Source organism: Lutra lutra, chromosome 4, assembly GCF_902655055.1.
Source record: "Lutra lutra chromosome 4, mLutLut1.2, whole genome shotgun sequence".
NCBI lineage: Eukaryota > Metazoa > Chordata > Mammalia > Carnivora > Mustelidae > Lutra > Lutra lutra.
Window position 1 is genome coordinate 169,782,500 of NC_062281.1, and position 228,851 is coordinate 170,011,350.

General features: G+C 49.2%; 8 protein-coding genes across 20 annotated transcripts; 6 read left to right on the forward strand and 2 right to left on the reverse strand.

Moving 5' to 3' along the window:
* The first annotated feature begins 11,640 nt into the window (after nt 1-11,640).
* Nucleotides 11,641-26,746, forward strand: CSF3R (colony stimulating factor 3 receptor). Of its 2 annotated transcripts, none has more exons than XM_047727509.1 (17): nt 11,641-11,824; nt 12,969-13,023; nt 14,876-14,961; nt 16,841-17,137; nt 18,694-18,817; nt 18,971-19,158; nt 19,965-20,134; nt 20,243-20,396; nt 20,487-20,566; nt 20,974-21,181; nt 22,166-22,354; nt 22,722-22,823; nt 23,450-23,596; nt 23,718-23,858; nt 24,095-24,188; nt 24,434-24,512; nt 24,934-26,746. In XM_047727509.1, the coding sequence occupies exons 3-17, from the start codon at nt 14,898-14,900 to the stop codon at nt 25,411-25,413; spliced, it is 2,517 nt and encodes an 838-aa protein (XP_047583465.1). In that variant the 5' UTR covers nt 11,641-11,824; nt 12,969-13,023; nt 14,876-14,897; the 3' UTR covers nt 25,414-26,746. The 2 variants fall into 2 exon arrangements, with proteins under 2 accessions (XP_047583465.1, XP_047583464.1); XM_047727508.1 differs by having other exon boundaries at nt 11,642-11,824; nt 24,431-24,512.
* Nucleotides 26,747-27,406: 660 nt separating this feature from the next.
* On the forward strand, nt 27,407-34,380 carry MRPS15 (mitochondrial ribosomal protein S15). The gene is made up of 8 exons (XM_047727510.1): nt 27,407-27,650; nt 27,951-27,995; nt 29,102-29,177; nt 30,176-30,224; nt 30,740-30,824; nt 31,765-31,823; nt 33,788-33,979; nt 34,228-34,380. The coding sequence occupies exons 1-8, from the start codon at nt 27,518-27,520 to the stop codon at nt 34,363-34,365; spliced, it is 777 nt and encodes a 258-aa protein (XP_047583466.1). The 5' UTR covers nt 27,407-27,517; the 3' UTR covers nt 34,366-34,380.
* A 3,743-nt stretch (nt 34,381-38,123) lies between these two features.
* Nucleotides 38,124-64,586, forward strand: OSCP1 (organic solute carrier partner 1). Its single transcript, XM_047728245.1, has 10 exons — nt 38,124-38,338; nt 47,131-47,285; nt 51,507-51,674; nt 52,208-52,288; nt 59,770-59,873; nt 60,326-60,454; nt 61,387-61,456; nt 62,859-62,998; nt 63,969-64,032; nt 64,254-64,586. The coding sequence occupies exons 1-10, from the start codon at nt 38,227-38,229 to the stop codon at nt 64,368-64,370; spliced, it is 1,140 nt and encodes a 379-aa protein (XP_047584201.1). The 5' UTR covers nt 38,124-38,226; the 3' UTR covers nt 64,371-64,586.
* A 9,582-nt stretch (nt 64,587-74,168) lies between these two features.
* On the forward strand, nt 74,169-76,885 carry LSM10 (LSM10, U7 small nuclear RNA associated). Its single transcript, XM_047728036.1, has 2 exons — nt 74,169-74,423; nt 76,130-76,885. Exon 2 carries the CDS (start codon nt 76,153-76,155, stop codon nt 76,522-76,524), a length of 372 nt encoding a protein of 123 aa, XP_047583992.1. The 5' UTR covers nt 74,169-74,423; nt 76,130-76,152; the 3' UTR covers nt 76,525-76,885.
* Nucleotides 76,886-82,869: 5,984 nt separating this feature from the next.
* Nucleotides 82,870-123,246, forward strand: STK40 (serine/threonine kinase 40). 4 transcript variants are annotated; one of them, XM_047725792.1, is made up of 12 exons: nt 83,466-83,656; nt 103,060-103,129; nt 103,884-104,003; nt 105,615-105,700; nt 106,074-106,217; nt 108,454-108,681; nt 109,603-109,655; nt 115,161-115,276; nt 118,917-119,061; nt 119,150-119,269; nt 119,656-119,740; nt 120,921-123,246. In XM_047725792.1, the coding sequence occupies exons 3-12, from the start codon at nt 103,892-103,894 to the stop codon at nt 121,137-121,139; spliced, it is 1,308 nt and encodes a 435-aa protein (XP_047581748.1). In that variant the 5' UTR covers nt 83,466-83,656; nt 103,060-103,129; nt 103,884-103,891; the 3' UTR covers nt 121,140-123,246. The 4 variants fall into 4 exon arrangements, with proteins under 4 accessions (XP_047581749.1, XP_047581748.1, XP_047581747.1 ...); XM_047725793.1 differs by lacking the exons at nt 83,466-83,656; nt 103,060-103,129 and adding an exon at nt 82,870-83,224; XM_047725791.1 differs by lacking the exon at nt 103,060-103,129.
* Nucleotides 123,247-129,772: 6,526 nt separating this feature from the next.
* EVA1B (eva-1 homolog B) lies at nt 129,773-131,453 on the forward strand. 3 transcript variants are annotated; one of them, XM_047725599.1, is made up of 3 exons: nt 129,773-129,997; nt 130,431-130,503; nt 130,752-131,453. In XM_047725599.1, the coding sequence occupies exons 2-3, from the start codon at nt 130,437-130,439 to the stop codon at nt 131,180-131,182; spliced, it is 498 nt and encodes a 165-aa protein (XP_047581555.1). In that variant the 5' UTR covers nt 129,773-129,997; nt 130,431-130,436; the 3' UTR covers nt 131,183-131,453. The 3 variants fall into 3 exon arrangements, with proteins under 3 accessions (XP_047581555.1, XP_047581553.1, XP_047581556.1); XM_047725597.1 differs by having other exon boundaries at nt 129,779-129,997; nt 130,401-130,503; XM_047725600.1 differs by lacking the exon at nt 129,773-129,997 and adding an exon at nt 130,046-130,260.
* Nucleotides 131,454-131,561: 108 nt separating this feature from the next.
* Nucleotides 131,562-146,617, reverse strand: SH3D21 (SH3 domain containing 21). 4 transcript variants are annotated; one of them, XM_047725594.1, is made up of 17 exons: nt 146,562-146,617; nt 146,131-146,281; nt 145,811-145,968; nt 145,644-145,707; nt 145,270-145,388; nt 144,942-145,032; nt 144,711-144,766; nt 144,575-144,620; nt 144,325-144,425; nt 144,121-144,207; nt 143,912-143,954; nt 134,050-134,143; nt 133,900-133,952; nt 133,676-133,770; nt 132,651-133,522; nt 132,493-132,556; nt 131,562-132,416 (listed from the first exon to the last, which is right to left on the reverse strand). In XM_047725594.1, exons 2-17 carry the CDS (start codon nt 146,132-146,134, stop codon nt 132,345-132,347), a joined length of 2,019 nt encoding a protein of 672 aa, XP_047581550.1. In that variant the 5' UTR covers nt 146,135-146,281; nt 146,562-146,617; the 3' UTR covers nt 131,562-132,344. The 4 variants fall into 4 exon arrangements, with proteins under 4 accessions (XP_047581550.1, XP_047581547.1, XP_047581548.1 ...); XM_047725591.1 differs by lacking the exon at nt 146,562-146,617 and having other exon boundaries at nt 131,562-132,410; XM_047725592.1 differs by lacking the exons at nt 144,942-145,032; nt 146,131-146,281; nt 146,562-146,617 and having other exon boundaries at nt 145,811-146,004.
* Nucleotides 146,618-147,304: 687 nt separating this feature from the next.
* Nucleotides 147,305-220,207, reverse strand: THRAP3 (thyroid hormone receptor associated protein 3). Of its 4 annotated transcripts, none has more exons than XM_047725581.1 (12): nt 220,059-220,207; nt 197,453-197,557; nt 166,954-167,121; nt 161,822-162,727; nt 159,575-160,288; nt 158,240-158,412; nt 157,377-157,488; nt 156,238-156,322; nt 154,107-154,294; nt 151,208-151,403; nt 150,620-150,760; nt 147,305-148,904 (listed from the first exon to the last, which is right to left on the reverse strand). In XM_047725581.1, the coding sequence occupies exons 3-12, from the start codon at nt 167,088-167,090 to the stop codon at nt 148,683-148,685; spliced, it is 2,874 nt and encodes a 957-aa protein (XP_047581537.1). In that variant the 5' UTR covers nt 167,091-167,121; nt 197,453-197,557; nt 220,059-220,207; the 3' UTR covers nt 147,305-148,682. The 4 variants fall into 4 exon arrangements, with proteins under 4 accessions (XP_047581537.1, XP_047581534.1, XP_047581535.1 ...); XM_047725578.1 differs by having other exon boundaries at nt 150,620-150,763; XM_047725579.1 differs by lacking the exon at nt 220,059-220,207 and adding an exon at nt 219,057-219,635 and having other exon boundaries at nt 150,620-150,763.
* Nucleotides 220,208-228,851: the final 8,644 nt, after the last annotated feature.

A 228,851-nucleotide genomic window follows, 5' to 3' on the forward strand; every position in this document is an offset into this window, starting at 1 on the left:
GTCCCACATCGGGTTCCCTGCTCAGCAGGGAGCCTGCTTCTCCCTCAGCCTACCACTCCCTTGCTTGTGCTCACTCACTCTCACTCTCTGATAAATAAATAAAATAAATAAGTAAATAAAATATTTTTTTAAAAAAATGTCCCTAGGAACAAAAAAAAGGGGGGGGTACACTACCTCCACCTCTATTAGTAAGAAATGCCTAAACTAATTTTTGATATGGCTACACAATGACCTCTCCATAGATAAAGCAAAAAAGCTCCAGTCACCCAGAGTGACATGGCAGAAATATAATGCTAAGAGAAAAAGTCAGGGAGTCGAAGACTATATACTATAGTCTCTCTCTCTCTCTATATATATATATAGTCTATATATAGCCAAAGATGCCTATTCTAGATCTGAAGTTGAGTGATTAATGGACAGATGGTCACTTTATTATGATGCTTCATAATTTTCAAGCATGCTTACATATCAAATAGTAAAGAATAATTTTTTAATAAATTTTAAAGATATATCCAGGGACAACTGGGGAAGTCTGAATAAGATTTATAGATTGGAGGGACGCCTGGGTGGCTCAGTTGGTTAGGCAGCTGCCTTCGGCTCAGGTCATGATCCCAGCGTCCTGGGATCGAGTCCCACATCGGGCTCCTTGCTCATCAGGGAGCCTGCTTCTCCCTCTGCCTCTGCCTGCCATTCTGTCTGCCTGTGCTTGCTCTCTCTCCCTCTCTCTCTGACAAATAAATAAATAAAATCTTTTAAAAAAAAAGATTTATAGATTGGATAGTAATATTACTAATTTTCTGATGTTTATCCTTATACTGTGGTCAAGTAAGAGAGTGTCCTTGGTTTTAGGAAAAGCACCATGATAGCACTTAAGGCTGTTGGAGGATCACGGTGTACAACTTACTCTCAATGGTTCAGAAATAAATGGTATTCGTATATGTACACACACACACACACACACACACACACACTGTATTAGTTTGCTAAGGTTGCCATAACAAAATATCAGAGTTCAGGTGGCCTCAATAACAGAAATGTATTTTCTCATATTCTGGAAGCTGGAAGTCTAAGATCAAGGTGTCAGCAGGGTTGGTTTCTTCTGAGGCCTCTCTCCTCACCTTGCTGCCACCTTCTCACTGTGTCCTCATGGTGAGAGGTCTTTCCAAAGTATGTGCACACCCCTAGTGTCTCTTCCTCTTCTTACAAGAACACCAGTCATATTGAACTAGGCCCTATATCAAAGGCCTCATATTAACTTAATCATCTCTTTTAAGACCTTATTTCCAAATACAGTCACTTTCTGCTAGGGGTTGAGACTTCAACATATGAATGGGGGGGCACACAACTCAGCCCATGATAGAGTGACGATAGATACATAGATACATAGATAGATAAGGAAGGCAGGAACACAGGAAGAAGGAAGGAAGGAAGGAAGGAAGGAAGGAAGGAAAGAAAGAAGGAAATTTGATAAAATGTTGAGGATCTGGGTAAAGGGTAGATAAAAGTGTTCTGCACTATTCTTGGAACTTTTCTATAAACCTGAAATGATCTCAAAATTAAAAGCTTAAAAGTACATACATGGGGCGCCTGGATGGCTCAGTGGGTTAAGCCTCTGCCTTCGGCTTGGGTCATGATCTCAGGGTCCTGGGATCAAGCCCCACATCAGGCTCTCTGCTCAGCAGAGAGCCTACTTCCCCCTCTCTTTCTTGCCTGCTGTTCTGCCTACTTGTGATCTCTCTCTCTGTCAAATAACTAAATAAAATCTTTTTCTTTAAAAGTATGTACATATGGGGTGCCTGGGTGGCTCAGTGGGTTAAGCCTCTGCCTTCGGCTCAGGTCACGATCCCAGGGTCCTGGGATCGAGCCCCGGATCAGGTTCTCTGCTCAGCGGGGAGCCTGGTTCCTCCTCTCTGCCTGCCTCTCTGCCTACTTGTGATCTCTGTCTGTCAAATCAATAAATAAATCTTCAAAAATAAAAATTTTTAAAAGGTACATACATATATGAATGCATTTATAATCAGGCCAAAAATATACTTAGAATTTTACAATGGTGCATATATGTTATTCCTCAACAAAAATCCATTAAGTCCAAAGGAACAGGAGGTTGACATTGGCAAAGCCAGCAACCCAGCTGAGTAAGAAGAGGACTGAGAAGAGTCTGATCACCAGAAGGTTGCAGGCAATCTGGAGAAAGACATTCTTCTGGACTGATGGGGTGGAAGCCAGATTAGACTGGGCAGTAAGGAAACGGAAAGAGCGCATGTTGACAAATCTTTATCATATTTTGGCTTGAATGGAAGGAGAAAGATAGAGTACCGAAAAGGAGATTATGTTGAAGGAACGGAAGACACTGGATTGTGGTGAAATTTGCGGGCAGAGCCAGAGAGCAGGAAAAGCCTAGAAGCCCATGCTGTACCCGCACTGAAGTCAAGCTGCCTGGTTCAGGAGGTGCCTAGGTGGCTCAGTCGTTAAGCATCTGCCTTCAGCTCAGGTCACAATCCTAGGGTCTTGGGATCAAGCCCCACATCAGGCTCTCCGCTCAGCGGAAAGCCTGCTTCTCCCTCTCCCACTCCCCCGGCTTGTATTCCCTCTCTCGCTGTCTCTCTCTTGCTGTGAAATAAGTAAAATCTTTAAAAAGAAAAAAAGCTTCCTCGTTCAGAACCACATCCTGACTCTGCCACCTCTCAGCTCTCTCAGCTTTCCCATCTGTGGTATGGGTTGATGTGAGAACAGATTCTACCCATAGAGTAACCATAAAGATTAAATAAATGAATAAATACAAAGCATCTAAAGGAGGTTGTGGTAGTTATTATTAGCACAAAAGCAGGGAAGACGTGATGGAAAAGAAGGCGGAGACGTGGAGAACTTGGGAGAGCAGTGGAGGGTGAAGTTGGACCATGAGAGGAACCCCTCATCCTTGGGAAATACCAGGATTCGCAGGATTGATGGCAGAAAACCAACAGCTGTCTCTCTTCCTGGCTGGTCGACAGTTGGTGGGGAAAACTCTGAAGAAGGGACCTCAAGCGTTTGAAAAGCACTGATGGGACAGTTTGAGGACAAAAGACAAGAACAGAGTTTGAGGAGCAGCTTGAAGGCCCAGGAAAAGCTGGAGCCAGGACTCAGCCCCTGTCTGATCTTCCAGGAAGGTCCTCACAGATCCAGGGCAGGCCTGGGTGGGGTGGGGAGGGGTAGAGCTGAGACAGCCAGGTCTGTGAGGCCCTTCTGGCCAGGGAGGTGGGAGCACAGGGCTGCAAAGTGCTGAGTGTACAGGTGAGAGAATCACCAGTGAGTTCAGGCTGGGCTCCTGAAGCAGGAGGAAGGAAAGAGACAAGGCCGAGATTGATCACAAGGAAACGGGGGAGCTGGGGCCTGGAGGTGTCCCAGAGCTCAGAGAGCAGGAGGTGTGGAGGTAGCCGGGGGCAGAGCTAGACAAAGGGAGGGCAATGGTCAAAGAGGGAGGTGTGGGGTGTAAGGTCTTAGAAGTTGAGCTGTTCCACGTGATGGTAAGGTCCACAGTGTGACCACTATATTCGTGGCTAAAGTGACAAAGGCCCTGGAGGTGACTGGTCAAGGAACTGAACAATGAACATGTGGGGGCACCATCCGTGTAGCTGAGAAGAGCCCCCAGCTGGTGGCAGGATGGGAGTGGAGAGGATGAGGATGAGGCAGGCTCCCAAGTCGAGAGAATGAGGCCAAGTGCCTCATTGAGAAAAGTAGAAGAATGACAGGACAGAAGAGGGTATCACAGCTTCACAGGGAAGGGCTTCAAATGATGACACAGGAGCCATGTCTAGATCCAACACTGGGATCAAGAAGAAATTCAACCAGGCTTCTGGCTCCTCTCATACCTGGAGTTTGATGGAAGGAGCCATCTCCAGCCATAAGGACCACAGGGAGATGTCCTTAGGGATGGGAGGCACATTGGTTCTGTGAAGAGCTCGAGGGGGTGGCAAGTTGGCTTATCAAAGACCGCACAACCTGGCCTTTTATTCATATGCTATCCTCAGATTCACGTGCAAGGCCAGGTTGGTAGTAAGTGCTCAAAAATATTTGCTGAATAGAAGGATGGGTGAGCGCATGGGTGGCAAATGAACAAATGAATGGGAGAGTGATGGACAGGTAGGTGGGTAGAAAACAGGACGGAAAAATGGATGGGTGGTGGATAGGTGAGTGTAAGGGATAGGTGGGTGGAGAGATAAGTGAGTAGGTGGATGGATGGATGGATGGATGGATGGGTGTATGAATGGATGGATGGGTGGATGGGTGGATGGGTGGGTGGGTGGATGGGTGGGTGGGTGGATGGGTGGGTGAGTGGATAGATGGATGGGTGGGTGGTGGATGGATGGATGGGTGTATGAATGGATGGATGGGTGGATGGGTGGGTGGGTGGATAGATGGATGGGTGGGTGGTGGATGGATGGATGGGTGTATGAATGGATGGATGGGTGGATGGGTGGATGGGTGGGTGGGTGGATAGATGGATGGGTGGGTGGTGGATGGGTGGGTGGGTGGATAGATGGATGGGTGGGTGGGTGGATGAGTGGGTGGGAGAATAGGTGGATGGGGGGATGGATGGGTGGATGGATGGATGGGTGGGTGGGAGAATGGGTAGATGGGTGGATGGGTGGATGGGTGGGTGGATAGGTGGGTAGGTGGGAGAATGGGTGGGAGAATAGGTGGATGGGTGGATGGGTGGATGGATGGATGGGTGGATGGGTGGGTGGGTGGGTGGGAGAATGGGTGGATGGGTGGATGGGTGGATGGATGGATGGGTGGGTGGGTGGGTGGGTGGGTGAATAAGAGGATGAAGAGGAAAAAAAGTATGGGCATAGGGATGAGTAAATCAACAAATGTATGAATTAAATAAACCGGGCAATCCAGGAAACATGAGAGGTCAGCCCGGGAGGTCAGAAATGTGACAGAGATGATACGTCAGGCCCCTCCCTCGCAGTCCAAACCATTCATAAGAACATTTATAAGCATAAGGAGTTTGCAAAAGCCACCATCCCTCTGCTCCCTGGTTTCCCCCAGTCCAAAGGCTTATCTGTGGCCACAAGCCCCCATCTGTGGCCCTCGCATCTAGACTGGCGGGGCAGAGGACACGATACCAGGGAGCACTGGAAACCAATGGGACCCCTCTTCCCTCTCAGGATCCAGATGGAGAACCCCAGAAAGCAGGGGAGAATGCAGACCCCAGCTCTCATCACAGAAGTTATGGACCTGCCTTCACCTCTCTCTTGCCTTAAACAGGTCATCCAGTTTCTCCTTGACACTCTTACTGGCAAGATTTTTCAGGAAAAGTGCCCCTGTCTTGTCCCTTCCATGCCACCCCAGTGTTGTGAGAAGGTGAACCAGCTGCCTGATCTAACTCCCCCAGCCAAGGAAGCCCATGACGAGGGTAGTTGCTGGCCTGGCCTGAAGAATCTCCCCTTTATCTGGCTGCCCCCCACCTCATCTGCCAGCCACAGGGTTGCAGAAGGAATAGGTTTCCTCCAAACCAAGATAAGTATCTGAGCTTTATCTCCCCTCAGCCTCTGATCTTCCAATACCCTGTCCCCCAGACCATACCCCCTCCTCAGCCACACCATGGAGAACAGAGATAAGGCCCTCCTGGCCAGCAGACCACAAGAGGGGTGTGGGGGAGGGGTCTTCCCTTTGGTCCACCCAAAGCTCGAATTCTGCTTCCTTCCCTAGAGATGGGCCCCAAGACAGCATCTGGACAGTCATCCCAGCACCTTCACAGCCTGGGCCCTGCACTCTGCTCTCTAGCACCCAGCATTGATTATGTCCTAACTGACTCATTTCTCATCTCGGGGCACCAATCAAAGGGAGAAAATCCTGCCAGTCTGAGCACCAGGGAAGCAGGACAGTGGAGCACTGGCTGCCACAGGGTGGCAGAGACTTCTCCAGATTCTTGGCAAGAAAACTGATGGCTGCTGGGGACCCCTCGGGCCTGAAAACCGGGTCCAACATCCCAACTGTTCAGCATCCTTTCACAGACATCTCCTCTAATGCCACGTCCCATGCTGGGTACTGGAGTCACAGAGCAAGTCCCCACCTTCACAGAACACCTGGGAGCCCAGGTAAGCAGCAGCTAACCCAGCCTGGGAAATCCAGGGAGGCTTCCCAGAGGAGGTGACATTTCCCCTGGGTTTTAAAGGATGAAAAGGATTTCTTCAGACACAGAAATAAGGGGAAGGCCATTCCAAGCAGAGGGAACCATGTGGAGAAGTCTTGGAGCCATGAAAAAACCACGCGTGATCGGGCAGTGATAATAACTGAAGTGGCGGGCTGTCAGGTCCATAAGAGGGAAGAGGAAGCTTAGAAAGGAGCATGAAAAGGGGCGCCTGGGTGGCTCAGTTGGTTAAGCATCCAATTCTTGGTTCTAGCTCAGCTCATGATCTCAGGGTCATGGGATCGAGCCCCACGTCAGGCTCAGTGAGTCAGTGAGGCTCCTCACGCACTCAGTGAGGAGTCTGCTTGAGAGTCTCTCGTTCCTTCTCCCACTGCACTCCCACGCACTCACACTCGCTCTCTAAAATAAATAAGTAAAATCTTTTAAAAAAAAAAAAAAAAAGGTAGCAGGAGCATGAAGAGATGAGGTCCCAGCATCAGGGAGGGTTAGGGGCTGGTTTTGAAGGGCCTCAAAGGCCAGAAGAAAGACTTGGGACTTTATCCCATGGGCAACAAGGCACCAATGGAAGGTTTTTGCTGGCACAATGGTCAGCTGGGGCTGTGTTTCGGAAGAAGCTGTCCAGCCGAGTACAGCAAGGGTGGCATCGCAGGAGTGAAGATGGGAGAGCAGGCGGAGGCTGCCGCCGTTGTCCTGGAGAATGAGGCTGGCAGCCCAGCTGGTGGCAGGGCACTGGGAGAGAAGGACCCATGCAAAAGGCTGGCGGGCTGGATGTGCAGCCAAAGGGACAGCAAGGAGTCCAGGTTGAGTGCAGGTTTCCAGCAGGTTGTAGGGAGCGGGGCAGGGGGGAGGCGGGCCATGGAGGAGTTCGGTGGGGGGCACGTTTAGTCTGGGCTATCTCTGGAGCATCCCAGGGCAGATGGGGATCTCAGAGGCAGGCCTGTGAGGTGTTACCCAGGGCCTACAGAGTCAGTGCCACCTCTGGGTCTAGAACGCAAGCCTGCCCCGCCAACTTCCCAGGGCCAGTGCTGCCTCTTCCTACTATGGTCTCTATACACCTTCTTCCTGTTCCCGGCCTCGATGCCTTTGCTCTTGCTGTTTATCTGCCCAGAGTACCCCTTCCTCCTCTGCATCATCCCACCCACCCTTCAGTTCCAGCTAGAGTCCCAGCTCTGTTCAGGGGCTGGAGCACAGAGCCACAGTCAGAGGTGAGTGGGGCTCAAAAGAGGGAATGGTGAGTATGACAGAAAGTGTGGAGACGAAACTTAGAGCCCAGCTCAGCTGCGAACTGGCCGTGTGACATGGGACAGGTCACTCTCCCTCTCTGGGCCTCAGTTTCCTAACCTGTCTGAAGTGAACAAGGAAAGGTCCTCATCCCCAGGGAGCTCAAGGTCTAGAAAGGGCCACAAGGTAAAACAGGACCATTGATTAAGAGGTGTATTGTATCCCTTGAGGAGGCAAGTTGGGAAAAAGTTTATGGAGAAAGACTTCGTGGTATTTTCTCTGAGCCATGAAGAATGGGTACAATTTCAGCAAGTGGAGAGAGGCAGAAGCGGGCCCTTGAGCAGAAAGACCAGCCCCAGCAAAGACCGGCAGACACAAAGTTCAGGGTGTGTTCAAGGAAGAATGAGTGTCCAGATTCTGATTTCTTTCTGAGTCAACAGCTCAGGCACTTTTTGTAAGCAGGCAGTCCAAGGCAGGCAGCCTCCAGTAAACACCTTTTTGCACAATCGAGGTCACACACAGGGACGTGTTTGCACAATGACCTGTTTGCACAATCTCAGCCGACTGCTATATTCCAGCTAAACCAGCCCGGGGCAGATGAGCACAGCCTCTACTTCCGGACACGTACCCTAGCTGGCCCACCCATTCCCGCCCCTTGGGGACAGGCAGCTCCTTCACCCACTCAGGAGCCCTACGCACCGCAGGCAATGACAGAAACCGAAACGATCCAACCCGCCGTAGGGCTGCCAAGAGCGGGGTTCCTCCCCTGGGCTTCCTGACTGGGCTTTCCAGACCCCGGAGGTCACTCTGTCTGATGGAGGAAGGGGCCAGGGCAAGCGAGCTGGAGGAGGAAGTATCCACAAAGCAGACACTGGGTGTGATGGAGGGGATGACCACATCTGTCTCGTGCTTTTCAGCGCACGGGAGTGAACATTTATTGAGCACTTACTGTATACCTGGCTCTGTTGCACATGTCTCACGTGCACTATTTCACCAATTTCTCTCAAAAACCCCATAAAGCAAATACTACCATCCCCATTTTAAAGATGACAAAACCGAGGCTCAGAGAGGTTAAACAACTTGCCCAGCATCACACAGCTACTAAGTGGCAAATCCAAGCAGTCCAACCCTTCAGCCCCGCTCTTCACCTCTCAACACTAATACGAAGTCTCTAATGTCTCCCCCTAAGTAAAGTTCTTCCTTAAACCTAACTTTCATTTCAGCTGCCACAGTTCTGTTTCCTGGTGCAGGCCTTCAGTGGAGAACAGAACACAGATGAGGTCAGTAAAATCTTGCTCTGAAATACTGAACTATGCAGTGGGGGGAAAGGAAAGGAATTGTACTGAACACCTACCACGCTGGGTTTTATACCTCCCATAGTTCATTTAATCGTCACAAAACCCCTGGGAGGAATTGTTTTCCCTGTGGCAGGTAAGGCAACAGACAGAGGCTTGGAGAGGGAGATTCTGCAGCCCAGGAGATCCTCTAGGCAGAGGCAGGAGGCAGAAATGAGAATATGGTTTCTGCCCTCAAGGAGTTCACAGTCTAATGGAGGAGAGAGACAGCCAAGAACCCACTGTGGTTATACAGGATCACCAAGGAAGGAGGGCACCAGCCCAGAGAGATGCTCAGCACAGACTCAAGTCTGGGCGGGGTTAGGGGCAGGACTCAGCCAGCCGGCGGTGACAGGGGGTCAGCAAGAGCAAACACGTGGAGGTGTTCAGAGCCTGAGGCAGGCAGGGAGACGTAAGCCAACGCTGCTGGACAACAACCCAAAGAAGTGTGTCTGGGGAAGCAGAGGCAGGTAAGGCAGGAGAGGGAGGTGGGGCCAGCTGGCAGGGTACCTTGATTGTCCTGTGAAGGAATTAGGATGTGCCATAGGGCCTCTGAAGAATGGGGACCAACATGGTCAGCCATCCCTGCATATAGGAAAGCTCACTCTGCCAGGAGCTGACAGAGGGCAGAGGGAGAGAACCCAGAGCAGGGAGCCCATGGGAGCCCCAGTGAGGGTTGGGGAGACCCGACAAAGGCGGGGAGAGATGAATTTCAGAATTGTGGACAAGAAAAAGAGTTCCACAAAGGCAGGAATGAAAACTGCTTTGGGTCACCATTATATCCCTGCATCTGCTCTAGGAACATGTTTTTCTGAATGATGAACCAAAGGCCCATCCTCCTTCATTAGGGACTGGCTGGAGATGGGAGTGTGGAGAAGGGGGTGTGAGGAAGGACTCCTGGGTCCCTACATTGGGTGACTTGAAGAAGTGGGGATGGTGATATACTTTACCAAGATGAGGCCCACGAGGACTGAGGACAGGTCTGGCGAGGTGCAGAGAAGATTCATCCATTCAGTCATTCATTCTCCACTTCACTCATTCATCCAGTGTGCACTGAGGACTCACTAGGTGGCAGGCAGTGTTGTAGGCAGTGGAGAGAAAGTTTTGACCAAAACAGACTAAAACCCTTGCCCTCGTGGAACTTCCATTCTAGTGGGAGGTGAGGGGTGAGGAAAGCCAATGACAGATGGTGAAAAGGGATATGGGAAAAAAGAGGGCTACAGAGTAGCGGGTGCAATTTTTTTAAAGGGTAACCAAAGAAAGACTCAATGAGAAGGTGATATTTGAGCAAAGACCTGAAGAAGGAGAGAGAATGGACCCATGTCATTATTTGGGGGAGGGGGGAAATCCAGGCAAGAGAAACAGCAAGTGCAAAGGCCCTGAGGCAGGAGGAAGCCTAGCAAATTTAAGAAACAACAAGAAAAACAGCATAGCTGGAGCAGAGCATCAAGGGAGAGAAGAATAGGAGAGTGCCCCGCCCCCCTGTTGAGTGGGACCTTGTAGATCATCAAAAGGACCTTGACCTTGACTCTGAGTGAGATGAGAACCACTGGGGGCTTGGGACAGAGGATGGGACAGAGGATGACATGAAGTGACTTGACAGGAACTGACTTTTTTTTGGTCAGTAACATACCGGCTGCTGAAGGTACAATAGACAAATTGGTGGGGGACAGGATGAATAGAAGTAGGAGACTATTGCAACAATCTAAGTAAGAGGTTAGGGTCGTTTAATCCTGACTAGTATTGGTTTAAGTGGTAGTTATATTTTCCAACTTTGTATCATGAAAATATTGAAACATAGAGGCAAGTTGAACTGTAACAGGAACACCTGTCTCCCCAAAATTCTGCTTATAATTTGAAAGAAGAGTTGACAGGATTTGCTGAGCAGGCGGGGCCCTATAGGACATCTTGGGGAGGTTGCCACAGACAGGTGGGTATTTCCTTTTGGACCCTCCCCTGCAGCCCATGTCTGCCCCCACATCAGACTCAGAAGCCCTTTTTCCAAAAAGGATCATACGTTATGGACGCTCTGCTGGTCAGTTGGTACCTAACCTTACTGGGTCATAAATCCAATGAACTATCCAATGAACAGTCTGAACCCCCTTCAGAAAAATGCACAGAAAATTATTTATAAGCAGTTCTGAAGGGCACCTGGGTGGTTCAATTGGTTAAGCACCTGCCTTCGGCTCAGGTCCTGATCCAGGAGTCCTGGGATCGAGCCCCATGTCGGGTTCCCTGCTTAGAGGGGAGGCTGCTTCTCCCTCTGCCTCTGCCACTCCCCCTGCCTGTGCTTGCTCTCGCTCTCTCTCTCTCTCTATCAAATAAATAAATTTTTCAATAAGTCTTTATAACCAGTTCCGGGGAAATCATGGATACAAACAATGGAAGACACAAAATTTAGCCTACTACACCCAATCCAAAAATATTCAGGGTAGCAGAATCATCGCGAGTAAACCAATTTTAAGGTCACATATGAAGACCCTGAGCCTTCCCAGGTCTTCCCCCCGTTTTGTTTCCAGAGTCCCCATTTCCTCATTGTCAGTCAATGGTGGAAAATATGCAGTCAAAAAGGCCACAGGGAGTCAGATCCAAAATTTCCCATAACCCAGAGGCTGCCTCTTGAGTACTGTGAGGATTAGGGCCCCAAGGCTAGAGCCAAAAAGAGGCTTAGGGCAAAGCGAGGCTTCGAGCCAAAGTCTGTCTCCCACCGATGCTCCCTCAGGGATAGGGGCGCAGGAATGGCACCCAGGCGGCTTGACGCCTGGGCCCCGGCCAGCCCCAAAGCTTTGAGGTCAGGAAATCCGGAGGCAGTGGAGAGGGACGCGGTTGCCACACTCCCCAACCTCTTTGAGACCCCCGAGGCAGGAAGGCTGCCTGGCCTCACCGGCTTCCCTCCCAGGCTCCTTCCTGGGAGGAAGGGGCTGCCCTGTGCTTCAGTGACTGTCTGACAGCACAAGGGAGGGAAGGAGGCTGGGCAGGTGTTGCAATCGGCAGCCCCTGGGCCTGTCAGAGACTGAGCCATTAACGACAGGGCTGGGGAGAGAAGCCGGACTGCGGCTGTTTTCAGGAACTTGCCCTCCAGAGGAGCGCGGAGACCAAGGAGACCAGGCGGGCTCCCGCTACAGGCTCCAACGTGAGTAGGGGAATCCGCTGGGAGGGCTGTACCTTGGGCAGGAAAGGACCCTTGAGTCCTGGGTCCACTCCCCCCAACTCGGCCAAGTGCCCATGCACAGGCCTGGGACCCGGGCTCCTGCCTTTAGCATTGGTCCTTGGGAACCAGGAGCCCCCCAACACGGAGTCTCTTTTGCCAGGGCTGCCCCCACTTTTTTGGGGGGGGGGCATTGGGGAAGTCACAAACCTCTGAATACCTGTCTGGGAACACAGAGCTGGGCTCGGGGAGGGCATGATCACCATCCTTCCCCACGTTCCTGTCTCAGACCCTATGTCTCAGCCTGTCCCTCTCTCCCCTGTTTCTGTCTTGCCTCCCCAGCCCCTACCTGGCCTATCTGGGCTCTGGGTCTCTGTCTGTGTGTCTTGAAGTCTTTCTGTGCCTTTCCCTGTCTCTCACATTTCCCTCTCTCAAATCTTAAACTCGCTCGGGGACCTCTTGTTTCTTGGCCTTGAGCACCTGGATCTCTGGGTCAGCGTCCTTGTCCTCCCGGGGCCCTGTCTCTCTGCACCTGTCCTGCCTAGGCCTCACTGCCTGCATACCTGTTTCACATTCTTAGACCTTCTGCAGCTCTGCCTCCCTCCTTCTCAGCAACCCATCAGGGAGGGCCTCTCCCTCTGTTCAGTCCCAGCCCCTTCCTCCCACTGGAAGAATCTCCCTGAAGGAGAGGAGACACAATAGGGCAGAGAGGGTGCGAGCTGGGGCAGGGGGAGAAGGCTGAGTGCAGGGGAAGGAGAGGAGGGCAGAAAGAGGTGGGTGATGGCAGTGCCTCCAGGAGGCAGCGGGTTCCGCTGGGACTGATCAGAGAGGACTGAAGTGAAAGGGAGACTGAGGGCCCAGGGAGCTGCAAGTAGGGGACCCAGAAACGGGGCTTTGAAGCCATGCTGCGTGACACGGATGAAAGCCAGGTGGCAGTCCTAGGAGGCTGTGACCACACGGCTTGCGAGGGGGAGAAGAGGCTCCATGCTGGATTCCACAACACGGTGTCCCACTTCGTGTCGCGTGAAAACAACTTATAGTTGCCGAGTGCGCTTTCTTCCCAGCCCATCTCGGTGCCTCCTCACTACAATCCTGAGAAGTGCGTGCTAATGTTCCCCCTCATTCACAGATGGGGAAACCAAGATTCAGAAAGGTGCAGTAACTTCTCCACAGTCACAAAGCCGGTAAGTCCCAGAGCTGGGGTTTAGAGCAAGTGGTCTGGCTCAGAGCTGGGCTCCCACTGTCTCCATGTACTGGCCCCCAGAGAGTGAGACCATGCTCCAATAGGTCCCCGATCACACTCAATGGGGGTGGAGGGCACCCTGGGCTGCTGCGGGGGACCAGGGACCAAAGCCAACATGCCAACACTCGGCAGCCCAGGGGGAGGAGGCCAGGGCCTCTGAGCGTGAGGTTTGGTTGCCCATTCTGGACAGAAGCCAGAGGAGAGGGATGAAGTAGTACCTTGCTGGGCACACACTAGGCATGATGCTGACCCCTGCGAGGGCAGCAGGGCTGCGACATGATCAAAAGCACATGGAAATGGAAAGCAGCATCCCAAAGACTAGGCCTACAAGGCTAAATCTTCCCCCCAACAAGTGTGCATGGGGGATAATCAAACTGCCATGCTCTGGTAAGAAAGTTGCCAACCACTGATTGGTAGACAGGGATGCTCTGAACAGTTGTGTGGGTTTCTCACTGCACAAAGCTGCCCAGCTGAGGACCAAGTAGAAGCTGAAATCCAGCCTATTCTTCAGTTGCCAGGTCTTAGTGTGAGGCTACATCTGTCCAGAGGTAGCGGCACTTTTTTTCCTGATTTGCAAAAAAAGTGACTTATGGGCTAGCAGTCCTCTGGCATCCTGATATAGAAATGTATATGAATAGCTCCGGGGTTGGGGTAAGGCCCCTGTGAGAAGGAACAGCCTTGGGTATCCCGGGCAGCTTATATTCACACCCCTGTCTGAGAGGGGCAGAAAAGGGGGAGAAGATTTCCCACCTCTGAGCACAGGGGATCTGCTGGGACACAACCTACACATATGCGTTCCTGGATATACACGCAGGCTAGTCAGTGATTTCCACTGACCTGCTGCCAAGAGTGCCACCTGGTGCTGGGGAACCAGGTCCCTGGTCCCAAAACCCCTAGAGGAGCAGGATGGAGGTCAGGCTAGAAGCCCACCCCAGTGGTAGAATACCTTTTGCATAGTTTCTGGAACACCTGGCCCCAGAAAACCTCCAGAGGTCTGTGCCTAGAACTGGGCATGTGTTGGACCCCTTGTATCGTCCATGGAGGCCAGCTTCCCACAGGTGTAAACTGACAGCCTCTTGCCTCGGCTAATCCATGCCAGGGAGCGTCTCTGACCCTTCTGGCATGGCTCCTCCAAGAGAACCTGCCTCGTACTCATGCGTGTGTAACCTGGATGGGCCAGAAAGTTAATAGCCCAAAGAACATCCTCTGACCGATGGGGGATGGAAGTCAGTAGGTAAATGTTCCCATCCTCTCTCCTGTTCAAGGGATAAATTGTCCCTTGAGCGGATGGTCCTGAGGCATAGCCTACACAGCTCCTTAGAAGGTCCCAGCAGGATGGAGCCCCCCTCATCCGTAGAGATGACCCCAATTCCATGACACAACCCTTGTGTCAGCTTTCCCCCCTTAGCTGTTTCATTCTCCCCAACCCCTCCCTCTGTTCCTAGGGTCTTTCCAAAATAAACTACCTGCAGGTAAGCCCAGCCAAGATAAAAGGGAAAGGGGAAGAATGCTGTTCCTTGATGCTCCTGTCCCTGTTTTCTCCTGGAAGGCAAATATAATAACAACAGTGGCTGTCACTTACAAAGTCATTGCCTATGTGCCTTGCATCATTCTGTGTCTTCCTCCCAAAGTCCTATGCAATATAGGCTGTTGTTAATTCCATTTTGTGGACAAAGAAACTGAGGCTCAGAGAGGTTAAATCCCCTGGCCAAAGCCACACTGTGGCAGAGCAAAGGTTAAGCTCAGCTCTGACTCCAGAGCCCATGACATTCCCCATCCCCCTCTGCCTCCAGGTGAACACCAAACTGGCACGCTATGGCAGGGCTAGGAACCTGGAGCCTGACCGTGGCTGCCCTGATTGTCCTGCTGCTCCCTAGAAGTGAGTATGGCCGGGGATCGGGTGCAATGGGGAGAGGAGAGTCACAGGGAGAGAGGTGTAGCGGGTAGAAGAGGGACTCATTGGCCTGCACCGGCCACACTGCTCCTGGGGTTCCCAGACAATCCGGGCTGGGCCAAGAATGTGGGGTAGCCAGGCCTCCACCCACAAACCTCTATAGGCAAACCACCACCCATGCGGAGTGGCAAGAGAGTCTGAGCTGGTCAGCCTGGAAAAGGCCAGGGGACCCAGGTCTTATCCGCAAATCTCTGTCAAGCTTGTCAGAAGGAAACTCTGGGTCCTCTCCAGCCTTCACGGGCAGCAAAGGAATAGGAGTGGGAGCCACAAGGAGGCTTATTCCCAGAATAAGGAAACCCAGGCAGAGCTCTCTAAACTAGGGAAACTGTCTTGAGAGGTGGAAAGCTTCCCATCTGTGGGGGTATGCAAGCTGAGGCCAGGACTGACAGGGATGCTGCATAGCAAAGGTCAGCAAACATTGTTTGATAGTCGTATTGAGGCTTTGCTGGCCACATATAGTGTCTGCTGCATGTTCTTATCTGTTTTCTGCTTTGTTTTCACCCTTTAAAATGGAAGGAAAATGGAAATTTTAAAATTTGGAAATGGAAAATGGAAAACCCATTTTTAATGGATTTAAAAATGGAAAAATGTAAAACCCATTCTTAGTTGTCAGACCGTACAAAACCAGGCCATCCTAGCCCTGCTAAAGAGGATGCAATGTTAGGTGGAGTTCTGGAGTAAACAGTTTTGCAAGATTCCTTCCAGTCTGAAATTCTGAGTTGGTGAAGCGATAGGAGCCCCACGCTGAAAGTCATGAACTTGCTCCGTGATCCTGGGCAAATTCCTAGGACCTCAGCATCCTCCTCAGCAAAACAGACCCCAGAACACATGACAGAGGAAAGAAGGCACGGTGGGCAAAGTACAGCGGATCTTTGTTTGTTTATACAATAAATATTCACCAAGGGCCTATTCTATGCTAAGCTCTGGGAATACAGTAATAGACCAACAGCCAAGGTCTCTGGCCTCACAGAACCTCTGGTCTAACTGGGGAGACAGGCAAGCAATGAATCACATGACTCCATAATTATGAAGGAGAATAAGAGCTTTGGGAAAGTTCAGGGTGCTTGACCTGGTCTGGTTGATCCGGGTCTGGTCTGGTTCCCCCAACATGCTCAATGTTAATCAGGTGAGCAACATGGGTGGAAACTATTTTTCATCCCCACTGTACAGATGAGAAAAATCAAGGCATGGAAAGCCTCAGTAACCTGCCAGGGTCATGTAATTAATAAGCAATACAGCCAGGCTCTAAACCCAGCTGTGCTCTTACCCACCACACCACTGAAGTGTTGGAGGGCTGTGGTCCAGATGGGGTAACACAATCAAGATTTGAATTCTGAGAGCTGTGGCCGTGGGGTTCTTATCATTCCCACCAGTGCTTTCACCACCTCTGGGGAGGGTGCCGCAGAGGGGCCTAGTGTCTGCTTGGCAGTGTGCTAGTGCTGGCTTATGAGACCTAAGTGTGCACATTTCCTCCCAAGTTCACGTTCAGTGATGTCACACTGGTAGCTTGAAAAGCAGTCTTGGTGGGAATATTTACACCAGAGAAAGCAGCCCAGACTACCAATCAGGATCTGGTTTTCTCAAAGAGCCAGCTGATAGACCCTGATGGACACATCCCTAGCTCTCTCTCACCCCAGAAAGCCCCTCTCCATCCCCACAGGCACTCACCCCATTCCAGCCCCTGTATCTCAGGGGGTGAGGCAAAGAGGTAAGGACCTTGAGTCTAGGAATACAAAGGTCTAGGTTTATAGCTCAGCTCCGCATGGCAGAGGAGTGACTCATGGCCCATTCTCCCCTCCCCCAGGCCTGGAGGAATGTGGGCGCATCAGCCTCCCCACCCCCACTGTCCACCTGGGGGATCCCATCACAGCCTCCTGCATCATCAGCCCGAACTGCAGCCACCTGGACCCTGAGTCACAGATTCTGTGGAAACTGGGAACAGAGCTTCAACCTGGAAAGAGGCAGCGACGTCTGGCAGATGGAAGGCAGGAATCCACCATCACCGTGCCCCGCCTCAACAGCCCCCGGGTCCTTCTCTCCTGCTGCGTGCGCTGGGGCACCAGCTTACAGATCCTGGACCAGGCTGAGGTGCAGGCAGGCTGTAAGTGCCCGCGGCCACCCACCCGCCCGGCCCCCGTGCCTTCCTGCCATGGCTCAGGAGAGCCATTATCATTCACTGAGCTCTTGTTCAATAAACACGTTATGGGCATGGCATTGGATAATCTTCCCAACCCAGCGATAGTGCTGTTTAGCCCCATTTTGTAGATGAGGAAACTGAGGCTCAGGGGGTATATGTGATTTGGTGAAGGTCACGGACTAAGGATAGAGCTGAGATTTCTATCAGGTAGTATGGCTCCAAAGTCAGAGGACACCACTACTCCGAGTAGCGGGCAAGTAAGCCCAGACACTCAGCCACCGGACAGTGTGCCCAGAGAGGACACCTGACTAGCTCAGCCTGCTCCTAGTTTCTCCCCATGGCAGTCTCAGCCTCCTACTCAAACCGAGAAGTGAGGACTTTCTGCCAAGCCAATGCATAAGAAAACCACTAAGACCAGTTTTTTTTTTCTTTTTCTTTTTTTTTTAAAGATTTTATTTATTTATTTATTTGACAGACAGCAAGAGAGGGAACACAAGCAGGGGGAATGGGAGAGGAAGGAGCAGGCTTCCCGCCGAGCAAGGAGCCCAATGCAGGGCTCAATCCCAGGACCCTGAGATCATGACCTGAGCCAAAGGCAGACGCCTAATGACTAAGCCACCCAGCCGTTCTGACCAGTTTCTTTCTTAAGAGTCACTCATAGTAGGGGCACCTGGGTGGCTCAGTCAGTTAAGCGTCTGCCTTTGGCTCAGGTCATGATCTCAGAGTCCTGGGATCAAGTCCCATGTCTGGTTCCCTGCTCAGTGGGAGTCTGCTTTTCCTCTGCCTCCTGCTCTCTCTCTGACAAATAAATACATAAAATCTTTTTTTTTTAAGATTTTATGTATTTACTTGACAGAGAGAGAGATCACAAGGAGGGAGAGAGGCAGGCAGAGAGAGAGGAGGGAGCAGCCTCCCCGCCAAACAGAGAGCCCGATGCGGGGCTCGATCCCAGGACCCTGGGACCATGACCTGAGCCGAAGGCAGAGGCTTAACCCACTGAGCCACCCAGGCGCCCCTAAATACATAAAATCTTAAAAATATATATATATACCGTCACTAATAGTAGAGCTAACACTTACATAGCACCTACCACATGCCAGGCATGGCCCTGAGCACTGTGTAAATAGTCATTCAGTCCCCGAAACCTCAGGGAGTGTGCATATTACCATCACTCCCATTTCACAGATGAAGAAACTGAGGCACGGGGCCGTTAAGTGACTTCCAGATCACAACAGCTAACAAATGGCAAAACCAGGATGAAAAGCCAGGTGTGCACCATCCCTATCCAAGGGGGCAGAGCCGAGGGGGTGGGAGGTTCTGTGGCACCTGCCCCTGTCCGGGCCTGCATTTCACTTTCCCCAGGGCTGCCCCTCCTGGGTCACTTGATAGGGAGACGAGCAACAAGACAAGGTGACTCCAGAGGGAACAACCCAGAGCAAGGAAACAAAGCTGACTGGTTCCAATCGCAGCTTTCTGAATGGTCCTACCCAAAGCCCTGACTCTCCCCGCCCTATGTGCAGACCCTCCCGCTGCTCCCCACGACCTGTCCTGTCTCATGAACCTCACAACCAACAGCCTCATCTGTCGGTGGGAACCAGGACCCAACACCCACCTGTCCACCCACTTCACACTCAAGAGCTTCAAGTAAGTAAGGGTCTCTATGCTAGCTTGGTTCTTCTGGGTTCTTCTGGGGCATGGGAGGGACTGCAGGATGGGGGAGCCAGAAGCAAACACGGGAGGGAGCAGGGAGCCTCGCTTCCTTTTTCTGCTAGACACCCAAGCCTGGCCTCTTGGCAGGAGCCGGGGAAACTGTCAGACACAAGAGGACTCTATCCTCGACTGCGTGCCTAACAATGGGCAGAACCACTGCTCCATCCCACGAAGACACCTCCTGTTGTACCAGAACATGGGCATCTGGGTGGAGGCTGAGAACGCCCTAGGGACCAACAAGTCCCCACAGCTGTGCCTCATTCCCATGGATGTCGGTGGGTGACGCATGGATGTCTGGCAGAGGGGAGAGGCCCCCACGATGGGCCAACCCAGAGAGGCACAGAGAGGAAATCACAGACCCAGACACAGACCAGGAAACACTGGGAGACCTAGAGATAGAGGCAGGCAAGAGACAGGGACAAAATGGAAGGCAGGTGGGGATGGAGCTATGGAGACGCAGAAGGACAGAGGCAAGGAGACACGTTCTTTAATTCTTTCAGCAAGTTTCTTGAGTTGCCCACAGATTACTAGGCATTGCTCTTGGTGCTGGAGATAGGGCACTGAACGAAATATCGAAACTCCTGCCCTTAGAACATGACATTCTAGGGGACAAACTAAATAAAATGGAATGTCAAGTGACAAGAAGGGTGACAGGGAAAGGGGTAGGGAAAGCTGGGGGTGGTGGACAATTGCCCTTCCAGTTAGATGGCCAGGGGCGGCCTCACTGAGAAGGTGACATCTGAGAAGATCCTTGAAGGAAATGAGAGAGCAGGCCACTGGATGTCTGGAGGGAAAGAGCTCCAGGCAGAGGGAACAAGTGCAAAGGCCCTGGGGCAAGTGGATGAAACAGAGACCTAGGGGGAGACAGACACATATACAGAGACAGACCTGCAGAAATTGTGATGGCATGGAGATGAAGAGACTCAGAGAGACAGAGAAAAGAGAGACAGACTGACAGAGACCCCAGGGATGGAGACCCAGAGCCGAAAATGGAACAACAGGCCAAGAGAAAAGCAGGAGTACAGCAGATCCCCTACAGGATGGGACAGGGAACGTTTCTGACAATCCCTTCTCCTTGCAGTGAAGTTGGAACCCCCGACACTGTGGGCCCTGGCCCCCAGCCCTGAGGTGGCCCCACCCCAGCCAGGCTGCTTGCTGTTACGCTGGGAGCCATGGAAGCCGAGCCTGTACATAGAACAGAAATGTGAGCTGCGCCACCAGCCACAGCTTGGAGAAACCAGCTGGGTCCTGGTGAGATGGAGGGCAGCCTGGAGGGCCTGGGGCTGGCTGAGGGGAGGGTGGCTGAGCTGGCCCTGAAGGGCACAGGATCCAGGCTCAGAGCCATGGCCACCCCACCAGGTGGGCCCCCTGCTCTCCCAGACCCTCCAGTATGAGCTCTGCGGGCTCCTCCCATCCACAGCCTACGCCCTGCAGATGCGCTGTACCCGCTGGCCCCTGCCTGGCCAATGGAGCGACTGGAGCCCTAGCCTGATGCTGACCACTGCGCAACAGGGTAAGCAGTGGGTGGAGAGGAGCCAGGAGCAGGTATCAGGGCCAAATCCAGCCCCCAGGACCCTCCCTGACCCTCTGGCTCCCTCCACAGCCCCCATCGTCAGACTGGACACATGGTGGCGACAGAGGCCATTGGACCCCAGGACGGTGGCCGTGCAGCTGTTCTGGAAGGTGACCCATCCTGACATCCCTCCACCCCTGAGATTCCTTCCAACCCTGACAGATCCCTGTGGGCTGGGGCCCTGAACTCCAACCTGTCCAGGAGCCTTGGATGCATTTGTATGTGACTTGTGTGTGCCTAGGAAGCTGGGTAGTGCCCTTCTGGAGAGACTAGAATGCAGGACTCACCTGTGGCAAAGGGTTGGTTCAGGGAGTAGTTCAGTGCCAATGTGCTTCTTCCTTTTCTCCCTCCAAGGACCTGGCACAGGGTGAATAGGGGAAGAAGGAAGGGAGGGAAGAAGGCTGGCTCCCGGCCTGTGGGGCTCAGTTCCTAAGACCCATCCACCCCATCTAGAAGCCTCCCCCCCACTCAAGATGAGCTGTGCAGCCCCCTTATCTTCTTCCTGTACCCACTGCAGCCAATGCCCTTGGACAAATACAGCGGGCAGATCCAAGGTTACCTGGTCAGAGCTCCGAACCAGACTGAGGCAGTCCCCCCACTCTGCAACACCACAGAGCTAAGCTGCACCTTCCACTTGCCCTCGGAAGCCCGGGCAGTGGTCCTTGTGGCCTATAACACAGCCGGGACCTCTAATCCCAGCCCAGTGGTCTTCCTGGAGAGCACAGGTAAGGGGGCTGGCAGCTGGTAGAGCGTGGTGGTTAAGCATGTCAATTCGGAAGCCAGACTGCCTGGGTTCACATCTAGTCCTGTCACTTGCTAACAGCGTGACCAGGGCAATGGACCCCAGCTCCCTGGCCTCTGTTTACTCACCTAGCAAAGGGGGACGATACGGTGTTGACCTTAAAGCGTTGTTACGAGGCTACAGGCGTTCAGACATGTGCCTGACACCAAGTTACTGCTCAGTGTGTGTTCGCCACTCTTATCATCACGAGCCAGAACCAAGCTGGGCTGCTGGTGGTTACACACACACACACACATGCACACACATTCACCCCACACTCACACATGAGGATGCTTACAGACTCACACTCCCATGTGCACACACACTGAGCCCATGCCGCCAAGGAAGATGGGAAGAAAGCCCTACACTTTTCCAGCTGGAACACGGTCCCTGAGTTAATTGCTTATTCTCGGGGGTCAGCCAACACCACCACCCCCAGGGTCCCCCACACTTGGGTCCTCACCAGGTGAGACTGGCGATAACAAGAGGGACTATTCCATCTTATTAGCTGTGTGACCTTAGACAAGTTCCTGAACCTGTCTCAGCTGTCTCCTTGATCAAATGGGCCCAGGGCGGCAGCTCCCTCACAGGACTCTCGGGGGCTCAGGAAATTAACATGCACCAAAGACCCTAGCAACATATACTGTGAACTACACAGTGTTAGCCTTGATCACAGTCAGGACCTCCTCTGCACGGGGCACTGTGCTAGGCTCATCCTATGCAGTACACGGGGCTGCTGAGTGGCGTCGAGGTCAGCGGGAAGGGATCTGCACAGAGCCCTTGCAGATGAGCTAAGTGAGGTCCTAAGCTTGAGGGACCCACGATCACCCAGTCTGTAAGTAACAAAGCCAGGACCAGAACCCAACCTCCTGGCTCTGGGACCCGCATTTTTCACGCTTTGTTCTCTCACCTCCTACTCTGTCTCCAGGCCCACCCCTGGTCAGACTCCACACCGAGGCTCGAGATCCCCACAGCCTCTGGGTGGGCTGGGAGCCGCCCAGCCCTCAGCCTCGGGGTTATGTGATTGAGTGGGGCCTGGGTCCCCCCAGCCCCAGCGGCAGCAATAAGAGCTGGAAGATGGAGCATAACGGAAGCATTTCTGGGATGCTGCTGCAGGGTGAGGTGCAGGGGGAGGCGGGGCAGGGAAGGGGGGCCTGGGAAGCAGGGAGGCAGTGCTAGTCTGACAGTTAGCAAGGGGCGGCCTGAACCACCTGAGAAGTGGACTCCCCAGTCTTTCTAGACTTTCCTGTCATCTCTTATCCCCAGAATTAGGACATTCTCCCAGTCTAACTGGACCCTCTCTTTTCACAGTCCTGACACCACCATCTTTCTAGCTTTCCCACTTTTCTGCTCTCACCCCATCAAATGATCTGAAGAAGAGGTAGAAGAGGATAGCTCTGCAGCATGAGGCCTGGGTTGTCCCCAGCTGAAGCTCTGAGGTTAGCTCCCCTCACCTGGGGGCCTGCCCCATCTTCTCTCTACAGAGAACATCAGGCCCTTTCAGCTCTACGAGATCACTGTGACCCCCCTCTACCATGACACCGTGGGACCCTCCCAGCACATCTATGCCTACTCCCAAGAGATGGGTACGTGGGCCACCTGGTCCCTCCCAGAATCCTCTCCTCTCAGTGCCTGCCTGGGCCCCAGCAATCAGGACAACAAGGGAACATTTCCTTCCTCCCCCACCTCTGGCCCCGAAGAGGCTCTTTCCAACCCCAAGATAACCCCTGTCTTACACTGGACACCTGCAACGGGAGAGAAGTCAGGTGGTGGGGCGACAGAAATTAGGGAGTGTGTTCGGCAGAATTTGGGAAGCAAGTCTGGCAAAAATCGACCCATTGCCCTGACAGAAATCAAGCATCATGTGTGGCAGAAGTTAGACAGAGGGCCTGGCATAAAGTCAGAGAGCAAGCGGTAGAAATCAGATAGGGAGCCCAACAAAATCAAGCCTGGCAGAAAGCAGTTGGCGAGGCTTTGGAGTCAAAGAGAAGCAAGTTCAAATCCGGACTCAGCCACTTACTAGCAGTCGATGGAATTCAGTCAAAGGTCCTGGCAACATGAGGCTTAAGGCACAAGTCCCTTTGGACTCTCCTTTCCTACTCCCCACCACAGTGCGTCTCAGTTCTGGGGTCTAGGGAGCCCCAAGATGTCCCGCTGGGCTCTCCACTCTGCCCTGCTCCCCATCAGCCCCTGCACCTCTCTCTTCCGGCAGCCCCCTCCCACGCCCCAGAGCTGCATCTAAAGCACATTGGCAAGACCTGGGCCCAGCTGGAGTGGGTGCCCCAGGCCCCTGAGCTGGGGAAGAGCCCCCTTACCCACTACACCATCTTCTGGACCAATGCTCAAGACCAGTCCTTCTGTGAGTGTATCCTTAGCACCCCACAGCCCCGGGAGACGTGGGGGGCAGGGAGGCACACTCAGCAGCCTTGGAGGCAGTCTCCGCATCTGGGCCCGGGCTGACCATTCTCTTCTACTCCCAGCCACTGTCCTGAATGCCTCCTCCCATGGCTTGGTCCTCCACGGCTTGGAGCCTGCCAGCTTGTACCATGTCCACCTCATGGCTACCAGCAAGGTCGGGGCCGCCAACAGTACGAGCCTTACCCTGATGACCTTGGCCCTAGGTAAGGGGAGAAAGAGGCCCACTAGACAAGGCTATTGGGAAGGTTCCTCATCCAATAGAGCTTTCATTTTGAGAACTTGCCTGGATCCACTCATCTGAGGGAAGAGACCCAGCCCTGCCCATGAAACTCAGCCTGAGGGAGGAGGCCCAATCCTGCCTTCAGAGCTCAGTCAGAGGGAAGAGGCCCAGTCTTACTCACATGCACTCTAACCACCTCTGGTTTTCCCCTCACCCCAGAGGAGTCTGAGCTGCATGTCCTCCTGGGCCTGTTTGGCTTCCTCCTCTTATTCACCTGCCTCTGTGGGGCCGCCCGGTTCTGCTGCAAACCCAGGTGAGTCCTTTCAAGAGACCTGACACCAAGCTACCCTTGCCCACAGGGAACTTCACGCGGGAGTGGGCCAGTCCAAGCCCCTCTTCGAAGGCCTTCACAGGCCTCAGGGCCCATGTCTGGATCACGCTCTGCACCAACTCTTCTCTACCCAAGGGGCCTTCAGCTACTGGGAAGGGGTTGGAAAAAGAAGGGAAAGATGGGAGGGCATGCCTGACCCAGCCTTCATCTGCCCTCTTCTGCAGCAGGAAGAATCCCCTCTGGCCAAGTGTCCCAGACCCGGCCCACAGCAGCCTGGGCTCCTGGGTGCCGACCATCATGGTGGAGGTGAGAACCCCAGAAGGAGGGAGAAATGGGGTGTAGGGGGGTGCTGGTGTTGGTCCAGGCTCAAAGTGAAAGGATACTCCTCCGAGGGTGAGGACTCAGGCCTTCCCATCCCTTCCCAGCAAGGTCCCCTCCCTCTGGAAGAAAGCAGATCTGAGTTCGAATCCCAGCTCCACCCATTTCAAAGCCTGGATCATGTCACTGTGAGATGGGATGTATGTCACCCAGAATCGCTGGGGACATTCACCAAGCTAAGTCTGAAGCACACAGCATGTGTCAGGAAAGTATGAGCAGTTCTACAAGTGTCATCCTTTGGGCTCCAGCAGAAGGAATAGTTCCACAGATGTCCCAACACAGGAAGGGGTGGCGGTTGGGATGAACATCTGAGACGACTCATGCCCTCACCCCACGTCCTTGTGTCCAGGAGACCTTCCAGCTGCCCAGCCTTCGGGACCCCGGCATGCCACCCATCACCAAGATCACGGTGCTGGAAGAAGAAGAGAAGAAGCCAGGGCCCTGGGAGTCCAATGACAGCTCAGGGACCTGTGGCCTCCCCACCCTGGTCCAGGCCTATGTGCTCCAAGGGGACCCAAGAGCACCTTCCAACCAGCCCCGGCCCCCATCTATCACCAGTGACCAGGTCCTTTACGGGAAGGTGCTGGGCAGCCCCACAGACCCAGGTCCAGGGCATTACCTCCGCTGTGACTCTACTCAGCCCCTCTTAGGGAGCCTTAGTCCCAGCCCCAAGTTTTATGAGAACCTCTGGTTCCAGACCACCCCCCTTGGAAGCCCAGAGCCCCTCGTCCCCAACCAGGAGGATGACTGTGTCTTCGGGCCACTGCTTGACTTCCCCCTCCTACAAGGGCTCCAGGTCCATGGGGTAGAGGGGCTGGGGGGCGTCTAGCGTTCCCCACCTGGGCCTGCCTCTTGAAAGGCCTGGGCCGTCCAGAGGAGAGGAGAGTGTAAGTCCATCATGAAAAAATCACGTAGCTCCAGAAGGGCAGAAAGGCTACCAGGATCTCTCTATCTCTGGTCCTCAGCACCCTTCCTCAATCTCCCCAGACCCCACTGGGCCTCTCACTTTAGTGGCCAGAGAATGTTTTGTTCAACACTGCCCACTAACCTCTTGTGCTTATTTCCTATAATTTCAGTCTCTTAAACTGGTTCATGGTTTGGTTTGGTTTGGTTTGATTCTGAGAAACTCTTGAGTGTGCCTACGCTTCTGTTCCTTGTCTTTTCAGGGCCTAGCAGTGATGGGGGTACTTATCAGAAGTATTCATTTGTGTACTCCTTCCTTCGCTCATTCATTCTATCAGCCCTTACTTAGCATGGAGGCCCTGCGCTGGAAGCAGGGACTCAAAAAATGATTTGGTTCAGTCCACCCACAAAGGGCTCCCATTCTAGTAGTAGAGACTTGAAGACATTAGGGCATAGTGGCCAGGGTTGAAGGGAGTCACAAAGGGCTGTGGGACATGGGGAATAGATCTCAGAAAAGACTAAGCCCTGTTGGAGTAGATATAATTAAAAACAAAATCTGCGGAGATGCCTGGCTGGCTCAGTGGATGGAGCGTGCTACTCTCAATCTCAGGGTTGTGAGTTCATGTCCCATGTTGGGTGTAGAGATTGCTTAAAAAATAAAATAATAAAAACCACAAAATCTCCTGCCAACCTACAAAACCACTCCATGAGGGTAGAAGAGGACAAAATCAGTTTTATTACTGAATGAACGTTAAACCAGAACGTGATCTGCATCACCAGCAGATCCTCTAAAGAGCTTGAAAAGACAGAAAGAAATCTTACCCTTGTATATAGCCAAGTGGATACAGGTGCATGGCACCATCTGTCACACAGAGTTCATCCTAAATTCACCTGGTAAATGGGGTAGCCACCCATGTTTGCTAATTGCCTTTATCCCAGAGAAAACGAAATTTCTCGTATCTTTATGAGAAGAGGCAGGTTGGCAATTTAGAGCCCGGCAGAAACCGGGAGACAGAGGCACTGTCTTCCTTAACGACTGCATTTCAAGAGATGATGCCTAGATCCCTGAGAAGAACATTTCTGTGCTGTAAAACTGGCAAGAGGCTTATTCAGTTTTTGGAAAGATGTACATAGGTCTCAAAAGGATAGAGAAAGAATTCACAATTACAACTCTTCAAAAGTCAGTGCTTACGAAAAGTGAAGGGGAGGAGAGCTTTTTCCTTTTTTGCACCAAGGGAGAATTAAAATGTTATTTTTATTTCATTAAAAATTTATTCTTCCTGCTTTTAATTTGTAGTTGTCTTTACACCCCTCATTTCACAAATATTATCACATCAAATACTTATTGAATGCCTCCTATATTGCAAGCAGATCCCTTGCACACAAATGCCTCAGTTAATATTCCAACAACCTAAAGAGTAGATACCATTCCACTTTGGTGAATGAGTACACCATGGCCCAGAAAGGTGGGGTGGTTTGCCCACAAGACCACAGTGCGTAAACAGCTGTGCTTCAATCAGCCCAGGGTTGTTCCGTTCCAAAATCAGCGACCTTCATCACGAGGCTTACAAGGCTGCCCCACAGGAGGCTGAATGAAATCCAGTACCTCTTGCGGGGCCTCATCCTGGAATGTGGTGGGAGAGGAGGCAGAAAGACTAGGTTGGGGAAGAAGACAGGCAAGCCGTAAGAAAACCTCCAAAAGGAACAGAGTGGGATTAAGGGCGGGACGCATGCCCAAGGAAAAAACGGCATCTTAGAATTTAAACATCACCGCACACCACTAACCAGGCCCGCAACCACCCAGCCTCCAGCCCTGCGGCGCTGCCAACCAGACCCCTCCCCTAGACCCAACCCCGCCGCACCCCAAGTCTTGCCTTTCTAATCCATTCTCTCGGTCCTCTTCTGCTCCGGTCTCGCAACTGCGCTCCATTGGTCGAGCCTGAGGCAGCATGGCGGCGCCCACGTAACCCCGTCCGTGCCGCGAAAGGGACAGTGGCCGTGGCGCCGGCCCCGCGGGGTCACAAGTCACGATGCTGAGGACGGCGTGGAGGGCGCTGAGGTCGCTTCGGACCCAGGCTGTGGCCCAGGCCCCAGTCCTTGGGCTGCCAGACGGAGCGTGTGCCAGGCCGCCCTCCCGCCGGTGGGCCCTTCCCTGTACTCGAGGTGAGGCGCTGAGAAGAGGGGCAATGCAATGAGGGAAGTGGGGTTAGACGGAGATAGAGGATACGGGGGACGAGGATAGGGGATAAGAGCAGCGGCAGGATGAGGGAGAAAGGCCGGTGGGCGGGGAAGAAGTGAGACGAAGTGGGAGAGGCGTGGGGCAGCGGGGTGCAGAAGAAATGGGGCGGCGGTAAGGCGCCGAGACGCAAAGACCAGGCAGGAGGGGTAATGCGAAGGGCACAGAAAGGAATGGAGACTGGACTAGTTAAGGAGCTGAGCCTTAGCCCTCTTTCTTCTGCGTAGGTGTCATCCTCCAGGCCGTTCGCGGATATGCCGCCCGGAAACCAGGTAGGAGCTCTAGGGTGGGACTTCGGGTGGGACTTCGGCAGAGAGGCACTTCCTGGAGGGGCGCCGGGTGGCCAAAGGGACGGAGGTGGCTAGTTAGAACCACTTGATGGAGTGGGCAGACGCGTTGGCCAGAGGTCCTGAGCAGAAGACCCCCACGTCTGCCTTGCCACCAGGCTGTAGCCTGAAGCCTTTCTGGTGTGGGGAGAGAGGCCGGGGGAGGGCGGGAGCTGGAGCTTGCGGACCGGCTTTGAGAATGAGCTAGCCCGAGGGAAAGCGTGCTGGCACCACCCAGGCCTACCTAGAGCATAGGTAGACGCTTTGTGTCTGCCCTTCTGAGATGGAGGCCTTGGTTTCCCATTCCAAGGCCGTCTGCACAGTGGGAAGATCTCTTTTCCTCGGTAAATGATATTGGGGAAGTTACTTCCTCTTTCTCTGAGTCTCATTCTGAAACGATTGTAAAAGTATCTATTTGAAAGAATCGTTGTTAGGATTCAGTGCTAACACGAAGAGAGTGTTCTTCACACTGGGTGCAAAACATGTATATATTAGCATTTATTGCTGTGATTTGCATAATGGCAGAGCGGGATTGGGCTGGAGAGGACCCGTTGATCTCCCTCGTGCCTCTCCCTCACCTCCCAGGGAATATGAAACACACGAAGGCTGAGGGTTTCCTATCTGTGGTCTTTGTTTGGTGCTTACTATGCCCTAAAGCTTGGGTTCCCTCCTCAATGCCCTTATTTCATTCATGCTGTCAGCCAGCAAGTGCTGGTTGAGTGTCTGTTTTCCACGAGCCCATGGACCAGACCAGGGGATTTGAAGAGAGTCAAACTCAGGCCGTCCGCAAAACGACCCATCCTAGTGGCGAATCTAAAGTGGTGTGAGAGGGAAAGACACAATATGGGACCTTAGGAAAGGTGATCCACTCCCAGTGTGCAATATCAATACAGTTGCCTGTAGGGTTTGCAAAGGAGAAGCTGAGCCCAGAGATCTCTAGTGCCTTGCTTGAGGCCCTGGGTGTCTGTGACAGAGTTGGTGAGAAAAACCAGAACAGGGAGGATGGGCAGTGAGAGTTGACTCTGGGTGTTTTCTCTCCCCACTCTTGACAGTCCAGCCCCTCCAAGAAGATGACCCACCCCCTTCCACGCTGCTCAAAGACTACCAGAACATTCCTGGAATTGAGAAGTAAGCAGAAAGAAATCTCTTTTATGAGGCAGGGGGCTGTAAGAGGATTGGGGAGGAAAGAGGGAAGACCTTGGCTTTGAGGCCTGGCCCGCTGTATCTGAAGCTTGATGGTAGAATCTGGCAGAGAACTACTGAAGTCCAGGCTTGCTGAGGGGCAGCAGGGTCAGAATGGAGTTCATGGAGCTTAACTGCTTGCCTTTTTTCCTACTGTGGTTCAGATAGAAGGAGGCAACATGCCTCATGGGTCTTTGTGAGATCTCTCATCTCTTGATCCTCACAAAAGCCCTGTGAGGAAAGAATTGTGTCCCCATCTTATGGATTAGTAATGTCTGCCCAATATCATAGAGCTCCTGGGGAGCAGGGCTGAAAGATACCAAAGCCGGGATCCTTCTGCCCAGCCCCTGCCCTATACAGCCAGAGCTGGCCAGTCCCTTCTGCTATACCATGTGACAGGAGGAAAAAAACAATGATTATAGAATCGAAATGTCTCAAGACAGACTGACCGGGGCGCCTGGGTGGCTCGGTGGGTTAAAGCTTCTGCCTTCGGCTCAGGTCATGATCCCAGGGTCCTGGGATTGAGCCCCGAATCGGGCTCTCTGCTCAGCAGGAAGCCTGCTTCCTCCTCTCTCTGTGCCTGCCTCTCTGCCTACTTGTGATCTCTGTCAAATAAATAAATAAAATCTAAGGGAAAAAAAAAAAGACAGACTGACCCATATTCTAGCTGAAATGAAAATCCTCCCTTTGCCCTCCCTGTGAGGACCTTGGAACACTCCAGCTAAGAGCCCCAATTTTGTGCAGTTATCACATCATTCCATGTTCTCAGCACAGCAGATCAGATTCCTGCTGACTTTGAATCCCTGAGAAAGGGCTCTCCACTTCCACAGAGACACTTTTGTTATAAAAGAAATTTTCAATCATTCTTGCTTTTCATACGAAAACAGATTCCCTTTTCCCCTCTCCCCCACACCTGTCTCTCATTGCTGTGCTTTTCCCCACAGGTTTGACGACGTCGTGAGAAGACTCTTGTCTTTAGAAATGGCAAACCAGGTGAGTGACATGTGCCAGACCTCAGCCTCTCCCAGTTCTCTTCTCTGGGACTTCCTCCTACAGTGGTAACACCTCCATCCTGTGCCTCTCGGCTTAAAACAGTATTTATCCCACTGTAATTCCAGGTCCACTTGTCCACCCCCCAGAACAGGCCTCTCCAGGACAGGGATGCTCTTGTTCTCTCACTGTATCCCTAGCCTCCAGCACCCAACAAACCACTTATCCCTAGCCCCCAACACCCAACTGAGTAGGTACTCAGGAATGATCTAATGCCTGAATGAATGAGCACAGTTTGAGCACTCTCCTCTAACAAGCTGTGTCACCTGCCATTTGCCTTGGGCTTATCCAGATGTCCATAGCCACGTGCTGACAAAGGCCGTGTCCTGGTGAACAGAGTGAAGCCAGCTGCTAAGCTTTATGGCCTCATTTCCATGACTGCACCCAGGGCCTTTGAGGTTTTTGGCTAGTTCTTAGGGGAGGGCAGACCTCACAGATTCTGTCTCTATCTTCAACAGAAGGAGAAGCTAAAAATCAAGCAACAGCAGCTGATGAACAAGATCGTGGCAAACCCTGAGGACACCAGTTCCCTGGAGGCTCGAAGTTGGTCAGGGGGCCCTTGGGGAGAGGGAGTGCAGGAGAGTCTGCTATCTAGCACTCGATCCAGGGCCCTTGTCTACAAGGGCACCAGGTATTAGACGTGGCCTGATGAAGCGAGAGACAAGAAGGACCTAGGGCAATGAAAACTGCCCACTGGGACGCTGGAGTCAGCTCCCAGGTCCCTCCTCACACCTCTCTTGTAAGCTCAGGCAAGTCTCGGGAACCAGAGCTTGTCTGGGTCTCTCTCTACCCTGCTGCTAAGGTGGTACGAAGGGCCAGGTGGTCAGGGCCCAGGTTCCGCCTCACCCTACAATGCTCCCAAAACTCATCGTGTTTACAGAAGGGTCTGCTGTAGTGAGAGCGTCTCCTTGGGGCCACCTTCTGCTTCTGCCTTTGCCCCCATCTTTGTAGTACAGGCAGGAATCAAACAAGAGGCTGCCCAAGGACAGCTATTGTGGGGCTTTAGGAGAGGAGTGGGAGCTGATAATTCTGAAAACTCATCAGTGAAAACAGAGCTAAGGGTGGCAGCTGGAAGAGGAGAGGCAAGGAGTGGACCCTTGTCGGTTCTGGAACCTGATCTTCCTGCATTGGCTAGGACAGCCAGCGCAGTGGTGAATCATTAAGAATAAGAGCATGTATCATAGAATAATTCCTGAATTTGACAGGAGTGCTCTGAAGTTTTACTATTAAGAATGCTATTTGCTATGGTCTGGGGAGGACACCTTTAAAAGATTAAGGAACGTTCCTTCCTTAGGCTTTGCTTTCTGAAAGGAAGATAATCCAAAGTCTTCTGAGAGCTTGACATTCAGAGTGCTTTGGGAATTGTGGAGAGCTGCACCAGAGCATTGGTGATTGTTACTCTGAGAGGTCTTAAAACATAACCCAGGCCCAGGCCCTTCCTTCCTCTGTGCCAGCTCTCAGCCTCTGTGGTTTGTGGTTTCAGTTGTTGCCCTGACTGTCAAGATCCGCAGTTATGAAGAGCACATGCAGAAACACCGAAAGGTAAGCCTTGGGCATCGCTCACGGCTAAGACCAGCAGAGTCTGAGAGGTCATGGGCTCTGGGTACGGGGAAGCAGCTGGAGAAGCTGAGTGGCTCTAGCACCAGGGTGCCCGTCCCTCAGCTACAGCGGGCCAGACATTTCCCTCCTGCCTCCAGCGGGAAATGGGAGCCTTACAGGGCTTCGGTGAGTGTCACCCATGGTCCAGAAAACCAACTTCAGGACACGGTCGCAGTGTCTGGCATATGGTGGGTGCTCAGTAAATAAAAAAATATTTTTTGAATATTCTTGGACTCGGTTCAAATTCTCAGCTTTGCTATTTCCACTGACCAGACGTGTGACTTTGGGGAAGTTACTTTATGTGCCCAAGCCTCAGTTTTCCTGTCCGTAAGTAAAGTGGGGATCATAACAGTACCTGCTGACAGGATTGCAAGAACTACATAAATAATAAAGCGCCAGCATGGTCATGTGAAGTACTAGGCCTGTGCTGAGTACTTCCCGAGCCTCAGCTCATTTAACTCTTATAACTATCCTCCTCTTCCATTTTACAGAGGAATGATGCAGGCATGAGGTGATTAACTTATCCTCAAGGCACAGCACTGGGAAATGATGTGCTAGGACTTGAAACTAGGTGGTCTCGCTCCAAGGCCCATACTTTTTTATTTTTAATTAACATATAAGGTATTATTTACTTTAGGGGTACAAGTCTGAATCATCATGCTTACACAATTCATAGCACTCACCATAGCACATACCTTCCCCAATGTCCATCATCCAGCTACCCTCTCCCTAGCCCCCACCCCCCAGCAACCCTCAGTTTGTTTCCTGAGGTTTGTCTCCCTCCCAATCCCATTTTGTTTCATTTTTTTCCTTCCCTATCCCTCCACAACCCTCTGCCTTGCCTCTCAAATTCCTCATACCAGGCAGATCATATGATAATTGTCTTTCTCTGATTGACTTATTTCGCTCAGCATAATACCCTCTAGTTCCATCCACGTCATCGCAAATGGCAAGATTTCAGGTTTTTGATGGTTTTTTATAGTTTTCCATTGTGTATAAATACTACATCTTCTTTATCTATTCATCTGTTGATGGACATCTAGGCTTTTTCCATAATTTGGCTACTGTGGACATTGCTGCTATAAACATTCGGGTGCATGTGCCCCTTCGGATCACTACATTTGCATCTTTAGGGTAAATACCCAGTAGTGCGATTGCTGGGTCATAGGGTAGCTCTATTTTCAACTCTTTGAGGAACCTCCATACTGTTTTCCAGGGTAGCTGCTCCGGCTTGCATTCCCACCAACAGTGGAGGAGGGTTCCCCTTTCTCTGCATCCTCACAGGGCCCATACTCTTAACCATGATGCCATATCCCAGCACAGCACTGGGCACGGTGCTGCTGTAATTAAGCAACTGCAGGTTTTTTTAACAAACGCACCTTTGTAAATCCAGACATCCCAGCACCGTGCAGGGGTAGCACTCGGTGGTCCTTGGAGCCACCTGAGCCTGCTCTTTGGAGATGAGATTTTTGCTCATTTGGAGTGTGGAACAGCAGCCCCACTGCAGAGGTCCCTCATCGAGAAATCCAAGAAGGCCTTCCCGTCTCTCCATTCCAGCTGACAGTTGGCCAAAGTGTGGGGAGGCTGAGCAGGGAGTGTAGGGGAAAGAGCATGAGATTTGGAGTGAAACCTGTAGATGCAGATTCAAGACCTGACCTCACACAAGGTCCCTGCCCTATACAGTTCTAGGACCTTCTATGAATCAGGTGACATCTTTGAGCCTTTCTTTTTCCCCATCTATAAAATGGGAATAACAATGACAATACCTCCCACAGAATTACACTAATATTTGCATCAGATTGTCAGGAGGATTCAGTGAGATGATAAGATGACCGTCCTTTGTTACCGTAAAGTGGCACACCACTCACTTGCAGAATACTAAAGGTAATGTGCCACCTCTCTCACAGGACAAAGCCCACAAGCGCTATCTGCTGATGAGCATCGACCAGAGGAAAAAGATGCTCAAAACCCTCCGTAAGACCAACTACAGTGTCTTCGAGAAGACGTGCAAGGAACTGGGGATAGAGTACACCCTCCCCCCTCTGTACAACCGGAAACCCCACCGACGCTTGGCAGCCAAGAAGGCCCTGTGCATTCGGGTACGAGTCAGAATTGCTGCTTTGGTTGGCCCCACTGTGGGACGGTGGTGGAGAGAGCAGCAGGGAGGGTTGTCTGTTCCTGCCTGAGTCATGGAACTGTCCCCCAGTCCCCAAGGAGGCTCACAGGCCATCACTCCCATGGAGAAAGTCTGGCATGCCCACCCAGGGAGGTCTGTGCCCATCCCACCTGCTCTATGCCTGAGGTTTTACATGGGATTACAGTTTCTTCTGCTCCCTTTCATCCCCAGGTCTTCCAAGAGGCCCAAAAGCTCAAGAAGCAGAAAAGGGCCTTAAAAGCTAAAGCAGCAGCAGCCCAGAAACAAGGCCAGAAGAACCCAGAGAGTCCTTCCAAAGCTGAACCAGAGCCAATCAAAGAAAACCAATAAACTTTATTAGAGTTATGTCTTTCTGCCTTAAAGGATAATAGGAGAGAAGGTGGTACTGCTCTGTGTAGCCTGAGGAGGAGGAGGAATTCGTTCTTTCATTCAGCTTGTTGGAGGCAGGGCATCTGCCCTCACAGACCAGAGGACACATTCTCACAACACACCTCACACACACTCACATAAACAGCTCCCTGGGGTCCAGGTGACGTTCCTAAGGAGGTGAGACTGAGCACCCAGCCACACCAAGGAAGTGTGGCCAGCTGGCTGCTGGGTGAGGCCAGCTGTAGGAGCTGCCTTCGGGACTGGGTCCCAAAGGATGAGTTCAAGTTCATCAGGTAAAAACAGGGTGGGAAAGCATCCAGGCAGAAGGCACTGCAAGTGCAAAAGCAAGGAAGTCAGCAGGTGTGTGCCGTGTTCAAGGAGCACTGGGAATGGGAAATGAAGCTTGACCAGTAAGCTGAACCTGGGCGGTGAGAGGCTTGATGTATTGGCTACCCTCTAGGGATTGGGGAGACAGTTATGGTTTAAAACTGAAGGAGTGATGTCAGCACCAAGTCTGTTTTAGATGGTTAAGCAACAGCACTGTGAAGGGCAGATGGGAGGGGGAAACACTCAGAGCAATTTATTGTTTTGGGGTCAGGGTACTGGTGCTCAAATTGAGAATCTGCTAGAAGCTACAAGTCCTATCCCTAAGAAAGTGCAAAGGCAAAACATTCTTTATAATTTCTGGGAGTTATTGATACCCTTTTTCATGCAAAACTCACTGATTCACACCAAGTGAAATGTCAAGGCCTTGATGTCTGAGTGTGCTTGGCCTGTTTGAAGAACTCAAGGAAGACAGTGCATGTAAAACTGAGTGAACAAAGAGAGGAGTAGGGAGAGAGAAAGTCAGAGGCAAGAGCAGACACCAGATAACAGAGAGTTTTCTGGGTTTATTAGTCTGCTCAAGCTGCCAATAAAAACCGTAAACTGGCTTAAACAACAGAAACTTCCTTAAAGTTCTGGAAGCTATGAAGTCCAAAACCTAGGTGCTGGTCAGTTTGGTTTCTGGCTTGCAGAATGTCGCTTTCTATGTCCTCACATGCAAGGGGAGGGGAAAAAAAAAAGATATTTTCCTCTTACAAGGGCACTAATCACATTGTGAGGACCCTACCTTCATGACCTCATCTAATTCATTACCTCCTAAACGCCCCACCACCAAATACCGTAATGTTGGGGTTTAGAGCTTTGATAATATGAATTTGGGGAGGTATACAAACATTCAGTCCACAACAGTGGGGAGAAAACTTTGGGCTTCATTCTGAGAAGGAAAGCCAAAATGGGGGAAGGTGTGTTAAAGGGACGTCCAAAGAATGCTCCAAAGCAGCTCCAGGACTGCTGCAAGGCCTGAGGTAGAGATAGGCTTAGGGGTTAGGTTTAGATGGTGATTGAAGCCATGGGTGTGAGTAAAATTGCCCAGGGAGGGAGTGTAAGCAAAGAAAGTGCCATGTCAGGATGGGAAGGATGCTCTCGGGACATAGCGGGACTCAGGAGCAGCTGAGAGCCCCGGGGGGAGTGGTGAGTGAAGTGAGGATAGAATAGAGCCTGGTTTCCTACAGAATCAGAAGTGAGATGAGAGGCTCAGAACTGTAAACTTGATGTTCAGATGTCACCTCCAGGAACAGTGGGGAAGGCCCTTTAAGGGGCAGGACTTTAAGTAGACACAGCTGCATGGAGAGCCTGGGGGTGGGGGCAGGTGCCATCATTTAGGGGGACCAGTGGAGAAGGTGAGGAAAGGGACACCCTGGAGCAGGCCCTACAGGAAAGGCATCATAAGTGCTGCCTTAGGCACAATATCTCATCTCCTCCTGAGAGCCACCTTCCTCACCCATCCACCCCATATTGGCGTGATTATCTTCATTTTACCATGTGAGCACTCAGGCTCAGAGGTTAGGTAACTTGTCCAAGTTCACACAGCTGGTTAGAGACAGGCCCAGGAATCAAGGCTGAATCTGTCTTCACTCCAAGCCTGTGTTCTGCTCATTATACCACACTAGCTAGGGGCAAAAAAATGACTTGAGTCACTATGGGAGGATTTGGTACTATAGCTACTAAAATGCCTTTAGCAATCAGGCAGGTTAATGCATGAAGGCCAGGTTTAAGATAGTGATGCTAAGTTGCTTGATACATTCCTACCCTAGTTATTGTCCCTGTTGAAACTGGTGAGACCAGGGAAAATCAAATCAAAGCCTTGGACCACCAGCTTTCAACTACTGTATAGCAGCTAATGCTGAGATGTTAGCTAAGGAGGAAAAAGTCTCCATGGTGAAGCAGTTTGAGTGGGATGGAGAGAGCTGAATCCTAGCTGTGGTGAGTTAGTGAGTGAAGATGTTAAGGAAATACAGGCTGTGACTGTAGACTACTCAAAAACTTGGCTGGGAAGGAAACGGAGCCAGAGGAGGTGTAGGAACAATGAGCTTGGCAAATGTCAAAGCAAAACTGCGGAGGTAGGTGTGGTTAGGAGGGGGTAATGTTTCATTGAGGGGACAAAGCTGATGAGGTAGATGAGTTCAGCTGGATTAGAGAGCAATGAGGGAGTGCACAAGTCTCTAGAAAGTTAGTTGGAGGAGCACCTGGTTGGCTCCGTCTGCTAAGCATTCACCTCTCGATCTCAGGAGTGTGAGTTCACATTCCACACTGAACATGGAGCCTACATTAAAAAATAATAATAAATAGATAGTTGGGAGTGAGTGGAGAGTCTTGAATGCCATGTTGAGGCATTTAAACTGTGATCTGGCAAACAGCTGGGAGCCCCTGAAGGAAAGCCTCATATTGATAATAACAACTGCTGAAATTTAGCCTAGCACCCAGTGCTGGGGGTGGAGAGAAAGGACCAGTAACATGGAGGAACATACTAACGCAGGCAGAAAAAGAAATGAAGAGATAAATGTGAGAACGATCTTGGAGGAAAATGCAGAAGTAGTGACTGATAACTAACAGTAACCAGGGAAATAAAGTTGGAAGCCAATGCCCAGATTTCACGGCTGGGGGGAAAGATGTTTCGTGGGTTTTAGAAATACTGAAATTTACAGCAATGGTTGCTCATCAAAGTAAAAATGTACAGCAGATAGTAAGAGTGATGCTGGAGCTCAAGGTGCGGGTGAAGTACAGGGTCGACGCCCTCAAACTAGAGAAGCAGGTGGGAGGCGTGCTCAACAACGTGAAAGAGCTTTGGAGAAGCCTCAGCACGCGTCCTCTGGGAGCTGGACAGACAAGACCAGGCCTGGCTTGCTTCACCCCAAGTAGCTTTTAAGAAGGAAACGCAAACTCAAGGACGTCTGGCCCTTCCCGTGTTCAAAAGAAAAGTCCGTTATCATTTCACTGAGTGCCTTCATGGCACTTTGCGTATCTCATGGGTTCCTCTCTGCACCCACGATAGGTGGCTCGCGCCTCCACGTTCCGTGCGGGGGAAGGCCGCCCTCAAACACCTGCCCAGAGTCGCAGGGCTAGGAAAGGGCTCAGCCACCATCCCACTCCAGGTCAGGCCACCCCGAGACCGCTTGGAAGTTCTGCTCCGGCCTTCCTCGTTCTCTGGCGGAGGAACGCGGGGTCGGAAGAACGAACTAAGCCACGGCCGCTACCCACCGCCCGTGCTGGAGAGAAAACCACCGGAGGAGCCGGGGACGCAACCTCCCGCGGAGGCCGCTGCCGCCGGCCCAATCAGCGTCCGCCCCCGGCGCCTTCCAACAAACGGCCCTCTGATTGGCGTCTTCCTTGCCGCCGCGTTGCCCTGGCAACCAGGCGACCGGACCCAAAGGCCGGGCATCCAGGCCGCCAGCTACCTAGCCCCGTGGCCCTTCGCCTCTTCCGCCCGCATCTGGCACCATGTCGCTGCGGACTCTACCGCTGCTCTTCTTGAACTTGGGCGGGGAGATGCTTTACATCCTGGACCAGCGGCTGCGGGCCCAGAATATCCCGGCAGACAAGGCCCGCAAAGGTGAGAGGCGCCCGGCCCGCACAGCCAGCCCCACGCCCCGCCGCCCGTTCCCCTCGCCGCCGCCGCCGCCGCCGCGCGCACAGCCGGACTTCCACAGCCAGGCCCCCCTACAGACTGACCAACACCCCTGCACGCCGCGCTCCTGTAGCCACAGAGCATCCGCTCAGGGCCCCTCAGGAGTCAAATTCCCCAAAAGATATTTTCAGAGCAGAAGGATTTAACACCCGCGCTAGAGTCTATTATTAAGGGACCTGACACCCACACACACACACCCCATTTCCTCATCCCCTCAAACTGGAGAGGTGATTTCCCTGTCTCTCTTGACAACCAGTCCCTCCCAAATATAGGAGACCAAGCGCCCATCACCTGGGAAACACCCTGCTAGTCCAAGCATCCTCTCCCCCACCACCCCGCACCCCAAAAGGTGCTGATTCTCCTTTCTTCTGTATCCTGTCCTCCTTGAGCTGAGGCCAGTCTTGCTAATTTGAGAAGCTATTTCTAGAAAGGTGGGATTCTGAAATAATGGATGTAAAAAAAACATAAGAAAGTTGCGTTATTCCCTTCACAATGATTGGAAGAGAAGGCAGTTCTGGAAATAATTATATGAGACTTTCTAAAATGCAAAATCTGTCATCCATATACACCACATCTAATCTCCAGAGAAGTGCCACCCAGAACTCTCTGCCACCATTTTCTTCTTTTCCTTCCTTCTCAACCAACAACTGCTTTCACCAAGTTTCCTGGGATTAAGTGCAGAAGAAATATATAATTCAAGGTAGAGAAAGATAAGTTGGTGTAAAGGTAACTGACATGACCCTAGATTAAAAATTTATTCTCTCCAGCAATCCGTATGCTCAACTGATGTTAAACGTACAGATTCAGATGTTAAGCATACATATTCAGACACTCACTACTGTGTCTGTGTGATTGAGTCCAAGTCCATGCACAAAGAGATAAAAAGAACTCCCTATCGCATACCCTCTCCATTCATTCTGCACACTGCTGCCCATGAGCTTTCTCAAATGCAAATCCGTCCATACGCCCTGCTACTTAAAACCCTTTGTCAGCTTTCACTGATGTTTGGATGGAGACCAAGTCTCTGGCAGGACATTTCTGGGTCCCTGCTGACCTGATCTGTCTCCACCTCTGCAGTCCCACCTTCCACCACTGCCTGCCTCCTACTTTGTATCTTAATACCAAACTGCTTGGAGGCCTACATTTAAAACATGTTCATTCACGTTTCTGTGCTAATAATCCCCATTCTACCCCAAAGATCCCATGTCTATGCTAATGGTTCCTCTTCCATACTGCATTATTCGGCTCGAGAATCAGTTCCTTCAGGAAACCTCCCCACACCAGGCAAGGGTCTGAGAATACTCCCATCGCACCCCATGCATGCCTCTCCCTATCTTATCACTCACTGGCCAAGTTATACTGAAATGGTCTGTGGGTGTCTCCCCCGCTCGTGATTATCTTCTTCATCTTTGTACTCCAGCACCTAGCATAGCTCCTAGACCAGAATAAATTGGTATTCAGTCAATGTTTGTTGAACTGATGATCTAAATTGGCTGTTTTATATGATGTTGCCATTTCTTCCTCGAGAGGGTTCTGTTTTCCTTGGCACATATGTTCTGTGATTGCATTCAGGCTAATGGCACCAGTGAGCTGACAGGTCGTCCTTGCACTGGCGGTCTACATCTTGAAAAATGGTATAAATTATCAATTAAGAGCATACTCTCTGCAGCCGTACAATTGGGTTCCAATTCCAGCTTTGCCCTTTAACTAGATGTATGACCTTGGAGAGTTACCTCTATAAGCCTGTTTCTTTTTCCATAAAACAGGCATCACACATGCTCACAGCAAAGTTGTCAGAATTGAATGAGATCATGTATTCAACATGTTTAACACAATGAGTAGCAGGTGTTGGCTTTCAAGAGGCGGTCTGGGCAAGACCGTGTGAATATGAAGGGACTGGTTTCCTTTGTCTTCAGGAGCTATAGTTCTTCTGAGTTTGCTAAATACAGCTTTAAGGAGTTTCAGCTGTTTTTAGTAATTCACATTCACACACCCCTTCCTTACTTCCACAGTTTAGGTGACTTCTCTGAAGACCTTAATCCCCACAACTGTACCATCATGTAGGTAATACTATGCCCATTTTACAGATGGGGAAAATAAAGTTAATTTGCCTGGGGTTACATAGTAAGAGGAAGAATAAAGAATTTGAACCCAGGTCATCAGGCTCCAGAACTCATACTCTTAGCCTGTATGACCTTAACTGCTACGCTATAGTTCCATACGTGGGGGGACTGTATCAGAATCCTTGGGGATGGGGGGATGGGAGATCAGGAAGAAAGGGGGAGCTCTGAAAAAATTGTCCAATGGACCCACTGATTTTATGAAAGAAAGGACAGAAAGTAACTGGCTCATGGGGACTTATAGACGACAGCCGGAAAACAAGGTGGAGGGTGCAGGATTCAGAAAGCTGAGAATCACCCCCTCTATCCCACCAGTGAGAGCTGGTGTAGCCACAGGAGCCGCCGAGACAGTTGCTGGTACACAGAGCCCCATAAAACACCAGCCACAGTCAATGAGTCCCCGCTGATGCTGTGAATGGAAATCATGTTTCTTCTAGGTGTTTTCATTCTCTTACACAACTAATTGGTCTCCTGGAGGCCCTGCGGCTCCCACAAGGCCAATGCAGATGCTACAGTTTTTCACCAAGGCGGAGCCTCTAGTTTAGCATTCAACAGAAAGGAAGTGCTCTCGCCGTGGGGCAACTTCGGAGTGTTGCATTTGAATGTTGTCCCCGTTTTAAGCAATAGCAAGAATAATAAAAGCCGCCTTGGCCTCACGCCAGTCCTCTCACAAATCCTCATCAATAAGACCCTATTACATTTTGTTTACATCCCTCATTTTACAGAGGGGTTGCTGAGACACACAGCCAGTAAATGATTTTTCCAATGTGAGCAGATCGCAGTGAAGGACTGAGCAACCAAATGGTGGCGAAGTTCTATTTTTCTTTTTCTAGCTTCAATTCAGCAAGCAGGTCTGGATAGCGTTGGGCCTTCCTCCCACTCAAAATACAACTAAAGTGAATTTGGTATAAGCAAGTCATCTGGAAAAATAACAGAAAGAGCGGGACATGCTTTATCAAATTCCCTTGGATCCTCAGGAGGACCGGGGCAGGGAGCGCGCGGCACTCCAGCGACCTCTGCTGGAGCTGAGCGTCATTGCCCGCAAGAGCGCGGGAACCCTGGGCATGCTTTCGCCAGCCGGCTCCACTTTGTCAACAACGGGGAGCCAAGTTCCCTTAGAGTTCGTGAGCCCCTTGAGGCACCACCGCCCCGGTCCTCCTGCGTCAGATGCTTCACTGACTGTGCCACCCAGGCGCCTTTGTAAAACCTTGTTTTGAATGATGTGTATTCTCATAGCATTAGAGACTTCTCGCCTTTCAAGATAAACCCCAGGGGAGCTAGTGCTGGGTTTCCTCTCCCACGGGGCCTTTTTGGAACTTGTTAACTTACCCATCAACCTTTTCAAAGTTTCAACTGGAAGGCAGAGAGTATTTACATTAGACATTAATGCAAACAGGCAAAATGAAGTTTCATTGACCAGATCATTGGAATTGGTATTTTTAAAGCCTCCTTGAAAAGAATGTTCTTGCTTCATGAACGGTGTTTTCTTTTTATATGCTTCATGTAGATGAATGGACAGAGGTGGACAGAAAACGAGGTATGCTATCTCTGGGCTGCATGCGTTCAGTCTGCATCCACAGGCTCACTGGGTCCTTCATCCCTGGGCTGACTGGGCGACCACTCTAAATATGTCTAAGGAAAAACACAGGCGTGAGTTTCTCTTTAGCCAAGAGACTGGTTGTACGTTGGAATCTCTCACTTAAATAAATACAGCATAGCATGTAGGATGAAAACCAAGCACAACTTGTCCAAAGGACCATATGGCACAGGAGGTATTTGTCTCATCGGTTCCAAGTTCTGCAGGCCATCAGCCACACTTCTGGGTCGGCTGTCCTACTTGGTAGTCCTTAAAACAATTCTGTGATAGTATCGCACAGCTAAAGAATTATGCTTCGACGCCAGTGCTCCTCCCTTAACTGTTCTCCTCCGCACACTGGTCTCTCTAGAGCGACAGAGGAAAATGGAAGCAGGCGGCTTCACGGCTGCCGGACGCGCATGCGCTCTGGCCTTGTGTCAAATCTTCAGTTTCCCCTTTGGCCACGACTAGCGGCAAACCAGAAAAACTTGCCGGTTCCTCAGAATAAAACCTCAGCCTTTCTCCGCCTTAAATGTTGCAGGGACCTTCCATCACTTGACACCTGGGTGCAGCTGATGCATGTCATCAGCCATCGTCCTATTGAGTCTCAGTGCTCTCAGCATACCAAGTATGCTGAGGAGATGGCGCATGTAGTATCTAAGAGAATGAGCATTAAAACCAAACACCCCATCCCAGTTTCACTTCCGCCACCAGCTGAGTGACCTTGGACTTTAACCTCTCGAAGACTCAATGTTCCTCCTTCATAGAGTAAGGAGAATAATTCAGAGTTGTCTTGGGGCTTAAAAGAGAGAATGCATGGAAAGTTCTAAGCCCTGTGCCTGGAACATAGTAAGGATTCAAAAATGGTAACCATCCAGAAGTAGTAGCTTCTCCCTTTTACCCTCGGTTCCAAATTGCATGTTCCTAATAAACAAATGTATAGCACAGGTGGTTGGTTAAAACTCGGTAGCTTTCATCAAGAGAATTATTTCAACAGGCCAGGGTCAAAGAAAAACCTAACTGAAGTGCTTGATATATTTTTGTCTTACCATTTCCTATGAGTAATTTTTGACCCACCTCTTGACGCAGGGTGGAATTTCAAGCAAGAGGTGTGGATTAGGAAGGCTGTTAGTGTACATGATTGAATCATTGGAATTTATTTTAACTTAGGCATTGCAAAATAATGAGCAGAAACTGACTTCCTAATCAGAACCTGGGACAAGCAACCTGATCTGTTAAGAACTCAGTTGCTAACACTTTTGATGCACCTGTGAAAAATTACTTCCTTCCCTGCCCTTAGTCTCCGCCCCCGCCCAACCTGGCTCCTAATGCATTCCTGACTCATGAAATTATGCAAAGCTCATGCAAGTGCCAAAAACTAACACCAAGACTGACTGACAGGTCTGCTTAAACCCATTTCTCGGGTTTAACTTAAATACAACGTGGGCTGCTTCTCTAGGGCAGGGGTAGTGGCCAGTTCCACTTTGGGTGCTGGTGTTTATCTCATGTCTGGTACGGATTTAGGCCCACCTCAACCAAGTGCTAGAGAAAGCAGAGTGTGAGGTATAAACTTGTCGATTTGTGCCCCCATATTCTTTCCAAAGACTTAAATTCTGGAGGTGGGAGTTCTGGGTACCAGGGCCCTATCATCAAACTGCCATGTCCTCTGCCGGGTCATTTGTATCCACTGCTCAGCCCTCAGGGACAGCGTGTGCTATACTCTGAACAACAAGAAGACTTTCTGGTTGTTAGTGTGCAAGGAGCCATAATGATGTATAGCCTATTCTCTGCCCAGGGGGAAAGACTTCCTTTTGCTTTTTACTTTGCCAGAGTGACTAACAATCCCCCTGCAATTTTCTTTCTTTTAGAACTGATATAGTTGGGTCTTAGCTATTTTCACAGATGTTGCTAGGGACTCAAAGACCCTAGAGAAATGGCTCAGCACCCAGGCAAATGGCAGTAACTGAAAGCATCGACAGAATCAGCTGATGTGATCCTGCAGCTGGAATTCTTCCTCTTGGGCACACCTGTTTGCCCTACATAAATCCATGGAAAGTTCTTCAAATTCTTTCTCTCAAGGCCTCACGTGTGGCTTTTCATTTGTACCTATTTGCTTGTAAATTCTGCTCTTGATACAGGCTATGGTAAGAGAAAGGTAGAAAACCCAGTTTCTTGCAGGTCCCTGCTTGCTTAGTTCTAAGCCAAAAGACCATTCATGAAGAAACCCAGAAAAGTTCCTAAGTCTCCAAGCTGTCCACACTGGGGAAATGTTAGTGCACATTAAGGGCAAGCTGCGACGGGTTCACATTGTCAGATGTGAGAGATACCCTGTGTTGGTAATGGATTTGGTTCTTCCTCACAAAGAGGGTAGAGCCTCAAAGTCCAAGGTCAAGTGTGAGTTCAACACATCTGAAAGGAGTCAGTCATTTAGTTCTTTTTTTCTCAAAATATGGGAGATCCCTTCCCTCCTCTCTCTCTAGCCCTTCCATGTAAGAGTTAAATGCAACCAGCCCTCAGCTCCCCCTTCCCCCAAAATTGCTCTTTGAGATCTCTTTTTTAAAGCTGGATTATTTATTTATTTGTTTGTTTATTTATTTATTTATTTTTATTTGTAAGTAGGCTCCATACCCAGCAAGGAGCCCAACATGGAAATTGAACTCACTACCCTGAGATCAAAACCTGAGCTGAGATCAAGAGTCAGATGTTTAACCAACTGAGCCACCCAGGCACCCCACGATTTTTTTAAAGTAAGCTCTACTCCCAAAATGGGGCTCAAACACAACCCCATGATCAAGAGTCGCATGCTCTATGAACTGGCCTAGCCAGGCCCCCCATGCTGGCGTGGCCCCCAGGGTACTTCTATCAATTACTTAAAGCTGGAAAGGGTGCCTGAAACCATGACCTGAATGAGCTACCTTGCCCCCTGTCTCTAAAATACATGGTCACAACCAATCACCTGGTGCAACATTTGGCAAGAGAAAGGGGCATTTGTATTCTTCAGTGATAATCAATCATGTTTAATAATTGATTTTGTAAAATTATTGTAAGTCATCGGTTTTCTTTCAAGTTTTAATTACTATGAACGTATATTCATAGTATTCAGCATCCATATACTGTCACCCTGAGGCCAGGATATATCTGGCTTAATTAAGAATAATCTGGGGCGCCTGGGTGGTTCAGTGCGTTAAAGCCTCTGCCTTGGGCTCAGGTCATGATCCCAGGTCCTGGGATCGAGCCCCACATCGGGCTCTCTGCTCTGCAGGGAGCCTACTTCCTCCTCTCTCTCTGCCTGCCTCTCTGCCTACTTGTGATCTCTGTCTGTCAAATAAATAAATTAAAAAAAAAAAAAAAAAAAGAATAATCTGTGTTCCAGGGCGCCTGGGTGGCTCAGTGGGTTAAAGCCTCTGCCTTCAGCTCAGGTCATGATCTCAGGGTCCTGGAATTGAGCCCTGCATCAGGCTCTCTGCTTAGCAGGGAACCTGATTCCCCTCCTCTCTCTGCCTGTCTCTCTGCCTACTTGTGATCTCCCTCTGTCAAATAAATAAAATCTTAAAAAAAAAAAAAAAAAGAAGAAGAAGAATCTGTGTTCAGGGGCACCTGGGTGGCTCAGTCGTTAAGCGTCTGCCTTCGGCTCAGGTCATGATCCCAGAGTCTTGGGATCCACCTCCTCATCAGGCTCCCAGCTCAGCTGGGAAGCCTGCTTCTCCCTTTCCCACTCCCTCTGCTTGCGTTCCCTCTCTTGCTGTGTCTCTCTCTGTCAAATAAATAAAATCTTTTAAAAAAAAAATGATCTGTATTCATACATACCTGTTCCTATTTCTTATACCAGAGGGTTTTCCTGGCCTTCAGCTAATATTATTTAAGTAGCACAAAATATTGAAATGAATGAGTGAATGAAAAACTAGAATTATAGACACTTTGGTTTGCACATCCCTTTGGATTTTATTCTCACCAGATGGAAATTTTCCGTTTTAACAACAATATAAGACACATCACCACAGTGTAATATCAATATTATAGACTAAAGTAGAAATTAAGGCGTTCTAAAATGGTGCTAATCTGAAGTATATGTCTTGTAGAAGCATTAAAAATGTTTTCATCTCTAACCAGTGGGTAGACTCGTCTATTTTCATAAAATGCTTGTTCTTTAAAAAAAAGTCAATTACCATTATTGGTCCCATTTTAGTGAAATTTAATTTTAAGTAAAAACGTTATAAATTAGTGGGGCTCCTGGGTGGCTCAGTCATTAGACATCTGCCTTGGGCTCAGGTCATGATCCCAGGGTCCTGGGATCAAGCCCCGAATCAGGCTTCCTGCTCAGCCGGAAGCCTGCTTCTCCTCTCCCACTCCCCCTGCTTGTGTTCCTTCTCTCACTGTCTCTGTCAAATAAATAAATAAAATCTTTTTTTAAAAAAAGTTATAGATTAGCTAAACAAACTGAAAAAAGAGCTCTGCTGTTTCTCATTTTAAGGAAGAGATCTAATCTAAAATGTTCATAGGAATCCTTTTTTTTTTTTAAGATTTTATTTATTTATTTGACAGAGAGAGAGAGAGAGAGATCACAAGTAGGCAGAGAGAGGAGGAAGCAGGTTCCCCGCCTAGCAGAGAGCCCGATGCGGGCCTCGATCCCAGGACCCTGAGATCATGACCCGAGCCAAAGGCAGAGGCTTTTAACCCACTGAGCCACCCAGGCGCCCTTTAGGAATCCTTTTTAAAGAAACATCTCCCTTATCAAGTGAGAAAACATACGTATAACAGTGGTTTGTAACCACTGAAGCACAACACATTCGTACATTGTCACATTTCTGTTTGCTCGGAGACAGTCTCATAAAGCATTCTGGACCCTGCTTTCTACTGGGACGCCTGTGTGGTTTCTCCCGAGGGAGCAGATCTCACCAGCACATCAGCATCCCCACTCTGCATAGACCCAGCTCCTGCATTCCATTCATACACAGACAGCATTTCCTGAATAAATCTGCCTCTGGTACCTTGCTCAGCTATTTCCTCTCTTGTCTCTACAGTTCTGAATGACATCATCTCAACCATGTTCAATCGAAAGTTTATGGAAGAGTTATTCAAACCCCAAGAGCTCTACTCCAAGAAGGCCCTGAGGACTGTCTACGACCGCCTGGCTCATGCCTCCATTATGAGACTGAACCAGGCCAGCATGGATAAGGTGAGCAGACCACTGCCTCTGTCCTGTTGTTGCATTTCTTGTATCTTTGGTGCATGAGCACAGATTGGGTCTAATGAGAGGAGATAAGCTATGGTGCCTTGCCAAGAAAAGATATGTGTAAATATCAGTTGTTGGTATTGAGTTCCGGAGTTAGAAAGGACCTCAAGTCATCCATCCCACCCCCTCTGATGATCGTGTCATTCTGCCCGCCCAAAGAGGGAGCTGGCATTCAGACCCATATTTAAGAACACACTCCTCAACCCAATGCAAGTGCCTATCCCTAAAAACTTTAATTCTGCTTCATTCTTAATAAATGACAGCTCTGTGATGAGGAAACAAGGCATTTGTAAAGCCAAATCAAAACTGCTTAGTCTTTACTTAGCACATGAACATATTGGGGCGCCTAGGTGGCTCATTGGATGGGTGCCCAAGCCTTTGGCTTGGGTCATGATCCTGGGGTCCTGGGATCTAGCCCCTTGTCAGGCTTCCTGCTCAGTAGGGAGTCTGCTTCTCCCTCCCACGAGGGGCTCGTGCTCTCTCGCAGTCACTCTCTCTCAAATGAATGGATAAAATCTTTAAAAAAAAAAAAAAAAGGAACATGAACATATGTTTCTTTTTTTCTTTTTTTAAGATTTCTTTCATTTATTTGACAGAGAGTGAGCACTAGCAGGGGGAGTGGCAGGCAGAGGGAGAGGGAGAAACAGGCTTCCCGCTGAGCAAGGAGCCCAATGCAGGGCTCAGTCCCAGGACCCCGGGATTATGACCCAAGCCAAAGGCAGATGCTCAACCGACTGAGCCACCCAGGCGCCCCTGAACATATTTGTTTCTTTGGGAAACAAATTATTGGGGCACTCTGATTTTTTTAAAATAATAATTCCAAATAAATAATGGCAGAGAATAGACAAATCTTCTATTCAAAAATATTCAAAAATTCGGAATATAGATACCCCCCCTCCCTGTATGGGGACTATACTCAGTGACTTCCTTCCAAAGGGGCAGTATGGAAAGGGCAGAGAATAGCTGACTTACAGTGGGAAAATGACAAACACAACAAGGTCAATGGTGATAAGTGATGTTGGTCTTGTGTACCCTGATGCAGTGTGATGAGGATAGCACTCTACCTCCGTGGTCTTCCTCCCAAAAACCTACACTCCATTCTGATTGTGAGAAAAACATCAGACAGATGGGGCGCCTAGGTGGCTCAGTCCATTAAGCAGCTGCCTTCAGCTCCGGTCATGATCCCAGGGTCCTGGGATTGAGCCCTGCACGGGGTGTCCTGCTCAGCGGCGAGCCTACTTCTCCCTCTCCCTCTGCTGCTACCCCTGCTTGTGAGCTCTCTCTCTCTCTCTCTATGTCAAATAAATAAAATCAAACAGATAACATTTGGAGGTCATGTTATAAGTACCTGGCCAATACTTAAAACTCTCAAGGCCACCAAAAACAAAAACAGAGAAATTGTCACAGCCAAGCGAGGCTTAAGGAGACCTGATGACTAAATGTAACGGGGGTCCTGGAACAGAAATAGGACATTAGGGGAAAACTAATGAAATCTGAATCAAATATGAACTTCAGTTACTTTTAATAATAGCAATAATAACAACAATTTTTTAAAAGATTTTATTTATTCATTTGACAGAGAGATCACAAGTAGGCAGAGGAGGCAGGCAGAGGAGGTGGGGAAGAAGGCTTCCCGCTGAGCAGAGAGCCCGATGACGGACTCGATCCCAGGACCCTGAGACCATGACCTGAGCCGAAGGCAGAGGCTTAACCCACTGAGCCACCCAGACGCCCAATAATAACAATTTTTAAAGAATTCATTTTTTAGCTCCTCCATTATGTGAATTTGTGTAAACCCTGAGGACTGAGTGAGTTTTAAGCTTTATACAAAACCTGTGCTTTCTTCCTGCCAGGCTAACCTCAGAGAGCCGTCTCCCTTTAACTGTGCCCTTACCTCCTCTCACTTACTTCTGGAAAGTTACTTTATTTCCTTGAGCCTCCATTTTCTCATCTATAAAATGGGGATAATAATGGCTTTTTCATCAGTTTCAGGAGGGGTAAGTGAGAAAACATAACACACGTAGGCCTGGCACATAATAGATGTTCAGTCAATGTTAATCATCCCTGCACTGCTCGCTCTTCTCCTTCTGCCTTTAAGAAGGTTTAGGTTTCCATGGAGAAAGGACACAGAATTTGGAATCAAAAACCTGGATTCAAGTCTTAGCCTTACCAGTTGCTAGCTGTAGACTCAATTTACTGAATAACTCTGAATTTTCATTTCTTTATCTTCTACCTGGTTTTATCCTTTATTCCTCTCATGGTGTCCTATCCACCACAGGGGCTTAACGTGTGATAATGACAACAGAGAGTCCCACGTCTATATCTTCAGTATTCTACATTCCCACCACACACGCCCCAGGGTATTCCCGGCTATTCGGCTTTCTAAATTAAATGTTTAGCTGCATGTTGGAGAAATGGGATCATGTAGAAAATTCTAGCAAGTGCTAGGATCTGAAAGTCCTGAGTTCAAAGCTCACCCTGCCACTTATTACCAGCTATGTGAAATTAAGCAAGTCTCTTCATTTTTAAACTGGGGCTAACATCTTCATCATAGAGTCCCATGTGAGTGAATGGGACGAAACAAGGTGATGTATGTGGGTGTGCCCAGCACTACACTCCATGGGTGTAATTAGTCTCTCTCCTGCATTGGTCATGCTCAGAGCTTCTCTCCCAGACTGGTTCCTTCCGCCCCCAACCCCCAGACTGCCCTGCCACTGTCAGCGTCAGCCTTCTCCCAGGCACCAGGTAGAAAACACTGTGATTGTTTCGGACAGCCGTCCTCTTCGGCCCCAAACCTACTTAGCCAGTTCCTTCGAAGAGTCACACCCACTTCTTTTCATGGCTTGTTCCATGCCCGCCATCTTTATTCTAGGCCTTATGTCGGGATTATTCCAGCAAAGTTTTTTTCATTCTTATAGTCCCTAGATGTTATTGCGCACCTATCAGGAGCCAGCTACTAGCTAATCTCCCCACTTCCAGTCTCCCTTCCATCCCTTCTCATCACTGCCAGACTCCCTAATCTAGCTTAATTACCACTTCCATCGTGACAGCTCGGAAAACTTCAGTAGCTCCCCTAATCCCCACCATGTCTAGTCTAAATTATTTTGCCTGTCTCTCTAGAACCTTTAGTATTCTAACCTTGCCATACTTATCCAACTGTGTTTCCTACTGACCCCAACACGAACTGCCCTCTCTAATCGGGCTGTTCTCCTCATTCTCCCAGGAAAATGGCACACTCGTTGCTGCCTCTAGACCCCCCTGCGCACTGTTCCCCTCGCCTGGAATGCCTCTCCCCTCCCTCAGTTAGTGTGAGCCTATGACTCAGCCTTCTGCTTCCACAAAACCTATCTTGACCACGTTGGTCCTCACCAGTGTCTCGCCTCTGATCATCGGTGGATGGTCAGACCACACGTGGGGCTTGTTGATATCTCATTAGGTGTTGTTCATCACTTACAGTTGTTCTTACATGGTTGTCAGAGTTCACACTTGCCACTTGCACACCTACTCTCTCCTTGACTCCTCTCGGCTATTTAACAACAACAGGAAATTAGGGAGTATTTTTTAAGATTGTATTTACTTACATATTTATTTAGTTGAGAGAGAGAAAGAGAGCGAGCTCGAAGTAGGGGAGGGAGAAGAAGAGAGAAAAGTCTCCAGCGTGGAGCCCAATGTGGGTGTCTATTCCACAACCGTGAGATCATGACCTGAAGTGAAATCTAGAGTTGGCTGCTTAACCGACTGAGACACCCAGGTGCCCGGGGGAGTATTTTTTTACAGATGAGAAAAGTCAGGCTCAGAGAGGCAAAGGGACGAGGCCAAGGCCATCCACAGCACATCAGCTGTGGCAGCAGAGGCCTGGTTTTTGAACTTGCTCTCTCTGAGGCCAGGACGCAGTCCAGGGCCCCGCGGCTGCCAGTGCTGTTCCTATCGTGTTCCATCAGTGGCACGCATAAGCTGACCAGAAATCCTGGTTTTCCTGAGAATGCCCTGGTTTATACCTGTCGTCCTGGCTTCATTATTCACCATCTCCTTTCCGCTCTCCATCTGAGTGATCACCGACATGGTCGCCTGAGCTCCAGGAGATGCCCAGAACGGATTTTCCGTAAATGCTGCCTGAAAGCATGTGTGACGGCGCTGATGTCTATTTCTGTGTATTTTGTTCAGCTCTATGACCTGATGACTATGGCTTTCAAATACCAAGTACTGCTGTGTCCCCGCCCCAAGGATGTGTTGCTGGTCACTTTCAATCATTTAGATGCCATCAAGGGTTTCATCCAAGACTCCCCAGCCATCCTGCAGCAGGTGGAGGAGACATTCCAACAGCTGACTGACGTAAGCGGGTCGCCGGTTCCTCACCGCTCAGCCCCGTTCTTGTTCTCGTTCCCTTGTTAAAAAACAGCCAGATTCTATGACAGACAGAACAGGATGAGGGGTGGCAAAGCCTGCCACTCTCCCGAAAAATTCCAAAATTCTGCACGTATCCATTTGGGTCACGTAATAGGCATTCCCATCTGAGGCCCTCTCGCTGTCTCCTTCCACGTCGGGAAAGCAACGACACAGAGCATGGCCGTGTCCTCCTGACTTTTCTAAAAGGCAGTTGACCGTGGACGTTCTGCTAAATGTTGGGGAAGGGTCCCTCCAGATCTTTGGGGAAGAGGAAAGGTGAATTGTCCCCTGCTCAGGCGGGGCCTGATGGGGTCTGGCTCTCGGGCTCTCAGGCTCTTGGGCCTCCCTGCTCACCCCAGCAGCCGAGCCCCCTGCCAGCTTCTCTTGCCCCCGCGCCCAAGTGCCCGCCTAGCACCGCGTGTCTGCACTTCTCACCTCACTTCTGGAAGTGAAGTGTCTCTCTGCTTTGCCTCTGGCAGAGATACGGAGGACTCTCAGACGGGGAGTTCCAGCTGATTCGGCAGACGCTCCTCATCTTCTTCCAGGACCTGCACATCCGGGTGAGTGACTGGGCGACCCCGGGAGCCCCCTGCCACCGCCACCCGAGGGAGACAGGGTGCCAAGTGATCAGGCGGAAGAGGGCTGAGGTTGCCCATTAGTGATTCCTCTGTGTTTGGCTCCATAGTGACAAACTTCCTGATAAGAAAGCTCAGCAGTTTTTCAGTCCACCAAGGAAGGCAATGATACTGCCCTTCCTTCCCAGTTCCTTGATGTGTTCCTTGAAAATATGATTTATTCTCTTCTCCAGAGGAAATGTGTTTTCAAGGCTACCAGTCTGATATTAATAATAAAGCCTTTTCTCAAACCACTCGCATCCTTAACCTCTCCAGTATCTGACGCTGTCAGGAGGCTGCTGTCCCACCCCATGAAACCCACCTTACCAGGACTCTCCTGACACCAGACCGTCCTGGCCTTGCCCTACCCCCCCCCCCCGGCTCTATGCCCCTCACCCCTTCTTCCCCCCTTTCCTTCACCTTCACCTAAGACTTTGGAGTGTCACCTACACCTTCCCCTTGCTCCAGCTCTGCCACCTAGACCCACGTCTCCACCTACTACAGCGTAAGGTCTGTAGCAAAACTCGTCTCCAAAATTCCAGTCCTGCCCCACTTCCAATGTCCCAGTTTCTGTTGAGGGCCCCACCACTTCTTCACTCAGTCAGCTCTAAAGCAGAGCATCACCTTCGATTCCCCTTCTCTGACCCTCATCTAAAGGCCTCCCGAGGCTGCCTTTTCAGGTTATACATCCTCCTTTCCCTTCCTGCCTGGCTCATGGCCCCTTCTGCTTGTTGGCTATTGCTCCCAACTGACGCTGCCTCCTGACCCTGTCAGGCCTACTCAGGACAGCTCTACACCTTTTAAAAACACATTGTGGAGCTTTTGAATGTGGTGCCTATCTCTCTTGGATAGGACTTTGATCCTCTCCATAACTTAACACACTGCTGAGGGAAGGATGGGTGATAAGGCAAAAGGAGCCGAGGCTCTGGAGTGAGGCATCCTTGCCTCTAAATCCCAGCTCCAACACAGCTCCGTGACCTTGGGCAGATCACCTCTCTTGAGTGTTACCTTCTTCATCTGATGATGCCTTACTGCGAGCACACAGCTGAAGCGGTGTGTGTAATACGTGTGTATTTGCTCATATGTGTACAGTACAGAGTGCTTCCTTCCAGAAACTGGTCCCAGTGGTTACCTCCTGGTTGTGGAGAACTGCATGGAGGGTGGGAATAGCACAGAGACTTATGTTCCACTGTATACCCTTTGAACCTTTGGAATCTTGTACTTGTGTAGGTGTAATGTATTCACACAATAAAATTCAAAAAAAAGAAGCAATAGGATGTCCTTAGTGCCTGATCATTATTTCCCTTCCATGGACCAGGGAAGACAAATAGATTCCAACTCGGAGGCCAATTTTATGTTTAACCCTCATGAATAATTTTATTTGCTATGGCTCGAGGAATAATAACACCAATATAAATTAAGATCTCTAATAGTCATCGATTAAAATAAAAAATATGAAAGTACAAATAACATTATGTTTTGTATTACTTTAAAATATTGAAAGCTTTGCATCAGATTCTTATCTAAACAGGGCCTATTTGGACATTGTTTTATGGATTATGGTGATGTGAGCAGCCGTATTGATTTCGCAGTTTTGACAAGAAAAAAATTTGTTATAATAAAAAGACACTCCTAATAATAAGCTTATAACGAAATCAGTAAAGTATATTAAACTACAAAATACATTAAGCTTTATTTGCTAAATAGGCAAGCAATGAAACATCAGAATGTTCATGAAAAAAAACAGGAATCACGTCTCCTGACAATATTCAGCCACTGCTCCGTGACACTCAGCTGGTCTTCCGAGTCTGGTCCTGAATGGTATTTCTGTTCAGCCACAATTTGTGATTGCCGGTGAGGATTTTCTGTTTTCAAAACAGCCTTGATAGTCTTTAGATTTGTTTGTAAAACTTACTGACTAAATCAAGAAAACACAGGTCTGATCTAATACTCCCTTGCTCACTGTTTAACCAAAGCAAATACAAAACGCCTCATCCTGATATCCAGAGCTTTCTGTGGTATGGAGAAACAACGAGAAGTAGTCTGAGTGTGCTCGAGGGCCTGACCTGCACTCAGGGCTGGCCAGTTCCACTTCCTGTGGAACCGCAGTCCACTTCCACGCGGACTCCTGAGCCGTTCTTTACAACCATCCCAATCCCCGACCCCCTTGGCCCTCCAGAGTTCTTCCAGCGTTGCCTCCAAAAGGGCAGCCTCCTCAGCTCAGCCACCCTCTCCTGTCCTCTCATTCCCACTCATGCTTCCTTCCCTCGGGTGCTCCCCGTGGTTTCAGTCATTAGAAAACAGCATTCTGTCTTCGCCTCTTTATAGAATGTTCCCTATCCCTCCCCTCCGTGATCCACTCCCCTTGGAAATAGCTCATCCCTGTAAAACTCGTCGGTCTAACGCATGTTTATGGAGCGCACTGTTTTCAGTGTTAGAGATACGAAAGTGAACAGGACCGAGGCCCTGCCTAACGGGGTTCTGTGCTAGTAGGAAGAGGCAAGGAGGATAAGGAAGTCAGGTTCTTGTTCTGATAACCTTAGGAAGATGGCAAGATAAGGGAAAGTTATAAAGGGCAACAGGGTGGGATGTCATATGAGACCAGTGCTATCCAATAGCACATCTGTCATGATGGAGGTTCTAGATCTGTGCTGTCCAGTATGATAGCCACCAGCCACATGTGGCTATCGAGCACTTGAGATATGGCTAGTGTGACTGAGAAAATGAATTTTTAATTTAGCTTAATTTTTTTTAAGATTTTATTTATTTATTTGTCAGAGACAGGGCCCACACAAGCAGAGGGAGAAGCAGACTCCCCACTGAGCAGGGAGCCCACTTCAGGACTCAATTCCAGGACCCTGGGATCATGACCTGAGCCGAAGGCAGACGCTCAACCATCTGAGCCACCCAGGCGTCCCTCATTTAGCTTAATTTTAATAGTCACACTTGACTAGTAGCTCCTGTAGGTGACCGTGCATCCTTAGATGAGAGAGTCAAAGTCAAGCCAAGGGCAGCCTTTCTGAGGACAGACATTTTAGTTGAGAATGTAACTAACAAAAATCTCAGGGAAGCACATCTAAATGGAAGGGACAGCACATTCAAAGGCCCTGAGATGGAAAAAGCACGATGTGTTCCTTAGAGAGGAAGCCAGCATGAGTGAAGCCCGTCTAGGCAAGGAGGGGTGTGCCGTCACAGGTGTAGTGTGCAGAGGGGCACTAACTAATCAGACCAAACGTCAGCCATAACCAGACTGGCTTGGCTTTATGCCCTAGGGAGGCGTCTGTTCTAAGAGTAAAGAAAACAAAAAAAAAAAAAAGAAAACATTTCAGGCACCCTAAGTCAGTGGTAACGTCTGATCTGTGTTCTGGAAGATGAACTGCACAGGACAGGGGCAGAGGTGGGACAGCAGTGAGGACACTTATAGAAATCACAAAAATGAGAATTCTTGGCGTAGGTGCTGCCAGTGGAGACAGCGAGAGGTCGTCACCTCTGGGGTATCCCTTCCAGGCAAGAGCAGTGAGACTTTATGAGAAATTGAACATGGGGAGGAAGGAAAAGAAGAATGAAGGATGACTGCCATGTTTCTGGCTTGAGCAGCTGCTGCTGCCTCATGCCACCGAGAGAGGGAAGGACTGAGGAAAGTATATTTGAGTAGACAAATTAATTAATTCTATCTAAGTTTGATTTGCCAATTAGGCATCCAAATAGCAATGTCAAGTGAGCAACTGAATATGCAGATCAAGAGCCCAGAGGAGGGATTATCAGCCTACAGCATAGAGGTGGCCTTTGAAGTCTTCTGGCCCCTTGTGGAGGCTGCTCCTTCTCCCTCATCCACGGGTAGGGTGTGAGAAGCAGGGTCGCATTCTGCCACCTCTCCCCTCCACCCCCACCCCCACTTTCCCATCATGGTTCTCCTGCCCTCAGCAGTGCGGCCCTCCTCTAGTGAGGCCAGACCAGCAACCACAACACCGTGCAAAGCCCTGCACTCTTCACGCACTGCTGAAGTTGCCAAGCTGCTCACCCGCATTCCCGGAGCATTCACATCCCTGGCTCAATGTCCTCCTGGCCACCAGAGCCCTGCTGCCACCCTGGGGAACGCGAACACTCAGGGACACGCCTCAGCCCCACTCAGGCCCCACCTGCGTTTCCTCTTTCGGTAGGAAACGTGCTTCCTACCCTCAAGAACTCATTAGAGAGGGGGAAAAGGCACAAGCACCTTACAGACATTTTATTTATTTATTTGACAGAGAGAGAGACCACAAGTAGGCAGAGCAGCAGGCATGGAGAGAGGGGAAAGCAGTCTCCCCACTGAGCAGGCAGCCCAATACAGGGCTCGATCCCAGGACCCTGGGATCATGACCTGAGCTGAAGGCCGCCGTTTAACTGACTGAGCCTCCCAGGCGCCCCCAGACGTTTGATTTTAAAACAGAAGAATATGAAGAGAGAGATCACAAAGGAGAGGGTGGTCAGTTCTACTAAAGAGAATCAAAAGTCAGGGCGCCTGGCTGGCTCAGTCAGTGGGGTGTGCAACTCTTGATCTCTGGGTTGTGAGTTCAAGCCCCATGTTCGGTACAGAGATTACTTAAATAAATTAAAAAAAAAAAAGAAAGAAAGAAAATGAAAAGTCTTCATAGAGGATCTGCTATCTTTTTTAAAAAATGGATTTTCACAGGCCCATGGGAAGTACGGGGAGGGGTTAAATGGACACCCTTGGTGGAGGACACCATCTCAATACAGGCGGGAGGCTCCGGTCTTGCGTATTTGGTGGTTCGGCGGGTGGGGGTGCGGCGGGGGAGCAGAAGGCTGCAGGCGTTTGGGTGTGGCTGGAACATAAGAGTCAAGGAAGAACGTGGCTACAGAGAAGAACAAGGGCCAACGGGGCATTATCTGGCAGGCAGTAGGAGGCCACGAAGCAGGAGAGGGACAAGGTCAGATAGAAGTTTAGAAGAGTGTCTTCAGCAGCCGATTGGAGAAGGATCCCAGCCAGGTGAGGGGGAGGCAGGAAGCCCAGCTAGGTAGGAGGCACTTGCAGCAGCCAAGCCAAAGGTGACAAAGGTCTGCCCTAGGGACAGGGTGGAGGAGAGGGACCAGATACAAGGTGTGATCACTGGGGAAGCAGGGCTTGATGACCAAATAGACATGGGAAGGCAGGGGGCAGGGGAGTGCAGATTGCTGGCGTGGTGCCCAGGCGGTATCATCCACGAGGATTGGGAACACCAGAGGAGGATCGGGTTTGGGAAAACAATTGATGACCCTGTTCTGAGCAGGGTGAGTTTGAGGTGCATCCCATGGAAGCTGTCGGTGGGCACATGTAATAGGCAATGGGATAGAGGCATCCAGTGCCCAGAGAAGAAAGCTAAGTGGCAGCTCAAGATCTGGGAGCCGTCAGCACAGAGGTGAACACTGGGAATAGATGGGATCAGCTGGGGGCAAAAGGGTAGAGTGAGAGGAGAAGGACAGGGGACAGTTACACTTACAGCTGAGGGCCAGCAGAGGGGCTGGGCAAGCGGACAGACCCAACAGTCCCATCCAGCCAAGGGCAGGTTGTTGGGTCGAACGCAGCCACACACTGGACAGAAGCGTGTTCATTTCAGACCTGCTGTGACATAGTCAACATTGCTGCAATCAGGCTCACAGAAAGTCCAGCACATACTTATACATTCCCACTCCTCCAAAATTTCTTTCTCCATGCTCGTATTCACATCCCTTGGTCACAGAATCTCAAAGTTTAAAAATTCCTTAACAGTCATCCAGCCAAACCCTCCAATCAAACCAGTTTACACATTCCCCCCCAAAAAAACATGCCCTGTGCCCTCCCATCTCTGCTTCTAAAATGTCTTCACACCCACCTTCCTCTAGGCCCACCTCCAAACCCACAGTCGACCTACCCACCCCCATGCCTGTGGTCATTCTCCTTAGTGGGGTACTTAAGTAAGCACATGCTACCCAGCATCTCCTGCTTTATACTCTCCCTTTTCCCCATTTTATGCTCGGGTCCTGTGTCCAATTAGACTGTAATACTGAGCGTATTAACTACCATGCATGGAGCACCTACTGTGCATCAGACTCTCTGATAACTGCCTTTGCATTATCTGATTTAGCTGGTAGCACTTGCCCATTGAATAGAACTGAATAATATTTGAATTATAATAATTGAATAATAGAATTATAATTATTGAAAAATAATAGAATTATTACCCCTAGTTTAGCAAAGAGAAAACCAATGCACAGAGAGGTTGTGTAACCTACCCAAAACCCAGAGCCAGCCACTTCACATTACTTGTTCGCATGCAACAGATGCTTGCTTTTGAGGATATTATGAATACAATCTTGTAGCATTTTAGAGTTTGAAGGGGTCTTCAAATTTATCTCCTTTTACAGATGAGGAAGCTAAGATCCAATGAACTGATTAACTGCTACAGCCTTTGTGGGATTTAATCTGACCCTGACGTCAACACAAAGTGTGCAAACCAGGGCGCGCCCAGCTGGCTCAGTCGGTAGAGCATGAGACTCTTGATCTCCGGGTTTTGAGCTTGAAGACCCATGTTGGGTAAAGATATAGCGATTACTTAAAAAAAAGGGGGGGGGCACACAAACCAGGAAGTAGACATTCGTATAATGTGGTGTTTTCAGTCACACAGAAAACCTTCAGGCACTAATGCCAACCAGACCCACGTGCTCCAGCCCCTTCCCACCAGTCCAGCACATGGCCAAAAGATTGGGTTCCAGAGTCAGAACACCAGGGTTGAATCCTTGGCTCTGCCCCTTATGAGCTGGGGAATCCTCGAGGAAGTGTGTCAACCTCTGTCTGAGCTGCCAATTCCACATCCATAAAATGGAGGCTCTGATGGCTCCTGCCTCGGAGCTGTATGGGAAGTTCAGGAGGGAACCGAGGAATGGGTGTGGACTTCGTTTTGAATCGTAGCCCTCTTACTGTTCTCTTTGGGCAAGTCCCCTCACTCGGGGAGCTTCAGCTTCCTCATCTCTAAAATGGGGTAATACAGGACACCTGGAAGCCTTGCTACACACTTCAAAAGATCTGTTTGTACAACACTGTAACTCTTCAGGGCTGATTATGCTGAGTCTTTCCCTCTCGTTGTTGTTGTTTGTTTTTTGTTTTTAAGATTTTATTCATTCACCTGACAGAGAGATCACAAGTAGGCAGAGAGGCAGACAGAGAGAGGGGGAAGCAGCCTCCCTGCCGAGCAGAGAGCCCTATGCAGGGCTCGATCCCAGGACCCTGAGACCATGACCTGAGCCAAAGGCAGAGGCTCAACCCACTGAGCCACCCAGGCACCCCACTTTCCCTCTCATTGTTATAAACTCCCTAGGTAACATCCCCAAGCCGTTATATACTTCCCTTCCTCAGAGTGCTTGTGTCTAGGAAAACATACCAAGAAAAATGACAAGTGTATTTGTTTCCCCAGGTATCCATATTTCTAAAGGACAAAGTGCAGAATTCTAATGGTCGCTTTGTGTTGCCGGTGTCCGGACCTGTTCCCTGGGGAACTGAAGTTCCTGGACTCATCAGGTGAATTCTCAATTGTAATTGTCAGACCAATGTTTGGGGTGCCAGGAAACCAACATGTGGGCCGCCAAGAGAGTGCCACCCTGCTCGGTCCCCCGCTTCCTTCAGTAAAGCGTGGCAGTTAGAAGGTCAGGTTCTCATGCCCCGCGGTGCCGCCCAGCGGACACTTGAGGCCAACCACCCAGTTCTTCAGGATTCACTTCCTCATCTGTTAAATGGTTGCTGTGAGTGTGGATAAGATAGTAATACTCTGAAGTGCTCACACAGCACCCAGCACATAACGTGCACTTGGTAAATATTATTTTTACTGTATTACCACTGTTATTGCTTCAGCCAACATCTTTATCTTGAAGGAGTGCATGAATTCCTTTTTGTCCCATAGTACCAAGAATAAAGAAGCCTCCAGGACTCCCCAAGCTTGGAGAACATTCCATCATGTAATATTTGTATTGTAGAATATTCACCGACAAGGGCAAAGAAGTGAAGAGGGTAGAATTCAAGCATGGTGGGCACTATGTCACCGCACCAAAAGAAGGTTCTTTTGAACTTTATGGAGACCGCGTCCTGAAACTGGGAACTAATATGTAAGCAAATTCTTCCTCCCTGAATGAGTTCAAGTCCAAGGGAGGTCACTTCACTTAAAAAAGCAACTTGACTTCCGCTATGAAAATCCCTACTGACAAGTGAAATCGTTTCCCCTCAGATACAATGCATGCAGAGCGCTGACATTTTCAAAGGGCGCCTAACATTTCCAAACATAAGGCAGCTCATGAAGCTGAAGAGATAAAAGATAATAAATGGCCATGGAAGAGAACTAGCCCAAACCCGTGTCCCAGGGGAGGTCAGAAAGGCGAGACCGTCACATAGTGTTCCCGTGCTCTGCGGTAGTATACATCCCTTTCCCAGAAGAGCCATTTCCACACAGCTTCGCGGGTACTTTTCTTTGGGAAAGCATGAAACTGAGTGGCTGACACCCACTTCATTATATTCTGTACTCCCAGCACATTTCTGGATACTTTTTTTTTTTTTAAGATTTTATCCATTCATTTGACAGAGACACACAGGGAGAGAGGGAACATAAGCAAGGGTAGTAGGAGAGGGAGAAGCAGGCTTCCTGCTGAGCAGGGAGCCCGATGCAGGGCTCAATCCCAGGACCCTGGGATCATGACCTGAGCCGAAGGCAGGCACCTAACAACCGAGACACCCAGGCGCCCCTCTGGATGCCTTTTAACGTCTCAAAATGAAAGTTACAGGGGCGCCTGGGTGGCTCAGTTGGTTAGGCAACTGCCTTCAGCTCAGGTCATGATTCTGGAATCCTGGGATCGAGTCCCACATCGGGCTCCCTGCTCAGCAGGGAGTCTGCTTCTCCCACTGACCTCTCTCCTCTCATGCTCTCTCTCTCTCAAATAATTAAAATCTTAAAAAAAAATGAAAGTTACACACTACATTTATGAGTTAGAAGGAAGTAGGTGTGAAAGGGCTGGACGATGTTTTCACAGTTTTCTGTTGATACCAGGTATAGTATGAACCGGCCCGTGGAAACCCACATGTCTGGAGCATCCAAAAACTTAGCTTCCCGGACACAGGTGAGCTGCTGCCTTCCTTCTTCAATTTCAGAGCTTATTTCTCAACATAAAAATCTGGACGGGGAGAAGAGTGGAAACGCTAGACTTCAAAGCTAGCCAGCGTTTCCCTCACTCTCATTGTTTACAATCTTCTCAGTTTGGCCTTACAAGTACAAAGGTTTTTAATTGTAGTTTCTCATGAAGACTTCCAGTGATCTGACTAATTAGGTGATTTTAGGCTCGGCTCAGCCACCATAATTAAGCAGGAAACACACACCAGGCCGGGTGAAATAGCATTTGTACCCAGGCCCCTGGGTCTGCAGATGCTAAGTCCGTGCTCCCGTGTCTCCTGATCATCGCAGCAAGCCTCCATAATGCAGGGCTACTCTATATAATGCCGTGGCAGCGAAGTTCAAGTGGGATTTTGGATTCTCTGAATTCCATCTTTATAAAATCTCGCAGAAGTAGCTACTAGCTAGCTCTAGGACAGGTCAGGAAATACCCAGCTCTTTGGCAAACATTTATTGAACAACTTCTATGGGCTGGGAACCCAGGGACGCAAAGGTGACTTCGAAGGAGAAATGGGCAGGCAGACCAAGGTGTTAGTATAAGCAAGGGCACCAAGGGACAAAAGAGCAGAGCGGTATTTGGGGGAAGCGGGGAAGCAGCATCTCTCCCGCTTGGCTAGATCATAATGCAACTGAGGGAGGTGGCCAGAGACTCGCCTAAACCAGGACCCTGGTCTAGGGCCCGATTTGAAAGAGGCTTAAGCGATTTGGACTTTGCCATTTAGGCAAGATGCAGAGGGGTTTATCCCCAGTGAGGAAGAAGGGAGAGGAGAACTCTACTTTGGATAACTGGCGGCAGAATGACCAAAAAAAAAGGACAGCGGAGGAGGCAGAGCAGGGGGCAGCTGGGTTAGAGGAGCGGGCTTGGAAGGAGGGGTGAGGGTTGAGCAAGGCCAGACAGCAGGAGGAGGGAATGGGTCTGGGGTGTGTTCACCACAGTGACCACCTGAGGGCAGTGTGGTAGCTCCTATGAAAGGAGTGCCCTTGGCCCTGGGGCATTGGCTGAGGCTCCTGGTAAATGCCCCGGGAACTAGACTGATAGAAGAGGAAGCAATGTTCTTCTCCTTCAAGGAGGAAGGTTGTCTGAGGAGAACGGGCATGCCTGGGGCCCTCCACTCATCTTGAAAGTGTGAGAATCTCTGGTTTGCTGCCTTGCTAAAAGTCCTTCTGCTTCTGATGTGGATTGTTTGTTTGGGTTAAGCCTGTTTTCTACGATTTATTTGGACACAGTTCTTCCCAGGACAATTGAAAGTTACTGTTTTGCCTGGTTCTGTAATACTGCGGTGGGTATCTGGGGTCTCAGCAGGAAATGTGATTACCTTCATGTGGCTAAAATCATGAAATTGTTTCAGCAGGAAATCATTGCTCCAAACCCTCTTGCTAAAGAAGAGCTGAATTTCTTGGCCAGGATGATGGGAGGGATGGAGATTAAGAAACCCAGTGGCCCTGAGCCAGGATTCCGGTTGAATCTCTTCACCACGGATGAAGAGGAGGAGTATGTTTTAAACCTGTTTCTTCCAAGGCATTTCTAAAAATCCTAAGTGTGATAAGAACCAAAAAAATGGCCATTATAAACCAGTATTATTTATAAACATAGATGTAAAGGTCACAGAGGAAAACCCAGCAAATTCAATCACCTAAAGAAGAACCCACCAGTATTAAATAGTCTGAACCTTCTAGATTCTTTCAAGAAATAGTTCTAAGATTTTACTTAGCAAAACATAGCTGAACAAGAAATATTGGAAGTCAAGATAATCATAGTAAGAAAAATCTGTTAAGAAACCAGAGGAGAGTCAGAGCATGATATCTTTGGGATAAGGTAGTCTCCCCCAAAACCAATAAGGATAGTAACCCACCCAGATTTACACAGAGATTTACCGTTTATAGAACACTTTTGCACCATTATCTCACGTGATCCTCCTCACAACCCAATACAGAACTGGGCGATTCTAGTTCCGTACCCATTGAACTAACTTTTGTGCACTTCTGTGTGACAGGTACTATGGTTAAGTGCCAGGGACACGAAGATGGGAGTGTAAGACCTAGAGCCTGTCCTCAGAAGCTCGCAGGGTAGGAAGAGAATGTACCAGACATGAGTTAGTTCAGTGTCGTGTCATAAATGTGCTAATGGAGGACACAGTGATTGACTTTGCATGGGCAGATAGAGGGAGCTGGCATCCGGGCTTGGTCTTGGAGTTTGCCAAGCAGAGGAAGGGGGAAAAACATTCTCAGCCCAGTTCAGTACATGCAAAGGCACAGAGACAGATAAGGACCTGACTTTCTGGAGCATAGGCTGCACTGCTTGGGAAAGGGCAGAAAGCTGAAGGGAAGCGGCAGAAGGTGAGGCAAAAAACAAACAAACAACAAAAAAAAAAAACAGGCTGCCAAAAGATCAGATGCCGGTGTGCCACGCTGGCAAAGAGAAAACTCTAACCTTTGACCCACTTCTCTACCGCCTCCTGCAGACAAGCTGCGCTCACCAGGCCAGAAGAGTTATCCTACGAGGTTATCAACATACAAGCTACTCAGGTGGGTGCCAGCGATTACAAAAGCCAGGGGTCAGTCCCATCCTCATCTCGGACTAACCTTGAATATCCCAGGCCCTCCCTCCGTCCCTCAGCAGCATGTACCCAGAGTCCCTATCCTGACACGCATCACAATGGCGGGGCAAATTTCAACACCATAAGCTCAGAGAAGCAGCCATGCTGACACACCCCCTTCTCGGCCTTGCCCTCTCACTTCTCCAATAGGACCGGCAAAGGAACGAGGAGCTGGCTCGCATCATGGGGGAGTTTGAGGTCACGGAGCAGCCGAAGCAGAGTGCCAGCAAGGGGGACGATCTGCTGGCCATGATGGATGGGTTCTAGCTGCGCTGGCCTGGCACCCCCACCCCGCCCCCTGTGGCACCCTGCGGAGGCCCCAGGGAGCAGAATGATGCTGCTCGTTTTCGACCAAGTGAGCAGTTACCTCCCATCCCTGTCTGTGTTGTAACGAACTACACAAGCCTCCCTCAAGGAGTACCGTGTCTGCAAGGCACACACATACACATGTTTTCAACAAAATAGATTCTGCCTTTTAAACTGGACGTTTTCCATTTTCTTCTGCCTTATGGCAACTGTCCAAAGCATCCTGGGCCATAGGTTCAAGCACCAGAGTCACTGAGGGGGCACGCCTATTGCTGCTTTCCATCGTAGCTTTGCAGTGGACACCCGCAGCCCACAGATGCCCATCTGCGAGCCATCACGAAACTTCAGAGCTTCCCGGGATGCACTCGGCCTTGGGAGTTGGCAATAGGTGGGAAAGGCAGTTGAGGCCCAGTTTAGCCAGTTCTCCTCTGCCCGGCACCCTGGAAATTGTAACCTCAGAGGCCCAGTAAGCCAGGCCACGACAGGGAACACGCAGCTAGGCCCCATGTGGAGCAGGTGGGTGTCTGTTGTTCTCTTGCTACCTTTGTGTGGTGTGGGCTTATCCCATGTGGCAGTGCATCCCAAGGAAACGGTTTGCTTGATGTGTACCCTTTCCCCCACAGAGTCTTACTCTGCCACTCAAGTGTTCTTGTCTTCTAAAGAACCGGCCTCCCCCCAGCATGATGCACCATGACATCCATCTCCACTTCGCCCTCAGTGGCCGGGCAGAGCCTTAAATGAATAGGATACGTGGGAGGCACGCATGCTGTGCCACTTTCCCTTCCCAAGACCAGATGATTTACTTCTCCTGGCAGGAGGCCAAGTCTAATTAAGATCCATGTAAAATCTCTCAGGCCAGGGCTGCCCTAATTGCTTCAGGAAGAAGCATTAGCCCTCCACCACATGTTCATCCTGGACTGAGTAACTGGCAGGCTCAGGGCCGGCCAACATCTAGAGGTCAAGGTCCATTGAGTCCCAGGGAGGGAATATCCAGAATGGCAGAAGGCAAGAGAGAAACGGAGCTGAGCTGGTCATTGCCTGAGATGGAGCCAACCACCAGGACCACTCAGGCTCCTGACACTGTGGCAAGAGTGGAGGCAGACATAGTTCTGGAACGTGAGGGCCAGGGAAGCTGTCCTTAGTGCGCCTAAGGCATGGCAATTGCATACAGAAAGATAAATCACCAGAGGAACTTGTGGTGCTTCCTCTGGATGACAGCTTCACTTCTTACCTGCAGAAGCCACAGGTGGTGGTCTGGGGAGGAGAAGCAGATCGCGCTGTAAGCTGCTCGTTACAGTTTACAAAGCACCCTCTGTCTTAGTCTCTTTTAAGCAATCTGGCCACTAGTTGGCCTGGCCTGAAAGGGTGACAGAGGAAGGGAAAGGGTCTATCCTGTTCTGAGCTACAAACCCAGACTTTACCGCCTGCTCTGAGCCTGTCCTGGGGCCTTGGAGGTGGGCCACCAGCTTCCGAGAAGCAGCCGCCTCCCTTTACCTCTCCCAGAGCCATGTGGATGATTTCAAACATGTCTGTTCCCTCAGTAAATAAACAAGATACAGATCTCTGGTAGGGCAGCCTTGTGATGAGGCAACCTCTGGCTTTCATGTCTCTGGACTTGCATAGATATTGAGAAAAACAAGTTTACCTGCATGGTGGTTGAGGGCAATCAAAGAAAGGAGGCAGGAGGAGGCAAAGAAAATGGAAACCGGGGATTGCTCTGGCACAAATGTGAACTGGGTACTGACTGGGTACTAACACCGCATCAGTGTTCGTTTGAAACTAGGCCCCCAGGTATGAGGGTGTCCCACCACAGCGCCCAGTGCACTTTGGGGGAAGGTGTGCCATCGTCAGAGTCAGGAAACTGGACTCTGGCCCCAGCCCTGCCCCAAATTCACCATGGCCTCTTGGGCAGTCATTCTCACTGAGCCTCGGTTCCCTTAGCTGGAAGAAAGAGAACTCGTTCGCTGGCATAAAGCCGGCTTGCCCAGATACAGTGTTGAGTGCACAGATTGCTAGGCCCTGCCCCAGGTGGGAGCTGAGAACTGGGACTTATACCCACGCCGCCCCCCAACTCCACTGGGGGCAGGTCTGCTCTCTCTCAGCTCTCCTGGGACTACCTTCTCAGCTGAGTTTCATACTCTTCCATTCCTGTACATATAGTGTTGGCATGCCCTAGATTATGGAAGGCAACGTTCTAGAAAAGTCTTCTGAATGAAAGTTCTTTGATGGTTCCCAGAAGAAAGTGTAAAAAGTGAGAGTGAAGGGGAGAAAGAAAAGGGGGAAGGATGTATTTAGCTCTCAGTTCAAAGATGAAAGCCCCCCCGCATCTAGTCCACATATGTATCTAGCAATTCCTTTTTTTTTTTTTTTTAAGATTTTATTTATTGGGGCGCCTGGGTGGCTCAGTGGGTTAAGCCGCTGCCTTCGGCTCAGGTCATGATCTCGGGGTCCTGGGATCGAGTCCCGCATCGGGCTCTCTGTTCAGCAGGGAGCCTGCTTCTCTCTCTCTCTCTCTCTCTCTGCCTGCCTCTCCATCTACTTGTGATCTCTCTCTGTCAAATAAATAAATAAAAAATCTTAAAAAAAATAAAAATAAATTTAAAAAAAGATTTTATTTATTTACAGAGAGAAAGAGCAGAAGCAGGGGAAGCGGGAGAGGGAGAAAGAGGCTCCTCGCTGAGCAGGGAGTCCAATATGGGGCTTAAACCCAGGACTCTAGGATCATGACCTGAGCAGAAGGCAGACGCCCAACTGACTGAGCCACCCAGGCACCCCATGTATCTAGCCATTCTTAAAGGTGAACTCGCGTCTTCCACCCCAGCATGGTAACCAGATCCCAGAGATCCTCAGGTGTCACAGTCCTTTGTCCACTTGCACCTGGTTTATCACAGATTTACATCCAGGACAGAAGCCAACTTAAGCTGTGGGAAACCACAGAAAGAGAAATGCAAACTTTAAAAAATATATCTATTTACCACAGTATCTAATCATAAAGACCCAAATTAAAATCTGAAAACTAATACAACCTTTACTTAACCCTCACTCCCTTTGTATTATGTCCTGGGTAACTCCTCTTCAGCTGCCAAATTCCTGGACAGCTGGCAGGAGAGGGAGTTCAGGGAAGTGTTTACCAGGGATTGGATTAAGGAAACACCATCACAGTTGGATCTTCCTTCCCCTCAGAGCTTTGTGACTTAGTGTGAAGTAAATTCTCAGCCTTTTCAACTCACCCTTTTTCAAATGAGAATGTCAAAATGCACTCCAAGAGCCAATGGAAATCCCTCCGAATTATTTAATACTCCCCCCACCCACTACACACACACACACACACACACACACACACACACACACTCTACTTGTTTTTGGCCAGTGGTGACTCTGCTGACAAAAATAACATTACCTTCTCTGTCAGTTCCCAAACTACATGAAACCCCCATTGCACTGGTCATGGTGAAGCCACTCCACTGAGCTGGGGGGCAGGCCCGGGACACCTAAACCCCAGATGCGCACATCTGCCCATCTGCTCAGATCACTCTGCCCCCCTCTGTCTTTATAAAAATCTCTCACTTCCTTTTGAAATGTTGGGGCCTTATTGGGCGTTTTCAAGGGGAAGTCATGGTGTCAGCCAAGGACCTTTGACACGGGTTTTCTGGATGTCCTAAAGACCTCTCAGCTTCAGTTACAACTTCTTCCTGTGCTTTCCTTCATCTCTCCTCCCCACTTCAGCATATCTTTTATCTGTACCCCTCCTTCCCTCAGTCACACCCAGCCTTCTTTCTGCACGTCAGACAGTATCTGAAGGGCTGCTGAGGTTGAACTCCCAGCCAAGCTGCTCCCACCCACCCTTGGGCCTCGGCTTCTCCCTGGTGGTCCTTGTTCCGCTGTTCACTCAGCAGCACTCCGGCTTCCCAGCTGCCTCCCCCGCCCCCTCCTCCAGCTCCTGTCACCACACAGATCCTTCTCCCTTCTCCTCCAGCTCTGACTTCCCCGACTCTGCCTGATGCAATGGCCTGCTCTCCTCCCCACTCCCCTGGACCTCTGGAAGTCTCTTTGTGGCCCTGCTAAACTCCATTTTCTTCCTAAAACTCTCTTCCCTTTGGCCACAGTGGCTCACATCCTACTTTCTTTTTTCTTTTCTTTTTTTTTTTAAAGATTTTATTTATTTATTTGACAGAGATCACAGGTAGGCAGAGAGGCAGGCAGAGAGAGAGAGGAGGAAGCAGGCTCCCCGCCGAGCAAAGAGCCCGATGTGGGGCTCGATCCCAGGACCCCGAGATCATGACCTGAGCTGAAGGCAGAGGCCTTAACCCACTGAGCCACCCAGGCGCCCCTCACATCCTACTTTCTGACCACACTTCCCCTTTCTCCCTCAGTGCCTTCTGATTGAGGATTGCTCTGCACGGTACAGATGTTGCTGTTTTTTAAAAGTCTGTCAAAATGGCCAGGTCAGGAGCATGTCGGTGGCTCAGTCGGTTCAGCATCTGCCTTCAGCTCCAGTCCTGATTCAGGGGTCCTGGGACTGAGCCCTGGGGTGAGCTCCGCTCTCAGCAGGGAATTGCTGTTCCCTCTCCCTCTACTCCTGCCCCGCTGGCTTTCTCTCTCTCTCTCAAATAAATAAAATCTTTAAAAAAAAAAAAAAATGGCTCTGTCAATTGCCAGATGGCCCCTATTTCACTCCCTGCTTCTCTTCCCAGTCCTCACTCTCCTCTCCTCTCCCCCCTCACCCTGCCCCCCAGACCACAGGCTCTCCCGTGCCCTGCAGCACCCGAAAGTGTTGACATCACTTTCTTTCCGAAAGGCTGTTATTTTCAACTATTAACTCAGACATCTCTGTGACCCCCTCCTCGCCTGCACTGCAGGCTCACTTTCCCTGAGACCTTCCACACCACTTCATAACACAGTGTCCAACACTGATGTCATTTTTACTTATTTGGTACATTTACCTTGCTTTCAAAAGGCTGAAGAAACTTCTAAAATTAAATATAATACAGGGGTGCCTGGGTGGCTTAGTCGGTTGAGCACCTGACTCCTGGTTTTGGCTCAGGTCAGGATCTCAGGGTCATGACACTGAGAGCCCTGAGTGGGGCTCCATGCTCAGCAGGGAGTCTGCTTCCTCTCTCCCTCTGCCCCTACCCTAGCTCCAGCGTGTGCTCTCGGTATCTCTCTAAAATAAATAAATCTATCTTTTTTTTTTAATAAATCGGGTTTTTTTTGAAGATTTTATTTATTTATTTGACAGACAGAGTTCACAAGCAGGCAGAGAGGCAGGCGGGGGGGGGGGGGGGTGGGCAGTGGAGCAGGCTCCCTGCCAAGCAGAGAGCCTATGCGGGGCTCAATCCCAGAACCCTGAGGTCATGACCTGAGCAGAAGGCAGAGGCTTTAACCCACTGAGCCACCCAGACACCCCTATAAATAAATCTTTAAATGTAATACAGAATAGGATAGTTTTCCATAGAAGTGAACTAGAAACAATGGGTAGAAGTTACCAAAAACATCCTAACACTGGACTCAGACGCCTGGGAGCAAGGGACTGTTGAGGGGTTTGGCACTGGGTGCTGACTTGGAGCAGGGGACCTGGGTATTGGTCTCTCGGGATTCTGTGTTCCTCTGACAATTAGAAACTAAACCATAGGGGCGCCTGGGTGGCTCAGTGGGTTAAGCCTCTGTCTTCGGCTCAGGTCATGATCCCAGGGTCCTGGGATCGAGCCCCACATGGGGCTCTCTGCTCAGCAGGGAGCCTGCTTCCTCCTCTGTCTCTCTGCCTGCCTGTCTGCCTACTTGTGATTTCTGTCTGTCAAATAAATAAATAAATAAATAAATAATCTTAAAAAAAAAAAAAAAAGAAAAAGAAACTAAACCATAACAGCTCATCTAAAGGGAACAGAAACATTCAAGTCTCCTGAAATGAAGGCAATTCAAGTGGACCCAGCACTAGGCTAGGTGTTTGGCTGCAAAAAACTGAAACCAATTCCGGCTACTTAACTAGACAAGGAATCTACTTAAAGGGCTTCAGGCAACTCACAGTTGTCAGGAAGACCGGAGAAGCGTGAGAGAACGGCCGGGAGCCGAGGAAGGGTAGGGGACTCCAGTGCCAGCAGCAGCTTTAGCAACAGGCCTGGGATGGTACAGACATGGACACAGAACCTGAACAGTCCCTGCTGGCTTAGGTCGCAAGCCCATGCCATAGCCGACAAGGATCAGAGACAATTTCTGGCCCTTAAATTATCTGTAGTAGGAAGCAGAACCCCACTTCCCACAGAAATGCATAGAATGTCAGATTCTTCCAAATGTGAGGAAAGGAATTTAATTGGCTGAGTAGCCAAAAAAATGAGATAGCCCCTACAGGGTCATTCCACCATCTCTCAAGATAACCAGAGTTACAATTTAAATCACTGAGGGACTCCTGGCTGGCTCAGAAGAGCATGCAACTCTTGACCTGGGGGTTGTGAGTTCAAGCCCCAAACTGGGTATAGAGATTACCAAAAAAATAAACTTAAAAAAATTTCTTTAGGGTCGCCTGGGTGGCTCAGTTGGTTAAGCATCCAACTCTTGATTTTGGCTCAGGTCATGATCTCAGGGTCCTGAGATCAAGCCCTGCCTTGGGCTCCATGTTCCAACAGGGAGTCTGCTTGAGATTCTCTCTCTCCCTCTCCCTCTGCTCCTCCCCCAGAGCACGTCCACTCTCTCTCTGTCCCTCAAATAAATAAATCTTTTATCCATTTCTTTGAGAGAAAGAGAAAGCACAAGCAGAGGGAAGAGGCAGAAGGAGAAGCAGACTCCCTGCTGAGCAGGGAGCCTGACATAGGGCTTGATCCCAGAACTCCAGAGGCCAGGACCTGAGCTGAAGGCAAGACACTTAACCGAGTGACCCAGGTGCCCCAATAAATAAATCTTTAAAAAAAAAAAAAAAAGACTCTGTTAGTCATTGGTTTCTCCTCTTCCCACCCACACTCCAGATCTAATCAGCCTTCAAAGAGTCTGATTAACTTGTTTCAGTCTTGAACATTCAGCCCTACTTTCCATTCCCACTGCCACCATCTTTATTCAGATCCCTGTCACCTCACCACATTCATAACCAGTGTTCCTCCTATAACCGGTTTGTAGGGTGAAGCATTTGGGCCTCCTAAAGCCTTCTCTGTCTCAGCACCCAGGAGACTAGTTGGGGAGGAAATAAGATTCACATAAATAAGTATGGTGAATCTGCATATGAGAAACAAACATACAGCAAGCAACATGTTACAGGGGTTAGGGGAGAGACATCGCTCCCAAAGTGGGTAATCACTATAAGGTGGTTAATCGCTTCAGAAAGGTACAGCAACTGAGCCAGGCTTCGAAGGAGAGATTGGACTTAACAACCAAGGATAAACAAGAGAGGATCCCAGGCAGAGGCAGCAGGATAACAAAGGCAGAGGCAGGAGTAGAGGGCTTGTCTGAGTTGCTGAGTGGATAGGTCTACCTAGAGAGGAGGACATCGGATCTCAAATTTTAGTGTGCATCATTGGATGTGAAGATTTAGTGTGCATTATTGGATGTGAAGATTTCCGAGCTCCGTTTCCGATTCTGTGAAACAAAGCCTTCCATGAAAGCAACTTGTTCCCATACCACACTTTAAGAAACACTGCTTGGAGGGTTTGAGTAGAGAACCTGAAAGAGATCCAGCTGGAACATGAGTTGGAATCAGATCAGTGTCAGCCCTGGAACCTTTTCTGCTTGTGAATCAAAAGTTTTCTTAGCAGATAAATTATGAGATCATAACTGTATTTTGAATCCATTCATGAGTGGACCAGTAAGATGGTTATCATGAATCAAATGAGAGAAAGGAGGCCTCAGCTGGGTTGGCAGCAGTCAAAATGAAAAGGCAAGTAAAGGGTGGGAGACCCTTCTTCCAAGAATTTGCAGGGCTCAGTGACTGATAGGTGCAGGGAATCAAGAAATGATCAAACTTATCCTGCTTATTCTAGGTGCCCAATTTGAGCAGCTGAAAAATGGTGGTAGCAACCACAGAAATAGAAAAATTCAGGGCATCAACCAATTTGGGAAGGACATAAATCCACCTTGTAGACATGCTGACTTTCAAGTACTACTAAGACATGTGGGAATAGGGGCGCCTGGGTGGCTCAGTGGGTTAAAGCCTCTGCCTTCGGCTCAGGTCATGATCCCAGGGTCCTGGGATCGAGCCCCACATGGGGCTCTCTGCTCAGCGGGGAGCCTGCTTCCTCCTCTCTCTCTGCCTGCCTCTCTGCCTACTTGTGATCTCTGTCTGTCAAATAAATAAATAAAATCTTAAAAAAAAAAAAAGACGTGGGAATAACCGTCAGACAGTTGGAAAATGGAGTTCAGCAGAGCAGTCTGCGCTGGTGTGCTAGACAAGAGAGACTCAGGACATAGTAGTAGGCAGCATGGATAGACGTGACCAATTAGAGAGGGAGGCTGGGAATACAGCCCCAGAGAAAGCACCTACATTAGGGAGCAGGAGAATGAGGTTTAAAAAATGAGAGAGATGGAGAAGAAACAATCAGAAATCTGTGAAACCAAATGATACAATGCCGGAGGGGGGGGGGCAGCGGCGGGGGCGGGGGAGGAAAAAAAACCCAAGGAGGAGAATGGTCACGAAGTTGGGAAAAGGACTACACTTGGAGAACCACAGGTATAGAGGCCTCCTCAAGAAGTTCAAGTGTGGAAGGTAGGAGAACAAGAGTAGCTTGCATGGAGGACAAAGGCAGATTCTATTTTTAAAATGAGAAGAGACCAACTGTGATCTTTGGGAAAAGGGGAAGCCTCCTGGGGGAGCTGGGAATCAAAGAGAGTGAAGGAATGAAACAAGCCTACCTCCTATGGAGCCAGGTGCTTTCACATATGAATGAAGGTCCATTCTCTGGGGTAGACACTACCTTGCTGTTTTTGTTTGTTGTTTTTTTTCTGACAGAGAAATTGAAGCTTTTACCATGGCTATAGAGGGACCTTTGAAAAATGTAAATCAGATCACGTCACCCCCTGCCCCCCCCCATAGCCTATCATTGCATTTCTAGTAATACCTGAGGAAACCTGGGCACAAAGAGGATGATTTACTTATGGAAAGTCAGTTCGCAGGGGGCAGATTTGAAGCTAGGCACTGCCTCCAGAGCCTGCACTCCTAACCAGAAATCCAAATCCCTTACCTTGGCTTACAAAGCCATAAGTGCTCTGGCTCTTGCTTCCTCTCCTACCTCTTGGCATACCACTGTCCTGCCTTACAGGCAGGCTTCGCAGTTTTCCCAAACTGGCGAGCACATTTCCACCACGTCCTTTGCACAAACAGTTCCTTCTAATCGCGGTGCTCCTCTCCTAGTTTTCACAAATTGGCTTTATGTCATTGATCAGATGTCACCGTCTCAGGACTTTCCTGATCATCCAATAAAAAGCCACCCGGTCACTATCACATCACCCTATTTTAATTCTCTGAAGAACTTTTATCATTTTCTTGTTTGCTTTCGTACGGAAGCCCGCCCCAAGCAGATTTATGGATCGCCAGATCAGGGAGCTGATCATCTCCTTGGTCACCGCTGTGTGTTCCAGAGCCTGGGAGGCGGCCTGACGCTCGGAGCAGGCTCAATGAGTATTTGTTTAAAGAATGAATGGCTCCAGTGACGAAGACACCCCAAGACGCAGCCCCAGAGTCGCCCGAGCGCGAGCGCGCCGCTCGCGAGGCATTCTGGGGGTTGTAGTTCCGGGCGCGTCCGCCGTGGCGCAAGCATACTTCGGCCGCGCTCTCTCTGCACCGGGAAGACAGAGTGGCCCGGCTGTTGCCGTGGCTTCTCGGTCCCGCCGTGGGAGGGAAGCGGCTACGCGAGGCGCCCGCTAGTTTGGGCGACGAGGCGGGCCGGGAAGCGGAAGAAGTCCGGTGCTGTGGGTCCCGGAGCCGGGGGCGGAGCTCAGGGGCGCCCGGAACCCCGGAGAGCGGCGGGGAGCCGGGGAAGCGCTTCCTTCCCGATTTGCCGAGTAGAGCCCATCTCCCACGCCCACCCCCACTGCTCCGTGAGTAAAGGGTCGTCACCATCCCCATTTTCCCGCTGGGCTGACAGGCTTGAAGAAGCTAAGCGGCTTGCCCGAGGTCGCTCACCTGGGAAGTGGCAGAGTCCGTCCTAGAGCCAGGGACTGCCCCTTTGGTGTCCCCCCAACCCCGCCGGGCAGCCCTTACTCTCGCTGGGGTGGCATTCTGGTGAAACCTGGGTGGGGTCTTTACACTCCTCCGGCTCGACGCCCCCGTCGGTGGTGTGGTCTGGCTTGCCACACTTAAGGCCACCTCTGCACAGCCCGGGGTCGGGGTTGAGTGAGGTCTCAGGGAGGAAAGTTCCACCACCTTCCACTGAGAGTCTGAAAGGAGGTACTAGATAAGACATAGTTACATTCATACAGCATCAGGACGTGATGAAAGCAAAGGACATTCCGTGTGGGGAGATTCGGTTAGCCTCGTTTAGCCTCTGGTTTAATAGATGTGGAAACAGGTTCAGAGACATTAAGTAACTAACTGTCCTAGGTTTACAGGGTTTGTGGGTGGAGTGAGGATTCCAACCTACTTTTCTCTGCTTTCAAAACCTGTGTGCTTTATATGCTGCCATGTCGGGGGTTTTTTTGTTATTTTCCAATTTACCAAAATTTCTACTTCCATGGTGGCTGCATGGTTTAGAGCAGTCATTCTGGGAGCATGGGCCCCGGCCCAGCAACATCAGTGTTAACTGAGAACATGTTAGAAATCACCATTATTCGGCACCACCTTGGACCTACTAAGTTTGAAACCTAGAGGGGAGCCCAGCATTCTGCAATTTAACGAGTCCTCAGGTGATTCGGAGACACACCAACATGTGAGAACTACAGGTGATTGATGTAGGGATCATGGTAAAGTTCAGATTCTTTCAGTCGGTCTGGGGAGAGACCAGAGATTCTGCATTCCTTTTTTTTTAAAGATTTTATTTATTTTTTATTTGAGAGAGAGAGAGCGAGAGAGCACAAGCAAGAGGAGGGGCAGAGGGGAGGAGGAAGCAGACTCTGCTCTGAGCAAGGAGCCCGATGTGGGACTTGATCCCAAGACCCTGGGTCCTGACCTGAGCCAAAGGCAGCCACTTAAGCAGCTGAGCTGCCTAGGCCCCCCAGGATTCTGCATTCGTAGCAAGCTCCTGGGTGATGCTGCTAGTGCTGGTCCACAGATCACACTTTGAGTAGCAAGGTTGTAAACTACACCTTAGAGCAGCTCTTCTCAAACTTGGACGCTCATCAGAATCACTTGTAGAACTTTTAAAAACAGGATACCCAGGCCCCACCCCTGACCGAATGAATCAGACCTTTTGGGCGGTGGCAGCCAGGAAAACCCCACCAGGTGATTGAACGTGCAGCAATGTGGGGTCAGGAGTCAGGCAGTGATAGATTTGAATCCCAGCACCTCCAGGCATCAGCTGTGTGACCTTGGGCAAGTCACGTCCCATCTCTTGCTCATATTTTCTTTATTTACAAGATGAGTGGAAGTAGTTGTTGGCTTGCCTGGTAGTGGAAGGGTTCTGTGAGACGCGTGCAAGTGCAAGACGTGTGCAATCACCTGGCCCAAAGGGTGTTCCGCAGACACAGAGATTGGGGAGCCTGGCCAGGTTGACTTGGAGAGATCTGTGCCAGAGCCTGTTGGAGGGGAGCTGGCAGTTGTAGCCCCCAAGCCTGCCACAGCTCCTGTCTGTGTGCTCCTGCTCCCACAGCCAGCAGCTCTGGGCGTGGAAGCATGGCGGTGAGCCACTCGGTGAAGGAGCGGACCATCTCCGAGAACAGCCTCATCATCCTGCTGCAGGGTCTCCAGGGCCAGGTGACCACCGTGGACCTGCGGGATGAGAGCGTGGCCCGTGGCCGCATAGACAATGTTGATGCTTTCATGAACATCCGCCTAGCTAACGTCACCTACACAGACCGCTGGGGACATCAGGTCGAGCTGGATGACCTCTTCGTGACCGGCCGCAACGTCCGCTACGTCCACATCCCCGACGAAGTGAACATCACGGCCACCATCGAGCAGCAGCTGCAGGTCATCCACCGGGTGCGCAACTTCGGCAGCAAGGGCCAAGGCCGCCGGGAGTTCCCCTCCAAAAAGTACAAATGAGCCTTCTCCTCGGCCAGCCCTGTCCCCACTCAGGTTCCTCCTGAGTTCTACTGAGCCAACCCCGCCTGCTCCCCTCCCTGCCTAGAGCCCAGAAAGAGAGCAGGGCCGGCCCAGAGACCGGGGTCTCTCGGACAGACACCCCCGTTACAGCTGCCTTTCAGACTCACGCTGGGATCCCGCTTATCTGTCTGTGGCCTCGATCATTTACATCGGGATCTGACGTACAGATTGTGGGCATCTGTCACGTCGTCGTTGGCCCTCTCCCGGTGCAGGTTTTGGAGCATACTCAGACTCCACCACCCCTGAGTGTTTGGGTTTCTCACAGTTGTGTTTGCTTTCTCATAAAACTTGGATATAAACACTTCCATGCCTCTTGCTTTCCTTGATGTGTGCTGGGCTCCATGTGGGTCCAATGTGGTAGATAGTGGGCTTAAACTTGGGAGCACACTGGAATCCCTTGACCCACATTAGCTATTCAGATTTAATTGGTGTGGGGTGTAGCCTGGACACTGGGATTCTTTTTAAGTTTCTCAGGTGAGAGGCACCTCAGTGGTTCAGTCATTAAGCCTCTGCCTTTGGCTCAGGTCATGATCCCAGGGTCCTAGGATCAAGTCCCTCATCAGGCTCCCTGTTCAGAGGGGAATCTGCTTCTCCCTCTCCGTCTGCTGCTCCCTCCTGCTCTCTCTGTCTTTCTTTCTCTCTCTGTCTCAAATAAAAATCTTTAAAAAAAAAAAAAATTCTCAGGCAATACTACTAAGCAGCAAAGTTTGAGAATTGTAGGTGAGTGCTTCAGTTTGGCCTGATGGAAAGTGGCTTTTCTGGTCAGATTCCCTGTTGAAGAAGCTGTTCGTCTCCTTGCTCTTTCCTGAGGTAGAGAGGTTGAGGTAATCCTGGGCCCTCCCCTCGAGTGTGGGAGCTTATCCAACAGGAAGAAATCAGGCTCTGATTCTGAGAAGTTTTGGGGTCCTCAGGAAGAAGGGGCTCTCGGGGGCGGAAGTCAAGTCTTTGTCATAGCTGCCATGCAGCACACCAGCCCCGCCACGGGCAAGCAGTGGTCTTAACCAAAGCAGCTGTGTCCTCATCAAACATCCAGAGAGCTGATACAAGGCAGGCCTTCTGAGCACACACTGTCGAATTAGATTTGGTCCCTTCTGGAGTGGGGCTTCCTGTCCGGTGGAGGAGGGGGTCAAGAACCAAGAACTCGGGCTGAAATCCAGCCTGAGGACCGCTGCACCCGAGTCTCGAGTAAGGCAGGGGCATTTGACCTTCAAATGCTTTCATTTCTCCAGGGGGACTTGAGAGGAATGTGTTCACTTGGGCATCCGGTCGCCTCCCCTCCCAATCTTTGTCAAAGTGTGGTCCTTGAGCAGCATCATCAGAACCAACTGGAACGTGTCTGGAAAAGCCGCTTTGCTTGCTCCCCCTTCCCCAGATGTGAACCAGAATCCAGAACCCAGGAATCTGCATCATTAACACACACACACACACACACACACACCATGACTCTTTTGAATACTATTTACTTCATCGCCTACAGGTCGAAGAAGTCCCTGAGACTTGACCTTTGCCTTCAGGAGAGAACAGAGGGTTCTAGCAGGGAGAAGACAACTCTGAGTTTCCAGGCCCCTCTGACAGCCCCAGTTAAGGGGAGCGACACCACTGCTCTGAGAAACCAGAAGGCAAGCACAGAAGGGAGGTCCTCACTGTGGAGATGTCCCTGCGCTTGAAGTAAGTGATGAGGGCCACCCCATCTGGAGTGACAAATGCGGGGGGAGTCCCACAGCAACCTTCGTTGCAGATGTTTCCAAACATGAAGAGGACTTATGCTGGGAGTTTGGCCTGGAGATGAACAAGCAGTCCAGTTCTATTAAACAGTGTGCCAGCGACTTCTGCAGCCTCCGCAGAGCAAGGGAGAGCCCCCAGGCCGGGGAGGGAAGCTAGCAGGCTCCTCAGACTGCTGAGACTGAACCACACGCCCTCCTTCCAGAAGCACATTGTGCGCCAGACCCCACAGGCCTACTGTCGTCCCCATGTGAGGCACTGGAAGGATAGAGCAGGAGGGGAGACAGACCTGCTGAGACACACTCCTGCTGAACCCTTGGGGTAGAGCAGAGCTAAGTCTTCAAACCCCAGGGATAGGGATATTTTGGCATCTGGTCCTGGATTACTGGGAAAAGCTGTCAGGGGCCTAGGAAGTATTGGGGGCCAGGAGAGCTTAGTGCCCATCAGGCCATACTGAGCCAGACTTTCCCAATGGCTACCCATCATTCATTCCACTAAGCTGTCTCTGGTTACAATGCCAGCTACTGAAGGAACGTCAGGATGGACAAGGGTCCTTCCCCCGGAAAGCTGACATTTCAGAGGGGAAGACTGACAAAAAAGTAAAAATTCTTACAGATGTCATGAAGGAAATAAACGAGGTACTTGAGAGAGAATGCAGAGGTGGTTTTATTTTGGAAAGTATAGTCTGAAGAAGTGAAATGTAAGCCAAGAAGTCTGCTGTTTAAAGACCAAGGGAAGGCAGAAAAAACTGCCAGTGCAAAGATCCTGCTGTGGGAACCCAGGAGGTGGGGGGCAGTAACAGGACCACTGTGACCATCAGAGGGGAGAGAGACAAGTGAGGCTAGAGAAGGGGACAGGACTGGGGCAAATGATACCAGGCCTTGTGCGTGAGGAGTGTAGCTGGTTCCAGTTGCCAGTGAACTTGAATTTTTCCTAACTCAGCAGAGTTCCTACTTCACCCCATTCAGCCAGAGTAGCAGAAACTCAATGCCGCTGATTTAAAGTTCTCCCTTTCCTTGGAACTGGTTGAATTCTAGCACATTTCCCTTGAAGATGGCCATCGTGGGAAAGGCGGTCTGGTCTGGTGCTCATCCCATCACACTAGCATCGCTGAGATGTCCTCATTTCCTTCTGGCCTTTTGTGATCAGCCCACTCAGGCTGCCACCCAGTCACTCCTCCGTGACACACAGACCCTTTCAGGAGTAACCCATACACCTCTCTTGGCATTCAGATTTTTATTCTACTTTTCCCAGGCCATATTAGGCCCAGGAAATTCTTAGGCACTTGGCTTATTTAGGCCCTATTTGCCCAAATGCAGCACACAGCTGTTTCTTTGGAGGGTTTTGTTACTGCCTGGCATTCACTCGCCCAGGAAAAGAGCTCAGATCTTGGTGCTCCCCAGGCCTGGACACGTGGCTGACCCTCCAGCTCCCAGGCTAAGGAGAAGCTGGTCTAGTCTCAGGGACCAACCCACTCCCCCCACCAAGTCTCAGTCTCCCAGATCCCCCTTGCTACACAGTTTTCTAAATTTGTACGTGCACAGAAATTCTTTCCATTCCTCCCCAAAGGCTAAGCTTTTGGAATTCAGAAGCTAAAAATGAGTTCTGCATTCTGTTGTACCATTTGTTTCCCAAAGTCACGAAGGCAGAGTAACCTAACTCTCTGCAGAAGGGAAGGAAGGGACACCAAGGAAAAGATAAAAAACATCTTTCCAAGTGTTATCACCCGATTGGATTTGGTGTTTTGCTGCTCACTGCCGTGGCCTTTGTTCAAGCCTGAGTATACACCAACATGGGGAGGCCCAGTTGATGACTGAGCCCCCAGAAATTCTGATTGCCCAGGTGGCCTGGTGGGTCCCCATCTTGCCTTGCCCTCCTGGAGAGAAGAGTGCAGGGGGTCTCTGTCATTCGGAGGAAGGGACTGCCAGGCTGGGCATACAGCCGGAAGTTCACATCTCCCTGGGGGCCACCCAAGTGATGGAGCTCCTTGCCCCCCCAACCCCCTGGATCTAAGCTGGATGGGATGTGAAGGAGAACATCCAGCGCCCTGAGTTCCAATCTGGCATCCCCAGCTGAAGGGCCCCCGCCCCAGGGCAAAGGGGGTCCCTTGAGCTCCTGTCAACGTTCCAGAAAGGACCCAGAGAAACAGCACATAGTATGTGAAGGGTGACCAAGCTGGTGTGCTCTGTTTCGGGCTGAAATTAAACAGATAGAGTGGCGGTCACTCTGGCTTGCTCCCCCAATCACATGCCCCAGCATCTGTAAAGTGAGGCTTATAATCAATAAAAGGGAAGATGTATTATTATACATCAAGTAAAAACCTACTTGATGTAGGTTGTATGAGAGACAAAATCTTACTGAATATGAGGCTTGTGTGGAGGGAAAATTCTAACAAGCTTTTATGGCAAGAGGATCAGGAACCACTGATCCAATCCAACTCTGTCATTTTATAGTTGAGGAAACTGAGGCCCAGTTCCTTCAGAGTGAAAGGGAAGGAGGAGGGCTCTTCCCAGGCCCCATGGTGAAGTTAATGGCTGAATGCCAAGATAGTTGTCACAAACAGCTACAATTCGCTGCCTCCAGCTGCGGGCCCGGACCTGTGCCAGGGGTGGTGGAAGGGCAGAGCCATAGTCTTTTTGGTCCCCCGTGGTCCCCAGCATCTCAGTGCTCTGTACATAGCAGGCGCACCATAAATCTTCACGGGATGGAAGAATCATCTCCTTTCATCACAACAACAATCGGGAGGTATGTCTTAATAGCCTCATGTTACCCATGCGCCACCAGGCCCAGAGAGGTTAAGTGACTTGCTCAGGATCTCACGATCAAAGAGCCAGGGAAAAACATAGTGGGGATTTGAACTCAAGTCTGTAGGACTCCAGCTCCATGATCTTAACTACTGCACCGTTCTTCCTCCCAGCACTCCTGACATCACACCGATGGCAAAAAGAAGCCGTGCGTCTGCTCACCTCCGTGGTGGTCCCCACCGGGGTGTGGGGCTGGTACTCGAAACTCTGCCATACCCAGGCCTTGGGGCTTGGCCACAAGAAGAAGCCAGAAGCCAGCAGTACGCAGGGTGTGCTGGGTCACAGAAGCCTGAGGAAGCTCCTCAGGGGTGAAGGTTTCTTCCTCTCCTTCTGTGACAGGCAGATCTGCCTATACCTCATCAAGCAAGCATCTTCGCTGTTGTGACAGGCGTCACTTTGTTATGGCAGTACCGTCTGCTGGCGTGCCCAAAGTTGGAGAGCCAGTAGGCAGCAGGAGCGTGTGTGAGTATGTGTGTGTGAGTGTGAGTGTGTGAGTGGTGCAGCCAGTCTCCTCATGTTGGTGTCCTGACGACAATTTCTCATTTCCTCTGGCTGGCACCTTTCGTTTTTATTCATTACCTCTTCTCCCTTCTTTTTTTCTTCCTCCTCCTCTTCTTTGTTAAAATGCTATACTGTGAGGCAACTGAAAGTCTCTGGGGGTTGGGGATGGTGGTGTCAGCTCCAAGTGACTCATCTAGCTGATAATTAGAGCTCTGGAAAACCCAAAACTCACTCCTGGCAGAGTCAGGGCTTCCGGAATTCCTAGGCTTTTCCCTTTGTCAGAGACAGAAGCTGGGGGCCGTGGCCTGGCTCCTTTGTGCCTAACTTTCAGTCCCCAACTTTACTGAAGTGAGGGTGAGCACTTTTACTGGCCAGGTCCTGCGAGAAGCTGTTTCCATCCTCACCCAGTCCTCTCAGTGATCCCATGAAGTGTGATCCCTACTCTAACAGAATGGTAAGGTCAGGGAACCCACACAGAGTCACTCAGCTTGTGAGAGACGCAGCAAGGACTCAAATCTAGCCTTTCTGGAATCTGCCAGACTTGGTTCAAATCACAACCCTGTCGTTATTAGCTGTATGTCTTGGGAGAGGTTACTTCCCGTCTCAGAGCTCTAGCTGCTGCTACTTCTGTAAACAGACTCCCAACTCTTGATGTCTCTAAAGTGCTTAACACAGCATGTGACACAACAGCAGGGAGCTGTTTTGATTACTGTTATCACTTAGTCCTGTCAGCCCAGTAGGCACCAGGTGTTCCGAGAGACAAAGAGATGGACACAGAGGAGACGGCCAGACTCACACCAACTCTCATGTCCTGGTACTGCTTGTGTGGAGATGACACAAATGCTCATACAGGGAAGCACCTGTCCACATGCCCCTAGAAAACCCAGCAGCACACATAGGCTTGGAGACGTATGCCCACACATAGATACAGAGTGACGCAGGAGACCGCCGGAAAGACACCCGGGAGTTAGTCACATGTGGCCAGCACACTGGCTCACACCTCTGAGACAAAGGATTGGGGCCACGGTCGTTGGTGCCACTGCTACTGAGCCCTTCTAGCTGCTTCTGGATGCCAGAGGAGGGAAGCCAGGCTCTCAGAGGGCCTCCGTGAGTCACCCGCCTGATGCAATCCCTTTAAAGGGCTCATCTGCTGGAGCAAGAAGCTGATTCATGGAGGGCGTGGTTGCTGGAGGAGGAGGAGAAAGGGACCGAAACTGCAGCAGGAGGGACTGAGAGGTTAGATGGTTGGAATTGTTAACAGGACCTCTTCACTGTAAACGTCCCTGGTCAAGGCTCCAGGGATCTTTAGGTTGGAGCGGGGTTTCTACAAAGGCGAAGGGCGCTGAGTGAAATAAATTGTGAGGGCTGAGACAGGAATTCCTGTGATTTCATTGAGTCCAACTGCAGCCGCTCCCCGCACAGAGCTACAGAAACCGAGAAATGGAGATCAAGAAAGAGCCATTTTTCTGACAAATACACTGCAACTGGCCGATCTTCCAACTGCGGGAGACTTCTCCCAACCCGGCAGGGCAAGTGTAGGGCACGCGAGGTCCTGCCGAGTCGGGACGCGGGCGGTGTGCGCGTCCCAGCCTCACCTCAGACGTAGATAAGCGGTAAGTACCGCCCCTATAGTGAGGCAGCCTCCAATCCTGTTACAGGTTTCGGCCCAGACCCCATCCTGAGCCAATCTTCAATCGGATTTCGGCCTCCCGCCTGAAGGCTTCCGCCCATCCTCAAGATGGCGCCCCAATCCCGAGGCCGCGGGGCTGCAGACTCAGGAGAGGGGCGGGGTTCGGGGAGAGGGGTGGGTCTGCGGCTCTGGCCCGAGAGGAGGGGGCGGTGCGTCACTTCCGTTGTCAGGTGGCGGCGCCGCAGCCATGGAGGGAGGCGGCGGCGGCGGTGGCGGCTCGGGTGGCTACGCTGGGAGGCGGCGGTGAGCGGCTCCCACGCTCCCGGCCCGGTCCCGGCCCCCCGGGACGGAGCGCCGAGCAGTCCCGGCTCCGGGCTACGGACTATGGGCGAGCAGCGCTGAGCACCGGGGGAAGGTGAGGGCGGGGGTCCCGGAGCGGGGAGCCAGGCGGGGGCGGTGCGGGTTGGCGGGGCGGGCCTCAGCGGCCGTGGCGGTGGGACCCGGGTGACACCCCGAGGCCGTCCGGGTGCGACAGAAATGGCAACAGCGAACGCCCCCTCCTCTGCTCGGGTCTGCCCTTCCCGAGCGGCGGGGGCGGGGGTTGCTGTGCGCGGGGTACCGGCCGGCCGCGGGGAGCCTTGGTCCGGCCGGAGCTCCGGGAGGTGGGCACTGCCAGCCTTTCTCGGAGTCATTCGGCCAGTAGTGAGGGCACCGGCGTTTGAACTCAGCTAGCCCCAAGAGACACCCTCTGCCTCTCCATGCTTTCCTCCCGATCCCGAGAGGGACTTGAAAGTTAGAAGGAGTCCCCAGGGCGGGCCAGCCAGGGCTTCCTCCAGGAGTTCTCATCCGTCTCTGTTGAGGAAATTTGGGCATCGCGGGAGGCGTTCAGGTGCGGGTCAGAGCTACCTGGTTGCCAGTGCTGCGTTTGGCCGGCCTTTTCCTGGGAGATAGCTCGCCGCTGTGGTCAGTGTCACCTGCAGTGCCAGGTCAGGCCCGCCCATTCCCACACCACTCGGCCACACCTTCCGGGCTGTGGGTAAGGGCTTTGGGATTTCCGACGCTGCGTTCTCTGCCAACCCCCACTCCCTAGGTTTGATGCCCGTTTGTTGGCGGAAGGAAGAGATGACAGCTGCCTTTGGTGGCAGGATAGACTTTGTTCTAAGTCACGGGAGAAACCGGTTGGCTTTGCTTGGTTTTGAGAGCAGTGGGGAAGAAGGTAGTCACCCTGGGCTGGGCACATTTTCCTCTTGGTTTAGCTTTGCATGAGATAAGGAAGAGCAGAATATGCAATTGTATGGCCAGAGAATCCTTGTTTGTAAACAGTGCTTGTGAGCTGCTTCTGGACTCCTTGTGGGCCTGCTGTGACAGTGGTTTGCGGAGGTAGCCCTCATTCATTCATTCCCCACATGACAACAACAGTCTTTGCCTGGAGAAGCAAGGACCCTCTGGTATCATGGTGAAGAGTGGGCTTTGGAGTCAGACTCCCTGAGTTCAGATTGTGGCTTTGCAGCTTTCTAGCTGTGTGACAGTAGGCGAGTGGTATAACCTCTCTGTGCCTCAGTGTCCTCATCTGTAAAACAGGGGTGATAACATAGAGTTGTTGTAAAGATTAAAAAAGTTAACACATGTAGGGGCACCTGGCTGGCTTAGTCAGTGGAGCTTTCAACTCTTTTTTTGTTTGTTTAAGATTGTATTTATTTATTTGAGAGAGAGAGAGAGAGAACCGATGTGCGCCCCAGTCCAGGGAGAAGGAGATGGAGAAGCAGGCTCCTGGGCCCCATTGGGGGGCTTGATCCCAGAACCCTGAGGTCATGACCTGAGCCAAAAGCAGATGCTTAGTCGACTGAGCCATCCAGGTGCCCTGAGCTTGTGACTCTTGATCTCAAGAGTTGTAAGTTCAAGCCCTGCATTGGGTGTAGAGATCACTTAAAAATAAAATCTTAAAAAAAAAAAAAAAGTTAACTCATGTAAAATACACAGAACCATGTCTGTCACATGATACTTGATAACTTATTTCAAGAAGCTGGTGGTCTGGTTAAGGGAGGCTGACCTGTAAACAAGTAGTTGAAATAAGGTGTAAAAAGGCTAGTAGCAGTAGGCAGAGAGGGTTGTGGGAGCCCAGCCTGGGTGGGGGAGCAGGTCCTGGGAAGCCTTGGCTGAAGTGATGACAGTGGGGCTGTGTCTAGAAGGATGGGAAGGCTTAGCCAGTGAGCATGAAAGGATAAAGTGTTCTCCCTAGAGATAAGTACATGCATAGTTTGTATTTTAAATTGAAAGGTGTTTTGTCTTTTTTTTTTTTTTTTAAGATTTTATTTATTTGATAGAGAGAGACACAGCAAGAGAGGGAACACAAACAGGGGGAGCGGGAGAGGGAGAAGCAGGCTTCCCGCCCAGCAGGGAGCCCAACCCTGGGACCATGACCTTAGCCGAAGGCAGACACTTAACAACTGACCCACCCAGGCACCCCTAAATTGAAAGTTTTAATTAATTTATTCATTTAAGTAATTTCTACACCCAGTATGGGACTGGAACTCAGAACCCCTAGATCAAGGGTCACACATTCCATTGACAGAGCCAGCCAGGCATCCCTGAGTATATGCATAGTTTATTCCAGAAGCCTCAGTTTGTGCCATGTGGTGGTATGAAAGTCAGCGTGGTGCAAGGTAAGGCAGTGTAGACTGACAAGGAAATGCCATGTTAACAGGTTAGGACTTTATGCCAAGGGCAGTGAAAAGGTTTTCAAGCGGAGGAGTGACATGATTGGATCTGTGTTTTAGAATGATCTGCCTGGAGTCAGTCCCAGCAGAGGAGGGGAGAGCCTAAAGGACTAGATTCCTCTCAAGAGGCCACTACAGGGAGAGTTGGTGCCAGGATGGAGGTTCTCTGCCGAGAAAGCGCTATTGGCACAGGGTGGCAGGTGTCAAGCTCCCTGTCTTGGTCTGAGCTTCGCCCAGCAAAGAAGTGCCTGGTGCATATGCCTCTCTCTTCCTGGGGTTGCAGGTCATTTGATAGCTGGGGAGGTAAGGCTGCCCTCTCAGAAGGCCTGTAGTAGGGGGTGCTGCCCTTGCTCCCCTGTGTCTTTTACATTAGACCTGGGAAGGCAGCACAGTGTTGTCACTGAGAGCCTGTTTAGGGGGCGCCTGGGTGGCTTGGTCGTGAAGCATCTGCTTTCAGCTCAGGTCATGATCCTGGGGTCCTGGGATCGAGTTCCGCATCGGGCTCTCTGCTCAGCCGGAAGCCTGCTTCTCCCTCTTCCTCTCCCCCTGCTTGTGTTCCCTCTCTCGCTGTGTCAAATAAATAAATTTTCTAAGTCAAATAAATAAATAAAATCTTTTTTTTAAAAGATTTTATTTATTTATTTGACAGACAGAGATCACAAGTAGGCAGAGAGGCAGGCAGAGAGAGAGGAGGAAGCAGGCTCCCGGCTGAGCAGAGAGCCCGATGCGGGGCTCCATTCCAGGACCCTGAGATCATGACCTGAGCCGAAGGCAGAGGCTTCAACCCACTGAGCCACCCAGGCGCCCCTAAATAAATAAAATCTTAAAAAAAAAAAAAAAAAAAAAGAGCCTGTTTGGCTCTGCAGTAAGACAGATCTGAGTTCCAGTCCCAGCCCTGCTGGTCACTAGAGGTAACTTTTTCTCTCCATGCCCAGCTTTGTCATCCTTAAAGTGGGGACAGCAAGGCCCCTCCTTAGGAGGGCTGTTGTGAGGATTAAGATGTTGTGGGTTGAGCATTTAGCACACATGGAGTGAGAAACACTTGGTAAGTGTTATTACAGACCGGAGAAAAGAACTTCCAAGAAAGAACTGAACTGCTCCCCATGGCGCTGTCAGAAGTGTCCTGAGGGATCACAAGATCACAGGATTTTATTGTATTCTTCTGAAAAGGAAATCTGTGGGGAGTTTACCCAGTCTGTATGGGAGCCCTACGGATGATTCAGCTCAGCTCTTTGAAAGAACCAATTTAAAAAAAAAAAAAAATAGAAGGAGTGCTGAGGAAAAAAAAAAATACCATGTTTTAAAGTATTCACGAGAAAAAAGGTATTTAGAGTTTCTTCTGTGTGTGTCCCTCTTAGTGACCCTGGTCTGGTATCGGAGTTAGTTTCCGCAAGAAGCATCACACACATTGATGTGTGAAGGGGCTCAAAATGCAGAGCCCCAGTTGCACACGCGTGAGCCCCCGTATGTGGTGGAAGGCGGACGGAGAGGCAGTCCCTGGCCTGGAGGAACTTGCGGTCCAGCAGGGATGAGGCAGGCTCCTAACCAATTAACACTTGCATGGTTTGGCAAGTCTCACAGCAGTCTGTGCGGCGTGTGGTGGGAACCAAGAGGAAGGAGCAGTTCCACTGGGGGAGAAGGAGGAGATTGGGGAGAACGTCAGAGAGCCCTTAGAGCTTAACTGGCTCCCAAAGGGTGAGGAGAGTTTTCCGAGGGCTCACAGGGCACCCCGGGCAAGGGAGCAGCGTGGCACGGGCTGGGATGTGTGCTGGTGTGGGTGCAACTTTAGAAACCACAGAGGCTCTGGCACAGGGCTGTGGGATGTGTTGGGAGAGGTCAGCGCCAGTCCAAGGTGCTGGAACTTCTTATTCTCTTGCAGTGGGATGCTTTGTTTTAAGTGGGGAAAGCACCGTTAGACGCACATCTTCCCTAACCAGAGCCGTCTAGCTGCAGGGAGAGAGTGGACTGGGGAGAGAGAGAGTCTGGAGTCCAGTAGGAGGCTGCTCCAATGCTCAGAGCAAGGGCTCGTGAGGGCCTGGATCAGGCCGAGGCTGTGGGGATGGAGAGGGCGGGTGCTCTTTGGGGAGAAATTGGTCAGACTCTGGAAATGTTTGGAAGTGATGGTTGAGGGAGGAGCAGCAGTGGCAGGTGATGAGAAGGTTCCTGGTTTGGGTGACAGAGTGAATGATAGCACAGAGATAGGGAGGCTTGAAAGACAGTGGCTGGTGAAACCCACCAGCTCCATTCAGTAAGACCTGAGAGCATCTCACCAGCGAGGATCAGTTACAAAGTCTGTGGCACCCTTTCCAGCTTCAGGCCAGGCTTCCTTCTGGTTGTTCCTGAGTCAGTGCCTGGGAGAAAGGCAGCTTCCCCCCTTCACCTTTCCTCTGCCCAGATTTGCCCAGGAAGGTGACCTTGTACAGCGTTTCAGAAACTCAGCTGACTGAGTGTGCAGAACTCCTGTGATTTCTCCAGCCTTTGGATGGCCCTGCAGAGCAGCTCTTCTCCACGCTGCTTGAGCTGATGGGGTCCTGGACAGCATCCTCAGGGGAGAGATGGCTTTCCCAGTACTCCCTGGAGATCTTATCTGGAAAGAGAATTTGCGATTGGATTTACTTCCTAGGCTGAATTAGACTTCTGTCCCTCTTCTTCACTAGAAGGAGAGAGAGAGGTCTGCCAGAGGCCACTGGGACTCAGAGCCACCAGAGAGGTGAGAAGGAGTTGCCCCATGCCCTTGTCCCCCTGAGCTCAACAGGAGTGCAGAGCTAGACCAGAATCTGATTGTGCTATGGAGAGGGTATGCGGAGGGGACAGGGTTTCAGACAAGCCCTTTGGTACTGGGGAGATTTTCACAGGATTTGTCCTTGGGTTTGTGGGGTCAAGAAGGTAGAAGAGAAAATGGCCTGAAATCAGAGCACGTCTTCCTCCTCCACCTGCTCAGATGAGACTGGGGACTTGCAGGTGACCCAGAGCCCACAGCCACATTGCACATCCTCTCAGGCTCTGTCATCAAGATCTGGGATGGTCATGCGTGCTCCAGGTTACTTACTGACTTAGCAGTGGTTCCATTCTGGCTCGTGGGTGCTTGGGTCAGTTTTCATTATGAGTGTGTCTAACTTATTCAGCAGGCTCTGCGCTGATGACCTTAGGTGATTCTCTCTGTCGTTTGCTCTCCAGACAGAGCTGTAGTGACCGTCAGATGATTTTGCCCACCTTAGGGATCTGTCGGAATCTACAGGATTCTAGAAGAGAGCTTGCTGCTTCAAAGAGTACCTTTTATTATTATTATTTTAAAAAAGAATTTCTAAGCTCCCTTTTCATAAACTGGAGCAGCCTGATTTGGGTCCAGCAAGCAAAGGTATTCTTTGGGGTTGCGGTGCCCCTTCCTGCGGGGGCACTGAGGACTCCTCCCCCTGAAGAGACTATAGCCACGTGGTGGTCATCCTCTTCTGATTCATGGCGGTCTACCTGGGGAGTGAGTTCAGGCTTCCCAGAGTTTACACAGCGCAGTAATACACAGGCCTGATGATTTAAAAGAAACTCTAGTTGTTGGAAAGCCCCAGAGAAATCTGAGAAGGGCTCTTGTTATTCATAACAAAGCTGTCCCCTCTGAAAATGTTTACAGACTGTCACCTACTTGGCAAAAGAGACAGAAAATGTTTAACTTTTAAAGAGTCTGTGACCCAAGCATCCGGGAGGAAGACAAAGCGTCCCACAGTTGCTGTAGTGGGAATTGGCGAGAACAGGGCTGGTGTGCCTGTCATTTGTCTTTCGGTTTGGGCCAGAGTTAGTCTGAGGTTTGATGAGGGGACAACAGGTCCTTCTTGAGAGAAGCTTGGTTCCTTGGGAGACCTTAGGACTGGCTAGCCCCAAATTCCGTGGAGCTTTTGGAACCCCATTTCTGGCTTCTGCCAGCTCTAGAGAACAACGATTCTGCTCCTTTCTGCAGTCGGCGTGGGCACCTGGAGGTGCTGCGTTTGGCGGGAATTCCCCAGGATGCATTCTCTTCGGACTGCTCTCCCAGCGTGGTCCCTCCTGAAGGAAGAGGAAGGAAACTAGCCAGCAAAGGGAGATTACCACCACTTTCCAGGTCCTTTGCTAAGTACTCCTCAGTACATAGTAAATATTTCTCAGAATCTAAGGAAGGAGGGGGTGCCTCTGTTTTATAGAGGAGAACCCCAGGCCCAGAAGGGCTAAGTAACTGGTCTACTGTTTCACAGCCGGTAGGAGCAGAGCCAGACTTCCAGCCTACACTTGGGTGACTCTAGGTCCCACGCCAGGCCATTCAGCCTGGGCCAGCTCTGGCCCCAGGGAGTCCAGCCCACACGGAATCTTGGAATCAGGGAGTTGTAAGAAGGGTCTTTGACAAAGCTGAAGCAGTCCCTTCTTTGCCAGAAGATTGGAACTGCCCCTTCCTGCAGGCAGGTCCCTCCCTCTCCTGGTCTGTGGGGAGTGGGTAAGGAGACTTGGCAGCCGTATCACCTAGAAGTTAAAGGCCTAGGCTCAGATCAGACCTGGCTTCAAAACCCAGTTCTGCTACTCACCAGTTGAGTGACCTCGAGCAAGCCACTGCCTGTCTTCAGCCTCATCTCCTCCTCTGTAAAATGGACACTTTGCTCCTTGCTCCTCAGGTAGTAATGAGGATTACGCACGAGCTGCTACTGTCTGTCACAGGTTCAGCCTAGTGCCTGGCCTGCAGCCAGGATCCAGGGCCAGCTCCGGTGAGGTCCTGGTCAGCTCTTCGCTAGCGGGTCTGGGAGTGGTCCGAAAGAGGTGTCCTGAGCCAGCTCCCAGGTCTCCAGTCTGAACGTTTTGGTGGTCCTCCCAGCCTGGATGGATACTAGCTGGCAAGCGGGAAGTTCCTTATGGGCATGTGTGCAAGCTGCCTGAGGGAGTTTCAGTGTACCAGGACTGCTTTTGTCCCTTCCGCCCGACCCTCCTGATGCAGCCTCACAGTGACGCCCAGGCTGGTGCGTTCTGGACACTCCTGCTTCCACCCGCAGCCCATGCTGTCCTCCCTCAAGTGTGCCTTCCCTGAGGTCCAGCCTGCCTTGAGCCCGTTACTACTCTTAACAATTCTAATGGGTTAAAAAAATTTTGGATTAAAAAGTTGTATTGTTATAATAGTGTATGGTAAAATAGTTAAGCTGTATGGGAGAATATAAAATAAAACTCTCTCTCCCCTCCTTGGGCCCCTCGTCCTGCCTGGAGGTACCCACTGTTGTGTTTCTTCTAGAAATTTCCTGTGCATATTCAAGTGTGTGTATAATCTTTTTTTCTTTACACAAATGGGATCATATCATATACAAATAGTACTGGTTTGTTGTTTGGGTTTTTTTTTTAAACATAATATACCATAGGCATCTTTATCTGCAGTTGTGGACCTAGTCTTATAAGCTGCATATAGGTTCCATAGAATGGAACGTGATGTAGTGAACCATTCCTTTCTTGGTGGACATGTAGAGTGCTTCCTGTCTGGATATCCGTGTGCATGCATATTTTGGTTTTTGTGGTTTTATCTTTTGTGTTTTTTTGCAGCTACACATGGTTCTATAGGAACCTTCATTGGGCACATTTATCTTTGTGAACTTGCATGGATATATGTGTAGGATAAATCCCTAGAACTGAAAGGCTGGGCCTGAGGTGTGCTTTTTTTTTTTTTTTTTTTTTTTTTTTTTTTTTTTTTTTTTTAGTTTGTTGGCTGTGGTTTCAACACATACTTTCTGCGTACCTCCCAAGCCTGGACAGGGGATTCTGAGGTGGCCAAGGCGCGGGCCTTGCTCATAGGAGCTCCCCTTCCCAAGAGACAAACAGGCAAGTAGACACCTGATGAGCGTTTTCTCACCATTGTGAGAACACGAGTGAGAACACATTGTGAGAACCATTGAGTGTCAGTGGTAGCTCGTGGACCTCAGCACTGGCCCTTGGCTAGCTTCTCGGCTCAGAACAGGTGAGAGTCTCACAGAGGCCCACCGTCTGAATGGCTCACTGAGGGGCACTCTGATGGCCCCTCCTGCCGGAGCCTGTGCCGTCCTGCCCCTCTGAGCTGCCACAGCCAGCAGCATTTGTGAACTGTATTATTCATTGTCAAAGTTGTGAAATTTAATTGAATTTAATTTTTGATGGAGGCAGTTAAGGCAGTTTGCTGACCCCAGTCCAAATTGCCTTTCTTACAGGATGATGGCATAGTGATTTTTGCTGTTAAAAACAGTATAAAGAGAGGGGTGCCCAGGTGGCTCAGTCGGTTGAACATCCAGCTCTTGAGTTTGGCTCAGGGTGTGATCTCAGGGTCATGAGATGGAGCCCTGAGTTGGCTCTGTGCTGGGCATGGAGCCTGCTTAAGATTCTGCCCTCTCCCGCCCCACACCCCCCCCCCCACCAAAAGCAGCAACAACAACAGTATAAAGACTGAAAATCACATGTACCTGGGCCTGGCCCAGGCTTTCCCCGTCTGTTGCTCTGGAAATCTGGGGTGGAAGGAAGGAAACGGAACATTTGTCTGGCACCTCCCCCACGCAGTCCTCAGGGAACCCTGTGCAGGGGCGGCGCCATCCCTCTCCTCTAGGTGAGTCAGGGGCGGGCTGAGAAGCGGATTCAGCTTGCACCGCGGACAAGAAGGTGGCTCTCAGACTCAGCCAGCCTTTCTTCAGTTACTTGCTCTTTTCTCCTTGCGTGATCTGGGCCATTGTGGGCGGCAAGAACCCAAACTCCACGTGGGACTCCGTGGCAGGCCTGGTTCCCTGGCTGAGTCACCGCACAAGGCAGTCACTGATGGCTTGAGCGGCAAATGGGTCCCCTTAGTGGCAGGGCAGGCTGGCGGGAAAGGGGAGGGCTGTCAGTGACCTGGTCGGGCCTCACTGCCAAAGGTAGAAGGCCCCCCCTGGGGGCCCCCAGGAATGTCTCCCAGGCCTGGCTCCTCTGGATGGGAGATACCAGAGCAGCACAGCCCCAGAAAGAGCTACTAAGTCTGTCCCTTCCTCCTCTGACACCCACACACAGTGACGGATTATTTGTTGTCACATCAGCTGCTTCCGGAGGCCCTTGGGAGGGGCGAGCTGGTGGCAGGACCGGCGCAGCTGCTCTCAGAGTGGCTGCCGGTGAGGCCCTCTGCCCCGTCTGCAGGGACTGGTCTCCCCTCCTTATGTCTTTTCCCCCGAGGGGCCCACGGGTCCACCTCTGTGTGCACAGACTTGGAGCCCTTCCTCCCAGAGTCACTCGGGAACATATCCTTCTGCCCAGGAGCCTTTTGCCTCCAGACTCTCTGCCCCCGGCCCCCATGGAGGCCACAGAGGAGCCCAGTGGGGACTTCCTTGGGGCAGTGGGACCAAGAGGGACATCTCTGATTACGTAATCTCCTTGTATGTGACTCTGGCCTCCTAAAGGAGACGGGAGCTGAGCCTCCGAACTGCGGACACTGGGCCTGCTGTGAGCAGGGGGTCTTTGGGCCCTTGCCTGTGCCGGCCACATTGGAGTCCCGCTGGGGAAAGGCGGCCACAGAGGATGGGTCTGGTGCGGATGTGCTGAGGGGGAGCAGGCTGGGCACAGGGCCCTCGCTCTGGCCGCCCCTCCCACTTCCCACTGGGCTGAGTCACTTCCTCTCAGGCCGCTGCAGGTACTCTCCCACATGCCGGAGAGCAGGGTGGGCGGGGGGGTTCACCCTGGGCCACGAGAGGGAGCCAGGCTTGCCTTAGAAGCAGCCAGTACACTGGGTACCCCCGAGGCATTAAAACACGACGTTTAGGGAATGATGTGATGTTACGGATTCTTGACAAACTGGAGCTATACATAGCCTGCATTTTAAAAATGAGCAAAATCATCACACTGTTTTGGAATAGTGAAGATGACAGCGCATGCATGAATCTTTGTCATCAGGGAGTCCTGGCTGAAGCCAAGGGATTACTAATCCACCTCCCATCCCCCCAGCTCCATCCTGAGCTCAGAAGCAAATGGCTTCCAGTGGGTTCCTGGAGAGGTTCCTTATAGCCTTCAGGCTCCTAGGGAGAGGGTTCGTGCCTACTTCGGGGTGGTTGTCATTAAAACTCAAAGGAAAAACTGACAAACAGAGCCCCCCCTTCCCTTCACCTAGCAGGAGGTGAAGGAATCAGGCCTCAGGCAGCCTCCTGTGGGCCTGGTAAGCTGGCCAGGGTCTCTAGGCTCCCCTCTCACAGAGGGGTAGGTGACTAGTTCAGGAAAACAAAGCAAGTGAGTGACAGAAGCTGGAATTTGAATGCGGATCTACCTGACCTCAAAATCCATATTGCTCTCCCAACTAGCATTTAGGTCACTGGTATACAATTTGAAACACTTGGTTCCGTGGGCAAAGAATTCCTCTTGGTTCCCTGAGTTGACTTTGTGGCTGGAAAGCAGGTTGGAGGTTGGGAGCATTGGTAGAAACATCTACATGTGAGTTTTGGGGTGCGGTGGGGGTGGCTCCCAGAGTGGTTGGGTCATGGAGGGGTGGGGGACACATACTTGTTGGCTGGTAGAAGGATATCTCAGTAACCCTCAGTTTGGCCCCTCTCTCCAGAGAGACCTGCTTGGGGGCCCAAAACACCTCCTTCTCCAGGGACAAGCTCGGCCCCTCTCTCCCTGCTTGCCTACAGCTTTCTGGCTGGCAGCTCCCTAATTCAGGAGAACAATTGCTAATAAGGAAGCCCAGAGGGCACTGTCCTCTCTGTGGTTGCCTCTCCTAGGCCTGCAGCCATCATCAGGTGGGAAAGGACCAGTGGAGGAAGAAAGAATATGGGATTCAGAGCTGGAAAACCTGTGTCCACATCTTTCCTCTTTGAGCAAGCAGTCCGGTAACTTTAGGCAGGTCTCGGGATCTCTGAGTCTCCATTTCTTTTTCTAGACAATGCTGGGTTTGGTGGTAATGGTGGTGGGGGTGGGGGGCGGGAGCGTGAGTCAGTTACAGTCATGTATTGGAAAGTGCTTTGTAAACTACAGAGCTGTGTGCAAAAGTTAGTTGTTGTGAGAGTTCATTGAGGCTGTGGGCCTCCCACGTGGGCTCTGAGTCCGAAATTCACCATCCAGGAAGGAGCCTGGGGAAGTTTCAAGGGAATTGTCAGACCTCGAGTGTGGAGGGGTCTGGTCTACCAAGCAGAGCCACAGGTCTTAGTCGGGTCATCTGCTCAGATTTCACACTGCTCACCTCAAGCCTTGGTGTTTCTTTCCAGGTGTAGTCAGATAAAATGCAGACTTGAGCCCCAGGTTCTCTTCTCTGGGGGTAGCAAGAGTGCTAGGAATCTTTCTGATCCGTAGAAGGACCTTCACACTACGAGCCAAGAGTGACCCAGAGGACCGATCACTGGTGTGAGGGGCATCCCACGCCGTCATTCACGTGCGCCCACATCTTGCTGCGGGAGAGCAGATCTTTTTGCTGGCTTCAGCCGAAAGGGGGCTAGTGTGTCCCTTTGCCAGTGAGAGATTGGGCCCAAGCCTCAGGCATGCTATGAATGAATTCACTCCTCAGTGGGGGCCGCTCTCTGGCAACAGACACCGGCTAAGCACACCACCTGGCCAGCAGCTAGCCTGGCACCCTCCCTGCCCCAGGCATCCAAGCATTTCTGACATAGGACTTTGCCTGGACAAATGGTTCCCAGCACCCTTGCAGCCCAGTTCCCTATAGCTGTGATCTGATCCTGGATTCTGTCTCCTGCCATGAGCGGGTGGACCAACCGTCCGTACTGCTGGGCCCCACTCTAGCCCTAGCCTCCAGCTGGGTGATCTCTGTCCCCTGCCCCATTGTGGCTTCTTATGCATTCTGGGTGCATAACAAACAGATCTACACTCTGTTTTCTCATTCAGCAATATGCCAGGCCCTGGGCAGTGTTCAGGGAAGCAGCAATGAACTGGAGTTGCTCCCTCAGTGGTGGGGGGAGTCAGATAAACCAATGGTTACAGGACAGTGGGAGGGGACAGAGGTATGCTCAGATGCTCTGGCAGCTGGAGGAGGAAAGGACTTGCTGCAGTGAGGACCAAGGGAGAAGGATGAGCCAACCCGGGAGAGGAAGGCAGGGCAAGGGTGTGCACAGCACACTCAGGGAATTGTGAGTCATTTGGTGTGGCTGGATTTAGGGGGCCTCCCAAGGCAGTGAGGCTTGACAAGTAGCCTGGCTCTGGCCAGGCTCACCGAGGAGTTGGGGTTTCCTCCTGAAGACCAGAAGAAGGGTATCAGAGGACCCCCTTGGCGGAGATGGACAGAAACACTGCAGGCCCAGGTCCCAGAGCAGAGGAGAAAGTTCAAGGTACTAGAATCTGTTACTCAAGGCCCCCGTTACAGAGGTAGCTGAGGTGGGTCTTCTATGGAGTCTTTCCTGCGTCCTTCCTGATGGTCCACCTAGAGCAGTGACCCACTTGCCTTGCACCTGAGGCGGGGAGGAGCCCTTTGAAGATGTGCTGCAGAAAGATGCCACCAGATGGCAGACCTGGAGATGGCACAAAGGCCTCTTTCTTCCCTTTAGCACCATTTTGCAGGGGCTGAAGGTAGGGGGCATTCGAGACGCAGCTCTGCAGCTCTGGTTCCTGCCAGCCCGCCTCTGCCCAACAAGGATGAGATCCCCCGTCCTGTCACTGTGGACTGTGTCCACACAGAGAGTCCCTTTGAATCTGTGAATCTGGACAGCACATTCCTGCAGGGCTTTGGGAGCAGCTTCAGCAGCTCGCTCTTTCTCCTGTCTCTGACCTCAGAGTCAGTTGCAGGCCTCGTGACCTTCACCCCCAAACTCTTCAGCGACTTTCACCCAAGAAGGACGTTCTCCCATGTAACCACAGTGCACTTTTCAAATTCAGGAAACTTAATATCCACACAGTCCGTATTTAGATTTTGTCAGTTGCCCAGCCATATCCTTTATGCCTGCCCCCCACCCCCCAGGATCACACACTGCATTTACTTGTCTTATGTCTTTAGGCTCTGTTAAGCTAGACTGGCTCCACAGTCAGTGTTTTGTTTTATTTATTTATTTATTTTTAAGATTTTATTTATTAGAGGGCAACTCCCTCGGGTCCCCTCCCTCATTGGGAGCTTTGTACTATCACTTTGCTATACCTCATAAACCTTGCTTTACTGCCCACCAAAAAAAAAAGGAAAAAAAAAGGATTTTATTTATTTGAGAGAGAGAGAGAGAGTCTGTGAGCACGAGCAGGGGGAGGGGTAGAGGGAGAAGCAGACCCCCCTCTGAGCAGGGAGCCCGACAAGGAGCTCTCAACAAGGGGCTCTCTCTATTCCAGGACCCCGGGATCATGACCTGAGCTGAAGGCAGAGGCTCAATCCACTGAACCACCCAGGTGCCCTGGTCACTGTGTTTTTGAAGCCTATTGGCATGTTTTTGTTGAATGTCCCTCAGTTTGGGTTCATCTCATGATCACATTCAGGCTATACATTTGGGGCAAAATAACGTAAGTTGACGTTGTATCAGGAGTAATATGATGTCAGTTCTGTTATTAGTGATACTAACTTTGATCCCTCGGTTAAGAGTCACAGCTTGCTTTGTTTAAAAAATTGAGGTATATATACACACAGTCTCACAGATCCTTTAATTATCTAGTTCAGTTGTTTTGACAAATGTGCATCCTGGACTAGAGGCACTAGGTCTTAATTCCAGACTCCTGGACAGTCCCTTACTATGCCCTGGGTTGATGACTGCCAGCTGGTGCTCCAGCCGCTGCTTCCCCCCAGACCCATGAACAGAGCAAGCACGTGAGCTGCTGTGGGCTTCCGCACTCCCAACTGCTGCCCGGCCCCTGTCCCTCCTCAGTAGCTCGGCTGGTGCCCCCACCACCACTTCCCCAGGCCAGCGGCCCAGTGGCAGGTTCAGGGTCTCTTAAGCCTTGCCTCTGGGTACCCTCTTTCTTCTGCCTCTACCCATCCCCTTCCCCTATTCAGTGCCTATTAAGTAACACCCCCTTTCTCTTCTGGGCAGGAGAAATACAGAGCTAGGTGTTTAAGCTAATGACAGCGCCTGCTACTGAATGCTGCAGTGTGGAGGCAGACACTATGCTGAACCTCTTTTTTTTTTTTTTTTAAGATTTTATTTATTTATTTGATAGAGATCACAAGTAGGCAGAGAGGCAGGCAGAGAGAGAGGGGGAAGCAGGCTCCCAGCTAAGCAGAGAGCCCGATGCGAGACTCGATCCCAGGACCCTGAGATCATGACCTGAGCCAAAGGCAGAGGCTTAACCCCCCTGAGCCACCCAGGTGCCCCTCTGCTGAACCTTTTGCATGGGTTGTCTTACCGAATCCTTAGCCCAACCTCCTACGGTAGGTGTTGTGCTCTGTGTTTTGTAGATGCTGACTAAGTAACTTGTCCAAGATCTTACCACTGCTAAGTGATGGTGTTGGGGTTTGAACTAGGATTGACTCACCCCAGAATGCTAGCTCTGACTCAGAGGTTCCCAGCCGGTGTGGGTTATGTGGATCGAGATGTGATCCCTTCAGCCTGCGGGTAACTGGGCCAGGCACAAGACGGTGGGGGTCCTGTGTTCTTTTACCCCCAAGTGTCATAGACATGGTTCTGTCCGTGTTGTGCTATAAAGAAGCCCAAGACCCATTGTCTAACCATGTTATCGTGCTCCCTTAGTGTCCTCTCTGCTCCCTCCCTCCTGGGGTGGGGTGTGGGTCTAGACACCCAGACCTTTAACGCATGTGCAGCCAATAGGATTGAGGCCAGGGATGGGTGGGAGCTCTGTGCCCCCTTTTATGCACTGTGTGAGCCAAACAGAGCTGCAGGGTCTCTGCCTTCAGTAGACCGTGCCAGAGGTGAAGTCCAGAAGAGAGAGGTCTGCACAGCTCAAGGACTTTTTGTTTGTTTGGTTTGGTTTGTTCTGGCAGAGACAGAAAACATGGGGGTGGGGGGAGGGGCTGCTGGCAGGGACTGCTTGGATCTTGACACCGTCCGCTCAGCCTGACCCTGCAGTGTAGACACAGTCCTTTGGCTCCTGGCAGGCATGGGAGGCTCCTGACACGTTATGGCTACCAGCCGCCATTGTCATCATACATCCAGACCCATGGCAAACAACGCACTGGGCCAGGGTCTGCTGCCCGCTCCTTGCAGAGACTGACCTTGCCCTCTGCCTTCACTGGTTTGGTGTGCAGGGTCACCCATCTCTCCAGGAACCCAGAGGTTGCAGCAGGAAGCCCAGGCAGGGTTGAGTGCAGAACTTTCCGTCCAGTGGGCAGGCTCCATCGCTGCCCTCATACTTGTGGGGGACAGGGGGGCTCGCTCTGTCTCTGTGCATGTGTGCATGTCGCTGCCTGGGGCGTCTGTGAACCTTCGTGGGGGGGATACTTCTGGGTGTGAGTGATAGTCCCCTCCTTGGTCTGGCTGGGCTTCAGTGGCTTTGTAGTGGGTAGAAGTGAAGGAAGGCTGAGCTGGGGGGCCTTCAGCGCCATCTCTTTGCAACCCACCTCCTTTTGTGGTTGATGGGATGTCTACCCCGTTGAACCACATCCTGCCATAGAGGGTCCTGCCTGGCCCTACCCTGCCTGGCTGTCCTGGACCCTGTCACACTGCACCCCTGGATTTGGCATCACGGACTTAGAACCTTATGTATCGCTAATGACCCAGCCTTCATTGCCTTGTGGGAGAGTTGGGCTCCCATCACCCAGCCCCTTTGGGGTAAAGTGACCTTAACCCCAAATTGACAGGAGAGAGCAGGCATCCTCCTCCTCTGGACATGGCATGGTGGCTGTCACAGAGCTTCGGCCCTCCAGCACTGAGGCCCTTGACTCACTCCCCAGGCTGGGCCAAGCAAGTGAGCCCCCATCTTTTAGGATTGAGGCACACAGGTGGCAGATGGGGGAAGCCAGGCTGATTCTCTTTCAGTGCCTGTGTCCTGGCTTCCTCCCTCCCCGCCACTGTTGCCTCACTTTGCTTCCCAGTGAGGGCAGGTTCTAAGGGAACTGGTGGTAACTTAGGAGGGTAGCACTTTTAAAGTTGACAGATTTAAAGCTCTAGAGACTTTTAAGCCAGGACGGCTGAGTTCCTGGAGAGCTGAGCAGCAGGCCCAGGAAACACCCAGGCAAATGGCTGTCCCTTACCCAGACTGGGCCTGGGCCCTTCACTCCAGCCTAAGGACCAGTGTCTCTGGAGGGGCCTGGCCCCAAGTCCTTCTAGACCAAGGTGGCCACACCTTCCACCTCAGAGATCTCACCGTGAAGCCAGGATCCCTTAAAGCAGCATCTCCCATGGGAGCATCAGCGGCCATTTGCAGGTGCGTCTCTGGAAGGGGACCCATCAGGATGATTGGGGGGCACATCCTCCCTGTGCCTCCACAGGGGGTGGGAGACAGGAGGGTCCGTCCTCGGAGCTTTGTCTTTGCTGACCCCTCTAGCGAGCCCGAGGCAGCTTCCTATTTTCTGGGCCTCCTCTTCACACCGCTTCCTTTGCTCCGCCGGCCCTGGGTGGCAGTAATGGATGTTCAGGAAGGGAAACAGCCTTGCTCCCGCTTCCCCTGCCAGCATCTTTCCCTCTCCCTGCCCGTCTGCTCCCATCCTTCTGTCAGCCTGCATTTTGGAGCAGTTCCCAAGCCATGTGCTTGAGCTGAATCCCGAGTGGGGTGGGTGGGGTCAGGCTGAGCCCCCTCATTGTCTGTGCGGCAGCTGCTCCCAACAAACTGTTGTCTAGACCGTGCCTGTGCAGAGGCGTCCCGGCAGCGTCTACGCAGATGCAGATACGGTGGCGCCTCCGTGGTGCTCTCTAGGGAACCAGCCAGAGAGGGGGGCTTAGTGCTACAGGGAAGATGGCGACTGAGGGTAGCATGGAAGCGAGGCCAGCTTCCCTCCTGGGGCGGAAAAAGCTCCCACACAGGGCTGCTGACCCCGTGACAACCATCACCACCAACTGGAGGGGAGGCGTCCAGCCATTCCTAGAGAATCTGTGGGACCAGGAGTTGGGGGTGCAGTGGTTGCATACACACACACGTAGTTTTTTTTTTTTTTCCTTGTAGAATTTTTAGTCTAGTGGTGGGGAAAGACAGTAAGTGTATAAACACACACATAAGGATGCCTGGCAGTGGTTAAGCATCTGCCTTCGGCTCAGGTCATGATCCCAGGGTCCTGGGATCGAGCCCTACATCAGGCTCCTTGCCCAGTAGGGATCCTGCTTCTGCCTCTTGTTCTCCCTGCTTGTGCTCGCTCTCCTGCACGCATGCACTCTCGCTCTCTCTCTTTCTCTGACAAATAAATAAAATCTTTAAAAAAATAAACACACAAATACATGCATAATCACAAGATATGGAAAGTGCTATGAATGGAAATTCCATGATAGAGTAACTGGGACCCAGTGATGGGGGAGATAACAGGGAAGGCTTCTCTGAGGAGATGGTATTTTCTTTCTTTCTTCCTTCCTTTCTTTCTTTCTTTATAGATTTTATTTATTTATTTGACAGAGGCACAGGGAGAGAGAGAACACAAGGAGAGGGAGAGGGAGAAGCAGGCTTCCCACTGAGCAGGGAGCCCATGGGAGTTTTGATCCCAGGAAGCTGGGATCATGACCTGAGCTGAAGGCAGAAGCCTAATGACTGAGCCACCCAGGCGCCTCTCTGAGGAAGTGATACTTAAATTGAGAAGGATGTATAGAAGTTAGGCGAAAAGTGGGAACGCTGTTTTAGACACATCATTGCCCAGCTTTTTAAGACTTTTCTAGAAGCAGTTTCATTCTTCCCTGCTTTTGTGTGAATGACTTTGAATCTGTTTCCGCCATAAGCCTCTTTGGCAGAAGGCATGGCCGAGCCTGACTGTGGCTTCTGCTCCATCTGGGGCCTGTCAGGGCCTACTGAGTTACATGATCCTGCTTACTCTCAGTGTGAAATCGTGGGTCTGCACCTCAGTGGCACAGCTCTGCAAACAAATTGGGGCTTGATGAGAGGCAGGCCTGGTAGATTGGACTAGAGGTATGCCAGGCCGTCTCCCCTGCTTTCCACTTCCTTGCCGGAGTCCGTCTCCTGGGGTCTAGAATAAGGGCAGGAAAGGCAGCACATGAAGACTTAAGCTAACTAGCGACTATGCACCTGTCTCAGAATAGAAAGGGGCGGCCTTCCAGGAATAACAGCCTACATAAGCATTTAAACTTTTTTTTTTTTTTTTTTGGATTTTATTTATTTATTTATTTGTCAGAGAGAGAGAGAGGGAGAGAGCGAGAGTGCATGTGCAGGCATAAGCAGGGGAGCAGCAAGCGGAGGGAAAAGCAGACTCCCAGGACCCCAGGATCATGACCTGAGCTGAAGGCAGACGCTTAACTGACTGAGCCACCCAGGCGCCCCTGTTCTTACCAGAGAGACTGTGTAGATATTTCAAGTGATGCTGCAGGATACTGTCATGTAGGGATGTTACTGATTTTTTTTTTTTTACAGCTTTCCTGAGATATATTTCACCTACTGTAAGATTCACCTTCATCATGTATTTTAGGTGGGAGAAAAGGAAGCTTACAAAGTGGTGCCACAGTGTGGTCCAAATGTTGGTAATAATGAAACTAGAAGCGTGCTCACGTGAGCAGACAGGAAAGTCCACTCGAGTGTTAGCAGTGACTACATCTGGACGCTGAGATTATGGGTACCTTGTGTTCTTATTTTTGCATATCTGTGTTTTCTAATGTTTCTGCAGGGAATGCTAATTCTGTATGAAGAAAAAATTATGGAAGTTTAGGGTTCAGTGTCCCCAAGCCTTTCACGGAAGGATAAAGGCTGCACTCCTAACTTGGCCATTAGGTCCCCCAAATCTGGCCCTTGTCCCTCCCTCTGGGTCACCTCTCACCCCTTGCTTCATGCTCTATACTGTGGCAACACAAAGTCCTTGGAGCATGTTGCTTCTGTGCCATTTCTTACCCATGTGGGTTTGCTCACTCGGGTCCCTCTGCCTAGAATGACCTTGCCCTTTGCCCGGCTCATCCAGTATCACCTCTGCAGGGAAGTGTTCCTGAGCTGCCTGAGGGCCAAGGGCCCCTCCTCAGGGCTGGGCAACTGGCCTTCCTGGGCATCCCTGTGGCCTCTGCCCTCTCTACCCTCTCTCCTCGCCCCATATCCAGGACAGTGCCTCCCTGAACTGTTAATTGTCAGCAGCTGAAAGGAGCAACTAACTCTCTTGTCTTATTTAATCCATATCCAGATTCATATTCTAGAGTCTGGTTCCTGGGTCCATCTTTCATCTTAACCCTGGAGGAGACAGGGATTTCCAGGTAGATCATGACCTCCACCAGCATCCTTTCACTTGGCCCTTAAATGCACAATATATGTTTTCCTTAAAAGTAATTAAAAAAAAAAAATTGAAAATAGGACAAAGAAGAGAAAGTAGATCCCTGCCATTGACAACTTTGGGTGTTTTTCCATCAGAGAGGACCTGAGAGTCAGGGGAGTTTGAGAGAGGAGATCCCCAGGGCAACCATCCTCACACGTGGTGGGCATGAGAGTCCCCCAGGCCCCCTCCCCACCATGCCCCAGAGGTCAGACGAGAAGGGGTATAGGGGGGACCCAGGATTCAGCACCTCAGGCCACTTGGCTACAGGTATTTGGGAGGAAGGCCTCACTTTGGGAACAGCTGCTTCTGGGCCGTCTCTTCTCTTTGTCTCTGGGGTGGTCTCTCGGGGACCCCAGTTGGCATCTGCACAAAGCCAGTGCCCTCCTCTCTGCATTTGACCGGCCCCCTTGAGGCAGGCTAGCTGCCTGCCTCCGTAGCCAGTTTTTGCTGCCTGGAATGATATCCACCTTGAGCCCCTGATCAATGCCAAGGGAAGGAGCTGTGGTTCTTTGTCACCGGGAACCTTCGATGCTCCTCCGGGAGGGGGAGGAGGTGGCAGCAGCGGCGGCAGCAGCAGCAGCGGGAACAGCAGCAGCTGTGTGACGCTTCCTCAACTCGGAGACTCGCAGGCTGGGTTCGCGTGAGGAAACTCGCTGACTTGCTCAGTGAGAAGGGCTCTTCTCTGTCTTGTCTAGAGCTGAGAATGAAGCGGAGAGCATCGGACAGAGGAGCTGGGGAAACGTCTGCCAGGGCCAAGGCTCTTGGAGGTGGCATTTCCGGAAATAATGCAAAGAGAGCTGGACCGTTCATCCTGGGTAAGCCTCTGACCATGGGGTGGGCTGGGGGTGTGGGTGCGGGGGCAGGGGTGCAGGAGGGGGGCAGGCGCAGGCGCAATCCCACCCTGGGCTATGCAGGGCGGAGTGCCACACCCACCACAGTGCACGTGTGGGGCCCTAGCCTTGCGGCTCTAAGCGCAGCCCCTTTGTGCAGTAGAAGATCGGATAGAGCCTCAGGTCAAGCTGTACCCAGGTTGTCATTTTTGTTGTAGCCTCATCGGCCTTCAGTCAGCTCCAGCTGAGAGCTAGACTGTCTCTTCCCCCAGAGCACCCCATTCACCCCCCCTACCCCATGCCGCACACAGGAGCTACACAAGCTGCATCAGAACCCGAGGCCCATCATCCAAGGCACTTCCTCGACCATTCTTGGAGGGCACAGTTCATTCCACAAGGTGTCTGGTATAGCCCTCCAGGTTTCTGGTAAAATTTGTACAGACTCCTGCAGAATTGGGTGTGCCCAGTGGTCCAGAAGAGCACCAGGGCCTTTCTGTGTGATGTTGGAGGCCCAACAAATTGGAGTTGCAGTGCTTGGGGTTGCCGGGGTGAAGTGGGCTCTTGAGGACACCAGAGACTGGGTGTGGGTTTTGCTTTGGGGTGGCGTCTCAGGCTATGGGCGCAGGACAGTTCCAGCCCCAGTCACTGGGCACTCGTTTCCAGAGCCTGCCGTGGGCTGGGCCTGGGCTGGGTGCTGGGGTGCAGCAGTGAACAGGGCAGGCACGTTCCTGCCCTCACAGAGCTTAACATTCTAGTTGGAAAAAGAAACAGAGTAAACAATGCACAAGATTACAAGCAGGGCAGTAAGTGCCTTGAAGTAAGTAAACAAGAAGATGCGAGAGTGGGACGGGTTACAGGGAGTATATACAGGGAAGGTTCCACAGGAGGAAGTGATATTTGGGCTCACTCCCGAGGAGAAGTTTCGACTGTATGTTAGAGCAGTGACACTGTGGATCACCTAGGTGGCTCAGTCTTTAGTGTCTGCCTTCGGCCCAGGTCATGATTCCAGGGTCCTCAGATCAAGCCCCACATCGGACTCTCTAATCAGCGGGAAGCCTGCTTCTCCTCTCCCACTCCCCCGCTTGTGTTCCCTCCCTCTCTGTGTCCCTCTCTGTCAAATAAATAAAATCTTAAAAAAAAAAAGGCATCAGTCAGGATGCTGGCAAGGGACAGCGAGCAGTGTCTGCAGGAGTACAGAAGTGCCCTAAACCTGGGCTCCAACAGGGGCCAGGCAGCCACCCCAGACAACCTGGGAAACTCTCAAAGTGGTAGTTCCTCAGCCTGGAGATGCTGATTCAGAAGCTCCAGGTGGCTGCTGGGGTCTCTGCTTTTAACACCCACTCCTCGGAGGTTCCTGCACACCCCCACAGTTAAGAACCCCTCCTTTTGCAAGCCGGGCCTGTAAAAGCCAGGTGTACCTCAGGCACATGCGCATGTGCTCCATTGTTGGGGGAGTCTGAGAACTCTCCACCAGGAGACTGGTGGCGGGGGTGGGGGGGTGGCAGTTGCTCAGTGACTGTGAACTGCAGAAAGGCCACATGGTGCCACAAGAGACAGGGCTTCAGAAGAGTAAGCCCGAGGCTCTCTGTGCCGTAGGTCCCCGTCTGGGCAACTCCCCAGTGCCAAGCATTGTGCAGTGTTTGGCGAGGAAAGACGGCACAGATGACTTCTATCAGCTGAAGGTGAGTGAGGCGCCCGGGGCGGGGGAAGCTGGGGCCCCAGGGGCTGCCCTGCCAGCCGGCTCTCCCCCTCTTCCTCACCTTCACACCCACACCACTAGTGAGCAAGAGTAGCACTGTTTCTTCCCGGGAAGCGGTCCGGCTCACGCTGTCTCACTCAGAGCAGGTCTGATGGCAGGAACGCGCTCAGAGCAGGACTCATGCTGCCATCCAACTGAGAAAGCCCTTGCACGTCGTACGTGCCTGTGGGAGCACGCGTACAGGTGCTGCGGGCCCAACTGTGAGCCCCCTGCACCGCCTGCTTCGGTCACTCTGCTTTGTAAAGTAAGGTTTGTTTTTGGGTTTTTGGTCTTTTTGTGTGTGTGCCTTCCTAAAGATCCTTACCCTTGAGGAGAGGGGGGACCAAGGAATAGAAAGCCAAGAGGAAAGGCAAGGCAAGATGCTGTTGCACACCGAGTACTCTCTGCTTTCCCTCCTCCACACGCAGGACGGCGTGGTTCACCACCACGGGCTCTTCCAGGTGAGTGGCAGAGGGGCTACCTGTCCCCCCTCCCGGCCCCCCCACCCCTGGTGGCTGGCTCTTGGGGCTGCCCCCTGCTGGGGCCACATCTGTACTTGGAGCAGCTTGCCCACGTGACCGCCTGGGACCCCTGCGTACTGGGAGCGCCAGAACTTCCCGGGTGGGGTGGGCTGGAGGTCAGGCTCTGGCCTGCACCCCTGCTGTGAGGCTCGTGCCCAGCGGGAATGCCCCTTTCTTTGGAGCGCCACTTCTCCGAGAAGGGAGGAAAGCATGAAGCCATTTAAAGACACCCGGGCTCTTTCCTATTGTGTCGTGCCAGGAATTTTCTAGGCTGGGGTGGAAGGGGGGCAACGAGGAGGGCCGAGCCTTGTGGGCCACCTGTGGATCCTGCAGCTGGTTGTGGTACTGACAGTCCTTTCACCTGCCCAGGCATCGCAGCTTAGTTGAGCGAGTATCCCTGAGCCCCTGTGCTCAGATGTTCTGAGTCCCTTAGGGAAGGTACTCGTGAGTAGCTTGTACCCTGGAAAGAGCTTTCCTCAGTGCCAAACCGAAATCGTGTCTCCAGAAATGAGAAGGCCGGTTTCAGAATGCCTGGGAGGCCTCCTGCTCAGGCCCCCAGCAGAGCTTCTGCTGGGCCCTCGGCTGGACGCGCTGGCCAGGGCCACTCTGGCCAGATGGACCTGGTACTCGAGAAGTGATGTGAGGCAGGGAGGCACGGAGGGTTTGGAGCCTGCGGCTCTGGAATCTGGTTGTGTGACCTTTGGGCAACTCACTTCCAGTCCCTACACCTCGGGTTCCTCATCTGTAAAATGGAGGTGGTGATGGACACTTGCCTCGTGAGGCGGTCAGGAGGGTGAGCAGGCATGTGTGCAGCCCAGGCTGTCCTTGTACACACTCACCGTGGTTACTTCCTCGTCTGCTTGAGTTCTTGGATAAAATAAAGGGAAGGGACCGCTCTGCCCCGTGCACCCTACCAAAGTCTTCATTCTTACATGTGCAGTTAGAGGCAACTCTGAAAATCCCTGTTTCCTGTCCACGTGAAACCAAACTGAGGGTGATCGTGAGTCTTCAGGGCTTCGTCTCTGACAGCTGCCAGAGCTTGGCCCTGCTTTGTGTCCTCTGGGATGATAACACCTGGTGGTGAGAAGCATGTCCAGAGTCACCTGTGTGCCAGCCACGCCGGGCCCCTGGGGAAGAGGGAACAAGAGGTGTGGTCACACTCGGAAGGAGGGACAGAGCTACTCAGTCCCCAGGGGTCCCCAGAGGCCAGCTTCGGTCTGTGCGGCTGACACGGAGCATCTCCCCAAGCTGGCTCATCAGTAGAGAATGCAGCTCTCGATTTCAGGGTTCTAAGTTCAAGCCCCACGCTGGCTGTAGAGAATGCTTGAAAAGACAAGAGAAAAGAGGGGCACCTGGGTGGCTCAGTGGGTTGAGGCCTTTGGCTCAGGTCGTGATCCCAGGGTCCTGGGATCGAGCCCCGCATCGGGCTCTCTGCTCAGCAGGGAGCCTGCTTCCTCCTCTCTCTGCCTGCTTCTCTGCCTGCTTATGATCTCTGTCTGTCAAATGAATAAATAAAATCTTTAAAAAAAAAAAAAGAAAAGAAAAGAGAAAAGAAAAGAAACCATCTTTTTGGCAAGGAAAATGGGCCTGGCACTTACCACCACGTGCTGGTGCAGACCCACCTCCTGAGCACTGGTGCGGGCTGCCGGATTCCCTGAGCAGCCTGTGAGGAGGGTGCCGGCTCCCTTTGACCAGAGACTTGGAGAAGTGAGGTAAACTGCCCCATGGCCCACAGCCGGAGGGAGCGGGAGCTGGGGCCTGAACCCCACCTTACCCACTATTCCTTGGCTGCCTGGAGTCCAGCTTCCACGTGAAATCAATTGTGTCAGACACACGGAACACCTCGCTTCCACCGTCTCTGGCCTCAGTCACAGCTGGAGCCTCTGGGAGTGCCACAGAGAGGAGATGTCCTGGGGCCCCAGGTCCGCTGCCTGTAACCTGGACCCGGAGGTCCCTTTGGCACTACAGGCTAAGCCCTGATCTGAACCCCTTACACTGGGATCAGAGCACGGAGCCTTTAAGGGCAGCCCCGGTCCTGGCCACCCAGGCCTCAGGGTGCCGCTCGTGCAGGCTCCCACGTTGGTGTGTGTCTCTGGCTCCAGAGGAGGGTCCCTGAGCCCCGGCCCTTGACCTGCAGGCCCACAGCCAAGCCCTGGTCTGCCCCCTTGCCTCCCAGGACCGCACCTGTGAAGTCGTCGAGGACACGGAATCCAGCCGAGTGGTGAAGAAGATGAGGAAGCGCATCTGCCTCGTCCTGGATTGCCTCTGTGCGCACGACTTCAGCGACAAGACCGCCGACCTCATCAACCTGCAGCACTACGTCATCAAGGAGAAGAGGCTCAGCGAGCGGGAGACCGTCGTCATCTTTTATGACGTGGTGCGTGTCGTGGAAGCCCTGCACCAGGTGAGGCTCACACCCCCACCACTCCCAAATCCCACTCGCACCCCCACCACTCCCAAATCCCGCCCCCCACCACCACCCCACTGCTGGTCCCGCCTCCTCTAGCCGGCATGGCCTGTGTTCCCGGCGGCTGAGAAGCCTCCAGGCCCCACTGCCACAGGAGGCCACCCTTCTTGCTTCTGCTCCGTGGAAGTGGCTCTGGGTCGTCCCCCCTCCCTGACCCCTAGCCCCCAGGCGTGCTCTGCAGCTGGAATGTCCGCAGGGAAGGTGGCTAGAGGACCTATGTGGCCAGTGAGGCACGTGGCTGCAAGCCTCAGCCCGTGTACCTGGGGAGGCGCTGCCCAGCAGCCCAGCAGAGCCCAGTGTCTGTCGAGAGGCTAGCCTGTAGTCTTCCGGCAGAGGAGACGACGGTGAGATCCCCTGGGGCAGCCGCAGTCTGACTCTGAGCTTTCCCTAGAGATGGGGTGTCAGGCACCCCAAGGTACAGTGAGGAGAACCTGGGCCTCTTCCAGGCACACACCTTCTGCCTGCACTACTCGGTCCCCAGAGCTGTGAGAGAGCGCCCCCTGACCGCAGCTGCAGGCCGATGTTAGTGTTTTTCTCAGCAGGATGTTTACTGGAGGTGGTGAGGAGTGGTTTTCCCCTTGGCTGCTGCCCTGGGGGGAGAGATCCGGGGAAACCGCCCCCAGCAGGAGAGAGACTGCCTGGGTTCACGTATTACCCCATCCCTGCCCAGGGTTGATGAGGCCTTAGAACAGTGCTGATCTGTCCTTGGCTGACAAATCAAGGCATGAGCCTAAAGAAACGTGTCCTACGGCTTTTTCCTGCCCCCCTCGAACTCCTGGAGAGCCCACATCTTATAGGCCAGGCCCAACCCTGCCTCCGTCCTTCATGGTCCAAGCCACATGCCTGTTGCTTTTCCAGAAAAACATTGTGCACAGAGACCTGAAGCTTGGGAACATGGTGCTCAATAAGAGGTAAGATCCTTCTCTGTCAGGATGTGACCTTGCGGCTGGCACGGGCTACATGCTGCAGCTACCCAGTGCCCTCTAGTGCCCCCCAATCTCTGACTCACAACAGCCCACTTCCCCCAGGAATCCCAGGGGCTCTGGGATGGGATGCCCGCTTCTGCCTCTTGCCACATGGGGATATGGTGCTTGCTTCGAAGGAAGGAGCCTTAGGGGCACCTGGGTGGCTCTGTCGGTTGAGCATCCAACTCGCTCTCAGCTCAGGTTTTGATCTCAGGGTCGTGAGTTCAAGTTCCACATTCAGCTCCTCACTGGGCATGGAGCCTACTTAGAAAAAGAGGAAGAAAAAGGAAAAAAAAGAAGGGGAGTCTTTTTTTTTTTCCTAAATTTTGTTTTTTTAAGATTTTATTTATTTATTTGACAGAGATCACAAGTAGGCAGAGAAGCAGGTAGAGAGGGAGGGGGAAGCAGGATCCCTCCTGAGCAGAGAGCCTGATGCGGGGCTTGATCCCAGGACCCCGGGATCATGACCTGAGCTGAAGTCAGAGGATTTAACCCACTACTGAGCCACCCAGGCGCCCCAAGAAGGGGAGTCTTAAAGGCCACCGGCCACAGAAAGGGAGCTCGAGGAAGGATCCAGGGATCCTTCTTGGGCCATTCATTTGATGGGTCTAGTGGGTGCTCAGTAAATGACTGTAAGAAATGGAGAAACGAGTGAAGGAATGACAGATGAGCAAAAAGAGGCCTCGTTGTAGGTCGGATTCCCAGGAAATAGACTCTGAGGTGTGTGTGTAGAAGGTTTCCTAGGAAGAGCTCTCAGGGCAAAGGGCAGGATTGGACAGAGGGAGAAGCCGAGCTGTGGTGCAGTCATGGCGGGGCCTCAGCCTGGAAAACTCAAGAGCCAGGGGGCCCTTCAGATGTCCCTTCCGAGGCAGGGGGACGCATGGCCCTGGATACCCTCTGCGACCAGCCTCAGAATGCAGCCTGTGCCCAGGGCAAGGTGGGCTAGCCATAGCTAGGGCAGCTTCCTTTAGCTCAGGGGCTTTCTGGAAAAGGATGCAGCTATGAGTGGTCAGAAGCCATCACTCTCTGCAACAGGGAAAAGGTGCCTCGATCTTAGAGGGGGTCTGGGCGGCTCACACTAGCACCCTTGGTCCATCAGTGGCAGAGAGAGATCACTCAAGGCCCGGGCCACAAGCTGTCACCCTCCCGTCCAGGTGGAGAGGCCCCAGCCTCACAGGGGTCCAGGACTGCCGGCAGGCACCACCACGACTGTGGAAGTACAGGGCTGGGACGGGTCTGCTGCCTCTCCTGCCCTCCCTCGACCTCTCACCCTTGCCACCCCCTCACCTCCAGGTGTTGAAGTGGGTCAGGGGGCTCACAAATGGCAGGCACCTGGTCACCTACTCAGGAGGGGGCCTGCTGTCCCTGGGAAGTGGCCGGAGCCACAGCAGTCACAGGAGGAAAAGCTGCAGGGAGATAGGCCCCTGGGGAAGGGCATGGGTGGACCAAATCCCCCCCGCCCCGACAATGCCACGGGGAGGTCACCGCCTTTCTGCTGCCACCACCCACCCTGATGCCACAGACGGTCTCCTGGTGTCACCGTGCAATGGGCCACCTACCCAAGAGCACTGACTGGGGGCCCCGGGAGGAAGGCAGAGACTCTGGCCATCTGAGTCAGTTCCCTAAAGGATGAGTAAAGATTGGCCAGCTAGAGAAAGTGAAGCCATGAAAACCTGACCCTGTCATGCTCCTCAGGGAGGAGGGAAGGGAGCCGAAGTTCCAGGGCTGCTGGAACCTCTGACAGGCCGAGTCAGAAGGCTGGAGAAGCTTGGGGGTCACCTGGGTCATAGCCCAGGACTGCCTTTGCATTCCCCGAGAGACGATGGGAGTTCGTTTGATCATGTTTTGGTTGGTTGACTGATCCGTGTAGTGAGAGGCTGCTGTGGTAGCAGACACTTCTCCGAGCTTCCGTTTCCTCACCTGTGGAAGTATAGGTGGTTAAGCCTCCCTGCAGAGACGGGCCTGAGACGTGGAACTGTCTCCCGGGACTGGGCCCAGCATAAGTGCACCCTGTACTCGACGGACCGTGGCTCACTGCCCCGGGAGATGAGGCCTACTGGGGGTTGAGTGGCTGGTGAGGGCGCCTGCAGTGAGCGCAGGGGGGCCCTGGCCCCAGCCCGGAGAGCTTGTGGTCTTCCGAAGCCTCGCTGTCCTGGTCTTCTGTGGGACGCTGGCCCAGTACCGTCCTGCTCTGGACGTCAGGCTCGTTGAGCACACAGAGGGGCTTATCTTTGGACCACCTAAGTGCATCTGGCTGCAGAGCCCCTGTCCTCTGCGGCCTTCCCTGCAGCTCTGCACTGGCTCTCTGCGGCCCAAGGGTCGCACCGCCGGCCACAGAAGTGCTCCAGGCCTCTGTGTGTCCGTGGAGGGTCTGCTCCCAGCTTCTGCTCCCCCCAACTTTACCGAGCCACTTCTGTCACAGGAATGTAGTTGGGAAGCCCAGCCTCTCTTGAGTACTGGCCGTGGGGCTATACCAGCTCCTCCGTGTGTGTGTGTCTGTCTGTATGTGCGTGTGCGCCCCTGTATGTTTTCCTCAGACTGAGGAGCCCCAGGACCTCCCTCGGACCCTTTGTCTTGGCTGTATTGCCTCTCATCTGATGATGCCCTTTTTGGGGTTTTGGGACCGATGGCAGTTCTGGCCACCTCTCTCCCTTAACTCATGGTGTTCCAGGAGGGGGCAGTGTGCCGCGGTGCCCAGCACAGAGGGACCAAGTACGAACACCACACCCTGCATCGTGGTGTCTGCAGGCACATCGCTCCCTTCTCTCTCGCACCTGGGCAGAGTTGGAAGGCCGACCTGGAGGAGATCCAGCCCTGCCTGGCCGCCGGGCTGGGCCCTGACTCCAGCTGCAGAGTCCTCGGGAGGCCGCCTCTGTCCCTCGCAGAACAGAGTGGCCCCAGGGGAGGAAGCAGGGAGAAGTGTTTGAGGGGCGGCTGTCATGAGTTCACCCTGCTTGGGAGAAAAGGCAAGGGTTGAAACCTGAAATACCCTTTTGAGGTTATATGAGGTCTGCAGTGGGTTCTTTCTCCTTCCTCCTTTCTTTTTGGGTAAGCAAGTTGCACATCAAGTTCCTAGAAAAGGAGAAAAACGCAGGCAGCCCAAAGGGCCATAACTGAAGAGTGACTCAGGCCCAGTGGATCCTGCTGACGCAGAGCTGCCTCCCTTCACCCCCACTGCCCTTGCTGCTGGAATGAGCCTTGGGGGGGTCTGGGGCTCCCAGGGAGCTGGGTACCACCCACCGACTTGGGTGGTAGTGGCAGGGCAGGGGCGCACGGCCAAGCTTCAGGAGGTCTCGGGGCTGACCATGTGGTTTCCTGTGGGATCGCCTCCAGGATCCCCGGCAGTGTGGGCCAGCTCGTCCCTGCCACCCGTCGCCCAGCCACACACAGTGTCCTAGAGCCCCCCAGCCCAGCTCGGGTCCAGCTGGCCTGCTTGCTCCGAGGCCCGTGGCCACGGCATGGATCCCCTCGCATGCTGCCTCAGATGGGGTCTTTCCTGGGCTCTCCCATTACCAGCCCCAGCCAGCTGTGCCTACCGTCTGAGGAGGAGAGGATAACCCAAGACAGCCCTTAGCAGTTAGTTCCTAGTTGCCAGGCCCCCGGCTCTGTGCCTTCACTGGGGTTGTCTTCTTGTCACATCCTTACACAGTCCTAGGAATTGGGTGCTAATATCCCCCGTTTGACAGATGAGGAAACAGGTTTAATAAGAGATTAAATGAGGCACCCATGGTCACACAGCCAGGAAATGGCGGAGCTGGGCCTGGAACCTGGAAACCCAACTCCTGAGCCCCCAGGACCCTGCCCTGAGCGGTCCTCTCCCAGTGTCTCGTGCCTCAGGGCACCCGTGCAAGACACCACCAGCCGTGGCAGCCATCTGAGGTGGGGGACGGACCGTGGGCCTTGGGGATGCACAGTCCCACATTCAGGGCTGTGGTGTGGCGGCTCAGAGCTGGAGCGATCCACTTCTGACATGGTATCCTTGGCCAGACCCTTTGCCTGCACTGTCAGACCTTAGCTACCCTGGGGGGGCCACCAGGCAGATTTCTGTGGCATCTGACAGGACAGGCCTGTATGCAGAGAGAGAGTCAAGGTTTCCATTTGGAATGCAGAGGACAAACTAACCTTTGTTTTGTACCAAGCCCTTTGCCAGCAGAATTCCCCGAGATAGCTAAGGGCTCGCAGAGCCTGTCGGTCACAGCTCCTGGGGAATTCCACGCTCAGCCCCATACACCCTGTACCTCAGAGCACCGACCCCCTCTTCATCCTGGAGGCTCAGCCAGTGAGAGGCAGCGGGAGGCTCACCGGGCTGCCCTTCCTGCCATCCCCCTGCTTCTCTGCCCAGCCAGCTGACAAGGAGCAGGGCGGGTGACCCCTGCCTCTGTGGGTAGAGAGGCACCCTGCCTCACTGGCTCTCCCCAACAGAGCCTCGTGGAGGAGCCTGCCCACCCCCACTGCCCAGGTGTGGAGTAACATGTACTCCATGGGCCTCTTCCTTTTGTGCACGCAGTGAGCTTCCTTAAAGGATCCAAACCCTAAGCCGCTCTCACCCATGACTCTCAGATGAGGGAGGCTATGGTTTTCCAGGTCAGAGGAGAGTCCGAAGCACAAGACAAGGGCTGAGTTAGCTTTGCTGGAACTGAAGAGAAAATCGGGGGCCGGGCACTGCCAGTGCCCCCTACAGTACCAGTCGGTATCCGTCCAGAGCGCAGGCTCTGGTGTCAGGTAGACCCTGACTTTGGTCCTGCTCACTAGCTGTAGGACCCTGAGCGAGTTCCTTCGTTTCTCTGTACCTTCACTGCATCACCTGGGAAACGGGGGCAGGGAGGAAGCCTCCCTCCTAGGCTTTTGTGAGTGGCGAATACAAATAGTCCACATCAGACCCATAAGCCACGGGCTGCACCTGTTAAGTCTCTGTGAGCATTCATTTTTTTGTACTATTTGGGACGCTGATTGACAGTGACTCTGATTGAAGGTGATGTCCATATGGATCAGCCGAGGGGGACAAAAGTGGCCCCCATAGATGGACTTCAGAGCCCTGCTGAACGTCCTTTTCACTCTGTGTAAATGAGGGAGCCAAACCCGATCTCGTCATTCCAGATGTCGATGTTCTATGAGGTGGTTTGTCATCCTGAGTCCTAAGCCTTGGCCCCGAGGCTCAGCCCGGATGGCAGTTTCCGGGGAGCCCCTCTGGAGCACTCCCTGGGTCGGAGTGACTCAGTTCTCCGAGCCCAGGTGCTGAGGGGACAGCGGAGCAGGTGGCAAGCAAGGGGGCATGGCCAGCGTCAGCGCCCGTGATGGCACCGTTCATGCAGCCACGGGGGAAGGCAGCGGGGCCCGGGGAGCAGAAAAGGATGTGGGTGTGATTCCTTTGCTCCCTGGGCCGGAGCGGGGGCAGCTGGTGCCCATGGGTACAGACACAACGTTTGTTCATTCTCTGCCCCCTGCTCCCAGAACGCATCGGATAACCATCACCAACTTCTGCCTCGGGAAGCATCTCGTGAGCGAGGGGGACCTGCTGAAGGACCAGAGGGGGAGCCCTGCCTACATCAGCCCAGATGTGCTCAGCGGTATGTGCGTGGTGCCAGGCAGCGGCCCCAAGGGCAACGCCCCTCCGGGCTTCACGGAGTCTCCTTCCTTCAGCAGAGCGTGTGCTGGGGTGGGGGAAGCCCTGGCCTAGGTGCTGGAGCTGTGGCAGTGGTCCGGACCAGGACTGTCCGTCTGTGTACAGAATATGGGGTCATGTGGAGAGGAAGATGGGGATCCTCAGCCCGGTGCTGGGTTAATGACTCAGATTATTTCTGTGAGTGTGAATGATGGGCACTTGAAGGACTTCCCTGAGGAAGTGACCTTTGAGCTGTGATTGCCAGGACAGATAAGGACTGGAGGGGAAGTGACTGGGCCAAGGCCGCACAGCCAGCTGTGGCTGCTGCTCAGACCGGGAGCCTGGTTCAAGGTGAGGCCAGAGAGGTGGGCAGAGGCCAGACCAGCAAGGCCTGAGGGAAGCCCCAGGGAGAACGTCATCACTTGTTTCAAGTGCGAGAGGAAGCCCTGAGCAGGTCTTCACCGGCTCTGCCACCTTGACAAGGACACCTCTCCCCTCCTGCTGTTCCTTCATTAGCTCCTTCCTTCCCCCTTCCTTCCTTCACCTGGCCCTCCCTCCCTCCGGCCTGAATTTACCAGGGGCCTACCATGTAGAAGGCCCTGTTCTAGACACTTCAGATACAGCCGTGAACAGGCACGCAGACATCCCCGCTTCCATGAACACTGAGCTGACTTTCTAGTGGGGCCAGAACAGCCAGCACACAAAATAAAAAAGCTGGTTACACCCTGAGTACCCACTGATCCTATGGCTCAGTGCCGGGCCCTGTGTGGCGTGCGTGACCACGTCATCTGCTCCAGACCACACAGCTACCCTGCGAGGTAGTTTCGAGGTCCCTCTGTCGTACGAACAGTAGAAGGGAGAACTGAGGCTCGTCCCCAGCCAGCCTCCTGCCCAAGCCCATGTTCCCTGGGACTCTTTCTCTCCTTTCCCAGTGTCATTTGCCAAATTGGGTCTTTCTGTCCTGATCCTTCAGGAACCGAGGGCTTCACGTCTGCTCCCACCTCTTCCACATGGAGGTTTCAGGGTGCCTCCGGGGCCACCATCCCCGGCACACAGTCCTGCACCCCCGCGCACAGCGACAGACCCGCATCTCCCCGGGCAGCACGTGCATGCGAGGAACAGGCTGCCGTAACTGGCTGGAGTGTGACCACACCTCGGAGGTCTCCCCCGGCCTCTCCCTGGCCATGCTGCCACCTCCCAGGACCTTGAAGTTTGCGTTGGAGTCCCCGTGGCCTCTACTAGAGGGAGCCAGGAGCCAGGGCTGCACTCCCCACTTCCCAGGGACTGGCCCAGCCCCGATAGCCTCTGTGAGATTCCCCAAAGCATCCCTCTGTGTGACAGAGCCGGGACGTTGCACCAGGCTCCTGCCTCAGTGCAGGCCCGCGAGGTGGGACCCGTAGCTGTGCGTGCCCCCAGGTGGGCCCCACTCTGGCTCCTCCAGCTTCAGGCCGGCGTTAGAGGATGAAACAGGCAAACCCACTGCTTCCGAGAGAGTCCTAGATCCGGAGAGTAGAAATGCAAGTCTCATTCTGACCTTCATCCCCCTTCTCTGAGCCCCAGTTGCCCCCCAGGTTACAAGCGGGATGCACTGCTGCCCCCCCCCACGGTGAAGAGGTTGACGCAGGATGATAATGACAGGTCCCGCCATGCAGGCTCTGAGGCGAGGTCTGCCACTTGGTTCACTCTGTGCTCCAAGCACAGCCTCGGGCATCTGGCCTGGAGCTGTGGAAAGGCAAACCTGACCTTGCCCGCATAGAGTTTATAGTCTGGTTAATAACTGTGTCACCCTGAAAAAGTTACTGACTTCTCTGGGCCCCAAGTTTCACATCTATAAAGCAGAGGTAATAGCAGTCCCTGCTTCCTGAGGTCCTGTGGGGTTAAAGAAGGCCTTGAACCTGCTGGCTGGATAGTAAACGTTAGCTAGGTTATCATTATGGAAAAGAAGCCTTGAAGTTCTGTCCCCTCAGAAGCCAAAGTTCAGGGAAAGGTCTCCTATCTGGGCTGAGCTCCTGGGGTGGCTTGTCTGCTGGAAGTCTCTCCAGCTCCCATCTGGGTCAGGGCAGAAGTCCTGGGGCTCAAGCTGAGGGAGCCCAGGCTGCCTTGGCCCCTGGTTCTGTCCCGGGCATCTCGGCAGGAACCACCCACAGCTGCTACCACTAAGAGTCGTGGCCCAGCAGACGCTGGTGATGACCCCACGTGGCGGAGCAGGGTCCAGAGCAACAGGGTCGCCCTGGGGTCAGCTGCACAAAGTCACCCACGCTGCTCTTTGGCACTGGGGGTTGGAAAAGGGCCAGGGTGACTCAGCCTTGGAGAAAGCTTAGCAGAGGCTCATCTCCACAAAATCGCCTACTGCACCGGCCAGGGCAGAAAGCGGCTCACTCCCCAAGCAGCCGTATGAGGTCAGCGTCCCGGCCCCATTTCACAGATGAAGTAATAGGCTAGGTCATGGAGGCCCATGGTACCTTCTGGAGGCACAGGCCAAGGCCTGTAAGGGTACTTCCATGCACCTGGTTATGCTGCTTGACCTTCAGTGGGCCTGGAGAGCCCCCCAGAACCAGGATCCCTTACCCCAAAGGCGTCTGTCGCCACCCACGTGGCTTCAGAACCCATAGGAAGGATCCCAGTTGTCCAGGCGCTGCCTGGTGCCCAGCAGATTCTCTCCCACGCGCATGGGGCTCTGAGTCCCATTCTGGGATCTGGGCTGCTGCTGAGCCTGCTGTCCCAGGGACAGGGCAAGGCGGGAGATTTCGAAAGGCTTGACGTGCTGTCCTGTGTTTTCGGGAACAGGCCAGGCCATGGCCGGCGCGCTAGAGGAGCTCTAGCACAGATGGTGGGTGACGGCCTGCCCTGAGAGTGGGAGGAGCGGGGCTTCCCCATCAACCATGTGGTGTGGGACAAGTGACATCCCTGTGCCTCATTTTGGAAAAAGAGAAGATATCTAATTCCCGGAGTTTGGTGGAGACGTAATGAAATGAAAGCATCTCTTCCAGGGCTGTCACAGCGTGGTGCTTGGCACTCACTTAAATGCTGACTCCCTTCTGTTCTGCAGGGAGGGAAACAGCACGGAGAGTTCACAATCACAGATATTCACTCCTCTAGCAAATACTGGAGTCCGTGCTGGGCACCTGGGCTTGGCTGTGCACCAAGCAGGGAGGTGCCTGCATTAGAACTTACCTCCTTGTGGGGGAGATAGGAAGTAAACAGGGTAGGGGATCCTCGCAGACGGGGCAAGGTGCTCTGGGGTGAGGGGCTAGGGATTGGGGCAGAAGTGCCCAACGGGCCCAGAGCCGGTTAGCTCATTGTTCCACGCATGCGTTCCTGGCCACCTGCTCCATGAGCTGCTTGCCGGGGTTATAGACCCAGGTCCAGCCCCCATAAATTTGCAGTCTGGCAGAGCAGGGCTGGTCATCAGGGGGGTGGCCTGCACAAGGCCAAGTATAGTCCCTTCACCTCGGTGTCACTCCGGTGTCCTCCTGAAAGTGCGGGGGGTGGGGGGTGAGCCCTGTGGGTAGGGTCAGGCACATGGCTGGGAAGCCAAGGGAAGCCCAGGGCCTAGCCCTTCCCCGGGCCTGGGCTGAGTGTGCATGTGTCTGTGTGCCCCGCAGGCCGGCCGTACCGGGGCAAGCCCAGCGACATGTGGGCCCTGGGCGTGGTGCTCTTCACCATGCTGTACGGCCAGTTCCCCTTCTACGACAGCATCCCCCAGGAGCTCTTCCGCAAGATCAAGGCCGCGGAGTACACCATCCCTGAGTGAGTGGCACTCCCTGGGGTGGGGCAGTGGGTTGGAGCGAGCCCGCCCAGCCTGCGCCACCTGAGCCCTCACCTTGTCCCGCATCAGGGACGGCCGCGTATCCGAGAACACCGTGTGTCTCATCCGGAAACTGCTGGTCCTCGACCCCCAGCAGCGCCTCGCTGCCGCGGATGTCCTGGAGGCCCTCAGTGCCATCATCGCATCGTGGTAAGTGGGCAGGAGCCCGGCTGAGGCCCTGCCCCTCCCACCCAGACAAGCAGCCTGAGGGCGGGCCTGTTTCTTTGACAGCCAGAGTCCGATTTCCAGATTGTCCCACGGGTGAGATGGGCAGGGCCTTCCCAGAGCTCAGGTGGAGCATCCCGAGTGCTGGTTGATGCCGACTCTGGGATTGACATTAATTACCTCACTGATTTTCCACCACAGCCTATGAGGTAGAAATGTTTCCATGATCAGATAAGAAAACCAAGGCTTGGGAGACAGAGTCATTCATGTCAAGAGAGGGTTGAGCTGGGACCCAGCCAAGTCCAGCCAAGCTGTGGGGCTCCCGTGGGCCAGACCTGGGGAGGCAGCCCGACTCGTCTGCCTTCCCGCAGGCAGTCCCTGTCTTCGCTGAGCGGGCCTTTGCAAGTGGTTCCTGACATCGACGACCAGATGAGCAACGCAGACAGCTCCCAGGAGGTGAGTTGAGGTGGTCAGACCCGTCGTCACCCGGTCCCAAGGGACCAGTGTCCAGGGACGGCAGGCAGGACCGGGGGGACAGAGATAACAGCTCCCAGCAGGCTGCAGGGCCCCCTAGGTCGGAGCTGCCTGGGGTGTGCCTTCCCTCCTGGGCTGTGGGGCCGTGGAAGCAGGGGCCCGGCCTGGCCCTCTCTCAGCTTCCTCTTTCTGCCCAAGCCCTGGCCCTGCCCTGGCCTGGCCCTTTACACAGCCATACTGCTCTACCTCTGACTCACTGGTCTCTCTCAGCCTCTCTGCTCTTCCTTTTCCAGATGATTCATTTTCTCCCAGTTTTCTCTCATTTCCTGCTCACTGCACTGGAGAAAGTGCTGGGCCTGGGGTGGGGGCTGACTTGGGCCCCAGGCCGCAACTGGCAGGTGATCTTAGGGTGCCCCCTGGAGGGCAAGGCTAGGTGAACAGAGCAGAGCCCTGGGTTGGATGCCAGGAGGACCTTCCCTCCCTGGCCCTGCCCCTCATCCCCTGGCCCCAGAGTTCCACAGCCTGTACTGGGCAGGTGGGGAGCAGGAGGAGGCACCTTGGGACCTCGGCAGAGCCTCCGCGCCCTTGAGACCTCCCTTTCCTAGGTGCCACCCACTGTGCATCTGTTCCTCTGCACCACAGGCCTGGGTGGCCGTGTTCTCCTCTGTTCACAAAAGGAGACTGAGGTTCAGAGAGGTATGGCGATTTTCCTGGTCACACAGCTCAGACCCCTAAATCTGAGTGCAGAGCCCTGATCCGCCCTGTGATGGTGAGCACGGGTACCTGCCACTCCAGGGCGCTGCTCTCTGCCTGGGCTGCACCACCCCCAGGGCAGCTCTGAGGGGAGATGACTGCCCCTCTTCACAGTTCAGGAAGCCAAGGCTTCCAAGGTCATGCAACCTCCCCCAAGGTCAGTGGGTTAGGAAAGGAGCGTTCAGTGGGATCCACTCAGATCCCAGGCCTGTGCTTCAGCTAGAGCGACCCCAGGCCAGGCAGCAGGCAAGGTCCAGGCTGGCAGGAGGGCTGCCTCACACCCAGGGCAGCCCCTGGAGCCAGGTCACCTGACACAGGTTCCCTGCTCTCTTCTCCAACCCCCGCCCCCTCTCTCGATCTCTCTCCCCATCTCCTCCCGCCCCTGCCCCCTGCATCTGTCTCTCCCAAGGCGAAGGTGACAGAGGAGTGCTCCCAGTACGAGTTTGAGAACTACATGCGGCAGCAGCTGCTGCTGGCCGAGGAGAAGAGCTCCATACATGAGGCCCGGAGCTGGGGGCCCAAGCGGCAGTTCGGCAGCGTGCCCCCCGTGCGGCGGCTGGGCCACGACGCACAGCCCATGAACCCCCTGGACGCGGCCATCCTGGCACAGCGCTACCTGCGCAAGTAGCCCCCTGGCCAGGGCGCCGCCCCCCCACCCTCTCTTCCCGGCCCCCAGCCCGCGGCCCGGACTCTCCCCCGACCGCTGCGACGGGGATGGGGCAGGGACAGCGCAGGTCACACATGGGCTCAGCAGACGTACCACAAAGCTACCTTGGGAATGATCGCTTGATTGTTTGGTTTTTTTAATCTGAGAAGCCTAGATAACTAATCTGCTTTTAATCATGACGTTTTAATCTACCTCTGGCTCTTCAACCATGCTGTCTCCGGACTGAGTGAGAGGGAGGAGGAGGGAGCCCGGCCAACTGGCCCAGGGCAGCTGCCCCCCACCCCCCAAGGACAGATAAGCTGAACTCCAGCTCGGCTGCTGGCTCCCAGAATGAACACCCACCCCCACCATGACCCTCCCCGGCCCCCTCCCAGTCTGTGTCCGTCCTTCCCCTTCTGACCCCAGGCCCCTCAGTCCAAGCTTTGGAAAACTTCACCTCATCTTAAGCAGAATTCAGATATATTTATTTTTGTACTGAAACCAACTTCTCTCCCATCTCTAGGTGGCTCGGCCAGTGGCCGCTCCCCACCCCCGCCCCCGCCGACCTGGCTGGACGGCAGGGAGTCCACTGCCCACAGATGGGCCCCCTCCTGGCCCCCAGGCTCAGAAGCCCCTTCTTGCCGGCCCCTCCACCTCCAGCCCACCAGTCCCTCCTGTTTCTGGTGATGGGGAGGCCTCTCTAGACTTGGTTCTCCTTCTCCCACTCTGTAGCTTCTCTGAGGTGCTGTGTACCCTCGCATTAAGCCTGGTTTCTTTCCGCGCCCCACACCGTGGTACCAAGGTGACACTGACACAGATGCAGAAGGGGTGCCTGGTGGTCGGGTGAGGAGGGTTCGCTGGGCCAACCGTGCACAGGTGGGCCCTGCTCACATGCCCTGTTGCTCCCCACACCCCTCTGTGTTCACAGAGTGGTGGGGGAATCTCCCCTCCTGTTTTTGCCTCATACTGGACGTGGGTATCTCCAGCAGACCCTGGCCAGAGCCCTTCATCGGGGCTGTGGGGCTTGTGGGGAGAGTTGTAGGGAACTGGGGGGGGCCTGTCTGTCTTGAGAACAGCCCTGCTGCCCTTTTTGAGCCGAGATTTTGAAGTGGATGCCCGTCTTGCCAGAAACACTGTTCTCACCAGAATGCCCTTCCCTCCCACTCTCCCTCACTGGACTTGGCCTTGCCCAGTGCCAAGCAAAGACCCTTCCTCTGGCCTATCCCCCCTGGCCCCCCTGGAAAGGCTGAGTGTTCCCCTCCAGGCAGCCCTGGGCCCTCAGGCCCTTCCTGTTTTTGCTCCCCAGTGGGGAGGTGACCGAGGCCTGTGTGACCTTGTTTCCCAGAGTGTGAGCTGCCCCCTCCCCAAAAGCTGACTCACTGTGAGTGACTTGGGCAAGTTCCCAAACCTCCTTGTGCCTCAGTTTCCCCATCTGGAAAAAATGGGGCCACCTCTTGCCAGCAGTAGCAGGGCCGCCCATGCCCCCTCCTCCCCATGCCCCCATCCCAGCACTTGGGCGCCTCATGCCTCTGCCTCAGTGGGTCTGTGGGAGCCCGCCTGAGCCCAGCACTTAGTCCCCTTGAGCACCAGACTCTGTCTCTATTGGTGGCCAGCCACCGAGAGCCAGGGTGCCGTGCTGTGGAGGCGGGGGATGTCCTCTTTTCTATATTTATTTCAAAAAGAAGTCTCCCAAGGGAGTAGAAATGCAGTCTGGCCTAGGGCTCCCAGCCCCTGTGACTGTCCTCCCGTGAGGGTCTCGGCTGCGTACCTGTCCAGCAGCCTGCCAGGACCCTCTGGGCTTGCTTGCCACAGGTCGGCTTTCTCCTCCTTTTCAAAGCAATACCCTCGGGGGTCTGCAGAGCCTTATCAGACAGGCTGGGCCCTCCCAGGTCAGCCCCTGAGTCTGATTACGTTCGTGGCAAAGCAAATGAGAGGAGGTTGGGCCTGCCTCACTGGGTGTCACACACTGAGAGGTCTTGTTGTAAAGAAACAAAACAGAAAAAGTCACAAAAAAGTTTGTATAAAGACATATTTTTGTACTACATGGGGACTCTTCCTGCATGTCAGCAATAAAACTTCCTGACCTGGAGCCAGTGTGGCCTGCTGTTCTGTGTGTCTCTGTGTCTCCGTCTCTCCTGCCCCTGCCAACCAGGGCAGGTTTCCCGCAGCTCTCGGCTCTGCCCACTCTGCAGTCAAATGCTCTACCACTGACCTATACCCCCATCGGCTCTGCCCACTCTGACAGCCCCCCACCCCACAGCCCAATCCCACCCCACTGCCTTGGTGGGGGTGGGGGGCAGACAGAGCTACCCGGCATTTTCCTGAAGACCCATTAGTGCACCCCACACCCCTGAGTGCCCCAGGGGCAGGCAGGAGGTGTCCGAGAGCGGCTGCAGCTGGCCAGCCGAGTGTCAGTCTTCTCTCCCTGCCAAACCCCCGTCTGGGGGTCATGGATCCTGGCCGGACAGAGACTGCCCCTGTGTCCCCACGCCCATTCAGGGCAGCTGGGGTAAGAAGGGTCAGGCAGGCCTTTTCCTACACTGGTCACCACCCTCACTCCCCTCCATAGGAAGCCAAAGGGCTTCCTTCCTTCCTTTCTTCTTTCCTTCCTTCCTTTGTCTAAATTTAGACATTTCGGCTGGAGCACTGGAGCAGTGAAGATGAAGGTAGGCCGGCCCCTCCCTCAGCACCCCACGGTACCCTGACAGACCCACTCACAGGAGTGGGAGCCCACACACAGCCCCAGGTCACAGAAGGAGCAGAGAGCTCCATGCACAGGAGCCTCTTCGCAGGCAAGTATGCACACAGCAAGAGTGAGGCGGCCCTGGGGCTCCGCGGCTTTCAGCACCGCCCTGGCCCCTCGCCCCGACCTTCACACCACCCCGACCCAGTGGCCGAGCGGCCCCCACCTCCCTGGTCACTCCTATGTCTACACACGCTTTGACCCATCTGTCATCTGCGGAGCTGTCCTGGGTGCCCTCGCTCCCAGCACTCTGGCTCTACCCACTGCTGTGCCTGGGACTCATCGCCACGCCCACCTCCTCCCGGTCCCCCCACCCGATTGGCCTCCCTTCTGTGCCCAGGTGACTCCCGGGCACATGCATGGGTCAGCCTCACCGGTCACCCACACGAAAGCAGCCATCCGAGGGCAGGGGCCCGGCCGGGTCTGCTCACGTGTCTACACCTAGGTCGGGCTGTGCACGCGGCACACACCAGAACGCTTAGTCTCTTGACCTCAACGGGTCAGATCGCTCTTCAGTTTTTATCCTGAGCCCCGAAAGCTACGGAAGGGGAAAGTAGAAAGGTGGGGGGTGGGGGCTTTGGGGATCAACAGCCTCGCGTGCTCCTGAGAAGTTGAACAGGAACTGAGAAGTTTCTACCCGTTTTATCTGCCTCCGGGCCTCCAGCGGCCTCAGGGAGAGCCGTTTCGGAGAAGCCGCACTGGAGCTGCCCAGCTCTCTGAAGTGGGGAAGGGAGGAAATGGAGTCTCGGCCCAGTCACTCGGCTTCAGAGCCAAGCTTGTCCTGACTTCAAGCCCACCCCCGGTTCCCTCCCGCCCCATGGTCCAACCCACTACTGATCCTGTCCCCGGCCAGGCAGCATCTGACCATTCGCACAGCTCCCTGCGACCACCCTGAGTGCTCCACTCTTGCTTCCTGGCCTCCCTACTCCCACCTTCCCCTACAAACTCCCAGGGGCCACGTGGCAGCCAGAATGAGCCCGTTAATGAGCCTGTTACAAGCCGGGTTTTGTCCCTCTCCTGCTTACACACCTCTGATGGCTTCTGTCCCATGCGGGATAACATCCAGAGGTCGGTCTGTGGCTTGGAAAGGTCCACAAACCAGGCTCTGCACCTGGCCTCCTCTCTAGCTTGTGGGCCCCTCACCCCTCCTCACTCCCTGTGCCAGGCACACTGGGCTCCTTGCTGATCCTAAGGGAGCCAAGCAGGCTTCCACCTCAAGGCCATTGCCTGAGCTATTATTTCTGGAAGGCTCTTCCCCTAGATATTTGCATGGGTGCCTCCCTGACTTCCCTCTGCTCAAAATGTCACCTCAGAGAGGCTGTCCGTGAACACCTGGCGTTCTCTAACCCCTTAAGGTTTCCACTTTATGTTTCTTCATTGTGCTTACCACAGCCTCGTAGGATACTGTATGTCTGATTATTGATTCTATCTGCCTTCCCTACTCAGATGAGGGCAGGCTTTTTTTTGTGCATGTCCATGTGGGAGGGTTCGTCAGAATGATGAGGGTGCCGCTGGCAGAGGGTGGGAGCCAGAGACAGCCCCACAAGGAAGGCAGATTCTACATCCTGCACGACGGGAGTGAAAACATGTTTACAGTGACCAGAGCCAAGAATCTATCTCCCTTTTATACATAAACACAAAGGACTGGTGGACACATAATGTACATGGAACCTTCAGGAAATTCAACGACCGTGTGAAGTGGAGGGAATCTGTACTCCGTGTCGTTCAGAACTTTACCAAGAGCTCCTCGCCATTTCCAAAACGGTCATGACCGCAATGTCCCAACACCAGTCTGCACTCGGAGCTGTCACGTTCCAAGCGAGTGACCACTTCGACCGTATCTATTACCTTTTCTTTATATTTTTAATCAGACATGGAGGTGGGCATATTAGCATTAATTTCACTTCAGGAGCATTAAAGGATCCATACAGAGTATCATGAAAAGGCAGCTTTGGGTCTGACTGGGTGGGGAACCGTGACCTAGAACCGCCCAGTGGAAGACTGGTTGGGAGCAGAGGCTCTAAAGTCAAATCTAGGCCCTGCCCCTTAAAGCCACGTGACCACACAGACCGGCTTCACCTGAGCCTTGCTGCACTCCGCGTTAGATGAAGTCCCAGTACTGTTACAAACTGCACAGGGTCACTGGGAGGATCTGAAGGTGAAGCGCACGTAGCCAACCAAGTACCAGGTGCCAGGAGGGCACTCAATATCCATTTATTGTTCGTTCTATAAATTTCACTGTGGCTTCTTCCCAGCAGCTGTCTCCGGGCCTGAGGAGTATTCAGAGGACTGGGCAGGTCCAAGGAGGCCATGAATGGGTTGCCTTCTTCCCTCCATCTAAGACCTAGTCAGCCCCTGAACCCCTCAGTGGGGAGGCCCTAGTGTCAGGAACAGACCCCCAGCTTGACCACAGAGGAAGGGAGCAGAGTAGGGTTTTGCATTGGGCCCTGAATATGCCAGTCCCTCTGAGAGCCCTCCTAGAGGCCCTGGATCCCTCAGCCCCCTGAACTCCCATCAAAGACCTGTCTTAACTTGTTTCATTAAAAAAGACCTGTGGGTTGGGGCGCCTGGGTGGCTCAATGGGTTAAGCATCTGCCTTCGGCTCAGGTCGTGATCCCAGGGTCCTAGGATTAAGCCCTGCATTGGGCTCCCTGCTCCTCGGAGAGCCTCCTTCTCCCTCTCCCTCTGCTGCTTCCCCTGCTTGTGTTCTCTCTCTCTCTCTCTGTCAAATAAATAAATATATTCTTAAAAATTTAAAAAATAAAAAAGATCTGTCTTTCCTGAGTTTCATCCTAGGATCACTCTCTATGCCTCCCAAGGTGACAAATCTCTAGTCTCACAGGCTGACAGGAGAGCAGAGAGGCAGCCAGCCAGTGGGCAGGTGGACGGGCAGCAGGTCAGTCATAGGCTGGCAGACAGGGAGGAAATCAGCAGGTAGAGAGATGGGAGGGAAGCCAGGCCAGCGAGTGACAGATATGCAGAGATGCCAGCCAGTACAACCGGAAAGCAGGTGGCTGGGAACACCTGCAGACTGGCTGGCGCACAGGGAGGGCAGGGCGGGCAGAGCGAGGCAGGCAGAAAAGCAGACAGGCAAGTGGTCAGGAGGGCATGAGTGCTGTGGGGACAGCCCACCTGGGCCAAAGGCACATTCCCCGGGGCCTCCAGGAGTAGCCCTCAGCTTCTTCAGAACCCTCCAGGGCAAGGCTGCTATTCCTTCCACACAGCCTAGCTTGGCCCCATGCATCTCCCTAGAGGAAGGCAACACTCTGGGTACCCTGTACACCCCAGTTCCTAAAGGGACCAGGAAGCATCTCAACCCCCACTCTGCTCAGCATGGCCACCAGCTTCACCAGGGCTGAGTCACACACCAAGGCACAGACACCTGTGTCAGCAGCTCAGCCATACCCAGAGGTCCACATAGCAGCGCAATAGCTAAACACGAACGGATCCAAAACCCGGTATGCTCTCATGAATGCAGAGAGGCGTGCACGTGGCCCCTGGGGAAGACGCAGGTGGGTGCCCTGGGGACTCAGACCAACATCCTCAAGACACAAGGTCTGAGGACAGCTGCAGCACACACCAACATTCCCATGGATGGAAGGCCTCCAGTGAACCCACGCGCCCTTGGAAACCCACTGATACCACGGCCAGTGGTTAGATTCTGGCCGGACGTCCACCTGTCTGCTCAGTGTGATGCCCAGCCGGCTCTTCCTCCCACCTCAAGGGTGTCTCCCCACACCTTCTTCACCCTGACCCCACCCCCGCGATCTCCTGACTCCTCCCCCACAAGAACCCTCAAGGTTGCGCAAGCAGAGCTTCAGCGGCTTCTCCTCCCTCCCTGCCCCACAGATGATCTCACCCACTCCCAGGGAGTTCCATCCATCTTCTGTGCCAAGGGCTCCCAAACTCATGTCCAGCTCAGACTCCTCCCAAGGTCCCCTGCCTGACATCTCCCCCGGGTATCTAACACACATCTCAAATCATCTCAAAGGCAACTCTGACCACCCCCCAAAACCTGCACCCCACATACGCTTCCTTCAGGTGCTCCGGCCCAGCGTCAAGCAGTGGTCCTACGTCCTCTTTCCCTCACAGCCTCAGGCAAGGCGGGAATTGTAGACACCGCCTTGAAAGGTGACCCCGCCTCACCTGGACAGTGGCACTTCCTGGACCCAGCCCTGGGCGCCGCCTGCCCGCACAGCTGAGGCCCTCGCCGCTCTCCCGGCTCCCATGCCCGCCCCGCGGCTGCCCGTGCTGCCCCGGGTCCCCACCGGGGTCTCTCCACAGTCCGTCAGGAACCGTGACGCTACCCCCAACCCCCCAGACTCTCAGGTTCCCCGCCACATGGACAGTAACGTCCCAGGTCCCCCGCGGGGGGCCCCCATGCCCCCTCCGCTGCACCCGGGAGAGAGGCGCCCCAAGGCCCTCTGGCTTCGAGGCCTGGTGACTCCTGCCACAGCTCTCGCCGAGCCCCACGTGGCAGGATTCGGGTGTCCCCTCCCACGCGCCTGGAAGAGCGGCCTGCAGGTGTGCTCCATCGCCCGGAGCCTCAGCAGCACCGAGGCTACCTTCTTCATGGAATGGTTGTCTCTCGGCCGGGAGCCAGCTCCACGAGGGAAGGGGTTTGTGTCTGTCCTGTTTCCTGCCCGAACCCCCATTCCCAGAGGTCCTCCCCATTCCCCGGACGGAGCATTTGCTGACCAGCAGCTGCAGGGGTTTGCATGCAGCGGTACCCGCCCCCCGCCCCCCGCCAAAATGCGCAAGCAGATAAACAGGAAAGACACACACAAATATACAAATAAAGGCAGAAATGCCTGCACACATGCTCACAAAACAGACTCAACAGTCACAAAGACACCCAGGAGTCCTTTCCCATCTCCGTGGGAGCCGGTCTGTCCTTTCTCCATCTAGATCTGCCCCCTGCTTGAACCCAGTCTCAGGACTGGGGATGGGGTCTCCAGCCTGGACAGACAGGGGGGTCACCGGCCCACAGGCCTCAGGCCGCGCCTTCAGCTATGTCTGCAATTTCCTCTCCCCCTTCCTTCCCTCCTCCTCTCTGAGGCTCCCGCCAAGAAGGCCTCCCCCTCACCCAAGCCCCAGCACAGGAAGGGGGGCCCAGAAGGTGGGGGTGCTGAGAGTCTGAGCAGGAAGAAGACCCAGGCTGCACACATGGATCACACAACACATGGAGCGCACAAGCGGAGCCCAGGTGGAAACGCCGGCAAGCGCAGGCGCAGGTTGAGCCAGGACAAAATGCATCTCCCGGGTAGGCTCTGGTGCAGAAGAGCACAGAGCCAGCAGAACCTCCAGGCGGGTTGGGCAAGGCTGACCTGCTCCCCGCTCCAAGCTCCAGCCCAACATTCATTAACCCCGTGTGACAGAAGTTCTGCCAGCTGGACGTGCTCTCCCAGCGGGAGCCCCCTCTGTTGTAAACTCACGATCTGGGGGAGGACTGCAGAAGAGGGGCAATCTTCCTGGGTGAGAGGGCCTTCTGGAAGGAAGAGCAAGGTGTAGAGAAGAGGTTAAGAGCCCCGGGCTCTAGGGGCCAAGAGCACTGGGTTCAAATACTGACCCTTTAGTCAAGTTATTCAATCTCCGTGACTCGGTTTACTTATCTGCCAAGTGGCGACAATGGTACTCACTTTATAGGATTGTTAGAATTAAATGAAAGAATATTACAAAGGGCACATACATATACACACACAGAGAGACATAGGCAAAACTTCATTATTTTTGTTATTAGTAGCTTGGGGGCGGGACCCTGCCACCAGCCTCCCCAGCGGTTTCCTGTGGGAGAGCAGACGGCCCCGCCGGCCTCGCTCCCCCTCCTCCCAGTCGCTCGCTCCTCTCCCCTTCCTCTCCCGGCCCTTTTCCTCCCCGCCTCCCCCCGCCCCGCCCCGCCCCGCCCCTCCTCTTTCCTCGGAGGAAACTTTCGGCCGGCTGGTCCATCGGCCCGTGTCCGGCCCGCGCTGCCGCGACCTGGGAGCCGAGCCGGGCAGGCGGGGAAGCTGGGACCGGACGGGGCGGGAGCGGCCGGGTCTTGGGTGTATGCGGCCGCCGGACGCGCCGGGGCCGGCAGCGGGGAAGCGGGGCGCTGACGGTGAGTGAGCCCCGGCCTTTGGGCCGGTGGGTCCCAGCGGGGCGGGCTGGAGGGGAGAGGGAGGCGGCTTCGCCTCTGGAGCCCGCCCTGGGAGTGGAAAAGGCACTCGCGTCTCGCTCCTCCATCCCACTACCGGGACGGCGAAACCGGGCGTCATTTGGGGACCCCACAAGGGGGCGGAGCCTCCTGCGGCCCACTTCCCTGACCCCTCAAGTTGGAGGGGCGTCTGCGTCCAGGGAAAGGATCTCCCAGGCAGGGCCCAGGTCTGTAACAAAGTTAGAGAGCTGCTGTCTCCAGTTTGGACCCCGGGACTGCTCTTCCAGCGAGGGGAGCTACCCGGAGGAGGCGGGGTCAGGATCAGCTCCGGGCTGGGGATTGGGATCTGACCTTGCTGACCCCGCAGGCTGACGGGGGGCTTGCCATCCGCCCCCAGAGCAGCATGGATGCCCCACGGAGGGACATGGAGTTGCTGAGCAACAGCCTGGCGGCCTACGCGCACATCCGCGGTGAGGGCGGGCCCCGGGGGGCATGGGCCCCTCCCTGACCCTCTGAGGCCCCACTCCCCTTCCCTCCCCACCTCCCAGCCCTATCCTCCCCGTCCCTCGCTGACCGATGGCGGCTACCTAATGCCTTTCAAATAAGGAGGACTGCCCTTGCCCCCCAAACTTCGAAACTGGAGTCCTTCCGCAGTGGAATAACTCCCACCCGCCAGGGAGGCAGGGCTCCTCCATGACTTCTGCCCTCTGACCCCCAGCTAACCCCGAGAGCTTTGGCCTCTACTTCGTGCTGGGAGTCTGCTTTGGCCTGCTGCTAACGCTGTGCCTACTAGTCATCAGTATCTCCTGCGCTCCCCGCCCGCGGCCCCGGGCCCCTGCTCCGCGCCAGGACCCCCGCAGCAGCACCCTCGAACCCGAGGACGACGAGGACGAGGAGGAGGACACGATGACGCGGCTGGGCCCGGACGACACGCTGCAGGGCCCAGAGCTGACGGCTGAGCCAGACGGGCCGCTGAGCGTAAACGTCTTCACGTCCGCAGAGGAGTTGGAGCGGGCGCAGCGCTTGGAGGAGCGGGAACGGATCCTAAGGGAGATTTGGCGCACTGGGCAGCCGGACCTGCTGGGCACTGGCACGCTGGGGCCTAGCCCCACGGCCACAGGCACCCTGGGTCGCATGCACTATTACTGACCGGCCCTTTCCCGCTGCAAGGGGCTCTGCGTACTGGACATGCGCAGGAACTCACAGCTGCCCCAGGACATTGGGACTGCCCCTGCCCACGGTGCTATGGAGGCCCCGCCCCCACGGCTCCCCAGTGCCATTGGACCTGGATCCCCACCTTCTGAGATCCCCAGTCCTGCCAGAAAGCCCGCGGGGGAGGAGGACAGGGCACAGGGTCCCCAGCCCTTCTCCTGCGATTGGTTAAGAGATAAGTAACCAATGAAAACTGCATTCTCAGTGACTCAGTCTCCCTTTCTTACTTCTGTCCCCAACGTTCTCCAGGCTCCTGCCATGCAGGGGGACCCAGATTGAGACACGACTCGACTCTTTTAACCAGGCTGACCACCTCCATCAACACCTGAGCATACATGCTTGCATTCAGTTCACAGACTGAAAAAAAAACCACTCCCTCCACCACCTCACAGCCTCACGCACAGAACAAGTTATCACTCGCATTCCTTCCTCACAAATGCATTCCTTCCCAGGCGAAGGCCTGGGCGCACTTTGCCCCTGGGATCCTGCATCACTACACAAACACACACACACACACAGAGGCCCCGGGACCCTGCCCTTGATGCTGAGGCACTATTAGCCCGTGTTAACCGTGTGTGCCTGAGCGGGGCTCCGAGCAGAGAAGCGTTCCAGCGAGTTCTTCCGAGCGAACTATGGGGCCAACTGGGAGGGGTCCCGGCTCCAGAGCAGGCCCGCCCTCCTCCTCTGGCGCACAGCTGGATTCCGGAATCCGGGCCCGCGGGCAGAGCACGACCCCGCCTGGGCCCCTCCTGCCGGCCATTTCTCCAGCACCCGGCAGACGTCCGAAGGAGACACCCCCCACCCGCCCCCGCCATCCGGTGGATAAAAATAGCCGCGCGGAGGCCTTGGGATCGGTAATGGGAGCCACATGTTGGCCAGATGTGCCCGGGAGAGACCGTCCGGAATGCGGAGGGCCGGGAGCGCCTGGCAGGCCCCGCCCCCGCCACGCAGGCCCCGCCCCCGCACGGACAAGGCAGGCGCGGCGAGCGCGTACACTGCGGTTTACTTTCTTGCGTTTCTCAAAGTCGTGTGCAAGGACGTGGGTGGCCGGAGGCTGACTTGCTCCCAGGTCCCGCCATGGTCCCTGCCGGGCCCACCCTCAGTGCGTCTGCGTCTGCGCGTGGATGGAGCCCTGGGTCCGGGACTCCCGAGTCCCCTGCTTCATCTGCACCTAGTCGGGAGAGGGCGTCAGGACAGGCCTTCAGGGGAGGCCAGCCTCCAGCCCCTAAGACCCGCACCCCACCCACCTCCAGCAGCCGGCGCTTCTCCTTCTCTCTCTTCAGCTCCTCCCAGATGTCCGTCAGCTTCCTCCTGCGGACGGGAGGTCGAGGGGGAGGGGTGGGCTGGGCAGGCTTAGAGCCACCGGCCCCCTTCCTGACCCCGCTCCTCCCTCCTCCTCACTTACTCCAGCTGCACCCCCATCCGCTCCAGCGACCTCCTTAAAGATTCCATCTCGTCCTGTAGCCTCATGATATCGCCTCTGTCACTTTTGCTGTCCGTGAGATTTTGCGGAACCGGGGAAAGTGGGGTGGGAGTCTCTTGGGGGTCTGGAGTCGACTTGATAGAATGAGGATTCTTTTGAGCAGGGTCTACCTCTTTGGGGGCCACCTCCTCTTTGGGGAGTGCTGCCTCTTCCGGGGTACCCTCATGCTTCCCAGGTGCCTCCTGGAGGAGGGTTGTAGCCTTCTCAAGGGCAGGCATGGACCCTGGCTTGGACTTAGACTGGAATGGGGAGCCGTCGCTCTGATCAAGAGGGTGTGTATTCATGCAGAGATCAGCCTTCTCTGGCATGTGGGCCTCTTGGGATGGAGACTCATTGGCCACAGGAGATGTGAACTTCAGCAGGGCTTGCTCCGGAAAGAAGTGATGGAATTGAGTGTTGTCTCTAGTGCAGGCCTCTTTAGAGAGCACCTGCTCAGGAGTCAAGACCTTTTCCAGGGTGGGCACCTCATCCCCAGGAGGGACCATCTTTGGGCCAAGGAGTTCATCCTCTGGTGGGACTTCTGGGGCAGGGGCCGCATCCACAGAAATGAGGCTGTCTGGGCTGGGGGCCTTGTCTAGAGTCAGGCCCTCCTGTGGGGTGGGGTTCCCTAGGGCTGGGGCCTTGAACTCTAGAGTCAGGGCCCCCTCTGAGACGGGGACCTTATCTGGAGTCAGGGTTTCCTCTGGAGTGGGGGCCTTATCTGGAGACAGAGTCTTCTCTGGGCTGGGGGTCTTGTCCAGAGTGGGAGTTTTATTCACAGGAGAGGCCTTCGCTAGGCTGCTCTGCTCTTCCTCCTGTGGTGATGGGGGTGAGGGCTCAGCTGAGGGATGGGTACCTTGACAGTTTGAGTCAGGTTCCCCTTGGCCTGGGATCCTTCCCCCCTCACATATCCCAGGGATATGGGAACCGGACTCTGTCGGTGGTCCCGGTGTCTCAGGACCTCTTACCTGACTGGTTGCAGAGCGCTGCCGGGAAGCCTGGGTTTTTGGTCCCTTTCTACCAGGGTGGCCTGGACCCCGGCTGAGGAAGCTGCCACCGGAGCCTATGAGAGCAGAACCTCAGGGGTCCAGGGTCCTCTGACCCCAGGTCTCTCCCCGTCTCTGTCCTTCAGCACAGCTACCCTATCCCGGTCCCCCATTCCTTCCCACCAGAGGGAGGCAAGGAGACCTACCCAAGTCTCGGGAGGGGCGCTTCTGACTGTCTCCGCTGGGTGTCCAAGAAGGCCTGGAACATATCCCCATCAGACCAGGAGGTGGGCAACAGGGAGCAGCATTTCCTTTGTACTTTCCTCCTTCCCCAACCCCCCAACCCTGCTCCTTACTTGGCTTTGCTGGGCCCAGGGGGGGCTGTCACCAGCTTCTTGACTGTAGGGAGGACTGATTTGGGCGTCACCTTTTTTGGTTCCTTTATAGGAGCTGGGAGAGGAGAAGGGAGTGTGGCACTCATTCACTCCCTTATCCATCCATCTAACAGTTGCTGGCCCTGTCCTCTGCATAGAGGACGAGGGACAAGAGATGAACATTTGATTCTGCCTCTTCAGAACTCGGGGGAAGCCGACCACCCTCATGCCACATGGACATAAGGAACCATGGGAGCAACCCGAAGGGACACCTAGCAGGAGACAGTTGTCAGGGAAGGCTGTGGAGAGGACATGGCTTCATATCCTGCCAAGTTTTTTATCCATACTTTTTTTTTTTTTTAAGTAATCTCTGTGCCCAACATGTGTCTCAAACTCACAACCCCAAGATCAAGAGTTGCACGCTCTACAGACTGAGCCAGCCAGGCGCTCCTATCCATACTTTTTGACCTGCTCCCTGCTCAGTGCCCATGGCTGCCTCCCTGGTACAGACTTTATCTTTTTCTTAGCCCACAGCAATAGCCCTTCCCAATCCAACCCCCCTGCCCTAGAACTTCTTGGTCTTCTCTATCTCATTCACTCCCTTAGAGATCTCACCCAGTTTTATGGAGTTAATTAGCATCAGTAAGCCAATGACTCCCACATTTTCATCCGCAGCCTCTGAACTCCAGATTCCTATCCCAGTGTCCTCTCCCTTTCCACTCGGGGAGCTAACTGGCATCACACACTTAATAGACCCAACACTGAGCTCTCACTTCCCATCCCCCAAATCTGACTCTTTTCCAGTGTTCCCCACCTCCCACACTCACCCACACGCCCAGATGACAAAATGAGTCACCCTTGACCTCTCTCACTCCCTTATGCTGTACCATCCAAACCACGAGTAAATCCTGATTGCTCCACATTCAAAACAGGTCCTGAATTCAACCCTTAGAGTGCCACTAAGCACGCTAGCCCAAGGCACCACTCCTTTGGCCAGGACTAGGGCAGGAGCCTCCTACATGGGCCCTGGCCGCACTCCCCCTGCCTGCAGCGTGTTCCCACAGCAGTCAGGGTGGGCTCGGCTTCCAAGAGGGAAGCAGACATAAGCAAAAGTAGACTGTATTGTATGTGAGAGAGTTACTGGCTGTTACTGAGGAAGAACAAGCAGGGGAATGTCAATTCTAAATGGGGTGGTCAGAGGTGGCCACGCTGAGAAGGTAAGGTCAGAGTGAACAGTCACACGCAGTGACCTTCACATCTGTGGGCACCGAGCAGCTGCTCCGGCCTAGGCACACACACCTGCTGGCGTTTAGTCACATACACGGTCTCACATGCAGACATGCACACGAATCCTGACGGGATGCACAGTGTGCTGGTGCAGACCCCGGAGCCGGAAGCCAGGCTCTGACGTCCCGCTCCACTCCGCGCCAGCTGTGCAAGGACCAGCTGTGTCACTTAGCCGCCCTGTGCCCTGGTACCATGTCTGTACAACGTGCATAATGACAGTATCCACCTGGTGGGGGGGGCTACTATGAGGTTGGAGGGACCCCACTCGTGTGAGCTGCTTAGAAGAGTATGGAGCATGGAGTCAAAGCTCCGTGAACGTTCACTCTGACTTCAGTTTCTCGTGCGTTAATGGATGAGGAGCTTGGGAGGGCCCTCCCACTAGAAAGCAATCCTGTCCCCCGGAGGATACACTTTTGAGGCACTGGTGGACCTCAAAGAAGCAGGGGAGGTCCACGAAAAGGGAGAAACTGAGGCCAGAAAGGTAGTAGGAGGGCCATGCTACTACCTGTGATGGGCCTGTGATGAGGAACCGATACCCGGGAGTGGGGGGGCACCTCCTGAGCCCCCGCCACAGGCCCCAAGCTTGGTAGCAACACAGCAGTGCCACCCCTTTCTTCTAGAGGGCTCTGGTGATCTCTGGTCTCTGGTGATTGGTGCCCTTTGGCTCCCAGCAGAAGTAGAAGCAAGACCTCTCTGGAAGAAGGCTTCCCCTCCCGAGGCGGGAACTCCCTCAGGTTAGGATCAAGTCCTGAGCTCACACACCAAGATCACAAAACACACGAAAAGGCAGGCCACTGACAATGGGAGTCAGCAGATATGACGCACAGCAGGTGCTAGAATTGTCAGAGAGCACAGCTGTGCTACGGGGCAGGCAACAAAGGGACCATCGGGAATAAACAGGCAAGTCTGGGGGCGGGAAGGAAAACTGAGTGACTAGAGATGAAAAAGAGCATTCTTTTTTTTTTTTAATCTTTTTTTTATTTTTATTTTTATTTTTTTTTAAAGATTTTATTTATTTATTTGACAGAAGAGATCACAAGTAGACGGAGAGGCAGGCAGAGAGAGAGAGAGAGAAGCAGGCTTCTTGCTGAGCAGAGAGCCTGATGTGGGACTCGATCCCAGGACCCTGAGATCATGACCTGAGCCGAAGGCAGCGGCTTAACCCACTGAGCCACCCAGGCGCCCCTTAATCTTTTTTTTAAAGATTTTATTTATTTATTTGACAGAGAGAGATCACAAGTAGGCAGAGGCAGGTAGAGAGAGAGGGGGAAGCAGGCTCCCCGCTGAGCAGAGAACCCAATGTGGGGCTTGATCCCAGGACCTCAAGATCATGATCTGAGCCGAAGGCAGAGGTTTAACCCACTGAGCCACCCAGGCGTCTCAAAAAACAGCATTCTTGAAATAAATCAAATATAGGTTAAAGAGCAGGTAAAACAGCCAAAAAGCCAGGGAGAGAATTAGTAAGCTGGAAGCATAGTGATAGAAGGAGCAGAACATTTGGAAGCAGTGGTGGAAAGAATGCATAATGAAAGGGGGTTTGGCTACCGCTGAATGACGTAGTAGACAAATCCTCACCTCACAAGGCAACTAGAAAGCTGGACAAAACCACCACTGCCGGGCTTTGGAAATGGACCAAAGGCATACAATAACCTGAGAAGCATTTTACGCTTGATGGCGCCCTTGCTGGCGCCTGCCCCCATCCCTGCCGCGCTCCCGCCAGCCTGGTCTGTGCAGACACTGCTCTGCAGCGAGGGGCTGGTTGCAAGGATTGGCAGCTTTGCTGCTACAGTGGAGGGAGGTAACTCATTAGGGTGCAGCCTTGGACTTGGCACTGGTTTCATAGACAGGACACCAAAACCACAAGCAACCAAAGAGAAAATACAGACATGAGACTTCCTTCAGATGTAAAACTTTTGTGCATTAAAGGACACCAGTAAGGGCGCCTGGGTGGCTCAGTGGGTTAAGCCGCTGCCTTCGGCTCAGGTCATGATCTCAGGGTCCTGGGATCGAGTCCCACATCGGGCTCTCTGCTCAGCAAGAAGCCTGCTTCCCTCTCTCTCTCTCTCTCTCTGCCTTCCTCTCCGTCTACTTGTGATCTCTGTCAAATAAATAAATAAAATCTTAAAAAAAAAAAAAAAAAAGGACACCAGTAAGAAAGTGAAAAGACAACAGGATGGGGGAAAATATTTGCAAAGTCAATGCCCAATAAGGGACTTTTCTCAAGACACTGAAAAAACTCTAGAAGTCAACAGTCAAAAGTCAACGAACCTGATGAAAAAAGAGGCAAAGGACCCAAATAGACATTTCTCCGAAAGACATACAAATTGGGAATAAACCTATGAAAAGACATTCAACATGTAAGCGGGCAGAGAAAGGTAGAGCAGATCCACAACGAGATACCACCCCACACTGACTAAGATGATTAGGACAAAAAAGAGAGTAACAAATGTTGGTGAAGATGTGGAAAAAGCAGAACCGTCCTGCATTGCTGGTGGGAATATAAAACGGGACAAGCATTTTGGAAAACTGACAGTTCTTCTCAAAGCTAAACCCAGAGCTCTCCTAGCGGCCAGAGATCCCTTTCTTAGGCATATACCCAAGGGAAATGGAAACAGCCAACACAAAAACTCGTACACAAATGTTCCTACCCCCAAAAGTAAAAACGACACAATGTCCACCGGCAAATAGATGGATAAAATCTCAGACATTCACATAACAGAATATTATTGGGCAACGAAAGGGAATGAAGTACAACACATACTAGAGCAAGATGAAGCTTGGAAACAAAAGGTGCAATAGAAAAGGGTTTTCACGGGACGCCTGGGGGGCTCATCAGTGGAGCATGAGGCTCTAGATCTGGGGGTGGTGAGTCTGAGGCCTATGTTGGGTGTAGAGATTACTTTAAAAAACAAATAATTAGGGGCACCTGGGTGGCTCAGTGGGTTAAGCCTCTGCCTTCAGCTCAGGTCATGATCTCAGGGTCCTGGGATTGAGCTCCTCATTGGAGCTCAGCAGGGAGCCTGCTTCCCCCTCTATCTCTACCTGCCTCTCTGCCTACTTGTGATCTCTCTCTCTGTCAAATAAATAAATAAAATCTTTAAAAATAAATAAATAAATAATAATAAATAATTAAAAAAAAAAAACAAAAATGAAAATAAAACTGATTCGAGAATTTTAGCTAGATTTCTGGCCAGCCATGTTTACCCGGGGACCAGGAAACAGAAAGAACACTGCAAGCTTCCTAAAATGCAAGATTCCCTCCCATCTGAGTTCCAAGGTAAAGCCGTTTGAACAGCAGTTGTAAAAGGGTCTTTGCAAATTTAATCAAGTTAAGAGGACTGCCTGGTTGGCTCAGTCATTAAGCATCTGCCTTTGGCTCAGGTCATAATCCCAGGATCCTGCGATCGAACCCCTCATCAGGCTCCCCACTCCTCAGGAAGCCTGCGTCCCCCTCTCCCACTCCTCCTGCTTATGTTCTCTTGCTGTCTCTTTGTCAGATAAATAAACAATTAAAAAAAAAAAAGAGAGAGAGAAGGTTACACTCTATCAGGGCCTTAAACCAGTGACTGGTGATCTTATTGGAAGAGGAAAATTTGGACGCCCACACAGTGAAGACAACAACGTGAAGACAGGCAGAGAAGAGTGGTAGATATACCTATAAGGCAAGGATAGCCAGCGACTCCCAGTAGCTGAGAGACGAGGAGAGATGCTTCCCCTCCACTCTTCACAGAAAGCATGGCTATGCCAACATCTTGATTTTGGATTTCTAGCCCCCAGAACCATGAGAGATTAATTTTCTGTTGATTTAAGCCAAACAAAACAAAGAAGAAGAAAAAGAAAGAATTTCAGCCAAACTTTCGGGTAACTTTTTTTTTTTTTTAAGATTTTATTTATTTATTTGACAGAGAGAAATCACAAGTAGGCAGAGAGGCAGGCAGAGAGAGAGGAGGAAGCAGGCTCCCTGCTGAGCAGAAAGCCCGATGTGGGGCTCGAACCCAGGACCTGGGATCATGACCTGAGCCGAAGGCAGCGGCTCAACCCACTGAGCCACCCAGGCGCCCCTTTCCTGTAACTATTAAAGAAATTTTAAAAAAAGAAAGAAAGAAAGAAAAAGGAAATGGGAGTAGTTTAAAATCTTCCCATAATGGAAAACAAAACAAAATGAAAAGAAAGGACCAGATGGATTTATAGGCAAGTTTTATCAACTCTCTAGGAATGATGATGCCATCTTTTTTTGGTTTTCTCCCAAGTAAATTGTATCCCTAGTGTGGGGCTCAAGCTCACAACTCTGAGATCAAGAGCCGTACACGTTTCGGACTGAACGAGCCATTTGCCCCCATGATGATTCCCATATTTTTAAGATCTACCAGATAATTAAAAAACAAAATGTGTACCCTTTAACTCATTTATGGGGCCAGTATAATATTCATTATCAGAGGAGGACAGTAAAAATAAATGCTGAAACCTTAAGAAAAAGGTTTATGGGGGCTCCTGGGTGGCTCAGTGGGTTAAAGCCTCTGCCTTCGGCTCAGGTCATGATCCCAGGGTCCTGGGATCGAGCCCCACATCGGGCTCTCTGCTCAGCAGGGAGCCTGCTTCCTCCTCTCTCTCCGAGGCCTGCCTCTCTGTCTGCTTGTGATCTCTGTCTGCCAAATAAATAAATAAAATCTAAAAAAAAAAAAAAAAAGAAAAAGGTTTATGAAAAGATAACAGTATATGATAATAGTATATGAAAAGATAATAAAACCATAACCAATTTAATTGATCCTAAGAATACAAGGTGGCTTAACATTAGAAAATTCTACAAATGTCTTTTATCACATTGACAGATTAAAAGAGAAAACTCAGAGAAATCATTTCAAAAGATTCACATAAACAATTTGGAAAAAATTCAGCACATACTCATAAAAATTATAAATAAACTAGAAATAGAAAGGCCCTTTCTTAATCTGACAAAAAAAAATATCTAAGAAAAGATCTAGGGACACCTGGGTGGCTCAGTCAGTTAAGGGTCTGCCTTCAGCTCAGGTCATGATCCTGGGGTCCTGGGATTGAGCCCCACATCGGGCTCCCTGCTCAGCAGGGAGTCTGCTTCTCCCTCTCCCTCTGCCTGCTGCTCCCTCCTACTTGTATGCTCTCTTTCTCTCTCTGTCAAATAAATAAATAAAATCTTTAAATAAATAAATAAAAGAAAAAAAAAAAGGTTCTAAGTAAGTCTCACTGTTAAAGGAGAAAAGCTGGAAACATTCCACTTAAAATCAGGAATGTGGTAATGATGTTTAACACGACAACTTCTATCCATGTGTTGAGTCCCCCTAACCACTATAATAGAATGAGAAAATAAAATGAAAAGACATAAGGAGTGGAAAAGACAGAGCAAAATTGTCATTAGTCACAGATGACATGACTATCTTCATAGAAAACTTACTGAGAAGCTAGAGATGGGGGGGCCTGGGTGGCTCAGTTGTTACACATCTGCCTTTGGCTCAGGTCATGATCCCAGCATCCTGGAATAGAGCCCCAGTCCTGCATCTTGCTCTCTGCTGAGCAGGAAGCCAGCTTCTCCCTCTCCCACTCCCACTGCTTGTGTTTTCTCTCTCTCTATGTCTCTCTCTCTCTGTGTCAAATCAATAAATAAATAAACAAACAAAAGCTTTAAAAAAAAAAAAAAAGAAGCTCAAGATAGGGGCACCTGGGTGGTGTAGTTGGTTAAGCATCTGACTTGGTTTCAGCTCAGGTCTTGACATCGAGCCCCACAATGGGTTCCACACTCAGCACGGAGTCTGCTTGAGATTCTCTCTCCCTCTCCCTCTGCCCCTCCTACTTGTGCTCTCTCTATGAAATAAACAAATAAATCTTTAAAAAAGGAAAAAAAGGGGCGCCTGGGTGGCTCAGTGGGTTAAAGCCTCAACCTTCGGCTCAGGTCATGATCCCAGGGTCCTGGGATTGAGCCCCACATCGGGCTCTCTGCTCAGCAAGGAGCCTGCTTCCTCCTCTCTCTCTGCCTGCTTCTCTGTGATCTCCGTCTGTCAAATAAATAAATAAAATCTTAAAAAAAATAAAAAATAAAAAAAATAAAAAAGGGAAAAAAAAGGCAGGGGAGGAGTTGCCTGGGTGGCTTAGTTGGTTAAGCATCTTCCTAAGGCTCAGGTCATGGTCTCAGAGTCCTGGGATCACGCTCCACATTGGCCTCCCTGCTTAGCGGGAAGTCTGCTTCTCCCTCTGGCCTTCGCCCCATTCATGTTCTCTCTTGCTTCCTCTCTCTCTCTTAAATAAACAAATTTTTTTAAAAGTACAGATAAATTATTAGAAATAATCAGTTTTTAGTACCATGACCGGCTATGAAATCAATATACAAAAATCAATACATTTCTATATTCTTGAAATAAACAGGATATTTAAAAATAAAGTTTAATTATTTATTTATTTATATATTTTTTAAGATTTTAAGGATTTTACTTATTTATTTGAGAGAGAGCATGAGCGGGGGTGAGGGAGAGGGAAAAGGAGACTCTCCGCAGAACAGAGAGCCTCATGTGGGGCTTGATCCCAGGACCCTGAGATCATTACCTGAGCCAGAGGCAGACACTCAACCGACGTTGCCACCCAGGTGCTCCTAAGATTTTACTTTTTTAAAGATTTTTATTTATTTATTTGACAGAGAGAGACACAGTGAATGAGGGAACACAAGCAGGGGGAGTGAGAGAGGGAGAAGCAGGCTTCCCGCTGAACAGAGCCCCCGATGCGGGGCGGGGGCTCTATTCCAGGACGTGGGGATCATGACCTGAGCCAAAGGCAGATGCTTAACTGAGCCACCCAGGCGCACCAAGATTTTATTTTTAAGTAATATTTACACCCAACATGGGGCTCAAACTCAAAACCCTAAGATCAAGAGTGGCACGCTCCACCAATGGAGCCAGCCAGGGGCCCCTATCTAATTTTTTAACAGACATAACAAAAAAGTCTGAGGCATCTAGAAATAAATCTTATGAAAGCTATGCAAAATTTATAAGCAGAGAGTAATACAGGGTGCTAGAACAATTTATTGCCCATATGGAAAAAAGTAGAATTGGGTTACTCATTAAAAATCAATTCCACAAAGATAAAGGCACTTAAAAACAAAAGGCAACACTTTAGAAGTTTTAAAGAAAATGTAAATGACTTTTCTGAACTTGGAGCAGGAAAAACCTGCTAACCATGAAAGACTGATATGTCTACATTAAAATTAAGAACTCCCATTCATCACAGAACACCATTATACAAAAAGAGATGACAAGCCACAATGAGAGAAAATATCTGTAAGGCATGTAACCTGCAAAGGATTGGTATTCAGTATATATAAAGAACCCCAACCAATTATAACCAGGGAAATGCAAATGGAGTCACAATGAGATGCTATTCTATACCTACTAGATTCACACACAAAAGAAGTAAAATCTGGTAAAACCAAGTGTTGAAGAGGATTTGGAAAAACAGGCTCTCATACACTGATGGTGTAACGTTAAAGTACACAATCACTCTGAAAGCCAAACTGACTTTATCTCATAAAAGTTGAATATTCACAAATCCTACGATCTCGAATGGCATCCCTAGTATTGTATCCTAGAGAAATGATTGTACCTGCATACCAGAACACAGGCACAGAATTGTTCATGGCAGCAGTATTTGTTGTGACAAAAACTAGAAACAATGAAAATGGCTAACATCAGGAGGAGACCAGAAACATACATAAACTGTGGTAAATTCCCTGCAAGGAATATTATACAGCAGAGAAAAATTAATGAACTTACATCTAGATATGACATAGATTAATCTTAAAAATATAATGTTGATCGGAAAGAGCAAGTCCCAGAAGACTATAAACATGACACCATTCTTATCAAGCTTAAAAATAAGCAAAAATTAATTGATGCATTATTTAGGCACATACATAGGTAAGTAAATTAAAGAACTCGGAATTATAAAAACAAAATTCAGAATCGTGGTTATCTTTTGCGGTGAGGGTAGGGAATAGAATGGGAAGGAAAAGGAGCACACAAACCACTAACAATAATCTAGTTCTTGGGTTTGGTGACAGCTCATGAATGTTCACGGGTGTTCATTATTGTTTTTTTTTTCCCCATTATTGTTTCAAAGCACATTATGTGCAGTTTTGGCATGTGTTAAGTATTCCATTAAAAGAGAAGTAAGACATCCCCACAGAACTATTCACTGACACATTCATGTGTTGTGCAAACACACAACACAGTCTCAAAAACACAGACTCATTGATCACTGTATTTCCTTATAAAATGAAACAAATCTAAACATGTTGATAGCCACATTCTCAAAACACACAAAGAAATACAATACACACACACACAAACTGACACATTTCTACACAATGACCCACACAGATACCTACCAGATCTTTAACCTACAGAGGTAGCTCCTAAGGAACTATAATACAGCACCACTGGGAAGCTGTGGGTGTTTACGGGCAACTAAACTGGTGGGGCCCCAGATAGCAAAATCCCACCACCTCCCCCCTCAAATCCCAGGCTTCCCAGGCACCCACCTGATTCCCGAGACACCATTTTCCGTGGGGTCAGCTTTTTAACCTGTGAAGAACAAAGTTATCAGAATCTGATGAGTTCCCACATTTCTAGATTCACTGTCATTTAGGGGTAGCCTAAATGCCCACTGAGCACCACCACCCCCAACTTTGTCCAGGGCAGCCTGCCCGCCCTCCTGACCCCCAACTTGAATGCCTGCCCCCATACTCACTGGGGGTGGGGGGAGCACAAAGTTGTCAGGGAAAACTCCTCTTCGGCCTTGAGACTCTCCTTCCCACCAGCCCTTATCCTCTGTGGTCTGGGAGAACAAGATACATGGGGAGGTGAGCCAGGAACCCAAGTTCCTGCCTTCCCGGGTCCCACGGCTTCTCAACGTGCCCTTCCTGGCCACCTCCCCTGCCCTGTGCTTTCCTACCTTCCTCAGTACTTTCACTTCGTCCCCCCTCCGCAGCGCCAACTCATCTGGGGCCTCAGGCTGGTAATCGAACAGGACCCTGTAGATCTCAGGGCGGGAGACTGTAGGGGGGTGGTCAGTCCACTAAAGCCAACTGCTCTCTCCAGATCATTCGGACACTCCCTCCCCCATCAGCTTGGTTGGGTTCCCCCTTCCCCAAGTCAGCTAGGCTCGGAAGGGGTTCCGAGGAACCCTTGGGCTGGGTGCTCACCTGTCCGCAGGTAGTCTGGAGGGCTGTCATAGGTCAGACTGCTCAGCTAGTGGGGGCAAGGGGAGGGAGGAACAAACTGAGCCTCCACCCCTCTAAGAAGAACTCGCGAGGTCTGTGCCCACTGCACCCAGTTTACCTTGGGAGGCCGCTGGGTACCAGGGCTGACTGAAGGCATGTCTGGGTTCCCGAGGCCTGGTGGGGACAGTGAGGTTAGGGGGGTGTGCTAATTCAGTTTAGATCATGGGAGAAGTCAAAGGGGTCACAGGGTCAGGATGCGTGGATCACAGGCTCAGGCCACTGGAAGGGTCAATGGAGACTGCAGAGTCTGGTCACAGGGGTTCACGGGGTCACAGGGTGCAGGTCTCACTTGGGGGCCCACTGTCCAGCAACTCCACAAAGTTGGATGGGAAGGCTCCCAGCTGCCCGTTCTTCTTCCCCAGCCACCAGCCGTCCTCAATCTGGGGAGGAGGAGGACGCAGGGCCATCTGGTTCTGCCCCAAGGGTCTCTCAAGAATTCTTCCACCCTTGTTTCTGCCCCGATTCTGCCCAATGCTCCCTCCTCCCTTGCTCCCTCACTTTCCCACTTCTGTGTCCCTCAGCATCCCCAACGCCCACACCCTCTCTTCACACATCTCTCACGCAGGGACGAGCTCCAGCATCTCCGCCCAAAGCCTCTCATCACTTCGTCCCCTCACCTCCTTTATCACTTCCACAGTCTCCCCAGCTTGCAGCTTCAGCTCGTCTGCCTGCTCTGGGCTGTAGTTGAAGTTCACCTTGCACCATCTTTGGGGGCCCCGAGATTTGGCAGGGCGACCTGGGGTCAGATGAGAGAGAAAGAGAGGCCGCTGGAGCCGCGCGCCCCAGTCCCCTGAGCTGCGAGAGGGGCGGGCCGGGGGCTCCCAAGCCAGAGCCCCAGGCCCCGCCCCAAGGTGGAGCATTGTACCCAAGAACCAATCACAGACCGCGGAGTGCCCCAGCGGCCCCGCCCAGAGCCGCGCCCAGAGCCGCCTGCTGGGGCTTTCCGAGCTGGACGGGTTCCGCCCGCCCGCCCACTGGGCCTGGCGCTCACCTCGGTGGCGTGCATAGCGCGGGCTCGGCGCCTCCCCGGCGGCGCGCAGACACTCCGGGATCGCCTGGAAACGAACGCAAGGAGACCGGAGTGGGGCGGCGGCTCTCAGCTCCGGGGGTGGGCACGCATTGAGACCCTCAACCACCCGACCTGCGGCCTGGCCTCACCTGGACCAAGCGCTCGGGAAAGAGACCACAACGACCCCCCAGCTCTCCGCGCAGCCAGCCCCGTGAGGGCCCCTCAGACACCTGCCGGACCACGTCCCCGGGCGCCAGACTCAGCTCGTCCTCTTTCTGCGCGCGGTATCCGGCCAGGACCAGCACCTCTGGGGACAAAGGACGGGGTAGGGGCGCAGCTCAGAAGGGACGGGTCTGGACACACGGGCTTAGGCGCGAGTCCCGAACTCCGCATAAAGGACAGCGGGAGAGCGGGGTGGTGGTGTAGACTTCTCTTGCCTTTTCCGCTCCCGCAAACCCTCTGCACATACCCATAGCTTCCGGGTCTTGCTCCAGAGCCGGGCTGGGAGTACAGTGCTGTCCCGTGGGCTGCCGAGTACTGGGCCAGGGTAGGGTGGGACAAGCTGCAAGGATGTGAGGCGAAGAAGGCGGAGACGCTAGCGGATAGGTCGGCCCCAGGTGCTGGGAGTGGGTGTGGGAGAGGGGGTGGCCTGGCTCAGCAGGTTCGGCCCCCAACCCTGGAATGGAGACTCCAGGGTCTCTGGCCAGTGCTGGGGCCGCAGCTCCCCCACCTGCTCTTCCTGGCCCAGTCACTTAAATTCCAGTCTAGCCGCCTCTCCTCCCTCTAGCAGCCATAGGCCCTGAGGCTCCCACCCACCGTGGGCACAAAGCCCTTTCTGGCCTACCTTCTCCCCTCAGGCAAGCTGTGAGCTGCACAGGAAGAGGTGGGAGAGGCACATACCAGGGTGGGGCCCCCAGCAGGCGGCAGCGGCTCCGAGGCAGGCCCTGGGCTGACTGGGTAGCTGCTCTGGTGTGCACAGAGCTACCACCGAGTTCTATTCCAAATCTCTGCTTTCCCTGGAAAGCACGTTCTCCCCATAACCCCACCCCAGAGTGCCACCAGGCTGTTCGCTTTCATAAAACACACCCAGACTCTCCTTGGGAAAAGCCAAGATAAAAGGAAGTTTAGGAGCTTTCGAGGCTCCTGCTCATAGCCAAGGCCAGAGCCAGCAAGGCCTGAAGTTGAGGGCCCATCTGGTGCCAGTCCCATCCTGGCTGGGCTTTCTGGTCATCTTTCTGCTCAGAAGGCTGAGGCTGTTAACCATCACCCTTGATCCCTGCCCCACCACTCTGGAAGCCAAAGTCCTTGCCCTTTACACCACAGTGCAAGAATCTGGTTCTCTTAGAGTGTACAAGGTATGGGATGAAAAACCACCAGGGTGGCAATGAGTTATTAGCCAGCAAAGGGTGGCAGTCTCCTCCCTGAACTGAGCATGGCACTGATGAGGAAGGAACTGAGCAACAGCCTCGAGACAGCCCTGAGAGTCACTCTTTCAGGTTCCCTGAAGCTGCTACAGCAGATATCCCCCCCCCCACCACACACACACACACACACACACACACACACACACACACACACTCACTCTCTTTCTCTCTCTCTCTCTCTCCCTCTCTCTCTCTAAGGGTGACAATGACCAGAGTCCATTTACATCTGCCTTCTTCATTTATTTTTTTATTTGCAGGAGGAGTTGAAACAAATTTTAAGGGTGTTTTAATTTTTTTTCCCCTAAACATGAATCATTCAAGTAAAACCAACTTAACTATAGAAATGTAGCAAAGTAAGGGGGAAAGAAGCACAACAACCCAAGAGGCAAAGGTTGGGGGCGGGGGGAGAAGAGGTGGGTGCAGTCCGCATATAACATATGCATAAATGCCGTATGATTCACCTGCTCAGGACCGCCTCCCCAGAAGGCAAGCACAAGGACCCATTTAAAGAGGATGTTTTTTCCCCCCAAACATCCAAGAATGTTTCAACTTAAAGCTTAAGGTTAAAAAAAAAAAAAAGGAAAAGAAAAAAACAAACCCCCACAAACCACCCAGCCATAACCACCTTCCTTAATCGACCATAGGAGTTTCTTTTCATTTTATAAAAAGATTAATAAAAAATATTGAAAAAATTATCTTCTCATCTTATATTTGTAAAGATAATAGAATTCAGAAGTTTCTTAGAAAACAGACCAGAAACTGCCGACCAGTTTCCACCCCTGTTGCTGAGAGGATCAGCAGGACTACAAAGTTTGGGATACTGGAGCTGCTGGTGGAGAATGGGATGCCCAGCCCAGAAAAAATCAGAAAATATTGGGGTGGGGGGACACGTGGGGTGTGATTAACAGCCATGGAATACATGGCTGTGCAGAAAAGGGGAACACAAGGTGGTCAGAAAGGCCTTGAACTCCTCCTCGACATACAAAACCGATTTTTACAAAGATCCAAGCAGTTTGGTCCCAAACTGAGGTGAACACTTCAATGTTTATTCACATGCTTTGTTTTCTCTTTGAAGAATCAAAGTTGCCCAAATTAAATCTTTCTGCTATTATTACTACATATGCCTAAAAAAGGAAAGAAAAAGAAAAAAAGGGATGAAGAAGGGCTTTTAAAATCAGGATAAGAAAGAAGAGATTGAAAATCATCAAATTAGTCCTCTTAGCTCCAAATGAAAGTAAGAACAAAACTGTCGGTTTCTAATAGGGAACAAACCAAAATCCAAGTATCGCTCTCCCCTCCCTACCCCAGCCCCCACCCCGCACACCAACAACAAATGAGAAACACAGCTAAAGCCCAACGTGTTGTGTTCTGCTCTGCTCAAGAGCCGGGCCTGACCCCAGGCTCCTTGGCCGTCCGCCTCTGTCCAGTGGGACGCAGCGCCAGGGATGCTTTCGGCTGTAGTAGGATTCTGCGTGGCTGGCTGGTGGGGGTTAGGGGTGGGATTTTTGCAATCTTCAGGCTCCTCTGTTTTGCTCCTCACCAGCCATCTTCCCAGCGCCCTCTCTCCCCTGGGCAGGGGCTCCCATCAGAGTGGCCCCTACTCAGTTGTGGGCTGTAAATTGTCCTTCTCTTCTCGGTTCTCTGTCCCACTCTCGTCGTCTTCAATCTCCCCTTCCTCCCCACTAAACTTGTCGTGGGCCCATTTGGGGCTGGTGCTGGACTTCCGGAACATGAACCGGCCTCGACCCCGAGGGAAGGCTCCTCGGCCTCGGCCCCGGCTCACCCACTTCTCACTGCCTTCACCTTCACGGTCATCATGCTGAGAGAAAAGAAAACTGCCATCAATCCCGGAGCGAACAAGAGTAGCCAGAACCCTCTTCTCCCCCAAATGTGACTTTCTCATACCAATCTTTTACCTCACCCCACCTTTTGTTGCTTTTCTGTCCTCCTCCCCTTCCCCCACTCCAAAAATGCTACTGATTCAGATCCAAGAGAATATTCCACTGGGGCCTAAGGCATTCTGAGGCAGTAACTGGGCATTACAATGACGATGATAAAATCTTCACTGAGCCCCAACAGACCTTCACCTCCATTATCTCCTTTAACCCTCACATCTACAGTACCATCACCATCACCCTCCACTCTGCCAGGAACTTAAGGTGACTTTATGTTATTTCATATTCCAGGTCTCAAAGGACAGGTCTGAGAAAGCCAAGCAAACACCAAAACATGAAACTCTATCTGGTCTGGGATGTCAGGGAGCTCGCTGGCACACAAGCTCTTGCCCACCCCAGCCAAGAACAGGCAGGGAGACCAAGGGCAAAATGACCCAGTCATGGTCTCAGACCTGTGAGTGGCAAAGGTAGAACCCAGAACCCAGCCTCCCATCTCTCTCTCGCCTCTGAATTTCACGCAGAGAGGCAGTGTGGCAGAGCAGGAAAACCCCAGCCTGCGTCTCGATCCTCCCCTGATAATCACCCGAGACAGAAGGGCTCCAATGACAGAATGAGGGAGAAAGCACTCTGAAAACTACAAGTTGTTGGTTTCATCAGCCCCATGGCTTCAAAACCTCTAAACCATCCCTGAGGCTCCAGGGATCAACTCAGCAAGAGGGCCAGCTGCTTCCCACCAGGGCTGCTGGTTCAACAGCCTAAACATGGGAGGCCAACAATGCTGCTTCAGGCAGCAAATGGGGACAGGGAGAAGGACTCAGATGGCTTTCACCTTCCCCCTGGAGCAGTTGCCACTCCAGCACCTGTGGAGTTGGCCCAGTCAACTTTCCCCTAGATGCAGGCCCAAGGATCCCTGAGGAGTCTCCAGGCAGCTCCCAGCCTCCCCAGAACAGGGAAGGTGGCTGTAAACCTGTGCCACTGCCGGTACAGCCCTGCACCAGTCCTGCTTGTGGCGAGGCAGCTTCGGCTGCAGGCTTACCTTGGTTACAATACTCCGAGTCCCATCTGCTTGGACCTGAGCCTGCTGTTCAAACAGCGGGCTGACAGAACTTACTCTCTGGCCAGGTAATCCAACCTAGACAAGCCCCAACGTGAGGGAGGGATGGAGGGAGACCCACAAAGTGCTTGCTGCCTAGGAATGACCAACAGCTCTGAAGAGAGACACCCCAGTGACATCTCATTCTGGAGACAGATCCTCTCCTCAAAGAGATCCTGAGCTGTCTTTTCTATCTTGTACTCGGGAAGGACAGCATGAACTGCGGACTTGGGGGAAGAGTGCGGACTCCGTCCCTGGATAAAGGCTGGAGGGCAGCCGAGGGTGGGCTAGCAATCAGACCAGCTCACAACTCAAAAGCCCAGAGCCACCCTTCCTGCTTATCCTGAAATCCACACACCTCCCAGATGAGGCCAGGATCCCGCCTCGCAGGAGAACACGCCTCTGGCCAGCAGTGCACTATCCCCCAAGTACACAGAACTCCTGCACATGCCTTTCATCACGGCTCTGGACAGACTGATGAAGCCTCGGGGTCAGCCATGCTATGTGTGAGGCCCCCGGCCCTTCCTGGTCATCCCAGACACATACCAGGTAATACTTCTTGCTTTTGGGCGTGTACTCGGGGTCCCACTCCTCCTCCCGGTTTCTCTTTTGAAAATCGTTGCTGCTGCTGCTGTTGTTGCTACCGGAGTAGGTGCCTCTCCCCCAGCCTCTCCCTCTGGCTCGAAACTGCTGTGGCATAAACGGGGAAAAAGAACAAAGAACTGCGTCAGGAGTGGAGAAAAACCATTCCCTGCCTTCTGCTCAAATACCTCTCTGGCACAGGACAGACAGGGATCCTCTAGTCAATCAGCCAATCAACTGGCTTCTAGCCACTCCCGTTCTGCTCAGGTCTGTAGTCCAGGCAGAGAACTGGACGGCACAAGGCCCTCCTCCCTACAGATGCCGCAGCAGTCAAGGTAAATGCGGAAATCTGGAGGCCAGAAGCCCTGAGAGACTTTCTAGGTAAGCACGATTACGAACAGAAAAATAACTAGAAGCAAAAAGCCTGGGGAAGGGGACACCACAGATTCTGGGATGTAGAGCTTGGGTTTCTGTAGCAAGGGTAACAAAACTAGTAACCTGATAATCACATAACCAGAACCTGCGGGAGCAGGGAGAGGGGGAGGATCTTACAAAGGTCCCTCGAGCTCTGCCGCCTCTTTCACTTGGACCCACGAAGTCTTTGGTCCCTAGTCTTGACTTGTCAAAGCCTGTGGTGCTCTCTTCCCTCTCCTCCGTCTCTTCAGTGTACTCCTCCGCTTTGTAGGAATGGGACGACTGGGATGAAGAGGAGGAGGACCTGGACCGGTCTCGTGCTCTCCGGTGCTTCCTATGAGAACAGAAGAGCCAGGGATTTAAATCAGTCGGCGCTGGGGGACAGCCCTCAGCTGGGGCCTCGCCAGAGAACCACGAGCATGTCTGTGATGAAGACACTGAAGACGCATAACCTCAAGACTCGCCCCCAGCTACCCACCCAGGGCACCTGGAGTTTCCTCTCAATTCTGAGTCATGTGTCTGTGTCTTAGCCAGGGAAGGGCCTGGGACATGAACAGTAAGAGGAAGAGAACGCGGCCCGCTGTGATACATACACGTGAACGAGGAAGGCAGACTGGGAGCCCTGATGTACTGAGCACCTTACATTACCTTCATTTCTCACAGGAAGAACGCGAGCTGCCTCACGGGCCTGTTCTTAAGACTGAACAAAACCACATGCTTCAACACTCTACAGGGACAGAGCAGGCAGGCTGCCAACGGCAACCGTGACCCTTCAGGAGCATTTCCCCATTTTATAGACAGCGGAGATTCAGGGTGACCAAGCTGAGCAGAAGCTGGGCTCAAAGCTAGCTCTAATTATACGACGACTCCATATGCCACCTCTCACTGAGCTCAAACAGGGTGAGTTAGTAAGCACAGGATCTGGCAAAACTCTTCCCAGAGTGACTTCCCGCCCTTCCCTTCATCTGAGAGCAATTATAGACTAGGGCAAATGAGCTTACTACAATGAGTCACTGTCTATGTACCAGAGGTCGGTGCCAGCCCTGCCATGTGCTGATGGAGCCCACTGGCTGCCTATAAGGTGGCAGAAAGGCCAGCCACCCAGGACTACAGAACGACTTAGGGGAGAAGCCGGCCAAATGCCAGGAACCTCTTGCTGTCCTCCATTATGCAAAGTATCCTTCTGCCTCCCCCACCACACTCCCTAACATTTAAGAAGCTCAACAACTTAAATATTTAAACCCTAGTAGCTCTTTCTAGTATTTACTCATAAGAAGCCTAAGTTATTGTCATAGGATTTTTTTTTTTTAAAGATTTTATTTGTTTATTGGACAGAGAGAGATCACAAGTAGGCAGAGAGGCAGGCAGAGAGAGAGAGGAGGAAGCAGGCTCCCCACCAAGGAAAGAGCCCGATGTGGGGCTCGATCCCAGGACCCTGGGATCATGACCTGAGCCGAAGGCAGAGGCTTTAACCCTCTGAGCCACCCAGGCGCCCCTGTCATAGGATTTTTATAACTAAGATGTGTAAGTCTTGACTCCTATAAGTCAGGGCTATTTTAAGAGGTTTTAAAAAATAAGACTCCAGGGGCGCCTGGGTGGCTCAGTGGGTTAAAGCTTCTGCCTTTGGCTCAGGTCATGATCCCAGGGTCCTGGGATCGAGCCCCATGTCGGGCTCTCTGCTCAGCAGGGAGCCTGCTTCCTCCACTCTCTCTCTGCCTGCTTCTCTGTGATCTCCGTCTGTCAAATAAATAAATAAAATCTTAAAAAAAAAAAAGACTCCAAAGGCACCAAAAGTCCCAGCACCGCCTTTCATACTTATGTGACCTTGGGTGAGCTGTCCTTCACTCCTATGACAAACAGTTTTGTCAACTGAGGCGTGACTTAGAGTGAGAGTAAGCGTGAGGGTAAGCATCTTTCTTCTTGCCCCATTCAGAGAATACTAGGGTTTCAAAGACTGCAAGGCAAGTCAGAGGAAGAGACACGTGTTCCAGGGAAAGCAATCAGGATCAATAATCCAAACCCAACCCTGAAATGCTGGAGGGGTCCTGCTGCTTCTCCACCAGCAGCGGCGCTGAGGACTGCTGTACAGCCACCTCCACTCTCCGCGAGGATGATCGAGTCCCTCATCAACAGGCAGCCCCAAAGGCTGGCAGGGCTCCCCGGGCAGAAGTAACACAGCGGAGAGGGAGACAAAGTGGAACAGAACACCTGGGTTTTGATGCCAGCTGATCATCTTAGACAAATCATCTGTTCTCTTAGACCAATCATTATGAGCCTGGCTTATCTTTCAAAATGGGCAAAACGGGTACCACACCAAGTGTTCAACTTATTTCAAAGGATTGTTATCAGCAAGTGGATATGAAAATGCTTGCCGGCCGAAGTTCACAGACAGCAAAAGTGGTGTTGCTTCATATGGGAAAGTGCAGGGCTTCAACTCCTCCATGTTTAATGAGACATGATTGAAAAGGCATGGAACTTTCACAGATGTAAACAGAAACGACAGGACCTTGGCATGTATGCTGCCCTATGACGTTCCACAATGCTGCCTTTGTTTAAAGAGTATTTGGAACACCTCACTTGGAGGTGTCTGTGAAACTAGTTCTGAAAAGGCATTTAAGATCAACAATCTTGTCCTATCTAGTTTCACTCTATTTCTTCGACAAAACCAGCCAACAACTTTGAACTGTTTCAAAAACGTAATGTCTCCACGAAGATTTGTGATGAAAAAGAACGTATCAAAGAAAATGCCTAACACAACCCAGAAGGAATTCCCAAGTCATTTTCTGCTCTGTCCATATAGCCAAATTAAATGCCCATCTCCCAGGAGGCCTTCTTTGGACAAGGATCACACCTACGTTAATGCAGAAATTCTGTTTTCAGCCAGGGACCTTACTTGACAGTTCCGTGGTATACAAGAACTGCTATCATTCCTAACCCTGAACTTCTCTGGCCTAGAAGGTCTGGTATACAGCCCAAAAGGAGCAGACAAGAGACCCCACACTCAAGAGTCTGAAGGAAGGAACAGAGGCTTACGTACTTCTGCTTCTTTGATCCTTTATGAGTTTTCTCTGTTTTCTCAGCTGATCTTTCCCTCGAGTGGCTTGAGTCTCTGGAATCTACTGATTCTCTTGATTTACCTCGTTTAAGATCTCTCTCCTTATGTTTTTTACGACGTTCAATATCAAGGCGGAGATCAACAGGATCATCTTTGTATTTTCCCTCAGCCTGCCGTAAGAGAAATCAAAATTAAGGTTTTTGGGATTCAGGGCTGACAACTCAACCACCCCACAAACTGTGGTTTCTACTCCAATGGAGTGGTGCAGAGGAAGCACTGGGAGTGTGAGGCTCCTCACCCAAGCTTGGAGGCATATAAGATGTCCCACAGAAGTCCCTTCCTGAGGGTCCCTCACAGAACCCAAACCATTCTCTAAAATGACGACGACTGCCTTCTGAAAATGCCAGACATCGATCTTGCCTTGTTTGTTTTCTCTGTTGCCCAGTAATGACTCTGGCTAGCCTACACGCTGAGTAGGCCCAAATCAGCTTCACAAGGTGGCCGGTTAGGCTGGCTCAGCCTAGTCACCACCAAGAGTGTAAATGCTGGTGTCGTGTCATCCTTCCCTACCTACACTGTGGCAGCCACCATAGGTTTACCCTCTCCTTGGAATTAGCTCTCAGTATGGAGCCCAACAAGAGACTGTGGGACACTTCGGCAGCCTTCCAAAATGCCCAGTTACAGTGAGAAATTGCTTTAGAGAGGGAACAGCAAAACCACAATGGAGAATCCACAAAGTGGCAATACCAGGTCAAATTTTATTTTAAAAAGGGAAAAGGCAGCAGCAAAAAAGGAAGGTACTTTTTTTTTTTTTGCTGACTTCCTTTTATTAAGTCGAATTCCCCAGGGCATGTGTGCTATGGATTCAGCGGTGGCGGCATTGCTGCATGCCCCAAACCAGGGCAAGGGCTTTCGACAGCTTGGGACACTCAGAGCACAGAGGGCCAGGCGGATTCAGGGACACTAAGCACTCGGACTTGGCTCATGGGAAGTAAAACCTCTCTAAAAGAGGAAGGAATGGGCAGTTCACTCCATATTAATATCTCATACAAAGTACTAAGTTTTTTGTTGAAATGAAGTTCAAGAAGGTTTATTTTTATCCTGTTCGTTTTTTAGAGGGAATGGGGCCTCTGTGCCCTCCAAAGACCCAAAAAAGGGCAGATGCTGCTCCCTGAGGCTGTACACCCACAGCACCTCTACGGAGCGGGCCCAAGAGGCCCAGAGGGCGAGCACTCTTCTGCTGTCTCAAAGCCTTGCATTTCACAGGGTCAGTGCCAAGCTGGTGAGAACATGAAGAAAAAGAAAGGAGGGGGAGCGGGGAGAGACGAGAGACTGTGCAGAGGGCCTCTCGTCACATTTGACTACCGAGACAAATTCATTTGGAAGACCTGAAGATGAGCATCTTTAGGAAAAGGTTTCAGCAGCACTGGAAGAGCCATCTTTAATTTTAAATTTCAACTGTATATGTGAATGAAGGTCAATAAATACTAAGAGACTTTAAAAAAAACCCAAATCTATTATTTCATAGTAAAAGATCGCATACAAGCCTTAACCTCTTCATTAACTCTGCGTGCACATCACTGCAAATGTAGCTGGGCTATCAAAATAATGTTTAGCTTTAAAGTAATAGTAACCAACAGATGATAAATATGGTACAATGTTAGGAAAAAAAAAAAAAACTGGACTAGCTGTTTAAAACAGTCTACCATGTTAAGATATGAATATTTCACTCTCCTCTGACATGCATGTCTTTTTGAAATCATGGTTGGAAATAGTGCATGTAATATAGTTGATTTGATAATACTTACAAGCAGAAAAATATCACAAAAAGTTTCTTCTCTCATCATGGGCACTTGTTCCAAAACTCCTCTCTTTTTTTTCTCAAGCTCACCTCAATAGACTTTGGGGTCATTTACCATATTCTAACCACTTCACAAAGGTTGTTGATACATTTAATAAAAATTAACCCTTTGTAGTTCATTTTTAGAATTATGCCCATCCTTAAAAGAAAAACACAAACTTAAGTAGAGAGTAATTTAAACAAACACATTTCTGTCAAGTTCATGCCCAACGCACTCATTTTGTTGGAATTACGATCAAAGCAACAGTTCACCTTATAGCCAGGTTCCCGTGGACTTTTCATTTCATCATGAGCCAAACCATGTTTTCTGAATGTACTGGGAGAAATGTCTATCCTCCTAAAAATTGAAAATAGGAAAACTATTTAATAATCCCCATAGTGTGAATATATTATTGGTAGTATTTTAGTTCCTCAGTTGGTTAAGAGAATCCTCGGCATTCCTTTTAATTATGTTTCATAACTTACAAATATATATTACTAATATTCTTTGCTTATATATTTATCCTGTCCCATAGGTGTGTCTGTGTATAGGCACATGGGCGCGCGCGCACACACACACACAGAGACCAACTTCTCAGTCAAACTCAAACTGAAGAAAACTTCTTATTCCTTCCTAGTACTGTTACAGCCAGGAAGACAGACTCACCTACACCCACGCCTATAATCTCAAGTTCACATCAAGACTATCCATGCCCTGCTAACCTCAAAGAGCAGTTTTCGTCTTGGGAATAAGAATATAATGGACCATTATTTACCTATGAGGTAAGGTCTAGGTGAGAAAAGTGCCTGGCACATACACACATCCCAAAGACCCCAGACTGTTGCAGAAACATGGTTCTCCTCCCTACTACAACCGGATGGTTAGTAAGAAATTAAAGCTATAGCCAAGTTTGTTTCTAGACAAAGCCCCTATGTGCTGAATATGCTCCCACAACTGAATGTGGCGGTCTTTAAAACTGCTGGGCTTTTAAACCCTTTGGACATAATCCTCCAAGCTCTCCCATGCACTGGAAATTCTTCTAAAAGAAGAACTGCTACATGGAACACATGCGTTCCATATATCAGTCCTGGAAAAAAAGCTTAACATTTACTCCACCTGCAGGAAGCTCACCATGGTCTCAGGTTATCATCTGCCAGTTCCCAAGAATACAAGGATTCATCTATATCAAAAGGCCAGTCCTTCCTCAGGCCCAAAGTGAAAAACTGCAGTCATCAAGGCATCCCCTTTCCACTCAAACTACAAACACCCACTGCTATCCTAGCATCTGGAGAATGTTCACCCTAAACTCTGCTGCTGAGGCACCCACCTAACATTGACAAGAACAAGATGAGTTTATCATTTGATGAGCAAGCTTTTATGGCCACCTCCAGCGTAAGGCCCAAGTCCTCACCTGTGTATCTCTGGGCTTTTCTTGTTTTTAGCTGCCTCCTGCTCAGTTCCCCTCTTTAGGTATTTAGTAAAGCGCTCATGCAATGTCATTCCTGAGGACCCAAAGTGATGTTCTGTGGGAATTCAAAGAAAAACACATTACACTCTCAAAGGCGGACCAAATATTCAACTCTTCTGCATGAACCCGAAGCCACAGAGATGTGACTCAAGTAGTCAAATCCATGTAACAGACACACTGAAAAGGGGATGGAAAGATGCCCAGGTCACACACCATACAATGTTGGCTACTGAATGTCCACTGTTGCTCCCTGTCTTAGTATGTGGATATGAGGAAACCCAGAGCTCACTTCTCTGTGAATCATGGCACCAACTCCCCCTGGAGCTAAAGTTTCAGGTAGAACCTGTAACTGGCCCACCCCAGCTGCTGTATCACTTCTCTTTACCACTCCCCAACCTGCCCACCTCAGTTTGCCCAGGACATGGCAGAAAAACGCAGAGAAGAAATTCACACCACTAGGTCTCTGAGAGACCTCTAGAGGCTTCCATCTGATAGACAGGAAAAAAGAGAGGTGCTGGAAAAGCCACACTTCATACTTCCTTCTGCAAGCCTTATGTGAAGGATTTTACCTATTCTCACGATCACAGGTTACTAGCATTTCATAATCTTCAACACTGTAATTAAAAAATGGAAACTCCTCCTTGGAAGGAATTTCCTTCGAGCCAGTCCCTAGCTTCAAAGGCACTTTTGATGAGATAAAGAGGCCCGAAAGGCTCCCTTACAAACCCGGTCATCATTGTGCTTGTAGCAGAGGAAATGAAGCCTGCAGAAAGGGCGCTCGAAGCAGGCTGGGGGTGTGCACTCACCTTTCACATGGTGAACGATGGTCACTATGTGCTGGGCAAACAGTTCAGAGGGGCTCCGCTGAGATTGAGCTGACTGTATGTGCTGGAAAATGGAACGAAATTCCTGTTCCTTTTTGTTGCTATGGACTAGATCCCGACAAAGCTTGCGTTCCTGAGCCAATAAGCCACTGGGTCTGGAAAAGAAACATAGGGAGGCCCAGTGTAACAAGATATACAGAAAGTCCAAACATTTAAACCCTAGAAAAGCAATGCTTTTCTCCCCGAGAGTTTTAAATTTACCCACAAAGTTGATTTTTGCTTCCCACCAAAGTTCAAAGTAACCTCAGGGGACCATAACGATGGGAAAGGAAGGTTAAGGGCATCCAAAATCTCTCCCCTTTTCTCAGTGGGAGTCCTTAACAGGAACAAATGGGCAGGGCGAAGTACTGAACCTCATTGAGTCTTGTTTTCGGAGTCACTGAGCTTTTAACACACACAACAAACAGAAGAGTATTTTAAAAGATCAACTAGCGGGACTCCTGGGTGGCTCAGTTGGTTAAGCGTCTGCCTTCAGCTCAGGTCATGATCCCAGCATCCTGGGATCGAGTCCCACATCGGGCTCCTTGCTCGGCAGGAAGCCTGCTCCTCCCTCTGCCTCTGCCTGCCTCTCTGCCTGCCTGTGCTCGCTCACTCTCTCTCCCTCTGTCTCTGACAAATAAATAAAATCTTAAAAAAAAAAAAAAAAATCAACTAGCTTGGCCAGCCAGGACCACTCAGTGAAGTGGGATGGGGCCAGAATGCTGCTCAGGTGTACTTCCCACTGGTGCCGCGGTACAGTTTTTGCCCCAGGTACAAAACACAGTCAGCCTGGGCTTCTTCACTCTGCTCAAGCTGGGCCAGGCAACCCTCCCCCACCCCTGCCCCAACTTTTAAAACTGCTACCTTATGTGATGGAGGTGTGTAATAACAGACTTCAGTAACCTAGTTAGGAACGGAAAAATGGATTCTAAACAGCTCCACAAGGCAAAATCATCTTAAACACATTTAAAGGAAAAAATGGGATGATGGCAAGTAGGGTAATGGATAGAGGTCAAGAGGAGGGGGGACCCAACACCCAGAAAGCCAGTCACTGAAGACTAAAAGATGCTTTATCACCCCTGTGATACGGTCCCTAACACACAACTGCTCAGTGACACGTAATTCCAAAAACAGGTGAACGTTATCAGCACTGAAACTTGGACAGCAGGAGAAATACAGGAGGGGCCTGTCCTGGTTCCAGAACATCCTCAGGAAGAGGGGTTAGGAGATGCCCCTTATAGCCCACTAAAGCCCTGAGGTTCAAGGACTACATCTCACCTCGCAAGGTCCTCATCAAAAGAGTCCATCCGGACATTGACCTGGGCCTCTCGAGTAATGGAAAAGGAAGACTTCCCTGTGGAGAAGTCTCCTTTGGCTCCCAGCTTCTCTCGGCTCTCAGAGGTCTTTCTCGGGGGAGGTGATGAGCTTTTCTCCTGGACTGCTTTGTAAGCGGTCACTCGGAAATTCTTTTCAGGCACAAACCCCCTGTGCCCACTTTCGGTTCTCTTGGGCCCTCCCCGATCCTCCTTCTTGGATCTCTCTGAGAAGGATTCGTCCTCCAGCTCCTCTGTTTTCCTCTGCTTTTCCTTCCCTGGAGGTGCATATGCCAGGCCCTCCCATTTGCCGGCCTTCTCCTCGTCCTGGTTTCTGTTTGCCGCTGCTAGGGCTTTCGACATGAATTTGGGTTCATCGTCGAACTCCGATTCCTTCCTTCCCTTAGCTTTGTCCTTATCTTGGTCATCCATGTCTTCCTTATGGAAGTCTGCCATCTTCTTCTCAAAGTCATCTCGAAGCTTATACCTTTTGGGAGACTGGCTACCCCGAAAAGATTTGTCGGTATCCGTTTTGGGAGCAAATGGATCAGATTTCATTTTCGCATCACCCAAGCCCGTGTCAGAGAAGCTCCCTTTCTCTTTCATTTTCTCTTTATCGGTATTTGTTTGTTTCTGTTCCTTATCTTTTCCATTCTCAGTCTTCTGCTCATCTAGGTACCTATTTACAAAAACACAAGGGAGACACAAAAGAGGCCCTTTAAGCAACCTGATCTAAAACAGCACCATCTGGTCTTGTGTTTTTGAGTCTTTGAACAAACATGTCTTGTGGATTCCAGTATTACCAAAGGACTTTCTACTTGATTACTTTCTAGTAATTTCTGAAAAGCAGCCTTTCACAGATCTATGAACTTGGATGCCATTTAAGAGAAAAATACACGGTCCATAGAGTTGTGTTACAAGAGCAACCCAAAAGAATACAGCAAAGGTCATTTTTAGGATACTAAAAAACAAAAACCTACTTACCTGTAAGTGGTCTAGGAAAAAAAAAATTAAGGTCTTATCCAACCTTCACTCAGTCACTTAAAATCTGCTTTCAGCAAAGTTAACATAGAATGTTCAACCTTGGACTGATTTTGCTTTTATACAACTCACATTTGGAAATACAAGTCTCAAAAAGAGACTTCATGTTTGCTTCAAGTCACCTAGAAGATCTAAATATGAAATATACTGTGAACACAAATAAAAACAAAATACAAGTTAATGGGGGGAAGGGGACAGAAACCATCCTACTCTTTCTTATGGAAAAGCAGAGCTCATGCCGGAGTCTCCTAATGAGACTCCCAATTCTGGCAGGGAACCACACCTACACTTTAAAGCAGAGTCACTGAAGATTGGCAAAGTGCACAGGCTGAACATCTCATCTGTACCATTAATGATGAAAGTCTGATCAAGTTATAGTGGCACTGCTTCGGCAAAGAAGAAATCGAAGGACAGCAGGACATCAAAGAATATGCTAATAAGAAGGAAATGGGGGAGGGGGTGGAACCCAGTAAATCCCTCTTGACAACTAGTCCCCATACAACTTCCCTGTTGTGTCTGTGCCATCCCAATCCATCCAACCACACAAACAAAGATTCAGGTTCCAACTCACCATGTCCCCCAGAGCAGAAAGACAGAAGCATGGTCACGTCCTCTCCTAACACGCAGCCTGGTCGGCTTCTACTGGGACACACACCCACCTTGTGATTTTAAAACAAGGGCTTCCTGGACTAAGCCTTGGGCTTTCCCATTCTGCCCAGTCTCAACTGGAGAGTGTGAGGGTACGAGGTGTAGCTCTTCACCATGATGGGCTGATGCAGATCGATCACAGTAGATGGTGGGTCCTACAGGGTCTAACAGCTCCAATGGGCATTCATTTTGGCAAAGACCGTGTTTTTGATAGCTGACCCACAAATCTCTACTGTTCTCTGGCTTACATTGGTAGAATCCAAGGCAAATTTTATATGTGAAAACATCATTGCAGAGCAGTCTAAAACAGCTTTATGCTGCAATACAAATTCAGGAAGGTAGGAAAGCTAGAGTTAAGCTAAAGATTTCCTTGGGTGGTGTTTTCAAGTTTGCTAATGCGAAGTTTAGGAAACAGGGATTACCTTATTACCATTCATCAGAGCTCTAACTGAGATCACATTACAATTAAGCTGCCAGCTGGGGAGGCAGGAACACCACCAGGGAGGGGAAACAAGACACTTGCCTCTTGGTGTAGGCTGCTCCTCCTGGAGCAGATGCCTCCTCCTTCTGAGACGAGCCATACGTGGAGCCAGTGGCCGGTGGACTCTTACCCACAGGGCTCTTTTTGGATGGACTCAAGGACCCAGAGCCATGATCGAATTGACCTTGGTGTGACCCAGCCTGGTACCCAGCACCACTCTGCAGAGTTGAGCCCATCTGGGACGTGTTGGAAAGCGGAGGGCTGGGTTTTGGCACAGGGCTTGGACGGGGTGAGCGCCGCCTCACCACCACCGACTGGAGTGGACTTTTAAGAGCAGGGCTTCGCTCCCGGGGGCTCAACTCAGAAACGGCAGAGGCCCGTGATGCAGAACCAGCACTGTATGTGGTGGCATCTGGCCATGCTTTCGAACTGTCAGATGCTTTTGTATCTTGAGAGGTGCCTCCAGAGAACGTCTGTTCCTTGGCCTCGTCTCCTTGGTTATCCCCAGCAGCCTGAGATGGCCGGCTATCCTTGGAAGAGGACTTTTTCTCCTTTGCTGACTTGCGCTTGGAAGATTCCACTCGGCTGTGGTTGGAGGAAGAACGAGAGGATGAGGAGCGCCTTGACCTGTCAGAGGAAGACTTATCGGAGTTTCTAGAATGGCTCCTGGATCTTGGTGAAGGGGACCTTCTCTTTGGGGACCGGGATCGGGAACGGCCCCGACGAGGACTATATGCTTGCCGGTAATTCTGCCAATTGGAGCGGTAGTTTCCATAGCCACCTCGGTTATACTGGCCCCACGGATAAAAGCCTCTGTTGCGCCCACGGAAATAATAGGGCCTTCTATAGCCTCTGTTGTGACCTCGGAAATCCCGATTCTGATACACTCTTGGGTGATTTCTCTCTCTGTTATGAGCTGGAGAATATGATCTGGAACGAGACCTAGAACTGAAAAGGGGGATGGGGGAAATATTTGAATTTTTGACAAAAGCCCTTTTATTTAAGAAATACCTGCCAACAAAGAGGTACAGTTTCAAACCTTGTTCTTAGGTATTTTATTTTCAGTTTTGTTCTCAAAGAAACAAACTTAAATATTTAATTCCACTGCTGACCCACATTAAGTGCAAACATATAGATAAAAATCATTTTCACCAACGATCCACTGAGACCGCTTCATTACTACCACAGCACGTTTCTTTTTTTTTTTTTTTTTTTTTACTGTAGCACATTTTAAACAGATATCAAATGTTCTTAATGTAGTAAGCTAAACAAAGCCATTTTGATTAAAGTATACAAGTTGCTTTGAGTTTCACAGTGGCTCTAACAGGTCCCCTACATCCCCGTAAGTCAGGAAGAACACAAGCTCGGGTCTGTAGACTTCGGGGCAGGCTGTGCAGGTCCTTCAGCCCCTCCACTGGCATAACCTTCTACTCCTCATCCCATTCAGCCCTCTCTGTCTGTGCAGGGTTACTTTCTTAGAGTCCACTACGACCTGGGATTGTAAATACGTAGTCCCAAGCAAAGAACACTTAAATAGGAACTTGGAGAATGCAATTTCCAAAGCTTAAAAGAATTCACTGAAATCGGATCAGCAAAAAAACAAATAAATAATGGGTTTTTTTGTTTGTTTGTTTTGTTTTGTTTTTACTGAGAACCTGGATATGGTCTCACTACTCAGGTCTGAGTTTCTGTTGCTGAATACAAGATCCTACCTGGGTGCCACAAGAGGGCACCATCTGATCACAAGACACCCAAGCACACAGGTTAACCTAAGAAAACTATAAAATCAGCCCTCTTCCCGCATCACCACCCACGTTTCTTTCAAGCCAACCTAAAGCCTAGTGTTGTGTTCTTCTTCATTCAACAGTATGGAACCCTAATAGAGCAAAGGCACATTTCCGGAACCAGGAGGATTCAATAGCGACCTAATAACTTTGTAAAAATTTCATGCTTATGAATGCTAGGCTTGTCAATGCTAGGGAGCATGTTAGGGAGCTTCGAATGCTAGGGAACTTCGTTTCCACCAAAAAGCCAAAAACTGTTATCTGTTGGGTATAAAAATCCAGTGGGGTCCTTGTATACCCGATATGCCTTGTCAACTGAGACACAGATCATTCACAATAACCACTACTCCTGAACAGTTAGATAAAAATATGTAAAATTATTAGTCTTTCCAAAAATATTTTCTTCATATATAGTAGGATAAAAACCCTTTGGTTAATCAACAGAACTTTCCATATTAGACCTAACTAGGAACAGATACATTCTGTTTGCCTGTTTTATAAATAACTCCATTTAGCAAATGTGACAGGTCTTAACTAAACAATGGTGTTTTTAAAAAGAAACTTACATTTAATTTAATCTAAAGAAGATAAAGTGGAATTGGTCTTCCACTCCTTATTACCCATGGTGTTCAGGTTCTTTACCTACCCCAAGAACAACAGTGACTGGCAAAAATGCATCCTATTATTGGTTGTTAACGGTTGCTATTAAAGTACAATTAAAAAACAAAAGCAAAAACTTACCTTCCATACTTTTCATTCGAAAACAGTAACAACATAAGAAAAGAAGGAAGAGGCAGATGCAGGCTATGAAACTGAACATGACCCGATTAAATGGCTATACTCGAGAGAGGTGATGCACCACCAGCACTAAGGAGGGTTTAATTCATGTTCCCATCCTCAGAGGCTACTGCTGCTTCTGTCACCAACTACTAGAGGGCCCTGTGGCATACTGCATCCAAAACCCGCAGTCACTGCACTGATGCAGGAACGTGAGTCTCTGCAGATTGCAAATGAAGTTATTTACGAGAAGTCACTTAAAAGGATACGGTCTGTGAAATACAAGGAAACAATCAATTTTCTCCAATTCTGTAGAACTCAGCAGTTAAGTTAATTTAAAGGCATGGTTTCTCAAACTCTCTGGATAGTATATTTTCCTTATAGGAGAGGGAAAATAAAAGAAAAAAAAATCATGGAACAAATAAGCCAGAAATAAAAATTGAACATCCAGTGGCAAATTTATCTGTTTCTAAAAAACAGAGATGTCAGACTAGAATCGAATATAAAAACCTGTTTTTTAGTGGAGAAATTCCTTCAAGATAACAGTCTTCTCAGTATAAAAGATAGCACATAAAGTGGCTCTAGACCTACCCCCGCACATACTGCTCAAGATATTTTCCCCTCATATGCCAAGTCAATGACCATGCCAAATAATCTGTAGAGGAAGAAGAGATCTGTCTAGACAGATCTGCCCAGAATCCCAGTTATCACAGATACTTCAGAGCTTGTTAGCATTTTTCACGCTGGTTTGTGTCAGTTCAATTTTGTCACTCAGTTTTGGTTTTATTAGCCTCTTGTTTTTGAGCCAGTTACTTGATTTCCATTCACTCAATTAAGTTTTAAAGTGTTACCTTTCAGAACCAACTGAGATAAACTGAAATTTAAATGGCCCAAATCTAAACTCTATGTGCAAGGCAGGAGTTACGAAAAGCCACTGCTCAAACCCCTATCTTTTTTTTTTTTTTTCTTCAGATTTTATTTATTCATTTGTCAGAGAGAGAGAGAGAGAGAGTGAACACAGGCAGACAGAGTGGCAGAGGGAGAAGCAGGCTCCCTGAGGAGCAAGGAGCCAGATGCGGGACTCGATCCCAGGACGCCGGGATCATGACCTGAGCCAAAGGCAGCCGCTCAACCAACTGAGCCAGGCAGGAGTCCCTCAATCCCCTATCTTGACAGCAACTTCCTAAGGTAGATATAAATGTATTTAGTGGGCTCCCTCTTCTTTTTCCGGAGAGGTGAAAGTTGGGATAGAAATTTACTTACATGGATTCTCACACAAATGGGCAACAACCTCTATTTAGCCTATGCTTGAACTAAGTTTGGTATAAAAATGCATGCCCAAAAACCAGAGGAGAGGAAATGTTAGGACTCATTACCCTCAAGGTGTAATGTTATCTTTAAAAATAAAAAATCTAGTGTTTCTTTTGTTTGAGGAAGAGACTCATTATATTCTACCTTATTATCAGAATCATTAATATTTATGGCCGCCAACTTTTTATTCACCCTCTGGTCTGAAATTAATTTTCAAGGAGGTCTCTTACAGATTCTGCTTAAGAATCAACTTGTTCTCATCGCTTCTTGGCCTTTTGGCTAGGATCAAGTGAAGAATTAACTTGTTCTTATTGGGAGGAAAGGGAAAAAAAAAAAAAAAAGAATCCCACCAACCGTCTCTTTAACACATTTTTAGGAATACTACAAGACTATGGGAATAAAGAATGCAGCTTAATAACTACTTTTCCTATGGTTTATTTTAAATTTCATAATCAGTTCATTTAACAAAAGAACTCTAGATACTCGTGAAATAAAGAATGGCGGGGGTGGGCGGGGCCCCAAGTGTTGAGACTGAGAAATTATCTCCCTGCCTGGTGCAATTCTGACAAAAATAACAAAACTGTGCACATTATCCCCCTTTGGTAGTTAAATACAACAACATTCACATGTAGAAACTTGTATATACTAAAAGGTTCTTGTCTACTCCTAAAGATGTCAATACTGGCTAAATTAAAGAATACTGGCAACAAATTAAAAAGAATTCTTTGTACACTTAGGCACAGTGATGTCTACAAGAGTTACTTTTGAATAGCTTTGCTGTGGTTTACCAGACAGACACCTTTTATTAGTAACTGGCACATCGGGTATATGCAAACGATTCCCATTAAGTTTTTAAGGTTTAATTATGTTAGAGTTAATAAGGCTGCTTTCCTCACAATGTCGGTCATACTATTAATCCTCTTAGCTATCTTTTCTTTGCCGATGATGCATATAAACTTTGGTCCAAAGCCTCCAGAAATACTCCAGGAAAAAACAATCAGGTGTAGAGATTTGAAGCAAGAAGCTCAGATAAAAAAACAAAACGCTCTTTCTTCCAAAGTAGATGAGAAATAGTACATGCTGGCAGAGGAGAAAAGGAATTAGGCAAACAGCACGGCACTCAACGCGTGATTTGGATTCGCAGTGTTTCAAGAAACCTGTAATATCTTACAGCCCATTATCCCTCTGCCTGAAGCCAACCCATTCCAACTGAAACTCACAGAAAGAATCCAGCAAAAGCTCTTCAGACACCCACAATCATAGATGCAACGGTTATCCTGATACACAAACACATCCCCTTACCTCAGTCTGCGCTTCCTTGAACGAGAGACAGATCGACTTCGGGACCGAGACTTCGAAAATGAACGAGAACGAGATCTTGATGCAGATCTTGAACGAGAAGAGCGAGATCCAGACTTGGATTTGTTTGTTTTTGACATCTCTGAAGAGAAGGTCACTTTTCAGTTACACCTAAAATAAAACAGATTCAAACAAATGAGGGAATACCTCTGCAAACTTGAACTTCTCTGGACACTTAGAAACAATTAAACACACACACACACACACACACACACACACACACACAAAACAACTAATTAAAAACACTTTGCCCTTTTACCAAGAGGGATTTCTATGTTAACTGTACTTCAATTAAAAAGAAAACTTTTTTTTAGGGGCACCTGGCTGACTCCGTTGGTAGAGCACGCAACACTTGATCTCAGGGTTTGTGAGTTTGAGTACCGCGTTGGGCCTGGAGCCTACTTTAAAAAAAAAAAAAATTTCTTTTTAAAGGAGGGATTTCTAAGCAGTACAGTCCCAAACAGTTCAAGCCACAGCAGCAAATGGAAAATCTGACCTGTAGCCCTGATTTGGGAACAAAATGAAACACTGACAACAGTGAGGGGAGCTACCAATGATTTGGTAAATACAGTCTTTTGTCAATAAGCAGACAAATTTTTCAGACTAAGTCAACTGTTAAAAGTATTGAGACCTGAGGCAGGTTTCCCAATTCTAAGAAAGAAAACCCTATGCAATGGGATCTTGGTTACTAAGTATATGGCAACATCTGACCATTTTCTACTCCCTGGGCCTTAAAGTCATGAGGCAAACCCATAATACTTAATTCCAAGAAAAAGATGAAGAAAGTGTCACAGAACAACAAATGGGACTGGGGAAAACTGACAGCTACATGCAAAAGAATGAAACTGGATGACTTTCTTCTTATACCACACACAAAAATAAACTCAAAATGGATTAAAAGGACCTAAATGTGAGACCTCAAACCCTAAAAATCCTAAAAGAGAGCACAGGTAGTAATTTCTCTGACACTGGCTATAGCAACATTGTTCTAGATGGGCCTCCTGAGATGAGGGGAAACAAAAGCAAAAATAAGCTATTGGGACTCCATCAAAATAAAGAGCTTCTCCACAGTGAAGCAAACAATAAAACAAAAAGACAACCTACTGAATAGAAGATATCTGCAAATAATTTATGTGAGAAGTAGTATCCAAAATATACAAAGAACTCATACAACACACACACACACACAAACACACACAACCATTAAAAAATGGGCAGAAGAGGGGCTCTTGGGTGGCTCAGTAGGTTAAAGCCTCTGCCTTCGGCTTGGGTCATGATCCCAGGGTCCTGGGATCGAGCCCCGCATCGAGTCCCGAATCGGGCTCTCTGCTCAGCAGGGAGCCTGCTTCCCCTCTCTCTCTGCCTGCCTCTCTGCCTACCTGTGATCTGTCAAATCAATAAATAAAATCTTAAAAAAAAAATGGGCAGAAGACAGAACATATTTCTCCAAAGACATACAGATGGCCAAGAGACAAAGGAAAAGATGCCCAACATCACTCATCATCAGGGAAATGCACATCGAAAACCACAGTGAGGTATCACCTCACACCTGTGAGAATGGGTAAAATCAAAAACACTAGAAACAACAAGGGTTGGTGAGGATATGGAGAAAAAGGAACCCTCATGTGCTGTGGTGGGAATGCAAGCTGGTGCAGTCACTGTGGAAAACAGTGCGGAGGAGGTTGCTCAAAAAAATTAAAAACAGACTTACCATATGATTGAGTAATTCCACTACTGGGTATTTACCCTAAGAATATGAACACACTAATTCAAAAAGACCTGGGCACCTCTATGTTTATTGCAGTATAATTTAAAACAGCTAACATATGGAAATAACCCAAGTGTCCATGGACAACAGATGGCTAAAACGATGTGGATGAGGCACCCGGGTGGCTCAGTGGGTTAAGCATCTCACTCTTGATTTCGGCTCAGGTCATGATCTCAGGGTCTTGGGCTCCGCACTCAGTGGACAGGCTGCTTGAGACTCCCTCTCCCTCTGCCCCTGCCCCACCCACCTTCTCTCCAAATAAATAAATAAATAAATAAATAAATAAATAAATAAATCTCTAAACAAAATGTATCATCAAATACTCTAATACCACGGTGGCATGGACTACATCCTGTAAAATACAGAGTATCAATCCATAAACACAGTACTAAGGTAATTTATAAAGGGAAGAGCTGTCACTTTCCTTTACCTCTTCTTTAGCATCAAGAAGGTCAACTTTCTTTCAGGTTTCCCGTGAAAAAACAAAATTGCCTTTTCCTTTTCTTTCCTCCCCCGCAGGGATGAATAGAGAGCCTCAGAGCTGCCCTGACAAGTTTGCTGGGTTTGGTCTGCGAGGTACGCTACATCAAGCCAACTCACATACCCTCCTTTATATCCTACTACAATTCTGGGCATCTTCCAAGGAGCAAGAAGTTGAAGTGCTACAGCACGTGTCTATCAAAGACCAGGAAGAACAAGGGCTCTGTCAAAACCCACAAAGCTAGTTAACAGCCAAACCAGGCCAAAATTCCAGAGCTTATTCTACCACACATCCCTGCCTCACTGCTTTGCTTAAGAGTCTCTTCCGATGCCGTCCTGGCTTGGGAAGGGAAAATGATTATCAGCAAACATTTCACCCTCTCTTACCTCTTGGATTTTGTTATTCAGATCTCAGCTCAAAAGCCATCTCCTCAGAGGTTTGCCCAGCCACACAATCAAAAGTAGCCACCCAGTCCTTCTCTAGGGTACTCCAGGTTATAGGGGAAATAACCATAACCATGAAAAAGAGACCTGATTTAGAGAATGACGGAGAAACTGCTAGGAAGCCAGAGACAAAGGGTAGTGAGTAAGACATTGCCAAATGAGGATGCCAAAGACCTAGATAGAGTCTAAACCCTGGCGAAGGGACTGAACTGCTGTGTGCTTCAGCAAGGTCAAAGGGCTTTCCACCTGAAGCTGTTTTTTGGCAGTGGCGTCATTATGCAAAGCCAGGATAGAGGATTGAGTTATTCAGGGATAGGAGGTGGAGGTGTAACCAAGCAATTTATAGAAATTAAGTACAGAAAATGCGTTTTGTTTTTCTGGTCAGCCTTCAGGATGTTTTGGGTTTTTCGGGGTTCAGTCCTGCTGAATGGCTTTTTTCTGTCACAAGTTTAGGGCTATCTTTGCCTCACAACATCTCTGCCCAATCTTTAATTTAAGCTTGAGCAAGAAATGAAAATCCTTTTGGATTATTCACACAACAGGTGGACAATATCAGACTTTAAAAAGTTCAGGGAAAGAAAGTGGCAAGTTAGTGTCAAAGGAAATGCTCATTTCAACCCCCAGAAATCAGAAAATTAAGCAGCTAATTTTCAGGGGCACCTGGGTAGCTCAAATGGTTAAGCATCAGCCTTCACCTCAGGTCATGGTCTCCAGGTCCTGGGATTGAGCCCTGCGTTGGGCTCCCTGCTCAGTGGGAAGTCTGTGCTCTCTCAAATGAATAACTAAAATCTTTTTTTAAAGATTTTATTTATTTATACTTGAGAGAGAGAGAGATCACAAGCAGAGAGCAGGGGAGGGGCTCGATCCCAGAACCCCTGAATCATGACCTGACCCGAACCCAGGTACCCCTCAAATGAATAAAACCTTTAAAAAAAAAAAAAAAAGCTAATTTTCATTAAGAAGAAAATGTTGTTACCTAAATACAGGCAGAGCCAAACTTAACATTTCTACATGTATTAAACTTATTAGAATTGATAAGTATGCTTAAGAGTCACAATATTGTGATACCACCCTCACTCCCACTCCTGGAACTTTTTAAATGTGAACTGAAACTAATTTGAAAAACATCATTATACCATGAGAAGTGGAAAACTTTGGAGGATACAAAAACACAGCTGGAAATAAATCAATGAATCATTTAACTCATTCAAGAGGATGCTAAGCTAGTGGATAAACACTTAAAATTAAAGCAGATCTGGGGTGCCTGGGTGGCTGAGTCAGTTAAGTGTCATTCAGCTCAGGTCATGATCTCCAAAACTGTGAGACTGACATGACTATGTGTGGAGCCTGCTTGAGAGTCTGTCTCTCCCTCTGCCTCACCCCCTCCTTAAAAAAAAAAAACGTAAACCAGATTTGATCCTTGCCTTCATGGAGCTTATAATCTAGAGGTGCTGAGAGACAACAAATATGCATCCAACCAAAAATGTAATTACAAATTCTGGTAGGTACTACAAGACAAAGATGATATAATGTTAAAGTTATACAGTACAATAGTGACTTACTTAGATAAGATGGTCAAGAGGTGGTATTTAAGCTGTCACCTAAAGACTAACAAGATCAAGTTACATGAAGAGAAAGGGAAAGGAAGTGTCCAAAAGACTGAGTTTTTTCCTCTCTCTTTTTAAAGATTTTATTTATTTATTTGACAGAGACAGACACAGTGAGAGAGGGAACACAAGCAGGAGGTGTGGAAGAGGGAGAAGCAGGCTTCCTGCTGAACAGAGAGCCTGATGTGGGGCTCGATCCCAGGACCCTGGGATCACAACCTGAGCAAAAGGCAGATGCCTAACGACTGAGCCACCCAGGCGCCCCAAGTTTTTTCTCTTGATATACATACATAAACTTCTTAGTATAAGATAGGGACGATCGTAGGGGCGCCTGGGTGGCTCAGTGGGTTAAAGCCTCTGCTTTCGGCTCAGGGCATGATCCCAGGGTCCTGGGATCGAGCCCCGCATCGGGCTCTCTGCTCGGCAGGGAGCCTGCTTCCTCCTCTCTCTCTCTGCCTGCCTCTCTGCCTACTTGTGATCTCTGTCTGTCAAATGAAATGAATAAAATCTTAAAAAAAAAAAAAAAAGATAGGGACGATCGTAAGTAAAGCCATTTGATCAAATAAGTAAAATCCATTCAAAACAACTCTCAATTCTCTTTTGAAGACTTTTAGATGTCACCGTGATTACACATACCTTTTCCTCTATCATTTCTTCCATGTCCACGTCCTACAAATATATTGGCAAGTGAGAAAAACAAACACCTCTGTGCAAATTAATGTGGCACCTTTTCACATGTTATGGGTACCGAGCATCTGATTTCTGTTCAAACCAGAATTTCCCCAAAAAGAAGTTTTGCTTCTTCATCAAAGCCCCCCATTCCTGGAGCAGCTGTTTCATTTAGAATATTAGGGGCGCCTGGGTGGCTCAGTGGGTTAAGCCGCTGCCTTCAGCTCAGGTCATGATCTCAGAGTCCTGGGATCGAGCCCCGCATGGGGCTCTCTGCTCAGCAGGGAGCCTCCTTCCTCCTCTCTCTCTGCCTGCCTCTCTGCCTGCTTGTGATCTCTCTGTCAAATAAATAAAATCTTTTAAAAAAAAAATAGAATATTATAAAACAAGGGGCGCCTGGGTGGCTTCAGTGGGTTAAGCCGCTGCCTTCGGCTCAGGTCATGATCTCGGGATCCTGGGATCAAGTCCCGCATCGGGCTCTCTGCTCAGTAGGGAGCCTGCTTCCCTCTCTCTCTCTCTGCCTGCCTCTCTGTCTACTTGTGATCTCTCTCTGTCAAATAAATAAATAAATAAAATCTTTAAAAAAAAAAAAAAAAAAAGAATATTATAAAACAAGTCAGGTCCCTACAGAAGGACTATGGTATAACATGGGCTCAGGGGAAAACATGTCCCCTCAAACACAATTTGGGTAAAACCATCTCACATTTAAGGTAAGGCAGTCATGCTCCTACACCAGATTATAAAAGAATCCAACAACTGAACAAGTAGCAATCAACAGTTACGATTAAGTGCCCAGCATGTTAAGGATGCAGAAATATAGGACCTGATTCCTCACCTCCTATAGTCAGGGGCCTGGTATGATCGAGTCTCAAACTCTCCAACACTCTTCAGACAATGTGGTATCATATCCCCATTATTACCTTGTTAATGTCAATTCGTTGTGTCTTCCTTCACTGGGATACTCAGAGCTTAAGAATAAGTCTACAAAGGTGGCCTAATATAGACTATTACTGCATCTGAAAATTTCTTTCTGGAAAGCCATACCAAGCACACACTGGCCTGAGTCTCAAGTCACTAAACCCAGATGTCTTTTCTCATACACCCTTCCGCAAGACAGACCTCTCCTATACCCTGTATGTATTTACACTATTGTTTTCATTCTTTTCTCCTCCAATTTTCCTTTAAAACCCAAGAGAAGAATTTCAAACACCCTTTTGAAATCACTTCAGATACGAACCTGTCACTTGGAGCTAAGGTTCCCTTTAAGCTGTTCCTGCAGAGCCACCTGAGAACACAGGTCCCAGAGCCATCAGCTCTTTCAAAGCCCAAGCCTTCTCCACCAGAACCATTTCTCTAATTACCAAGCAGATCAATGGGCCTTGGAAGAACAGATGCATTTTATTTAAAATGAAGATCTTAAGATACATATGGTTTTTATATCATTAAAATACATCTTACTTTTCAACCCCAAAACAAGAATATTAGCAGACAAAGCCAAAGCAAACTTCTCTAAATCAAACTCTCAACGAGGGGCGCCTAGGTGGCTCAGTGGGTTAAAGCCTCTGCCTTCGGCTCGGGTCATGATATCAAGGTCCTGGGATCGAGCCCCGCATCGGGCTCTCCGCTCAGCGGGGAGCCTGCTTCCTCCTCACGGTCTCTGCCTGCCTCTCTGCCTACTTGTGATCTCTACTTGTCAAATAAATAAATAAAAATCTTTTAAAAAAAAGATTTCTATTTATTTATTTGACAGAGAGAGATCACAAGTAGGCAGAGAGGCAGACAGAGAGGAAGGGAAGCAGGCTCCCCACTGAGCAGAGAGCCCGATGCGGGGCTCGATCCCAGGACCTTGATATCATGACCCGAGCCGAAGGCAGAGGCCTTAACCCACTGAGCCACCCAGGTGCTCCAATAAATAAAATCTTTAAAAAAAAAAAAAAAAAAAAAAACCTCTCAACGATAAGGAAGAATTAAATTATTCCTTTTCCCTTCTCACCCCAGATTAAGTTTGTTTTCACTGTCCCTAGTAATTACGCCAGCATTATCTTGGCAATTGTTAGGTATCTGCTGAATTCACCAGAATAAACATTATGGGAGTATTTATCCCATGGCCAGAACCCTGCAGGTAGCCTGAGAGGTCACAATTGTCAGGACTTTGGGTTCCTAAAACTAAGTAGTGCCAAATATAACCTCAAAACACTAAGGTTGGGGTTCCAACCTCAGCAGCACCAAATGACCAAGCTATATATATACCACACAACTACCCTTCAATCCATAAATACTTGGTTCATATTTTAAAAGTCTTCTTAGACTTTACCTTTATAGAAAAAGGATTTACCAGTCAAGTAAACAAAAACTAAAGGCAAACATACTACGACCTGAAACAAAATGGTAACACCAAGCCAACCCAAAGCCTTCCTACTAAGTCCTTTAAAGCTATCGATACCCACAGACAGAGAGGGAAATGGAGTTGGCCGAGGGACTAACACACGCCCGTGATGAACAGTCTGATCTCTGGCTATCTGCATCTACACTGCCTGAAGGGCTCCCCTGCTGTAATTTCATGTCTAGAAAGGGCTTTGCTTGAAGAGACTACACTTTTTTTCTCTTCTCATTCCCGTGTCAAATTTACTATCTTGCAGAATATTCAATTTCTCCAAGAGAGCAGATTCACATTTTACACCGTGTTGAACTCTCACTTCAATGTATACATTACAACCAATTTGAGACCAAAGTACAAGCTGCTATTCTGATCAACAGCAGCCTCTTTTTCTAGCACCAGCAGCTTCCTTGCAGCAGTGAAGTGCCTGTATGTTACTTTCCTAGGTTATTAGACTGTATTAACATCATGAAGCTTTCATTACTAGAATACATTCTTCCTCCAAGCACTCATGACAGAAAAGCCAGTTTTAATTCAAGAAAGCGAGAGTGTTACAAAGGAAGAACACTCATTTTTTATTTTATTTTATTTATTTATTTGACAGAGAGAGAGAGAGATCACAAGTAGGCGGGGGCGGGGGGGAGCAGGCTCTCTGAGCAGAGAGCCCGATGTGGGGCTCGATCCCAGGACCCTGAGATCATGACCTGAGCCAAAGGCAGAGGCCCAATCCACTGAGCCACCCAGGCGCCCCGGAAGAACACTCATTTTAATGTTTAATTTGGGTTATAGGACCTAAGTAAGCTCTAAACCTAGACAATTTCAGGTCAGGATCAGTAAATATCACCCTCTAAGTGGAAAGTAAGAGAAAACTAATGGTCAAAACAGATAAGAACAATCACCTATAGAAATCTTCTCCAAAACCAGTCCTCCAAAAGGAAGTGCAAGAATCTTATTAGTAAGGCTTATTAGAATTCTTCTAGTAAGTCCCTAGTTTAAAATGTAAATACCGGGGCATCTGGGTGGCTCAGTCAGTTGGGGGTCTGCCTTTGGTTTAGGTCATAATCTCAAGGTTCTGGGATCAAGCCCAGTACAGGTCTCCCTGTGGGGAGCCTGCTTCTCTTCCCCCAACTCCTCCGTCAAATAAAATAAATTAAAATCTTTGATAAAATAAAATGTAAATGCCATATTATACCCTGAATACTGAAATGCATAAAACATCTATGACATACACTTATAAATATACAAGTTTTAGTAATTGAAAACAGGAAACTGAAGCACAAGAATTTCCATCTTTTTGAAGTTCAAAGAAAGAGAAAGCTATGATTTTATGACCCATAACAGTCATCTGTAAGAAACCTAAAAGTATGGGACCAGAGTTCAAAGCTGAAAGTTAGCAAATAGCCCAGTGAAAGTTTCTGCCTTGGGCAACCCTCTCGGGGCCCCTCTCTCTTTGGGAGCTTTGTACTAAACCCACCGAAAGAAATAAAGTTTCTGCTTTGCTTCTGGCTAAGACAAACTGGGATGAAAATACGTTTGTCTCTAGGAAGGTGAAGTTTACAGGATATTTAGGTTGACAATGGTGAAAAGGATTTTTTTTTTTTATTTGACAGAGAGAGATCACAAGTAGACGGAGAGGCAGGCAGAGAGAGAGAGAGAGAGAGAGGGAAGCAGGCTTCTCGCTGAGCAGAGAGCCCGATGTGGGACTCAATCCCAGGACCCTGAGATCATGACCTGAGTCGAAGGCAGCAGCTTAACCCACTGAGCCACCCAGGCGCCCCGACAATGGTGAAAAGGATTTTAAACTGGGACTATCCTCTGAAGGGCTAGGATGTATCATTTCCTCAACTAGGGCCATTCAGCTATACTCATCTGAAGGGCTCACTACTTAAGAACATCCAGCTCCTGGGGCACCTGGCTGGCTCAAAGTCAGTAGACCATGGTGAGTCTTGATTTCCGTCAGGGTTCTAAGTTAAAGCCCTACATTGGGTGTAGACCTACTGGGGGGGGGGGGGCAGCGGCGAGAGCAGCTAGCTCCTCCTACTCCATATCTAGAATACATTCATCGAACGTCCTTCTAACTCAGTCTAACTTACTCTCTGAATGGACCGGCCCACCAGAAAAGACCACCTTAGGCAAAAAATGGCTTTCTTGCTAGATGTTACCTATTGAAAACAGATGAAAGCAGCTGCCCTCTGCTCAGACCATAATCCCAGGGTACTGGGAAGGAGTCCCCCATCCCGCTCCCTGATCGGCAGAAAGGATGCTTCTCCCTCTCCCTCTGCCCCTCCCCCATACTTGTGCTCTCCCTCTCAATCTGACAAATAAATCTTAAAAAAAGGAAAAGAAAAATGATTCCCTGGCACTTTGATTACCAGTAACAACTGCTAAGGTTTACCAAGATATGCTAGGTAAGGAGCTACAAACCTTCATTACCTCATTTTTATACACCCAAACCTCTTTACTATGTTCTGAACCAGTTTTACAGAAGAGAAAACAAGGACCTAAGTTAGGTAACTTGTCCCCCAAGTTCCAAAGCTAAATAGGTCCAAAATTCAAACACGCACTTTTCCAACATTGTGACTCACCATCACCTTATAGGTAAAGCTATTCTATTTTCATATTTCAGCCATCAGTCTCTTGTAAAGCTGATTAAAAAAAAAAAATCTCTGAAGCATAATGATCTCTGGGAATTTAGTTCTTCCACCAGCAAAGCAGAAATGCTTAACAAAAGCAACCAGCTCTCTTCTCCCACCCCTATCTCTAACTTGTAACATTCCAAAAAATGGAAACATATTCTGCTTGAAACAGGCCTCAGAACTTCCAGTACAAAAAGAAATCTTTTACCAAAGACAATATGAATGTTTCTGTTATAGATCATTTGAGAGAGCCTGAACAGGAAAACTGCAGCTGGGTGTAGAAAACAAAGGGCTTCATGTAACAAGAGATTACTAACAAGAAACTCAAATACAACCACCTAGAATTTTTAAAATGGTCCTTGCTTGGAAAGGGGCAGCTCAACACCAGCCCTCTTCTGGGAAGATTCTCTGCTGTAGAGCTTCCGTCCATCTTTAAGTACGATGATAAGCTACAGGTTTTCCACAGAGGTCTGGAAGACTGAGGAAGTCTCTTTCTATTCCTAGAGTGTTGAACATTTTAATTATGAAAGTGTGCTGGGTTTTTTTTTCCCAAATGTTTTTATTGTGTCACTGAGATCATGTCCTTTATTCTATTTATACGGTTTATTCCATTAACTGGTTTTCAACTGCTATTGGAGAACACCTGCTTTTAAAACAGATCTTAAAATTATCCTCAGCTGCTTATGGGTCTCTACCGTAACTCTGAAAGAACCGGAAAAGTTCCTGAGACCTGATTCCATATGGGCCTGCACTGGCTGTCCCTTGCCCAGGACCCCACAACTAAGTCTCTGCTCTGCCAAGAGGAGAGCACACTTTTCCAGATCAGATGGCACTACATCCAATGACCGTAAGGTAACCTAAGCGCGCTAATCGAATTAGTTGAACAATTCGGGACACCCAAACCAGGAGGCTACAAAATGAAATGGCTAGAGATCCTGGTATCCACTGCATCTTCAGCACTCTGCACGGTATGTAGCCACGGAGCGAATACTTCACATTTGCTAAATGAACGGGCTCTTTCGAACTTGCTCTTCATTCTCCAAGCTCCTCACCCACACCAGCAGGAGTAATAAAAGACCAGGTGATCAAATATTAACAATACAATCCAGAATAGAATTCAGTCCATACCACAGTCCTAATCATGCCTGCTAAACTGGAAGTTGAGATCACTCTCGTCCGTTCTACGTCTTAGACCAACACACAGAAGACCAAACCGACCTCAAGTGTTAGGGAGAGACACTCACACTTCACTTATTAGTGACATGTTAGAGTAAAACTACTGCCACCAAGTCAGTCAAGGCAGCCATCCTTTCAGTAGTCGCTAGGTAAGAAGCAGAAAATTCTTGGTGAACAAGACACAAAATGACCAAGATAGAGAAAAGACAGAAGCAGAAATACCAAGAGAGAAACTCGGCATTCATAAAAAGATAGTAGACAAAGCAATGGCCTGATCTGTGCTGTGTGTGCCTCTGGAAAGTTCAGGGTAGGAGAAAAGAGCTCAGGTGAAATATTAAACATGTTTACTATTTTATGCTTTCCTCTAGAGATTATCCCTCTCCTGAGTAAAAGAGGGAAACAGAATCAAGAGCAGCTGGGGGTATCTCTAGGGTAACACTTCGTCGAGGCTTCACACCCCACCTGTTTCCCTGAAGGAACTGAAATGAGGTAGGGGGCCGGGGAAGACAATGAAGTGGTCTCTGATTTCAATTCAGAACCGAAATTAGTATACTTATGGGTTTATTTAATAATTCACTCTAGTAAGCTCTCTTAAATTAAGTAAATCAGTAAGTACAATACTAATTTCAATTCTGAGGCCCTAAAATTTATAGAGAATACTCACAATGTGCATTAAACACCTTCCTAAAGGTGGGAAAGGGCCTGTGGGGAGAATGGCAATTACTGCTTGAATAATTTAAAGATACAGTAAAAGGCCTAGCCTTGCCTAGGTTATAAAATCAAAATTATTCTGGGGGTACCTGGCTGGTTCAGGCAGTAGAGGACAAAACACTTGATCTTGAGGTCATGAGTTCAAGCTCCACAATGGGCAAAGAGTTTAATTTAAAACAAAACAAAACTGGGGCGCCTGGGTGGCTCAGTGGGTTAAGCCGCTGCCTTCGGCTCAGGTCATGATCCCAGGTCCTGGGTTCGAGCCCCACGTCGGGCTTTCTGCTCAGCAGGGAGCCTGCTTCCTCCTCTCTCTCTGCCTGCCTCTCTGCCTACTTGTGATTTCTCTCTGTCAAATAAATAAATAAAATCTTTAAAAAATAAAAAAAATAAAAATAAAAAAATAAAACAAAACAAAACAAAAACTATTCCGAAGTTTAGTACTAAAATTCTTAAAAGTTTAAATATCGAATTCTATGGACTCTGGCAGAAGTGCTTCACAAATGTGTAATATGTAGGTACAGATGTACACATAAGACATACCTATAAGCACATGCAGCAAGTGTTAACAGTGGCGACCTCTGCAGAGCAAGAAGGAAAGTGTGAAGAGGCAGAGGGGCAGGAGAAAAAGAGACACAAAATGAGGTAGACAGGATGACGCTTCTTACTTAACATATAATTCTCTCAGCTGGTCATTTTACAGATGACTTCCCCCCATATTCTAAAAAATCAAAGTTGCTGACATTCCAGAGTTAATGGGTTGACTCTTATCTTTAATGTGGAATCAAACATCTATCCATCTCCTTCTGAGGTATCTTTAAAAATCCAAAACAGTCATTTCCATGATCCTAAATAAATAAAGCTACATTGTAATTACTCAAAGTCCGTCTGGGGAAATCTTATTACAGTGGGACTGTTTTATTCTTTTATGTCTTTAAAGAGGGTTAAGAAAGGCCAGCCTTATAGCCAACTGGGCTCTATTACTTTAAAATGTTTTTATTATGGAAGTGTTGATTCATACACAAAACTAGAAAAAAACAGTTGAAAGAACCCAAGGGTACCCATCACCCAGCTTCAAAAACTACCCTCTGCAGGTTGGCTCTATTTATAGTCAAAATCCTAACTAGTATGGGTGGATATAGCCAGTCTCTGCAGCTATTTACCTGTATCTTTTCCCTTAAAAAAAAAAAAAAAACCAACAGCAACAATAATAAAATACAACAACCAGAGATTCCTTGTATTAAGAAAACCCCCCCAGGGGCGCCTGGGTGGCTCAGTGGGTTAAGCCGCTGCCTTCGGCTCAGGTCATGATCTCAGGGTCCTGGGATCGAGTCCCGCATCGGGCTCTCTGCTCAGCAGGGAGCCTGCTTCCCTCTCTCTCTCTCTCTGCCTGCCTCTCCGTCTACTTGTGATCTCTCTCTGTCAAATAAATAAATAAAATCTTTAAAAAAAAAAAAAAAAGAAGAATCTGCTAAAAGAAAAGCCCCCCCAAAAAATACCAAATCACTGTACTGTACACCTGAATCTAGTATGTCAATTATATCTCAATTTAAAAAAATACACCCAGGGGCACCTGGCTGGCTCAGTCAGTACAGCATGCCACTCTTGATCTTGGGGAAGGGAGGTGCCTAGGAGTTCAAGCCCCATAATGGATACAGAGATCACTTAAAAAAAAAAAAAAAAAAGTAATGAAGAGACCCAATTTGCTCACCTCCACATGCTTCTCCATGTGTCCTCTGCAAAGAAGTCCACAAGGAAGATCATTTATCAGCAAATAACAATCCCTCTGACTTAAGTTCAGACACATTTAAAGCAAATTCCAAAGTGCAACCCTAAACTACCTCCTAATTACCGGATATGAGAAGTCCAAAATACCATTCCCATGGTGGGCGGTTTCATCAACCTGTTTTTAGAAGTGTGAATACCTTGTAACAGCTGAGAAAATCACTTTGAGAAAGCAGAAAATACGTATTAACAAATACACATTTGATTAGCAACCCCAAAAAGCTAAAAGGCTTCTAATACAGAGTCCAAAATCCTCTGTAAAAATTCTGAGCTCACTTCAACTGTTTGGCATTTAGGGAAATACATGACATGGTCACTTGTTCCCCAATGTGGTATTTTTGGGGCCGCTGGGTGACTTAGTCCATGTCTGGCTTCAGCTCAGGTCCGGGTCCTGGGATTGAGCCCTGCATCTGGCTCCGTGCTCAGTGGGGAGCCTGCTTCTCCCCCTGCCTCCGCCTCTCTGCCCTGCTTGGGCTGCTCTCTCTCTGTCTCAAATAAATAAATAAATCTTTTAAAATTCACTTACTTATTCATTTGAGCTGGGGTGAGGGGACAGTGGGGACAAAGGAAAAGAGAATCTCAAGCAGAATCCCCGCTGAGTGCAGAGCCAGACCTCACAACCCTGAGATCAGGACCTGAGCCAGAATCAAGAGTCTGATACTCAGCTGACTGAGGCACCCAGGCATCCCTCCAATGTGCTTTTTGTTAGCCTTACTATCAACTTCCCTCAAAGTAACACTTTTATTAATGAAAGCATATATTTTAGTTCACTTATGTTAACAACGGACCTGTTTACAAAAAACAAATTCCCAACTGTCCTTCCTAACAGTTGTTGTTGAGCTGGAAAGAGAATTCTGAGGAACCAGCTTGGCAACCTTCACAGAAACAGTGCAGCACAGGGACCCCTCTGTGGCCTGAAACAGTATCTGGCCCTTGGTCTGTGTGTCTCAGGGTTAAGTGCAGAAACAAAGACCCAAATCCATGTATTGCTTTCACTACATAAAAAAATAACTCATTATTTCTCCACAGACACATGGATAATTTTTCTGAGTAGTAAAATGTTTCCCTGAGGGTGAACTCTACAGCAGTTTAAAAGAAGAGCAACTGGGGCGCCTGGGTGGCTCAGTGGGTTAAGCCGCTGCCTTCGGCTCAGGTCATGATCCCAGGTCCTGGGTTCGAGCCCCACATCGGGCTTTCTGCTCAGCAGGGAGCCTGCTTCCTCCTCTCTCTCTGCCTGTGATTTCTCTCTGTCAAATAAATAAATAAAATCTTTAAAAAAAAAAATAATAAATAAAAATAAAAGAAGAGCAACTGAGGAATGGCAAGCCTGGATTATGTGTGGATTATTTGTAATAATACGACCTTTTTTTCTCCCTAGATCAAGAACACTGCCTATGTGGGAAATAGTAAGTCAGCTTTTAACAAAAGTTCAATTCCAAGTCCTCCAAAAAGTCAATCTCTGTCTCTCTTTTCTAGCGCTAATATTTCTTTGGATGGCAAACAGGAACTCCAAGTTCTCTCAGAAAATCCATACCAAACTGTGTAGCAAAAACAGAAGAAAAGAGGGGGGATTTTCTACTGTCACTTCAAACTTGAGGGAAATTCCAGGGTAAGGGGTAATCCTTTCCTAATTAATAGCATTGTCACTTACTCTGGACACTTTGGGCTCAGTCCAACAAAGCTCATTTCCCAAAGTCGCCTGATAACCTGTTAACAGATTCCGCTGGTGTATCCAGCAGGGAGCACAGCCGACCTCAGGAGGTCTTCTTGACATCCCTCCTTTCAAGCCCAAGCACCAGCCATCAGCTAATAAAGGACTATAGCTCTAGTCTCCTGTTTGACCATTTGCAAACTTTCTTCCCTCCTTGCCCCCAAAATATCAAGATGCCCAGGAGAGGGAGGGACTATCTTTTTCTTTTTTTTTTTTAAGATTTTATTTATTTATTTGAGAAAGGGACACTGAGAAAGAGCGTGAGAGGGGAGACGGTCAGAGGGAAAAGCAGACTCTCCGTGGAGCTGGAAGCCTGATGAGGGACTTGATCCTAGGATTCCAGGACCATGACCTAAGCTGAAGGCAGTTACCTAACCAACTGAGCCACCCAGGGGCCCTGATTTTTTTTTTTTTTTTTTTTTTTTGGACACTGGGAGCAATGAAAAGCTGAAAAATAAATAAATAAATAAATAAATAAATAACTGGCACCAAGCAAGTATGCAAGCACCTTAAGTGAGAGAAATTTGCCAAAACCAAATGCTCTGGATAAACCCAGAAACTCTTATATGAGGCAAGTGTTTTTATCTCTTTGTGGCCATTTTTTAATAAATAAAGTGAGGATCTGAATAGCTCACCATTGCCAAAAAACTTAAAAAATTTACACAAACTTAGCAGGACATTCCTCATCCTTTCTTCAGCCATGTCCTAAAACTGGAATTAAATAGAACGGCTTAGTCTTTTGGTTTAAAAAAAAAAAAAATCATCCTGGGGCACCTGGGTGGCTCAGCTGGTTAAGCAGCTGCCTGCCTTCTGCTCAGCTCATGATCTCAGGGTCCTGGGATTGAGCCCTATGTGGACCTCCCTGCTCAGCAGGGAGTCTGCTTCTCTCTCCCTCTACCCTTCCCATTCCCCGCCCCCACCCCACTCATGCTCCCTTGAGCTCTCGCTCTCTCTCTCTCAAATAAAATCCTTTTTTTTTAAAGATTTTTTATTTGAGGGGCGCCTGGGTGGCTCAGTCATTAAGCATGTGCCTTCCGCTCAGGTCATGATCTTAGTATCCTGTGGGATCAAGCCTGTGTTGGGCTCCCTGCTCAACAGGAAGCCTGCTTCTCCCTCTCCCCCTGCTGTGTTCCCTCTCGCTGTCTCTCCGTCAAATAAATAAATAAATAAATAAATAAATAAATAAAATCTTTAAAAAACAAAACAAAACAACAACAACAAAAAAAACAGAAACAAAAAACCCAAAAACCTCCCTTAAAAAAAAAAAAATTATTTGAGAGCGAGCACAAGCAATGAGAGGGGCAGAGGGAAGCAGACTCCCCACTGGGCAGGGAGCCCAATGCTGGACTTAATCCCAGGACTCTGGGATCATGACCCGAGCTGAAGGCTGATGCTTAATTGACTGAGCCACCCATGCGCCCCTCAAATAAAAATCTTGTAAGAAAATAATCATCCTTCCATGCCCAGCCAGTCAGTGCTAAAACTTAAATCCTTTAACATTCATCACATTCTATTCCTTTATAAAAAACTAGCCAATCTGCCTGAAAATACATTATTAGCTAACCAGGGACTTGGCCACTTACCCTCTGACTGTAACTAAAAACTTAGCATTTGGGGCACCAGGGTGGCTCAGTTGGTTCAGCACCTGACTCTTGATTTCAGCACAGATCATGACTGTAAGATGGAGCTCTGTACTCAGTGGGGGAGTCTGCTTCTGAATCTCTCTCTCCCTCTGCCTCTATCCATCCCCCTCACTCGTGCTCTCTTCAAACAACAATAAACCTTATCAACTTGCATCTGGGACAAGCCACCTATACCAAATTCAGGCGAGCACCTCACTTGGTAAAGATGAATTCCCAGAACAAGTCAGGGCTCTGCTACAGACCCCTGTCAGGATGTGGGACATTGCTTCTAGCTTCTTCCATCACAGAGTCGGCAAAGTCACATTTCCTTCTTGCTCTTAAGTCATTTAATTAATTTCTTGTCCCAATGATAGGGCAAACTCCACCCCTTCCATCTTTCACTTTTTAAAAGAACAGGACCATATTACAATTCCTTTTTTTTTTTTTTTTTGATTAGAAAGAGGGGTCCCTGGGTGGCTCAGGTCATGATCCCAGGGTCCTGGGATCAAGCCCCACATTGGGATCCCTGCTCAGCGGGAATTCTGCTTCTCCTCTCCCACTCCCCTTGCTTGTGTTCCCTCTCTCGTTGGGTCTCTGTCAAATAAATAAAAATAAAACATTTAAAATTAAAAAAGAAAATGTTTGAAGTAGACTCCACACCCAACATGGAGCCTGAACTCACCACCCCGAGATCAAACGTCACGTACGCCACCAACTGAGCCAGCCAGGCACCCCAGGACCATATTACTTCTGAATACTTGGAAAAGTAGGAAAAATTCAGTGGTATTTTCAGTAAACACAGAATACAGCAGGCAGAAAGGCACTAGTTATTTCAAGGCTGATTTCCACACAGCAATCAGAGTTCCATAAAGCTTGCTTACTTGCCTGCTTTGACATTAGAAAAAATATTAAGATCCCAACGACAAATCTTTATTGGGGAACACCTTTATTCACTCTTTTAATCAAACTATTTTTCCCTCAATCAGAAATTAAAACATACGGAAGTCTTAACTGGTGGGATATTATGTAACATTCACAGGAAGATAATTTCAAAATCAGTCAGTGCCTGGAAAGTCTGAAAAATCCACACAAATAATGGACTAGGTCTGACTCAGCAGCTTGAAAGAAGCTATGAAATAAAATGCAGGCAAAGAATTTTAAACACCAATTTCTTTTAACGTAAGTATGCCTCTTAGAGGTATTGTGAAGGAGTAACAAGTAAGTGGTAAATAACCTTATTTGCCTACACCCTGTGTAGTAAGAACAGTCTATGGTTTGTCTACTAATGTCATAGTGAAAGGAAGTTACTTGGAGTAAGACAGTCCTGGGAAACTTTAAGAAAGTAATAATTTCTGTAGGTTTGTTTATTCCTTTGTCAAATGTGGATAATACTGGACATACAACTTCTAAGGTTTCAGGATAGGCAGTAAGTCGGGCTTTACAAACAGGACACTGTGCATTAGAGATGCTTAATGGAAAAGTAAATATACAATCATTTCTGTTTTAAAAAGTTTTGCTCTCTCATTAAAGCAAGTTTCACAATCTCTGCATACACGCGCACACTGGAAATACTGCAGGTCTAGTTCCACAGCAATAAAGTCAAATGAATTTTTTGGTTTAAAACTACACTATACTGTAGTCTATCAGGTGTGTAATACCACTATGTCTTTAAAAAAATACATTATTTTAATGAAAAAATATTTTATTGCTAAAAAATGCTACCCATCATTTAAGCTTTCAGCAGGTTGTAATCCCTAATCATAGATCACTATAACAAATATAATTTTTTTAAAAGATTTTATTTATTTATTTGACAGACAGGGATCACAAGTAGGCAGAGAGGCAGGCAGAGAGAGGAGAAAGCAGGCTCCCCGCCGAGCAGAGAGCCCGATGCGGGCCTCGATCCCAGGACCCTGGGATTATGACCTGAGCTGAAGGCAGAGGCTTTAACCCACTGAGCCACCCAGGCGCCCCTAACAAATATAATTTTAAAAGTTTTAAATACCGCAAGAATCACCAAACTGTGACACAGAGACATGAAGTGACAAAAACGGCTGCGAACATGCACCGTACCGACAGACTTGTGGGACACAGGGATGCCACAGCATTCCATTTGTAAAAACAAAACAAAACCAAAAAACACAGTACTTAAAAAGCTCAACAGAGAGAAGTACAATAAAAGGTAAAGTACGCCTACACTTCCTTTAGGAAGAGTGGTAGGAGTCTATTCTCCAAAAATACCATGGTCCAGCAAGAACCAGGCACGCTTCTGATCATTCCATGCAGATTTACTCAACACTAACTCCCACGCTGCACATTATGCTAGACGCAGCAAACAAGAAAGACAAGGTCCCTGTCCTGTTGTAATTACACACAGAAAAGTATCTTTCATTATCTCTTCAGGTTCATAATGTGACTTTGGGAGTTTTCTCGCACATGCACTAGAGTAAAGTCAGAAAAAAGGTCACTACTTTGGGATCTTTTCCCAGTCTCTCTTTGAAGTTTTCTCCTGTGCTGTAACAGAGATAATGCTTTAGTTAACAACAATGTATCAGTACTGGTTCATTAATTCTGTACATATACTGATGTACGGTGTGGATAACGGGAAACTGGGCATGGGGAACAGAGGAACTATTATGGGTTGAACTGTTTTCCCCTCACCCCCAAAATTTGTATGTTGAAGTCCTAACCCCAAGTACTGCAGAATGTGACCTCATTTGGAGACAGGATCTCTACAGAGATGTAAGTTATCCTTATAAAAAGAGGACATCTGGACATGGGGATATGTGGAGCAAAGACAGTATGAAGAGACCAACCTATATGCCAAGGAACCAACCCCGCCAACACGTGGATTAACTCCAAGCCTCCAGATGTGAGAAAAGCAACTGCTCTTGCTGAAGGCACCCAGTCTGTACTCTCAGCAGCCCTAGCAAACTAATACGGGGATGTGGGACCATCCCTGCAGTGGTTTGTCAACCAGGTCTCCAACGAAAAGTTTATTACAAACAAACAAAAAGCCAGAGGGATTTGGTGTCCATGTCTCACAGTCACGAAGCCCAAAGAAGACAGGCGGCTGGGAAGTCCTGCTCAGTGGCAAGGGGAGCCATAATAATCACAACACACAGCAACCAAGCTAGGATCGGAACCCAGGTTTCATTCAGTGTTCTCCACAATCTAAGGTTACTTCAAGATGGGCATGAAGGTGGTTGTAAGTGAGAGAATATGCTGAATTATCAATCTAAAATGCCCCATCTCCGGGCGCCTGGCTGGCTCAGTCAGTGGAGCATGCAGCTCTTCACCTCAGGGTGGTGAGTCTCAGCCCCACACTGGTTGTAGAGCTTAAAAATTTTTCAAAAGGGGGGGGGGGGGTCTTTAAAAATAAATAAATAAAATGCCCTGTCTCAAGTGGACAGCACCCGAGAGTCACTTTTTCTTTTTTTCTTTAAAGATTTTACTTATTCGTTCCAGAGAGAGAGAGAACACAAGTGGGGTAAGGGCAGAGGGAGAAGCAGACTCCCCACTGTGCTGGGAGCCCCATGCAGAGCTCAATGCTGGGACTCCAGGATCATGACCCAAGCAGAAGGTGGACCGCCTAACTGACTGAGCCACCAGGGGCCCCTGAGAGTCACTTTCTAATACTGGACCAGGTTCTGCAGTGAATAGGGGCTTTGGCACTGAAAAAGAACTAGGTTCTTGGCTCTTACACTCATGAGCTGGGTAAGCTCTTTTCCCAATCCTCCAAGAGTGATGTACCAGTTACAGAACCACCGTGGGAACAAAGAAAGTGCACAAAAACTGCCTGGCATATAGCAGGTAGGTTCCTGCCACAAGCTATGTTTAGCTACAAACTCAGAATGGTGAGAAGGAGATGCTGGGGAACCTCTCTAAGAGCAAACAAGAGTTCACTGAATTCTATTTTCTTGCTATTAGTAGTAAGTAATCACAGAATACAGCGTTTTATACCTTATATTAGCTAAAGCATGTGTTGCACTGAAAGGTATACAGAAGCAAAAAAAGGTCGTATTCTTTTTTTTTTTAAGATTTTATTTATTTATTTGACAGAGATCACAAGTAGACGGAGAGGCAGGCAGATAGAGAGAGAGAGAGAGGGAAGCAGGCTCACCGCTGAGCAGAGAGCCCGATGCGGGACTCGATCCCAGGATCCTGAGATCATGACCTGAGCCGAAGGCAGTGGCTCAACCCACTGAGCCACCCAGGCGCCCGGTCATATTCTTTTTTTAAAGATTTTATTTATTTATTTGAAAGAGAGAGAGAGAGCATGAGAGGGGAGATGGTCAGAGGGAGAAGCAGACTCCCCGTGGAGCTGGGAGCCCTATTCGAGACTCGATATCGGGACTCCGGGATCATGACCTGAGCTGAAGGCAGTCGTTCAGCCAACTGAGCCACCCAGGCATCCGAAAAGATCATGTTCTACAGTCACAAACTTTGGAGAACAAATCCCTTTGCTGCTAGGTGTTAGCAGGGAACATCAACAGCAAGTTGAGGGGCCATTCATTTGGAACTTGTTCATCACAGTATCCCCAGTGTAGGCAACTTGTGGCATCTTCTCTTGAGAGTTTACTCAGTGGGGGTCTACTAAGCTAACAGATCATCTATGCAATCGATCTCATCTTTAGAGAAACAGAATGAACAGCACAGTCAGCAGCTTCAATAATCTTCACTTCATCCCAGAGGCTGTTCTCCTCTATCCCTAGGGTGGGTAACAGCAATTTTAGTGCCAGTTTTAAATGAGTATGTGTTACCGCTAGGGAGTATCTTTTTATTTTTTAGAGGAACTCTCAGCTCTTCTAACTTAAAGACAATAAAGCCTATGTTAAATAATGACCTATGGCCTCCTGGGGCACCAGGGTGGCTCAGTGGGTTAGTCAGACCTCCGCGTTCAGCTCAGGTCATGGTCTCAGGGTCCTGGGATGGAGCCCCGCATCAGCCTCTCTGCTCAGCGGGGAGCCTCCTCCCCCCACCCCGTGCCTATTTGTGATCTCTCTCTCTCTCTCTCTCTCTCTAATAAATAAATAATCTAACACCCCCCCCCCAAACACACACACAAAACTAATGATCTATGGCCTCCTTCCGGCTTTCATTATGGTACTAAACCTCTTTAAACAGCCAACTCGGACACTTAACTGTTGCATTTTAAAATGAAATTACTATTACAAATACCATGGGCTGAACCAGTGGTGCATACTGCAATCACTTTTAGAGCTTTAAAAGAAGTCCATTTATCAAAGATTCTTACTGAGGAAACCTGGAAGGGTTCCGTGCCTTCAGAACACGGAACACTGTTTGCAGATTCCAAGAAGTAGGACTGTGGTCTCTCTTCATGAAGTTATCATACAACCCCTAATACACAGACACCACTGTTTACACAGAATTCTACTTTATAACTCTATTAGGAGAAATAAGTTGTTTGACATCTTTTACAGACACTGATCTTTCTAGGATCAAATCATCTAAACAAGTCTATCACACAGAGGTTTAGAAGGAAAAAAGTGTGTATTTAAGTTTATTTCATTATAAGTTATTTTTTCAAGGCTTTATATTTAGAAGATGGGAATGTATCATTCAATAACTGAATCATTAATTGTTCTGTTCCTTCAGATGCATGAGCCCTCACACTGCACTGTCCAGTACACATATGGCTACCAAGCACCTGAAATGTTACTGGTCTGTACCGAGATGAGCCACACATAGAAAATAAAGAATTTCAAAGACTTAGTACAAAAATCAAAATGTAAACTAACTCACTATTTTCTATATTAATTACATGTTGCAATGAGAATGTTTTGGATAATTACATAAAAATATCATTAAAATTAATTTCATTTGATTTCTTTTGTAACATGGCTGCTAGAAAATCCAAAATTATGTACAGCTCAGACTGGACTTCTCTTGCACAGTGCTGTCCTAGAGGACAACAATGATTACATCTTTTTGAATGCTCAAGTTTTAAATCTGATCCAGATTTAAATCTGGTCCCTTTTATTTTTTTTTTAAGATTTTATTTATTTATTTGACAGACAGAGATCACAAGCAGGCAGAGAGAGAGGAAGGGAAGCAGGCTCCCCACTGAGCAGAGAGCCCAATGTGGGGCTCGATCCCAGGACCCTGGGATCATGACGTGAGCCAAAGGCAGAGGGTTTAACCCACTGGTCACTTTTATTTATTAATTTTTTTAGGTAATCTCTACATCCAACATGGGACTGAAACTCACAACCCTGAGATCAAGAGTGACACGCTCGACTGACTTGAGCCAGCCAGGCGCCTCTACTTAGTCACTTTTAAATTCATCTGTTATTTCTACAGTTTATAGTTTCTATCCACTAAGATTTTCCTGTTGATATAACCACCTGATGGCTTTCCATTTATATCTGCACTTCACCAGATATACTGAGGGAGAAAAAAAGAGAAATGTCTTAAATAAACACACAACTCTATATAAGAAACCAAAAATGATTTCAAGATCTGCTATCATTTTGGATTTTATCCTGAGTCTACAAAAGAAACCAAGAGCCCAACCCGCTGCTTCCATTTAAAAAGAGTTAATGGGGGCGCCTGGGTGGCTCAGTGAGTTGAGCCTCTGCCTTCGGCTCAGGTCATGATCTCAGGGTCCTGGGATTGAGCCCCTTATCGGGCTTTCTGCTCAGCAGGGAGCCTGCTTCCTGCTCTCTCTCTACCTGTCTCTCTGCCTGCTTGTGACCTCTCTCTGTGTTAAATAAGTAAATAAAATCTTTAAAAAAAAAAAATAAATAAAAAGAGTTAAAGGGGGGCGCCTGGGTGGCTCAGTGGGTTAAGCCGCTGCCTTTGGCTCAGGTCATGATCTCGGGGTCCTGGGATCGAGCCCCGCATCAGGCTCTCTGCTCAGCGGGGAGCCTGCTTCCTCCTCTCTCTCTGCCTGCCTCTCTGCCTGCTTGTGATCTCTGTCTGTCAAATAAATAAATAAAAAATCTTTAAAAAAAAAAAAGAGTTAAGGGAGCGCCTTGGTGGCTTAGTCACTTAAGTGACTCCCTTCCGCTCAGGTCATGATCCCAGGGTCCTGGAATAGAGTCCCGCATTGGGCTCCCTGCTCTGCAGGGAGTCTGCTTCACCCTCTGCCTCTTCCCCCACACTCTCTCAAATAAAGTATTTATTAAAAAAATGAATTAAGGCACTATTCAAAGCTACCTACATTTAAAGACAACACAACTACTCCAACTCCAGTTAGATCCAAACACCCAACCAGAACTTAGTTCAGATATATGTGAGCAATGCTGCTCCTCTCTCTGGGCTTTCCTTCAGGAACTGCATATAAACCACCTAGAGAAATAGATCTACTGGGATACCCGAGTGGCTCAATCAGTTAAGCGTCTGCCTTAGGCTTGGGTCATAATGCCAGGATCCTGGGATCGAGTCCCGTATCAGGCTCCTTGCTCAGAGCAGAGCCTGCTTCTCCCTCTGCCTGCCATTCCCAGTGCTTGGGTGCTTTCTTTCCATCTCTCTGACAAATAAATTAAAAAAATCTTTTTTTAAATTTAATAAAATAAAATAAAAAGAAATAGATCTATTTATCTCCTAGAACATCTTATATGTATTCCTTAATAAAGGAACAAAACTGAACTCATCAGGTTTATATAGGAAAGATCTGGCTTGCCACGGCTTCAAAAGACGAAGTGTTGTGGCTCTCACCTACTTGTCCAACACCATCTCAAACCACTCTCGGAGCCACAATGGTCTTCTTTCTGTTCCTTGAACAAGGCTGGCATTTAGAGTCTCAGCACCTTTCCACTTGGCACTGTCTCCAAATACACTCTTCTGCAGTCTCGAGCATGGCCGGATCCTTTCCCATCCTGCTACTCTCGGCTACTTGAAAAGGCCTTCCTGTAACGTATTATCTAATGAAACCTCACTGGACCCCTAGCCCCCAGTTATCTGGTAGTCCTGTTTCATTCCTAACACTTAGGAAAATCTGAAATTATCTTATCTGCCTCCCCAAACTAGAAAAGTAAGCTCCCCAAGAACACAAGTCCTGTCTGTCTTGCTCACTGCTGGTAACCCAAGCACACAGAGCAGGCACAGTAACAAGGACTCAAGCATCTACTGACTGAATAAATCAAAAAAATCAAAAGCAGCCTTAAAAGACAAAGGTAAGAATCTTAAGTGGTTAAAATCCAGTATGCTTATTTAAAAAATTATGCAACTAGTTTCCTATGTACATATGCTTCTAGTCTTTTACTTTCTAGTTACCAATACTTAAGTCTCTTCAAGAACTGAAATCTTTCTCTATGGATGAAAATACGGAGTATGGATGTAATTATGTTTAGTTTACTGAGGGTGGAGAGGAAAAAAGGCTTGCATTACTAAGTAAAAGATAAAATAAGGCTACAGTTAAAACCACTGAATATTAGTACAAGATTAGAGAAATAAATGGAACAAAATACAAAGTTTAGAAATACACTCCCACCACCCCGGGGATACCTGGATGCCTCAGTCAGTTAAGCATCTGGGATCAAGTCCCAATCACGCTCCTCCCTCTGCTTGTACTCTCACACATACTTGCTCTCGCACCCTCTCTTTGACCAATAAATAAATAAAATCTTTAAAAAAAAAAAAGAAAAAAGAAATATTACCTCGCCCCCCAAAAGAAACATACCCTGTAAGACACACTTTACCAAGGTAGCTTTTCTTTTCTTTCTTTTCAAGATTTATTTATTTAGGGACGCCTGGGTGGCTCAGTCAGTTAAGTGTCTGCCTTCAGCTCTGGTCATGATCCCAGGATCCTGGGATCGAGGTCTACACCACGCTCCCTGCTCAGTGGAGAGCCTGCTTCCCTCTCCCTCTGCTACTCCCCCTGCTTGTGTGCTCTGTTTCTCTCAGTCTGTCAAATAAATTAAAAAAAAAAAAGAAAAAAAAAAAGATTTCTTTATTTAAGGGGTACCTAGTGGCTCAGTCAGTTAAGCAGCTGCCTTCAGCTCAAGTCATGATATCGGGGTCCTGGGATCAAGCCCCGCACCAGGCTCCCTGCTCAGCAGGGACTCTGCTTCTCCCTCTGCCTTTCCCTCTCCCTGGTTGTGTGCTCTCTCTGTCCCTCTCTCTCTCTCAAATAAATAAAATCTTTGAGAGAGAGAGAATGTGGGGTGGCGGGGGAGCAGAGAGAATCTTCAAGCAGGCGCCCTGCTGAGCCTGGAGCCTGACAAGCAATGAGATCATGACACCTGAGCTGAAACCAAGAGTCAGACACTTAACCAACTAAGCCACTCAGGCACCCTCAAAGGTGGTTTTTCAAATCACCAGATAAAAGGATAAATCAGTAGTCTGTACAACCTGGCCCAAAAAGTTAGATTCCTTCTTCTTACCATAAACAAAAATAAAATTCTTGATTTATTAAAGAAATATTAAAAAGCCACCGAAAAAGAAAATATTAGTATTTATCTGATAGGCCTGGGTAAGCCTATTTACTAGTTTTCTCAGAGATAAAAGATACTGCATCCACCATAAAAGGACAGGAAAGTAATAATAATAAAGTAATACCAGGCACTTCTCCCAAATGCTTTGCATACATTCATTTGCTTAAGTTACAACACTGCCATGAGGTACACACTATTTATTATTATTCTCATTTCACACATGAGGAAACTATCACAATCTTAAATACTATACTATTTCATCTCTGCTTCAGAGAACAAAAGGGAGCTCCTGAAAATTAAAAATAGAATGCATATCCAGCAATTCCACTTCTGGGTATTTATCCAAAAGAAGTGAAATCTGGATCTCAAAGAGATACTAGCACTCCCATGCTCACTGCAGCACTGCTAACAAAAGCCAAGATGCGGAAAGAACCTAAATGTCCACCAACAGAATGGATAAAGAAAATGTGGTGTACACACACAACAGACTACTATTCAGCCTCAAAAGAAAAAAAAAAGAATTTTTTTAATGAACCTGGGAGACACGATATTAAGTGAAATAAGCCAGTCACAAAACAGCAAATAATGCATGATTCCACTCATATGAGGCATCTCAAATAAACAATCTCATAGAATCAGAGTGAATGGTGGTTGCCATAGGGCTGGGAATAAGGGGAAATGGGCATTTGCTAATCAAGTGCAACAAGTTTCAGTTAACTAAGACTAATAAGCTTTAGAGATCTGCTGTACAATGCTCTATCTATAGTCAACAATATCCACTAAAAAATTTGTTGGCCAGATATCAACTTAAATGTTCTTATCACAATAACATAAATAAATAAATCTTATCATCCATGTCAATAAACTGAAAAGCCTTCATGAGAGGTGGGAAGGAAGGAGTTTGTAATTTACTGCAACTGGAATCCCTGACTCGCATGGGAAAATTTAAGACCAACTGCCAGCCTGTCCTGGCAGCCACAGAAGGCACAAGATTCTGCATACGTATAAAAAGCATAACTATATGAGGCGCCTGGGTGGCTCTGTGGGTTAAGCCTCTGCCTTCGGCTCAGGTCGTGATCCCAGGGTCCTGGGATAGAGCCCTGCACTCTGCTCAGCAGGGAGCCTGCTTCCCTTCCTCTCTCTCTGCCTGCCTCTCTGCATACTTGTGATCTCTGTCTTTCAAATAAATAAATAAAATCTTTAAAAAAAAAAAAGCGTAACTATATTCTTGTAGGGACTGTGACTGTTTAGAGTTGTATGAAGAAGAAGAATGGAGCAAATAAAGATGTTGATGAAGATGGGGTTGCCTGGCTGGCTCAGTTAGTGGAGCATGGAGCCTTTGATCTTGGGAGTCGAGTTCAAGCCTCATGCTGAGTGCAGATTACTTAAAAGAAAAAGCTGACGGGGTGCTTGGGTGGCTCAGTTGGTTAAGCATCTGCTTTTGGCTCAGGTCATGATCTCAGGGTCCTGGGATTGAGTCCCACATCAGGCTCTCTGTCCATTAGGGAGTCTGCTTCTCCCTCTCACTTTCCCTTTATATTCTCCCCTTCTCTCTCAAATAATAAAATCTTTTCTTTTTTTTTTTAAAGACTTTACTCATTTGTTTGAGACACAGTGTATGTGTGTGGGGAAGAGCAGGCACAGGGAGAAGCAGGCTCCCGCTGAGCAAAGAACCAATGCGGGACTCCATCCCAGGACCCTGGGATCATGACCTGAGCTGAAGGCAGACACTTAACCGACTTAGCCACCCAGGTGCCCAATAAATAAAATAAAATGAATGAATGAATGAATGGAGAAGGAAAAAAAAAAAAGAGTTGATAAATATGATTGATATATATATATATGAACGTTAAGTGGAAAAAAACAACAAAGGCTATAAAATGCAATCAAAGAAATTTCCCAAAAAGTAAATAAAGATGGAAAGAGCAGAGAAAGGATAAATTTATAGGATCAGTTCAAAAGATCCAACACCCAATTAACAATTCCACAAAAAGAGTAGAGACAATAAAGGAGAGAAAAATCAAGGACATAATTCCAGAAAATTTCCCAGAACTGAGGGACATTAAGTTTCAGTTAAGTGACCAGCGCGTTAGATGAAAAGAGCCACACAAAGAACATCATTATAAAATTTCAGAATGCTGGGAAAGAGAAGTTCTAAAGTTGCAGAGGTCAAAGATAACTGGTATCTCATGAACAGTGAAAGGCAAAGAGCAATACAGCAGTATCTTCAAAATTTTCTAAGGAAAGTTATGTCCAAATTAGACTTCTAGGGGCACCTAGGTGGCTCAGTAGGTTAAAGCCTCTGCTTTCAGCTCAAGCATGATTCCACGGTCCTGGGATTGAGCCCTGATCGGGTTCTCCGCTCAGCGGGTAGCCTGCTTCCCCCCCTCTCTCTGCCTGTCTCTCTGCCTATTTGTGATCTCTGTCAAATAAATAAATAAAATCTTTTTAAAAAAAATTAGACTTCTATACCCAACCAAACTATCAGTATGGAAGTAAAATAAAGGCATTTTAGACATACATGTCTAAACAATTCACCTCTTGTGTACCCTTTTCTCAGGAAGCCGATGGAGAAAAGTGCTCTTCCAAAATGAGACTGAATTAAGGAAAGGATATGGGAAAAAGTTAACGGGATCCAGCACAAAAGATGCAGGAAAAGTCATGAGGATGATGATGTTGACAGAGCAAGCATGACAGCTGCCTAGAAAACATCCAAAATGGAGCAGATCAGAAGGTACCTCCAGGAAGATATAACTTGTAATATCACTAAAATACTTAAAATACTGAGGAATATTTACATTTCTGGGTAGACTTTAAAGATTAATAACTGATGAGAAACGGAAATTAAGCAAAACAGAGCAAAAAAAGATATTACAACAGAGAAAATAAAAAGCTATGCAAAACAGGAAAATTAACCATGGCATGTGAAATGATTCGGCTGTAAGTTATACACAGCCATACACCTCCAACAGTGAACAGTGCTCTAAGCAAAATGGTATTATAACCAGAGTGACAATAAATGTGAATGTGTGAAGTGGTCAGGGAATTCTACCAGAAACCACCACCATCCAAGGTGGGAAATTAACAGATAATACAAAAAATGAGAAAAATCAGTAAGTAACAAAATAAGCTTACTGTGTAGAAGCAATAGCAAAAATAACAGTAGAAGCAGAAACAACAGCTTCTAGGGACCAAGAAGGATTTTTATACATGTATTAATAAGTAAAATTAAATTCAATAAATATATAAGATGCTTTTTTTAAGAAAATGTACTGTGAGAGAAAATCAAATGTATACATAAATGTATTCATGTCTATCACATAGTTATCAGACAGAGGAAAATGCAGAAGAGCCTAAATGTCTACCAAAAAGGAACTAGTTAGATAATTTGAAATTACATGGCACATCCATGATTAAATGCCACGAGTCATTTAAAAATGCAAACGGAGAATGTTAACAAGAACCAGGTGAGACAGGAAAGTCCAACCCCAATTTGCTTAAACACACACCATATCCAAGTAACACACATATGAAAAGAAACTATTCATCAAAATATTAACAATGATTATACACATAAAGTTTATGGATGATCTTTTCAATACTTCCTAATGAATAAACATGTATTATTCAGGTAAAATAGAAAGTGCTGATTCTACAACTTAGAATCAGAGAGGACAGCAAAGCTACTTTATCATCCTGTTTCAGTTTATTAAGCTGAAAAATAAACACTGCTTAACAACGCAGAACTTCCCTTAAGGAATCTTCTGAACAACTCTTTTTTTTTTTTTTAAAGATTTTATTTATTCATTTGACAGAGAGAGAGAGATATCACAAGTAGGCAGAGAGGCAGGCAGAGAGAGGGGGAAGCAGACTCCCCACTGAGGAGAGAGCCCGATGCAGGACTCGATCCCACCTGGGATCATGACCTGAGCCGAAGGCAGAGGCTTTAACCCACTGAGCCACCCAGGCACCCCTTTCTGAACAACTCTTTAACACATAAGGCTGGTTTTATACGCCAATGAAGTTATTATTAGTTCCTTTTAGCGCCATACATTTACCTTATTTGAACAATGATTCAACTTGCACCGGATCCCGAAGAGACACTACGGCAGAACACTGGCAGCGTCACTGGCTTGTCCAGTTTACAGAGTCAGGATACAATTCTGGAACAAGAGGAAACAAGCAGTTGCAGACTGTATCGTCAAACAGACGCTTCAAATCTCTAAGCAAAAACTCTACTTTAACCCTCGACTTCACTCCAAGTGGACCTTCTCTCTCAAAGCATCCTGGCCTGAGGGTCTTCGGTCTCAGTCAGGTTTTTATCCACCCAACCCCTACCTACAGTAAGGCTGCAGAACGGAAAGCTAAAACCTTCCCCTTATAACCGGATACTCTCACTGGCAATATTTCAGGTGCTACGGTCTGCATTATGCAAGACTAATCCACAAACTTCGTAATTTAACCTGGACAATTACTTCAGAAGAATTAGATATCTGAAACAAAAAAATGTAACTGAGGTATGCCGACCTGAATTTAACACATTGCAAGTTAAAACAACTTCGCATCCTCATCCCTTAAAACACAAAATAACCTTTCTGATCCAATTACTTAAATACTCTCAGTTCTAAACATTACTAACATGACTATACATCAAAGCTATATAGTATTATCCAAAACAAAGTTCCAAGATGAACAAGTATGAATGTCCTTACTCCTCCTAGCTTGTTAAAGCTTTATCGTTCATTCATATTGCTATAGAGAAGGAAGACACCCAAGATTCAAATAATCTGAAGATGCAGTCTTAATCACTTTTTTTCCCACTTACTCAGCATTCACTCAATTAAAGACAACCACCCTAGCTTTCTCTAAAATCTGTGGTTTGCACATAGCTGAACTCTGCCTACCTAGCCAGGAAAAGAAAGGAATGTATTTGCTTAAGCTATGGTCTCTTGGTACATGTGAACCCTCAGCCTAGAATCCCTCCTCCACTCCCACCAAACAAACCCCTACTCATTCTTACAGAGGTCTCCTTCCCCAGCAAGCTGTCCCTGGTGCACATAGGCTGAGTTCTGTACTGCTTCCTGGACATGTCTCGCCTTACACTCATCTCATTACATCCATTAATGTCAATTTCCCTCAAAGGATTACAACCTATAGATACCTAACACTGATATGTGTTTGCTGAGTAAACTGAAAACCCAAGCAATAAAATCTTGACCTATACCAAAGGTAATCAGGTAATTAACATTAGAAGAGGCAATAAAAACTTATTCTTAAAACTAACAGGCTAAGACTATTTTATTCAGATAAAAGTATTCGGTCAGCCCCTTCACCAAATTAATGACAGTGTTTACATTTACTTAGTTCACAGTAACACAGCACTTTCAAAAACTTTCCTGCGAAATACTTTTCCATATATTCATGCCGCTGGTTCTTAGAATATATCCTAGGTTACACCAGCCAAAGCTTTTCCTTGTTTCTAACTGCAGAGGAACAGGGGCTCATAGCAGTCAGCTGGAGGGAAGTCGAAGTGACTGTTCCAGGACTGAGAACCACTTACTCTACAATGCACTGAATTAAAGAAAATGGGCTATTCTATTAATACACCCATCCTTAAGATTCTAACCAGATAGCTAGCAAACACACACACACACACACCCTTCTGTTTTACTACCCCACCATATTTCTTTCCTATTAATTAACCTCCTCTTGGACATCAGCAAGAATTTTATCACCTCAACAAATCTTCAACCTTCCACTGTTGCAACGGGCAAAGAAGCAAATCTGAGGATCTAGCCCTTATTTACTCTGTGACAGTAAGGAGACCCCTAAAGCCTCGAGTCATCCCTGCAGCCGCCTTTATGCACCCTCCCCAGCCTGTCCTGCCTGTGTCGTCTGGACACTCACAGGCATACTTTTCCCTTGGTCAAATGCCAGATGATTAACAAGGACACCATGGCACTGCCAACAATAGACCTTTTCCCCTTTTACACAATTTCCCTAGTTGTCCACTTATTCAACAAAAAATTTATCAAGTATCTACCACCTTGCCCGGTACTATTCTAGGCAATGGTGGGTCGACAATTTAAGTATCTCTTCATTCCCAGCTTATATTCTAGGGGAAAGATGGGGGTACAGAGATATGGGTGAACATACAGGTCCTGCAAGCCATTTTAGGACTTTGGTTTTATTCTGCGTAATGGGGGCTGCCAATGGAGAGTTTTCAGTAGAAGAGAAATATGACCGGAATTATGTTTTAAAAGGATCATTTTGGCTGCTGAGTATAGAACAGGTTTCAATGGGACAAGGTCAGAAGAAATTAATAGATATTGCCTCTAATAATCCAGGTGAAGGACAGGAGTGTCTTAGACCAGAGTGCACCTCAGAATACTCCCACGTTCCAAACACTACCAGACCTTAAGTAACAACATAGTTCCTAAATCCAAACAGAGGGTAAATACTAATATTCTAGGACCATAATATTTGTACCCCTAAAGTTAAAGACTTGAATTATTTTATTCCTCATCTCACCTCAGGCACCCACAGTAATATTAGTTGCTGAGATAAAGAACATGAAGAAAACACAAGGATGACCCTGCCTGCTCCTATGAACCTAAGTTTAAAGCTTAGTCCTCTAAAACCACCAAGCATAACTTGCTTGTGTAAGACTAATTTCCTCTAGCATTAATAGCAAGATACCAATAAAAGTGAACAAAAGAGCAGTGTCTTCTAATTAAGTTAAACCAAAATATCCAAAGAACAAAATTTAGGAGTGCCTGGGTGACACGGTCCATTAAGTATCCAACTCTGTGTTTGGGCTCAGGTCATGATCTTAGGGGTCCTGAGATCAAGTCCGCCTCAGGTTCCACTCAGCATGGATTCTGACTGCCCCTCTCCCTCTGTTCCTCTTCCAGCACACATACTCTCTCTTTTCTCTCTTGAACAGTATCTTTAAAAAAGAACAAAATTTGAGGGTGCCTGGGTGGCTCAGTGGTTAAGCCTCTGCCTTCAGTTCGGGTCATGATCTCAGAGTCCTGGGATGGAGCCCTGCATTGGGCTCTCTTCTCAGCAGGAAACCTGCTTCCCTCTCTCTCTGCCTGCCTCTCTGCCTACTTGTGATCTGTCTCTCTCTAATAAATAAATAAAACCTTAAAAATAAATAAATAAATAAATAAATAAATAATAAAAAAGAACAAAATTTAACCTACTTCCTGTCTGGGGGGAAAAATACTAGGGATTGAAGAGATGATGACAGCTGGGCAAATAAACCTTTAGTGTTTTACCACAGAAAACCGTGCAAAGTTTGTTCTAAGCCCCTTCCATGACATCAGCAGGAACCAAAACAGAATCCAAGTCTGGTGAAAATACTACGAGTGATTTTGGAGAAAAAGATACTTCCCATATGGGTGGCGAATATAGGGCCTTCTACATCAAGGGCTCATCAAATGATGCACAAAGGCCAAATCAAGCCCAGCCTATTTTTTCCTTCTTATTTTTTCCTAACCACCCATGAGCTATGAATTGTTTCTACATTTTTAAATGGTTGAAAAAAAAAAATCAAGAGTATTTCAGGATGTGTGAGAATTCTATGAAATTCAAACTTCAACATCTATGAAGACTTTTACTAGAATACAGCCGTGTTCCGTGGTTTACAGCTAGCTGCTTTCACACAACAGCAGAGTGGAGTAGCTGCAAACGAGACTACGAGGTCTCACCACCTTGTGCTGCCAAAGACTGCGGGGACGCAGGTACAGTTCAGTCATTCAGGTACCATGCATTCTGCCATTTTATTACTAGTTTTAAATTACCAGTATACCTCCATATGTTAAAACAAGACAAAAGCGGACTTTGAACACTACCCATTTAAGGGGCAGTGTGGAGTGTGGATTATTTTGTTAATGATTTACATGGCAAAATTCTGTTATGAAAAAACACCAGGAGTACCTGGGTGGCTCAGTGGGTTAAAGCCTCTGCCTTCGGCTCAGGTCACGGTCTCAGGGTCCTGGGATTGAGCCCCGCGTCAGGCTCTCTGCTTGGTGGCGAGCCTGCTTCTCCCTCTCTCTCTGCCTGCCTCTCTGCCTACTTGTGATCTCTACCTCTCTGAGTCAAATAAATAAATAGAATCTTTAAAAAAAAAAAATGGGAAGAAGGAGCACCTGGCTGGCTCAGTCAGTGGAGCATGTGGCTCTTCATCTCTGGGTTGTGAGTTCGAGACCCATGTTGAGTGTGGAGATTACTTAAAAATAAATTTTAAAAAAAGAAGAAGAAGAAGAAAAAAACACCATAACTTTGCCAAGAATATGATGTGTGTCGACATCACCAAACTAAGCACTCATCACAATATTCATATCTAACAGCATTCCGTTAGAAAATCAGAAAATGTAAAACAGATTATCTCACTGCAACAGAAGATCTTCACAAAAACAAAAAAGTAAAAATGAAACTACAACCAAAGTAAGTTTCTGAGTGGTTCATTTGTTAGCTTAACAGGGAAAGCCATTTATTTACTGTGAGTTGATTAAATCATGTTTGCAGCAGCCAAAGAAATGTGTCCAGAGAAAATCATTCTGTTCAAGCCTATTAGCCTTTTGACTGGAAAAGCTGATGTCAATGGGAGCAAAAGCAGTAGTCAATTAAAAAATAAAGCAGGGATGCCCGAATGGCATAGTCGGGTAAGCACATGCATCAGTCTTTTTGGTTTCAGCATCAGGAATCTGCGCTCTGCAGCGAGTCTGCTTGAGATTCTCCCTCCTTCTCCCTTTGCCCCTCCCACTTATGCACTGGTGCTCTCTCTCTCTCAAATAAATAAATCTTTAAAAAAAAAAAAAAAGGCATGTGGAGGGGAAAGGAGCTGACCTAAGTAACTATGGAAAAGAGTGGAACAAGGAAAACAGCAAAAGGAATTGCACATAATCACTGTATTCTAGATGTTAAAGTTGTTTCCCATGGGGGTATGGGTTAACAATTCTGAAACCATTATATATGTATACTGGAATTAATAAGTATGGAATTAGTAAGTAAATGCATGGCAGATAGTGAGAAGCAAACTTCTCACTGTTGGGAGTAGGAGGCCACAAAGACAGATGGAAAGGGTAGAATGACCTAGGTGGTACTGGATTAGAAGTGGAGATACCAGTATAAACTCCTGTTTCGCTTATAAAAATGGACACACACAGATATGTCAGAAATGTTTACAAGTATTTCTACATATATATAAAATGTTATTATACACATAGCTCCTATATGTACACACACATCTATTTCCTTGCTTTGTCATGTGAGAAGACCTATAAGCAGTAACATTCCAGTACCAATAAGCACATCTAGCATCCACACCTCGATTTTTTTTTGTTGTTAAAATATTTTATTTATTTACTTGACAGAGAAAGAGATCACAAGTAGGTAGAGAGAGAGGGAGAGGGGGAAGCAGACTCCCCGCTGAGCAGAGAGCCTGATGCGGGGCTCAATCCCAGGACTCTGGGATCATGACCTGAGCCGAAGGCAGAGGCTTTAACCCACTGAGCCACCCAGGCACCCCACACACCTCGATTTCTAATAATATTCTCCAATAAAAGAAACCAAAGCTCCTTGGAGAAATGACTAACTCTAGGGCTGACGCCAGCAAGACACTGGATAAGCCTGGAATATCTTATAATGCCAGAAAGGAAGAAAGTGCAACAAACAAACAAACAAACATAGAAAAACCACCACAATGAAGGGAGTATGTCAAAAGAACACTCCTATCCAACTAAGAGTGTTCAAGAGCCAAACTTTAAAAAAAAAAAAAAAGGGACGCCTGGGTGGCTCAGTTGGTTAAGCAGCTGCCTTCGGCTCAGGTCATGATCCCAGTGATCCTGGGATCGAGTCCCACACTGGGCTCCTTGCTCAGCAGGCAGCCTGCTTCTCCCTCTGCCTCTGCCTGCCACTCTGTCTGCCTGTGCTCGCTCTCTCTCCCTCTCTCTCTCTCTGACAAATAAATAAATAAAATCTTTTAAAAAAAAAAAAACTGAAAAAAATGAAGTAATGGATAATTCAAAGTATAAAATATCCCTGAGACTATACTGATATAACTGTATAAATGGATGAGAAGAGACCAAATGTCCATGCCAAAGAATTCCAAGTAATTTATGTATATATTCCACCCTCCAGAAGGCGGAACATAGCTCTCCGTTCCATAAGTGGAGTGGAATGAGCCTAGTGATTTCCTTCCAAAAAGTAAAGTATGGAAGGGAGGAAATAATTTACAGCAGAGAAACCTAGCCAGGTGATCAAAGTTAACATCAACAATAAATCATGTTGGTAACACATATTCCTTGGTATGATGTGATGGAAATGATACCTTACTTCTGTGGTCTTTCTCACTAAAATCCGTAAGACCAGTCTAACCATGAGAAAAATCCCAACTGAGGGACGTTCTACAAACTATCTAACCTACACTACTTAAAACTGTCAAAGTCACCCAAAACAAAAGTCTAAAAAGGTGTCACAGCCAAGAGGAGTCTAAGGAGATGTAACTACAAAGGATATACCAGGATATACTAGACAGGCTCTTGGAACAGAAAAGGGGTTATCAGGTAAAAATTAAGAAAATGTGCATAAAGTAAGGACTTTGGTTAACAATGCATCAACACTAGCTCATTAGCTACGAACAACATACCATACTAATTTGTTAACAGGGGAAATGGGCATGAGGTATACATGCGAACATTCTGTACTATTTTCTCAGATGTTCTGTAAATCTAAAACTGCTCAACAACCGGACATCTGTTAAAAGGGGAGAGGAATGATTTTCAGTCGTGTTCCTTGCCTCTTGGTTCAACAGATATTACAGATACTGCATAGCTGTTTAACTGCAGAAATCAATGCTGGGTTTGAAATGACCGAAGAGCTAGCCTTTCTGAACCGTCTACACAGAACAACTACAGGTGAGAATCTTCAAAGACGCCTGAGAGAACATTAATACAACCTGAACTTGAATCCGCTAAGATGTGGCACCAATGATGGTGGTAAAAAAATATGTAAAGAAGAAAGGGCTTAACTGGACAAATTTACAGGGCTTGTGAAAATGTTAAGGTGTTTCAAGCACATGGTTATTCCCTGTACATTCATCAGCAGGTACTCCACAAAACTTCTAATCACAGGCTGAGCCACTACTGTCAAAAGTCACCTGCATTCACTGTCAATTCACTTTTGTAGACTGAATGAACCATCGTCAGTTCTGCGAATTTTTGTCAGAAATAGAAGGCGGATCCTGATTTGCATTACCAAACAGCAGTTCGATGGCTTCACAGTAAAATTTTATTGATGGGATTTTTTTTAACCTAAAATTTTTCTCAAGAACCACCCTTAAACATTATTATTGAATACTGAAAGGCTTTGGAAATAGCTTTTGTTGCAGACTTGATAATGTTTCTTAATGAATTCAGTAAAAAATTCTAAGGCAAAAAAATAGCATTTTTATGGGAAATACATTATAACAGCAAATTAACTTGAACAGCAAACACTGTCTGAACCTCAGGTAATGTAAAGTGTTACCTTATTCACTCCTCCTGTACTATCAAAGTTAACACAATGATATCTCTGTTCACACAAAACCTCGAAAGACCGGGGCACCTGGGTGGCTCAGAGTGTTAAGTCTCTGCTTTCGGCTCAGGTCATGATCTCAGGGTCCTGGGATCGAGCCCCAAGGCCCGCATCAGGCTCTCTGCTCAGCGGAGAGCCTGCTTCCCCCTCTCTCTCTGCCTGCCTCTCTGCCTACTTGTGATCTCTGTCAAATAAATAAATAAAATCTTAGAAAAAAAAAAAACTTGAAAGACCTATCTTTTTTCATTCAAACTACACTTCCAGCATTATTTCCGATCTTCAGGAAAGTGCAAAGTAAATATCCATCTTTCAAAATCATCTAGATGTGCAAGTGAAAAGCTTTCATCTAGGAATTCCTGGCTGGCTCAGTCAGGTGAGTGTGTGGCTCTTGATCTTGAAGTTGTGAGTTTGAGCCCCACTTTGGGTGTAGAGATTACTTAAAAATAAAATCTTAAAAAAAAAAAAAAAAAACCCACAAAACTTCCATCTAATCTACCATTGGAAAGGATTACTCTGCAGTGTAATGGTACCCAAAAAGGCAAATATCAAGAAATGAATCTAACAGAATTCTATAAATGCCTTCCAAGTGATGAATGTGCTCAAATAAACCATATGCTCAAAAAAATCATATGCTCGGGGCGCCTGGGTGGCTCAGTGGGTTAAGCCACTGCCTTCGGCTCAGGTCATGATCCCAGGTCCTGGGTTCGAGCCCCACATCGGGCTTTCTGCTCAGCAGGGAGCCTGCTTCCTCCTCTCTCTCTGCCTGCCTCTCTGCCTACTTGTGATTTCTCTCTGTCAAATAAATAAATAAAATCTTAAAAAAAAAAATCATATGCTCATGGATTATTTGGCAATACCTGTCTGTGTAAAGACATTTTCAAAGATGACATATGTGCAATCTCACTAAAGATTTCAGCATTAACAGATATACATCTGCCATCCATTTTGATGGATAAAGCTAACTTTGAACCCCATGTGAAATATTATCTCCCAAAGTGAATTCTACTCCTGTAACACACCTGCCTTACAGAAATTGTATTCGACTATTACATTTTGAATTCTGTCAGTAAAATACTTGTTTTCTTGGGGAGCCTGGCTGCCTCAATCAGTAGAGCATGTGACTCTCAGGGTAGGGAGTTCAAGCCCCACACTGGGTGTAGAGATTATTTAAAAAGATAAAAATTTTAAAAATTTAAATATTTGTTTTCTTTCTCTCTAGAGAGAAAAAGTCTGCAAACTCTGGTTCTACGCCATTTGCCTAACAAAGGCATTTAGTGCAAATGGCCATTTAAGAATATACCCTCAATGAGCAGTAATTCTCAAAACTGTGGGGGTCTCAAATGGTAGAAACTGTCACTTTTTAATCCTTATACCCAACAAATGATAGTAAGACAAATAAAATTAGTAATCAATCATCCCAAAGCAAGTTCCAAAGCACTGGCCCAATATATAATACAAAACCACACATGCTCTAAAGGCGGACTACCTTTGATTCCCAGCACCACCAACTAGTAGTTCTGAAACATGTGGTAAGTTACTTTATTAAATCCCACTATCTGTCTCCTCATCTGTAGAACTGATTCCCACTACCTAGAGCTGTTATTAAAACTGAATGAATTAGATGTATGTGAAGTACCTCAAACGATACTTATTCGTACAGGCCAACGTCAAAAATCAGAATTAAAAAACCAGACTTCCACCAGCTAGTATAGGTAATCACATGGTCATTAAACAACTATCATTCTCCTGAGAATTCAGAATTTGTCTCTATGGTAGACTCAGAATATGAGGTAGACACTCGTATAGCTTCAGAACCTTTTAAAGAAGCCCTACACTCTGGCAATAAACCCAAGCCTAAACTTGATTCCAGGATGATGAGTCTGCCGCTTAAATGACACCACTAGTCTATGCCCAGGTTCTCAATTCACGAGAGACAGAGAAGGATCAATATGCCATCCGTGCACCTGACAGTTTCCACCCAGATTGGTAATTTTTAAAAATCATGCTTTCAGGCTATGCTCAAATACCTTGGGGCAAAATAACATTCACATCAGAATCCTCTGGATCAACCAGCAGTTAAGACTGCCAGGAAATCCTAACAGTTGCTTTCCCAGAATTCATCTTTTTATCACATTGCAAAACTTTTACAAGCTAAGATTTCCTAAAAACTTAAACCTCTATCTCCTTGAAAACCACTAGTAGTGTCATGTTAGTGTAATGTTACTAGACCAAATTCGTTTTTGTATCCCCAGTGTCTAGGTACATGTCTGCTGAGTGACAAACAAACCAAACAAATGAATATTGGCTATATATTTACTATAGAAAAATAAATAAAACGGACTTTTAACCATTTTTTCGTGTACAGTTCTGTTGTTACACTGTTATACCATCATCACCACCATCCACATCCAGAACTTTTTCATCTTCCCAAACTAAAACTGTGTACCCATAAAAGAGTAACTCCCCACCCACAACCACCATTCTACTCTATGAATTTAACTGCTCTAGGTATCTCATGTAAGGGGAATACAAGATTTGTCTTTTACGTAGAGTCTCTATCACCTAGCATGTCTTCAACGTTCATCCATGTTGTCGCACACGTATAGTTTTATAAAAGGGAAAAACATGCACAGAATCATGGAACTTGAAATATTACCTAAGCTTTTATTTGCCTGAGCAAAGTGTTTAATTCTGCTTACCTAGTTTTCCTTTGAGTACATACATAGTAAAAATGTCAAATGGTACAAGGGTGACAATGAAAAGCGGTCCTCTCCCTAATTTCTACCCTCCTTATATCCAACTTCCAGTCCCCGTCCCTTATTTTAACTTTTAAATTTTGGAACACAACCCCCAAGCACATGTTACCTTGCCTTGAGGATGTCCTATTATTAAGACATTAAGTTGGCCTATCAGGAGTGGCTAATCTGTCTCTTCTAAAAATACTATCATAAAGATCAAAAACAATGACCTTAAACTTTTTTTTTTAAACATTTCACAAGTATTTCACCCAGTTAACACTCACTGAGCACACTATGAATGATGTCTTTGTTAGGCAGCATACTGAAACAAGAAATATTATAGGCCCTGGAGTCATGTAAAAATTAGTTTAAAACATTCCCTTTTAAGCCTCAGTTTCCTGATCTATAAATTAGAGGAGTAACACTACCTCATAAGCTGCTATAATATTTAAATGAGGAAAAATCTAAATTTTAGTACAGTTCCTAGTAATAAAGCAAGCATTCAAATAATAGTAATAAATAATTCTTGGGCCACCTGGCTGGCTTAGTTGGTGGAAGGTGCAACTCTTGATCTCAGGGTTATGAGTTCAAGTTTCACAATGTGTAGAAACTACTTAAAAATAATAATTTTAAATAAATAAACAAATAAATAAATCATTCTTAATTTCCTTCCCTGGGCACCATGGAAAGCACAAAGGTGAATCAGAAACTCTGTATCCTTCCAAGTCCCTACAATACAACACAGGAGTTTATCTCATCATTCTCTTATCATTACGCTGAGAACCTGGTTATTAAAACAACTTCCAGACGGCCCACACTTACATATTTATGGATCTATTTCTAAATCTCAGTAAGTTATTTGAAAAAAATAACTGTGACCTGAAGTGCTAGAATAAAGACAAAATTTGCTACCACGAGACCCCGTACAGGGTGTGTTAGCCTCAAGGCAGTCAACAGCAGACTTTGTCAAAGAGCAGAGAGCCCTGTGACTGAGAACCCACAATCCGGGGCACCTGGGTGGCTCAATGGGTTAAAGCCTCTGCCTTCAGTTCAGGTCAGGGTCCTGGGATGGAGCCCCGCATGGGGTTCTCTGCTCAGCAGGGAGCCTGTTTCCCCACCCCCCCACCCCCCCTGCCTCTCTGCCTACTGTGATCTCTCTCTGTCAAATAAATAAATAAAATCTTTAAAAAAAAAAGTACAGCAATGAAAATGAAAAACACATATACCATAAATGAATCCTACACACAAGCCTGTGCAGAAAGTTACCAAAACAAATCAATACTAAACATATGAAGCTTAAAACCACAAAAGAATGATACCACATTTTGTACAGGAAAGCATGTATTTTTTTTTTTTTAAGATTTTATTTATTTATTTGACAGAGAGAGCTCACAAGTAGGCAGAGCAGCCAGCATGGGGGGGGAACTCCCTGATGAGCAGAGAGCCCAAGGTGGGGCTTGATCTCAGGACTATGAGATCATGACCTGAGCCAAGGCAGAGGCTTAACCCACTGAGCCACCCAGGTGCCTCAGAAAACATGTATATTTAAGAGAAGTCTAGAAAAACCCGTACCTTGTTATTTTGTGTGTCCCTTTACAAACTGGTTTTTTTTTTTTTTTAATTTACCCATTTAACAGAGTGAGAGAGAGAGATCTTGCACAGCAGGGGGAGCAGGAGGAGAGGGAGAAGGAGGTCCCCCACTGAGCAAGCAGGGAGCCCCATACAGGGTTCCATCCCAGGACCCCAGGACCTTGACCTGAGCCAAAGGCAGATCACCCAGGCACCACACCATAAGTATGTTAAACACCAAAAACAAAAACATGGTTGAGAGAAGGGGAGAACAATCCTAGAAGATTCAACTGTAGAAGTGGAGTTTTAGTTCATAAATTAAATTGATCTCTTAAATATATCACTACCCCTTGTACTATTCTTTGTATTTTTAGATGTCTTCATATTGCATGTTTTTTAAAGCATGAAAAAAAGGTTTATACGATGCTGAACGCTGTGGTTGTGCTCTCTTTAGATTCCCTTTCTCAGCCTCCAGAGAAAAGAGATCCTCTAGGATAGTGACGACAGAAGAGTACTAGCATTCCCACGTGCCTCACAAACTTCTTGGTCAAACACATTTAGATTTTTGCAAACACTTTCAGAGTGAAATAGGATTCATAAAGCAACGTTCTTAGGGTCAAATCAAAGAAACAACTCCACATGGAAGGATAAGCCCATGTTATCTGCTCAACAGTGGCAGAGTGGTAAGGAGCAAGAGCCTTGTGAACACAAGACTAACACGGATGAGCGTCCTGACTCGTTTTGTGCAGGCTTGAGCATAACCTTTACTGATTTGCCCATCTCTAAAAAGTAGCTACACTAATCTTATAATCTATTATGAGAATTAAATGAACTGATATATGTAAACCACATAGCACATTATATTCTAAAAGGTTGCAGTTTGGAGAGAAAAAAAAAAAAAATCCAAGAAGTTGGAAGGGAGAGGGTCTTTCCCTCAGCAATGTACTTACATAATCATCAAGCAACAAAGAAAATCAAACCCTTAAAGGTAATTCTGTTTCCAGAATCATCTTCAAAAAACTAAGTTGATGCACAAATATCTATACAATGGAAAGCAGAGATCAGGCTAAATCCCTAGGATTTTGCCTTACTCTGTATTAAATCCAGTTCAGGTGCTGACTGCTCAATGAGAGAAAAAGAAAAACACTAAATACGATATAACAAGAAATGTAGTCAAGAAAAGGTTGTGCGGTTTTTTAAAAGATTTTATTTATTTTAAGTTATCTCCACACCTGACATGGGGTTCAAACTCACAACCCCAAGATTAAGAGCTGCATGCTCTACGGACTAACCAGCCAGACACCCCAAGAAAAAGTAAGTTTGTTTCTGAGACAGAGAGAGTGCTAGAGAGAGCGAGTACGAGAGAGAGCACATGAGCAGGGGGGGAAGGGCAGACGGAGAGAGAGAGAGAGAGAACCCCAAGTAGGTTCCACACTCAGTGCATGGGGAGCCCAATGCAGAGCTGGATCCCATGACCATGAGATCATGACCTGAGCCAAATTAAGAGTGGGATACTTGGGGCTCCTGGGTGGCTCAGTGGGTCAAGCCTCTGCCTTCAGCTCAGGTCATGACCTCAGGGTCCTGGGATCAAGCCCCGCATCAGGCTCTTTGCTCAGCAGGGAGCCTGCTTCCCCCTTCTCTCTCTGCCTGCCTCTCTGCCTACTTGTGATCTCTGTCAAATAAATAAAATCTTTAAAAAAAAAAAAAAAAAAAAGAGTGGGACACTTAACTGACTGAACCACCAAGCAACTAAGAGAGTAAGTTTTCAACAGGAAAAGGTAGTATTTTCAACAGAATACTAGATTACTCAAGAGTTACTATAGGAAAAGCTAAGTTTTGCACACATAAGGCTTTATGATAGGAGACAATATGTATACTGGGCGCCTAGGTAGCTCAGTTGGTTAAGCGTCTGCCTTCAGCTCAGGATCCCAGGGCCCTGGGACTGAGTCCTGCGCTCGGGCTCCCTGCTCAGTGGGGAGCCTGCTTCTCCTCCCTCTGCCTGCTGCTCCCCTTGCTTATCCTCTAATAAATAAGTAAGATTTTTAGAAAAAAAAAAAGGGGGGGGGTATCCAGGATTTGAATACTTGAACAATGATGGGTTCTTATTCACCAAAAGGAATAAAGGAAGGAGGATGAATAATCTAGAAGACAAAGCCTGTATCCCTATAGTTTTGCTGTGAAAATTAATACCCAACACGGAAACCTAAGATCCTCTCCTCAGAAAGTACCCTCTGTTTCTTGTTGGCAGCTCTCAGATTAGTTACCAGAATAAGATGAGCTGAGAAGGGCAAGGTCAAAATTCTAGCTGGAGTAACATATTGTTACAGTTTATGTATAGTTTTGACTATCACATAAAATCTTAATTTCCAAATAACCACAGCAATAATTCAGTTGACAACTTTGAAACTCAGTGTTATCTTTCACTCACATTCATGGTTTATGTATGCAAATACACGACTCACTAATGATGAGAGTAGTTATCAGGTTTTATCAGGAAGCTGGCACTCTGGATGAACCGTATCAAAAATTTTTCCATTAAAAAAACTGCAGGGGGGCGCCTGGGTGGCTCAGTGGGTTAAGCCGCTGCCTTCGGCTCAGGTCATGATCTCGGGGCCCTGGGATCGAGCCCCGCATCGGGCTCTCTGCTCAGCAGAGAGCCTGCTTCCTCCTCTCTCTCTCTGCCTGCCTCTCTGCCTGCTTGTGATCTCTGTCAAATGAATAAATAAAATATTAAAAAAAAAAAAAAAAACTGCAGGGGTGCCTGGGTGGCTCAGGTGGTTAAGTCTCTGACTCCTGATTTCAAGTCAAGTCATGATGCTAGCTAGCTAGGTTCATGAGATCAAGTCCCACCTCGGGTTCCATGCTCAGCGGGGAGTCTGCTGAAGATTCTCTCTCCCTCTATCCCTGCATGTGCAGGTGCTCTCTTCCTCTCAAATAAATAAATCTTAAAAAATTAAGCTTCCTTCTCTATAAGAAAAGATATTCAGGACATCTGGATGGCTCAGTCAGTTGGGCATCTGCCTTCAGCTCAGGTCATGATCTCAGAGTTCTGGGATCAAGTCATGCGTCGGACTCCTTGCTCACCTGGGAGCCTGCTTCTCCCTCTGCCTGCTGCTCCCCCTGCTTGTTCTCTCTCTGACAAATAAATAAATGAAGTCTTAAAAAAAAAGAAAAAGAAAAAGAAATGTTAGGGTGCCTGGCTGGCTCAGTCAGTAGAGCATCTAACTCTTGATCTTGTGTTCATTAGTTTGAGCCCCACATTGGTGTAGAGATTACCTTTTTTTTTTTTTAAAGATTTTATTTTGGGGCTACCTGGCTGGCTCACTCAGTTAGGCATCTGACCATTGGGTTTCAGCTCGGGTTGTGATCTCAGAGTTATGAGATCGAGCCCCACACTGGGCTCCATGCTCAGTGCAGAGTCTGCTTGAGACTCTCTTCCTCTCCTCCTGTCCTTTCCCCCCAAATAAATAAATAAATAAAAATCTTAGAGAGGCGGGGGGGGGGGGGAGCAGGCTCCCCACTGAGCAGAGAGCCCAATGTAGGGCTCAATCCCTGGACTCTGAGATCCTGACTACAGCCAAAAGCATAGGCTTAGCCCACTGAGACATCCAGGAGCCCCAAAAGATTTTATTTTTATTTGACAGAGCACAAGCAGGGGGAGCAGCAGGCAGAGGCAGAGGGAGAAGCAGACTCCCCGTTGAGCACAGAGCCTGATACAGGGCTTGATTCCAGAACCCTGGGATCATGACCTGAGCCAAATGCAGTTGCTTAACCAACTGAACTACCAAGGAGCCCCTAGAGATTACTTTAAAAATAAATTTCAGGGTGCCTGGCTAGCTCAGCAGAGCAAGCAACTCTTAAACTTAGGGTCTTGAGTTCAAGCCCCATGCTGCATATGTAGCCTACTTAAAATAAAATGATAGGGGACAGGGCACCTGGGCGGCTCAGGTCATGATCTCAAGGGTCTGGGACAGGCCCCCCATCGGGCTCTCTGCTCACTGGGGAGTCTGCTCCTCACTCTCATTCCTCCTCTGTGCCCTTCGTGTCTCTAATTAATAAAATCTTAAAAGCAAACAAACAAAACAGGACACCTAGGTGGCTCAGGCAGTTAAGCATCTGCCTTCAATTCACGTCATGATCCCAGGGTCCTGGGATGAGTCCTGTATCAGGTTCCTTGCTTGGCAAGGAGCCTGCTTCTTCCTCTGCCTCCCACTCCCCCGCTTGTGCAAGCACGTGTGCACTCTGTCTCTGGCAAATAAATAAAATCGTAAAAATAAATAAAATACGTGAATTTCTTTAAAGAAATAAACCTTTAAATAAATAAAAATGAAATGTTAAGCAGAACCCCTAGGTAAAAATTATCAATGCAGAACTGCTCTGACTGAAACGGGAGGGCTGCTCGGAGTCCTGCCAGCTCAGTCTCTTCCCTCAATAGCTCCTTACGCACCCTCTTCACTCCAAATGGTATTTTAAAATCTCCTGTCCAATCCATATTTGGTTAAACTTACTAAAAAATTCAAGAAAAACAATCATCATCATCACAAACTACTTAGTCACTTCAGTTTTACAGAACAACCTTGAGAGAATGGGTTTTGAAAACCAATTTTTATAAATCAATTTAGTAATTCACTTACAAAGGATGTACACATTGTAAGAATAGTTTGGTCAGTTTCAACAAAATATACTGTGAAGCACTACCCAAAGCCCTGCCCCAACCAAAATATGGAGTGTTTCAGGGGTACCTGGGTGGCTCAGTCAGTTAAGCGTCTTGACTCTTGATCTCAGCTCAGGTCTTGATCCCAGGGTCGCTGAGTTCAAGCCCCAGGTTGGGCTTTAAAATATATACATATATGGAATATTTCTATCATTCCAGAAAGTACCTTCCTGCCCCTTTGCAATCTCCTCACCTACCACCATACGAATCATTTTCAACTGGAAGCTTAAGAGAATCTGAGTAAATCAGGACATAACAGTGGGAGAACTTCCAGAGACAGCCAACCTTATTCAGCATAGGTCTTCCTGTATTAATTCACCCTTCTTTCAGTATTTAATAAGCCCCTTCTAGGTGACAGAGAACATCCTAGCTGTGGGGACTCAGCAGTGAATCAAACAAATCCCTGCTTTACTCTCTACAGAGGTGAAGACATAGTGGATTAAAGTAACATCCCACAGGGACCCCCTGGGTGGCTCGGTCAGTTGAGCCTTTGACTCTTATTTCAGCTCAGGTCATGATCTCAGGGTCACGTGTGAGGTTGAGCCCCATGTCAGGCTCTGCACTCAGCAGAGTCTGCTTGTCCCCCTTCTTTTCCTCCTCCCTCTGGGAGCACATGCGCGCACTCTCGCCCTAATAAATAAATAAATAAAATCTTAAAAATAAAATAATGTCCCATAGTAATAATGTGCTGGGGGGTGGCGAGGTGATGAAAGGAATACCCTATAGATAGAGTGGTCAAGAAAGGCCTCGTTCAACAGGTGCCTGGGTAGCTCAGTCAGCTGGGCATCTGCCTTTGGCTCAGGTCCCTGGGACTGAGCCCCATGCTAGGCTCCCTGCTCAGCAGGGAGTCTGCCTCTCCCTCTCCCTGCACCCTTCCCCCCACTCATGATGTCAATTAAATAGAATCTTAAAAAAAAAATTTAAGACTACACAAAGTACTTCATTTTATCTGAAACAAGAATTTTTTTTTTCAAAGATTTTATTCATTTACTTGACAGAGACACATCACAAATAGGCAGAGCAGAAGGCAGAGAGGGAGGGGGAAGCAGGCTCCCTGCTGAGCAGAGAGCCCAATGCGGGGCTCGATCACAGGACCCTGCAATCATGACCTGAGCCGAAGGCAGAGGCTTAACCCAGTGAGCCACCCAGGTGCCCGTGAAACAAGAATTTATCTTCAAAAATTTACCCAATTTTTTCTAGTGGGCAACCCCACTCTGGCATCTGACCAAATTCCTCAATCTCCTCCATTTTTAAAGTGTTTTTCTGATAGCCCACAGTCTGCCAGCCAAAGCTATTAGTCAAGACTGTAGGGACACATTCTTTAGACACATTGGGACCATCTTCTGGGAAGCCCGGATGTAATGGAGCCCTGTAGTGAAGAAATCTGGGTAACTTTAGAAAGCAGTCTCTTTTGATGTCCTCTATCAATTCTTTATTTATGCTGCCCTTATTATCAAAATAGAAGGAAAAAATTGAGTTACTGGGGCGCCTGGGTGGTTCAGTCTGTTCAGCGTCTGCCTTCCACTCAGGTCCTGATCCCAGGGTCCTGGGATGGGGCCCCTCATCAGGCTCCCTACTCAGCGGGAGTCTGCTTCTCCCACTCCTCCCGGCTATGCTCTCTCTTGCTATCTCTTTCTCTCAAATAAAAAAGTAAAATCTCAAAAAAAAAAAAAAAAAAGGAGAGTTATTACCCCTCAAAGAACAAAAAAGCCACAGCATTACTGAAAGCAAAGCAATGGACTTCATATAAGCAAATTAAACACACACACCTTGGTCCTCATGCCTAAAGACAAGTGCCAAAAGTCTTCTAATTAGACATTCAGCAACTTCTCTTTGCTTGGCCTTCTATGTTCTGAAACAAGCCCAGCTTTGCAGTTACCACATTCCAGATGCTAAAAACCAAATCAGGCAGAACAAAAATGAGGACACCCATGCCAGCTAAAAGGCATGGGATGGGGTCAGATCAATGCCTTCTGGCTTTCTAAAAGCCCTTGGGTTTCTTGAGTTTGGAAACTAAGTAATTCAATGTTTTGGACTTATCTCCCTCATTGGCCTGCAAAAAATAAGGCAACAAGACATAAAACAATTTTTAACAGTGATATAACATCAAGACAAAAAAAAAAAAAAGCTTAAGTGGTAGCATTAGAGACCTGTATCATGTATCTAGAACAGGGAGACCCAACTCAAGTGCCTACAGACAGACAAGTAATATAAGGTGTAAAATAGTATCAAGTGACATTTCACCGCATGTCAGGGATAAGTATCAGGCTGCAGGGAGGTCTCTGACAAACTGGAGAGGACATGCCCAACCACAAGGTCCAATGCTGCCAGAACCGATTTTTCAAAGGCAGCCTGAATTCAAATGTTTACATAAAATCTCCTTGTTTTTTAATGTTGACAATGAATTCAAATTTACAAGACTTTGTGAGTGTGCCAAGCAAAACACACCTAGAGATTGGATTTAGTCCATATGCCTTCAGTTTTCAACCTCTGTCGTGAAAAGAAAAATACATGGTTCTTTCAGTGGTACAGTTTTAACTCTGGGGTACAATGTACACCCTATGCCTCCAATAACACACTGTCGTGTAAAAATATACTCAAAAATAGGAATATACATCTGAAACCCCTAACTGAAGGAAAGCAAAAAGAAAATGATCTTGCTCTTCATACACTGAAGTGCTCCACTTGTAGGAACTTTCTTCCAGTGGAAGAAAACATTAGGAAATGTATTTTCATGAAACAGAGCTCACAAATGTTTAGCTTCCTCAGCATGTGCATCAGCCCATATCTTGCAGACAAAAGGAAACTAAAAGACGATCAATGGCACAGCATTTAGCCTCGATTAAAAAAAAAAAGTTCCCGGGGCGCCTGGGTGGCTCAGTGGGTTGAGCCTCTGCCTTCGGCTCAGGTCATGATCTCAGGGTCCTGGGATCGAGTCCCGCATCGGGCTCTCTGCTCAGCAGAGAACCTGCTTCCTCCTCTATCTCTCTCTCTGCCTGCCTCTCTGCCTTCTTGTGATCTCTCTCTGTGAAATAAATAAATAAAATCTTTAAAAAAAAAAAAAAGTTCCCATCAAAGACTAAGAAAAGGGTGGCTGGCAGGCTCAGTTCTCAGGGCAACTGCTGATTTGGGGGGTGTGAGTTTGAGACGTATGTGGGGTGTAGAGGTTACGAAAGAAAGAAAGAAAGAAAGGGAGGGAGGGAGGAAAGGAGAAAAGGACAAAGAAAAGCAATCTTTTAGAAGGATACCCAGGACTCAACTCTGCTGAGAAGCTGTGGGCAACTACTTTTTTATGGGTTATAAACCTGCATTACAGGCTCTAGAGCAGTGTTCTTAAAATTTTGAGACTAATGAATAAGACGGAAGGTATCAAACCTTTGAGAAAATGCACTCCCTCACAAAAATTTTTACGACTCATGGGCCCCTACAGTCCATGGACCAAAGATTAAGAACGGCCTCCTCCGAAGAATATTATATCTACGTTATCTCCAAACCCCCCACTTCTTCCCACCAATAAATCTCCATTCCATCCTTCTACTTTAGGCAACTACCATGTCTGGCCTAAACCAGTACAGCAGCCTCTTAAATGATATCCTCCCCATCTTCAATACCTCTGCAAAAGTGATTTTAAAATATCAATCAGAAGCCTTTGACGGCTTCCCCAAATAACCTTACCTGTCCATCTGTTCTGTAACCGTTCTCACTGTGTCAGCTACTTTGGGCCTCTTTTCAGGGCTGAAAGCACTGACCTCTCCCCATCTTCAAGTTTTGGTGCTTGCTGTTCCCTCCACATGGAATGCTCTCTCCTACAAAACTGTATCCTCACTTGTGCCCGAAAGAATTTCTCTAACCACCCTTAGATGTCCCTTGTTAGTGTCTACTAGAGTCCCTGCTTGCTATCCCCACATCACTTTTCTCAATCTGTCATTTGCTTACCAGTTTTATCTTACCCCACTCTATTGGAACCTCTCCAACAGCAAGACCCCTTCTGTCTCACACCCCCCTGTACTCCCAGAGCCTAGCACAGAAGCCAGTAGATGGTATGTTCTCAAGGACTATTTGTTGAATCAATCAGCCAAATACTGAACGACTCAATCTTACATGTTTACAGAGTAACTATGTGAAGCAATCCATCAAAATCTAATTTTTTTTGAGAACAGCATTAACCATACTGCCTTCGATTCAGGATGTCATTGTGCCCAAGACAAACAGGCTAACGTCTCAAGAATCTAGTGGTTGGGCCTATCCATTCGAAATAAACTAATAGTTGTAGGTCGGTGCTCTCTCGGTCTGCCTCATCTCTCCCCACCTGGGAGTTAATCTCAGCAGTGTTCCAAGCTTCCTCCTTGCAATTTCTCAGGACGAAAACAGGACACTGTTTTTGTAACCTGCAGTTTCACTTGGCTAAACCAAATTCAAGAAGTGCCTGTATGTGACCTACTGTCACTACGATTATTACTATCACCACCACCACTAAAATGGGTACATCTGCAGACTAAAAATGTCAGTCTCCAAAACCGGAGACCCCTCACTGATGCCAAAAGAGTTAAAAAAACAAAGTGATAAGCCTGTATTCGACAGAAAAGATTTTCAGGTAAACAACTTCTTCTTCTGAAAACTTCAATTCACTTTTTACGAGATACAATCAAACCTAAATGTAAGTTTGTTTTTTGATATTGCTAAAGTGTGTGCCCTAGTTCACAAAATGGAATTCCCAGCAAAGAGCAAACTAAGCCCGAGTTGCTCCACAAGTTGCTCATGGCAGGAACCGTTGCCAACAGGCTTCTACTTAATGATACACACATCAAACTGTTCAGATAACGGAACACACAATATTTCCACAAACAAAAAAAAAAGGACGACCACCAGAAAGGAAAGGAAAACGCTGGTGTTGACACCTTCCTTTCCACCCTGGGCCCACCATCCAGAAAATCCTATAATGGTAATGATGGTAATAACGATGTCGTTTAATACTTGCCAGGAAATGAGCTAAGCGGTATTCAATTTAATCTCATTTAATCTTCACAATCAGTCTATAAAGTAGCCACTGTTACTTACCACTATTCTGAAGATAAGGAAACTGAGGCACCTGGAAGCGACGCCCCTGGACCTAAAATCAAAAGCTAACAGGGCCAAAATTTGAACCTAGGCAGGCTGGCTCCAGGATGCATCTCTTATGTTGCCACCTGAAGCTTCATAGGCCGCCAGGCTCTACCACATTCTGAGGTTTCTCCTTCAATGCAATTAACAACCTCCCTGTAAACACCCTGCGACCACTGATGGCTCCGAACTTCTCGGCACCAGCGCTACTCCCCAGCTTCTGCCGCCGTGCTCCACCCTTAAGATTTTGAAAGACAATAAGAAGAGCTGATAAAAGTTGCTGAGGTGCTAAGGGAAGCAAAAAACAAAACAAAAAACAACGACAACAACAACAAAAAACTGCCCCCTACAACCAGAACACACGCCGATCACCACTGGAATGCAAGTCGGCCTCACCTCCGACCCAAGAGACTGAAATAAAAGTGGGCGCACAAATGTTCCTGGAGCAGATAAATTTGGACTATGCCTCCTCTGGCCGCAAGGCAGAAAAGACGGACTACCATTTACTGAGTGCCAGCCACATGCGCCCTACGAGGACAGAACCAGGCCAATGGAGAACGGGGCGGGGGGAGGGGGGGTGAGCACTCAAAAGAGTTCCGGGAAAGGGAGAAATCCAAATAATAGGGTTCCTACGACTAAAAAGAGAAATGGGAGAGGTGGAGGCCTCTTCCTCGAAGCATGCAGGAAGGGGGGAAAAAAGGGTAGGAGCTGCTCAGGAGAAAAGGCGGCCCAGGGCGTCGGGAGCTAGGCCGGAGCGAGGGGAAGCCCTGAAGGGCGGGGAAGGGGAGGAGCCGGAGAGAGCTGGGCCCGCTCAGAGAAGGCCTGGGGGGAGGCGCGGGGGAGCGGCTCCGTGCCGGACCTGCCGAGGACCCTGACCCAGCCGCCGCGGAGGAAAGACAAAAGACAGAACGACTAGAGCCGGTGGAACTGCCCTAATCCCCATCAGAGGCCCTCACTCACCTGGGCCCACCGCGGCGATCGCAGCTGCACCTCGCAACGGCACAACCGGCCCCAACCTCGCCCCCGCCCGACAGCGCGCCCCGCGTCCCCGCTCTCCGACGGCGGCAGCGGCGGCGTCGCCCGCTGACTCCTGGGAAATGTAGTGCTAGGCCTGTCTCTCCTTGCCCACTTGATGGTCGGCTGAACTACGTTTTCCACAAGGCAAGGCGAGCGTTGGACCCGCCGCTTTGCGTCACGCGCCAGGTTGTCGGCAGTCACGTGGGTTGCTCCGTTCCATCCCCTCCCCCCGCCTGGGTGGCCTGGGGAAGAAGGAGGGAGGTGGACGGAAGGGGCGGGGGCGTTGCTGACGCCACTACCCCCACCATTTTGGAACCAGCCTGGAGGGAGGGCCTGAGCCCCACCCACTGGCGGCCTTCTTCTGTTGTCGCAAGGTCTCTGAGCTGAGAATCCGGGCCCCTGGCTTTCAGTGTCTGCCCTGCCACCTCTCGTTTTGTGACCTTGAGCAAAACGTCTCCCTTCTGTGAGTCTCGGTTTCCTCCCCTATGGTATGACTCTGGTAATTTCTATCCCATAGAGTTGTTGAGAGAGTCCGACAAAGTAAAGCACATGAAAGCGGATTATATGAAAGCGCAACTCAAAATGGAGTTGTTTTTATTGTGATAGCGTGTCCTCTTTCGGAGACCCAGAAGCCGGATGGGTCAAGCTCTGACCGGCCTCATGTCCCGCCACCTCCCCTCTTCCCCCGCCCAGGACCATGGGAGCACAGGAAAAGATTCTCTAAAAGTGTAGTCCTGTGGAGCTTGTTAAAATGGATGCCACTCACCTCTTAAGCCAGAAGTTTCCTGGGAAGTACAGGCTTGGAATCTGCATTATGAACACTTCTCCAGTGATTCTTACGCATCTGCAAGTACGAGAACCACTGCATTTATCAGGGTTTTGCACAAGCTACTTTCCACGGGAATTAGTGCACTAATGAACCTCCAACCTCCAACAGAGCTCGAATGCCTCCTATGAAGCCTTCCAAGTTTACTAGCTCCCCCCATATCCACTCCCACAGTATCTTTACCTTATTCTATAATTATGTTTGTCTTCCCCACCACACTGCCAGCTTTTGAGAACAGAGATTGGTTTTGGTGGATTTCTGCATCCCCAAGGGCAAAGTGAAAAAAGTGAGTATGAACAAATACTTGTGTGCTCGCTTCGGCAGCACATATACTAAAATTGAATAAATACTTGTCAGGAAATGAAGAAATCTGCTCTTCTGCCAGAAAACTCTCAACTCAAGTCTCAGACCCTGTCACATCAGCCCTCACCCTTACTGACCTCAGCAGCATGCGCTTCTTGAAAGGTTCTGATTCAACTTATTTTTTCTTTTTTTCTTTTTTTTTTTAATATTTTTTATTTATTTATTTGACAGAGAGAGAGTTCTCAAGTAGACAGAGAGGCAGGCAGAGAGAGAGAGAGGGAAGCAGGCTCCCTGCCGAGCAGAGAGCCCGATGCGGGACTCGATCCCAGGACCCTGAGATCATGACCTGAGCCGAAGGCAGCGGCTTAACCCACTGAGCCACTCAGGTGCCCCTCAACTTATTTTTTCTTAAATAGGCTCCACAACATGGGCCTTGAATTCATGACCCTGAGATCAAGAGCTGAGCTGAGATCCAGAGTGAGACACTTAACCAACTGATTGCCCCAGTTGCCTCTCAACTTGATTTTCATTTCACAGATTTTCTGAGTGCTGTATGCCATGTCCAGTGCAAAATACTTGGAACACAGGAGTAAACTAGAGGGATACAAAAATATATAGTCATTCCTCCTGGTTTCTGAAATACTCTATGATGGACCTCTTTCCCACCTCCACCCTGGGCCTGCCCCAAAACCTTCCTCCCAGTTGCACCCTCCCCCCTCTCTCTCATTCAGTCTCTCTCCCTGAGTGACCTCTCTCCTTGAATGACCTCGCTCTTTGAGTGATCTGGCATACTCAGGTAGTTTCTCCATCTCTTCTGTGTATTTTACTCCCTTAATAACATCCTGACATCAACTCAGATCGTTCCAGATGGTTAGAATTTGCCATCCCCTGATTTTCCACTGGTATCTCAAACTAATCCTGCAGAAATCTGAACTCTTTTTACCTCCAATACAACATTGCCTACTTCTGTAGTTAATTGTTTATATGTCTGCATTCTCTACTAAGTTTTGAGCTCCTCTCAAGAAAATCTTATCACTACATTGATTTATTGAGCACTTACTAAGGGCCAGGCCTTATGCTAGAACCTCAGGAGGAAAATAATAAGCAAAGCAAATGTGGTCTATGCCTTCAGAGCTTACTTCTCACTGGAGAGACAACATTAAGAAATCTATCGCTGAGGGGGCACCTGGGTGGCTCAGTCGTTAAGCATCTGCCTTCCACTCAGGTCATGATCCCAGGGTCCTGGGATTGAGCCCTGCGTGGAGCTCCCTGCTCAGTGGGAAGCCTGCTTCTTCCTCTCCCACTCCCCCTGCTTGTGTTCCTTCTCTCGCTGTGTCTCTCTCTGTCAAATAAATAAATAAAATCCTTTAAAAAAAATTTTAATTCTATTACAAAAAATAATAACCCTATTACAATATATGATTAGTTACCAGTGTGGTAACTGCAACACAGGAAAGTATGTGTTACATGCTATGATAACAGAACAGGAGTTGGCAAACTATAACCTACAAGTCAGTCCTAGCCCTCCTTGGTTTTGTATGGCCAGAAGCTAGGAACTGTTTTTATATTTTTAAATGGTTGGGAAAAAATCAAAAGAAAACTACTATTTCGTGACATGTGAACAGTATATATGAAATTCAAAGTTTAGCATTCTAGGGCTGCTATGACACAGAATTGAGTAGCTGTAGGATGGGTGCCTGGGTGGCTCAGTCAGTCAGGAGTACCACTCATGGTTTCTTTCTTTCTTTCTTTCTTTCTTTGATTTTATTTTTTATTTACTTATTTGGGAGAGAGAGACAGATAGTGACAGAGATAGCAAGAGAGAGCACAAGCAGGGAGGAGAGGGAGAAGCAGGCTGCTGCTGAGCAGGGAGCCTGACACAGGGCTTGATCCCAGGACCCTGGGATGGTGACCTGAGCAGAAGGCAGATGCTCAATGGACTGAGCCACCCAGGCACACCCCCCCACTCGTGGTTTTTGCTCAGGTCACGATCTGAAGGTTGTGAGATAGGGCTCACCAGGGAGTGTGCTTCTCTGACTTTGCCTCTGCCCTTCCCCTGGCTCACGTGTGCATGTGTGTGGCTGTGCCTCTGCATGTTCTCGCTCTCTCTCTCTCTCTAAAATAAATAAGTGGGGCACGTGGGTAGCTCAGTCGGTGAGCATATGACTTCTGCTCAGGCTTTGATATTGGGGTTCTGGGATGGAGCCTCTCATTGGGCTCCCTGCTCAGCAGGTGGTCTACTTGTCCCTGGGTCTCTTCCCCCCACACATACTCATGCACTAGCTCGGGCTCTCTCTCACAAATAAATTAAGTAAATAAGTAAACTAATCGTTAAAAAAAGAATCAAGTAGCCGTGACATTTTGTGATCTGCAAAACCTAAAATATTTACTATCTGTCCTTTATAGAAAAAGTTTGTTCACTCTTTTTTTTTTTAAAGATTATTTATTTATTTGACAGACAGAAATCACAAGTAGGCAGAGAGGCAGACAGAGAGAGAGGAGGAAGCAGGCTCCTTGCCAAGCAGAGAGCCGGATGCGGGACTCGATTCCAGGACCCTGGGATCATGACCTGAGCCAAAGGCAGAGGCTCAACCCCCTGAGCCACCCAGGCGCCCCAGTTTGTTCACTCTTGACATGGAATCTAAAGATTCTGACCTAGGAGGCTTCACTGAGGAAGTGACGCATAAATTCGTTGTCAACCAGGCCAAGAACTAGGGAAATGTACTCCAGGCAGAAGGAACAACACATGGGAAAGCCTTGTGGCCTGAAGGAACTTGGCACATTCTAAATAATGTTAGGCCTGCCATTGACTTTAGTTCCTTTTTTTTTTTTTTTAAAGATTTTATTTATCTATCTGACAGAGAGACAGAGATCACAAGGAGGCAGAGAGGCAGGCAGAGAGAGGGGGGGAGAAGCAGGCTCCCTGCTGAGCAGAGAGTCCGATGTGGGGCTCGATCCCAGGACCCTGAGATCATAACCTGAACCGAAGGCAGAGGCTTAACCGGCTGAGCCACCCAGGTGCCTGGACTCTAGTTCCTAAAGCACAGTGAGCCTGGTGAGGTCCTAACCAGCCAGATCTGCTGGGTCTGATAGTCCAGGTGGAGGTTATTGGATTTTACTCTGAGAGCCATGGGAAGCCATTGCAAGATTTATAAGCAGGGGAGGAATTCAGATTTCCTTTTGTAAAGGATTATTCTGGCACAGTGTGAGAATGGATTAGGGCAAACCAGAACGGAATAGAGCAACCAATTAGGAAGTTATACTGCAGTTCCAATGAGAAGACACGATATCTTGATCTAATGTGTTTTCAGTGGGGATGAAGAAAAAGCAAGCAGATGCAGAAGATGCTCAAAAGAGATTTAGGAGAGCAAATCTACTGATCTTGATGACTGACTGGATGAGGAGGGTGGGGGGAGGGAGTCCAGCCTTAGGTTCCAGCTTGAGCAGCTGTGTGGATGGAAATGCTATTATTGACTCCCTCCCACTCTGCTTGTACAAGGCTGCCCACACTCATGACAATATATTGGAATCCATTACATGCCTGGTCTCCTGCAGAGAGCCATCTCCTGGAAGGCAACCATGAGCTCGTTCTTTGTCTTCCTAGAGCCCAGCAGCAGTCTAGGCAAAGAATTGGCAGCAGAATATGTGTATGGACTTTTTCTTTTTCTTTTCTTTTTCTTTTTTTAAGATTTTATTTAGGGACCCCTGGTGGTTCAGTCGGTTAAGCATCTGCCTTCAGCTCAGGTCAGGATCCCAGGGTCCTGGGCTTGAGACCCTCATTGGACTCCCTGCTCAGGGGGAAATCTGCTTCTCCCTCTGCCTGAGGCTTGCCCTGTTTGTGCTCTCTCTCTGACAAATAAATAGATAAAATCTTTATTTGAAAAAAGATTTATTTGGGGCGCCTGGGTGGCTCAGGGGGTTAAAGCTTCTGCCTTCCGCTCGGGTCATGATCTCAGGGTCCTGGGATCGAGCCCCACGTCGGGCTTTCTGCTCGGCAGGGAGCCTGCTTCCCCCTCTCTCTCTTTCTGCCTCCCTCTCTGCCTACTTGTGATCTCTGTCAAATAAATAAATAAAATCTTTAAAAACAAATAAATAAATAAAAATTTAAAAAGATTTATTTGAGAGAGAGAGGGAAGAGAGCATGAGCAGGGGGAGGGAGAAGCAGGCTCCCCGCTGAGCAGGGAGCTGGACACGGGATTCAACCACAGGGCCCCCGGGATCGTGACTGGAGCTAAAGGCAGACTCTTTTTTTTTTTTTTTTAAGATTTTATTTATTTATTTGACAGAGAGAGTGAGCACAGGCAGATAGAGTGGCAGGCAGAGGCAGAGGGAGAAGCAGGCTCCCTGCCGAGCAAGGAGCCCGATGTGGGACTCGATCACAGGAGGCTGGGATCACGACCTGAGCCGAAGGCAGCTTCTCAACCAACTGAGCCACCCAGGCGTCCCTAAAGGCAGACTCTTAACCAACTGAGCCACCAGGCACCCTGTCTGTGGACTTTTATTAGTACTTATTTCTCTGTTTCTTACAGGGGCTCCTCTAGCCTTCCGATCACTCAGGTTAAAAATCTTAGAGGAATCCTGGCTCTTTCTACCTCATTCTCTGTATGGCAGCAGTCAAAGTATTCTGCCCCCAAAACATCATTCAAATCTCCTATCACCCTGTTCCAGGCCTTGACATGTCCTAACACTTGTGAAGTGATTAGAACAGTGCCTCGGCCTCACCTGGGTAGCTCAGTGAGTTGAGCATCCAACTCCTGATTTTGGCTCAGATCATGATCTCAGGCTCATGGGATCAAGCCCCACGTTGGGCTTTGCCATGAGCAGGGAGTCTGCTTGGGATTCTCTCTTTCTGTGCCTCCCCTACCCCTCTGAAATAAGTAAATAAATCTTAAAAACAAAAACAGTGCCTGGGTCAGAGTAAGTATTGGTTATCATTAAGAGCTCTTCCTCAGCCTCCCTGTCTCCTGCCTCTTTCCATCCAGGCCCTGCTCTAAAAGGCAGTCAGAGTGCTATCTCTCAAGCCCAGCTCAGGTGTCTCTCAAGCCCAGCTCTGGTCATACTGTTCCCTGGCTTCAGTGCTCTCAAGATCAAACCCTAAATGTTTGAGGTGGTCTACAAGGCCCCACGTGTTCTAACCTCCTACTGTCTCTCCAGCTTTACCTTTACCTTTGAAGGCTCTCCACTGCCATTGGGATGAAGGGCAAGCTCAAAGTCTTCCACCACCTGGCCTCCAAGTCCTCACTGGCCTCACCTTTCATATACAATGTACTAATCATGTGTGCTGGTCTTGGCCATTCTCTGGGCTTCCTGCCTCCTTGTACCAGTTCATGCCCTTCTTCCTCAATGACCCCAGCTATCAAAAGCCTGTCTCATCAGTCCCGAGTCCCCTGCCATCAGGAATATACCAACACCTACTCTGCATTTGTCAGATTCTGTCTTACATTGTTGTGATTTCCGTACACCTCATTCCTCCACTAACCAGGGAGCAGATAGAGTGACCATCTGTTGCTACACCTGTCCAGCATCCTTCCATTCCTCCTCCTCTGGGAATAGCACTGTGATAATCCTTTGAGAAGCCTTCCCACCCCCACTCTGGCTCCAGGATGAGCAGGCGACTCTGGCTGATCAGCACATTTCATTCCCTTGGCCACAGTATTGGCAGGTGGCTCAGACCAGGCTCACAGAGGAAATTAACATCGGCCTGAGACCTACGCTGGAACACTGAGAAAAGAGCTCTCTTTTTTCTGGGATTGCCTGACCAGGAAGGGAGCAGCCAGACTGGTGAATGGTCATCTTCTCCACTCTTTGGAGAAAAGGAAGCCAACACAATTGGAAAGCAGAGCCGTGAGCTAAGAAAGACATATTCCAGTTGGAACTGACTGGACCAGCTGAGTCCTTGAATTCAGCCATGCCTGAAGTTAGCACCTCTAGACTTTTCCATGCCTGAGCCAATAAGTGAATTTATTTGAGTCGGGTTCAAAGTTGGAGTCACAACTTGCCGAGAGGAGCTACTGGAGCTATCTTTTGTACACAAGAGGCTTGCAGAGCAGGAAGGAAGGTGGGAGGGTAAAGCAGAAGAGGCCAGCACCAGTGTGTGTCCCTCTAAGCTTGAACTGTCACCTGTGGAACAGAGGAGCAGTTACCTTTGCTATTGTTTAGACCAACCAAAGTGCCTTCCCTCCATCTCTGCTTTGCAGAATTGAACCAAACATGGTGGTCAGGGTAACAGTTGCTTGTTAACAGAGCAAAAGGAAGCTCTTCGTGGCTGAGCTTCAGCAGATGGTTAGTCTTAAGCCAATTGGCTAGCATCTACCATCAGGGAATAATTTAGTCCAGTGGTTCCCAAACTTGTCTGCACATTGGAATCATCTCAGGATATTTTAAAAATTCCAACAACCAGACCACATCCCAGAACAAGTAAACATAGTCTTTGGAGGTGAGACACAGGGATCATGAGTCTGAAGTTTCCACAGCTGATTCCAACATGCAGACAAGTTTGAGAACCACTAACAGAGAATTCCTCCTGTTTCCAAGGCTTACACTTCTATAAAGCAGAGATTCGACACCTACTTGACATTAAACCACCTAGGGCTTTTTGTTTTGGTTTGTTGTTGTTGTTTTTAATTTCCAAATCTAGGCCCCACCTCCCAGAGTTTCTGATTCCGTTATTTGGGTGTGGGGGCCTTCAGACCTGCTGCTACAGAGAGAATGTGCCTGCCCGTTCATATGCTGAAACCTAGTCCCCAGTGTGCTAGGATCTGGAAGTGAGGTCTTTGGGAGGTGATTAGGTCAAGATGGTAGAGCCTTCCTGAATCTCCCCTATAAGAGAGACTACAGGGAACTCCTAACTCTATCTCCTCACCATTCCCCTTCTCAATTGCTTGCCCTTCTTCTGAGGAAAAGCAATATTTTATGGGATGGTTGAAACTAAGAGAAGCTTCAACAGGCAATAAAACCTGAGCTCCCCTCCCTTTTCAGACCCTGCTACTTCTCTCCTTTATGTGGTGAACACAGGCCAGGGCTCAAGTCAGATTTCTGGAGCCAAGTCTGGAGATCCACCTCTCTGATCCCACTCTCATGGCTGGCCCAAGGACTGGGTAGGTATGTCTGTTCTACTGACCGAGAGTCTCCGTTTGGAGGTTCTTCCCACAGTCCAGAGATGGGAGGGGAAGGTTTTTAAGCTATGTTCAAATAGAGCAACTGGCAACAAAGCGGATTTGGCCCTCCATCCTACTGCCTCAACTGGCCTATGTAAACACATCTCCATTAGTCTGAACATGGTGGAGGGGTTGTAAGTATCACTCTCAAACCTGACACTAGCCTTGGTACCAGCTTCCATTCACTCATTCTTCTCATTGATCTGAACTGTGTATTGTGTCCTGTCTCCTCTGTACTCCCCTAGCACAGAGACTGCCACAGAATTTCTCCATATAAATAAAATAGACTCAGGTCTTGATTGAATTCTTGTCCCACTTATGAGATAGGAAGGGATACAAAATATACAGATGAGACACAGTATAATACTTGCCCCCAGGGGTCTTCAGTTTCACCAACAGCCTCAGAGGGGCAGGAAAAGCTTCGCAAAAAGGAGACACTTGAGCTGGTTC

Excerpts from the sequence above, each read along its gene's own strand:
- CSF3R (XM_047727508.1), top strand. The coding sequence starts at position 14,898 with ATGGCAGGGCTAGGAACCTGGAGCCTGACCGTGGCTGCCCTGATTGTC. Across the intron at positions 22,824-23,449 it reads TGCCTACTCCCAAGAGATGG|CCCCCTCCCACGCCCCAGAG; the intron begins GTACGTGGGCCA and ends CTCTTCCGGCAG. Across the intron at positions 23,859-24,094 it reads CCTGATGACCTTGGCCCTAG|AGGAGTCTGAGCTGCATGTC; the intron begins GTAAGGGGAGAA and ends CCCTCACCCCAG.
- MRPS15 (XM_047727510.1), top strand. The coding sequence starts at position 27,518 with ATGCTGAGGACGGCGTGGAGGGCGCTGAGGTCGCTTCGGACCCAGGCT. Across the intron at positions 27,996-29,101 it reads ATATGCCGCCCGGAAACCAG|TCCAGCCCCTCCAAGAAGAT; the intron begins GTAGGAGCTCTA and ends CACTCTTGACAG. Across the intron at positions 33,980-34,227 it reads AGAAGGCCCTGTGCATTCGG|GTCTTCCAAGAGGCCCAAAA; the intron begins GTACGAGTCAGA and ends TTTCATCCCCAG.
- OSCP1 (XM_047728245.1), top strand. The coding sequence starts at position 38,227 with ATGTCGCTGCGGACTCTACCGCTGCTCTTCTTGAACTTGGGCGGGGAG. Across the intron at positions 51,675-52,207 it reads CATTCCAACAGCTGACTGAC|AGATACGGAGGACTCTCAGA; the intron begins GTAAGCGGGTCG and ends TGCCTCTGGCAG. Across the intron at positions 64,033-64,253 it reads TCAACATACAAGCTACTCAG|GACCGGCAAAGGAACGAGGA; the intron begins GTGGGTGCCAGC and ends CTTCTCCAATAG.
- LSM10 (XM_047728036.1), top strand. The coding sequence starts at position 76,153 with ATGGCGGTGAGCCACTCGGTGAAGGAGCGGACCATCTCCGAGAACAGC.
- STK40 (XM_047725793.1), top strand. The coding sequence starts at position 103,892 with ATGAAGCGGAGAGCATCGGACAGAGGAGCTGGGGAAACGTCTGCCAGG. Across the intron at positions 105,701-106,073 it reads ATGACTTCTATCAGCTGAAG|ATCCTTACCCTTGAGGAGAG; the intron begins GTGAGTGAGGCG and ends GCCTTCCTAAAG. Across the intron at positions 109,656-115,160 it reads AACATGGTGCTCAATAAGAG|AACGCATCGGATAACCATCA; the intron begins GTAAGATCCTTC and ends CCCTGCTCCCAG.
- EVA1B (XM_047725599.1), top strand. The coding sequence starts at position 130,437 with ATGGATGCCCCACGGAGGGACATGGAGTTGCTGAGCAACAGCCTGGCG. Across the intron at positions 130,504-130,751 it reads GGCCTACGCGCACATCCGCG|CTAACCCCGAGAGCTTTGGC; the intron begins GTGAGGGCGGGC and ends TCTGACCCCCAG.
- SH3D21 (XM_047725594.1), bottom strand. Across the intron at positions 145,033-145,269 it reads CTGTGGAAGTGATAAAGGAG|ATTGAGGACGGCTGGTGGCT; the intron begins GTGAGGGGACGA and ends CCTCCTCCCCAG. Across the intron at positions 134,144-143,911 it reads AATGGTGTCTCGGGAATCAG|CTCCTATAAAGGAACCAAAA; the intron begins GTGGGTGCCTGG and ends CTCCTCTCCCAG.
- THRAP3 (XM_047725578.1), bottom strand. The coding sequence starts at position 167,090 with ATGTCAAAAACAAACAAATCCAAGTCTGGATCTCGCTCTTCTCGTTCA. Across the intron at positions 156,323-157,376 it reads AAAAGCCCAGAGATACACAG|GAGGATAGACATTTCTCCCA; the intron begins GTGAGGACTTGG and ends TTCAATTTTTAG. Across the intron at positions 154,295-156,237 it reads CACGGGAACCTGGCTATAAG|GCTGAGGGAAAATACAAAGA; the intron begins GTGAACTGTTGC and ends CTCTTACGGCAG.